This window comes from Myotis nattereri (genome assembly GCF_964212035.1).
Source record: "Myotis nattereri genome assembly, chromosome: Y".
In the NCBI taxonomy this organism is placed as follows: domain Eukaryota; kingdom Metazoa; phylum Chordata; class Mammalia; order Chiroptera; family Vespertilionidae; genus Myotis; species Myotis nattereri.
The window spans coordinates 10,270,261-10,521,767 of record NC_138094.1 but is presented as its reverse complement, the minus strand read 5'-3'; the positions used below and the strand labels follow the sequence as shown (position 1 = coordinate 10,521,767).

Below are 251,507 nucleotides of genomic sequence, written 5' to 3'. Positions count from 1 at the left end.
TCCGAGCCTTGAAGTTCCTGATGATTTGCACCTTCTCTGCCCCCCTCACTCACCCAGAATTTGTGGGGGATGATGTAGCTGGAATAGACACGGCACTGGGGACAGGCCTTGATGACATTCAGCGGGAAGTGCTGGCGGCTCATCCGCCAGGTGCTCAGGCAGCCCAGGCAGTGGGCTTGTGTGCAGTTGGGCAGGATGCCGAAGATCCGCTTGCCCTCCGGCTTGTCCCACACCTTGTCCATGCAGATGCCACACACGACATCGCGGCTGTCTTGCTCCCTCGCAAGGTCCGTGCTCTGAAGTGGGGCCCAGAGCCCCTGGGCAGGGTCTGACTTAGGCCGAGACTTCTGGGAGTAGCCGTGATCTCCATCAGGTGATGTCAGCCACCAAGCTCCTCATTCCGGCTGGCCAGCCCCTCGAGGCCAGGCTCCGTGTCCCAGATGGCCTCAGCCTCGGCCTCAGCCCCTCCCTAACCCACAGCCACTGTGGGCAAGTAGGTGGGCTCGGAGCCCCTGCGGGTCAGCCCCAGCGGGAGTCCTGGCTGGGTGACAAGCGGCTAGGAATGGCGGCGGCCCCCACTGCACGTGGCCCGGGGGCTGCGGGTGCTGATAGCTGCACCAGTCTCCATGGAAGCAGAATCCTCGCTGAAGTACCTGCAGTCCTGGGACGCCTTCCTGTCTTGAGCAAAATGGCAGCTGGATCCCGAGTGATGGGCCCGTCAGGTAAAGGTCCTGAATGGCCACTGGGAGTGGGGTCTGTCCTCCTCACCATGGCTGCCGCCACCGCCACCGCCATCCAGCCCTGCAGGGTCCATGCCAGCTGTAGCTCCTAGTGCCTGGATTAATTGTTTTTAATGTGTTTTGCTGTTGAGTTGTATGAAAGGGACAGAATATATACTTTGGATATTAACCTCTTATCATATAATAGTAGATGAATTGTGAATACTTCCTCCCATCCTATCTAGTTTGCCTTTTTATTTTGTTGATGATTTTCTTTGCTGTGCAGAAGCTTACTTTGATGTAGTCCCACTTATCTGTTTTGGCTTTGTTAGCTTTGCTTTTGGTCTTAACCCCCCCCCCCCCCCCGCCCCCCCAAAAAAAATAATAATTGCCAAATCTGTTAAGGAGCTTGCTTATGTTTTGTTCTAGGAATTTTACTGTTTCAGGTCTTACATTCAAGTCTGTATTCCATTTGGAGTTGATTTCTGTATAGGGTGTAAGATAGCGGTCCAATTTTTATTCTTTTGCATGTGCCTACCCAACTTTCCCGATAAAATTTGTTGAAGAGACTTCTTTCCTTATTGTACATTGTTGGCTGCTTTGTCATAACTTAATTGACCATATAAGCGTGGATTTATTTCTAGGATCTCCATTTTGTTTCATTGATCTATGTATATTTTTATGCCAATACCATACTATTGATTACTATATCTTTGTAACATATTTTGAAATCAGAAGTGTGATGCTTCCAATTATGTTCTTAACATCATTTTAGCTATTCAGATTTTTGTTGTTTTGTGATTTTATACAAATTTTAGGATTTTTTTTCTATTGCTATGAAAAAAAATGACTTTGTAATTTTGATAAGTGTTACATTGACTTTTTAGATCTCTTTGGGTAATATGAACATCTTACCAGCATTCTTCCAGTTGAGCATGGAATATTTTCCATGTATTTGTGTCTATAGTTTCTTTTATCAGTGTCTTACAGTTTTCAATGTATAGATGTTTTATCTTTGTTAAATATACTCCTAAGTATTTTCTTATTTTTACTAGAGGCCCAGTGCACGAAATTCTTGCACTGAGGGTCGGGGGTCCCACAGCCCAGCCTGCCCCTTCTTATAGTCCGGGAGCCCTAGTGGATGTCCTACTGACAGGGAGTGGGCCTAAGCCACAGTCTGGCAGCAGAGGCTCGGAGCAGGCCCTCTGTGTGTGTGTGTGTGTGTGTGTGTGTGTGTGTGTGTGTGTGTACTCTGGGGGCCTGCCCCCAGCCGCGTCGGAGGCTTGGCGAGCAGGCACCCCGTGTGTGTGTGTGTGTGTGTGTGTGTGTGTGTGTGTCCGTGTACACTGGGGGCCTGCCCCCAGCCACACTGCTGAGGATTGGAGCAGGCACCCCTCTGTGTTGATCTCTCAGGCTCCTGGCCGCGGCTGCGTGTTGTTTCCTCCCTTGAGCGTGGCCAGGGTAGGGGGGAAGCTTGGCTTCCTCCATCACCGGGGGCAACTCAAGCCTCCTGCTCCATGGCTGCTGGCATCTTTGTTGGGTTAATTTGCATACTCTCCTTGATTGGCTGGTAGGTGTAGCTTAGTGACACCAATTTGCATGTTTCTCTTTTATTGGTGTAGATACTGTTGTAAATGATAGTTTTCTTAATTTTTCTTTCTGAGTTTTCATTGTTAGTGCATTGAATTTTATATATTGGTTTTTCATTGTTTACAGATTTTTCTTATTGGTTCCAACAGTAGTAGGGTACTTAGGGATTTCTATATATGATACCATGTCATTTGCAAATAGAGACACTTTTACTTCTTTCTGATTTGGATAGGTGGGTTATTTATTTCCTAATTGTTTTGGCTGGGTCTTTCATCCTGTGTTGCATAAAAGTTACAAGAGTACACATCCTTCTGATTTTAGAGGAAAAGCTTCCGGCTTTTCACTGTTGAGTATGATGTTAGTTGTGGATTTGTCATATATAGCCATTGTTGTGTCTCAACAAACTGGTATTGGCACAAAAACAGGCATAGATCAGTGGAATAGAATAGAGAGCCCAGAATTCAATCCACGCCTTTATAGCCAATAAATATTTGACAAAGGGGGCAAGAGCATAGAAGGGAGTAAAGACAGTCTCTTCAGTAAATATTGGGAAAACTGGACAGATACATGCAAAAAAAAAAAAAAAATGAAACTAGACCACCATCTTAAGCCAATCACAAGAATAAACTCAAAATGGATTAAAGACAAATATAAGTTGTAAAATAATAAAAATCTTAAAAGATTACAAGTAGTAAAATTTCAGACATCTCTTGAAGCAATATATTTTCTTATTTGTCTCCAAGGAAAGAGAAACAAAGGAAAAAGAGACAAATGAGACTACCTAAGAGCAAAAAGCTTCTGTACAGCAAAAATGTGGCAGAAATCATGGGAGAACAATCAGTTAACACTCTGAGGGAGGAAAGTTTAACCTTTATTTCACAGATCTTCTAGTCCAAGGAATTCCAGATTCAAAGCCGGAACTGAACTAGTGGGGAGGCTCTGACCTATATATCTCCTCCTGTGATGGGCCCCAGAGTCCCCGCAGCTCTGTCAGTCTTGGCTCCGCCCAAGTGGGCTGTGGCGGGGACCTGGGATTAGGCTCTGCTGCTCCACCCAAGTTCAATACTCATTCTGCAATCAGAGGCATCAGATACTGAAAGCATGTTCTAGTAGAGTCAATATTAAAAGGCAGAAGAAAAGTTATACAGATATAATGCACTTGGAAAAATGGCCAAAGTTATTAAAAGGCAAATATAAAACAAGAGGGTGCTTTTACCATAGAGTAATTTCATAAACTAATGCAGAAATTAAGAAACATTGTGGTTATTTTCAAGTAACTGTAGAGCAAATATCTTTCCTATGAAAGGTCTTTTACACAATAAAAATCAATTACACGAAAGACCTAAAAAATGTAAACAATGTTTATTTTGGGTAAATAATAACTACATAATTAACATAAAATAATTAAGTGAATTTCAAAATCAACCTTAAAAATTACAAGCAAAGCATGCAGTCTGTGTTAACTAATTTCTAGTAGTAAAAATACATTTTTCATTTTATAACTATTTCATTCCAAAAAAGTAAAAATTCTGATTGGGAATTTTTACAGTTGATGTGGCAACACTTTTTCACATTTATTTCCCTCATCTTTCCTACAAAATCTACATTTCAAGTTCCTTATATTTCAACATATTTAACACTTTCAGATGCAGGAACAGTTTTTCTTCCCATAAAAATCTTACATGTAATTTGAGAACTGGCTTTGATAAATCAGCTACTACTCAAAAAGAATTTACAGTTACCAATTTTGTGGGCTCTGCAAGGAAAGACTGTGTTGGGGGAAAAACAGGCCCGCCCATAAAAGTCCTTTATCACAGAAAATAAATGGGTGGTCTTTATTTTACTTCAAATCTTTATCTGATTTATTCAAGGGGCATTTATTTGGTAGTGATCCATGTAATCAAAGAGCTAAGTAATATTGAGGCAAACAACTTATCTGACAGTTCAGGAAAAGGTTATAAGGATGCTCAAAGAACTTAGAACCACAAGGTACTTAATGAAAACTACAACCACATGAAAGAGAATATAGAAACCATAAGAAATAACCAGTCAGAAATAAAGGATACAATATCTGAACCTGGCCAGTGGCTAAATTAGTTGGAATATTGTCTCATAAACTAAAAGTGGGTTCAATCTCCAGTCGGTACATTTGAAGGAAATCAATTATTTTTCTTTCACACTGACATTTCTCTCTCCTGAAAATACATTTAAAAATACCTCACTTTTAACTGCTCATTAAAAAAAAAGAATACTAGTATGATATTTGAAATGAGGAATACACTGAAAGGAATAAATGGTAGGTTAAATGAAGCATAGGTTTGATTCACCAATTTGGAAGATGGGGTATAAAAAAACACAATCAGATGAACAGAAAAAATGATAATTAGCCCTGGCTGGTTATCTCATTGGTTAGAGCATCAACCTGCACACCATGTTCCTGGTTGAGGACATGGGCCTTGCTTGAGGGTTTGTCCCTGCCCCTGTTTAGAATGCATGCAGGAGCAATCAGTTGATATGTCTGACATTGATCTCTCTCTTTTCCATGCTCTGAAAAGCAATGGGAAGAATACTATTAGGTGAGGATTAACACAGAGAGGAAGGGAGGGAGGGAGGGAGGGAGGGAGGGAGGGAGGGAGGGAGGGAGAGAGAGAGAGAGAGAGAGAGAGAGAGAGAGAGAGAGAGAGAGAAGGAGGAAGAGGATAATTCAAGGGAACTTAGGGACAATATAGAATGTACCAACATCTGCATCACAGGGGAACCAGAAAGAGAAGGGATTGAGTAAGGGAATGAGAACCTATTTTCAGAAATAATGAACAAAAACTATACTAGCCTGGTGAAGAAAAACAGCACAGTCATGAAGCACAGTCCCAAACAAGAGGAACTAAAGAAGCCCACACCAAGACATATAGTAATTAAAACTGCAAAGGTTAAGGACAAATAGAATATCTTAAAAGCTCCAAGATAAAGATAGTTACCTAAAAGGAGGGTCCTGTAGGACTATCAGCTGAAACACCAGGTCAGATGGGATTGGCATGAAATAGTCAAAGAGATGAAGATAAAGGACCTACAAACAAGGCTACATTATCAAGAAATGCAATTATTTAAAACTAGTGGCCTGGTGCACGAAATTCGTGCAATGAGTAGGGGGTGTTCCTCATCCCAGGCTGCACCCTCTCCAATCTGGGACCGCTCGAAGGGATTGGGCCTAAAATGGCAGTCGGACATCCTTCTCACAATCCAGGACTGCTGACCCCTAACTGCTCACCTGCCTGCCTGCCTGATTGCCCCCAACTGCCCCCTCTGCCAGCCTAGTCACCCCCAACTACCCTCTGTGCCAGTGTGCTTGCCCCCAACTTCCTGCCTTGCCAGCCTGCTCACTCTCAACTTCCCCCTCTGCGGGCCTGCTTGTCCCCAACTTCCCTCCCCACTAGCATGCTTGCCCCCAACTGTGCCCCTGCTGGTCTGCTCACTCCAAACTGCATTCCCCCTCCCCCCGCACTGTCCTGATCACCTCCAACTGACCCCCACTGATGGCCTGCTTGCCACAACTGGTCCCCCTGCTGGTCTGTTACTCCCAATAGCCCTGCCCCCCACCAGCCTGATCACCCACAAATGCCCTCCCCTCTTGGCCTCTAACCACCTCTACCTCAGCCTTGCCACCATGGCTTTGTCCGGGAGGATGTCCAGAGGTCTCCTGGAAGGTCTCCCAGTCTAATTAGCATAGTACCCTTTTATTAGTATAGACTAGAGGCCCGGTGACAAAAATTTGTGACCTTGTAGGGGGAGGTCCCTCAGCCTGGCCTGTGCCCTCTTGTAGTCTGGAACCCCTTGGGGGATGTCCACCTGCTGGCTTAGGCCCAATCCCCAGAGGATCAGGCCTAAGCTGGCAGTCAGACATCCCGCTGGCAAGCCAGGAGCCCTAAGCGGATGTCCATTTGCCAGTGGGGAGCAGGCCTAAACTGCAGTTGGACATCCTTAGCGCTGTTGAAGAGGTGGGAGAGGCTCCCACCACCACCGCTGTACTGGCAGCCATCAGCCTGGCTTGTGGCTGAACAGAGCTCCCCCTGTGGGAGTGCACTGACCACCAGGGGACAGCTCCTGCATTGAGCATCTGCCTCCTGGTGGTCAGTGTGTGTCATAGTGACCAGTCATTCCCAGTCATTCTGCTGTTAGGGTCAATTTGCATATTACCCCTTTATTATATAGGATAGAGGCCTGGTGCATGGGTAGGGGTTGTCTGGTTTGCTCTAAAGGGTGTCCTAGGTCAGGGTGGGGGTCCCTATGGGATGCCTGCCAGCCTGGGTCAGGGGCTGAGAGCCGTTTTTAGGCTAGCCACACCCCCTTCAGGGTGGGGGTCCCCACTGGGATGCCTGGGCAGCCTGGGTGAGGGGCTGATGGCTGTTTGCAGGCTAGTCAAGCCCCCCAGTGGGGACCTTCACCCCATGGGGGTTTGGCCAGCCTGGGTGAGGGACTGATGGCTGTTTCCAGGCTGGCCACGGCCATGGCTGGAAGCAGGTATCTGGGATTTATTTATCTTCTAGAATGGAAACTTTGTAGGCTTGAGCAGAGCTCAGGGCCGGCAGGGCAGGCTGGAAGCTTGGCTTCCTCCATTGCCGGGGCCAACCCAAGTCACCTGCTTGCCCCAGCTCCGTGGCCGCTGCCATCTGAGTCGGGTTAATTTGCATATTTGCTCCTGATTGGCTGATGGGCGTGGCTTGTGGGTGTAGCAGAGGTACAGTCAATTTGCATGTTTCTCTTTTATTAGATTAGCTAGAGCCCTGGTGCATGGGTGGGGGCCTTCTGGTTTGCCCTGAAGGGTGCCCTGGATCAGGGTAGGGGTTTTCTTCGTGCATGGGGCAGCCTAGGTAAGTGGCCTGTGGTGGTTTGCAGGCCGGTCATGCCCTCATGGAGTGAGGATCCCTGCTGGGGGAGTGTGGACAGCCTGGGTGAGGGGCTGAAGGCTTTTTTAAAGCTGGCCACATCCCCTTCAGGGTGGGCGTCCTCACTGGGGTGCCTGGCCAGCCTGGGTGAGGGCCTGATGGCTGTTTGCAGGATGGCCATGGCCCCAGTGACCCAAGCTCCTAGCCCCTTCTTGCCGGCTGGAAGCAGGTATCTGGGATTTATTTATCTTCTATAATTGAAACTTTGTAGCCTTGAGGGAGGCCAGGGACTGTCAGGGCAGGCCAGAAGTTTGGCTTCCTCCATCACCAGGGGTAACCCAAGCCTCCTGCTCATTCCAGCTCCATGGCTGCCACCATCTTGGTTGGGTTAATTTGCATACTTGCTCTTGATTGGCTGCTAGGCGTGGCTTGTGGGTGGAATGGAGTGATGGTTAATTTGCATGTTTCTCTTTTATTAAATAGGATTAAAGGAAAAAGAGCTTCCCAGGCAAGGAAAATCAAAAGGAGTTTGTTACCACTAAGTATTACAAGAAATGTTAAAGGGGCTGCATTAAGAAGGAGGGGAGAAAGGGAAGAGGAAGAGGTAAAGAAGAAAAACAAAGGAACATAGTTAAAAGACTAAAATGGCAATATATATGAAACATAGTATTTACTTTAAATGTAAATAGCTTAAAAGTTTCAAACATAAGACATAAGACAGCTGAATAGATAAGAACAGAAAAAGTATACATATGTTGTCTACAAAAGATACATACACTAAAAGCAAAAAAAAAAAAAAAATTAAGATATTTCACACAAATAGAAAAAATTGCTGGGTGGCAAAACTTATATCTGATAAAATATATTTTAAAGCAAAAGTTATAGTTAATACAACTAAAACACTATAAAATGATAACAATAACAATCCAACAAGAGGATATAATCCTTGTAAATATTTATGTACCAAACATAGGAGCACTAAAATATGTAAAGCAAATCTTGATGGACATAAGGCAGGAGGTTACCAGCAATACAGTCACAGTAGGGGATTTAAACACCTCATAGATATCAATGGATAGATATTCAAATCAGAAAATCAGTAAGGATATGGTGGCTTTAAATGACACACCAGATCAGATGGATTTAATTGATATCTTCAGAAAATTTCACCCAAAGCAGTACAATATACATTATTTTCAAGTGCACTTGAAATATTTTATAGGTCAGACACATGTTAGGACACAAAATAAGCCTCAATAAATTTAAGAAGATTGAAGCATATCAAGCATCTTCTCTGACCGTAATGCTATGAAACTTGACATTAATCACAACATGAAAACTAAAAAACACAAAAAGATAGATGCTATAGGCCTACCTCAAGAAACAAGAAAAAACACTAATAAACTCTTTAACCCGCAATACATAATTAGAAAGAGAACAGCAAGAAAACCCAGTGCCCTGACCGGTTTGGCTCAGTGGATAGAGTGTCGGCCTGCAGACTGAAGGGTTCCAGGTTTGAATCCTGTCAAGGGCATGTACTTTGGTTGCAGGCACATCCCCAGTTTGAGGTGTGCAGGAGGCAGCTGACTGATGTTTCTCTCTCAACAATGTTTCTAACTCTCTATCCCTCTCTCTTCCTCTCTGTAAAATATCAATAAAATATATTTGAAAAAGAAAAGCCCAGTGGAAGTAGAAGGAAGGAAATAATAAAGACCAGAATGGAACTAAATTATGTAGAGAATAAAAAAAAACCAGTACAAAAGATTAATGAATATAAGAGCTGGGTGGTTGGTGTTTTTTTTTTTTTTACAAGATAAACAAAGTTGATGAAAATCCTTAGTCAAAATCATCAAGAATCAAAGAGAGAGGATCCAAATAAATAAAATCAGAAATGAAAGTGGTGGTATAATAACAGACACCACAGATATACAATGAATGGTAAACAAATACTACGAACAATTATATGCCAACAAAATGGACAAATCCCTAGAAACATACAGTCTTATAAAATTCAATCAAGAAGAGCCAGAAAAGCTGAGTAGGCCAATAACTATTGATGAAATAGAAGCAGTAATAATAATAAAAACACTTCCAGCAAACAAAAGTCCTAGGCCAGATGGATTTACAGAAGAATTTTCCCAAATGTGCAAAGAACAAACACATATCCTCCTCAAACTATTCAAAAAAATTCAAGAAGAAGGAACACTTCTAAGCTCTTTTTACAAAGCCAGCATTATATCAATTCCAAAACCAGAAACTACAAAAAAAGAGAATTATAGGACAATATCCCTAATGAACACGGATGCTAATATCCTCAGCAAGAGGAGAATCAAGATGGCAGGTTAGGTAAATGCCTGTACTTGCTGCCTCCCACAACCAAATCAAAATTACAGCTAAAATACAGAACAACCATCCTCCAGACCATGAGAAAACTGGCTGAGTGGAAATACTACAACTAGAGAGGTAAAGAAGAAAGTGCATTGAGACTGATAGGAGGTTCAGAGGCATGGAACGGGCTGGTCTGGCACCTAGGTGTGCCACTTTGTTAATCAGGAGGGAGATTGCCTCTGCAGAGGCCACCTGAAGGAGCAAGAGGTCCCAGCACCATATCAGACACCCAGCTCAGGGTTCCAGAGCTGGGGAAAGAGGTCCCTACAGGAAGTAAGAAATATGGGCTGTAAAAACCAGTGTGGATTGGGGCTGAGTAACATACAGGTTGCTGGAGACCTAGCTGCTCCTCTTAAAAGGCTGACACCACAAACTGAATTTATAAGCTCTGAGCTCCTCTGCTGGATGAGGCTGTCGTGGTCCCAGACATATACGGAGAGAAATGGGACTGTTTAGCAGCAGGGCAGGAACTCAGAGGTGGCTTTCTTCCAGATGGAGGAGCTCTCAGTGGTCATTGTTCCCAAGCTGAGACCTCCCTGGTGCAGAGCTGACTGGCAGCCATTTCTCTTTGCTCCACCAAGGTGAATACCTAAGACCCCACCCCACCCAATTTATAACACCACCCAAGCTCTGTGCAGCAGCTTTTGCATATGAATGGCCTGTTCTTTCTCAGGCTAAAACCTGTCAAACAAGCTGCAGCTGGGTCAGGGAGTCCCAAACTTATAAATAAAAGGCATCAAAACTGGCATCAGAACCAGCCTGCCTTGCTTCACAGCTGGGCCTCCTCTGGACACTTCCAAACCTGACTCAAAGAGGAGGAATCTGCATATGTCTCTGTAGCTCCTGCTGGATGGCTCCAGGCAGAGGCTGTCTTTCCACCGCCCTGGAGACCCAAGAACCAGTGTACCCAGTAGTCAGTATGAGACCATACCAGATTACAATGTTTCACATCCATAAGAGATACACTCAAGGGGCAGACTCAGTGAGCACCAAAGTCCCACTAAAGCAAGTCCTGCTCCATAAGGGTGTCTCCTGCACACCAGCTCTCCCACTCTAGTCACAGCTGGTCCCTACAGCCAATTGGCCTGGAGGTCAATTCCTCTAAATAACACCAACAGCAATTAAGGCTTAACTGCAACAAAACTGTGCGCACAGCATACAAAGGATGTCCATATCAGGTGATTGGGTAGGCTGAGCCACTGGGCCCTATAGGACACCTACTACACAAGGCCACTCTACTAACTCAAGGAGACTTAGCAGCAACCTAATACATAGAAACAAACACAGGAAAGCAGCCAAAATGTGGAGACAAGGAAACATGTCACACATGAAAGAAATGGAAGAAAACAAACTACTAGATATAGAGTTCAAAACCACAGTTATAAGATGACTCAAGAATCTTCTAGAAACCTCTGAGGAACTTTGCCAGAAGCCGGTCCATCCTGGCTGCTTGACACAGTCGCTACAGGATAGAAACATCTGCACAGCATATGTTTCAAGGGACCTGGCGTACATAGCATACTGTTCTTAATATGTTTGCTCCCCTTAGCGCTGTGTGTTTTAACCAAGGTCACCTCTCCAAGACAGGTTGTTTCCCCAGGTAGGGATTTTTCCCTGAAGTTAGGGAGGGGATGAAACTCCTTAACTAAGTGCCAGGCGGGTAGTTAATCACTTTAACTACAAACAATCATGCTTAAGCTACATAATCTTTACTCCCTGGAATGGAGATAAGAAACACCCTAACCTTTGTAATAGAAATTGACAGGATTAAAATCAACTGGTATAAATACGGATGTAACAAGACAATAAACAGCAGAACCTCTCTGGAGATCCAGACCAGAAGTTGGCTGTAGATCCTGGCTGGAGATCCTGGGTAGGCTGCTGATCAACTGAACACTGTCTCTGTGTCCTTCCTTCTTCGCCGACTTCGTCTACGCCTTTGAGAACCCCTGGACCTGCTGGGGTTGGATCCCAGCAGAACTTGGTGATACTTACAGGGATCTTAGGGAGAATGCCAAGAAAATTGAAAAGGACCATACACTGAAATAAAAAATAATATACAGGTATTCAACAGTAGACTAGTGAATCCGAAGAATCAAATCAATGATTTGAAACATGAGGAAACAAAAAACACCCAACCAGAAGAGAAAAAAAAAAATATTTATTTATATTTTAATTAAATCTTTATTGTTCAGATTATTACATTTGTTCCTCTTTTTTCCCCCATAACTCCCCTCCTCCCAGTTCCCGCCCCACCCTCCTCCCTCACTCCCCACCCACTGTCCTCATCCATAGGTGCACGATTTCTGTCCAGTCTCTTCCCGCATCTCCCACACCCCTTTCCCTCCCAAGAATGGTCAGTCCATTCCCTTTCTATGTCCCTGATTCTATTATAATCACCAGTTCATTCTGTTCATCAGAATATTTATTCACTTGATTCTTAGATTCACTTGTTGATAGATGCATATTTGTTGTTCATAATTTGTATCTTTACCTTTTTCTTCCTCTTCCTCTTCTTAAAGGATACCTTTCAGCATTTCATATAATCCTGGTTTGGTGGTGATGAACTCCTTTAGCTTTTCCTTATCTGTGAAGCTCTTTATCTGACCTTCAGTTCTGAATGATAGCTTTGCTGGATAAAGTAATCTTGGTTGTAGGTTCTTGGTATTCATCACTTTGAATATTTCTTGCCACTCCCTTCTGGCCTGCAAAGTTTCTGTTGAGAAATGAGCTGACAGTCGTATGGGTATTCCCTTGTAGGTAACTGAGTTTCTTTCTCTTGCTGCTTTTAAGATTCTCTCTTTGTCTTTTGCTCTTGGCATTTTAATTATGATGTGTCTTGGTCCTCTTTGGATTCCTTTTGTTTGGGGTTCTCCACGCATCTTGGACCTGTAAGTCCATTTCTTTCACCAGGTGGGGGTAGTTTTCTGTCATTATTTCTTCAAATAGGTTTTCAATATCTTGGTCTCTCTCATCTTCTGGCATCCCTATAATTCTGATGTTGGTACGCTTGAAGCTGTCCCAGAGGCTCCTTACACTATCCTCGCATTTTTGGATTCTTTTTTCATTCCGCCCCTCCGGTTGGGTGTATTTTGCTTCCTCGCATTTCAAATCATTGACTTGATTCTTGCGCTCCTCTGGTCTGCTGTCGGGAGTCTGTATAATATTCGTTATTTCAGTCCATGTATGCTTAATTTCTAGTTGGTTCCCCATCATAACAACGAGGGTCTCATTAGTTTTCTTGTAGATCTCATTAAGTTTATCGGCGGCTTCTAAACAGTTCTTGAGAGACCTTAAAAGTGTGGTTCTGAACTCTATAGCTTCCATTGACAATTTTGTCCTGTTTCTTTGTCTCCGCATTTTGTTATGCTTTCTTGGTGCACCCCCTAGTGGTCTTTGTGCGCAGTCTTGTAGTTAAGCCTTGATTGTTGTAGCTAATACCAGGGAGGGTTTGACCTCCAGGCCAAGTGGCTGTAGAAAAAAGAATTAAAAAATATGAAGATAGAGTAAGGAGCCTCTGGGACAACTTTAAGTGCACCAATATCCAAATTATGGGGGTGCCAGAAGATGAAAGGGAGAGCAAGATATTGAAAACTTATTTGAAGAAATAATGGCAGAAAACTTCCCCTACCTGGTGAAAGAAGCAGACTTTCAAGTCCAGGAAGCTCAGAGAACCCAAAAGAAGAGGAATCCAAAGAAGACCACATCAAGATACATGATAATTAAAATGCCAAGGCTATAGATAAAGAGATAATCTTAAAAGCAGCAAGTTAATTACCTACAAGGGGTGCCCATATGACTCAGCTGATTTCTCAACAGAAACTATGCAGGCCAGAGGGAGAAGCAAGAAATATTTAAAGTGATGAATAGCAAGAACCTATGACCAAGTTTACCCAGCAAAGTTATCATTTCGAATTGAAGGTCAGATAAAGAGCTTCAGTCAAGAATAAGCTAAAAGAGTTTATCACCACCAAACTAGTATTATATGAAATGCTGAAGGGTATTCTTTAAGAAGAGGAAGAAGCCAAAACCGGTTTGGCTCAGTGGATAGCGTCGGCCTGCGGACTGGAGGGTCCCAGGTTCGATTCCGGTCAAGGGCATGTGCCTGGGTTGTGGGCAGGAGGCAGCTGATCGATGTTTCTCTCTCATCGATGTTTCTAACTCTCTATCTCTCTCCCTTCCTCTCTGTAAAAAATCAATAAAATGTATTAAAAAAAAAGAAGAGGAAGAAGAAGGAAAGGGTAAAGATAAAAAATATGAGCATCAAAGTGACAACAAAGATATATCTATCAACAATTGAATCTAAAAATCAAATGAATAAAAAATCTGCTGAACAAATTAAACTGGTGAATGGCATAGAATTAGAGGCATGGAAATGGGACAGACTGACAATTCTTATAGGCAAGGGGATTTGGAGGGATGGTGGGAAGAGATTAGACAAAGATCTTATATGCATTACCTATGGACACAGACAATAGGATGGCGAGGGCCTGGAGTAGGGTGGGAACTGGGTGGAGGTAAACTATGGGGGGAAAAAAGATGGGCATCTGTAATAATCTCAACAATAAGTATTAATAAATGAAATAAATAAAAAATAAATCCTCAGCAAAATATTAGCATATCAGATCCAACAATATTTTGAAAAGGCTAGAGACCCAAGCACAAAATTTGTGCAAGGGGCTTGGCCCTTGCAGCTGCCTTGGCTTGCCTAGGCCTCACAGTCCTGGCTTCGTCCAGAAGGCCATCTAGAAGGATGCGAGGAAGGTTGTTCAGCTGTCCAGTCCAATTACCACATTATGCTTTTATTATTAGAGATCATATACCATGATAAAGTGGGATTTATTCCAAGGTTATAAGGCTGGCACAATATTTGCAAATCAATAAGTGTGATACATCACATAAATAAAATGAAAAATAAATACCACATGATCATATCAATAGATGCAGAAAAAGGATTTGATAAAATCAAGCACTCTTTTTTGATAAAAACTCTCAAAAGAGTGGAAATAGAGAGATCATATCTCAACATAATATAGGCCATATATAACAAAACTACACACAACATAATACTGAATGGACAAAAACTAAAAGTGTTTCCCTTAACAAGAGGAATAAGAAAAGGATGTCCACTTTCACCACGCTTACTCAACACTGCATGAATCCATGCATGGTTGGGGTCCCTCTGCCTGTCCAATGATTGGGGCTGATCAGGGCTCTCTCACCCACTTCTGATTGGGGCCAGTAGCTGGAGAGAGACCAAGGGAGGGCTCCAGGGCCTGTCTGGCCTAATCTCACCCAGTCCTAATTGGCGGGACTCAAGCTGCAAATTAACCTAATGGTCCAAGCATCTGCCCCCTGGTGGTCAGCACATGTCATAGTGACTAGTCGGCCAACTGCACAGTCCGACACTTAGCATATTAGGCTTTATATATATACTAGAGGCCCTGTGCACAAAAATTTGTGCACTTGGGGGGGAGGGGGGTCCCTCAGCCCGGCCTGTGCCCTCTCGCAATCTGGGACCCCTCGGGAGATAACAACCTGCTGGCTTAGGCCTGCTCCCAGGTGGCAGAGGGCAGGCCCAATCCCTAGGTGCAGCCCCTGGTCAGGCTCAGAGCAGGGCTGATTAGGGAGTTGGGTTGCTGTCCCCTGTCATGCACAGAGCAGGGCGAATCAGGAGGTTGCAATGCCACCCTCAGTCACGCTCAGGGTAGGTATGATTGGGGGGTTGGGGCACCGCCCCCTGTCACACTCAAGGCAGGGTCAATGGGGAGGTTGCGGCGCCACCCCCTGTCATGCACAGAGCAGGGCCAGTCAGGGGGTTGGGGAGCTCCCCCCTGTCACGCACAGAGCAGGCCCATCAGGGGGTTGGGGCTCCGTAACCTGTCACGCACAGAGCAGGGTCGATCAGGGGTTTGGAGAGCTCTCTTCTGTCACACACAGAGTAGGGCTGATAGGGGAGTTGGGGCGCCACACTCTGTTACACTCAGGGCAGGACCGATCAGGAGGTTGGGGCGCCACACCCTGTCACACACAGAGCAGGGCCGATCAGAGGGTTGGGGTGCCGCACCCTGTCACACACAGAGCTGCAGGGCGATCAGGGGTTTGGGGAGCTCCCCCAATCAGGCACAGAGCAGGGTTGATCAGGAGGTTGGGGCGCCTTCCCCTGTCACAAACAGAGCAGGGCGGATAGGGAGGTTGTGGTCCCGCCTCCTGTCACACACAGAGCCACACAGCAATCAGGGGGTTTGGGCGCTGCCCCCTGTCACGCTGATCCCGGTGCCAGGAGGCCTCGCGGCTCCGCTGATCCTGGTGCTGGGAGGCATATTACCCTTTAACTATATAGGATAGAGGCCTGGTACATGGGTGGGGGCCAGCTGGTTTGTCCTGAAGGGTGTCCTGGATCAGGGTGAGGGTCCTGCTTGGGTGCCTGGTCAGCCTGGATGAGCAGATGATGGCTGTTTTCAGCTGGTCACACCCCGTTCAGGGTGGGGGTCCCCAATGGGGTGCCTGGCCAGTCTGGGTGAGGGGCTGAGGGCCATTTTCAGACTGGCAGGTGACTGAAGCTCCAAACCTCTCCTTTTTTTCTTTTTTTTTTTTAATTCTGGGATTTATTTACCTGCTATGGCTGTCACTGGAGCTGAGAGCCGGCTTTAGCTCGGAGGCTTGGCTCCAGCTCTGAGACCTTGGCTGCTGAAAGCATTTATCTGGGTTTGTTTGGGTTCTATAATTGTAACACTTTTGTGGTCCTGCTCGCTCCAGCTCTGACACCTGAAATCAGGTTTCTGGGGATTTTTTAGCTTCTATAATTGCAACATTGTTTCTTAGAGTGCAAGCTCAGAGGCTGGCAGCAGCAGGCGGGGAACGTTGGCTTCCTCCTTCACTGAAGCAAGCCTCCTGTTTGCTTCAGCTGTCAGGCTGCCGGCTGCCATATTGGTTGGCAGTTAATTTGCATATCTTGCTGATTAGCCAATGGGAAGGGTAGCGAAGTTACTGTTAATTACCATGTTTCTCTATTATTAGATAAGACTAGAATCCCAGTGCACAAAATTCATGCAAGGGAGGGGGGGTCCCCTCAGCCCAGCCTGCACCCTCTCCAATCTGGGATCCCTTTCACAATCTTGGACCTCTGGCTCCTAATCGCTCATATGCCTGCCTGCCTGGTTGCCCCTAAATGCCTCCTACTGCCGGCCTGGCCACCCCCAACTGCCCCCATGCTGGCCTGGTTGCCCCCAACTGTGCCCCCTGCCAGCCTGGTCACCACTGATGCCTCCTCCCCCACTGGCCTTGTCGCCCAACGCAGCCTGCTGTTTATTTATTTGGTCATCCCTCACTAACCCCCCTGCCGACCTGGTCACACCATGCGACTGCTTGTTCAGTTGTTTGGTTGTCCCTCACTATCCCCCCTGCTGGCCTGGTCTTGTGAGGGTGTGAGGGTTAATTTGCATATTACATCTTTATTATATAGCAATAGATAGTAACTCAAGGTGCGGAATGCCCCGCATGCACTTTCTCCTGCCCCTGGTCTTGGAGACCGCATGTCTTTCCAAGGCTCTGCTCACCATCATCAGCTGCCACATGAAGTAAATTGAATTGTGTGTGTGTAAACCCTTTGCAGGCTCCATGAATGTGTCTTAACTTAGCTGCAGTTTCAATTACTCCAACATAAGGAGAGACACCCTCATTATCAGGTAACACCATCATGGTAAGACTCCTCCTCAGCCTACTTCAGTGGTTTTAAATAGGCCATGAGTTTCCCTAAATGGTTTGTCTCAGTGAATAGAACCACATCCTGTGGACTGAAGGGTCCTGGGTTTGATTCCAGTCAAGAGCACATTCCTGGGTTTCAGGCTTAATCCCCAGGAGGTGGTGTGTGGGAGGCAGATCGATTCTCTCTCATCATTGAACATCTTCTCCCTGGTTGTCAGCGTGTGTAATAGTGATCAGTCATTTCCAGTTGTTCTGCTGATAGAGTTAATTTGCCTATTACCCTTTTGTTATATAGGACAGAGGCCAGGTTTTTCCCACCAATGGTAATTTAAGAAATTAAGGAAGATATAGAGGGAGGACAAGATGTCAAAAGATAATACATTCCAGAATAACATTCTACAGTGCATTTAACCATGAGCTTATTGGAGTCTTAGAGGAAATGTAAACATTTTCATTGAAAGAGGAAATAAAGTGGTGCTTTGAATAGTTGCTTTTTCCTTAAAACATTGATCTCCATTGTGATACCCTCAGGTAAGTATTTGTCATTTACAGCACCGCTGTCATGTGTGAGAGAGAATTATGCAGGCGTTCCTTGCAAAGAGAAAACCCCTTCCAGGAGAAATTACCATTTGTCTCCAAGAAATGATGATGGCACTACTAGTTATAGGTAACCGGCAACAAAACATAAGGACACCTAATATATGCTAGGTACTGTTGTTGGTGAGGTGAAATTCATCTATCATAACACTAAATATTTACCATTGACCAAATAAGTAGCATGTAGTATATTCAGAGTCCTAATTTCCATTATTTCCAACAGCAGCCAGACCTTGTCACCTTCCTGTTCCTTGTGCACAGGATTCCAGTTGTTCTAAATCCCCAACATTTCCTGATGTTTTCCTCTTCAAACATTGGAACCTACTTAGGAATAAAGTATCTCATTTTAGTTGATTGGCACTTCCCTAATGACCCATCCTTTCATGAGCTTATTAGCTGTTTGTGTATCTTCTTTGGAGAAATGTCTCTTGAAGCCTTCTGCCCATTGGCATTTTCCTATCTGTGTAGTCAGAGTGTGTCCCTGTTCTGTATCTTAGAAGGTGATTTCAAAATACTTCTGCTTTATTTCCTTCAGTTATTCCGGCAGAGCTGATCCAGGTTCCCGAGTCAGGAAGCATTATGGCCCACCATCTAGGGAGGGTGCACACTGTGACCATGGCCTTTCAGGTTCTGGAGATGAGCACTCCTGTAGGAGACACGGGTGTTTAAAAGCCTTCTCTCTTTTTATCTAGTAGCACACTGCAGTTGTTAACTTGGACAAAATTAATACCGTGTTTTTTTTATCGTAGTGATTGTGATGCCTGTGGCAGCAGTCCTGGTAGATATTATTCTGAATATCGAACTGGAGGCTCTTACAGAGGTTCCTATGAGAGCTATGGTAAGTGTCCAGACAGACTGTGTGTAAGTGACAGGATTGGATTTAACAGGCCGCCTTGTGATTTACTCTAATTTTACTTCCATTTGCCACAGGGAGGACTATATGCAGTATGGGTTTTGTATTATCTGGGAGGTCTTGTTTTCTTTTGTTAGCAGCTCAATTGGAACAGTGCAATTCTTTCAGGGGTGAAGGATCACACTCATTTATTGTCTTTATTAATGAAACAAAGTACAACATTTTCTTTTTCTTTTTTTTTTCTCACCTGAGGATATATATCATTGACCTCGGGAGAGTGGTACAGAGGGAGTGGGGCTGAGAGAACTCTACATCAATGTGAGAGAGATACTTTATTTCGTTTCTTCATGTACAATTCCCATCCAGCGACAGGAATGGACCCTGAAAATCAGGGTCATGCCCTTGACCTGGAGTCAAACCCGGTATCCTGCAGTGCAAAGGCTGGTGCTCGACACATTAGGCACAACATCCAGGGGGTTCTTTTCACTTTTTTCTTTTTCAGAAGGAGAATTTGACAGTGTGAAGCATAGAAATAATACGAAGGTCAGGATTTCAGCCTGTTTCCAGAAAATGTGCCTTCACATATATTCATAATCAATTATTTCAGTTAAAACATTATTCTTCAGCTGTATTTTAGATAAATGTAAGCTCCCTTGCTTGCCTCAGCAATACTGACATATTTTTAGCACAGGTGTATGTATAAAAGCATAGGTTTTCCAACTATTTAAGGCTTTACTAGGGTCATGTCATACTGACTTAAACTTATTCCTTAAGATGTTAAAGTATTGTTATCTGGTCACTGACTTTCCAGGAAGCTCAGGTGGAGCACCACCAACATGAGGGACCCTCTGACTTATGGTGGAAGGAGTCGCTGGGATGATTATTACAGCCGCAGACGAGATGGATATGATGGAGGGGGATTAACAATTACTGCAACAGCCGATGGGACACCCCTGTAAGAGGTCCTGAGCGTGGTGCTGGCGGGGATCATAGGATTCACCATCTACGCAGGAGAGAGTGAATCATACAGTGCAGTAGCTAAACTATTGGGCTCCTCTGGAGGAGTCATAGGGGAAGCCCCTGTGACAAAGGAAGTAGACACTGAAATAAAAAATAATGCTAAGGTTTGGTTGACATTTAATTTGTAAAGACATTGCCTTCTTTTATTTAAGAATGACTAAAAGCAAACGGTGGGATGGGGAAGAAGCAAGAATTATCGACCCTTTATGAAATTTCTTTATAGAATGCAAAATTTGAATTATTCAAGGTTTTTTCATAGGTGTTCATTTAATTACAATATACTTAAATGTTTAATTTGAATACTTGTTGTGTTAAAATTTTCAGAATAAAGTTTCCCACAAAATTGAATTTGTCTGACTTTACTACAAACATACAAAGCAATGTGTTTGGATGGTGAGTTATATTCATGGCCCAGATTTCCCAGGGTGTCTATGACCATACGTACATAAAGTCTTTGAAGTGAACTGTATACAAAATGAAGCACTGTGTTTCTGCTTCAGGGCATGCTGCCCTGTTTTCCAGTTAGGGAGGGTACACAAATGAGGTATTCTCCTTGGAAAACCTAAATGGATAAACGGATTGAAGAACCTCTGACAAGGCTGCAAAACAAGGATTCCTCCAGCTCTGTGGCCCACACTTTGCACCCTAAGATACTGATAAGGAGCAGGCCGATCCCAGTGGCCCCAGGAGGAAGAGGAGACCTTGAGGAAATAGGAGATGGTGGTGAGCAGCAATAGGGCAATGTGGCGTGGCAGCACAGCAGCCTAGGCCTCAGCATGAGGAGGATTTGCAGACACCTGTGGAAAGGAGTATAGGAAGAACATGTCATGGCAGCCCCTGTTGAGGGCCAGGTGGCAAGGCCTGAAGGTGCTGTGGGCGGCCTAGAGGGAGAGCTCAGAGGAGTGGCTCAAGGAATCTGCTTTTACTCTGAGTGACAGTGGACATGCACACTCCCTCCTCCTGCCTAAGCCCCCTGGCTGAGCTGGAATTGCACTGCCCTTGTTGTACTGGTAGTTCCTGTCTCAGGCACACACCCTGAGGCCCTGGTGTCACAGGCTGTATCCCTCCCAGCATCCAGGTGTCCCTTTGAGAGAAAAGCAATCGCCCAGGAACCTGGCAGCACACCGGGGGAGACCCAGGCGGCCCCTCCTCACCCGTCCTGTCCGCTCACTGGGGGCCATCGCCCACTCATAGTTCTTCAGGGCATTGAGCCACAGGTCCTTGTTGATGATCTGGTAGGGCAAACAGACCTGGGTTAGGAGAGCACAGGGACCCGAATAGAATCCCCAGCAGCAGGCGGACACAGGAAGCTGCATGCTGGCATGGCCAGCGACATCCTACCTCAGCAATCCTGCCAGATGCTGCCACACTGTGGTCAGAGAACCAGTAGAAGAAGCTGGGGCTCCTGTACTGGTGCCTGTGCATGGAGGCTTCTCATTCACAATGCTGGTACCACTGAATGGGAGAGGCATGGCACACCCTGTGTCCTGCAAGAGAGGGGTCTGTGAAGCTGGGCACAGCACCTTCCAACCGTGCCCACCACCAGCTGCTATTTTCATTGGGCTTGGAAATGCCCTGGAGAGATCCAGCATGAAGTAATGCAGATTTCTGCTAGTGCTGGATCTTGGGTTGTTTTTAACATTTTTTTCTGATGCCAGCTGCTGCTTGTTTGAGAGGTGTTAGAGAGTATGAAGCCTGAGCCAGGCCAGGCCATGCATATGGAAAAGCTGCTACAAACAGCTTGGCTGGAGCTGCTAATTAGATGGGGTGCGGACTCAGGAAACCACTAAGGTGGAGGAAAAAGTGTGGGCCATATATATTGATTATTAAAAGTTATGCAAATGCCCCCTAGAAATAAGCAAAGTTTTACATGTCTCCCATATGATGAGAGATTACATGCATTGCCCTCTCTTCATTTTTGCATTGTCAGCTTTTATTCATTTTAAAGTGTGCCCAGGTGGTCAACAAGTGTGTACTAGCTTGGAAATAAAGTATTGAATCATTCGTTCAGAGTGATTTGTTTATTTTACTTATAGTCTGTATTATTTTTATTACTTCTCCGGTTAAAATGCCAGAAGTAAAAATTCTCCATTTGAATTGCATTCTTTGCTTACAGTTTAAAATGATTTCATCTCTTCTATTATGAAATAGAATCATTACATAATCTATCGTATGTTTACATCACTCAGCTATTTTTACTTAAATGGGTCTATGAATATAACATTTTAAAATGTAGCATTTTCATTATCATAAATGCTTAAATTCGCTGATGTCCCAAAGTCAAATTGGCTGTGTAAACATAACTGATGGGATAGTAACTGATGCACATAAACAACTTCAGAAGGAAAATTTGGTATTACTTTTGTAAACAAATCCCAATAAAATTTCACACAGGGGCCCTGATACAGAGTGACAGCCAGAAGAGCCATTCACATATTCTGGGTCTAAAATATTCCCTCGAGATCTACGCACCTCTGCCACATCCCCAACATTCAAGATTTAGCTAATACCCTTGGTTCCCTTGATTTTTTATGAATAAAAGCGTTTTCAAGTGCCCCCACTGATTCCGCCTAAATTACCACCCTTATTTTCCTTCTCAACATTCTTGTGCATAATAGTACTTACTTTCTTTTCCTTGAATATCTGTTGTCTTTACCACAAAACTCATTGCTGAATAAAATATGGTGTTTCTCGTACTTAGCACTCAGAAGGCACACGTGTAAATATCTGTTGAAAGAAGAAATTGAGGAATAACGTCTACACAAACTACATTTTGTTGTGCTTAGAAAGTAGCAAAAAGGGAATGACCATCAATTATTCTTCATAAGTCAAATAAATGGATCTTTGAACTCAACAAAAATTATGAGGCAAATCTAATTATTAGCTACTACAAAACCCTAAATATGAACGTAGAGTATAAAGGTCAATATGTAAAGAGCACCTTCAACATACCAGAAACCCAAAGGACATTGAGCAAATTAAAAGGACAATGAGGAATCACCTCACTCCTGTCAGAATGGGTAGCATCGACAAATGACAAGTGCTGGCAAGGTTGTGGAGGAAAGGGAACCCTAGCACACTGATGATGGGAAAGCCATATGACTGGTGCAGCCATAATGACAAACAAAATGGCATGTCCATAAAAAAATTGAAAACGGAACTCCCATATGACCCTGCCATCTCACTTCTAGGAATATATTTTAGGAAACCCAAAACACACATCAGAAAGGATATATGTTCCCCTATATTCATAGCAGCACAATTTACAATTGCTAAGATTTGGAAAGCACCTAAGTGCCTATCAACAGGTGAGTGGATAAGACAAACAAACTGCTGTACATTGACACAATGGAATACTACTCAGCAGAAAAAAAGGAAGAACTCTTTCATTTGCTAAGCATGGGTGGACCTATAGAGCATTATGCTCAGGGAATAAGCAAGCCAGAACTACACAAGTATCGTGTGATCTCACTCTTATTTGGAATCTCACGAACAAAATACATTGATTTAAAAATCATGGAGGCGGAGACATGGAAGCATGGACAGGCTGTGGAAACTCACAGGGAAGGCAGGGGAGGGTGAGTGGGTGATGGCTGAGACATAACCAACCAAGGACCTTGTGTGAATGTATGCACAACCCACAGAAGCAGGCAATGGGGGCGGTCAGGGCCTGGGGAAGGGAGCTGGAGTGGCCTGGAAGGGTCGCTGGGGGGAAGGAAACAGACATATGTAATACTTTCAACAATAAAGATTTTTAAAAAATAACTGCCATGAAAAAAAAAAATGGAAAGAAAAAGGACATGTTATACGTTTTCAGGGGACAGGGGCTGTGTACACTTCAGGAGGACAGCGGCCTGATGTTAGCTCCCGGTCCATAGCTTCTCAATACCTTTGACTTGGGTAGTAACTGACATTGCAATTTTCTCAGACACCTACCCTTGTCAGCACAGAAGACAGGTGACGTTTTCAAGTTGCCATGACTGCTAAACCAGAAGCCGTGGAACTAGACCCAGAAGGTAGCAACCCTGATCGTCATGGTTCACTGGCTTGTGGATAGCTGACATGAGCTAACCTCTAGGCCAAGCTCCATGGGATTCTCATTACCCAGAGACCTGTGGGGAGTCGATAGTTCCATGCTCTGTCAGAGGTCTTCTCTGGGCATCAGAGGTGGCTTCCATCCCCTCTAAGTTCCAAGGTGTTCCTACCAAGGTGGGGAAACCATTAAGGAGAGGGTGCTGTTGACACATCTCAAAATGGACTGGGGTCTGTGCGAAGGTATATCCTTGCTTTCAAAGAAGAAAGGCTTTACCATGGGCGACACATCTTTGCCCAACGTAAGCCTTTCTGGCGGACTTTAAAGGATCATGAATTGGATCAGAGGGGCCCGGGCCCTGGTCATGAGCTGGGGAGGGAGGACAGGAGTTGGAGCAGAGCATGGTGCTCGGTATCCACTATCTAAGGCCACAAGGGATCAGCAAGGGCCTGTAGTTGGGAAAGGTACTTTCGTTTTTATCCTTTGCTATGTAGAGTCTCATTAGCTGCATGCTGAGCCATTCCTAAGTGGGACACAAAGAATGTTTACTGTTTGTATCAATGTTGATTGTGTCAGGATAATTCCTTTTCTGGAAGTGCCAGTAAGCATCTCCCAACAGAGCGGGATCAAGAAGGGGTTGAGGGAGAATTTCCAATCTCCAGCTCTGCCCGTGGTCCCCGAGAAGGGCAGGATTTGGATCGCCCTAAGCCCAGCCATCCTGTGATGTTCTTGTTACCTTTGTCCCACACAGCAATGGCGGATATCCTATGATTCCTCTGCCTTCAGCACTGTAACTCCTGCAGTAGGAAAGTAAGGACACCCTAAGGCGGGCTTGATTCCCTAGGCTCTGTCATTGGGCTCCGTCTGTCCTGACTCAGAAACACACGGATGGGGCACAGGCAGGTTTACAGCTGTGAGTATGGGAAACACAGAGTTTATGCCTGTATTATTATTTATTAATCATGGTATTCTTTTCCACATGAACAACTGTTAAGCTACTTTTGCTCCACCCTGGATATATAAAATAGGTTCTCACATGGTTATTGATTACTGAGGCAGGAAAGTCCCAGGAGCTGCCCACTAAGCTACAGAGACAGGAAAGCTGGTGTTGCCACTCAATTTCACTACAAAGGCCTGAGAACCAGGGAAGAAGATTATGTAAATTTCAGTCTGAGGGCAGGAGAAGGTGAGATGAGATGTCCCCATTCAATCCATGAGACACAGGGGGGCTCAGATCCTTCTTACCTGGCCTTTTGTTCTTCTCAGATCCTCAGCGGGTTGTTTGAGCTCAATCTCACGGGAGGGCAATGTGTCTGCTAAACTGAGTCAGCCAGTGACATGTCGGTCACAGCCAGGAACACCCTCACAGATACACCCAGAAATAATGTGTAATCCCAGAACCCCATAGCCCACTCGAGATCACCATTAAATTTATCTTCACCATGAACACCTATCCTAATTGCCCTGAGAATGAGGACCTTGCTAAGATATACACTTTCAGTGCTAAAACCGGGGAAATCCTGGAAAAATGGCAAGAATCAGTCACAGTGCAGTTTTTCCAGTGCTTCTGCCAGGCTGATTGAGACATCCAAACAGTTCTTGGCATTGTATATACACAGCAGAAATACATATGTGCCAGGTAGAAACTCATCGACGTATCGCAGACCCCTTGAGGGTCCTTGCAAAGAGGGCACACACACACCTGGTATCTCTTCCCTTGTGGGGAAAAAGGAGCCATTTTGGAAAGAGGCCAGGTGATAAGGAGACCGGCATTGTGAGAACTGCCTCCAGATTTGGAGTCCATTGCTCTAAGGGAGAGGACATGCTCCGTAAAACAGAGTTGCAACTCCAGACCTTTACTGCTCAGTCTCCTTGGATATGGTGTCACAATGAGATATCCCAAAAGACTGAGAGCACCTGACTCTCCTCAGTCCCTCAGCAACACAGTCCCCTTTTCTCAGTTGCTCTTCTTTCAGCAACAGGCCCAGAGAGGGACCACCCACTGAGGAGGGCCATCCTGCCAAGAGAGCCTGGGCACTCAGAATTGAAGTGGGCAACAGTAGAAGAAAATCCATCTCAGGCGCTCTGCTCTGCGGTAGAGATGAAAGCACTTAAAGTGGAGATTCTCCTGAGAGCGGTAAAATGGCCCCATGCATGCTCGCCCTCTTCTCCCCATGACTGCAGTTGAAGAGGTGGAAAGAGTTGCATGTTCTGGGACTCTGAAACACAGGTAAAGAGGAAACCGTCACTGTCCCAAAAGAATAAGCTAGAGAGAAGGTTTGCATGCCATGGTGAGAGAGGCTCCTGCAATGTTTCTCCAGCCCATTGTGAATGAAGGCTGTGGAAGCATCTTCAGGGCACGAAGGGAGCCTATGAGCACAGGGCCAGTTGAGTTCCCAGTGTCCCATGAGCTGGCTCCACTGTGTAAAGAGTGTCACTCCTTGTGTGTGAGCAACAGTAATGATCAGCCTTGTCCTCCAACTGAAGCCCAGGCATGGTCAGCATGGCTGTGTTGCCAGACTTGGGGCCAGAGAAGTGCTCAGGGATTCCTGAGGGCCAGTGTGACCCCATAAATCAGGAGGTTAGGGGCCATGTCAGAGACATAAACGGTACCAGGTCACATAACCCAGTGCCATCACTTCTTCCAGCAAGCAGATGGTGACCTACTTTCCAGGTGTGCCGGACAAGGCACAAGACCCTGAGGGCAGACAAGGACACAGGACCCTGAAAAGACCACGAACACAATCTGGCGAGCCAACCTGAGAGAATGGGAATAGTTTGAGTGTTTCTTCTTACTCAGGACACACTGAGACCTGGTGACTGGATCCAACCTCAGATGCCCTTGTCTTTCCTCCTGTGGGCATCAACATGGTACTTGACTGAGGAATTGAGGACTTCCCTCATGTGACATTGGGAGGAAAGTGCGGACAGTGACTGAGGTTTTCTAGGAAAACATCCAATCGCTTGGTTACTCCAGAACCATGGACAAATCTGGACTCTTTTATTCTTTCTCAGCCATTTCCTTGACACTCTCAGTTGCAATGAGTCCTCATGCCCCCCTTGTCCCAATCTGCATAGTGTCTGATGCTCGGGGCCCGTTATTGCCACTTCCAGAAGTAGAAATATTGGGAAGTTGAAATGTTGGGACACAGCAGACACAGGGCATACACCTCTGTGGCAGACACAGACTCAAGAGAATCTCCTGTTAAACACCAGTGAGGACTTCATACAGGTCAGGGGTAAACCACAGCAAACTTCCTCCCCATATGAGGACAGCGGTGCCCCCTGACGGCCTAAGATGATTCAACCTGAGAGTCAGAGAAGGCAGCTGAGAGGGAGGTGGCAGACTCTGCTCTGTCTGCTTCTCTTACTCTTTCAAGTCCAATCCAGCTCAGTACCTGGCCCCTCGATAACTCCTACATGCATCTGAGCCCAGTTACCTTTGTATCCCACTTCCTTTTGCATGGGCTGTCACCGGCCACAGGAGGTGGACCAGACCCTCCCCTTAGGACCATTTTGCTTGTTTCTAGGTAGTTTTGGCAGAGGGTTAGTGCTCCTGAGGTAGCTCTTTGCCTTGCCTGAGGAGACATTAGACGTTGAGTAAAATCAATTGCAGGAGGGCAAGTGGGTGAAAAGAAAATGGGATCAAGGGAAGACAGAATGACTTCCCACAACGTTGAAGGTCACAATACCCATGATGGAGAGAGCTCAGTAGGACTGATTGCACTGAGAGGAAAACACGAAGTGGGATCCTGAGTTTGAGATTCAGGGAGGTGACTTGGCAAGAAACCTAACCCCAGGTCTTCTCCCAAGAGTGTGGCAGGATCTCAAATAGGGCACACCATGTTCTTCACTGTACCCCCTACATGATCCACTGGGAATCCTCACCTCTGAGCCATGTGACTTCTGGTGGCAAAATCTGCCTCATGCACAGAGAGATGGTTGGCGGGGTGTATTCTTCTGGAAAGAGTTGGATTTGGAGAACAGACAAGTCAGAACCGAGTGGTCCTTGCCAGATTGACATGGCACTGTACTCAGGTAATGACTGGAAGTCCTATGGATCAAGATGCTCCCACAAAGCTAGGACACAAAGTTTGTATTATTGTTCATACCACAGCACAGACATTCTGAAGAGCAAAGGGTGGTGACACCTTGGCTAAGGGAGGTCAGGCATCTGTGATGGAGCAGAGCCGTGTAAATTGGATATGTTAGGCGGTGACAATATTCTATGTGATACCATGGCTTCAGTGTCAGTGCCTAAACCTGTATGTGCTCCATTAAGTCAGTTTCCACAGTAATGTCTTTGGTGTGAGATAACAGTGAAATGGTACTAATCCCTGACCTGTTCTTAAATCCATCAGCTGGACCTGTGGACCAAGTAGACTGAATCCTCATCTCCTGGGAAAAGTGTGGGAAGCCCTGGGCGCATTCCAGTTATCCTCATCCTTCCTGCAGGAAGCAGACCTCTGACCTTCATGGAGTTGCACCTTGTCCTCGTTCATTGCGCCTTGTTCTGTCAGGACCACAGGGACCCAGGGCCAGTGCTTCAGGAGTAACCACTCTCATTTAACACCATCCTCTACCTGTGTGCCCACATGATAACACGTGACGTAGACATGCTAAGCATGATGGCTGCCAGAGCAGGCAAAAGGACCACTTGCAAAAATAGTTAATAACCAATAGAGCTAAACAAATACATTTAAACACACTAATATTTATTCCCAAACCCATACTTTCAGGTCAAAGAAATATAATAATTTCCTTTCAGAATGCCAACTAGGGAGAAAGATGAAACATCCGGAAATAGTACATGATAAAGAGAGAGGCACCTGACACGGAGGTTCTGTGACACATGAAAGGTCATGCTCTGTGGTGCTGAGTCTCTGACTGAATCTTATGGAAGAAGAGTGATGGGTACATTGGCCATAGTGACTTCTAAAGCACTTCTAATCCCTTCCATCAAATTGACCCTTCTTCCACATCCAATAAAAATTAAACAGGTGTCCAATGGTGTTACTTGAGAAATGCAGGGACCATGTCTCCCATCTGAGACCCCAAATACCCAGGGAACAGTGTGCTTCTTATTCCAGCAAGGTCTCATCAGAGAGACCCTGAGCACCCAACAGCTTGTCCTGGTTCTCCTGGTAATAGTCCCTCTTATGAAATAGTGACTACCTTCTTAAAAGGAAATGGTGGTCCACCTTTGAGGAGAAACACTAGAAGGGCCAGTGGGGGCTCCCACAGTCCTATGAACATCGAAATAACATGCAACCTATGGGCCCTGCTGTTACAGTCAGGAGCCACAACCAATCTCAGATGCCACGGTGGAGGGTCAGCAGAGCCATTACTCTCTGGTTCGTACTGGTGTCCAGCATAGCGACATTGCTCGCCCCCCGCCCCCTCACACACACACACACACACACACACACACACACACACACACACACACAAACACACACACCCTACATGCAGGCTCACCCCTCTGACCAGCTTTACACAGATGTGGGGCTGGGACTCAGGATCTTCTCCGCGTCTTCATTAACAGGGACTCTTTCCCACTGCGCTGTGACACAACTGGAGAGGGTTTACATGGGTCACTGTTGCAGCTTGGACGATTAAAGCATGATGGTAAACAAAGCAGTACTTGGGAAAATGTCACCAAGTGACTTAAATGGAGAAAATTATAGCAAAGACTTAACTTCCAGGTAGGGTGATCATCCATGTCATTTCTAAGAGCTGACATCTGCAGGGCTGGTAGTCAGAGATGGCTTACAGCCTTTGGATCATGAGGTCACACACCAGGGCTTGTGGCACCTTGGCCCAGCTTCCTTCAACAGTCCTGAACTTCTTGGCCTGATAGTTATGTGTACTTGTACTGTTTGATGCACTTTAACTGGGATTATCACTGGAAATGTGTTGCAGCATCACGGAAATCTTTGGGGACCCCTGAGGAATGGGGCCACCTCCCACAGATTCTGCAAGATCCAAGCAGCCATGGGCTGCTTTTAGAAGCATCCTTTAGATACCTGAGTGCAGAGGTGATTCTGAGAGGACACAGAACCTTTCACTCAAAACCCAGCCTCAAACCTTCCTAGGTTCTGGGAAGTATTGGGAGCATAAAAAGACAGAAAATCAAATTGGAAGGAGGGGAGAAAGGAAGAGAAGGAAATAATTTTTTTTTCCTTTATTCTCATTCCCACTTCATTTGTGGAGAACTGAATCCAGGTGGTCTGCACAGGTATGAGAGTGTTATGCCCAGAGCTCGGGGTCCCCAATAATCCACCACCAGGAAGCCTCCTCCGATGCAAAAGCAACGAGTCTTTATTGATCAATTCTAGAATTGGCTCCCAGCCTCTATCCGGCACAGCGGTGAGGCGAGAGAGAGTGTCCCAGGAGAACAAAGGTTATATAGGGCTAGCTATTTGGGGTGGGCTTTAGGGGTGGTGTGAGTTACAGAGATTGGTCAGGGTTTTACAGCATAAGGGTCAGGAAGTGACCATCATATTCTGAAGGTTGGAGCCGTCCTCCACTGTAGCCTTATTAGGACCGTCGCTACATTTCTGGAGCTTCATTGGTCCACTCAGGTGGGTGGTTGGGAGAGTTAGGACAATACCAGCATTCTTGTGGTCACTCTCGCGGGGGAGCGGCTTGGGCTGAGGGCCCAGCCTTGCAAGACAAGATAGAGGAGAGGGAGAAGAGTATGTCCCTGCTTCGTCCTTGAAGAGGGAGGAGGGTGCATTTCTGCTTAGTTCTGCTTAGTTCTTTCAAGTTCCGTTCTGTCCCTTCAAGAGGCTAAGGGATTTAAAGTGGGGATTTCCCAGACGATTGTGGGAAACCTACCCAATAAGCACACGAGGGGCCTCCTTGTGGCTGTTACAATGAAAGGTTGAATGAGTGGTCATCTGGATGCACAAAACACAAGTAAAGACAACCAGCCAGTAACGGAGAGTTTGCTTTGGGATTGTGTGTGAGAGAGGACACTATCTGAAGAAAACAACTGTGCTCTCAATGCTTTGTGAGAGGAGGAAGGACAGAGAGAGGATGAATTTTCCTCAGAGCCATGTTGCATGAGCACCTGCTCGGGGTGGTGAAGCATCTTCAGAGCAAGGAGGGAGCCTGTGAGCCCAGGGCAGGTGTTGGTCTCACGTTCCCACAAACAAGCACCACTGTGGATTGTCGAGTGAGACTCCCTCCATGTTCTGCGTGGAGTAGGGTTCGGTATCTGAAAGAGGAGCCACACAGCAAATGAGAGAAAAAGATGCGAGATAATTTTGCAATATTGGGGGACCAGGCGGCAAGTCCCGAAGGACTTCCTCCTTGGTCAGGCCGCTCCAATCTTTTATTGATCTGGAGTAGCCCTTAGGGTAAGGAGGTTTCAATGACACACAGATCAGCAGAAAATTTCCAGGAATAGACAAAGTATCTGATTAGCCCATCAATAGATTTCTGGGAGTATCTGATTAACAATAATCAAGAAGGATCTACATAAGTATCTAAGGAATTAAGGGAACTAAGGTGGGGATGCTTCAACTATTATTACCTAAATTAACTGAGTGGTTCCTAGATTAACTGGGTGGTGCACAGCCCTGACCTTTGCTAGGACTTTCAAGCCCTGACCTTTACTAGGACTTTCAAGGGCTACTAGCTTTTGGGGGGTCTCTGTCTAAACTCAGCTAGTGAAGACAATGAATGGACTCCGGCAGCGGAATGTGCCATGGCTCATGTGAAGAACAACAGTACTAATCAGCCCCATCCTGTAATGGCAGCCCAGGCCTGGGCAGTGTAGCTCTTTTTCCACATTTTTATCAAGAGAATAAATAAGGGATCAGTGATGGCCATTTTTGGATTTTATAAACCAGCAGTTTAGGGCCATGCCTGGTCATTCTTTTTACTAGGAAACATGATCATAACAACTAAAATCATCGCTGTGTCTGGCACAGGTGGAGGAGACTGCCTGTCCCAGAGCCCTGGACACTGAGTGAGGCTGAGTCAGGGCAGACTGGGCCAAGGGCCCTGAAAACAGCAAAAGCACTCACTGGTGGGTGCAGTGCTGGGGACCTGGTGAGCCTGAAGAGGAGGCAAAGAATCAGGCCAAGGTGAACCCACGGTCCCTTCCACAGAGGCCTCACCTGGGCCCTGAGTGAGGAGGGTGAGCAGGAGCAGAGGCCAGGTCATGGTGGAGCTACAGCAACAATGCTGCCTTCTGACACCACAAGCCTGAGCCTGGCTCCACACACTTCTCTTATCCACTCCCCTGCCTCAGAGGAGGGAGGGGCCTCCATGCAAATCTGCTTCCTTCTCCTGCCTCAACACATTCCACTCCATACTGACCTGGAGTCTACATACACCTGCAACCCTGGAAAGAAGAGCTTTCCCAAGAATGAAGCTCTTGCCCTGGCTGGGTGGCTTAGTGGGTCACAGCATCATCCTGGTATGGCAAGGTTGGGTGTTTGATGCCTGGCCAGTGCACATACAGGAATTCATAATGAGTGCTTAGGAAATCAGAACAAAACCTCCACGTCCTTCTCTCTCCTCCCCTCTCTCCCTAAATTCAATCAGTAAATGCTTTCAAAACAGTCAAACTCTTTCATATACTCTAAGTAAGGTCAGACAGAGCCCAGGACAGCATGCAGTAATGTAGCCAGTCAAGGGATACCTACCTTTTCTCTTCGGGGAGTCCTGGTGTATCCTGGATGAGCTATCCCAGGACTTCCCTTTGTGTGGTGTGGGCAAAGGTAAAGACAGCTTGACTGAGGCAGGTTCGGGCACTCCATTTCCTGGGTGTCAATGGCAGAGCTGGGGTCTGCATATTGCCCTCCACTCCTTCTTATTCCCCTTAGTGAGGATGGCTCCTCTGCATGGCTCCATCCTCTGTCTTTGCAGTGGTTTTATTCTGAAGCAGAGCCCTTGAATGTATTAGCTCTTTTAAGAGATGATGTATCGGGCACAACAGTTTGGGGACCTCATGGGCTTGCAGGGAAGCAGCACTTCAAACTTCATCCCAGGACAGCATAAAGCCCAGCAAGTACCTTCCCCACATCCAGGCTCTTGTGCCTCTAGGGTCCTAAGACTATACATCCCCCTGGGGTCCCAAGACTGCATTCCTCAGGGAAGGCAGCTGAGTGGGAAGGGACAATTCCCAGATTACTTCCTTCCCATCTTCTATCCCTTCCAGCTCAGTACCAGGTTCCTTGACCCCTTCTATTTCCCGGTGAGCCCATTGCCCATTGTCCATCAACTTCTTCTAGACTGGAAGGTGTTGCCTGCCACACCAGATGCTATTATCAGGGCTTATTAGTATGCCCCACCATAGACTAGGCACCATGGTGCTGCTTGTGAGGCAGCTCTTGGCTCAAGGCTGAGGACACATTACCTAAAAACACCGAATAGCAAGGTTGGATGAGAAACATGGTGCCAGGTGAAGACACACTGACTTCTCAAATTGTGAGGAGAAAAATATTGTACAAAGAAGCAAAGGCTCTGTGGGATTGAGAAGACCCAGGGGCTTAGAATAGCAGAAGTCAAGGTGAGAGATGCGCTGGTTCCTTGTGGAGATTCCAGGGAGAGTCTGTTTCCTGGCTCCTCCAGTTGCTAGGTCGCCAGCATTCCATGGCTGTAGCACCATGACTCCAATCTCTGCTCTGTGGTCCCATCTCCTGCTCATCTTCTGTCCCCAACTCTGCTTGCACACATTGGTAATCCACTGTATTAGTCAGGGTTCTTCAGAGCAGCAGGAGGATATGAGGACTTGGCTGGTGTGATTACAAAGACTGAGAAACCCCAAGATCTGCAAGCTGGGGGGCCCAGGAAAGCTGTTGGTCTAATTTGGCCTGAGACTAAGGACCTGAGAACCGGAGGAGCTGATGGTTTAAGATCCAGTGTGAGGACAGAGGCCTGTGAGATGGGATGTGATGTCCCAACCCTACAGTTATTCATGAATATAGGGGTGAGTTCCTCCTTATGTTCTAGTCAGGTTCTCAGTGCATTGATGCTGTGCACATAGGGAGGGTGATATCCTTTTAGGGTCCACCACTTCAAATGCTAAACTTCTCTTGAAACTAGCTCAGAGACACACCCAGAATTCATGTTTAGGTTGGGCTGCTGTCCTGTCCTGTGGGCTGTGAAAACAAGGCATACAATTAACAATCCCAGTCCCCATCTCAAAGCCTTCATCCCATCTGCAAACTCCCTTTTGCCTTATTAGGTAACATTCCCAGATCCCAGGGATTAACACCAGGATATCTTTGTGGCCTCATTACCTAGGCTCTGGAACCAGCCTTCCTGTCCTGCACAGTGACACACACACACACACACACACACACACACACACACACACACACACGGCTCTGAGAGGCTGTTCTCAGGATGTTTTGCACAGTAGCACATGGAGGTGTTCCAGACACAGGAGCTACCCCAAACCAACTTTTAAACAGCGTTTAAATTGACCTGGCTGTCCTTTTCTTGAAATACTTTTAATATTAATGGAAACCTGAGAGTCTGTTCCCACTGCTTAGGACTGCACACAAAGTAAGGGAAGGACCTAGAAATATCCATCAGTATAACCTTGCTCACAGTCTAGCTTCTGTAGCCTTCACTAGTGCTTCCCATTGAATTATGCCTTACCATAAACCAAAGAGGACATTTTCCTCCTACAATCAAAGACATTTTAGGACGTCGCTTATGAATTCCCACACTGGTTCCCACGTGGTTCTTTGTTTAAGGAATTCCTTCACTCCCATCACGGGCAGGAAGATGCTTTCCATGTGGAGCCTGGGTGACATCCATTGGCACCTCTCAACTTTCTGCCCTTTCCTTCCTTGATGTCTAAGGAGGCACTGGGCCCAGCACCTACCTGGCATTACAGAATTGAAGGACAGGTGATCAGGGTGTGACTCCACCTGAGAGAGGAGAGGCTCCCCCTGGTCCCTGTGAGGCTCTGTTCCAGGAGGGGCAAGGAGATTCCTCAAGCTGGGACTGATGGCTATACTCTGAGTTTGGGAAAATACGGAAGAGAGAAGAACCGGGTACACAAGGCTCCAGAAGCACAAGCCCAAGTTTGTTCAGAAGTTCTTCATAGACTCCACATTCATGACACCTGTGGGTGGATGAATTTCTTCATGCTTTCATCTAGGCAAATTAGGTGAATGCAGTTAGGAGGAAGTTGCTCAACAGACAAAGCCCCATGCTATCTTTTGATAGATGGGGCAAAGGAGCCAATTGGGAAATATTTCATCAAGATGGAAAGGACACTGTGTCAAGCTTGGTATGAGGGCAGCGGGTAGGGCCTTGGGGGGGTCAGTTCTGTACAGTGCACAGGATTTGTCCCTCCAACTCTCCCCCAGCTCAGTCCTCATGAAATATTGACTGATTGTTTTGTCAAAGGAGACAGAGAGCCTAAAGGAAGTTCTCATCTGTGGTGTCTCTTGTGGTACGCTTCTTTTTCAAGGGGCCACCAAACTGGAGTAGGTTCCTCGTGTCCATGAGGAGAGGTGAGAGGACTTCAGAGAGAACTCCAGCCATGGAGACATAAATGTCCCTGGACACAGGGAAACAGGAATTCAGTGAGCAGGGATCCTGGGAGCTCAGGCAGGTTTGCTCTCATTTCCCCCAGTTGCTTGAGGCACTGTGGTAAGTGCCACAGATGGGATATGAAACAATGACATCAGCCCCCTTCCACGCTGGTGCCTAGAGATGATCACAGAGGCTGGAGTGCCGAACCGGTAGCCAGAGGAATGGTCTGAGATCCCTGAAGGCTACAAACTGACAGGATCCATCAGAAGTTGAGAGGCAGTGGCCCTGCCTTATTGGGGCTAGGCCACCTCATTATAACCCGCACTCCTCCCCACCCAGTGTCACTGGCTCTTCTGGAGCTTCTGCTTCAGAGACCTGAATGCTGAGGGAGGTTGAGTCATGAAGAGAGAGTTCATGAACTTGAAAATGAAGACAAAGGCACAGGCAGATTGCAAGTCCAGGACCATGGCTCCAGTTGAGCCTCAATGAAATAACTGGTCACCCAAGAAACAAACTATGCCTGTGCAGTGATCAAGGGTGGTGAGGAGCACAGGAACCCAGACATGCTAGAGGCTCTCAGAGTGCCTCCTGAGCCCAGAGCTGGACAGGGCAGCCTACCCCTGGGGTTATTGGTCTCAGCAGGCTGTCCTGTGTTGGCGGTGGAGGTGGGAAGGTGTTCATGCCTATTCATTCAGAGGCCTTCTCTGAGCCTGGACTGTCTTCACTGTCCCCCCTCACTTCAGACCCCTAAAGGTGGGACCTCAAAGAGTGTCCTGCCTCCTTGGGACCTGGCCAAGAGGGTGTGTCTGGTATATATGTTTAAAAATAAATCTGGGAGGGGCTCCCCATGGAGACAAGGCCCCTGAGCAGAGTTATTCCGGGCGAAGAGCTGAGAACACAGGACCCAATAAGTGTGAGCCAAGGTTTGTTCCATAGTTCCACAACTGTCTAAACCAGTGTTCTCAACATTCCTAATGCTGCGACCCTTTAATAAATTTCCTCATGTTGTGGTGACCCCCCACCATAAGATTATTTTCGTTGCTACTTCATAACTGTAAGTTTGCTACTGTTATGAATAGTAATGTACATATCTGATATGCAGGATGTAGTTCCATTGTTCCTGACCCAGAGGTTGACAACAGCTGGTAAACAAACATTCATGATACCTGCGCATGATTCACTTTCTCATCTATGGGTGCAAATCAAATATAAGGAGCAGTTTAGGGAGCCCGGAGCCTCACCCCACACCCCCACACACACCCCACTTGGAGGTTTGCAGAGCCCAGAGACCTCTGCTCAGCACAAAACTTAGTGAGCCCTGGACTGAGGTTGGGGACACTGGGGCCCAAACAAAGGTTCCCTGCTGTGTCCCTAATTGTGGCTGCAGCTGCCACACAGCCAAACAGAGCTGCAGCATCTACCCTTGCAGTGTCTCCCCTTGACCAGTGCTTGCAACATCTCCCCTGGGACCAGTTTCACCAACAGCAGTCCCTCCCCACCCCTGGAAACAAGGTACTCAGCCTTGTAGTACCTGCTGTGCTGCACATAGCAGATGGTCAGGGCCTCCCTGTCCAGTACGGTAGCCACCAACCCCATGTGATGATTAAGCCCTTGAAATATATGCAGTGCACTTGAGGAGCTGAGTTTTTATTTTAATCTATCAAGGTAACATATACTTTGGTTATTGTTTAGAACACCTTGAGTGTGTCAATGAATCTATTTTATCAAATGCTAGGGAATGCAAATACAGACTCAGCATTCCTGATTTAAAAAGATACAATTTAGCACTCAATCCTTAGTGAGATGGCCTGTGAGAGACATCAAACTAAGAAGACTTTGTGCAAAACTTGAAGGTAAAATACCTCATTAACATTTTTTGTTGTTGTTGTTGCTTAAAGTATTACAAAGAGTATTACATATGTCTAATTTTTCCCCCCACCCTTGACAATCCCCTGGCCTCCCCTACCCCCCAGTGTCTTATGTCCATTGGTTTTGCTTATATGCAGGCATACAAGTCCTTTATTTGTGGCTGCTTGGTTCTTCTAGGCCAGGCGAATAGACAAATTAACACACAGAGATTAACAGGAAAACATCAGGGGTTAGTGCATGTGCAAGTAGGTTTCACATAGAATTGACGTAGCCATAAAATTACAAACACATTGAAGCAACATTGGGTATATGACATTTTTAAAGTTTTTAAAGCAAGTTTTTTATTGATATCAGAGAGGAAGGAGTGGGAAAGAGAGCTAGGAACATTAACGATGAGAGAGAATCATTGATCCTCAGCCTTCCGTGGGCACCACCCTGGGGATCCAGCCTGAAAACTGTCATGTGCCCTGATAGGAAAATGAATGCTGATGCCTGGCTCATAGGTCCATGCTCAACTACTGAGCCAGGCCGATTGGACTATGTAGTATATATTTTGAACAAAGGAGAAAGGGGGGACGTTATTTTTCAGAAGTGAGAATGGGAAATTTGCAGGTAGTTGAGGAAGAACAGAACACACGTGTCAGGAAAATTAAGAAACCATGAGACACGGGTTATCTAGCCAACTGACAGCAGTCTGAACCCTCTTAGCCAACGGTTAAGAAATAAAGGAAACCAAGTTTCTGCCACCCTGAAGCTTCTTTTGGGGATATTGATTTTCAGCTGTTTATTAAGTAGCCAAAGTGTCAGAGAGCACCTTTGGGCACCCCAGCACCCTCCTGGCCAAAAGAGAGAGAGGGAGAGACCTTCTTCAGAAGATTGTTGCCTTTGCCTGATTGGAGTGAAACATGGTAAACAACAGGGCTTCAGCAGATGTCTATTAGCTAGATACCACTCCTCCCCTGTCACCATCAATCAGGAGTGTGGGAGCGGTTCCCAGACATTGTTGGTCCCAGGAGGCAGGGTTATAAATTCCCGTGGCTGCTGTGTCCAGTACTGGAATTGGTGGCATTTCAGCTCACCCAGCACACCTCGTAGGCCCACAGCTAGACAGGGCAGAGGCTGGGTCCAGGATGGCTGGGCCCAGGGCCTGGAGAAAAGGGGGAAATGCAGAGGAGAAGAGGGGGATGACTCAGGTGAACCTGGAGGGGAGGGAGAGGCGTCAGTCCAGGCACACACATGAACTTGCCTTGGGAACGGTCACGTGTGTCCTGGGGAGAAAGAAGGGAGTAGAGCCCAGGCCATGGGGGAAACCCCGCCAGGACAAATAATTGCCAAATGCATCTAGGAAAGAGGTGGGAGAGCTAGGCTGAATATCTAGTTCCAATCTACACTAATAAAAGAGAAACATGGTAATTGGCTTACTACCGCTACCCTTTCCATTTGCTAATCAGCGAGATATGCAAATTAACTGGCAGCCAACATGGCCGCCGGCAGCCAGGCAGTTGATGGGAACAGGGAGGCTTGCTTGCCCCAGCATGAGGATGCGAAGGTTCCCCATCTGCAGCTGGGGGGCTCTGAGCTCCTGAAGCAACAACTCCAAAAGATACAATGTTTTAATTATAGAGGCTAAAGGATGGCGGTTAATTTGCATACTCAGGCTGCAAGCTGAGCGAAGCCATACAGCCCTGAAGCAGCAGGGCAGAGAGGCCACAGGGCCCTGGGAACAGTGGAGCAGACAGGCCTCCTGGCCGGGGATAAGTGGAGCCAAGAGGCGTCAGGACCCCGGGATCAGCGGAGCCCCGAGGCCTCAGGACCCCGGGATCAGCGGAGCCGAGAGGCCTCAGGACCCGGGGATCAGCGGAGCCAAGGGCCTCAGGACCCGGGGATCAGCGGAGCCGAGAGGCCCCCCGGCACCAGGATCAGCGGAGCCGAGAGGCCTCCTGGAACCAGGATCAGCGGAGCCGAGACGTCTCAGGACCCCGGGATCAGCAGAGCAAGAGGCTTCAGGACCCAGGGATCAGTGGAGCCGAGAGGCCTCCCTGTACAGGTTATCAGTGGAGGTGAGAGGCCTCCCTGCCCCTGGGATTAGCAGAGCCAATAGGCCTCCCTGTCCAGGTTATCAGCTGAGCTGATAGACCTACCGGCCCCTGGGATTAGCTGAGCTGAGAGGCCTCCCTGTCCAGGTTATCAGCGGAGCCAAGAGGCCTCCCTGTCCAGGTTGTCAGCAGAGCTGAGAGGCCTCCCAGCCCCTGGGATCAGCGGAGCCGCGAGGCCTCAGGACCCCGGGATCAGCGGAGCGAGAGGGGTCCTGGCCCCGGGGTCAGCGGAGCAAGGAGACCTCCCGGCACCAGGATCAGCGTGACAGGGGGAGCGACCAAACCCCTGATCGCCCTGCAGCTCTGTGCATGACAGGGGGCGGCGCCCCAACTCCCCAATAGGCCCTGCTCTGTGCATGACAGGAGGCGGCACCCCAACTCCCCAGTCGGCCCTGCTCTGAGCCTGACCAGGGGCTGCACCTAGGGATTGGGCCTGCCCTCTGCCATCCAGGAGCAGGCCTAGCCAGCAGGTCATTATCTCCCAAGGGGTCCCAGACTGCAAGAGGGCACAGGCCGGACTGAGGGATCCCCCTCACCCCTAAGTGCACAAATTTTTGTGCACCGGGCCTCTAGTATAAAATAATAGAGTTGGTTCTTGTTTGTTTGTTTGTTTGTTTCTGCTTTTATCGGTTCTGCTCTAGATGACAATCCCAGATCCACTGGGGCTGAGAGCAGTCGCCTCATTTGTCCACATTCCTCCATCTATGTAGCTGGAAACCTTAAACTCTGCTAGTTCATAGGCATGGGGAACGTCTGGAGGAATGGCAGGGTAGGGGCACACAAGAAGCCAGCCTCACCACCCTGCTGTTACGCTCTGCCCCCACGACCTCCCCACAGCCTATGGTGAAGAGATGCAGGATCACCTGCATGACAGGGACACAGTGTCCTCTGCCCACTCTCCCTCTCAGATAAGGTCTCACAGTTTGCAGAGTCTGAATATTCCCCAAGTCTGAGTGTGGAAGAGAAAGGCAGCACAATGTGTCTGAGGCTGCCTGTCACTCCTTGAGCCAAGTTAAGCAGAGAGAGGTTTGAACCACACAATGAGCGTTTATCCAAGGATGCGGTCAGTATGGGGAGAGCAGTCCCTCACCCTGGAAATTCAGCTCTCAGCCTCTTGGGGAGAAGATAGCTACCTGTAGCTGCCAGCTGCAAGTGTGACATGCAAAGGGGAGGGGAGGGCCTACTATCTGCCCTTCAGGAGCTCAAAGGCTGACCACAAGGTGGCTAATCTTCCAAGACTTTAGGAACAGCTCAGCCTCTTCCTGGGATGAGATTGGAATGGTCAGCCTTCCTGAGGAAGACCCCAGGAGGGGGACAGGGTGCGGGCACAGCTGCCAAATCAAAGCCTGTCCTGTGCCTGGTCTCTTTGCAAAATGCAGTTCTTTTCTGAGTAGTGGGCCATGGAGGCAGCCTGTTTTCAGTAGAGCCTGTTTCATCCTCCAGTGTCCCAGGGCCTCGTATTTATAGTTTGTAAGTAATGATTAAACAACTGCGGCTCTATTCTTATTACAAGCCCTTCCTCACTAAGAGAAGCTGATTTCCAAGGACGCCCAGGAGATGCCTCAGGCCAGCTTGGATGACAGGGCTGGGCCTCAGCTTTGCTCTTCCCCTCTCCCTCTCTCCTCACAAGCCTGGCTTTTGTCTCCTAAAGAGACTATGGAAAAGCAGGCAGCAAACCCTGTCAGACTGAGCATGCCAGACCCCCTGTGCGCCCTGGAGGCGCCACCTGAGAGGAGAGCCCTGGGTTAAGGTTCAGCTAAGGGGCAGCTCTGCCAGAGCCTGAGCACCAGGCTGTGGCTGGTGCCTCCCCACCTCTCCTCAGCTTTGTTGGCCTGCTCCTCCTCAGGAGCCCCCTGCCCACTCTTCTGCTTTCAGGCCCAGGTGTGACTTTGCCAAAGGGATTTGTTGGTGAGAGGAGAATCCCTTCCTGAGGGGGGAGGAAGGCAGGGAAGGTGCCATCACCTGAAGGCTTAGGGGAGGTGAGCAGAGCAAAGGCTGGATTCCAGGCTTGTCAAAGAGCTCTGGTGACCCATACCCCAGGGGTAGACTGAGGAGGGCACGTGTGGAGAGAGACAATGTAATTGCATCTGGCCAGCTCTCCTCTGCCCCGGGGGTTACTAAAATGTCCCCATCCAGACAGTAGGGACAGTGGGCTAGCCCAGGGCAGGGCGCTCTTTTCTAGACAGAGGGCTGCGGTGGGGTGGGAGTGGGGCGCCAAGCCTGGCCCAGGGAACAAGGTAGGTAAGTGGCAGCCACAACCACAGAGGGAAAGGGGTCCCCAGAAACACAGACCAGGGGTGGCGAGTGGGAGGTAAGCTGGGGGTCGCGGCCTCCTGTTTCTCCCTCCACATCCGTGACCGCCCCCACCCTCATACCTGGAAGCACAGGGTCCCCCTGGCAGTCCCCCAACCTCTGCCACCCCTTGCAGCCTGGTGGGTGTGGCACAGGCGCCCCTGTCCCCACCTTCTCTGGGCCTGTTAAAACACGCCCCCCCTCCTGCCCCCTGATCTTGGTTTGTTCCTGATCTCGTGATCCCGCGAGATTTCGCCCTGGCAGGAACCAGGGCGCAGTCCCGTGAAGCTTGCCAGGCGCAGCCCCCCACCTCTTCCTTCCCGCCAGCCTCCCTGCTGTGCAGGAGTCCATGTTGTGAGGAGCACGGCCTGTGGAACAGGTAAGCGCACACTCTGGGTTCTTGCTGTCTCCGGGGGTGAACTTGCTGTCTCCGGGGGTGAACTTGCTGTCTCCAGGAGTGAACTTGCTCTAGTCACTGGCAACCCCCAGCCCCTCCTGAGTCGGCTTTTTCCATCTGGAAATGAGTTCCCACCTGATTGGAGTGAAGGCCTGAGGTCCAAACCTGGCTCGCTGGCGTGAGGCCTTCCGCTTGCTGCGCAGGAGTGGGAGCTCGCTGAGGGGACTTACACACAACAATTCATGGAACTCTGGCGTCGGCCTTTATTGTGTGACCTCAGCTGGCCGAGTTTGCAGTTGACCAAGGGGGCCCCCACAGGCCCCGGCGCCAACTCCCCCGGGATCTGGGTCCTCAAGTCTGTGGGCTCTCAGGCCAGCCCAGCCCTGCTCAGGGCGTGGGGACAGAGAGGGGGCCGAAAAGAGGCTGCTGGACGGTGGGAAGTGTCCTGGAGGGAGAGGTCGCTTTCCGCAGAGCACCAGGGCCGTCACTCATCATTGTCCTCTGGTTCAGCTGGTGAGAAAGCGGTGGTCAGGCTGGGAGATAAGAGGTGACTTCCACTGAGAGCGGCAGAGCCCTCTCCTGGTGTGAGTGTGCGGGTGCCTGAGTGTACGTGAGTGTGAGTGTGTGAATTCTCACCTGATGATATGTTCCTGGGTTCCTTTTCATTCCTATTACTGATTAAGGTATTACATGTGTGTTCTTATCCCTCACTACCCCCACACCCCCACCCCCACCCCGCAAGCATGCCCTCACGCTCACCCCCTGGTGTCTGCGTCCATTGGCTAGGCTTATAGGCATGCATACAAGTCCTTTGGTTGATCTCTCCCCCTTAGCCCCACCCTCCCCTACCTTCCCTCTGAGGGTGATGGTCTGATCCATGCTTCTCTGTCTCTGGATCTGTTTTTGTTCATTGGTTATGTTGTTCATTATAATCCACAGATGAGTGAGGTCATGTGATATTTCTCTTTCTCGGACTGACTGACTGACTAGCTTTGCTTAGCATAATGCTGTCCAGCTCCATCCATGCTGTTGCAGATGGTCAGTGCCCCTTCCTTTTTTGTGGCAGCATACTATGCCAGTGTGTAGATGTACCACGGCTTTTTAACCCACTCATCTGCTGACCAGCACTTAGGCTGTTTCCAAATCTTAGCTATTGGAAATTGTGCTGCAGTGAACATAGAGGAGCATGCATCCTTTCAGATTGGTAATTCTAGGTTCCTGGGATATATTCCTAGAAGTGGGATCACTGGGTCAAATGGGAGTTCCGTTTTTAGTTTTTTGAGGAAACTCCATACTGTTCTCCATAGTGGCTGCACCAGTCTGCATTCACACCAGCAGTGAAGGAGGGTTCCTTTTTCTCCCCATCCTCACCAGCACTCGCCCTTTGTTGATTTGTTGGTGATAGCCATTCTGACAGCTGTGAAGTAGTACCTCCTTGTCCTTTTGATTTGCATCTCTTGGGTGATCAGTGACTCTGAGCATGTTTTAATGTGTCCCTTGGCCTTCCTTTTGTCCTCTCTGGAAACGTATCTATTTAGGTCCGTTGCCCATTTTTGTGATTGGGTTGTTTATCTTCCTTTTGTTAAGTTGTATGAGTTCCCTGTAAATGTTGGAGATGAAACCCTTATCAGAGAGAACATTGGCAAATATGTTCTCCCATGCAGTGGGCTTTGTTGTTGTCTTGTTGATGGTTTCTTTTGCTATGAAGAAGCCTTTTATTTTGATGTCGTCCCATTTGTTTACTTTAACTTTATTTTCCATTGCCCCAGGAGCTGCGTTGGTGAAGAGATTGCTTCAGCATATATCTGAGACTCTGCTGCCTATGGATTCCTCTATATATTTTTCTGGTTTCCAGCTTTCTGTTTAAGTCATTATCCATTTTGACCTTATTATTGTGCATGGTGTAAGTTGGTGGCCTAGTTTCATTTTCTGCATGTGTCTGACCAAATTTCCCAGCACCATTTATTGAAGAGACTGTCTTAACTCCATTGTATGTTTTGGCCTCCTTTGTCAAATATTAATTCAGCTTATTGGTTTGGATTGGTTTCTGGGTTCTCTGTTTTATTGCAGTGGCCTATATGTCTATTCTTGTGCCAGTGTCAGGCAGTTTTGAGAACAGTGGCTTTGTAAAACAGCTTGATATCTGGTACTGAGATACCTCCTGCTTTGTTCTTTCTCAGGATCGCTGCAGCTCTTTGGGGTTTGTTTGTTTTTTAAATATATTTTATTGATTTTTTACAGAGAGTAAAGGAGAGGGATAGAGAGTTAGAAACATCAATGAGAGAGAAACATAGATCAGCCTCCTCCTGCACACCCCCTACTTGATATGTGCCCCCAACCAAGGTACATGCCCTTGATCGGAATCGAACCAGGCACCTTTCAGTCCGGAGGCCGACGCTCTATCCACTGAGCCAAACCTGTTTGGGCTCAGGGTCTTTTTTTTCATTACAGATGGATTTTTGGAGAGTTCATTCTAGGTCTGTGAAATATGCTGTTGGTGTTTTAATGCGGAGTGCATTGAACGTATAGATTGCTTTGGGTAGTATAGCCATTTTAATGAGGTTGTTTCTACCAATCCATGAACAAGGTATGTCCTTCCATCTGTTTATGTCTTCCTCTGTCTCTTTTTTCAACATCTTCTAGTTTTCTGAGTGTAGGTCTTTTACCTCCTTAGCTAAATTTATTCCTAGGTGTCTTAATTTTTTTGGTGGGATGATACATAGGATTCTTTTTTCAATCTCCTTTTCTGTAAGTTCACTATTGGTGTGTAAAAATGCCATATATTTCTTGGCGTTAATTTTGTAGTCTGCTACATTGCCAAATTCATTTTCAAAGTTTATTAAATTTTTGAAGGAGTGTTTGTGGTTTTCTATGTACAGTATCATGTCATCTGCAAATAATGACAATTTACTTCTTCTTTTCCAATTTGGGAACCATTTATTTCTTTTTCTTGTGTGATCGCACTGACTAGGACTTCCAGTACTGTGTTGAACAGGTGTGATGAAAGTGGGCGTCCCTGTCTTGTTCCTGTCCTAGAGGGAAATGGTTTTTGTTTTGCACTTTGAGTATGTTGTTGGCTGTATGTTTGTCATATAAGGCTTTTATTATGTGGAAGGATGATTCTGCTATTCCTACTTTGCTGAGTGTTTTTATCAGAAAAGGCTGTTGCACTTGGTCACATGCCTTTTCTGCACCAGATGATATGATTGTGTGGTTTTTCTCCCTCAAATAGTTTATGTGATGTTTCACGTTCATTGATTTGCTGATTTTGTACCATCCTTGCATCCCTGGAATAAATCCCACTTGGTCATGTTGTATGATCTTTCTAATGCAATGCTGAATCCAGTTTGCTGAATTTAGTTGAGGATTGCAGCATTAATGTTCATCTGGAATATTGGCCTGTAAGTCACTTTCTTTGTAGTGTCTTTTTCTGGCTTTGCGATTATGGTAATGCTGGCTTCTTAAAAAGAGCTTGGAAGTATGCCATCCTCTTGAAATATTTGAAATAGTGTGAGAAAGTTTGGTTTTCCTTCTTCTTTGAATGTTTGGTAAAATTCCCCTGTGAAGCCATCTGGTCCAGAGCTTTTGTTTTTGGAAGCTTTTTGATTACTGTGTCAATTTTATCAGTATTTATCGGTCTATTCAGGATTTTTGCTTCTTCCTGATTGAGTTTTGAAAGCTTGTCTTTTTGTAGGAATGTGTCCATTTTATTGAGCTTGTCCAGTTTGTTGTAGTAGAGTTGTTCATTGTAATTTTTTACAATCCTTTGTATATCTGTGGGGTCGTTTGTTACTTCACCTCTCTCATTTCTGTTTTTGTTTATTTGGGTGCTCTCTCTTCGTTTCTTGCTGAGCATGACTAGAGGTTCATCAATGTTGTTTATTCTTTCCAAGAACCAGCTCTTGGTTTCATTGATCTTTTGTATTATTTTTTTTTCATCCCTACGTCATTTATTTCTCTTCTGACCTTACTTTTATTATCTCTTTTTTTTGTGTACTGTGGGCTTTTTTCTCTAATGGAGAGGCACTCTGAAGCCCAGGACAAAACAGCTTTTACTTACTTGAATACACATTTGTCCTTTAGCAAATCAAACAGGCATATCAATGGTAAAGTTTGGTAAACAATAGAAGAATTTTCATGTTAGGAGGTTGCCTTCAGCCATTTTTCCCACAACAGGATAACAAAATGCTGATTTTCTGCCATGCTGAACATCAAAGTCCATTCGCCTTCTGTGGCACTTCTCCCATTGATATGTTAACTACTTTTGGTCTTTACCCCATCATTTCCCCCTTTTTGTTTTCTTAAGTAATTTAGAAAGGTGTATGCCATCTTCTGGGCTCAGATTCTTTTAAGACTTGTGATTCTGCTTCTTTAGACTGGAAGAAAACATAGAACAAGAAAGAGAGACAACATTGGTTATACTAAAAAGCAAATGTAAGGAGATTCAATGAAAAGGATTGAGTTCTTTCATGTCCTTTTAAATATCGTTTTCAGGTATTTAAGGAATTTGTCCATAGTAGGCTTCTTTTTGGGCTATCAGTTCTTTATGGGTCCCTTTCCAGTCACTGTTCCCTTGTGACATGACAGCAATGATGTTCGAGTTCTGGATGGTGGGCAAACGGTGAGAAATGACAATGCAGGTCGGACCTCTTTTGGCTTTGTCAAGAGCCACCGGCACCTAGGCACAGCTGATGACTGCTAGCGTGGCAAGGTGTGGTCACCATCCCCTATCTCTAGATGTTTCTCCTCTGTCTCCTCAGCATGTTGCTTGGGGCACTGCTATCTGTGGTTGGAGTAGTCTGGTCAGTTCCTCTGTCAGATTCATGTTGCAGGAATCCACAAAGGCTTGGAGGAGTTTTCTGGAAATACACAAGCATATCCTTGACCAAAGATTAATAAAGGGACCCTTCCTTAAACCAGACTCGGTACCTTTCCATTTAACCAGACCATTTTGCTTTGGCTTATTCTGACACCAGTGTAATTCTGTGGGTGTCTTGCCATCAGCATTACAAGGGTAAAATTTAAAGTAATTAAGGCTTGGTGTGGTCTACTTACAAGAGATGTCTTCACTATTCCGCCACTTTTGTTTTCCAAGTTGGGATTTTAGAGCCCTTGTAGTAGATGTAACATGCAAGGAGGGCATTTCTTCATAATCTGTTTTGCCGGATGTACAATATTTTGGCAGGCTGATGTAAAAGCTTGTGAAATTCTGTGACTTGTTTAATAAAATATCTCACTGACAGGCATATTCATTTCCTTTTGTTAAAGGACCAGGACTTGTTCAAATAGTATAGAAAGGCTTCGGTCACTGAGCCATTTAAATTGAGTAGTTGCAGTTCTGTTTACCAAGCCAGCAGCATAAGCAGATAAAGAGAGAATATCAAGAGGCTTTTGGAAATCCTGCAAGTCAGCCTTAGTCGTTTCTAATTCGATTCTTTGCACAGAAGTATGACTGGTCTGCATGACTTGGTCTGAATTCATTGCAGTATAAGCAGCTTTACCATGAGATGAACTATCAGTAAAAACAGTGACTTCTCCAGGAATAGGTTTCTGCCTATTCCAACTATGTTCCCCTGAATATTCTTTTATTTTCATTTGCTAATTTAAATCAGTCTAAAACAAGGCTTATTTCCTATCTTCCTTTCTCATTGGGTGGGGACAGTGAATGACACTAATTGGATTTCTGCTATCAGTCTTTGAGTATATTGACATAATATTTTTTTTAGGAAAGCATAATGCAAGTTGTTTTCTTTTTGAGGCCTGATACATTTATTTTTATATGCAGTTTTCTAGATATTTGAAGGGAATCTCCTTCCGTTTCTTCTTCCAGAGAAATTTCTAGGCCACAGTTATGGAGTTTCTTTTAAAAGCCTTTTTCTTTCTTTTAAATAGTGCTACAAACTTGGTTTCTTTTTGGAAATACCAATTGGAGAGAGATATGCTGGCCAATGCTGTAATGCATACAGATTAAGTAAAACTATCTTTTTACTTATCGTGTTTTATTAATGGTGAGATTTAATGCTTGAATGAGTTTTTTTGTTTTGTTTTTTTTAAGATATTTTTATTGATTTTTAACAGAGAGGAAGGGAGAGGGATAGAGAGTTAGAAACATCAATGACAGAGAAACATCAATCAGCTGCCTCCTGTACAGTCCCCACTGGGTATATCTCCGCAACCAAGGTACATGCCCTTGACAGTCTTCTTTTTTTGCTCTGGTGAGACTTCTTCTCCAGATGTCCCACATTGGGCGCCAGAATGTTGCAACCTTTTGCTGCAATGATTCAGGATCTGGGAAAGGAGCTGCACACAAATGAATACACTAGACAACAAATATAAATTTAAAAGGCATTGGGGAGCCAGGCGGAGACCTTTTTCTCTAGCTGAGAGGCTCTCTGAAACCCAGCACCCATCAGCTTTCATTTCCTTGGCTGTAGGTTTCTCATATATGCCCTTTATCAAAGCAAACAGGCATATCAGTAGTAAAGTTTAATTATCAGGTTAGCAAGATTGCCTTCAGCCATTTTGCCAACAGCCGTGTAATATAATGCTGATTTTCAGCCCTGCTGAATATCAAAGTTCATATCAAAGTTCATTAGCCCTCTATACACACACACACACACACACACACACACACACATACACACACACACACATAGTACTGTTGGTCTTTGCCTCCAGCACTTTACTCTGAGGTTTAACAGTGTGATCAATGCTTCTTTGTGTCTGGATGTCTTGTTGTTCATCAGTTAATGTTGTTCATTAATTTCCACAAATGAGTTAGATAATGTGATATTTATTGTTCTCTGACTGGCTTAATTTGCTTAGTGTAATGCTCTCCAAGTCCATCCATGCTGTTTCAAATTATAAGAGTTCATTCTTTGTTACAGCAGTAGAGTATTCCATTGTGTAGATGTTCCACAGTTTATTAATCCGTGCATCTGCTAATGGGCATTTAGACAGTTTCCAAATCTTAGCTATTGTAAATTGGGCTGGTATGAACATACAGTTGCGTATATCTTTTCTGATTGGCCTTTCTCATTTCTTGGGATATATACCTAGAAGAGAGAACACTGGGTCAAAGGGGAGCTCCATTTTTAATTTTTTAAGAAAACTCTATATGGTTTTCCACAGTGGTTGCAGCAGTCTGCATTCCCACCAGCAGTGCACAAGGGTTGCTTTTTCTCTGCATCCTCACCAGCACTTGTTGTTTGTTGATTTTTTTCTGACAGCTATTCTGACAGGTGTGGATTGGAACCTCATTGTCGTTTTGATTTGCATCTCTTGGACTGTTAGTGCCTTTGAGCATTTTTTCGTATGTCTCTTGGCGTTTTATAGGTCTCCTTTTAAAAAGTGTTAATTTAGGTCCTTTGCCCATTTTTGTGATTGGATTGTTTATCTTCCTATTGTTAATTTGTGTGAGTTCCCTGAAAACTTTGGAGATTCAACACTTATCTGAGATACCATTGGCAAATATGTTCTCCCTATGCATTGGGCTTTCTGGTTGTTTTCTTCAGGATGTTTGCTGTGCAGAAGATTTTTATTTTGATGTAGTCCATTTGTTTATTTTCTCTGCTGTGTGCACTGCCTTTGGAGCTGTATCAATAAAGATACTGCGAAGACATATCTGATATATTGCTACATAGGCATTCTTATAAGTTTTTTTTTATAGGTTCTCATCTGATGTTTAAGTCCTTCATCCATTTTGAGTTTATTTTTGTGAATGGTGTAAGTTGGTGGTCTAGTTTCATTATTTTGCATGTATCTTTCTAATTTTCCTAACATTTATTGAAGAGACTGTCTTGATTCCATTGTATGCTCTTGCCTCCTTTGTAAATTAATAATAGAGCATAATGACTTGGGTCCTCTTCTGGGTTCTCTGTTCTGTTTCAGTGGAGTATATTCTTTTCTAATGCCAGTAGCAGGCAGTTTTGAGAATGGTGGCTTTATAATATAGCTTAATATCCGGTATTGTGAGCCCACCAACTTTTTTCTTCTTGCTCAGGATTGCTCAGGCTTTTTTAATCTATTTGAATTTTTTCGAGGATTTTTTTCTGTGTCTGTGAAATATTCTGTTGGTATATTAATGGAGCTTACAATGAATCTATAGATTGCTTTTGGTAGTATGGACATATTAATGATGTTAAGTCTACCAACCCATCAACATGGTATATTAATCCATTGGTTGATATCTTTATCTCTTTTTCAATGGTCTATAGTTTTCCAAGTGCAGTTCTTTTACTTTCTTTATGAATCAATAAAAATTTACAATTTTTAATTATAAACCTGTGTTTTCTATCAAAATTACTTCTTGTGTGAATTTTGGGACACCCTTTACTTAGGCGACTCCTGTGAATGGGCCACTTGACCCACAAAGTGGTCACAACCCACAGGTTGAGAACCGCTATTCTAAAATGTCAATTAAATCAAATGGATTCAGTGTGTCCTTTAGAGGCTCTGCATCCTTGTTATTTTTTCATATGGAAGATCTATCTAGTCAGAGGTGCTCCTATGTTGGCTGAATATATGTTTACTAGGGTTATATCGTCTTGTTGGTTGGTCCCTTTAGTATCATGCAGTGACCTTTATGTCTCTTGTGATGGCCTTTATTTTAAAGTCTATTTTGTCTGATGTGTGTATTGTTACTTTGGCCTTTTTTTCATTTCCATTTGCATGGAAATTTTTCCCATTCCTTCACTCTCATCCTGTGTGTGTCTTTTGTTTTGAGGTGGTGTTCCTGTAGAAAGCATATACTTGCATCATGTTTTTGTATCCATTTTGCTCCACTACACCTTTAGATTGGAGCATTGACCCATTTACATTTAGGGTTATTATTGATAGATATTTATTTCTTTCCATTTCGTTTCTGTGTGGCTAACTTTCTGTCTCTGTTTCTCCTTCTCATTACAGCAATCTCTGTAGCATTTCTTGTAAAGCTGACTTGGAGATGATGTACTCCTTCAGCCTTTTTCTGTCTAGGAAGCTCTGTATTTGACCGTCTATTTTGAATGAAAGAATTGCCAGATATAGTAATCTTGGTCTCAGATCCTTGCTTTCCATTAACTTGAGTACTTCATGCCATCTTCTTCTGGCCTGTAGAGTTTCTGATGAGAGATCAGGAGTCAGCCTTATGGGAACTCCTTCGTAGCTAACAGTTTTCTTTTGTCTTGCTGCCTTGAAGATTCTGTCTTTGTCTTTAATTTTTGGCATTTTAATTATGATGTGTCTGGGCACGGGTTTGTTTGGGTACTTCTTCTTTGGGGTTCTCTTTGGCTCTTGATCTTGTGTGGGATTTTTCCTTTACCAGGTTAGGTAAGTGTTCTGCCATTATTTCTTCAAAGACCTTCTGTATGCCTTTCTCCCCTCCTGCCTCTGTGGCACACTCGCTATTCTAATACTGTGAAATAAGTGGTCCTCCTGTTTGTTTGTTTGTTTGTTAAATCTTAATTTTTCTGTCTTTTTTTTTATTGGGTGATATTTTTAACTCTGTTCTAATTCAGTGACTCAATTCTCAGCTTTCCCTAGTATCTGCCTATTCCTTCTAATGTGTTCTTTATTTGTATTATGTCATTTTATATCTAGGACTGTTCTTCTTTTCCTAGTCTCTATATCTTTTTTCATGCTGTTGAGCTCTTTTACCTTCATAACTCTGAAGTCAGATTCAGATAAATGTCTTCTCTGTGCTTCATCTCCCTCTATATCTGGAGAATTCTCTAGTTCTCTCATTTGGAGGTTGTTTCTTTATTTCCTCTTTCTGGCTTTCTGTGTGGGTTTGTGGTGACGAGTTAGGTAGATCCTCTGTACCTCTCAGTCTCTAGTGCAGAATATTGTTAAAGGATGTTTCTGACTAAGTAGGTCAGGCAAAGAATCAAAGCCTCTAGAGACCTCCTCTGTCTATAGACTGATAGGATTCCAACTTAACTTGCCTCCAAGGCAATGGTCCTCAGGTTATAGCAAGAGTTTGTTCCAACAGGGTGGGTCAGTTGCCTCTGCCTGGAGGTTAATTGTTATTTATAATCTCTTAAGTGTCCTCAGGGCAAGGTGTTTCCCAGTAGTGTGTGTTAATTGTGTCCCCTGCAGGAAAGGCAAATGTCTGAGTGGGAAAGAATTTCTCTCTGCTGCATGAGGAAATGACTCCTCCCAGGAAACCTGAAGTGTCTGTCTTCTGTGCTGGAACCCTTGACTCCCCAGTTCTGGCTTTTTCCCTCACAGCTCCAGTCCACTTCACCCTCCCTTTGCCAGGGCACAAGGTGTGTGGCTCCACAGGGAAATTTGTGCGCTGGCCCTTTAAGAGGATACCTGAATTTCTAGCTGTCTCTCCCTGACAGACAGTGTCCTGCTGCTATTCACATCCACAGGTTATATGGGTACCCTCCTCAGTTCTGGTGCTCTCTGCCAGGCGGCCCAGCTTGGGGATTAGACCCAGAGTTCTCAGTGGCAGTCCTCCACAGCTGAGATATCTCTCTGGGACTTCAGTTGTTGTCTGTGGGTACCAGGCCTTCAAGCCTCCTCTCCTCCTACCAGTGTCTAAGTGGTCTCCAGGTTCGGTCCTTGGGTGTCAGGGTTCTCTCCTGTGAGTTTCCCATTGATTATTCTGGAAGTTTTTGTGTATTTTAGTTGGAATATCAGTTTGTTGCTGTGAGCATGTCCCTGCAGCATCCACTTATTCTGCCACCATTCTTTTAAATATATTTTTATTTATCTCAGAGAGGAAAGGAGAGCTAGTGAGAGTTAGAAACATCAGTGATGAGAGCGATTCATTGAGCAGCTCCCTCCTGTATGCCCCAACTGGAGATTGAGCCCACACCCAGGCAAGTGCCCTTGACCTGAATCAAATCTGGGCCCTTCATTCTTAAGGCCAGTGATCTGTCCACTGTTCCAAACTGGCTAGGGTTCTGCCACCTTTTTCAATCTTCTTCAGAATCCCTCTGCATTGTAAAGTCCCTGCTAACATTCTTGTCCAATAGGCTTCTCTTTCATGTGGTTTCAGGATGGAGTTGTGCATGAAGGCCCTAATGTCCTGTGAGTGCACATTCTGATCAACAGCACCATCAGGAAATGTGCATTGAGGCATGCTCAGTAGGCATATAGTAACAGAAACCTGCCATGTCTCTTACTGTTTCTGTTTCTGTTTGTATCATGATGGAGCCCAACTAAGGCTCTTGTTTCCCATAGAGTGTTAAAGGATACACCCTGGATTTCAAGCCATGTTCTTCTGAGAATACTTTGGAAATGGTGCCCTACTCTAAAATGTATTAGGCCATTCAATTATAAGGCCAGATCTTTTTATAAGGACGAGGCATTTATTTTTATTGAATGAAAATTCTAAGAAACACATAAATATATAAAGATATAATTTGTACTTCCAACAATCATATATGTATTGAAGAAATATGGAGACTAAATAACTACATCTTAATCAATAGGATAGAAGTACAGTAGTTCCTCGCGTTACATTGTTGACACGTTCCTGCAGTGGGATGTAATGCAATATTCCCGTAAGTCAGAACCCACCTACATAAGCACGTATGTCATTCACATGGAGCACACATACACAGCAGTAATGGCGTGAAACAGTAAAAAAAAAAAAGGAAAATTAAAAGTAAGATAACAATTCCTGACCTTTACTTGTGGTAAATGAATAATAAGAAAACATAAAGCACATATGTACATACGTAGAAATGATCAAACTTTTTTTAAATAAATAAATGGGGAATGGCTATGTAACCACAAAACTTATGTACTTCGAGTCCAACGTAACCCAAGGAATGTCTGCATTATCACAACAGGCAGAAAAGTGATCAGTGTGGATTCAGATGGTCTGTTTTTAATGAAAAGAAGGGTGGAAAGTTACACTTGAAAGAGTCAGTTATTGAAAGTTGCTAAATCAGAGTGTGCACATAGTTGTGAAGAAATAAGGTAAAAGTGACTTATTCATATTAGTAAAGAGATGTTTTCAAGTCTAACATAGAGACCCTCACTATAAATTATGTTGGAAAATTGAAAGTATTGATAGCATCAGTGTAGTTAAGAAGAATATGCCTCTGCACTTGAATATAGACAAGCAGCCTTCCCATTTCAATTTTGGATGAGCTAGTGAGCAAAGAAAATTAGTGAAAGGCTCATTTAGGAGCATTAGTGGAAAGAATTAGCACTGAAACATAGTACTTTTTGTGGGAGATGTAATAGTTCTTATATTTTGAAGGAGATTAGTGCCCTTCCTATAAGCCATTAAATAATACCGCTAAAGAGCAGTAAAATCTCAATGGCCATTATTACCAAAATTCAGGTTATACCTTTAAATTATTCAGCATTAGAAGAGAACCGTGCTAAATCGGTGATAAATAATAAAATGACTAGAGGCCCAGTGAATGAAATTTAAGCACTGGTGGTGTCCCACAGCCTGGCCTGCGCCCTTGCGCAATCTGGGACACCTTGGGAGATGTGGGACTGCCAGTTTAGGTCTGACACCTCCTGAGGGATGTAGCAGTGCACGAAACGGCAGGCAGCCTGGCAGGAGCCCAAGCTGGAGCCAGGTGCTCTGTTCCCGCTCATCCAAGCCCCACTCCACCTGCCAACACTGCTTCGTAGCCTTGTCACATAGGCAGCAGAGGCTCTTGCTGTCACAGCTGCACTTTCCAGCCATTAGCCTGCCTTCTGGCTGAGTGATGCTCTCGCTGTGGGAGAGCCTTGACCACCTGGGGGAAGCTCCTGTGTTGAGCGTCTGCGTCCTGGTGGTCGGTGTGCATTGTACCAACCACTCATAATGTCGCTTACGCTTTTATATATATAGATATGTGTGACCAATTTGGCATGTCCTGGCCCAATAGTATATTAGTATTCACGGATGATATCTTGCCACTATTAGAATACCAGTGGCCAAGTGCGTGGATTTGTGCACATTGAAAGGAAATTAATTAGAAGAAATATTTTAATACTGCTATTTTCCCTTTCTGTATAATAGCAGTGTCAACCAAATTCAGATTGACAAGGATGATTTGAAACACATGCATGCAATTGGCGCCAGCAAGAGCTTCATATGTATGGCACATGCACGAGTCACCTTAGCCATATAAATATGTGTGTGTGTGTGTGTGTGTGTGTGTGTGTATTTAGATAGATAGATAGAGAATAAACTTGCTTAACTAGACCTGCTTTCTGATTTAGCTCAACTTTTTCCAACCCATTGAATCACCTTAACTTCTCTTCCAGGTAATTGACAGCAACACAGCAGTAAATATCAACAGAAAGCACATTATTATTGTAGTTCATGTGGGGAGAACAACAGGTAAAATATTTAACTGCAGCAGTGTTTGACTTTATTCTGCACAGTGAGATAACCTGAAGTCATTTTCAAGTTCCACCATTTCTTCCTTCTTTTCAGTCAGGTCAAGATTCTAAGCTTTCAAAATCTCCGTTTTCTGGCTAATGAAGAGAAAATAGGATACCTCCGAGTTACCATCTACCTACACCAGAGCTTTGAGTGAGGGGCGGGGTTGCGCAGGGTGACACCCACTGCCCCGTCCGTGATTGGAGGAGGCTTTTGAGGAGCCCACCCAGAAACAGCAGGCTGGGCCTGGCCAGGTGCCTTCTGTACCACATGCTCACATGACCAGCGCCTGTGCATGAGCCCACTGTGCCCCCACTCAGCACACCAGGGCCTGGTTGCATGCACCAGTGAGCAAGCACCTTGCCTGGACTCAGCAGGCTCTAAACCACCTGCTCCTTCACAGCACCAGTCTCAGAGCCAGGGGGCATCCAGAGTCAGGCTGTGTTGGGAGACTGAGGGGCTCCTGCGGGCAGCGCGCTTCCTCTCAGTTCCACTAGGGGGCCTTCAGCTGCAGGGCGCCTGAGGATTCACAGGGCTCCCCAGGGCCATTGCACTAGGAAGGACAGGGCAAGCAGGATGATCCAGGAGGCTTTTAGCTTCACCTCGGTGCAGGGAAGTGGTGATACCCAGGACACAAGGGCACAGGAAGTTCAGAGGGCAGCTTTGGGGCTGGAGTGGGAGGACTTCATGCAGGTGGGGGAGGCTGAGACCCTGGAGCTGAGGTTGGACACAGGCCAGGATGTTGGGCTTGATCTTGAGTGCGGGAGAGGGGAGGACTGGGTGGCTGCAGAGCAGTGTGTGCAGGGAGAGGAGAGTGAGGTGCAGCAGGGAACCTTTGCTACTCAAGGGGAAGACAAGGAGGGCCTGTGGGAGGAGTTGCAGGCACAGGCTCAGTTTATCCTGTGGACAGAGGGCCTTCTGCAGGTGGTGCCATGGCAGGCCAAGTGGGCAGGTGAGGAGGTTTTCCCAGATCTGCAGGTGGGGAGGCAGGAGGAGGTGGTGAGTGAAGAGCTGAGGCTGGAGGCACAGGATCAAGGTAACCCACAAGGGAGTGACCACCAGGAGGAGGGGTGGATGAAGGAGCAATTAATTGCAGGGCAGCAGTTTGTCCTGCAGGGGGAGGGGAAGTGCACCATGGAGGCAGTGGAACAGGTGGGAGAGGTGGAGCCTCAGTCCAAGGCCAAAGCAAAGCCAGAAGAAGAGGAGCCAGTGCATCAGGAGCAGGCCCAGTCAGGGCCCGGGGCCAAGTTAACCTGGTCCCCTCTGGAGGTGCTCCTGGCCCTTCAATTGGAGATGGAGCCCATGAATGAGCAAGCCAGCAGGGCCTTCTCTCGGCTCAGGTGCAGGACTCGGTAGAGGCTCAAGCCCTATTTCAAACGGAGAAGCCTCAATATCCGGCGCATCCCTGGGTTCTGGCTCACAGCTGTATCCTTGAGGGTAGAGGAGCAGGATCACAAGGAGCATGGGACAGTGCAGGAGAACCGTGTAAGCGGGGATGGTTCCCCTAGAAAAGAACATTGAGGACAAGCTAGGGGCAGTGTGCCCCGGTCTGGCCCAGGACCCTGGAGACACCCTCTGTCTTGTACAGGCACCATAGAAGCATTACCAGGGGGTCCAGGGGCAGAGCTCCAAGGTAGAGGCACGCATACACCAGGGGCTGATGCCCACAGACAGGGTTGTGTTGCACGGGCTGTTCTGGGACTAACTAATGCTGCCTTACAGGCCGTCTCTATGTCCAGTTCCTCAGTCAGAAGCAGGAATGTGTGATGTGTAACCTGTCAAGCCCCCAGCACAAAGCAGTCCGGTGGGCATCAGGGTCTGTCAGGAAACAGAGTGGTGCTGTGCCCCTTTCTGCCGTTTATGTGGAAGGAGTGGCCTTAAGGGAAGGAGAGGCCAGGCCAGGCTGCTCTTTCTAGCTGGTCCATGCCCAGCTACCAGTGTGCAGGCTCCTTGACCCAAAGCAGTTTGTCAACCACCCAGAGTTGTTGGCCATGATCAGCGTCCAAGATGAAAATATGCTCGGCCATATGATCGATTTGAAGGTAAGTACACCGGCTCCACGGAATGGTGGAGAGCAGGTGGGGAAATAGCCTGTCCCTGAAAACAGCTACATGCGGGAGCACAGGGCTGCGATTTCACTCCCTGGATCCACTTTCCTTCTGCAGGTGAGGGAAGTCAGGCATCCCTGGGGTTGCTGCACCATTAGCCTGTACTTCCGCAGCAACCCCTACTTCCGCAACCATGTGATTGTGAAGGAGTATCTCATCACCCTCACAGGTAAGAGGAGGCTTCCTGCATGGGCTGCAGCTGGTGGTGGGCAGGGATGGAAGGCGATGTGCCCAGCTTCACATACCCATCTCCTGCAGGATACAGGTTGTCCCGTGCCACTCCCATTCAGTGGTACCAGCATTGTGAACGAGAAGTCTACAGCCACAGGCTCCAGGACTGCAGCGCCAGCTTCTTCTACTGGTTCTCTGACCACAGTGTAGCAGCGTCTGGCAGGATTGCTGAGGTGGGATGTCACTGGCCATGCCAGCATACAGGTTCCGGTGTCTGCCTGCTGCTTGTGTTTCTGTTTGGTTCCCTGTGCTCTCCTGACGAAGCTCTGTTTGCTCTACCAGATCATCAGCAAGGACCTGTGGCTCAATCCCCTGAAGTATTATGAGAGGACGATGGCCCCCAGTGAGCGGACAGGACGGGTGAGGAGGGGCTGCCTGGGCTCTCCCCTGGTGTGCTGCCAGGTTCCTGGGCCATTACTTCTCGCTCACCGGGACACCTGAATGCTGGGAGGGAAACAGCCTGTAACACCAGGCCCCTAGGGTATGTGCCTGAGACAGGAACTACCAGTACAACAAGGCCAGTGCAATTCCAGCTCAGGCAGGGGGGCTTAGGCAGGAGGAGGGAGTGTGCATGTCCACTGTCACTCAGAGTCAAAGCAGATTCCTTGAGCCACTCCTCTGAACTCTCCCTCTAGGCTGCTCACAGCACCTTCAGGCCTTGCCACCTACCTCTCAACAGGGGCTGGCATGACATGTTCTTCCTATACTCCTTTCCACAGGTGTCTGTGAATCTTCCTCATTCTGAGGCCTAGGCTGCTGTGCTGCCACGCCACATTGCCCTGTTGCTGCTCACCACCATCTCCTATTTCCCAAGGTCTCCTCTTCCTCCTGGGGCCAGTGGGATCGGCCTGCTCCTTATCAGTATCTTAGGGTGCAAAGTGTGGGCCACAGAGCTGGAGGAATCCTTGTTTTGCAGCCTTGTCAGAGGTTCTTCAATCCGTTTATCCATTTAGGTTTTCCAAGGAGAATACCTCATTTGTTTACCCTCCCTAACTGGAAAACAGGGCAGCATGCCATGACGAAATAACACACTGCTTCATTTTGTATGCAGTTCACTTCAAAGACTTCATGCACATATGGTCATAGACACCCTGGGAAATTTAGGGCCATGAATATAACTCACCATCCAAACAGATTGCTTTTATGTGTTTGTAGTAAAATCAGACAAGAAGTCCCATGTTGTAGAACACTTTCTTCTGAAAATTTTTGGTAATGTTAGTGTTTAAGGTTTTACAAAGGTAATATATGTGTCTCTTTCTTTTTTTCTACTGACCTCCCCCGGGCTTCCTCTATCCCTAGTCTCTTGTTCTTGTCGCCCACTCCCAGTGTCTTCCCTCTGTTGGTCTTTTGCTTGTGCTTATATTCTGAATATTTTAACAATACAATATGTAAAAGTTAAATATTTAAGTATATTGTAATTTAAATCAGCACTTACGAAACAACCTTGAATAATTCAAACCTTGCCTCTAATCCTGAAATTTCATAAGGGTACCTACAATTCTTGATGCCTCCCTCAAACCTACCATTTGCTTTTTGTCATTCTTAAATAACAGAAGCCAAATTCTTTACAATAAAATGTTGTCTGTACCTGATCATTTTTAATTTCAGTGTCTAATTCTTCTGTCATAGGGGCTTCCCCCCTGACTCCCTGAGTGCCCAATCAGGTGAGCTACTATACTGCATGATTCACTCTCTGTTGCGTACATGGTGTATCCTGTGATCACCGCCAGCACCACACTCAGGACCTCTCACAGGGGTGTCCCATCAGCTGTTGCAGTAATTGCCGTGCCCCCATCATACCCATCTCCTGTGTGGCTGTAATAATCATCAAAGGGACTGGACCACCATAAGTCAGAGGGGGCCCTCGTGCTGGTGGTGCTCCAACTGAGCCTTCTGTAAAGTCAGGGACCAAATAACAATACTTGAACCTCTTTATGTATAATTTTATGTCAGTATGACATGACACTAGTAAAGTCTTAACTATTTTGAACACCTATGCTTTTATCTGCCTGAGCTAAAAAGGTATCAATGAGGCTGAGGTAGACAAGGGAGCTTACATTTATTTAAAATACAGCTGAAGAATAATGTTTTAACTTAAATAATAGATTATGACTGAATATGAAGGCACATTCTCTGGAAATGGGCTGAAATTCTATCCTTCATATTATTTCTATAGTTCACGCAGTCCAATGCTCCTTCTGATTAAAAGTGTTAAATTATCTCTTGGCTGCTGTGCCTAAGTCGGTTGAGCACCAGCCTTGGCACTGTGGGATCCCAGATTTCATTCCAGGTCAAGGGAATGTTCCTGGCTTGTAGTTAACCAATGGATGGTTCCTTCCCTCTCCCTCTCATTTCCTCCCCCATTCCTCTCCTTCTCCTTCTCCCTTGCCCTCTCCCTCTCCCTTGCCCTCTCCCTCTCCCCCTCCTCCCTCCTCCTCCCATTTTCCCTCTCCCTCTCCCCCTCCCCTTCCCCTCCCACTGCCCCTCCCCTTCCCCCCTCATGTTGAAATAGGCCAACAGTGGAAAAATTCCTGTAATGTGGATTAGCAAAAACAAAACACACAGATACATCATGCCGCTTAAATATAATAAAACCACCATTGAAAAATTCTCCAGGCGCCTAAAAGTGACAGAAAATCCCAATGCACCAATGTCTCAGGGGAAAAGAAATTGAGAGGCTGCAGGGCCACAACACAGGTGTAGAGCTAAGAAGTGGCTTGAAAGGGGCTGGAGACCCAGCTTCCTGCCTGAGGAGGTCCTTATGGTACAGAGCCCCAGTTTTAGTTTTCAGAGTGGTGGTGTTGACTTTAATAAAGGGAGATCTGCTCACTGCTTCTGCAATAACAAGGAGGCCCCCAGCTTTCTACTGTTCCTCTGCTCCTTGCTCATCCCTCCCGCAGGCATGATGGTCATCTTTCATATTCACCATGCCAGGCCCTTCCCTGCCCCAGACTGAGGGTCAAAGTATGTAGCAACAGGAACTGACATTGCAGCACCACCCTGCCAGGAGCTTCAGAGCAACAGCCCCCCTGAGACTGGGAAAACACCATGCCCTGGGATGTCTTGGAGGCTTGGGCCCAGTGGCCTCCTCTCACCACCACATGCAGGTGGCTGTGATATTCCTCCTGTGGGCCCTCTGCTTGTGCTTAAGCTCCGAAGGTACTGGGAAGCAGATGTCCTCTGTTCCAGACAGGGATTCTGCCAGGATATGGCTGTTGGTAGGGGATCCTCTGCTGAAAGGCACACCCTCATCTTGTCCATGAGTGCTGTTCCTGTGTGAGGTAGAACGTCTGGGGGTACAAGATGTATCAAAAGAGATTTTATTCTGGACACCTGGGTGCTGGTGGGTTGAGACAGAGAAAGTCATCAGTCATGAGAGCAGAGAGAGAGAGTTTTTATTTATTTTGCTGGCTGCAAGCCGCTCTGCTGACATGAGGGTCTGGTCTGTCCTTGGGTCCTCCCATGCCAGGTGTCTTCTGGTTATCTGGGCTATGCTGTGCTCAAGGCTGCAAGCTTCTGCAAGATATCTGCTAAGCAAAATAAGGTTTTCTCTCCCCTGTTTTATTCTCTTTAACCCTTTCTACAGCCCCTGGGAGGGGAAAAGTAGACGGTCTAAAATGGAGGACTGTGATGCCCGGGTGAAAAGGGAAACTCACAGCACCCACAAAGTGGCTCAGGATTACTAATCTTAACAACTGACGCGGGAGAGGTAGACGAGGCATGATAGAGGATGGCAGGTGGGTGATGCATGGTGGTTGGCACCCAGGACAGATAATGGGTGAAGAGATGATGTATGCAAGACAGTGAATGGATGGGTGCTAAGAGATGATATACACACAGACATATGTTTAGTCTTTTAATAAAATTCTAGCACTGTGGTTCAAGTAATAGTATTTCCAGGTTTCCATCTTCTTGTTTTTAAAGTTTGATAATGACATATGAGCCATGATTATTTAGCCATCACTATCCTTTTCTTTTCTTTTTTTTTTTTCACAAAAGTGCTGGACTGTGGGGTTGGAAGGATGTTGAAATGTCCGTTTTGTGTAGCAAAATAGTACATTAAGCTTTGTTACTTAGGATATGAATACAAATGGAATCGGGCTTTAAGCCTTCAAAGCACTTTGTAATTTAGAACAGCCTGTGCACCCCAGACATATAATATCAGCAGAAATCAGGTCACTGTTGGTAAGAAGCTATTACAATTGATGCTAACATTTCCATAGCATTAAAAAGGGTCTTGAAAATATGGTATGTGTAGTCCCTTTACCCTCAAGTTGGTATACCTTTTTAAAAAAGTATTTGTATTGATTTCATAGAGCAAGGGAGAGGGAGAGAGAAAAAAAACATGAATGATGAGAGAGAATCACTGAACGGCTGCCATCTCCTTGTCCCCCACTGGGGATTGAGCAAGGGGCTTGGGCTTGTTCTTTGACCAGGAATAGGACAGTGACCTCCAGGCTCACAATTGGATGGTCAACCATCACAGAGTCACAGCAGGCGGGCTAGGTATTTAGTTCTTCAAGACAGGAACTGATGTGAGTTAGGACATTGGGTGTGCCATAACTAATTGACCTTCCCGCCCCTAACTAACTTTTCTCTGGTTAATTATTTTTGAATCATGCAACAAGACTGATTTTTGTAAAATATATATATCCTGATTTATTTTAAAGTAGTGGATAAGAGTTCCTTTCAATGAGTCTTTAATGTACTAGTGAGGGAAATAGTCTTATTTCTTTTTAATCTTAAAGTCTAGCCAATGTAAGTGTGTCCCATATCCTTCAAAGTTGTCGGTGCTCGTTGCACAAGTATTCCTTAATATTACCCTGAAAGTCACACCATTTGGGCATCGTTTGGTGTGGGAAACTGATATAGGGTTAAGCCTTGGACTGACCTGCTGGCAAAGTCACAAGCAAGTCCTAGCTTAGAGGGCACAGTCCTCTTAGCATAATTAGGCTTGACCTTATAACACTCCCTAGATCTTATCTGGGAATCTAATGGGCTGAGGAAGTGAAAGAAGTATAACCACGGTGTGAACAAGTGAAACTCACATGAAAAGTGTAATTTTGGTAACCACTACCTTGTTTACCTCTCACTATAAAAAGTTTGGTGAGGCCTGAGCACAGTGGAAGTCCTTCCTCTTGAGTTGGACTCGCTCGCCTGGTCCCCCAATATTCCCAAATTATCTCGTGTCTTTTCTTTTTCATTTGTTGTGCGGCTCCTCTTCCAGACCCGAACCCTGAACCATGCAGGACGTGGAGGGTAACACTTACGATAGTTTGGGGTACATATTTTCTTTGGTTCTGTTATATTTTGAGATATTTCCAACATATTATACCATTACTTTAAGCTACGTTCTTTTGGATTTATTAAGAATCACTTTTCCCTGGGACAAGGTAACATATGCAGATTTCTATGTCAATAACCAAGTTTGTGCTTTGGCTACACTTTTGATCTTATATTTAAGTTAATTTGTGTGTATACTCGTTATACCATATATTAAGTTGTTGATCTTCAATGACTTTTAGTACATAACTCACTTATGTCCCTGTCCTTTATTTGGAGAGCCTGTTTTATGATACATTGAAGGGGGTCGGTACATATTGACCCTTTTACTTTACCTTTATCTTTTAGGGTTTGTCAACAGCCAAGAGTGGGATTTGCCTCATGATTTGTCTTGAGTTCAGAAGTCCATTTATTTGATTTATGAACAATGGTTGATGTTGTTTCCCTAGTTTCTAAGCAGAAGAAATGTAGTTTGTGTAGATATTATTTCTAAGTGTCTTCTTTCAAGTGATGTTTTGTAGCCTACACAATGATTCTGAATAAGACAAAATCCCTACTTATTGGACACTCATTTTCTATGGTAAAAATAACAAACATGCAAGGAAATGTAAATAAGTACAATCATGCACAAAAAAGATAAGAGGAAAAATATAGGGGGTAATTATTTTTAGAAGTGGTATTGGTAGGAGATAGTGTTTCTATTCATAAAATTAAGGGGATCAAGGGATGTTTGTTGAATCTCAAATGTCAGGAAGTAGGCCATGGTGTATAAATATGTGGAAAACTTTTTGGAACCAGAAAACTCAAGTGATTCCTTAAGGTGGGAACTGTGTCCAGTGGCTGTTTAGTTTGTGTCGCTGCCCATCAGTGCCAGGCATCTTGGTGGAATATGTGACTTCAGATTTGTTTCCAAAAAATAGGTCCAGACATCCAAACAGTTTATGTGGAGCAATTACAATGACCTGAGCTATGTTTACTCAAGTTACATTGATTTGGCTAAAAGATCAACCATCATGAAGTTATTGGGAGATTGAGGAATTTTAGTATGTTAGCCAAGTACTATAGTTAAAGGTATATTTCTAGGAACTCATCTTTTTATATTCTTTATTGTTTCAAGTATTACATATAGCATTATATATGTCTCCTTCTCCCCACATTGTGCTCTCCCTGGCCACTCCCACCCTCATCACATGCCCTCGCCTCCCTAGTGTCTGTGTCCCTTGGTTATGGTTATTTGCCTGCATACAAGTCCTTTGGTTGATTTCTTACCTCCCCTAGCCTCCTGCCTTCCCTCTGAATTTTGACAGTCAGTCCCATACTTCTGTGTCTCTGGATCTATTTCTGTTGATCAGTTTCTGTTGTTCATTATATTCCACAAATGAGTGAGGTAATGCAATATTTTTTCTTTCTCTGCCTAGATTATTCCACTTACCATAATGCTGTCCATGTCCTTCCATGCTTTTTGGAAAGGGAAGAGTTCTTTCCTTTTTACAGCAGTGTAGTATTCTGTTGTGTAGATGTACCCCACCATTTTTAATCCATTTATCAGCTGATGGGCACATAGTCTGTTTCCGAATCTTAGCTATTCTAAATTGTGCTACTATGAACATATGGGTGCATATATGCTTTCTGATTGGTGTTTCTAATTTTTTGGGAAAGACTCCTAGTAGTGGGAGTACTGGATCAAATGGCAGTCGCTTTTTAATTTTTTGAGGAAACTCCGTACTGTTCTCCACAGTGGCTTTGCCAGACTGCATTCCCACGAGCAGTGCACGTGGGTTCCTTTTACTCCACATCTTCCTCAGCCCTTGTCGTTTGTTGATTTGTTGATGATAGCCATTCTTACCAGTGTGAGATGGTATCTCATTGTTATTTTGATTTGCATCTCTAGGAAGAATAAGGATTTTTAGCATGTTTTCTTATGTCTCTTGGCCTTCTGTATGTGCACTTTTCAAAAGTATCTATTTAAGTCCATTTTTTGATTGCATTGTTTATCTTGCTTTTTTTTTTAGATGGCTGAGTTCCCTATAAATTTTGGAGATTAGGCCCTTATTGGATATAACATAGGAAAATATGTTCTCCCAAGCCATGGGCTTTCTTGTTTTGGTTTGTTTGGGTTTTTTATTTTTGGTTTTTGTGTGTGTGTGTTTTTTGTGTTTGTGTGTTGCTGATGGTTTCTTTTTCTCTGCAGAAGATTTTTATTTTGATGTCGTCCCATTTGTTTCTTTTCTCCATATTTTCTATTACCCTAGGAGTTATATTGGTAAAGAGCTTCTTGAAATATGTCTCATATTTTTCTGCCTATGGATTCTTCCAAGATTTTTATGTTTTCCCTCTTACAATTAAGTCCTTTGTCCATTTTGTGTTTATTTTCCTCTATGGTGTGAGGCGGTGGTCTCGTTTCATTATTTTGCATGTATCTATCCAATTTCTCCAACCTCCTGTATTGAAAAGACAGTCTTGACTCCATTGTATGCTCTTGCCTCCTTTGTCAAATATTAATTGGGCATAAAGGCTCAGGTCTATTTCTATGATCTCAGGTGTGTTCCATTGGTCTACTAGTACACGTCTATTCTTGTGCCAGTTCCAGCGAGCTTGAGAACAGTGGCTTTGAAATATAACTTGACATCTCAATTGTGAACGGCCAACATTGTTCTTCTTTCTTAAGATTACTGGGACTATTGCGGGTCTTTTTATTTTTTATTGAATACGAATTTCTGGAGACTTTCTTCTAGGTCTGAGAAATATGTCATTGGTATTTTAATTGGGATTACAGTAAATCTGTAGAATGCTTTGGGTAGCGTGGCCATTTTAATGAGATTTAATCTACTATTACATGAACTTGGTATATTCTTCATTTGTTTATGTCTTCCTCTACCTCTTTTTTCAATGTCCTATAGTTTTCAGTGTACAGATCTTTTACTTATTTAGTTAAGTTTATTCCTAGGTATCTTCATTTTTTTGTTGCAATTGTAAATGGGATTGTTGTTTTTGTTTGTTTGTTTCTTTTTCTGTTAATTCTTTATTGGTGTATCAAAAAGCCATAGATTTCTGGGTGTTAATTTTGTATTCTGCTACATTACCTAATTCATTTATTAAATGAAGAACTTGTTTTATGGAACACTGAAGGAGTTCAATACATATTGATCCTTTTACTTTGCATTTATCTTTTAGGATTTGTCGACAGCCAAGATTTGGATTTGTATCATGATTTTTCTGTCTTTTTTTTTTGATAGAGCAAATTACTTGATCTTTCTTTCTTTTTCCCAATGATTCTTTTTTTAATTTTTTTATTGCTTAAAGTATTACAAAGAGTATTACATATGTGTCCTTCCCCCCCGCACCGACCTGCCTTTGACAATCCCCTGACCTCCCCTAATCTCCAGTGTCTTATGTCTATTCGTTATGCTTATATGCATGCATACAAGTCCTTCGGTTGATCTCTTACCTCCCTCCCTCCTGCCCCCAACCCTCCCCGGCTTTCAAGCTGCAGTTTGACAATCTGTTTGAGGCAGCTCTGCCTCTGTCTCTATTATTGTTCAAAAGTTTATAATGGTCTCTATTATCCATGAATGAGTGAGATCATGTGGTATTTTTCCTTCATTGACGGGCTTATTTCACTTAGCATAATGCTCTCCAGTTTCATCTCATGATTTTTCTTGAGTTCAGAAGTCCATTTATTTGATTTATGAAGAATGGTTGATGTTGTTTCTCAAGTGCTAAGCAGTAGAAATTGTAGTTTGTGTACACAGTATTCCTAAGTGTCTTCTTTCAAGTGATATTTAGTAGCCTACACACTATGCTGCATAATGACTATGAATAAGACAAAATCCCCATTTATTGGGCAGTTATCCTCTACCAGAGGCCTAGTGCTCAAATTTGTGCATGGGTGCAGTCTGGCCGGCCCGTCCCCGAACCAGTCCTTTGGTCATCCCTCAATTTGGTCATGCCACAAGCAGCCTGATTGATATGGTAGCACTTCCAGTACTCACTCAAACAGGAGTGGTGACAGTGGGTATCCCTGTCTTGTTCCTGTTCTTGGGTGACTTGGTTTTTTTTTGGCCTGTTGAGTATGGTGTTGGCTGTATGTTTGTCATATAAGGCTTGTATTATGTTGAGATATGATCCCTCCAGTCCCAGTTTGCTGAGACTTTTTACCAAAAAGTGTGTTGGGTTTTGTCAAATTCTTTTTCTTCTTCAATTTATATGATTATCTTATTTTTATCTCTCAATTATTTTTAATTTTTCTCTCTCAATTTGATGTATAATGTGTATTGATTTGAGGATGTTGCACCATCATTTCATGCCCAGAATAAATCCATGTGCTCATGGTGTATGATCTTTCTGATGTAATGCTGGTTCTGATTTGCTAGGATTTTGTTGAGGATTTTAGAATCTATGTTCATCAGAGATACATTGGCTTGTAATTCTCTTTCTTTGCAGTATCTACATGTGCTTTGGGATTAGGGTAATGCTGGCTTCTAGAAATTGCTTGGAATTGTTCCTTCCTCTTGAAGTTTTTTGAAAAGTGTGAGGAGGATATGTTTTAGTTTGAATGCTTTGTAAAACCTCCTGTGAAGCTGTCTGGCCCAAGGCTTTGGTTGCTGGAAGTTTTTCAATGACTGCTTCAATTACCTTCTGTTTATCCATCTATTCAGACTTTTTTATTCTTCTTGATTGAGTTTCAGAAGGTTGTACTTTTCTAGGAATACATCCACTTGTTCTAGGTGACCAGTTTGTTGGAATAGTATTTTTACAACCCTTTTTATTTCTTTGGGGTCAGTTGTTATTTTGCCTCTTTCATTTCTGATTGTTGATTTGGGTCCTCTGTGCTTCCTGGTAAGCCTGGAAGAAGTTCATCAATCTTATTTATCCTTTCAAAGAACCAGCTGTTGATTTTATTGATATTTTGTAGTGATTTTTTTGTTTGTTTGTTTTTTTTGTTTTTGGTTTCTATGTTATTTAATTCTGCTGTGATTTTTACCATTTCCTTCCTTCTGCTCAGTCTGGGCTTTTCTTGTTGCTCTCTTTCTAATTCTTTAAGTTGTAGAGTTAGATAATTTATTACCAGTTATTTTTTGTATTTGTTTTTTTGTGTCTGTAATGCTATGAACTTCTCTCTCAGAACTGCTTTCAGTATATACCATTGAATTTGAATTGTTGTGTTTTCATTGTCATTTCTTTCCAGGATGTTTTTCATTTCTTTTTTGATGTTTTTGATAACACAAACATTGTTTAATAACGTATTATTTAGCCTGCAAGTATTTGAATTTTTGTTAATTTTTATTGTAGGTTATATCTAATATTAGAATCCCGGTGCACAAAATTCTTCCATGAGGGGTGGTGTTGTTCCTTCAGACCAGCTTATACCCTCTACAATCCGGGACTGCTGGCTCCTAACTGCTGAAGTGCCTGTCTGCCTGCCTGGTCACCTCTAACTGCCCCCCCACCCCCGCACCTACAGCCTGATTGACCCTCACTGCCTCTACTTGCTATTCTAATCACCCCTAACTGCCCTACCAGCTGGCCTGGTCTCCCCTAACTGCCCTGTGGTCGACCAGGTCACCTCCAACTGCCCCCTACCTACTAGCCTGGTCGCTGACAACTGTCCCTTAACCAGCCTAGTCACCTTTCACTGCCCCCCCCCACACACACACACACTACTGGCATAATTGCCCCCAACTAAGTGCCTGCCAGACTGGACACCCCTAACTAAGCCCCTGCCAGTATGGTCAACCCTAACTCTCTCCCTGCCAGTTTGGTCACCTTTTACTGCCCCATCACCCGCTGGCCTTGGCACATTCAACTGCTCCCCTACTGGGCTGGTTTCATTCTACCGTCCCACTTGTCTGCCTGGTTGCCCCTCATATACCCGCAGGCCTGGTTGCCCGACACAACTTGCTGTTCAGTTGTTTGGTTTTCCCTCACCAAGACGCAACTGGCCTGGTCGCCCCATGTAGCCTGCTGTCCAGTCGTTTGGTAATGGCTCATTAACCCCCCCACCAGTCTGGTCTCCCCATGTAGCCTGCTTGTTCAGTCATTTGGTTGTCCCTCACTAAACCCCCTGACAGCCAGGTCATAGGCAGCCATCTTGTCAGGGCGTGAGGAATAATTTGCATATTACCTCTTTATTATATAGTAGTATGCCTTTGTAATCAGAGAAGATGATTGATATGACTTCCATCTTGTTTAATTTGAAGAGACTTTGCTTGTGTCTCAAGTGGTCTATCTTTGAAAATCTCCCATGAACACTTAAGTAGAATGTATATTCTGTATCTTTGGGGTGAACTGTTCTGAAGATGTCGATTAAGTCTGTCTGATCTAGTGAGTTGTTTAGGATTGTTGTCCCCTGTGATGGCCTTCATGTTAAAGTCTGTTTTGTCAATATGTTTATTTCTAGTCTATCTTTTCTTTTTCTTTTCCATTTGCATGCAAAATTCACTCTCATTCTGTGTGAGTCTTTTGTTTTGAGGTGGGTCTCTTGATGACAACATATCGTTCAGTCATATTTTTGAATCCATTCTGCAACCCAACGCCTTTTGTTTGGAGCATTTAGTTCATTTACTTTAAGGGTTATTATTGATAGATACTGATTTATTGCCATTTTAATTCTGTATGCCTAGGTTTCCCTCTCATTTCTTCTTATCATTACAGCAGTCCCTTTAGGATTTCTTGTAATTCTGGCTTTGTGGTGTTGTATTCTTGAGCCATTCTTTGTCTGGGAAGCTCTTTATTTAAACATCTATTTTGAATGACGGCCTTATTGGATATAGTAATCTTGGTCTCAGATCCTTGATTCCATTACCTTAAGTACTTCATGTCATTCCCTTCTGGCCTGTAGAGTTTCTGATGAGAAACCAGGTGTCAGCCCTCATTGGAACTTTATTGTAGGAAACACATTTCTTTTCTCTTGCTGCCTTGACAATTATCTCTTTTTCTTTAATTTTTGGCACTTTAATTATTATGCATCTGGAATGGGCCTGTTTGAGTTCTTCTTGTTTGTGGTTCTCTGTGGTTCCTGCACTTGTGTGACATTTTCCTTTAAGAAGTTAGGGAAGTGTTCTGCCATTGTTTCTTCAAACACCTTCTCTATGCCTTTCTCCCTTTCTGCCTCTTTGGACACACCCACCACTCTAATATTGTTACATTTCCAGTAGTCTCACGGTTCCTTTAACCTGTCCTCTTGTTTATTAATTGTTTTTTTTTTCTGGTTTTCCTAATTGAGTGATATTTTCTCTCTGACTAACAATTCACTGATTTGATCCTCAGCTTCCCAAATATGATGTGTATTTCTTCCAGTGTGTTCTTTACTAGTGTTATGTCATATTTTTTATCTAGAACTTTTCTTTTTTCATAGCTACTATATATTTTTTCATGCTATTGAGCATTTTTACCATGATTGCTCTGAACTCTGATTCAGATAAATTTCTTATCTCTACTTCATTTTTCTCTTCTGAGAATTCTCTAGTTCTTTCATTTTGGTGTTTTATGTTTGTTTGCTACTTTTGGCTTTCTGTTTGAGTTTGTGATGATGAGTTATGTAGATCCTCTATCAGTGGTTCTTAATCTTCTGGCCCTTTAAATACACTTCCTCATGTTGTGACCCAATCATTAAATTATTTTCGTTGCTACTTCGTAACTGTAATGTTGCTACTGGTATGAATCGTAATGTAAATATCTGATATGCAGATTGGTCTTAGGCAACCCCTGTGAAAGTGTCGTCCGACCGCCAAAGGGGTCTAGACCCACAGGTTGAGAACCGCTGCTCTACACCTCTCAGCCTGTCATGCAGGACAGTGTTACAGGCTGTTTCTGACTAATTAGGTCAGGCAAAGACTCAAAGCCTCAGGAGACCACCTCTGGCTACACACTTATAGGCTTCTGACTTGAATTGCCCCTGTAGGCAGTCATCCTCAGGCAACAGATTTTTTTCAACATGGTGGGGCAGTGGCTTCTACTGGAGACCAATTGTCATTCTTAATCTCTTAAGTTGCCTCAGAGCAAAGTTTTTTACAATCGGGTGTGTCGACTGTCCTATTCCTAGACAGGCAAATGTCTGTGTGGGAAAGATGTCCTCCTCTGCATGAGGGAATGACTCCTCCCAGGAGTCATGGGTGTCTATCTTCTGAGCTGTATCCGCTGAGTCCCTAGTCCTGGCTTCTTCCCTCACAGCTCCAGTGCACTTCAACCTCCCTTTGCCAGAGCACAGGGAAATTTGTGTGTTGGCCCTTTAGGAGGATGCCTTGGTATCCATCAGTCTCTCCATGTTCGATAGCTGGGGGCAAGAAGGGCAGCGTGGTTGGGAGGTGGGAGGACAGTTGAGGGTGAGCAGGCCAGTAGGCAGAGTGGTTAGTGGAGATCAGGCAGGCAGGCAGGCAGGCAGGCAGGCAGGCGAGCTGTTAGGAGGCAGTGGTGCTGGATTTCAAGAGGGATATGTGACTTCTGGATTGGCTCAATTCATAAACTGGCAGTCAGACATCCCCCAAGGGGTCCCAGATTAGAGACAGTGCAGGCCAGGTTGAGGGACACACCCTCCTGTGAACGAATTTCATGCACCGGGCCACTGGTATATCCATAAAGATATATTTTGTGATTCCAAGAATCATCTGCTTGTTGAGGAAATATGACAACCAAATTAACGCATCTTAATAAATACAATATAAGTATTTTGTCAACAGGCTGAAAAGTGATATGTGTGGGTTCATAAGGTCTGTTTTTAATAAAAAATGAGGGTGGAAAGGCACACTTGAAAGAGTCAGGCATTGCCAGTTGCTAAATCACAGAGTGCACATAGTTGTGAAAAAATAAGGCAAACGTGACTCATTCATATCAGTACAAAGATGTCTTAAAGTGTAACATAGAGTCTCTCACTATTAATTATGTTGGAAAGTTGAAACCATTGAGGGAATCAGTGTAGTTAAGAACAATATGCCTCTGCAGTTGAATATACACAAACAGCCTATCCATTTAAATTGTGGATGTGCTAGTGAGCGCATAAATTAAAGGGTCATTTGTGGACATTTTGGATAAGAATTAGTACTGAAACATGGTAATATTTATGGGAAATGTAATATTTCTCATATTTTGAAGGAGATCTGGGGCTCTTCACATGAGCTGTTAAATGCTCGTAGTACAGCTAAAGGCAGTAAAATTTATATTGCCATCATTACCAAAACTAAGTTTATACATTTAAAGTAGTCAGCAGTAGGAGAGAGCCATGCTAAATTGGTGATAAATTAGAAAATTGTATGTGTAATGAATTTGGCATGTACTGGCCCAATAAAATATTACTATGCACAGGTGATATCTTGCCAGTATTAGAATAGATGCAAGTGCACAACTAGCACATGTGGCTTTTCCTGAGTCCAAAATGTAGTTGAAAGCGTAGCATAAAAGTTCTAAGGTAAGTGAGACAGTAAATTTTGAAAGTAAATGGACATAACTTGCCTCTATATTGTGTGCATCCAGGAGCAATGAAAGTGTTTTAACCTAAATGCTAATAATTCAATACTTGCATACCAAAATAACTATTAGTTCTTAGGGGAACGTGCATGAAGAAGTGAGTGTAACGGGAAAATTAGGAAGTTTTTAGTAATGTCGAAAAGAGATTGTGAGCAACAGAGCAAAGTAGAGAAGGAGAAAAGTCGATAGAGGCTTGTCAAGCTATAGGTAGGCACTGATAAATATGTATGTGGACATCATGGAATTCCTTGCACTTTGTTCAGAATTGGAAAGGTTTTTCCCACCAATGGTCATTTAAGAAATTAAGGAAGATGTACAGGGAGGACAAGATGTCAGAAGATAATACATTCCAGAGTAACATATCACAGCACATACAAGCATGAGCCTAAATAGAGTCTAAGAGTAAATTTAAACATTGTTGTGGAAAGAGGAAATAAAGTGTTGTTTTGAATTATTGTTTTCCCATAAAACATTGCTCTCCAATGTGATATCCTCACATAAGTATTTGTCATTTACAGGAACGCTGTCACGTGGGAGAGGAAGTTATGCAGGCGTTCCTTGCAAAGAGACAATCCCTTCCAGGAGAAATTACCATATATCTCCAAGAGATGATGATTGCACTACTAGTTATAGGTAATGGGCAATAAAGCGTAAGACACCTAAACTATACTATACACTGTCTGTTGTTGAGGTGAATTTCATCTATCATAACACTAAATATTTACCATTGACCAACTAAGTAGCATATAGTATATTCAGAGTCTTATGTCACAACTGTATCTGAGTATGTCCAAAACATCTTTATCACTCATACATAAAAGCTCTCCAGGTAAAGCAGTCGCTACCATTCTCTTCCTCAGTCCAGCTTCTATGAAAAACCAACCAGGGTTCTGTCTGTATTGATTCACCTGTTTTCCACAGATCATAGTATCAGAATGATACAGGATAGGACATTTTGTGCCTGGCTTGTGTCCATTACCATAAATGTGTCCAAGGGTCATCCATATGGCAGTAACCAGTTCACCGCCACTTTAATGGCTGGTTAAATATTCCCTTGCAGCTCTAGTGAGTGCACACAGCTCGTTTACCACTTCAACCGTTGGGGTCCTTTCCACCAGAGGACTGATGTGAGCATTTTGGACTAGTATTTCATAGAAGTCTCCAGTTATTGTGGGTGCAAAATTTAGAGTGGAATTTCGGAGTCATATTGCAATTCAGTGTTAAATGTTTGTTGTAGGAGTTTCCATTATTTTCCACAGCAGCCACGCCTTGTCCCCTTTCTGTTCCTTGTGTACAGGATTCCAGTGGCTCTAAATTCCCAACAAGCCCTGGTATTTTCCTCTTCAAACATTGGGACCTACTTAGGAATAAAGTGGTATCTCACGTAGGTTTTGGTTGGCATTTCCCTAACTATCCATTATTTTGATGCTCTTTCCATGAGCTTGTTAGCTGTTTGTGTATCGTGTTTGGAGAAATGACTCTTGAAGCCTTCTGTCCATTTGCCTTTTCCTATTTTTACAGAGGTTCATATGACAACTGTGGTATGTGTCCAGATATACTGCGTGTAAGTGACAGGATTGGAATTAACAGGCCATCTTGTGTTTAACTGGAATTTTACTTTTATTTGCCCCAGGGAGTACTATATGCAGTATGTGTTTTGTATTATCTTGGAAGTCTTGTATTCTTTTCTTAGTAGCTCATTTGGAACAGTCCAAATCTTTCAGGAGTGAAGGATCATACTCATTTATTTTCCTTATTAAAGAAATGAAGTGCAACATTTTCTTTTTTGTTGTTTCTCACCTGAGGATATATCTCTGCTGATCTTGGGAGAGTGGACGGAGGGAGTGGGGCTGAGAGCTACATCAATGTGAGAGAGATACTTTGATTGGTTTCCCCATGCATAATCCCCAACCAGGGCCAGGGATGGACCCTGCAAACCAGGCTCATGCCCTTAACCTGGAATCAAACCAGGGATCCTGCAATGCCAAGACTGGTGCGCGATCCACTTAGGCACACCAGCCAGGGGTGTATTGTATAATTTTTTAATCAGAAAGAGCTTTTGACAGCATGAAGCATAATAGGAAGGTCAGAATTCCAGCCCGTTTTCAGAAAATGTGCCTTCATATATATTCATAGTCAATTATTTCAGTCAAAACATTATTCTTCAGCTGTATTTTAAATAATTGTAAGCTCCCTTGTCTACCTCAGCTTTACTGACATATTTTTAGCGCAGATGTATAAAAGCATAGGTTTGCCAACTATTTAAGACTTTACTAGGTTCATGTCATACTGACATAAAATTATTCGTTAAGATGTTAAAGTATTGTTATTTGGTCACTGACATTACAGGATGCACAGGTGTTGCACCACCAACCCAAGGGCCTCCTCTGACTTATGGTGGAAGGAGTCACTGGGATGATTATTACAGCCTCACAGGAGATGGGTATGATGGGGGGGGGGGTGTGCATAACACTTACTGCAACAGCCGATGGGACACCTCTTTAAGAGGCCGTGAGTGTGATGCTGGTGGGGATCATAGGATTCACCATCTATGCAAGAGAGTGTGAATCATGCAGTGCAGTAGCTCAGCTTATTGAGATTCTCAAGGGCTGCCAAGAGGGAAGTCCCTGTGACAGATGAAATAGAAATTGAACTTAAAAATAATGCTATGTTATGGAAGGCATTTATTTGAAAAGAAATTGCCTTATGTTATTTAAGAATGAATAGAAGCAAATGGTGGGTTTGGGGAAGAAACAAGAATTTTAGATCCTTTTGTGAAACTTCTGCATAGAATGCAAAGTTTGAATTCTTCAAGGTTGTTTTATAAGTGTTGATTTTAATAACTATATACTTTAATGTTTAAATTGAATATCTGTATTGTTAAAATATTCAGAATAAAGTTTTCCACTAAATGGGATTTCTTGTCTCATTTTACTACAAACACATAAAAGCAATGTGTTTGGATGGTGAGGTGAATTCTAGGCCCTAAATTTCCCAAGGTGTCTTTGGCCACAAGTGCATGAAGTCTTTGAAGTGAACTGCATACAAAATGAAGCGTTGTGTTACTTCTTCATGGCATGCTGCCCTGTTTCCAGTTGTCCGGGGGAGGTAATCAAATGACGTATTCTTGGAAAACCTAACTGGAAAAAAGAATTGAGGCACCTCCAACAAGGCTGTAAAGCAATTGTTCACCTCCTTCCTGTGGCATTTTGTATGTCCTCAATCTTTAAAGGAATAGTATATGTAGGAAGAAAAATTACATATGGAATAATATAAATGTTTGAACAAATCTAAATGTAAGCATCCTTTGGCTTATTGAAATGCCATCAGCACCTTTCTGAAGTGGGAATAACAAGACTGAAACAGAATTTGCCACTTAACAAGCTTTCCTGAATATACCTCTGAATTAAATAAACAAAAGTGCCCGTCAATTGAGATATGTATTTTTCTATAGAACTGCTCATGCACTTCCTCTTCAACTTTTTGACATTTAATATATGCTCTCCACACATCGAGTTATCTTGAAGCCTCAGTATTTTTATGAGTGAATGTCAACAAATGTCCCAACTGGGAAAATTTTTAAAAACTCACCTGTTGGACTGTTGAGTGTATAGTTATCAACAAGCTTTCCAACTTCAATTTTAAAAATCTCCCCCAAAATGTTTTGTTTCTTAGTTATTTTTACTGGAATACTGAATGGGAAATTAATTGTGGAAGCTGGAACCTCAACTGTTGAAGGACTTTAATGTCTATCCTGTTAGACTTGGGGATGGTAGTGGGACAAACCCTGGTCGGTATGGCTCAGTGAGCCCCTTTTTCATTGCCAGCTGGAATGCTGCTGGATTGGTGAAATACCTAATAAAGCCATTTGGATGCCAAATTTACTCAGCTTAATTTTACCACTGTAGGTTTGTACTGATAACGTACTATGGTGTAGAGAAATACTAGACAAACAATACAAAACTTCACATCATGAAATAGATCACTTTATATACAATCCCATGGGGAAGTGGACTAGAAAGGAAGATTAAAGGGGAAGAAGGAACAGCATAAAAATCCTGACCATGACAAAAGGCTACTTCTTGTATTTCTAAACAGATATTCTGGGTATCAAAACCTTAAGCTATGTACATACTTTTACACATATTTATTGTCATTGATTTCACAGAGGAAGGGAAAGGGAGAAAGAGTTAGAACCATCAATGGTGAGAGAGAGTCCTTGATCGGCTGCTTCCTATAAGACACCTACTGGGCTAAGAGCCCAAAACGGGGACATGTCCCAGTCTGGGAATTGAATACTGACCTCCTGGTTCACGTGTCAAAACTCATCCACTGAGCCAAGCAGGCCAGGTTTTGGCTCTTCTTTATTCAGAGTCTTCCCTTTGACATTCGTGTGCTCAAGCTGCCCTGTATCCAGCCTACCTGACTGCTGTGCAGATTGGTGGACTCTGGGGTACATTCTAGTAGTAAGGAACCTACTATGTGTGCCTTACTCTCCGTGCTTGTTTTCTAATGCCCTAGAGACTCTGCCCATAGGGCCTTCATGTACATGATCTCTGTGCACCAGCAGTCACCTCCTATCCAGGTCTCTTCTCTGCCCATCTTCATAGATGCAGTCTTTATCTAAGGTTTCTAAGCATCATTGCATTGATACTATGCTTTTCTGAATATTTTGATGGAAAAGTTCAGATTCCAATATAGAATTTTTCTGGATTTCTCAGTTGTGGTCTCGAGAACAAATAAAGCATCAAGTGCAGGACACTTGGTTTTAGAGGCAACATGCAGCAATGAGTTCTGTTTTGTCTTAATATGGTGGGTTTTTAAAATTGATTCTTTAGAGAGAGGTGAATGGAGAGAGACAGGCACAGAAGCATGCATTCATGTGAGAGGGAAACAATGTTGGATGCCTGGGGACTTAACCTGCAACCTGGACATGTGCCCTGGCCAGAAATCAAATGGCTAAACTTTCTGGTGCACAGGACAATGCCCAGACACACTGGCCAGGGTGCACTGACTTTTATTTTCTTCCTTATCTTGCATCTGGTGGTTAATAAATACCATCAATGCTAATAACAGTGGGCAATTCCAGAGGAGGACATGCTGACAAGAGCTTTACATAAGTTGGCCCCACAGGTGAATCTCCCCACAAGGCAATGGGCATGATCTCTATGTGTGGAGGAATTAACACCCTGACCACAGGATGTTTTGCCTTTGCCCTTCCTCCCTCAGAACCTGCCAATTTTTATGATTTTCCTCAAATGCCAGAGGTTCTGATTCCCATCATGGACACTACTCCCTGTCAAGGTGGGGATGGGAAGAAAAGATGCATGTCAGACAGAGGGACAGGGAGAGGGAGAGGGAGAGAGAATAATAGAGAGGAAGAGAAAGAGAGCGTTTGCTGTAAGAGATATACATTTTCTGACCCATGTTCTCTTATCCCCTTTTATGGGGGGTGGGGAGCTCACCGACGGTTACAGAGACTTTGGCATTTTCTCTTCCTACTAAAAGAAGCAGATTGTGCCTGGCCAGTGTGGCTCAGTAGGCCTATGAACCAAGAGGACTTAGTTCAATTCTCAGTTGGAGCAGGGGCTGGAGTTTACGCCTGGATCTCCAGGTGGATGTGCAGGAGAAAGCCAACCAATGATTTTGTCTCATTATTGATGTTTTATCCATCTCTCCCTCTCCCTTCCTCTCTGAAAACAATAAGAATTGTACTAACAAACAGAAAAATGTGCTTATATGCTGATGGGCCCAAGCTAGAAGAGTGGAAGGTAGAAGAAAAAGAAAGGAATGGCAATAAAAAGAGAACGAAGGGCCAGGTGCTGTATGTGACAAGCTAGGAAGCTGCTGACACCCAGCAGAGAGCAGCAAGCACATGAGTGGCTGGCACTGAATGAGAGGCAGTAGAAGGAGAAAAACCAGGACTGACTTCCTCACATTTAGGGAGACATACAGGCAAATGGAGCCGTGCCCCGGGCCTGGATGTGTGGCCTTCTCCCTAGGTGGTCCTCTGGCAGGCGACTCAGTGAGCAAACTGAGACAGCCTAGGGCCAGAATGAGGTGGCAGGTGGGCAGGGAGCCTGTTCCATGCTGAGCAGCTAACTGTCCATTGACTGTGGGATCCAACAGCACACTAGGACATCTCCCTTTCACTTGGTTGTATTGCCCCTCAGGGTGGCCCTCCATACCCCCATCTCCCCGGTGTGACCTTCACCTGTGTCCACTTAAGAGCTCTCCGGGAACTGGCTTGAGGTTGTCCACTCTTTAGAACCGGGGTCTGTCACTGGCTCAGAGATGCTTTACCACCTCCTTGATTGATGGGAAGGAGGATCATGAGGGGAAAGTCTTCGAACATTAGACCATCCTCTACAAAAGGATGTCGTATTCTTAGGACAGGACACAGAACAAAGCAGGGGTTTATGCCAGCTTAGTATTTTGCTGAAAAGAATGTAAATGTGTTTACAGGCCACAGGAACTTGAATTCAAGAAGGGGATGTATCCAGGGGAATGACAGGCCTGGACTTGTGAGGCCAGTGGTCTGGGTCCCTGGCAGGCTGATATCCCTTTCAGTACTAGGGGCCTGACTGGTGCACAGGGAAGCCCTACCATGGAGCGGCCACAGGCCAGCGATGGAGGCTCCCAGTGGGGAGGAGTTTTAGTCCAGGGACTGGACTAGTTACCTGTGATGGCCCCAGAGTAGTTGTACCACAGTGGTGCTCACTGGAAGCCACTTTTTCCAATCCCTGTGGACGCACCTTGTGTGCGCTGACCCACTGAACAGTCACAGAGGTGAGTGAGTAGGTACCGGTGCACCAGAAAGAACCACCAAACCAGAAAGTATAAATGGTGATGTGATCTCCTGGGACCAACCTCAACCAGCCTAGTGTCTGCGCATCACGATGCTCATGCCTTCTTACTTGGCCAGTAACTGCAGGTGGGAGAGTTGGGTTAACATGTCATGGAGGACACCAGATGGTTAACATCCAGTTCTCTTTATTACTGACATTTATTCACAACCATTCAAGCAAAGGTAATCCCCGCATCTACCACCCAAACCTCAGTCTCTCCCCGAGAGATTCAGGTGGATATTTCTAACTCCTTAGGACAAATCTCCCCAAAGAAACCATTGAGTCCCCTGTCAGCATTTCCCCCCACCCTGAGTATTTGTCTGAAACTGGCTGCTGTGTTCCTGTACGGTATACTTATGTCCAGGTTTCAGTGCCCAAGGGCCCAGAGTAAAGCCTATGAGATGTACACCCAGCTGGACACTCAAGCAACAGGATCACAGAATGGGAGTTGGGTCAAGGAAAGTACTACAGCCACAGTGAGGACAGGGGTAAGCGCAGAGCCAGACCATGCTGGGCCGCCCCAACTCCTGCAGCATATGCTTCAGCACGGCATGCATCTGGGCAAGTCGGCCCAGGTTGATGGTGCCGCTCCTTTCCTCGTAACTCTCCAGGGGGGCCGCATAAATCACGCAATTCAGCTTGCTCAGCCCAACAATGTGGCGAAGCAGGTCCTCCAGGACGATCATGGAGATGGGGTTTTCACAGAAACTTAGGGTTGTGAGCTGGGAGCAGTGGCTCAGGGCTGGCAGGATGTCCAGGAACTGGGCATCCATGATCCCACACTTATCCAAGTCCAGGTCCTGGAGAGTGGGGGAGGCTCTCTCTAAAAGAAATCGGAGTGACCCAGAACTGATATTGGTCAGGTTGAGCCCACTGAAACTCAGGCCTTTCAGCTGGCTGACGTTCAGTTGCTGGGATAGATGTCTCAAGTCTCTTTCGAAAAGCAGGCAGTTAGTGATGGACAGGGTCGCCAAGGGGGTCCTCAGGCACCTGGGGAGACATAGAACAGTTACATGTGGGGGATGGACCTGGTGGGCAGAGGCAGGTGAGGATGATGCAGGCCTTCAGGGTAAAGAGGCCCATGTCACCAAAGCCTAGAGTGTTCCGGATGATGATCAAACCCAGGATGTTGCACAGTGAAAAGTGACATTCAAGTCAGAGCAAATTTGAGTGGAATCTTTCCCCATCTGTTATCTGCTCCGTGATGGATTCAACTGGATGAAACCTCACACACTCCATTTACTCATCCGTCAAGTGGAGCACATCATACAGCCCAGCCCAAACACACAGGTGTTGTGAACATAAAGGTGGGAGGTAAAGATGGGAGGAGCTCAGAAAGGAGCCTGACCCAGGGTCTGAAGCAGGAGGCAACCAGTGCATTTTAGTATTGGAGACATGTCCTGAAATGCCTGCAACTCGGGCTTCCTTCCAGCCACAGCCTAGACCCCTGTCACCATCATCTCTTAGCCCAATAAGGCCTCTGGCAGTTGTGCAGAAAGGGCTAACCTGGGCACAGTCAGGCAACATCAAACGAGAGCTGACACCCTCCAGGAACTTAGAACACTGCACTGTTTACAAACCACCTATCCAATTTCGTAATGACTCCCTCAGGAACCCTGCATTTACCACGCATTCTGTTTGCAAGAGCCTATGGCAACCCTTGGCAGACAGGTGAATGAGGCAGGTTTGGAGTGAAAGGCTGCCATGGCCAAATCTCTAAGTACGGAACTTAACCCCTGAAACCTCACCTCTGATTGGCTTTCCCCTTGTCATTGCAATCCTCACTTGGTTCTATTGCATCATCTTCCCTTCCACACCACTTACAAGGATGCCCAAAGCTACCATCTCCTGGCCTGAAGCCTCCATTACGCCAATTCCTAGCAAGGAGTCCCTTTAGTAGCCTCTGTCCTAGTGCATATGTCCTACCTTTGTCTGGGGGGTTATGTCACAACATGCAAGGTGACAGAGCGGTGAACAAGACACTGACTGTGTGGACCGTCTAGTGGCTCAGGCACTCTAGCACTGCTGAGGGACTGCACACAGGAGAGCCCATCACTGTGCACTGAAATGGAAAGGGACTCGATCTGGTCGTCAGGGAAAGCTCGCCACCCCTCACCTGAGGATCTCGTCCAGGCGGCCTCTGAGGATGGAGACATCATTCAAATTGAGCTCCTGGAGGTGGGGCAGGCTGAGGAACTGAGAGGTGACCAGGCTAACACACTGCTCCTCCTCCTCCAAGGTGGTGTGAGAAGACGTGAAGACATGGGAGAGACGGAACCGGCGCAGATTGCCCATCTGGCCCAGGTAAGGAGCGAACTTCCTCAGGGTGGACAGCTTCCAGGTACAGTTTACCTCCAAATCCTGGACAGAGTCCAGCTGCACCATATCCAGGATGTTAGTGTTTTGCTTCGACATCGCAAAAACCTTCAGCTTCTTACAGCAAAGGTGCAGCAAACCTCTCCTCTCGCTGATTTTCTTAATCAGGTAGCTGAGGGACTCATCAAGGACACCTTTCTTGAGGCAAAGGTCTACTAACAGCTCCACAGGGGCCAAGGGTGGACTTGGCCTGGCCGTTAAGCTGCGCACTTTCCCCCTCTTCCTCATGGGCTGCGGGGCCTCAGGCTCCAGCAGTGAGCACAGATGGGCTCTGGTTCCGGCCCACACAATCCAGAACTCCTGATGAACTCTCTTCTGTAAATTAAGCACCTGCAGTTTCCATCTCCTGTGGAGAAAATAGGAGTTATGCTGGGGTGCATTATGATAACAAGGAATAAGACCATGAGTCTAGGAATCTGGGCAGCTGGGCCAGACACCTGACTGGACTTTTGACTCAATGTCCCAGAATCACCTGCTCCTGGTGCTACTGGGATCCTTCATGGTCCCCATTCCTGGTACATTTAGGTGCCACCAGGAAGGAGTGGGCTCGTGTCCCTTCGGTCACCCTCGGCATTTTCACCAGCCATATATATCCGAAGCCTGTTCCCACAATGACCCCAGCAGTGGCTCCAAGGCCTGCCTCAGTTCTCCCTTTGGCCCTGCACACTCTCGGATCCCAGCTGTAACTGCTCAGATCCCCAGGGTGCTACCAGGCAACTGAATCCCCCATACCTGTGTCGAGTGTCCTGGGCAAGCAGGACATCGAGTCCCTCAAGCACAGCCTGCAAGATATCCTGGTAAGGCTGCCGATGGTTCATCAGGGCCCCCAGAGGGAGGCAGGGGAAGGGCCAAGCCTGCACCATGGCCTTCAGGACTCTGCTGTGCTTCCCAGCGAAGGCTGCCATGAACAGAGGTGGGAAGAGCTCCATAGGAAGCCACTCCAGAGCAGCGATGGCTGAGGCTTCATCCCGCAGCAGGCTCTGACATGCCAGTTCCAGGAGTCTGCGTGGAGCTGGGAGGCTCATCCCCATGAAGCTGCTATGAAAGAGATCATGGGAGACAGTCAGGAGCAAGGCATCTTGTCAGGCTGAGCATGAGCAAACCCGGCCCTTCTCCCTTCAGAGGGACCAGCTGAGGGCCAAAGGCACTCCTCCAGCAACAACTGGAGCGCCCCCCAAATTACCCCAACCCCGTTTTCTGCTTAGAATCTCAAAGCCACTCAGCCCTGCCTCTCCTCTGCCACTGGCAGGACAAGAACCAGGCACCAAGGAGGGGTGAGATGACAACTGGACACCTCCCGCATCTACCCACTGGCTAGCTGGAATTCTGCTGTGCAGTGAGTACTGGGACACCATAGAGAGGATTCCACCCTTTCCAGAAAAAAAGTTTCTGAGGATCACTGAAGGACTGAAAACGCCTGGAGTAGGGAGCAGCCCGTGGCCCAGGACTGCCTCTTGCTAATTTCCAGGAAATAAAATAGATGTGGAAGATTAAGGAACACCCACACAATGGGTACCATTGAGGCTTTTGACGCATTTTAAATGAGGAATATAAAAGCAGCACAAACGTTTCCTGAAGCAAGGGGGAGCTGGAGGTGAGAAAAATAACGATTAATTCCAACATGTACATTTTACTGTGTGTCCCTTCTCTGAATATTAGAATGACCACTTTATCCATGACAACAGATGGCTCACATGTCACCACTAAGGCTCCTCTCAATGAGAGGCTGCAAGCCATGGTCAGTGTTGCTCAGTGCCTTGAGCCTCCTCCTGTGCCCGCCAAAGGTCTCTTGAGGGCTCCATTCCTAACCCCCGTAGGGGGTGGGCAGGAGCCAGCTGATGGATGTTTCTCACATCAATGTTTCTCTCTCTCCGCCCACTCCCTTCCTCTCTTTCTAAACATCAATTGGCTGTTATGAAAGACTTTCATTAAGACCTGTTTTCACACAGACAGCCCAGCCGCTAAAAACTACAAAAAGGATTTTGCCACTTTGGCCTACAATAGGTTCCTTAGCAATACTTGACTTTCAGACACAGCAAAAACTTACCCTTTGAACCTCTATGAATGGCAAATGCCAAAACAGAAATCAAAACATTTTAGAATAAGGCAAACCTGCATCCAGAGGCAAAGGCAAAGTCTGCTCATTTGTATGGAAGAAAGGACAAATCTCTGGGTTCTTGGCCTACAGGTCGTTGGGGACCGCCTTAGGCTCCTGACTCACCAGAGCAGCATGGTGCAGGGAGCCCTGTGCTCAGAGCTGGACATTGACTCTCACGCTCTAGATTCTGTTTCCTCCTCTGCCTCCTCAGAAGCCATTATGCCCCGTCTGACCACACGTTCCTTTTGAAGTCTAGCTGAAATGGCTACTTCCACCTGAGAGCAAAACCTTAGCCCTGGATCTCCAGGCATTTAATCCTGATGGGGTTTTGCACTCTCCACACCTCCAACTGAACCCTAGGTCCATTCATGAAAGGAAAAGAAAAGGAAACCAGCCTGGAAGTAGACTTGATGTGGGTGTTGGTGCCACATCAAAATTCCCTAATGTTCCCGTTAACACACCTTTAGGGAGACAGTGTATCATCTGAAGAGCGAAAGAATTTCAATGCAACTGTATTGAGTACCAAACAGCCCCTGAGACTTGATGTTACCTACAATTGCAAATCCCGTACCCATTCAAAGGGGAACAGAGGGACAGCTGGTCTTCCAGATTTTGAGGAGCAAGCCTTCCCCAGAGGAGGTCAGGCCAAAATCACATCTAGGGATTGATCAGGAGAAGGGAGGGGCTGCACGTTTGGAATGGGACAAAGGGAATTACCCAGGACAAGGTGAACATTGGGGAAACTCAAAGACACTGACTGCATCAACTTGAGAACTTAAAAGGCTAGTGGTGAAGTAGGAAACTGGGTGGATCCCTTAAACCCAAGCTGACGGGGCGTATAGGCAGGAGATTCTGTCACCCTTCCTCTGTGGAGGTAAAGGGCATTTCCTCTCAGAAGAACCAGATCAGCTCAGCAACCTGGCTTGAGAAAATTAAATGTGAAAATGTGGGTTGTGGTGAGGCCAGAGGAGGGGTGTGGCAGCTGAACCTGGGATGTGACTTACACAATTCTGAAAGCCACTGAGGGCTGAGAGTCGTGGGCTCTTTGGAATCTTGGAGGCACAGTAAAAAATAAATGTGGGCCAAAATACCTGTGTATCCTTACCAAGGAGCTACTACAAAGGGCATTCATTTTAGCTCAGGAATCCTATTCTACATCCCAACCTTTCACAGGCAACAGGTTATTCCCAGCCAAGTTCCAGGGGCCGGGGCCCTAAACATGACTGCCAAAGTCTGTATAAATAACTAATGTTTTCTCAACCCCAGGGAACAATCCATGCAAATTTGGCTTCAGAAAGCTCCTTCTGGGCCCAGGCCTACAACTCTCACTCAGATTGTGAGGGAAAATGTCCTCTCTCAGGATTAAGCACAGTGCACTGATACACCTTCCCCTTCAGAAGATTTGAAGCTGTACTTGGCATGTAAGGATCTGCCATAGTTTGGGATATCCCCATGCTGTACTGAGTCACACATTGGATCTTTTGAAATCCAGGGAGACACAGACAGAGAGAGAGCCAGAGGGCGGGGAGGGGGGGGGAGGCAAGAGAGAGAGAGACAGAGGCAGAGAGGAGCAACTTTTCTGTAGGCTCTTCTGTACCCCCTGCATTGTGATGCCCAAACAACTTTCATATTCCAGGCAGAGGGACCACGTGACAGATTACCACAGTGGTGTTGACTTGAAAATTCCAGACTGGCTGATGAGGTTTCTGGAAGTGGTTCAAACTGTAATGAGGTCAGCAGTTGAGTCTAGACTTGGTATCATGGGCTTAAAGCCGGAGTGGTGCCACCTGGGGTGAGATTTTCTCTTTAACACAAACATTACATGCACCAGGCAGAAACTGGAAAATTGGAGGAGCCCAAGCTCAGGCAGCTTCTATGAGATTCCAGTGTCCAGGAGATACAAGGAGGCAGGAGGGACCACTTAGAATGACCTAGAAACAAAGTGTGAGCGAACATGCCTTCTTCATGAGCAAGAAATACTCCTCTATCCACCACCACCCCCATACGGAGCCTACTTTCCCAGGGCATGTGCTGTGGCACTGGGGGCAGGAGAACTTCATGCCCAGTATTGGACAGGCTCCGCCGACTCCCAGCACCCACACATGAATTTGGGGGATGTTTTCACCACATCCTGGTCGCCTGCCACCTGCTCTCATCATGGCACTCACTTATGTACAGGACACAGTAGCCTCTGAGCCCATGAGAAGGGCCATCCTGTGCAACCGCCTTCTCCAGTCAAAAAATTGCTACTGTGATCCCAGGTCATCTGCCCTTGTGACCTCTTTTTAAGAAAGGGGGTCCTTAGAATGTGCTCCAAGTCTGGGACCCTCTTTATGCATCCCTGGAATGTCAGTCAGCCCATCAGGAACCTGATGCTGGGGACACCCACTGACAACAGAAATCAGGAGTTCTCCCCAATTCTTCTGAGCTGTTTTGGAGAACGTGACAAGCTACAGTGTACAGAAGGAAAATCAACATCCCAGCTGCCTTTCTGGATCCAAAGAGGCACCAAAGAGGCAGGACGATGCCCTTCCTGGGTTCCACAGCAAGCCCTGCCTCTGTGGGTCTTCAGAGGCCCTGGGGACCAGTCCTCATGCATGGGCCTTCCCATCGTCCAATCTCTTCACCCAGCCTTTGAGCAGATACCCTTCCAGCTGGCTTCTTTCCCTCTGCAGTCAGACCTCTTCCTACACTGACCTATTTTGTCCTCTGTGCCTTTTTCAAACTCACAAGTCTCTGCTGGCACTACCTGACCTGCCTGTGCCCAACAATACCTGGTTTCACTTCAGACCCAATGACATCTAGACCTAAACAAAGGATTGCCTCTCTTTCTTGCTCCCCAAGGAGAGCATGCCTCACGTCCAGGACATGCCTGGGTCTAGCCATTGAATGCCAAGGACGCTGTAGGAGGGCTGGCAGGAGGCACTGGCACAGAGTGGACATGTTCTCAGGGATGTCCACGGGTCGGCCGATCCTCGCCCGCCAAAGACAGACTCCTCTCCTCTCTCTCTTCAATACATGATTTACTCAAGAACAGTCACTGAGTGCCTAAGGTGCATTCACTGCTATTCCGGGTGACCTGCAGGGACACTTCATGAGAATGTCACGGTCTTCCTCAGAGAATCTCTGAGGCACGAACCCTCACTTGTCTGAGTAGAGAAATGAAAAAACAAAACAACTGGGCGGGAAAATGTGTAAATCACAGGCTGGTCTTGCTTTGCCCTGTAGAGCATGCCTCACAGAATGGTACCTCCAGGTATAACCTGCCCAGCAATCCTAATAACCATAGGAAAAGTTGTCATTTTTCAATGGCCATTACAAATTTTTATCACAACATTAAAAACTCTGTTAGAAACATACCATACATGCAAATAAATAAAGTTTTAAAATCACTACTTAGCACCCTGTGATTTTAAATATTTGAGAATTAAAAACTGACATGCGCTTTGCAAACTATTTCCTGAGTAGTTTGAACATGGCTTGCGGGTCTTCTGCTCATACAACTTTCCACACAGAGTGAGAGTCTTTTCCATGCCCTGGTCAACTGTCACATTCTTTCTAGGTTTGGATAAGCTTCCAAGGTCCCATTCCTTCCTGCTGCCTACGTGGGCACATGTCTCTGGGAGAGTTCCTTTAGTGTGAAGCTCTTTGGCCTCATGGCTTACCCTGGGACCTCTCCATCCTTTTTTTTGGTCACAACCATGTTGCTCATTTACACTTCTCTGGGAGCTGGCCGTTGTGAACCAGAAGCTGGGTTCTGAGTCACGATGATGAGTAAAAGTAATTCCTCATGTTTGGCAGAATTTAAGAAATTATGGAAGCATTTCACTTTCCAAGTCTCATTACTTCTCTCTCCAGACAAGGGACCTTGGCCGGGGCCATCAACTGACTACCTTCTCCATGTGCAGTAACTGAGGCCTGAATCAGTCGCCTGCACTCGTATCTCTGAGTGAGTCATGGGACGGTGACAAAAGAACAAGGCCCTGGTTCCTGATGTACGGCTCCCATGGCCATCACCTGGGCCAGCCTGATGGGAGTATGCCTAGAGAAGTCACCAGTGAATGGGAACATGCCACTCTCTGTGTGGCAGCGGTGGACACAATCAGGGTCATGGGCAGAGAGCAGGAGTACCCATTTAGGTGACAATCACCTGCCACAATCCAGGTGCTCAGCAGGTCTGTGCTCAGCCATGGTGTAGGGACCCAGTCAGGTCTTCAGGAGGATAAGGTAGGTGATGGTTTGATATTCTCAGGGAGAACTAGGAATGACCTGAGAGTATGTAAATTTACTGATGAGGTGCCACCCACAAGATCTGGGTAGCAGTTGTGCATGGAGGCCCCTCCAACAGCTGAGGTAGAGGGAAAGAAAGGGGTGGGGGACCCAGCTCAGCGCTGGGGCCACAGGAGGCATAGCTCCAGGGTGTCTCCCTCTTGGCCTGAGCTCCGCTATGCCCCGCCGCCTCATCCTCTGCACAGGTGGATCATACTAAGGAGGGCACCTTCCGGCAGCCCAGGGCTGACAATTCTCCGAGCCCAAACTACTCTGGAGTCATGGCCTTGATCTCTCCTCTCAGGGTCCTGCGACCAGTATGTCCTTAAATAGCCACTCTCAATGTGGCTGAGACACTAGTAACACGAGGGGTTACCACCAGGTGACCTTAGTACCAGCAGCATCTGTGTGAGGCCTGATAGTCCCAATGCATGAGGGCGAGGTCTCTCCATCCCCATTCTGTAGCTCCCAGGCCTCCCTGACCTCCTTGGGCTGTAGCCAGGGGACAGGTGGTGCACTACTGTTACTTTGTTTCAAGCACCATCCCTTACCCTCAGTGGTGCAAGCTCAGGGGAAGAGACCAAAACTTACCTGTCACCAAACACCAGTTAAGTCAGTCTGTGGGCTCTCATGCCAGCCCTGCTCCGAGCAGAGTTGCTGAACAAGGGGTCCCTAACACACTACAACTTCTTGTCTCACGCTCGCTCTCTTTTACCCCATGAAAACACAGGAGAACAAATGAGTTTTGGGGGACATGACCTGATAATACAACGGCTGCTCCTGTTTCTGCTCCCCCAGGAGGAGCCTGAGGATGCAGATCCCACCTCTTTCCCTAATGATGAGAATGGAAGAGGTGCAGGGCTTCTCTAGACACTCAAGGAGGCTCCCGTAACCAGCACACCTGAAGATGTCTTCCTTCCATGCTGGCTCAGCTCAGAATGGCCTCACGCCCTCCAGTACTTGGTTGCCCTGGTGGTCCATGGTCTCAGCCACCTGTGTCAACCCAGGTCAGAGTAAGAACCAAATGGTCCCCAAATAAGGAAACACCATGTTAACGCATGTACGTAGGAAGCCATGGGCTCCTGGGGAAATCTTCTAGAACACCGTGGAGGAATCTGAAAACTGGAGATGTGCCCTGGCTGGTTGGGCATCGTCCTACTAGTAGAAGGGCACAGGGTCGGGGCACGTACAGGAGTCAACAGTATTTCTCTCCTGTCTCTCCCCCACTCCTCTCTCTCTGTCAAATGGATGAAAAGAAAAGAAACCCAGATTACTTGAGAAGGTGGCGGCTGGCAGGACAGAGGGGAAAAGGTGATGTGAGTGAAAGGGGAAAGGAGAGTGTGTGGATGTGTGTGTGTGTGTGTGTGTGTGTGTGTGTGTGCGTGTGTCTGTGTGTGAGTCAGGGACAGTTAAATATGGCAGGAGTATCAGAGCCTGGCAGAACCAGTTCTCCTGGACAGGGAGCACCTACCACCTCCGTGGACATTCCACACCATCTGGAAGTGAGGAGCAGCCTCTTGTAGGAACTCATAAACACCACTGCCAACACAGGCCTTAAACACTGCCCGCAACCCGGCAGCCATGCCAGCCCAAATCCTGCTGCCCCACCCAAAGACCAGTAGACCCTAGGACCTCCACCTCCAAAGGTACTGGCCTCCCAGAACAGTATGTGAGACATCGCCCCACCCCAGCAGCAGATATCTGGACACCACAGTTGCACTTTGCCTGAGCGCAGGCCTTCTGAGCCCACCCTCCACAGGCCTCTTCTGGGTGCTGCTGAGAGCACCTGCTGGGCACACTCTTAGCCAAACAAGGGCGCACTGCTCCAGCAGTAGAAATTCTAAATTCCCTCTCCCTGGATACCTGCCCACAGACACCTCAGTCGTGCGGCTTCAGAGCCAGGGCCTTTCAGTTTGCGTCAGTGCGCCGCACTGACAAATGTACCTCAGTTGCCCCTGTTAGCCGCCACTGGACGTGCATATCCAACCACGGACACCGCAGCAAAAACTGAGTCTTCCCACCCAACAGCTGCAGAACTCTGGACACCACAGTTGCACCTTTCCAGTGTCCAGGCCTCCTGAGCCCAACCACCCCAACAGACATTTCCGGGGTGACTCTGTGAGCCCCTGCTGGGCACGCACAATTTCAACCAAGACCACAAGGCAGCAAAAACTGGGATATACCCCTTCCTATAGCTGACTTCTGGACACCGCAGTTGCGTCTTTTCAGCACACAGGGCTACTGAGACTGCTGCCCCTAACGGCAGCTCCTGATGCCACTTCGAGCCCCAGCTGGGCGTGCTCATATCCAAACAAGGCTGCACAGCCCCAGCAGTAGAAATGTGGACTTCCCCCATCCCGACTGCCAAACAACATACACCATGGTCGCATGGTTTTAGCACGCAGGCCCCCTGAGGCCACTGCACCAGCAGGTAACTCTCAGGGCCTCTGTGACCTGCCACTGAGCACACTAGTATCCAACCAAGTGCTGAATGGCCCAGCAGAAGATAGTCGGACTTCCTCCTTTCCATCTGCAGACCTCTGGTCACTGCATTGCACTGATCCAGCACGCAAGTCCCCTGAGCCTGCTGCAAGGCACAACATGCTGGCATCCAGTCCCCACAGTAGCGCTGCTCCAGCACAAGGGCCCCCTGAGCCCACTGCCCCAGTAGACGATACTTGGGTACCTTTGTAAGCAGGCACTGGGCATCCAATTCCAATTATGGATGCTCATCCCCCAAAGCAGAAAATGGGACTTCTCCCTACACGTGCCAGAGGCACAGCACAATCACTCTGATCCAGTGTGTAGGCCCCACAAGCACACACCACTTGCAGACAGCTCCTGGTGCTATCACTGGGCATATGCCTTTCCAACTGAGGGTGCATGGCTCCCTCAGTAGGATGCAGGGCACCACCGCTCCCCCCCACACACCCCGGGTTACCTACCTCTGGACAGTCTGCTGCTGGATCCTAAACCCCTTTGTGATTCAGAGGGAAATCACACTGGCCAGAATCCCACTGCCTCAACCACAAACTACGAGATACCCGCCTCCGCACACTCATAGGCCTGGGACCTCATAGTGAGTTTCAGAGTAATGCTAATCCAGCGACGGTCACACCACACCAGCTAAAGTCACAGTTCCTGAGCCGCAGGCCCCAAGACTCCTTAATCCCAGGCAATGGTCTTTGGGAACAAACAGTGAGCACATACCAGTGAGACCTCAGAAAACCTTTTCCACCAGAGCCGGAACAATAATCACATCCAAAACACCTTGCAAAACAATGCTGGGGGTCAGTCACATTGCTAACCCGTGATAACACTTCATCCACAAATAAGACACTAACAGTCAAGACCCAACTACCTCAAGAGAACCCAAATAGCTCAAGTAGGGAGCTCCACTAGATGACCTATCCCAGAAGACCTGAGAGATCACACCATTAGAAACACCCCCAAAAGAACCTGCGTAGCAAAGCAGTTGAATCTAGCTCACAGATACAATACCAATATTACAACAAAACATAGGGAGACAGAAAAGCAATCCCCAAAGGAATGAATAAAGTGAAAACTACGGAAAAGGAGTTAAATGAAATGGAGGCAACTAACGTGTCAGATGAAGAAAGTTTAAAATGCAAGAGGAGTGCCTATGGGAGCTTTGTGACAACACCCAACAAAACAACATCTGCATCATAGGCATATCAGAAGGAGAAGAAGTGAAGCAAGGAATAGAAAACATGTTGGAAGAGATAATGACAAAAACTTCACGGATATTGGCCAGAAAATAACTATGCAAGTGCAAGAACCACACAGGGTCCCAAACAAGATGAACCCAAAAAGACCAACACTAAGACCCATCATAATTAAACATCAATGCCAAACTAAGAATCATAAAGGCCATTAGAGAGAGACAGAGAAAGTTACCTACAAGGGATCTCCCATTAGAATATCAACTGATTTCTCAACAGAAACACACCAGGCCAGAAGGGGATGGAATAAAATATACAAAGTGATGTGAAACAAGGGACTGAATACATACCCAGCAAGTCTACCATTCAAAATTGAAGATGGAATCTGGACATTCACAGACAAAAAAGGGCTAAGAGAGTTTATTAACACCAAGCCAGCAATGCAAGAAATGCTAAAAGGACTGCTGTAAAAAGAAGAAACAGAAAGGCAAGATGAAACAAATATATAAGAATAAAAATGATGACAAACAAGTACATATCAATAACAACATTAAATGCAAAGGGATTAAATGCTTCAATCAAAAGACATAAGGTAGGTGAATGGATAAGAAAACATGATCCATATATTTGGAGTCTGTAAGAGACCCACCTCGGAGCTAAGGATTCACACAGACTGATAGTGAAGGGATGGAAAATAAAAGTGTTTCAGGTAAATGGAAATGAGAAAGAAGCTGGGATGGCAATACTTATATCTGACAAAATAGAACTCAAAGTGAAGGCCATAACAAGAGACAAGGAAGGCCACTACATAATACTAAAGGGGGAAATTCAACAAGAAGATATAACTCTGGTAAACATATATGCACCCAATACAGAAGCACCCAAATACATAAAATACACACTTCTGGAAGGTATTAAGGGACAGATAGCAATATAGTCATAGTTGGGGATTTTAATACCCCATTGACACCACTGGATAAATCCTCTAAACAAAAAAAACTCCAAAGAAACAGCAATCCTAAATGACTCTCCAGTTCAGATGGACTTGACATCTTCAGAACATTTCATCCCAAAGCTACTGGATATACATTCTTCTCCAGTGCACATGGGATCTTTTCAAACACAGACTACAGATTAGGACACGCAACATCTCTTCAAATTCAAGAGCATAGAAATCATAATAAGCATCTTCTCAGGTCACAATGGCATAAAACTAGAAATCCACTGCAATAAAAACAATGAAAAAATCAAACACTTGGAGGCTAAATAGCATGCTATTAAACAATGGTTGGGTTATCAAAGAGATCAAAGAAGAAATGAAAAGCATCCTGGAAACAAGTGACAATTAAAACACACAATCCTAAAATCTATGGGATACAATGAAAGCAGCCCTGAGAGGCAAGTTCATAGCTCTACAGGCCTACCTCCAAAAACAAAAAAAAAAATGGTAATGAAGTATCTAACCTTGCAACTTAATCAATTAGAAAGAAAGCAACAAGAAATGCCCAAAGTACTCAGAAGGTAGTAGATAATAAAGATCAGAGCAGAAAGGAACAACAAAGAGACCAAAAAAATATAAAAGATCAATGAAACCAGGAGCTGGTTCTTTGAAAGGATACCAACAATCATGAACTGCTAGCCAGGCTCAACAAAAACAAAAAGAGATGACCCAAATAAACAAAATTATAAATGAAAGAGGTGAAGTAACAAATGACCCCACAGATATACAAAGGATTGTAAAAAATTACAACAAACAACTCTACTCCAACAAACTGGACAACCTGTGTAGCTGGACATTTGTAAACAAGGATCTGATGTCCTGCCAAGAAGAAGCGAATGTTCTATCAGGAGCACAGCGAGAATTGCAAGCGAGTCACGCTGGGTCAACATTGCACACAATCTTGAGTTCCAAGAACATTTACGTCCCTGAGAAAGGCTCAGATTAAATAGTTGTAGGTGTAAAACAGAAAGGGAGGGCACAGCTGCAAGTTGTCTTCAATATGCTATAGTAATCCTATATAATAAAAGGCTAATATGCAAATAGACAAGAAGCAGAACGACCGATTGCTATGCTATTCACTGACCACCAGGGGGCAGAAACCCAATGCAGGAGCTTCCCCTGGTGGTCAGTGCGCTTCCACAGGGGGAATGCCACTCAGCCAGAAGCCTTGAGCCCGGCTCATTGCTGCCAAGTGCAGCGGTGGTGGCAGGAGCCTCTCACATGGGGAGTGGGCCTAACCCATCAGTTGGACATCCACTGAGGGCTCCTGGACTGCGAGAGGGCACAGGCCAGGCTGAGGACTTCCCCCGCTAAGTGCACGAATTTTGTGCACCATGCCTCTAGTAATATAGAACAAAACAAGATTTATTTATGTATTTTATTTTTTATTGATTTTTTACAGAGAGGAAGGGAGAGAGATACATCGATGAGAGAGAAACATCGATTAGCTGCCTCCTGCACATTCCCTATTGGGGATGTGCCCGCAACCAGGGCACATGCCCTTGACCGGAATCTAACCTGGGACTCTTGGGTCCGCAGGCTGAAGCTCTATCCACTGAGTCAAACCAGTCAGGGCACAAAACAAGATTTAATTGATTCACTGCTGACACATGACTTTGTACCAAACCCCAATAAAAACGATGGTGAGAGTGCAAGGTTTGCTGCATGCCTGAGCGAGCTGTAGCCCTCTGTCTGGCATCAATCATCCTGAGTGCTCATCTTACCTCTGCGTCTTTGGTTCAGTAAACATCCCTCAACTCTTGGCGCCCAAATAGGGACCTTAAGGTAAGTACTGGGAACGCACAGGACTGAAAGGCAAAAAGTCTGCAATGGTATATGCAAAACTTTCGGCAAGCCAGGCAGCGCATTGGGGAACTCCCCAACGGCAGAGAGTCAATATATGACTCTGCTGCGTTCAGTGCTTAAAAGCACTGGGGTTAGTGTGTCTCAAGACACTTTTAGGAAATTAGCTAGAGAAATAAAAAGGCATTGTTATTGGTTTGAGCTGACAGGCAGAAATCAGTTAAATCTAAAGGTTCATGCGCTACGTCACGCTCATCAGAATGGAGATCCTATAGGACAGGAAGTTTGGTCCTTGTGTACTTTGATTACTATGGCTCTTAAATCTTTGCAGTCAAAAGCAAAGGCTTTTGATTATAAGGCTACTCCAATTAAAGTTACTAGCTCTCGTTCATACTCTGCTTGTGAAACTGATAAAGACATGCCTTCTTTGCCTCATGGAAATAATACGGACCAAAAAAGGAAAGATTTTGAACGGAAGTTGAAGGGATATGAAGATATAGAAGAGACTGATAAAGAGGACATCCAGGATTTGTCAGAAAGTGAAACTAGTAGCACTGATTCAAGTGGTAGCGAACAAACGAGATTAAAAAAGAAAATCAAAACAAGGGATGACAAACAAGAGTTCTTAAAAGATTTGCTGACTCATACGAAGGCTTTAATATGTGGTATCCCACCGCCTCATGTTAAACCCACTAATAAGTTACAGGAATTAATCAATTAATGCTTTTCCAGTTCAACAGCCACTGTCAGAGGAGCCCGGAGTAACTCCCTCGGCTCCTCTTCCAGACCCACCACATTATTCCACAGGGGCACATAGGCAATTCCAGCTGCCCTTGCCTACTGAAATAAACAAAATATTATTCGATTCAGAACCTGGAGATGAGATTGTTCCTCCCACATGGAGAAGAGATAATGATTTCCTTGCATTTCTGATACAGCGGCAGCCAATGCCACAGGATCTGCAATAATATCCCCAATATCCAAATGGTTATGCTAATGTGGCTCATAGTCCTCAGTCCTCATGAGTTTAAACCTCTCAAAAGTTTAAAAGAGGCAATTAATTCTTATGGCATGCATTCCCCGTTTGTGACGGGATTACTTACTAGTTATGCCTCGGAATTTTTGCTAATTCCCCTCGATTTGGAAGCTTTGACCTAAACTGTACTGGATCCAGGAATATATTTACAATTTAAAACATGGTGGAGAGAGGAAGCTGATGTTATGGCTAGAGAAAATGCAGCAAAACAGCCTCCAGGACAAACATTTCAGGAATTAACTGGGTCTGGACAGGATGGGCGATTGCAAGCACAGGCACCTTTTTCAGATTTGCATATCACTCAGATAAATTATGTTGTTTAAGAGCTTGGCAGAGAGTGGATACACCTGGAAAGGCATCTTCTGCTTTTACTAAAATTACTCAACAAGCAGGGGAGCCTTACACTGACTTTCTGTCAAAATTAACAATAGCAGCTAAACCGGTTTGGCTCAGTGGATAGAGCGTCTGCCTGCGGACTGAAAGGTCCCAAGTTCGATTCTGGTCAAGGGCATGTACCAGGGTTGCGGGCACATCCCCAGTAGATATGCAGGGGGCAGCTGATCGATGTTTCTCTCTCATCAAGTTTCTAGCACTCTATCCCTCTCCCTCCCTCTCTGTAAAAAATCAATAAAATATATTTTTTAAAAAAAGATTAACAATTGCAATTAGAAAGGCTCTCTCAGGAAGAGTCATGAAGATTATTTCTTCACTATTTCTTTACAACCTCAAGACTATGAGAAATTTGCATTTACCGTCCCGGCTTTAAATCAAGCAAAACCCACTCAACGGTATCAATAGAAAGTCTTACCACAAGAAATGTTCAACAGTCCCACTATATGTAAGGCATATGTGCATCAACCTTTAGAAATAGTCAAAAAAAGATTTCCCAGTACTCTAATTTATCATTATATACATGATATTTTAATAGCTTCTGAAATTCAATCACAATTGCAGGAGATTTACCAATACCTCCCTGAAAAATTCTAAGACTATAGATTAGAAGTAGCCCCAGAAAAGAAACAATGGCAGGAGCCATGGAAATATCTTGGGCAAAAATTAACAGATGTCTCCATTATTCCACAGAAGGTTCAAATTAGAAGAGACAGTTTAGAGACTCTAAACGATTTTCAAAAGTTATTAGGAGACATTAATTAGTTGAGACCCAGTCTTGATATACCTACTTATCAATTGACTAATTTATTTCAAATCCTAAAGGGGCCACCTGAATTAAATAGCCCACATGTTTTAATCCCTGCTGCAGAAAAATAATTAACTTGGATAGAACAGCATATACAACAAACACAATTAAATAGACTTCTCTCCATAGACAATTTTAAATTATTAGTTTCCACACTGAGCATTCTCATACAGGGTTACTTCTTCAAGATAGTAATGTTATTGAATAGATTTTCTTGCCTCATAAATCACAGCAAAATAAAACAGACTTATATTCAAACAATTTGCCAAATTATTTACAAGGGGAGATTAAGATTAAGACCATTATGTGGTTTAGATCCAGAAGAAATTATAGTACCTTTTACTGTCAAAAAAATTCAAAAATTGTTTCAAATATGTGATAACTAGCAAACTGCTTGTGCTCATTTTTTAGAGAAAATACATAATCATTATCCTATAAATAAAAGGTGACAATTTCTTAAGAAAACTGAATGAATATGGCCTCATCATATTATAGCTAATGAACCAATTCAAGGCCCCACTGTTTATACCAATGCAAACAAGCTAGGAATAGCTGGTTTTCATTTTCAACAGCTAACAAAGGTAATTCAGTCTGCATACACTTCAGTACAATGCGCAGAACTATTTGCCATTGTTTTATTACTACAACATTTTCCTCAAGCTGTAAATATTGTCACTGATTCTCAATATGCAGTAATTACTCACTTACTAAAAGCTTTTGCAGTAATGGAAATACTTCAAAATATTAACACTGATAATGGTTCTGCATATCTATCTACAAAATGTCAAACATTTTTTTTCAATTTCATCATATCACTCACATCACTGGCATCCCTTGTAACAATACAGGACCAGCTATTATTGAAAGACAAAATCACACCTTAAAGGAAATGATCAAAAAACAAAAACAGGGAGAATCCCCTACATGAAGACTATTAACAGCTCTATTTACTTTAATTTTTTTAAATCAAGATGAGACTGACAGTACTGCTGCTCAGCGACACTGGGTAAAGGATGTTTCACAAGAATTCAATCAACCTGTGTTTTATCATAATGAGTCCTCTCAGTCATGGGATCCTGCATGGGTCCTACGATGGGGGCGAGGATATGCTTATATTTCCACAGGTAAAGAAAAGTTCTGGGTTCCTGAGAGGCGTCTTCAGCGGAGACATGGGAACCAAAAGGAAGTTCTACTTAAGTGCCCTGACTAAGGATTTCTCAGAGATGACCTTGATGGGGTCTCCTACCCGCAAAGCTCTAAGTTCAACGCAACATTCATCTGTACCAACCTGGGGTCAGGTGAAGAATCTTACGAAAGAGGGAGAACAACTGGTTTGGCATCATGGTAAAGAAGTGACGCCATCGACTTTGTTCCTTGCTATACTTGCACTAATAACCACTCAGGTAAATGCTAAGAATCATATATACTGGGCTTACAGTCCTAATCCCCCACCGAATAGAGGTGTTTCTTGGTTGGATTCAAAGGTTCGAATTTATGTTAATGACTCAAATTGGTTACCCGGACCTTATGATGATCGAGGTCCATTAAAACCAGAAGAGGAAGGTAGAGTCATAGAAAATCATACCACTGGAACTCAGCGAGTGCCAATATGCTTAGGTCAAGGAGACCATTGTTCAACAATACAGGCACAAGCCCTGCTGAACATTTTGAAAACACTATTACCGCAACAAAAAACAGGCATTTGATTCTTCTGAGTGCCCATGGGTTTAAAAATGTTAGTTGGGATAACAAAAGTACACCTCCATTACTTCCACCATGTCATGTTCCTATGTTTACACACTTGTCTGATTGAGTCCATTGGGAATCCTGTAGAGGAGAGACAGTTTGGGTTTTATCTAATACTTCCTATGGAAGCATCACTGATTGGAGCCCTTCAGGTTCTGCCCCTTCCAAAGCCTATGGAGCTGATCTATGATGGCATAGAGGAGAGAACAAGTCCATATCCACGCAAGCGAATGTAAGCATCGTATGGCATGATGGAGGATTTGCTCCCCCAACACCTCATCAAGAAGGACATCCTGCTGAATCTGACTTATGGAAACTGGGGTCTGCCTTACACTCTTTGAAAGCATATATTTGCATAAAATAAGCAAATCTATAAAAATAACTCTGGGATATACACCTTACAATTTTATGCTAACAAAACTGCATTTGCACAAGCCTGTGTTCGATTACCATTTTTATTAATGATAGATGATCAAATTGTAAGTCTGCAGAGACAAATGCATATGAAATATAACTAGAATTATTCATCAATTTGCATTACTCCTGTACCTTAGAATGAAAGTCTGTTTCCATGGGAAAAGGTTAAAAAACATATGTTCAATCATAAAAATCTAACAAAAGAAATTCTAAATTTACAATCTCATATACAAAAAATATTTCAAAAGAAATTGCATAAATTAACTGGGAAAAAAGTGTTAAAAATATGGTTAAGGAATTGCAACAATTAAATCCTATACCCCATTTACAAGCTACTTTAGGAGCTCCTGCTGGAATACTATTATTGATACTCTATCTCTGTATCATTTTATATTTAGTCTTCCAAGGACTCGGGAAAAACCAAGCAACTAATTAGGAGAAAAACAGCTGTGTTTTCACTGATGCTCCATCAAATGAAGCAAGAAAAAAAAAGGGGGGTTTGTAGCAGGACATTTGTAAACAAGGATCTAAAGTCCTGCCAAGAAGAAGTGAATGTTCTATCAGGAGCACAGCGTGACTTTCAAGCGAGTCATGCTGGGTCAACACTGCACACAATCTTGAGTTCCAGGAACATTTTCCTCCATGAGAAAGGCTAGGATTAAATAGTCATGGGTGTAGAACAGAAAGGGAGGGCACAGCTGCAAGTTGTCCTCAATAAGCTATTGTAATAATATAGAACAAAACAAGATTTAATTGATTAACTGCTGATTCACTAACCTTGTACCAAACCTCAATAAAAGCAATGGTGAGAGTGCAAAGTTTGCTACATGCCTAAGCGAGCTGTAGCCCTCTGTCTGGCATCAATCATCCTCTATGGCCGTCTTACCTCTGAGTCTTTGGTTCATTAAACATCCCTCATCAATCTGGACAAAATAGACATATTCCTAGAAAAATACAAGCTTCCAATACAAAATCAGGAAAAAGCAAACAACGTGAACAAGACGAAAACTAGTGAGAAAATTGAAACAGTAATCAAAAAGCTTTCAGAAAACAAAAGCCCTGGACCAGATGGCTTCACAGGGGAGTTTTACCAAACATTCAAAGAAGAAATAAAACCAATTCTTCTCACACTCTTTCGAAAAATTCAGGAGGAAGGCACGCTTCCAAGCTCTTTTTATGAAGCCAGCATTACCCTAATTCGAAAACCAGAAAAAGACAACACAAAGAAAGAGACTTACAAGCCAATATTCCAGTTGAACAGTGATGATGCAATCCTCAACTAAATTCTAGCAAACTGGATCCAGCATTACATTAGAAAGATCATACACCAAGAACAAGTGGGATTTATCCCAGGGATGCAAGGCTGGTACAATATCCTCAAATCAATAAGCATGATACATCACATAAAAAAAATTGAGAGACAAAAAAACACACAGTCATATCATTTGGTGCAGAAAAGGCATTTGACCAAGTGCAACAGCCTTTTCTGATAAAAACACTCAGCAAAGTAGGAATAGAAGGATCATCCCTCCCCATATAAAAGCCTTATATTAAAAGCCTACAGCCAACATCATACTCAATGGGCAAAAACTAAATCCATTTCCCTCAAGAACAGGAACAAGACAGGGATGCTCGCTTACACCACTTCTGTACAAAATGGTACTGGAAATGCTAGCCACAGTGATCACACAAGAAAAGGAAATAAATGGCTCCCAAATTGGAAAATAACAAATAAATTGTCATGATTTGCAGATGACATGATACTGCACATAGAAAACCCCAAAAACTCCTTCAAAAAATTAGTAAACTTAATAAATGAATTCGGCAACGTAACAGAGTAAAAAGTTAACACCAAGAAATGTATGGTATTTTATACACCAATAGTGAACTTACACAAAGAGAGTTTGAAAAACAATCACATTTATCATCCCACCAAAATAATTAAGATACCTATGAATAAACTTCGTTACAAAGGTAAAAGACCTCTACTCAGAAACTGCAAGACGTTGAAAAAGAGATAGAGGAAGACAAAACTGATTAAAGAACATGCCATGTTAATGCTTGGTAGAATCAACATCATGAAAATTGCTGTACTACCCAAAACGAACTATCGATTCAATACACTCCACGTTAAAATACCAACAGCATATTTCACAGACCTAGAATGAACTCTCCAAAAATCCATCTGTAATAAAAATAAAATGACCCTGAACCCGAACAGGTTTGGCTCAGTGGATAGAGCGTCGGCCTCCAGACTGAAAGGTGCCAGGTTCAATTCTGATCAAGGGCATATACCTTGGTTGGGGGAACATCCCCAGTAGAGGGTGTGCAGGAGGCAGCTGATCCATGTTTCTGTCTCATCAATGTTTCTAACTCTCTATCCCTCTCCTTTACTCTCTATAAAAAACCAATAAAATATATTTAAGAAACAAACAAACCTCAAATAGCTGCAGCGATCCTGAGAAAGAAGAACAAAGTAGGAGGGATCTCAGAACCAGATATCAAGCTGTTTTACAAAGCCACTGTTCTCAAAACTGCCTGACACTGGCACAAGAATAGACGTATAGACCAATGGAATAGAATAGAGAACCCAGAAATCAATCGAAACCACTAGCTCAATTAATATTGATAAAGGAAACAAAAACATACAATGGAGACAAAGCAGTCTCTTCAATAAATGGTGCTGGGAAATTTGGTCAGATACGTGCAGAAAATGAAACTAGGCCACCAACTGGCACCATACACAAAAAACAAACTCAAAATGGATAAAGGACTTAAAGATAAGACAGGAAACTAAAAATATTAGAAGAAACCACAGGCAGCAGAGTCTCAGACATATGCTGAAGCAATATCTTCACCGAACCAGCTCCTGGGACAATGGAAAATAAAGTTAAAATAAACAAATGGGATGGCATCAAAATAAAAAGCTTCTTCATAGCAAAATAAACCATCAACAAGACAACAAAGCCCACTGCATGGGAGAACATATTTGCCAATGTTCTCTCTGATAAGGGTTTCATCTCCAACATTTACAGGGAACGCATACAATTTAACAAAAGGAAGATAAACAACGCAATAACAGAAATGGGCAACGGAACTAAAAAGATACTTTTCCAGAGAGGACTAAAGGAAGGCCAAGAGACACATGCTCAGAGTCACTAATCATCTGAGAGATGCAAATGAAAAGGACAATGAGATACCACCCCACAGCTGTCAGAATGGCTATCATCAACAAATCAACAAAGGGCTAGTGCTGGTGAGGATGGGGAGAAAAAGGAACCCTCCTTCACTGCTGGTGGTAATGCAGACTGGTGCAGCCACTATGGAAAACAGTATGGAGTTTCCTCAAAAAACTAAAAACGGACTCCCATTTGACCCAGTGATCCCACTTCTAGGAATATATCCCAGGAACCTAGAATTACCAATCAGAAAGGATACATGCACCTCTATTTCACTGCAGCACAATTTACAATAGCTAAGATTTGGAAACAGCCTAAGTGCTGGTCAGCAGATGAGTGGGTTAAAAAGCCGTGGTACATCTACACACTGGCATAGTATGCTGCCGCAAAAAGGAAGAAACACTGACAATGTGCAACAGCATAGATGGAGCTGGAGAGCATTATGCTAAGCAAAGCCAGTCAGTCAGTCTGAGAAAGATAAATATCACATGACCTCACTCATCTGTGAATTATAATGAACAACATAAACTGATGAACAAAAACAGATCCAGGATTCTGAAGATGGCGGCGATATAGGCAGACGCGTCCCAGGTCCTGTCCCGGAGCAAATGGAGTGAGCAGCTGAAACTAATAACACCCACCCTAATTGGCGAAATTGCTCAGCTGGTGAGACCGTTTGCAGCCGGGAAGGGCAGAACTCCCCTGGAAAGGTAAAAAAAACAGGGATTTGGGCAGGAAAGTTTGCCAGTCCTCTGAGCCCAGAGGGTCGGATCGAGATTGCGTGGCAGACAGCCGTGTCCCTTGGGACAGGCATAGCCCCTGACTGGGGAAAGGAGATCCGCGGGATTCCTGGCGCCATCGGGGGATTTGAGAGGTGGGTTCTGTGATCACAGAGGACTGAGCCTAAAAGGGGCAGCCTGAAGAGCTGACCAGACCATGCAGTGCCGGTAAGAGAAGAGCTTACAGAAACCAAGCATTTCCCGTTTCCGTGGCCGGCGTTTGTTTGTTTTCACTGAATCCTGTTCATAAGATATTTTGGATACAGACACACACCTGTGCTGAAGAGAGGGAGAGGGTGCGGAGGAGTGGAATCTGCGGAGAGACGGAGGAGAGAAGGGGGGCCGGGAGAGGTGGCAGCGAATTGAGCGCTGAGACACCCCTGAGCACAGGACTGGGGCATCCATACGAATAACAGGGGTGCCAGAACAACAGGAAGAAGAACAAGGATCAGAAAACCTATTTGAAGAAATAATATCAGAAAACTTCCCTGAGGTGGGGAAGAAAAAAGTCACACAAGCCCAGAGAGTCCCAAGCAAGGTGAACCCGAAAAGACCCACACCAAGACACATCATAATTACCATGGCAAATGTTCAGGACAAAGAGAGAATCTTATAGACTGCAAGAGAGAGACGGAAAGTTACATACAAGGGATCTCCCATTAGATTATCAAATGATTTCTCAACAGAAACACACCAGGCCAGAAAAGAATGGACGGAAATTTACAAAGTGATGCAAAGCAAAGGTCTGAATCCAAGAATACTCTATCCAGCAAGGCTATCATTCAAACTTGAAGGGGAAATAAGAAGCTTCACAGACAAATAAAGGCTAAGGGAGTTTATCACCACCAAGCCAGCATTGCAAGGAATGCTAAAGGGACTGATATAAAAAGAAGAAATAAAAAGCTCAGAAAGAAAACAGCCACACAAAAAAAGGAATGGCTACAAACAAGTACCTTTTAATAATAACTTTAAACGTAAACGGACTAAATGCTCCAACCAAAAGACATCAAGTGGCTGAATGGGTAAAAAGAAACATGACCCATACATCTGCTGTCTACAAGAAACCCACCTCATTTGAAGGGACTCACACAGACTGAAAGTGAAAGGATGGAAAAATATCTTTCAGGCAAATGCAAAGGAAAAGCAAGCTGGGGTACCAATACTTATATTGGACAAAATAGACCTCAAACTGAAGGCCATAACGAGATAAGGAAGGCCACTTCATAATACTAAAGGGATCAATACAACAAGAGGATATAACCTGGTAAACATATAGGCACCCAATGCAGGAACACCCAAATTCATAAAAAAAAACTCCTGGACGATATCAAAGGAGAGATCACAAACAATACAATCATAGTAGGGGACTTTAATACACCACTGACAGCACTGGGTAAGTCCTCTAGACAAACAATCAGCAAAGATACAGCAATCCTAAATGACTTACTATATCAGATGGACTTAATTGACATCTTCAGAACACTTCACCCCAAGGCCAGGGAATATACATTCTACTCATGTGCTCATAAGTCATATTCAAAAATAGACCATATATTGGGTCACAAGCAAAGTATCCCCAAATTCAAGATGACTGAAATCATAAAAAAGCATCTTCGCAGACCACGATGGCATAATATTAGAAATAAACTACTATAAAAACAACCCAAAATACTCAAACACCTGGAAGCTGAATAGCATGCTAATTAATATTGATTGGGTTACCAATGATATCAAAGAAGAAATGAAAAACATCCTGGAAACTAATGACAATGAAAACACAACAATGCAAAACCTATGGGACACAATGAAAGCAGTCCTGAGAGGGAAGTCTATAGCTCTACAGGCCTATCTCAAAAAACAAGAAAAAATGGTAGTAAATCATCTAACTCTACAACTCAAAGAATTAGAAAGAGAGCAACAAGAAAAGCCCAGAGTGAGCAAAAGGAAGGAGATAATAAAGATTAGAGCAGAAATAAATGACATAGAGACCAAAAAAACAATACAGAAAATCAATGAAACCAAGAGCTGGTTCTTTGAAAGGGTGAACAAGATTGACAAACCTCTAGTCACACTCACCAAGAAGCAAAGGGAGAGTACCCAAATAAACAAAATCAGAAACGATAGAGGCGAAAAAACAACAGACCCCACAGATATACAAATGATTGTTAAAAAATACTAAGGACAGCTCTACTCCAACAAACTAGACTACCTGGAGGAAATGGACAAATTCCTAGAAAAATACAACATTCCAAAACTCAATCAGGAAGAATCTAAAAATCTCAACAGGCCAATAACTATGGAAGAAATTGAAGCAGTCATCAAAAAGCTTCCATCAAACAAAAGCCCAGGACCAGAAGGCTTCACAGGGGAGTTTTACCAAACATTCAAGGAAGAACTAAAACCTATCCTTCTCAGACTACTACAAAAAATTCAAGAGGAAGGAACACTTACAAGCTCATTCTATGAAGCCAGCATAACCCTAATACCAAAACCAGATAAAGACAACACAATGAAAGAGAATTACAAGCCAATATCCCTCATGAACATAGATGCTAAAATCCTCAACAAAATCTTAGCAAATCAGATCCAGCAGTACATCAGAAAGATCATACACCATGACCAAGTAGGATTTATCCCAGGGATGCAAGGATGGTACAATATCCGCAAATCAATAAACGTGATACATCACATAAACAAATTGAAGAAAAAAACCACATGGTCATATCAAGTGATGCAGAAAAAGCATTTGACAAAATTCAACACACATGTTTGATAAAAACTCTCAGTAAGGCGGAGTAGAAGGATCATACCTCAACCTAATAAAAGCCATTTATGAAAAACCCACAGCCAACATCATACGCAATGGATAAAAACTAACACCATTGCCCACTCTCACCACTGCTGTTCAACATAGTACTGGAATTGTTAGCCATTGCAATTAGGCAAGAAGAAGAAATAAAAGGCATCCAAATTGGAAAAGAGGAAGTAAAACTCTCCTTATTTGCAGGCGACATGACATTATACACACAAAACCCTAGAGACTCCATCAAAAAACTGCTAGACTTAATACATGAATTTGGCAATGTAGCAGGATACAAAATTAACCCCAAGAAATCTAACGCATTTCTATACACCAATAGTGAACTTTCAGAAAGAGAGATCAAAAAAATTAAGCTACCTAGGAATAAACTTAACTAAAGAGGTAAAAGACCTCTTCTCAGAAAACTACAGGACGTTGAAAAAAGATATAGAGGAAGACATAAACAGATGGAAGAACCTACCGTGTTCATGGATTGGTAGAATCAACATCATTAAAATGTCCATACTACCCTAAGCAATCTATAAATTCAACGCACTTCCCATTAAAATACCAACGGCATACTTCACAGATCTAGAACGAACTCTCCAAAAATTCACCTGGAATAAAAAAAGGACCCCAAATAGCTACAGCAATCCTGAAAAAGAACAAAGTAGGTGGGATCTCAATACCAGATATCGAGATGTATTACAAAGCCACTGTTCCCAAAACTGCCTGGTACTGGCACAAGAACAGGCATATAGATCAATGGAATAGAATAGAGAGCCCAGAAATCGGCCTGAACCAATATGTTCAATTAATATTTGACAAAGGAGGCAAGAACATACAATGGAGCCAAGATAGTCTCTTCAATAAATGGTGTTGGGAAAATTGGACAGATATATGCAAGAAAATGAAACTAGACCACCAACTTACACCATACCAAAAATAAACTCAAAATGGATAAAGGACTTAAATGTACGACAGGAAACCATAAAAATTCTAGAGGAATCCAAAGGCAACAAAATCTCAGACATATGTCGAAGCAATTTCTTCACTGATACAGCTCCTAGGGCACTTGAAACTAAAGAGAAAATGAACAAATGGGACTAGATCAAAATAAAAAGCTTCTGCACAGCAAAAGAGACCATCAACAAAACAACAAGAAAGCACACTGCATGGAAAAACATATTTGCCAATGTCATATCTGATAAGGGACTAATCTCAAAAATTTATAGGGAACTCATACAACTTAACAAAAGGAAGATAAACAACCCAATCAAAAAATGGGCAAAGGATCTAAATAGACACCTTTCACAGAGGATATTCAGAAAGCCAAGAGACATATGAAAACATGCTCAAAGTCACTAATCATCTGAGAGATGGAAATCAAAATAACAATGAGGTACCATCTCACACCTGTCAGACTGGCTGTCATCAACAAATCAACAAACAACAGGTGCTGGAGAGGATGTGGAGAGAAAGGAACACTTGTGCACTGCTGGTGGGAATGCAGACTGGTGCAGCCACTATGGAAGACAGTATGGAGTTTCCTCAAAAATCTGAAAATGGAACTCCCATTTGACCCTGTGATCCCTCTTTTAGGAATATATCCCAAGAAACCAGAAACACCAATCAGAAAGGATATATGCACCACTATGTTCATAGCAGCACAATTCACCATAGCTAAGATCTGGAAACAGCCTAGGTGCCCATCAGCAGATGAATGGATTAGAAAACTGTGGTACATCTACACGATGGAAAACTATGCTGCTCTAAAAAGGAAGGAACTCCTACCATTTGCAAAGGCATGGATGGAACTGGAGAGCATTATGCTAAGTGAAATAAGCCAGTCAATGAAGGAAAAATACCACATGATCTCACTCATTCATGGATAATAGAGACCATTATAAACTTTTGAACAATAATGGATACAGAGGCAGTGCTGCCTCAGACAGATTGTCAAACTGCAGCGGGAAGGCCGGGGAGGGGTGGGGGACAGGAGGTAGGGGGGTGAGAGGTCAACCAAAGGACTTGTATGCATGCGTATAAGCATAACCAATGGACAGAAGACACTGGGGGATAGGGGAGGCTAGGGGACTGTCTAGGGCGGGGCGGGGAAAAATGGACACATATGTAATAACTTATGTATTACTTTAAGCAATAAAAAAAAGAAATATAGCTAACAAAACAATTTAAAAAGCCTCAGCCCTCAATTTAGATATTCTAATAAAAATTTAATTAAAAAAAAAAAACAGATCCAGAGAGAGAGAAGCATAGATCAGACCATCACCCTCAGAGGGAAGGTAGGGGAGGGTGGGCTTAAGGGGGAGAGATCAACCAAAGGACTTGTATGCATGCCTATAAGCCTAGCCAATGGACGCAGACACCAGGGGGTGAGCGTGAGGGCATGCTTCCGGGGTGGGGGTTGGGGTGTGGGGGCAGTGGGGGATAAGAACACATATGTAATACCTTAGTCAGTAATATGAAAGAAAGAAAAGGAACCCAGGAACATATCATCAGGTGAGAATTCACACACTCACACTCACGCACACTCAGGCACATGCAAACTCACACCAGGAGAGGGCTCTGCTGCTCTCAGTGGGAATCACCTCTTATCTCCCAGCCTGACCACTGCTTTCTCACCAGCTGAACCAGAGGACAATGACGAGTGACAGGCCTGGTGCTCTGTGGAAAGCAACCTCTCCCTCCTGGACACTGCCCACTGTCCAGCAGCCACTTTTCTGCCCCCTCTCTGTCCCCCACGCCCTGAGCAGGGCTGGGCTGGCCTGAGAGCCCACAGACTTGAGGAGCCAGATCCCGGGGGAGTTGGCGCCGAGGGCTGTGGGGACGCCCTTGGTCAACTGCAAACTCGGCCAGCTGAGGTCACACAATAAAGGCCGACGCCAGAGTTCCATGAATTGTTGCGTGTTAAGTCCCCTCAGCGAGCTCCCACTCTGGCGCAGCGGGCGGGGTTTGGACCTCAGGCCTTCACTCCAACCAGGTGGGAACTCATTTTCAGATAGAAAGAGCCTGCGGGGGAGGGGTTGCGGGTTGCCAGTGACTAGAGCAAGTTCACCCCAAGAGACAGCAAGTTCACCCCCGCAGACAGCAAGAACCCAGAGTGTGCTCTTACCTTTACCACAGGCCAAGCTCCTCACCACTTGGACTCCTGCTCAGCAGGGAGGCTGGCGGGAAGGAAGAGGTGGGGGCCAGCACCTGGCTAGCTTCCTGGGGCTGCGCCCTGTTTCCATTGGGGACTAATCTCGCGAGATCATGAGATCCAGAGCGAACCAAGATCTGGAGCAGGAGGGGTGCGGGGGGGGCGTGTTTTAACAGGCCCGGAGAAGGTGGGGACAGGGGCGCCTGTGCCACTCCCACCAGGCTGCAAGGGGTGGCAGAGGGTGGGGGACTGTCAGGGGGAACCCTGTGCTTCCAGGCATGATGGTGGGGGCGGCTGTGGATGTGGAGGGAGAAACAGGAGGCCGCGACCCCCAGCTTACCTCCCACTCGCCACCCCTGGTCTGTGTTTCTGGGGACCCCTTTCCCTCTGTGGTTGTGGCTGCCACTTACCTACCTTGTTCCCTGGGCCAGGCTTGGCGCCCCACTCCCACCCCACCGCAGCCCTCTGTCTAGAACAGAGCGCCCTGCCCTGGGCTAGCCCACTGTCCCTACTGTCTGGATGGGGACATTTTAGTAACCCCCGGGGCAGAGGAGAGCTGGCCAGATGCAATTACATTGTCTCTCTCCACAGGTGCCCTCCTCAGTCTACCCCTGGGGTATGGGTCACCAGAGCTCTTTGACAAGCCTGGAATCCAGCCTTTGCTCTGCTCACCTCCCCTAAGCCTTCAGGTGATGGCACTCTCCCTGCCTTCCTGCCCCCTCAGGAAGGGGTTCTCCTCTCACCAACAAATCCCTTTGGCAAAGTCACACTTGGGCCTGAAAGCAGAAGGAGTGGGCAGGAGGCTCCTGAGGAGGAGCAGGCCAACAAAGCTGAGGGGAGGTGGGGAGGCACCAGCCACAGCCTGGTGCTCAGGCGCTGGCACAGCTGCCCCTTAGCTGAACCTTAACCCAGGGCTCTCCTCTCAGGTGGCGCCTCCAGGGCACACAGGGGGCCTGGCATGCTCAGTCTGGCAGGTTTTGCTGCCTGCTTTTCCATAGTCTCTTTAGGAGACAAAAGCCAGGCTTGTGAGGAGAGAGGGAGAGGGGAAGACCAAAGCTGAGGCCCAGCCCTGTCATCCAAGCTGGCCTGAGGCATCTCCTGGGCGTCCTTGGAAATCAGCTTCTCTTAGTGAGGAAGGGCTTGTAATAAGAATAGAGCCGCAGTTGTTTAATCATTACTTACAAACTATAAATACGAGGCCCCAGGACACTGGAGGATGAAACAGGCTCTACTGAAAACATAGGCTGCCTCCATGGCCCATTACTCAGAAAAGAATTGCATTTTGCAAAGAGACCAGGCACAGGACAGGCTTTGATTTGGCAGCTGTGCCCACATCCTGACCCCCTCCTGGGGTCTTTCTCAGGAAGGCTGACCATTCCAATCTCATCCCAGGAAGGGGCTGAGCTGTTCCTAAAGTCCTAGAAGATTAGCCATCTTGTGGTCAGCCTTTGAGCTCCTGAAGGGCAGACAGCAGGCCCTCCCCTCCCCTTTGCATGTGACACTTGCAGCTGGCAGCCACAGATAGCTATCTTCTCTACCAAGAGGCTGAGAGCTGAATTTCCAGGGTGAGCAACTGCTCTCCCCATACTGACCGCATCCTTGGATAAACACTCCGTGTATGGTTCAACCCTGTGTCTGCTTAACTTGGCTCTAGTAGTGACAGGCAGCCTCAGACACATTGTGCTGCCTTGCTTTTCCTCACTCAGACTTGGGGAATATTCAGACTCTGCAAACTCTGAGACCTTTTCTGAGAGAGAGCATGGGCAGAGGACACTGTGTCCCTGTCATGCAGGTGACCCTGCATCTCTTCACCATAGGCTGTGGGGAGGTTGTGGGGGCGGAGCGTAACAGCAGGGTCTTGAGGCTTGCTTCTTGTGTATCCCTACCCTGCCATTCCTCCAGACATTCCCCATGCCTATGAACTAGCAGAGGTTAAGGTTTCCAGCTACATAGATGGAGGAATGAGGACAAATGAGGCGACTGCTCGCAGCCCCAGTGGATCTGGGATTGTCACCTAGAGCAGAGCAGATCAAAAACAGAAACAGAAACAACTCCACTATTTCACCTGGGAACTAGAGATTCAGCCTAGCACTCGCACCTCTCTCCTAGATGCATTTGGCAACTATTAGTCCTGGGGTGGCTGCTAATATCATGCTCTGAGCTACACACAGTCTCTCCTCACAGAGTTTAGGATGAAAATAAAACACACACACACACAGACACACACACACACACACACACACACACACAGCAAAACCCAACAAGACCATTGTCTACAAATGGCTGTTTGTAACTAATTCTGCCATGAAAACAAAGGGGCTGGTATGGAAAGTTACAGAGGCAGGAGACTCCTGCCTGAGGGTTGTACAAGGAGGGGCCATCAGGGGCTTGGAAGGATCCTGTTCAGGGCTTGAGGACAGACTGCACAATTTCTGAGAGAGTAAAGTGCTTGGCCAATTTGAGAATGCAAGAGACACTGGGGCACAGGGGAGGTTGATAGAGTGACACAGAGGGCCATGGATGCATCGTGGAAGGCGAAATTCAAAGGGAATCTATTTGAAGTTTGTCCACCCTTATGTTCATGATGATCCGGTTGCTTGTCAGCATTGCAGAGCTTGATGCACTAAAAAGAAGAGGTCTGTTATATGAAAAGCAAAATGCAGGCCACCTGACTGATTACATAATGCAACCCTATTCTTGTAAAATTAAATGTGAATGTAACATTCATTTATTTCATTGCCTCACCCATTGCCTCACAATGTTCACCATGTTCCTAGGTGACAGTAAGCCTGCATAAGGAAGAGAGACTGAAAGTTCCCGGGCCCCACTCTCCTGGGAAATCAGCAATTCCTATTTATGAACCTCGTAAAGCAGTCCACATGGCCACTAAAAGTGATAATGCTAGTTATCGTAAAATATCTTCCTGTAGTTTTTACAAGTTTCTCTATCACAATTGCCTCTCCTGGACTAGTGGTGAAGAGCTATTTTCATTTTAGAAAGATTAAAAGTGTCAGTCAACCAGCACTGCATTATAATGATCACCATTGTGACTTAAAAACCCTTCAGTGATGGAAGAGAGGGAAGCCGGATGCTTTTGAAGGAGCTGCTGTCTGTGTGTGTGTGTGTGTGTGTGTGTGTGTGTGTGTGTGCGCGCGCACACACACTCCTGCACAGCTGAGAAAGGCTGAGTCTAGCCTGTCCTGTGAGGGGATGAAATAGAGATGAGGTGAAAGGGGTACATACTTTTGTCTACAATCACCTACAGTAAGCCTAAGGGGGAAAGAAGCTGCATTCTCAAACTAAGCATGCTTGATGTGGATGTGGATAAAACATACAGCCCTTTTTGACTAAGGAATATTTAGCCTTTTGATTTTGTAGCCAGACTCCTGCCAGGACATTTTGAACTTTAATGCTGTCAGTTGTTTTCAGGTGAAGATACTAAGATGAGGAAGATTAAACATGGGTCCAAAGCAGGGAGGGAAAATCAAGAAGGAATTTGTGGCTGATTTGTGCTTCCATGACACCCACTGTACAACAGGCTCCTGATGTCCTTAGAGGCACCTGCAATGGCCTCTGGACGTCCAGTTCTCTGCAGGAATAGATGTTGTGAAAGTTCTTGGAGAGAATTCAGGGTGACCAGAGTGCATTCGCCACAGTGTGTGGCCCGATTTGTGTGAACCACACCTTTTGAAAATTCTTTTGGCGTAGCTCTCGAGGAGCCCAGTGGGAAAGGTAGGAACCTTCATCCCTGGGCGGCATCCCTTCTCCCAGATTCGGGCCTCCCAGAGACTGGACTTGAAGAGGATAGAACCCTCCCCATGTGAGTAACTGTTGGGGGAGAGGTTGGGTGTGTGGAGAGGAACACTCAGCTGAAGGCCAGCTGCTCACTGAGATACAGGGCTCTCACAGCTCCAGGGCCTTGGCCCAGCCTCAAAGCAACTTCTTGGGATGGCGATGTAGGCTGCCCTACCGGTCCTGGTCCAATCCTACTTGTACAGGTTGTCCACTGTTTGCTCCCCTGGTTGCTAAACCTCAAGCTTGGAACAAAATACTTAGAATCCTCAGACTGCAGGAACAATTTGCATGGATATCCCTCCTCACCTGCGAACCTGGTTGGGGAGGGGATGAAAGAGTCAGTGGTCAGTGTCCTTTCAAGTGTCAGAGTGTCAGAGGGCAGAGGCCTGAGGGGCTTCCCCATGGCTGGGCTCTACTCCCCTCTCTCTACTCAGGACACACGTGAACTTTCCCAAGGACAGTTCTTGGGTACCAGCACTGATGCCTCTCCCTCCCCTCCAGGTTCACCTGAATCATCCCCCTCTGCATTTCCCCCTCTTCTCCAGGCCCTGGGCCCAGCCAGGCTGGACCCAGCCTCTGCCCTGTCCAGCTGTGGGCTCATGAGGTGTGCTGGGCAAGCTGAACTGCCACCAATTCCAGCACTGGACACAACAGCCACTGGGATTTATAACCCTGCCTCCTGGGACCAACAATGTCTGTGAACCGCTCCCACACTCCTGATTGATGGTATCACAGGGGAGGAGGGGTACCTTGCTAATAGACATCTGCTGAAGCCCTCTTGTTTACCATGTTTCACTCCAATCAGGCAAAGGCAACAACCTTCTGAAGAGGGTCTCTCTCTCTGAATCTTTTGGGCAGGAGCAGGTAGGGGTTGCCCAAAGGTTCTCTCTGATTCTTGGCTTCTAAATAAACAGCTGAAAATCAATATCCCAAAAGGCAGCTTAGGGTGGAAGAATCTTGGTTGCCTTTATTTCTTAACTATTGGCTAAGAGGGTTCAGACTGGTGTCAGTCAGGTATATATATATATATATATATATATATATATATATACACAATCAAATGAGCAAACAAAAAATAAACAATAAAACTTCTAGAGATCTTTTATGGAGAGCCTGAAAACAGGACAGTCATAGTAGTAGACTTTTATCACTCCTCTGACTTCACTGGAGAGGTCTTCCATCTGACAAAATAATGATACAGAGACTCTAAAGAACACACTGCATCAGATGGATTTAATAGACATTTTGGAACATTTCACCCCAACAGAGCAGAATATACATTCTTCTCAAGTGCACATGGATAATTCCCAAAGATAGACCTCATGATAGGACACATAACAAGTCCCTACACGTTCAAGGAGATTTAAATCCTATCAAGCATCTTCTTGGATCACAGTGGAATGAAATGAGAAATCAACTAGAGTAAAAACACCCAAAAACATTAAAGCATTTAGAGGCTAAATAGCATGTTATTAAACAATGAATTTGTTACAATGAGATCAAGAAAATATCAAAGACTTTTTGGAAAAAAAGGAAAATGAACAAATAACAACACAGAATCTCTGGGAAATAGCAAAAGCAGTCCTGAGAGGAAAGTTCATAGCACTATAGACATATCTCAGAAAATAACAAAAATCAGCAATAAACTATTTATCCCTATAACTTAAGAATTAGAAAGAGACCAACAACCAGAGCCCAGAGTAAGTAGAAGGATGGAAAAAATAAAGATTACAGCAGAAAAAATAACATAGACAAAAAATTCAATGAAACCAAAAGCTCGTTCCATGAACGGATAAACAAAATTGATAAACCATTTGCCAGACTCATTAAGAAACAAACAGACATGATTCCAATAAGTAAAATCAGAAACCATAGTGGAGGAGTAAGCACTGGCACCACAGAAATTCAAAGGATTGTAAGAAAATACTATAAACAGCTACTTGCCAAAATGCTGGACAATGTGGATGAAATAGATGAAGTCAGTAAAAAATGACATCTACCAAAAGTGATTCAGAAAGAATTAAGAAACCTGAATAGGCTCATAACAACTGCTGAAATAGAAGCAGTAATCAAAGAACTTCCAATCAACAAAAGCTCAGGTCCAGACAGCTTCACAGGGGAGTTCTACCAACCATTCAGAAAACTACAATCTATACTCCTAAAATTATTTCAGAAAATCAAAGAGGAAAGAATACTTCCAAATTCTTTATATGAGGGCAGCATTATTCTAATTCCAAAACAAGGTAAAGACACTACAAAGAAAGAGAATTACATGCCGATATAGCTGATGATGACAGATACTAAAATCCTCAACCAAGTATTAGCAAATCGCATCCAGAATTATATTAAAAGGACCAAATGCCATGATCAAGTGGGATATATTCCAGGGATGCAAGGCTGGTATGATATTCGCAAATCAATAAACATGATACAACTCATAAACAAACTGAGAGATAAAGATCACATGATCATATCGATAGACGCAGAAAAAGAATTGGAAAAAACCCAACACCCAATTGTGATAAAAACTCTCAGCAACGTGGTAATAGAGGTAGCATACCTCAACATGATAAAGGCCACATATGAGAAACCCACAGCCATCATCATACTGAATGGGCAAAAACTAAAACCATTTCCTGTAAAAGAACAGGAACAAGACAGTGATGCCAATTTTGACCATTCCTGTTTGACATAGGACAGGAAGTGCTACCATAGTGTTCATGAAGAAATAAAAATCATCCCAACCGGAAAAGCACAGGATAAATGAATTTGGTCATGTATCAGGATACAAAATTAACACCCAAAAATATATGTCTTTTTATACACCAAGAATGAACTCACAAAAAGGGAAACTAAGAAAAGAATCCCACTTACCATTGCAGTAAAAGAATTAAGGAAAAATCTCAATGAAGGAAGTAAAAGAACAGCACTTGGAAAACAAAGGAACATTGAAAAGGAGATAAAGATATCAACCAATGGACTAATAAACTGTGTTGATCCGTTGGGAGAACTAACATCATTAACATGTCCATACTACCCAAAGCTATTTAGAGATTCAATGTAATCTCCATTAATATACCAACAGAATAATTCACAAAGAATAAACTCTCCAAGAATTCCTATGGAGTATAAATAGCCTCAGCAATCCAGGGAACAAAAAAAAATATGGAAGGCTCACAATACCAGATATTAAGCTACATTATAAAGCCACCATTCTCAAAACTGCCTGCTACAGGCACTAGTAAAGACATATACACCACTGAAACAGAACAGAGAACCAAGAAGTGGACCGAAGTCATTATGCTCTATTATTAATTTACAAAGGAGGCAAGAGCATACAATGGATTCAAGACAGAGTCTTCAATAAATGATGAAAATCAGACAGAAACATGCAAGAAAATGAAACTAGACCACCAACTTACACCATACACAAAAATAAACTCAAAGTGGATAAAGGACTTGAACGTTAGTTGGGAATCAATAAAAAAAAAAAAAAAACTTAGCAGACTGCATAGGCAGCAAAATATCAGACATATGTCTTAGCATATCTTTACTGACACAGTTCCGATGGCAATGCACACAAAGGGGAAAATAATCAAATGGACTACATCAAAATAAAAATCTTCTGCATAGCAATCTAAATCCTGAACAAAACAACAAGAAAGCCCACTGCATAGGAGAACATATTTGCCAATGGTACCTCAGATAAGTGTGGAATTTCAAAGTTTACAGGGAACTCACACAAATTAACAATAGGAAGATAAACAATCCAATGAAAACATGGGCAAAGGACTTAAACTGACACTTTTTGAAAGGGGACCTACATAAGGCCAAGAGACATAGGAAAAAATGCTCAAAGGCACTAACAGTCCAAGAGATGCAAATCAAAACGAGAGAAGTACCAATCTACACCTGTCAGAATAGCTGTCAGAAAAAAATAAAAAATAAAAAACTACAAGTGCTGAAGAGGATGCAGAGAAAAAGCAAACTTTGTGCACTGCTGGTGGGAATGCCGACTGCTGCAACCATTGTGGAAAACAGTATAGATTTTTCTCAAAAAATTGAAAATGGAGCTCCCATTTGATTAAGTACCCTCTCTTCTAGGTATATATATATCCCAAGAAATGAGTAACATTAATCAGGACAGATATATGCAACTGTATGTTCATACCAGCCCAATTTACAATAGCTAAGATTTGGAAACAGCCTCAGTGCCCATTAGCAGATGAACGGATTAAAAAACTGTGGAACACCTATGCAATGGAAAACTCTACTGCTGTAACAAAGATTGTACTCTTATAATTTGCAACAGCACAGATGGACTTGGAGAACATTATGCTAAGCAAAATAAGCCAGTCACAGAAAGATAAATATCACATTTTCTCACTCACTTGTGGAATATAATGAACATTAACTGATGAGCAACAAGACATCCAGACACAAAGAATCATCGATCAGACTGTCAAACCTCAGAGTAAGGCAAAGACCAACAGTAGTTAATATATATATATATATATATATATATATATATATATATATATATATCCTTTCCAATAACAGACAAACATGGTAATTAACGGTACCTCTGGCATGCTTCCCATTGGCTCATCAGGGCAATATTCAAATTAACTGTCAACCAAGATGGTGGCCGGTAGCCAGGCAGCTGAAGGGAACAGGAGGCTAGCTTGCTCCAGTGAAGGAAGAAGCCAAGTTTCCCCACCTGTCACTGCTGGGCTGTGAGCTTGCACTCTAAGCAGCTATGTTGCAATTATAGACACTAAACAAACCCCATGCTTTCAGCCAGCCGGCAGAGCTGGAGTTGCAACAGAGTTTCTATAATAGAACCCAAACAAATCCAGATAACTGCTTTCAGCAGCCGAGGCCTCAGCGCTGTAGCCAAGCCTCAGAACTGAAGTTGGCTCTCAGTTCCAGTGACAGCCATAGAAGGTAAACAAATCCCAAAAGAAAAAAAGAAAAAAAGGAGAGGTTGGGAGCTTCAGTCACCCGCCAGCCTGAAAACGGCCCTCAGCCCCTCATCCAGACTGGGCAGGAACCCCAGTGGGGAACCTGACCCTGAAGGGGGTGTGACCAGCTGCAAACAGCTATCATCCCCTCATCCAGGCCCGCCAGGCACCCAAGCAGGAACCCCACCCTGATCCAGGACACCATTCAGGGCAATCCAGCCGGCCCCCACCTGTGCCCCAGGCCTCTATCCTGCATAGTAAGAGGGTAATATGCCTCCCAACACCAGGAAGAGCAGAGCCGTGGGGCCTCCTGAAGCCGGGATCAGTGGAGCCAGGAGGCCTCCTGGCACCGGAATCAGTGGAGCCTGCCAGCACCGGGATCAGTGGAGCAGTGAGGCCTAACTGCCCTTTGTCAAGGGGAGCCGTGAGGCCTCCCAGCAATGGGATCAGAGGAGCAGCGAGGTCTCACTGCTCCTGTGTCAAGCGGAGCTGCGATGCCTCCCAGCACTCTGATCAGCGGAGCCGCGAGGCCTCCTGGCCCCTGGAGCAGCATGACAGGGGGCAGTGCCCAAACCCCCTGATCACCCTGTGGCTCTGTGTGTGACAGGGTGAGGCACCCCAACCCCGCCATGGGCCCTGCTCTGTGTGTGACAGGGTGGAGCCACAACCACCTCCTCGGCCCTGCCCTAAGTGTGACAGGGGTAGGCACCCCAACCCCCTGATCTGCCCTGCTCTGTGTGTGACAGGGGGCAGTGCCCCAACTCCTCTATAGGCCCTACTCTGTGCGTGACAGGGGGGAGCTCCCAAACACCCTGATTGGCCCTGCTCTGTGTGTGACAGGGTACAGAACCCCAACCCCCTTGATGGGCCCTGCCCTGTTCATGACAGCAGGTGGTGCTGCAACCTCCCCATCGTCCCTTCCTTGAGTGTAACAGGGGGTGGCACCCCAACCCCCCAATCGGCCTTACCCTGAGCATGACTGGGGGTGGCATCGCAACCTCCCGATCCGCCCTGCTCTGTGCATGACAGTGGGCGGCGCCCCAACTCCCAATCGGCCCTGCTCTAAGCCCGACCAGGGGTTGCACCTAGAGATTGGGCCTGCCCTCTGCCACACCGGAGCAGGCCTAAGCCAGAAGGTCATTATCTCCCGAGGGGTCCCAGATTGTGAGAGGGCACAAGTGGGGCTGAGGAACACCCCCACACCAGTGAACAAATTTTTGTGCACTGAGCCTCTAGTATATATATATATATATATATATATATACACACACACACACATATACCTACATACATATATCTCTGTGTATATACATATGCATATGCATACGTATACGTATACGTATATGTATATATATCTCCCATAGAGGGCTAATGAACTTTGATATTCAGCAGGGCTGAACATCAGCATTATATTACCCTGCTGTTGGCAAAATGGCTGAAGGTAATCTCCTAACCTGATAACCCTTTTAATGTTTAGCAAACTTGACTGCTGATATAACTGTTTGCATTGCTTAAGGGCATATATGAGAAACCTAAAGCCAAGTCAATAAAAGCTGATGGGTGCTGGGTTTCAGAGAGCTTCTCAACTAGAAAGAAAGGTCTCTGCCTGGCTCCCCCATTTCTTCTAAATTTATATTTGTTGTATAGTGTATTCATTTGTGTGCAGCTCCTTTACCTGATCCTGAATCCTTGCTGCAAAAGGTTACAACATTCTGGCACCCAATGTGGGGCATCTGGAGAAGAAATTGCACCAGAGTGAAAAATGAAGACATTTCACCAGAAAGCTGGGAAGTGCACTGAAAAGGTGGGGAAAATTCTCTGTGCACAAAGCCCATGCCAGCTTTGGAAATTGTGACATAAAGTGGGTGGAAAATCTTTCATTTCTGCCAGGCTACAATGAGGAAAGTTTGAGTATATGGCAAAAAAAAAATTGTAAACATATAGCTTGTACGCTCAAGGTTAAGGAAATTAAAATATCAAAAGGTACTCTCTGAAATCAGGCTCAAGGGAAAAAAAGTAACATTGTCATCTTGAACTATGTGGGCTCTTGTCTGCACTGCATTATGCCTAATTGGTATTGGGGATCAAAAGTCTGTAATACCTAAGCCCTGGGTCCTCCACCTCTAGTGTGGAAAGGCTCAGCAGCTAGAGAAAACGGGGCTAACAGTCATTTTACAAAAGGACCCTTTAATGCTTTGTCTGAAAATTACCATATGACACCTTGGGACAGGCAGATTTTAGCTAAAATAACTTTAGAGGACAGCCAGTGCCATGAAGAGCAGAATAGGATAAGATTTATGAAAACTACTCTGATTTATTAAGCCTTGTCTCTATGTTACGGGCACTTGTCTGTTGATTATTATCAATCTGTCTTGGTTGTTTATTGTTAGTCTATTAAGCATGCCTTCAATTTAATTTAATAAGAAAAGAAAGAGTAGATGGACAGGCCATTATTAATATCTAAAACACCTCCCAACCCATTAATTACTAGTCTTTTGGTGATCCTGTAAAATGTATGCCCACTCTCAAGAGTGTTATTAAAAGTCTCATTTTATTTCCCAGATCGTTATTTGAAATTTGGATAGATGAGACATTCCTCACAATTTAAGGGATATCTCTAGGATTTCTGTACCAGTGAAGAGAAAAACGCTAGCTTAAGAGAAGTCGCACCCCACCCGATTTTGTGTGGCCTCTTGGACTGACCCCCATCTCTTCACAGATGCTATAGTACAAACCCAAGACTGTTTTTCTTATTAAGATGGTGAAATGACACAAGGAAAATAGACAGGCTGCTTTTAGGCAATAAGATTAGTGTTTCCATAATAAGGGGCAGTTCTGAAATAATAATGGACCATATTCCAAGGTTAACATTAAAGCCAATGAAAGCCAGTAAGTTTTCTCTGCTGCAAAATTTGCCAAAGTAAAGCACCTTAGATGGTGATAACTGGCTTTGGAATCTCAAAATTGTTAAAAGTTAAATAGATAGATATACTTAAAATGAAGGCTTTGTGGCAAAGCTTTTCAGTAATAATTATAAATAAATATATTGATGGTGACGGTGCAGTCACTGAGGAGAGGGCGGACTGCACTCTCTGTTGGAGGAAAGGGCCAGTGGATATTCCCCCTGTAAAAGCAGAGAACCTGGCAGAGCAACCTTATATCTTATCTCTGAAGGAAAAATGTGGTGGTTTTAAAATTCAAATGCCTACAGGCCTTCTTCCTTTCTCCCCCTACTTCTTTAGCAACCTCATATGTCTAAACATACATTTGTAAAGTTTTGGTAACTTAAAAATCTGTGTTATTTACATTAAGGAATAAAACTTATTAAATCTCTGTTTTGAAAGAACAAAATACTGAAATATTAATTTGAGTTTGACTCGAATGAAAAAATAAAGGACAGATTTGAATCTATTAATTAAATAAGTCTTTGTTAATTTTATTGGAAACATATCCTTAAAAATGTGAAGGTATTACTAATCTAAGAAATGCTAAGTATTTAACTTACCACCTAAAATTTAAGGCTTCCAAGAGATAAAAGTTCAAATTAAATTGGGAGAAATTAAATGCTTGTAATGATACAATGCATAAACTTTAGAAATTCATTATCAAGAAAAATAATTCTTGTGATTTATCTGGAAAAATTTAGTAGCACAACATATATTGTAGTAATTATGTGTACTATGTGTGGTAAAATTTCATCCTAGGGTATAAAATGTAATTGGATTGATTAAAAAAGAGGAATAATTCTCTGGTCTGAACCAAATTTTTAATATAAAAACGAGTTTAAATTTAATTGATCTATTTTAGAATAATTACAACAAATGTATAATGTAATATTTGGGTTACACATATTTGTGATAGTCTTTCCATGTTAAATTTCAAGACTTTAACCAAGAGATAGCTTTGAAACTTTTCAAGTGCCCTGGAATAATTCAAGGGTTTACTCTTCTTAAAAGAAATATTTTAGGAAAAGAAATATTTTCAAACCAAATTATGCCGATCTAATATACTTGAAATCACTTGAAGCTTCATCAAATAAAAATTAATAATTGTGTTCTCTTAAAATACACGTATTTTAAATGTTATAAATGTGTCACCCTCTAAGGGAGGGCAGGACAAAGTTGCTGAATACTTCTTTAGCAACATCGGATTATTCAGCAGCAGAATTTTAAGATGGGTGCCCTGACAGCCTGATCTTTAGATAGGCCAGTGGGTAGTGCAACATCTGGACTTCATAGGTCAAACGTATAAGTTTACTTACTTTGCTTCCTCAATAAAGATGCATGCTTTAGTCACTTAATAAATTAGCTTTTTACAATATAATCAAGGTCTTATATAAACTCAGTTATATGAGAAGCAGATATTTTATTAGCAATTGGTTCTAACACAGTCCAGAGTAAAATTTCTGTACCTATGCAAATGAGCAATAGCCAAAAGAATGCTGTTCAAAAGTAAATTTTAAGCTTAATAAAAAGGAGAAATTTAAAAATCTCTTCTGCGACTATTTACAAGGGAAACCAAAAGTTAGTATTCAAACATTAAATCGCACCATTAATAAGAAACCATAAAAAAAAGAGATTTACTTTTACTTAGTCTGTATGCATTGCGCTATTGGCCAGCATACCTCTCTCTGATAGGTATTTCTGAAAAGGAACCAAGTTTGTAGCTCTATTTAACAGAAAGAAAAAAAGCTTTTAAAAGAAACTCCCTAATTGTGGCCTAGAAATTACTCTGGAAGAAAAAACAGAAGGAGATTCCCTTCAAATATCTAGAAAACTGTAATTAAAAATAAATGTATTAGGCCTCAAAAAGAAAAGTAAACAATTTGCATTTTGCCTCCTTAAAGAAAGCTTATTTCAATATACTCAAAGACTGCTAGCAGAAACCCTATTAGTGTCATTTACTGTCCCCACCCAATGACACAGGAAGTTAGGAAATAAGCCTTATTTTAGACTGATTTAAATTAGCAAATGAAAATAAAAGAATATTCAGGGGAACTTAGTTGTAATAGGCCAAAATATATTCCTGGAGCAGTCACTGTTTTTACTGATAGTCCATCTCATGGTAAAGCTGCTTATAATGCAGTGAATCAGACCAAGTCATTCAGACCAGTCATACTTCTGTGCAAAGAATCAAATTAGAAACGATCAAGGCTGACTTGCAGGATTTCCAAAAGCCTCTTCATATTATCTCTGATCTGCCTATGCTGCCAGCCTGGTAAACAGAACTGCAACTACTCAATTTAAATGGCTGTGACCGAGGCCTCTCTATACTATTTGAACAAGTCCTGGTCCTTTAACAAAAGGAAATGAATACGCATATCAATTAGTTATTTTAAGGAAACAGGTCAGGGGAATCTCATCAACTTTTACATTAGTCTGCCAAAATATTGTGCAGCAGACAAAACAGATTATCAAGAAATGTCCCCCTTGCATGTTATATCTGCTACAAGGGCCTCTAAATCCCAACTTGAAAAACGAAATTGGGGGAATAGTGAAATCTCCTATAAGTAGACTACACAAAGCCTTAATTACTTTAAATTTTTCCCTTGTAATGCTGATGGCAAGACATCCATGGAAAGACACTAGTGAAAGAGTAAGCTAAAGGAAAATGTTCTGCTTAAATGGAAAGATACCGAGTCTGGTTTATAGAAGGGTCCCTTTATTAACCGTTGGTTGAGGATATACTTGAGTATTTCCAGAAAAATCCTCCAATTCCTGCAACATGAATCTGAGAGAGGAACTGACCAGACTACTGCAACGACAGATAGCAGTCACCCCAAGCAAAATGCTGAGGAGTCAGAGGAGAAACATCCAGAGATGGGGGATGGTGAAGACGGCTTGCCATGCTAGCACTCATCAGCTGTGCATTGGTACAGGTTGCCCATGACAAAGCCAAGAAAGGTCAGACCTGCATTGTCATTTCTCACCATTTGTCCACCATCCAGAACTCGAACATCATTGCTGTCATGTCACAAGCTAACTGTGATTGGGAAAGGGATCCATAAAAATCTAATGGCCCCAAACGAAACCTACTATGAACGAATCCTTAAATACCTGACAATAATATTTAGAAGGACATGAAAGAACTCAATCCTTGTCGTCGAACCTCCCTATATTTCCTTTTTAGAATAACCACTAGTGTTTTTCTTTCTTGTTCTTCTATGTTTGCTTCCAGTATGAAGATGCAGAATGAAGTCCTAAAAGATCTGAGCCCAGCTAATGGCATACACCTTTCTAAATTAATTAAGAAAGCAAAAAAGGGGGAAATGTTGGAGCAAAGACCAACAGTAGTGAACATATCAATGCGAGAAGTCCCACAGAAGGAGAATGGACTTTGATATTCAGCATGGCTGAAAATCAGCATTTTGTTACCCTGCTGTTCGCAGAATGGCTGAAAGCAACCTCCTACCATGATAATACTTTTATTGTTTACCAAACTTTACCATCGATATGCCTGTGTGTTTTGCTAAAGGGCAAATGTGTATTCAAGTAAATAAAAGCTGATGGGTCCTGGGTTTCAGAGTGCCTCTTTACTAGAGAGAAATATCTTCACCTGGCTCCCCATGCCTTCTAAATTTGTAATTGTTGTCTAGTGTATTCATTTGAGTTCATCCACTTTTCCTGATTCTGAATCTTTTCTGCAAAAGGTTGCTGCAGGGAAGATAGGGGAAGATGGGGTTAGGGGGAGAGATCAACCAAAGGACTTATAGGCATGCATATAAGCCTAATGGACACAGACACCAGTGGGGGTGATGAGATGAGTAGGAGGTAGGGGGGACAAATGGGGGATAATGACACATATGTAATACCTTAATCAATAAAGAAAAAAATAGCCCTAGCTGGTTAGGCACTGTGGATAGATTATTGGTCTCCAGACTGAAGGGTCCCAAGTTTGATTCCGGCCAAAGACACATGCCTGGGTTGTGGGCTTGGTCCCCAGTGTGAGGCTTGCAGATGGCAGAGGATCAATGGTTCTCACTCATCATTGATGTTGCTATCTCTCTCTCCCTCTCCCTTTCTCACTGAAATCAATAACAAATATTTCAAAAAATAAAAAAAGAAACAGATGAATGAAATAGAGACAGAGTAAAAAAAAAAAATACGTTTTAGAATACCATAGAAGGAATCCTATTATTTTCAGATATTTAATAATTCCTACAACTTTTGTGATAAAATAGGTTTGCACTGTTTTGGTAATATAATATTTAAATTATTTTTCTTAACATATTAATTTTATTGCATGTAACACTGTATTATAAAAGGCTAATATACAAATTGTCCCTTCAAACAGGAGTTTGACCAGGAGATCAACCATGGGGTGGGACTGTGTAGCTGTTGTCCCCAGCTGCACCCTCCAACCAGCCCCACACTGTTCTGTCTGCCCCCCCCCACCCCCTGCAATGATCGAGGACCCACCAGCTAGTAAGCTTCCCACAGCCCTTTCCACTTGCCTTCATCTTCCCCCATCTGATCCCGCACTCAATTGGGGTGGGGCCAGCCAGCCAAACACTTGCATCCCCTCCCCCTGACCAACCCGGCAATTGGGGTGTGCAGGCCAGACACCACGCATGCACGAATTTGTAAACTGGGTCTCCAGTATTATTATATTTAAAATAGTTTTTCTTGGGATATTAATGCTTATTGCATGTAAAATTATTACATTTAAAATAGTTTTTCTGGAAATATTAACATTTATTGAATGTAACATGACACTAAAACCATTTGTCTTAAAATATTAAAAAAGTAAATATAAAAAAGAGGGACACTGTATCAACATGGATTAAAAGGAATGCATTCCTCACTCTGGTGTTATCTACTTCTTACCTCACTAATCAGAAGATGAAGAATTATTTCCTAACAATGAAACAATAAGATAGTGTTCAGTACAGATGCCCATCCACTACTCACTTTCCACATGGCTTCCTGAAATTAAAGTACAGCATTCCTTTTAAAACAGCTCATTACTCTAATCCATGAAAGGCTGTACCATTTACCTTGACTTCCCATCCCAGTAGTGCTTTGCTTTGGAACAGAATGGGCAGGTCTTGTAGGTGGAGGATCCCAACTTCTTGAAGATGGAGTTCTTTGCAGTGGAAGGGAATCCACCCCGGAGCCACTGCTGTGAAGATTAATTGTATGTCTGCCATCCTCTGTGTTATAAATAACATCATTCTACTTGAGTAGGGTCAACATTTGTTAAATGGTCAAGTCTGGTTATTGTGTATAAATCTTTACTAAACAGGATGATGGTCATAAGCATGCTGGTTAGCCCAAAATGATAAAATTCTATCTTTACATGTCTTCAGCACAGTGCTCAGAGTTATTGAAAATCAGTTTGGATAACTGAGAAAGAACTGAAGCAGCATTATATATATGTGCCAATAAAAGAAAACAAAACACACATACACACACACACCGGAATTTGAATGCAGAGAATCCAGATACACTAAGTGAAAGAAGTTATTTAAAAGATACAAGAAAACAGTCTCAACTAGTCTTCAAATTAATTTCATCTCAATAAAAGCTTTTAAAACGTGTAACGTCATAGTTAAAAATTAAAATATAAAAAGTCAAAACATGATGCATTACAAAAAAGTGTTATTTCACGAATGTTATCATATAATTCCTACAGTTCATTTATAAAATAATTCTTTGATCAGAATACTACACTCTATTTTAATAGTATTTAAAGAAAACATGTTGAATAATACATAATTAACAATCACTATTTTCATTTTCAAATTGAAAAGAAGCTTATCTTCCAATTCTGTAATTTGTCATGGGAAAGAAGAACTATGAGCATCCTCATATGTGGCCAAATATGAACTGGCAAACTCTTCTCACCCACATGGGAAAAATGGGAACATTCACCTTCATCTTGCACAAACTCTGCAATAACACTTTAGAAAATTTCCCGTGAAATGTCACACACCTAATTATCACAAATGGACACTAAGTCTTTGAAATTGGGAAAACTGGTTAATATGAAACCAACTTTTCCTGCTACAGATATATTGAAATGAATATATTTTCCTTTCATAGTCAGTCAAATAAGTAAATAGTTAAATTAAAAGACAACTCCCTGAAAATAGCTCATCAACATTTTTATTCATGTTTCACATACCTCATATAAAAGAAAGAAAGAAAGAAACACCAATAAACTTGCTGAATCATTGGTTTGTAGCCTTTTTCTGGGTCAGAGACCCCTTGGTGAATCTATTTAATACCATAGACATTTCTCTTATGTAATTTCCAAATGGAAATTTTTCTACATCAAACGTAGGTACAAGATCGTCTTATCAAATTAATAATAGAGATTATTATTTTACACAGTACAGGGTTGCACATTCCTATACTCAAAACTAGTATTTCAAATCCAATTCTAAATAATGAAGTGTGTGTCCTTGAAGTTTATGTAGTTAGACTAACTTTTATTTCAGTGGGAATTTTCCAAGGTGAACTGATGTCCTTTATTCAGACGAAAGAAGGGTACTTTCAGAACAAATTCTTAGTAGTTCAATAAGTATGAATCTTCACTTTAAACCTACACGCTTCCTGTTCCCAAAGTGTAACATTCTAACATGAGATCAATAGAACTGAGTTCTTCAGAGAACAGTTGAAGTGACTAGAGGCAAACAGTAATGCTAAAATAGACTGAATTTAGCTTGAGGTTTAAATCCTATCCGTGTAAGGTCATTAGGAGTGTTTCACACATTATATATTGCATTCATTATTATAAGTGCTATACCTCTTTAGCAATTACAAATCATATTGATCATCAGTATACATTCTCAATCTAATGAATGGTATCATTTCTTTTGCTTTGAATGATATGAATGAAATTGAGGTGTATCTCTTCATTCAATGTTACTGTTTTCACATAAATAATGGTTTCATGCTCATACCTATTTTTAATTTTTTAAAAACATTTGAGTTACCGACAGTTTATGCACTCTTTATTGAATTTATAGGAGTTAATATATCACATAGGCTTCAGGTACACAAGTCTATGATACCTCATTTGCATATTGCATTATGTTTTTACCTAAGTCAGATCTCCTACCATCCCTAGATTTTGAAACATTACCTGTTTTCCACCTGAGGGTCCTTTTGCTTCTCTTACTTCCTCCTCTTCCACTTCCAGACTTCTCACATCACCTCTATTTCTTGATGGAACTGGTGCCCTCTGCCCACCCCCACTTTGAAAAGATCGTTTCTTGGTGTAGTCTACTTTAATTGTTTTTCCACCCACAGAATAAAATGAGTACACATAATATCAACACTACATAACATTTAACCTGAACAAATGAGCAACTGTTTGAAACTAATTATTATTGCAACCAAAATCAAGACTTACCTCAAATTCTTCTCCCAGACCAAGAATTTCTTTCAAAAATGATAGAGTCTTTCTCATGGTAAGTTTATGAAACACTTCATTATTAACAATATTCCATTGTAGTATTCAACACAGAACCATATATGTTGGTTATTAAAAGTCCTCCAAAGACCTCTAGTAATAAGAACTAAAATGTCTCACATTCCAGGGGAAAACACATACATTTCATTCTTGTTTTTTAATAGGCTTATTCTTGGTTATCTGGAGAGAGGGATAGAGAGATGGAAACATAGATGAAAGAGAAATATTTCGATCAGCGGCTTCCTTAAATGTCTCATACTGGCAAACCAGCCTGCAACCTGGGCATGGGTCCTGACCATGTATAGATGATGAGACATGTTGGTTCACGATTCTATCCTCTACCATTGAGTAATACTGACTGTGCACTGTGGATTACTTTTTAGGATGTATCTGTTACTTCATTTATGTTTTGACACATCTATTTCATTTTTTCCAGTGCACCCGGCTTAAATAACCTATATTTTAAAACAAACAATCATTCATTAAAAATGATTAGGTACTTTATTGCTCCTCTACCACTTCTCAGATTTCTTACTTTTACTATTTCTTCAGTTAAAATGACAGAAAACAATGTCGAGTATGAATGCAACTCTGTATACATAGTTCTGATTTGTTTCTCCATTCTATTTTTAATCGGCTCCTTGCACAATCTTTAGTATTTTTTGGTTAGTACACTGTTTGATGTTAAATATGGTTCTAAGAAAACAAGCCATCTTGAAGGGGAGAGTTGCTATGACTAGGAACTCAGCCTCACCTCCACCCAGATGGGCCTCACATATCACCTGAGAGCCACACTGGCCAAAGACCTTTTTAAGGCAGCAGCAGATCCACGGGCACCGGGACTCCAACCCCCCACCACTGCCACTGCCTCCTGTGAGTCTTAGAGTGTACAATTGAATTGCCGATGCACTCTGTGGCCATTGGCCCATCGCACTCAAGCACCTGGATTCTGCAATGATAGCTAAAATGGGGAGACAAACAAACAACCCCCAAAGGACAGAAAAGGAGGAATTGCCAGAAGAGGAACTCAATTAAATGGAGACATACAATATGTTCGAAAAGGAATTCAGAATAAGGGTCATAAAGTTCATACACCAGATGCATGGGAAATCCACAACTTACATAAGAATCAAGGAAAAATGAAAAAAAATTGATAATAGCTGCAAAAAAAAAATATGATGGAAGGTTTCAATAGTACACTAGAAGTAGCAAAGGATTGAACCAGTGATTTAGGAGACACGGCAGAGTAACACACCTGGAACAACACAATCTGAACAGCAATTGGAGAGAAAAAATAGAAAGCAGGTGGATATCCTAACGGAGATTGGGGACAACATGAAACAAAGTAACATGTGTATAATAAGGGTGTCAGAAGGACAAGATGAGGAACAAGGATTAGGGAACCTATTAGAAGAAATAATCACAAAAACTTTCTGATCTTGGGAAGAAAAAGTCACACAAGCACAGACAGTCCCAAACAAGATGAACCCAATAAGACCTATACCAAGACACATTGTAATTATAATGGCAAACAGTAACAACACAAACAGAATCTTAAAGGCTGTAAGAGAGAGACAGAGAGTCACCTACAAAGGCTCTCCTGTTAGGTTATCAAATGATTTTTAACAGAAACACATCAGACCAGAGGGAATGAAAGGAAATACACAAAGTGATGCAAAACAAGGGACCAAATCCAAGAATACTTATCCAGCAAGGCAATCATTCAAAACTATAGGGGAATTCAGTGTCCTCACAGAAAAAAAAAAAAATCTAAGGGAGTGTTTCACTACTAAATTATCAATGCAAGAAATGCTAAAGGGACTGTTGTAAAAAGAAGGAATAGAAGAGACAGAAGAAACACAGGCATAAAGAAAAAAGTTGCAAAATATCAGTACCTATCAAAATAACCTTAAACCTAAACAGACTAAACACTCCATTCAAAAGATATATAATGGCCAAAATTATAATAAAAAAAGACCCATATGTATGCTGTCTATGAGAGACCCACCTCAGAATAAGGGCCTCACATGGACTGAAAGTGGAAGGAGAGAAAATAATTTTCAGGAAAGGAGGGGGAAAATCTAGGGGAGCCATAATTATATTTGAAAAAATAAATCTCAAGAAGCCAAGATGGCGATGGCATAGGCAGACGCGTCCCAGGGCTTGTCCGGGAGCAAATGGAGTGAGCAGCTGAAACTAATAACACCCACCCGGAAGTGGCAATGTACACTCAGGTGGTCAGACAGTTTGCAGCCAGGAAGGGCAGAGTTCCTCTGGTAAGGTAAAAACCATGGATCGGGGCAGGAAACTTTTCCACACCTCTGAGCCCAGAAAGGATATAAGCACCCCTATGTTCATAGCATCACAATTCACCATAGCTAAGATCTGGAAACAGTCTAAGTCCCCATCAGCAGATGAATGGATTAGAAAACGGTGGTACATCTACACGATGGAATGCTATGCTGTTGTAAAAAAGATGGAATTCTTGCCATTTGCAGCAGCATGGATGGAACTGGAGGGCATTATGCTAAGTGAACTAAGCCAGTCAATGAAGGAAAAATATCACATGGTCTCACTCATTTATGGATAATAAAGACCATTATAAACTTATGAATAAAAATAGATAGAGGCATAGCAGCTTTGAACAGACTGTCAAACTACAGCAGGAAGGCCGGGGAGGGTTTGGGGGCAGTCGGGGAGGGTAAGAGATCACCCGAAAGACTTGTATGCATGCATATAAGCATAACCAATTGACATAAGACACTGGGGGGTAGGGGAGGCCAGGGGATTGTCAGGGCGGGGAAGAAAAAGGAGACATATGTAATACCCTTTGTAATACTTTAAGGAATAAAGCAATTTAGAAAAGAAAGAAAAAAGAAATCTCAAAGTAAAGGTCATAAAAAAGAGATAAGACCAATTGCTATGATGTGCTCTGACAACCAGGGGGTAAACTCTCAATGCAAGAGCTGCCCTTGATGGTCAGTGAACTCCCACAAGGGCAGCACCACTCAGCTGGATCCTCTGCTGACAACTGGCAAGTGGAGCAGCAGTGGCAGGAATCTTTCCCACCTCCACAGAGGTGCTAAGAATGTTTGGCAACTGGGATTAAGCCTAAGCCATCATTCTGACATCCCCTGAGGTCTCCCAGACTTCCAGAGGGTGAGGGACTCTGCCAAGTGTACAAAGATCGTTCACTGGGCCTCTAATATTACTAATAAGCTACAATAAGATATAACAGAATTCAAATACTTGGAGGCTAAATAGTCTTTTATTAAATAAATGGAGGCCCCGGATATGAATTCCTGCAAGGAAGCAGTCTGGTCGGCATCCCGAGATGGGGGCACATGGGGCCAGGCCTGCAGCGGTTAGTGGCCATTGGTGGTTAACCAGAAGGCCATGCCTCCAATCTGGGCGTAGGCGCATATAGGGGGTGTGGCTGACCAGGGGAAAGGCTGTGAGTGGTTTGCTTATCAGTCATGCCCTGAATGGGTCATTGGGGGCAGATGGGAGGCAAGGCTGGTCAGGGATATGGCCGATTAGGGCCCAGATAAGGTTGGTTGGCTGCTGCAATGCAAGTCTTAGCCACCCCCCATTCTGGTCATTCTGCCATTCGGGTCACAGGGCTTTTATGTACAAAGATAGATTATTGGACTACCGAAGAGATTAAAGAAGAAATTAAAATCATCCTGAAAATAAATGACAATTAAAAATAAAAATCCAAAACCTATTGGACACACTGAAAATAGTCCTTAGAGGGAACTTCATAGCATTACAGGCCTAACTCAAAGAACAAGAAAAACAGTTAACAAATTATCTAACCCGCACAACTTAAAAAGTTAGAGAGAGCAACAAGCAAAGCCCAAACTGAGCAGCAGGAAGAAAATAATGAAGATAACAGCAGAAATAAATGGCATAGAGTCCAAAAACCGCACAAAAGATTAATAAAGACATGAGCTATTTCTTTGAAAGAATAAGCCACATTGATTAACCTCTAGCTAGGCTCACCAACAGGACCCCAGTAAACAAAATAATACATTCTGAATATTTTAACAATACAATATGTAAAAGTTAAACATTTAAGTATATTGTAATTTAAATCAGCACTTATGAAACAACTTTGAATAATTCAAACCTTGCCTCCAATCCTGAAACTTCATAATGGTACCTACAATTCTTGATGCTTCCCCCAAACCTACCATTTGCTTTTAGTCATTCTTAAATAACAGAAGCCAAATCCTTTACAATAAAATGTTGTCTGTACCTTATCATTTTTAATTTCAGTGTCTAATTCTTCTGTCATAGGGGCTTCCTCCCTGATCATTGCCAATAAGTCTGGGTGGTGGACAAACAGCTTTGGGTCAAGCAACCTGCACCCTGGGAGCTGGGCATGGACCAGATAGAAAGAGCAGACTGGCCTGGCCTCTCCTTCCCTTAAGGCCACTCCTTCCACTTTAACGGCAGAAAGGGGCACAGCACCACTCTGTTTCCTGACAGACCCTGATGCCCACCAGACTGTGTTGTGCTGAGGGCTTGACAGGCTACACATCACACATTCCTGCTTCTGACTGAGGAACTGGACATAGAGATGGCCTGTAAGGCAGTATTAGTTAGTCCCAGAACAGCCCGTGCAACATAGCCCTGTTTGTGGGCATCAGCCCCTGGTGTATGCGTGCCTCTGCCTTGGAGCTCTGCCCCTGGACACCCTGGTAATGCTTCTATGGTTCCTGTACAAGACAGAGGGTGTCTCCAGGATCCTGGGCCAGACCGGGGCGCACTGCCCCTAGCTTGTCCTCAATGTTCTTTTCTATGGGAACCATCCCCGCTTACACCGTTCTCCTGCACTGTCCCATGCTCCTTGTGATCCTGCTCCTCTACCCTCAAGGATACAGCTGTGAGCCAGAACCCAGGGATGCGCCGGATATTGAGGCTTCTCTGTTTGAAATAGGGCTTGAGCCTCTGCCGAGTCCTGCACCTGAGCCAAGAGAAGGCCCTGCTGGCTTGCTCATTCACGGGCTCCATCTCCAATTGGACGGCCAGGAGCACCTCCAGAGGGGACCAGGTGACTTGGCCCCGGGCCCTGACTGGGCCTGCTCCTGATGCACTGGCTCCTCTTCTTCTGGCTTTGCTTTGGCCTTGGACTGAGGCTCCACCTCTCCCACCTGTTCCACTGCCTTCATGGTGCACTTCCCCTCCCCCTGCAGGACAAACTGCTGCCCTGCAATAAATTGCTCCTCCATCCGCCCCTCCTCCTGGTGGTCACTCCCTTGCAGGTCACCTGGAGCCTGTGCCTCCAGCCTCAGCTCTTTACTCACCACCTCCTCCTGCCTCCCCACCTGCAGATGTGGGAAAACCTCCTCCCCTGCCCACATTGCCTGCCATGGCACCACCTGCAGCAGGCCCTCTGACCACGGGACAAACTGAGCCTGTGCCTGCAACTCCTCCCCCAGGCCCTTCTTGTCTTCCCTTTGCTCCTCACTCTGGGTTCCCTGCTGCACCTCACTCTCCTCTCTCTGCACACAGTGCTCTGCAGCCACCCTGTCCTCCCCTGCCCCCCACTCAAGATCTAGCCAAACTTCTTGCCTGCATCCAACCTCAGCTCCAGGATCACAGCCTCCCTCACCTGCATGAAATCCTCCCTCTCCAGCCCTATAGCTTTCCTCCAAACCTCCTGTGCCCTTGTGTCCTGGGTATCACCACTTCCCTGCACCGAGGTGAAGCTAAAAGCCTTCTGGGCCATCCTGCTTGCCCTGTCCTTCCTGGTGCAAAGGCCCTGGGGTGCACTGTGAGTCCTCAGGTGCCCTGCAGCTGTAGGCCCCCAAGTGGAACTGAGAGGAAGCGCGCTGCCCCCAGGAGCCCCTCAGTCTCCCAACACAGCCTGACTCTGGATGCCCCCTGGCTCTGAGACTGGTGCTATGAAGGAGCAGGTGGTGCAGAGCCTGCTGATTCCAGGTAAAGCGCTCGCTCACTGGTGCATGCATCCAGGCCCTGGTGTGCTGAGTGGGTGCACACTGGGCCCATGCACAGGCGCTGGTAATGTGAGCATGTGGTACAGAAGGCACCTGGCCAGGCCCAGCCTGCAGTCTCTGGATGGGCTCCTGAAAAGTCCCCTCCAATCAAGGGCAGGGCAGTGGGCGTCACCCTGCGCAACTCCACCCCCCAGTCTCAGCACTGGTGTATGAACCTGGCCCCTGCAGCCCAAGGTTCCTGAGGAAGCCCACCCACTTTCACACATGAAAATCCTCCCCCAAAAAAGCTGAGTGTGAAAGCTGGAATGGAGAAAGGCATGCCAGTCCCCCACTTTAACAAAAGGCAAGTTTTGTTCATGTGATTGCCTCCTTTGGGAATGGGTTTCCCGTTTCATTCTTGCTTGACAGGAAAATAAACTTTGTTGTGTTGAGGTTCCCCCCTCTAGAATGTTCTGATTGGCTTATGCGGTTGTCTGTGTACAAGGAAGGCTTTGGTCTACTGGCAGAGTTTTGACCTTTTCCCTTTCCCAAGTGCAACCCATGCAGGGTGCTGCAGTGCGCACCTGCCTCCATACACCCCAGGCCTTAGCACCCTCCCTGGCGTGTAACTCCTCTCCTCTGCCCCACACCCCTGCTCACTTCATTGCAATCCTGCCCCACACAGGGAGGGTGGCTCTACCTGTAAACTTTCACGTTCACAGGACAGGCCAATGGCTTCTGTTGAGCAGTGCCTCCATCTTGAAAAGGCCAGCTGTCTTCTGTCTGACCATGGCATGTCTATGTGAGTGACCACCCAAGCCAAGGGAGTTGAGAACCTAAGGGTCAGGATCTAAAGTCTGCCCCCTGCACTCCTGTAGTGTACAAGGTCCCTGTCCCCTGGCCAAATTATAATACTTGTCATCAGAAGTCAGCCATTCTTCCTTCCTCCTCCCAGACAACACCCTGAAAGAAGAGGCCGGCTGTCTCCTCTTCTGTAGCCCTGCCTCTTTCCAGGCAGGCTGAAATGCTGGAGATGCTGCTCCCACAGCCCCTTGTGAGGTCTTTGCCCAATACTTTTACATTTCCCTGCTACCAACAACGCAGAGTCAGCAACACCTTGCAAGCTTCTTTATGGTTCTTTCAGTGACACTCATGTTAGGTGGCATATGCTCTCTGACTCTTCCGCAGGCGATCCTTTTCTCCTCTTTTCCTCCTGTGTAAAGGGAATGGACAGAATCCCTCAGCCAACCTTGGTGTGTGCCCACACACTGCATCGTTTCTGTCCTTCGGGGCCATATTTGATGTTCTGCTCCATCTCCTCTGAATCTGGAGTGTCCCCTTCTAAACACACACCCACACTCACAGACACTGGCATGCGCCTGAAGGTGTGTGGGGCCCCTCTGAAGCACATGTCCACAGTCAGTACACCGTGCCTTTTCCTGGCCTGTTTAACTTTCCTACCCCAGGACTTCAAAAGTCTCGTCCAGATCCTCCTGCCATTGCCAGCATTGTGGGCTCAGCTCAGCGGAACTGAGCGGTGGGTATAAAAACTGAAAGAAATGTGAATTAGAGGCACTGAAAACTGGTAAGGCATGGGAGGGTAGGACTCCGCTGGAGTGGCAAGAGGCCTAAGTGAGTGACGAAAGCACCGACAACAGGATTGCAGAAACATGATGAAGAACCATGTTTGTTGCCCAGGGCCCGAGGCCAGTCATCCTGAAAGCCATGGTGCTTACAGCACCCCCATCTGCTTACATTCTGTGGGCACCAGGACTCCCAGTTTCCCTTTGCTGCTCTCACACACATTCCTGGCGCACTAGGGTACCTCCAATTTACCCAGGCCTGGTTTTCCATATTCACTTTTCTAAGGAGATTCACAGGGGCAACTACTCACCTTTTAATGCCCAGCAGGAGGGCTCCTCCTCTCCAACAGGTCCCCTCGGCAGCTCCCTCCTCTGGGTCCTGCGTCTGCGGGGTAGTACTGCAGAGGATTGGGCCAGAGGTCCTCGCTGATGATCTGGGAAGGAACACAGGGCAGAGGGGGACCAGACCAGTCTGCTAGTCTGCTTTTCATGCACGTGGGGCTTCCACCATCACATTTTCTGACAGTGGCCAGAGCAGTATCAATCACCTCAGCAATCTTGCCTGACCCGGGCAGGGTATGTTCAGACAACCAGTTGAAGAAGCTGACGCTCCTTGTATCTTGCCAGCGGCTGGGGGCTCCACGTTCATAATCCCAGAACCAGAGGATTGGAGTGGAACTAGAGGCCCTGTACCCTGCCAGAAGGCTGGATTCCCATCGGTCCAATGTCCACACCCACCCACCATTTTCCTGCTCTTCCAAAGGCCCATCCTGGGAACTGTCACTCACCTGCAAGGCTGACATCATATTGCTTAATGATCAGGTCATTCAGGAAGTAGGGGTTGCTCCAGAAGAAAAACATCAACCTGCAGCGGTATTTGGGAAGGCTCACTTCCTTCACCTGCCAAGAGATGCAAATAGTAAAGTGTCTTGTCTGCCAGCTTCTGGAGTGAGCCTGCCTGCAGGAATCACCCACCTCCCCTCCCTTTCTTTCTGCTCGGACACGTCCCACTGGGTGCCAAAGCCCTCATCCCACGCTCCACTCTGCCTCCCAGTCTGACCTCCACATTGATCAAGTAGTTCAGCAGGTCTTCATCTTCCTCAGTGATGATGGCTGATATCTGCGGGTGGTTCCGGATCTGCTTTTGGTCAAGGAGCTCTCAGAGGCTGTGAAACGAAATGGGCAGCTAAAAGCCACGGAGCCATCCTGGGGGCATACGAGAGTTGGCCGTGGATGGCAGACATTGCCCCTGTTCCAACCTCCTCACCGCCTACCTTTCTTCACACATGCTCACAACAATGGTACCTGTGGGTTCATGTTCACCTGAGCATGAACCTGCCCTAACAATCGGAGGGTTCATTTCCAGACATGTTCTGAGACCTCCCTGTCCTCTGTGTGCCTGTGCAGATGACGCAGTGCTTAGGGCAGCGGTTCTCAACCTGTGGGTCGCGAACAATGAAAATACATCCTGTCTATCAGATATTTACATTATGATTCATAACAGTAGCAACATTACAGTGATGAAGTAGCAACGAAAATAAATTTATGGTTGGGGGCCACCACAACATGAGGAACTGCATTAAAGGGTCGTGGCATTAGGAAGGTTGAGAACCACTGGCTTAGGGTGTCTGCATGGACTCTGGCCTTGTCCCTTGGGATCGCCTACACGAAATGTATGGTCTCCAGAAACAGTGGCAGCACACAACTTCTAGAGGTCCATGTGGGTCACAAAGGCTTCATTCCAGGTTGGAAATAAGCCTTTTATTGCACACGAGTTGCAATAAACGGGTGTGTGTGTTTGTGTGTGTGTATACCTCTGGTCCTTTGTGTATACCTGTGTGTGTGTCTGTGGAAGAGGGAGGAAGCCTGCCTGGAATTCCTATGGGCATCTGATGTGTTGAGAGTGGACACTGGAAGCATTCGCCTTAAACCTGGCTAAAACGAGCTGAGTGTTTACACTGAGCTTTTTGGTCAAAAAGGAAGAAACACAAAACACTACCTCCAAAGATCTTTCCACTGCCCAGAAAAGGTGCCCTTCCACTATCTGATTGTGGTGTGGTACGTTGTGCCCATACTTCCTGACCTGACACCTAGAAGCCGGCCATCGCTTTGCCCAGTGCTGTGCCACTGGGGAGGGGAGGCCCTTTCCTCTGTCCTCCTCCCTTTCACCTTCTCCTGGCTCCTCCTCCACTTACTTCCTGTGGTCTTTGTCAGCAGTGAAGCTGGAAGGGCTCAGGCAAGGATACAGCTTGGGCCCAGAAGTTGGGGATGCACTGGATGATGGCCCTTCTGCACTCAAGAATGGGCTTTCTACGCCAAGAGGTCTTGCGCTTCACCTGAACGTAGGCCCTGCTGGCTCGGGCGCTCTCAGTGCTCAGCTGGACCTGAAGGGCCGCCAGCACCTCCAGTGTGGGCCAGGTGCTTGTCCCACTGGGCCCTGGCTCTGCTCACTGCTCCTCAGGCTTCGCCTCTGCTTCTACCTGGGACACCGCCTCCCCTGCTGCACTCATTTTGTCCCCAGCCTCAGCTTCCACCACCTGGGAGAGAAGGTCCACGTCCAGTAGCTGCCCCGCCCCAGCAGCACCTGGGCCCTCGCCTCCTAGGGCCTTGGTTTCTGCACAGCCTCACGCTTAACATGGAGGTTACATCGCCACCCATCCTGCCCTGGCCTGCGTGGTCCCTCCCACGCCCCACCCTGCACCTGTACACACAAGCTCCTGTGTTCACCCGAAGGGCCCTTGCGGGTACACTTCTGACACAAAGTGCTGGCGAGATCCGCTGTGTACTGACCCAGCAGGACCCGCCCCCCTCCCCCGAACCCCCCACCTCCAGATGGCACTGGTCCTGAACTGTGCAGCTGCCAACAAGCAGGTGGCAGTGTTTGGAGCTCACTGCATGTCCCCAGGTCCCTTATCTGGATCCTTCAGGCATAGTCTTGGTTTCACAGGGTAATTCTCCTACACAGGGGGTTTGGGGCCATCTCATGGAAAGGAGGATGCACTAGCTATGCTGGGTGCGCTGGCCATGCACAAGATGCTCTTTGCACATGAACTTCAATCAGTGAGGGAGACTGCACTTGACCCCATTCTGCTCCGCCCCTCCCTTCGCCAGCACCACGGCAGGCCACCAACCTCCATGCAAACTCCTCCTTGCCCCCCCTTCTGAAGTATATATAATCCTCTGGCCTTTTCCTGGCTGTCACCACCTGCTTTTCGCATTGATGCAAGCGCCAGAGTTTGCACATGGAGAATTTGCTTTCTGTGTCACTTACAGACTGGTACACATTTGCCCCTGGTAGAATGGACAGTCACAGTCCTGGCTGGTGTCTCCATGAGCTGGAGCCTGATCCCAAACACCAGAGGTTGCTAGTCTGGCAGGTAAGGGAATTCACCTCGGTTTTGTGTTGGATTCCTGGTCAGGGTGATTAAGGGAAGAAAGGGATCTCTTTTCTTCTTCTTCTTCTTCTTCTTCTTCTTCTTCTTCTTCTTCTTCTTCTTCTTCTTCTTCTTCTTCTTCTTCTTTTTCTTTCTTTCTCTCTCTCTCTCTCTCTCTCTCTCTCTCTCTCTCTCTCTCTCTCTCTCTCTCCTCTCTCTCTCTCTCTCTCTCAGCAGTAAACATATCCTGGGGTGAGAAATAAAAATGTAATAATAAACAGGTTCATAGGACCTGGGCAAGAGAGTGTGGGAAACTGTTTATTGCCTTCACTATCTGATAAGCATAGACCGAGAACTCCCGGTAACCCCCGAAGGCTGGGTGCCTTTGAAGCCCTCCCAAAGGTGGGAGCTAGGCGCCACCTCTGTTTGTCCAGACAGTGGTAGCTGAAACTACTCCCCCATTTATTATTATGTAAATCCTTGCTGATGGGCTAGTCTGCCTGTTACTAGGGGGTCACCTGCCTAAGGGCTATGCTATGGGTGCATCCCAGATCAATAAAAGCTTGGTGAGGCCTGAGCAAAGAAGAAGTCCTTTGGGACTTGCCGCCTGGTCCCCCAATTTTGCAAAATTATCTCGTGTCTTTTTCTCTCATTTGCGGTGCGGCTCCTCTTTCAGATACCGAACCCTACTCCACGCAGGGCGTGGAAGGAAACACTCAACAAGAGAGGGCACCCCAACCTGGAAGGTCTCTGAGGTCCAAGCTGGAGCCAAGGGCAAGGCCTATGGCTATAGGGGACTGTAGCCTCTATTCTTGCAGATCCAAGGCTTAGGAGAACAAAGCCAAGAAAAGGGCTCATTCTCTGGGCCTGCAGGTGATTGCTTTGCTATCTGCATCTCATTTCTTTCATTCTCACTGTCTTTTCTTCTGAATATGTGGGTGCATATGCCCTTTCTGAGTGGTGTTTGTCATTTCTTGAGATATGTTCCTAGTAGTGGGATTCCTGATCAAATGGGAGCTCCGTTTTTTCAATTTTTTGAGGAAACTCCATAGTATTCTGCATAGTTGCTACACCAGTCTGCATTCCCACCAGTAATGCAAGAGGATTCCTTTTACACCCCATCCTCGCCAGCACTTGTTGTTTGTTGAATTGTTGATGATAGCCATTCTAAACAGTGTGAGATGGTATCTCATTGTCCTTTTGATTTGCATCTCTTGAATGATTAGTGATTTGGAGCATGTTTTCATATGTCTCTTGGCTTTCTGTATGTCCACTTTCGAAAAGTGTCTAAGTCCTATGCCCATTTTTTGATTGGAATATTAATCTTCCCTTTTGTTTAAATGAATGAGTTCAGTATGAATTTTGGAGAATAGGTCCTTATCGGATATAACATTGGCAAATATCTTCTCCCAGGCAGTGGACTTCCTTGTTTTGTTGTTGTTGTTGTTGTTGTTGTTGTATTTTTTGACTGCTTCTTCTCTGCAGAAGCATTTTAATTTAACGTCGTCCCATTTATTTCTTTGCTCCTCAGTTTCCATTGCCCTAGGAGCTGTATCAGTAAAGATATTGCTGAGACAGATGCCTGCTATTTTGCTGCCTATGGATTCTTCTAAGATTTTCATGATTACCCACTTACCTTTAAGTCCTTTATCCACTTTCAGTTTATTTTTGTGTATGGTGTAAGTTGGTGGTCTAGATTCATTTTTTGTTTGCATGTATCTATGCTATTTGTCCAACATTAATTACTGAAGAGACAGTATGACTCCATTGTATGATTTTGCCTCCTTTGTCAAATATTAATTGAGCATAACTGCTTGGATTGAGTTCTGGGTTCTCTGTTCTGTTCCATTGGTCTATGTCTGTTTTAGTGCCAGTAACAGGCAGTTTTCAGAATGGTGGCTTTGTAATATAGCTTGATATCTGGTATTGTGATCCATCCAACTTTGTTCTTCTTTGTCAAGATTGCTGTGACTATTTGGGGTCATTTTTAATTTCATAGGAATTTTTGGAGACTGTGTTCTAGGTCTGTGAGATATGCCATTGGTATTTTAATGGGGAATACATTAAAACTATAGATTGCTCTGGGTAGTATGAACGTTTAATGATGTTGATTCTACCAATCCATGAATGTGGTGTGTTCTTCTATATGCTTTTGTCTTCATCTATCTCTTTTAAATTTCCTGTAGTTTTCTAAGAACAGGTCTTTTACCTCCTTAGTTAAGTTTATTCCTAGGTATGTTAACTTTTTGTTGCAAATGCAAATGGGATTTTTTGTTGTTGTTGTTTTAGTTTTTCTTTCTGTAAGTTCATTATTGGTATATCAAAAAGCCATAGAATTCTGGGTGCTAATTTTGTATCCTGCTGCATTGCCAAATTCATTTATTAAATCTCCTAATTTTTTGATGGATCCTTTAGGTATTTCTATGGACAGTACCATGCCATCTGTGAATAATGACAGTTTTACTTCTTCTTTTCCAGTGGGCATGCCTTGTTTGACTTCTTCTTGTCTGATTGCATTGGCTAGCACTACTAGTACTCTGTCAAACAGAAATGGTGAGAGTGGGCATCCCCGTCTTGTTCCTCTTCTTAATATTTTTTGCCCATTGAGTATGATGTTGTCTGTAGGTTTGTCATATAGTGGGTATGATCCCTCTATTCCCACTTTGCTGAGAGTTTTTATCAAAAGTACAGTCCCAGTGTAGAAAAATTTGTGCACTCGGTGGGGCGGGGGGGGGGGGGTAGTCACTCAGCCTGGCCTGTGCCTTCTTGCAGTCTGGGACCCTTGGCCGATGTCCACCTGCTGGCTTAGGCCTAATGCCTGAGGGATCAGGCCTAAGCTGGCAGTCAGATCTCCCTCTGGCAGCCCGGGAGCCCTTGGGGATATCCACTTGCCAGAGGGTGCAGGCAAAAGCTGCAGTGGGATATCCTTAGCGGTGCTGAGGAGGCGGGAGAGGCTCCCACCACCACTGCTGTGCTGGCAGTCATCAGCCTGGCTTGTGGCTGAGCAGAGCTCCACCTGTGGGAGGGTACTGACCACCAGGGGGCAGCTCCTGCATTAAGTTTCTATCCACTGGTGGTTAGTGTGCGTCATATTGACCAGAAATTCCCAGTCGTTTTGCTGTTAGGGTCAATTTTCATATTACCCTTTTATTATATAGGAGGACAGAGGCCTGGTGCACGGGTGGGGGCCGGTCGTTTTGCCCTGAAGTGTGTCCGGATCAGGGTGGGGGTCCCGCTGGGGTGCCTGGCCAGCCTGGGTAAAGGGCTGATGGCATTTTGCAGTCTGTCGAAGCCCTCCAGTGGGGATCCTCAACCCGTGGGGGTGCCTGGCCCACCTGGGTGAGGGGCTGAGGGCTTTTTTCATGCTGGCCACATCCTCTCCAGGGTTGGGGGGGTCCCTACTGAGGTGCCTGGCCACCATGGGTGAGGTGCTGATGGCTATTTGCAGGCTGACCAAGCCCCGCAGTAGGGACCCTCACCACATGGTTGTGTGGCCAGCCTGGGTGAGGGGCTCAGGGCCGTTTTCAGGCTGCTCACAGCCCCTTCAGGGTGGGGGAGTCCTGCTGGGGTGCCTGGCCAGCCTGGGTGAGGGGCTGATGGCCATTTTCAGGCCTGCCAGGTCCCTGGGCAACCTACGCTCCCAGCCTTTCTCTTTTCGCTTTTTCTGTTTTTCTGGCATTTATTTATCTTCTATAATTAAAACTTCGTAGCCTTGAGCACAGCCCAGGTCTGGCTGGAAACCTGCGTTGCCTCTGGCAACCCAGGCTCCCAGCCCTGCCTTGAGCAGAGGCTGGCTGGAAGCAGGTATCAGAATTTATTTATCTTCTATAATTGAAACTTTCTAGTCTTGAGTAGAGCCAAGCGCTTGCCAGAGCAGGCGGGAAGCTTGGCTTCCTCCATTGCCGGGAGCAACCCAAGCCTCCTGCTTACTCTAGCTCCGTGGCCACCATCATCTTAGTTGGGTTAATTTGTAAACTCACTCCTGATTGGCTTGTGGGCGTGGCGTGTAGGTGTGGCTTGAGCATAGCAGAGGGATGGTTAATTTGCATGTTTCTGTCTTATTATATAGGATTGGGTGTTGAATTCTATCAAATGCTTTTTCTGCATCAATTCCTATGAATATTTCTCAATTTATTTATGTGATACATCATGTTTATTGATTTCTGGATGTTGTATCATCCCTACTTCCCCAGAATATATCCACTTTGTCATGGTGTATGCTCATTCTGAAGTAATATTGTATCCAATTTGCTAGAGTTTTGTTGAGAATTTTAACACCTATGTTCATCAGAGATATATTGGCCTGCATTTTTCTTTCTTTGTATTGTCTTTATCTGGTTTTGAGAATTAGAGTAATGCTGGCTTCATAGAAAGTATTTGGAAATGCTCATTCCTTTGAATTTTATAGAATAGTCTGAGGAAGAAGGTCTTAGTTTTATTTTATTGTTGAAACACTTGGTAAAAATCCCCTGTGAAGCCATCTGGCCCAGGCTTCTGTTTGCTGCAAGGTTGTTATTGGTTTTGTTGTTGTTGTTGTTTTTTGACTACTTCAATATCCTTAGTAGTTATTGGCATAGTCAGATGTTTTATTCTTCCTGATTGAGTTTAGGAAAGTTGTATTTTTCTAGAAATATGTCTACTTTTTCAAGGTTGATCAGTTTATTGGAGTAGAATTGTTCATAGTATTTATTTACAATCCTTTTTATATCTGTGGGGTCTTTTTCTATTTTTCCTCTTTCATTTCTGATTTTTTAAATTTCGGTCCTCTCTCTTTGCTTCTTGGTGCACCGACCTAGAGGTACATCAATCTGGTTTATCCTTTCAAAGAACCAGTTCATGGTCTTATTGATCTTTTGTAGCTTTTTTGGTCTCTATGACACTTATTTCTGCTATGATCTTCATTTTCTTTCCTGCTGCTCACTTTGGGATTTTCTTGTTGCTCTCTCTCTCCAACTCTTTAAGTTGTAGAGTTAGATAATTTATTAACTGTTTTTCTTGTTCTTTGAGTTAGGCCTGTAATGCTATGAAGTTCCCTCTAAGTCTGTTTTCAGTATGTCCCATACATTTTGGATTTTTATGTTTTCATTGTCATTTGTTTCCAGGATGATTTTGATTTCTTCTTTGATCTCTTTGGTAACCCAGTCATCTATCTTTATACACAAAATCCCTGTGACTGGAGTGGAAGAATGACCAGAATGAACAGTGGCTAAGACTTGCATTGCAGCAGCCAACCAGGCTTATCTAGGCCCTGATTGGCCATAGCCTTGGCCAGCCTGACCTCCCATCTGTCCCCAATAACCATTTCAGGGCGGGACTGAAAAGAAAACCACCCATGGCTCCTCCACCTGGTTAACACCACCCCTATATTCCCCTAACACACAGATTGGAGGCATGGCCTTCTGGCTAAATGCCAGTGGCCACTAATCCCTGCCAGCCTGGCCCTGATGGGCCCCCATCTGGGGAGGCCGACCGGACTGCTTCCATGCAGCAATTCATACACTGGGCCTCTAGTTATTTAATAACAGACTATTTAGCCTCCAAGTATTTGATGTTGTTACATTTTATTGTAGTTTATTTCTAATACTAGAGGCCAAGTGCATGAACTTTGTACACTAGGAGTCCCTCACCCAGTCCTGTACCCTCTTGCAGTCCAGGAGCCTTCAGGGGATGTCCGACTGACGGCTTCGGCCTAATCCTGCTTGCCAAACATTACTAGCACTGCGGCGGAGGTGGGAGTGATTCCTGCCACTGCTGCTCCACTTCCCAATACCTGCCGAGCTTAAGCACAAGCAGAGGGCCCAGAGAACAAACATCACAGCCACTTGCCTGTGGTGGTGAGAGAAGGCCACTGGGCCCAAGCCTCCAAGACATCCCAGGGCATGGTGTTTTCTCAGTCCCAGTGGGGCTGTAGCTCTGAAGCTCTCGGCAGGGTGTGCTTCTAGTTGGTCAATGTCAGTTCCTGTTGCTACATACTTTGATCCTCAGTCTGGGGCAGGGAAGGGCCTGGCACAGTGAATATGAAAGATGACCATCATGCCTGCGGGAGGGATGAGCAAGGAGCATAGGAACAGGAGAAGAGTAGGGGAAGCTGGGGGCCTCCATGTTATTGCAGAAGCAGATCTCCCTTTTATAAGAGAAACAACACCACTCTGAAAACTAAAACTGGGGCTTGGTACCATAAGGACCCACTCAGGCTAGAAGCTGGGTAAGCAGCCTCTTTCAAGCCTTCTACCATCTCTAAACCTGTGCTATGGCCCTGAAGCCTCTCAATCCCTTTTTCCCTTAGACATTGGTGCACTGGGATTTTCAGTCACTTTTAGGTGGATGGAGAATTTTTTCAATGTGGGTTTTATTATATGTAGGCAGCATAATGTATCTGTGTGTTTTGTTGTTGCTAATCCAAGTAGAGGACCTTTTTCTAGTGTTGTCCTTTTTCAACAGAAAGCATGGAAGGGGAGGTGGGAGTGAGAAAGATGAGAGAGAGAGAGAGAGAGAGAGAGAGAGAGAGAGAGAGAGAAACATCATGGTTAACTAGAACCCAGGGACATGTCCTTGACCTGGAATCAAATCCGGGATCCTGCCATGCCAAGCCAGATTCTCAACCCACTTAGACACAGCAGCCAGGGGGCATATTTTAACATTTTTTCATCAGAAGGAGCATCTGACAGCGAGAAGCATAGAAATAATACGAAGGTCTGAATTTCAGCCCATTTCCAGAGAATGTGCCTTCATATTCATTCATAATTAATTATTTAAGTTAAAACATTATTCTTCAGCTGTATTTTAAATAAATAAATATCTCAGCATCACTGACACCTTTTCAGCACAGGCAGATAAAGGATAGCTTTTCTAAATATTTAAGACTTTACTAGGGTCATGTCATACTGACATAAAATTATTCATAAAGAGGCTCAAGTATCATTGTTTGGTCACTGACTTTTTAGGAGGCTCATGTGGAGCACCACCAACACAAATGCCCCCTCTGACTTACAGTGAACCAGTTGCTGTGATGATTATTATAGCCGCACACTAGGTGGTTATGATGAGGGGCAAGGCAATTATTACAACAGCAGATGGGACACCTCTGTAAGAGGTCCCGAGCATACTGTTGTCAGAGATAACAGAATTCGTGAATTATTCAGTACAATTTCTCAACTTATTGGGCTCTTTCTGGGGGAGTCAGGGGGAAAAACAGTTAAATTAAAAATAATGCTAAGGTACGGGTGATATTTAATTTTTAAAAAATAGGTCTTCTGTTAGTTAAGAATGGGTAAAAGCAAATGGTGGGTTTGGGGAAGAAGCAAGAATAGTAGGTCCCTTTATGAAATTTGTGGATAGGATGCAAAGTTTGAATTACTCAAGGTTGTTTCATAAGTGCTGATTTAAATTACAGTATACTTAAATGTTTAAACTGAACATATTGTATTGTTAAAATTTTCAGAATATAAGCACAACCAACAGAGGCAATACACTAGGGCGAGGGTTGGGGAGACCTAGGGGAGGTCATTGGGGACAAAGAATAAAAAGAGTGACATATGTACTACTATCTGTAATACCTTAAACAATAAAATTAAAAAACAACAACTTCAGAATAAAGTTTTCCACAAAAAGGGAATCCTTGTCTTATTTTACTACAAACACATAAAACCAATGTATTTGGATTGTGAGTTGAAGTCTTGCCCCTAAATTTCCCAATGTGCCTTTGACCATAAGTGCATAATTCTTTGAAGTGAACTGCATACAAAATGAAGCAGTGTGGGATTAAAAGTAACAATTCGAAGAAGTAGCAGCTGCTTGTGTAGCCCGCCCCCATCCAAGGAACAGCAGCAATCCTGATCTCCACACCCTCTGTCTGAGGAACAGCAGCTGTGTGTGAAGTCTCCCCGAACAAGCCCAGAGGAGCCAGCGCAACTGTGAACAGCACCCACCAGAGGAGCTGCTACCAACTGAGGAGCAACTGCTACCACAACTGCCCAAGCAGCAACCGCAGCCCAAGGAGCCACTGCCACCCAAGGAGCAGCCACTGAAAGACTCAACATCTAGATATGGTGGTATGATAAACATTGGTAGACAAAGAAAACCCCAAAGAAAAGAAAAGGAGGACTCACCAGAAAAGCAGCTAAGTGATACAAAGGCATGAAACATGACAGAAAAAGAAGTCAGAATAATTGTCCTAGAGTGCATAAATCAGATGGAGGAAAAAATCAACAACTTATGCAAGAAGCAAGAAGAAACAGATGACAAAAATCAGTAAATTATGTAATAAACATGAAGAAATGAAGAGTGATATAGCTGCAAGAAAAAACAGCATTGAAAGTTTCAACAGTAGACTAGGAGAAGTGGAGGACCGAATTAGCAAATTAGAAGACAGGGAAACAAAACACACCCAAACTGAACAGCAATTGGAGAAAAAAATAAAAGAGAGGAGGAGAGCCTAAGGGAACTATTGGACAACATGAAATGAAAGAACATATGAATAATAGGGGTGCCAGAACTACAGCAGAGGAACAAGGGTTAGGAAACCTATTGAAAGAAATAATATCAGAAAACTTCCGAGAGGTGGGGAAGAAAAAAATCACTCAAACACAGAGTGTCCCAAACAAGGTGAACCCGAAAAGAACCACATCAAGACAAATCATAATTACCATGGCAAATGTTCAGGACAAAGAGAAAATCTTAAAGGCTGCAAGAGAGAGAGACGGAAAGTTACATTCAAGGGATCTCCCATTAGATCATCAAATGATTTCTCAAGAGAAACACATCAGGCAAGAAAAGAATGGACAGATATTTGCAAGGTCATGCAAAGTAAAGGACTGAATCCAAGAATACTCTATCCAGCAAGGCTATCATTCAAATTTGAGGGGAAATAAGAAGCTTCACAGACAAAAAAAAATGCTAAGGGAGTTTATCACCACCAAGCCAGCAATGCAAGAAATGCTAAAGGAACTGGTGTAAAAAGAAGAAATAAAAAGCTCAGAAAGAAAATAGCCACACACAAAAAAGAAATGGCTACAACAAGTATCTTTCAATAATAACTTTAAACGTAAATGGACTAAATTCTCCAACCAAAAGACATCGAGTGGCTGGATGGATAAACAAAACATGACACATACATTTGCTGTCTACAAGAGACCCACCTCAGAAGAAGGGACTCACAGTCTGAAAGTGAAGGGATGAAAATATATCTTTCAGGCAAATGGAAATGAAAAAAAAAGCTGAGGTAGCAATACTTATATCAGACAAAATAGACCTCAAACTGAGGCCATAACAAGAGATAAGGAAGGCCACTTCATAATACTAAAGGGATCAATACAACAAAAATATATAACCCTGATAAACATATATGTACCCAATGCAGGAGCACACAAATACATAAAAAAAAAAAAATCCTGGAAGCTATCAAAGGAGAGATCGACAACAATACAATCATAGTAGGGGACTTTAATACACCACTGGCATCACTGGATAAATTCTCTATACAAACAATCAGCAAAGACACAGCAATATTACATGACTCACTGAACCCGATGGACTGAATTGACATCTTCAGAACACTTCACCACAAAGCCAAGGAAAATATATTCATCTCAAGGGCTCATGGGACATATTCAAAAATAGACCACATATCGAGTCACAAACAAAGTCTCCCCAAATTTGAAAAGATTGAGATCATACCAAGCATCTTCTCAGATCACGATGGCATAATATTAGAAATAAACTACAATAAAAACAACCCAAAATACTCAAACACTTGTAAGCTGAATAGCATGCTATTAACTATTGATTGGTTTACCAATGAGATCAAAGAGGAAATGAAAATCATCCTGGAAACTAATGACAATGAAAACACAACAGTCCAAAACCTATGGGACACAATGAAAGCAATCTTGAGAGGGAAGTTTATAGCTCTACAGGCCTATGTCAAGAAACAAGAAAAAATGGTAGTAAACCATCTAACCCTACAACTCAAAGAACTAGAAAGACAGCACAAGAAAAGCCCAGAACAAGCAGAAGGAAGGAGATAATAAAGATTAGAGCAGAAATTAATGATATAGAGATCAAAAAACAATATATAAAATCAATGAAACCAAGAGCTGGTTTTTTGAAAGGATAAACAAGATTGATGAACCTCTAGCCAGGCTCACCAAGAAGCAAAGACAGAGGACCCAAATAAACAAAATCAGAAATGATAGAGGCAAAATAACAACACTCCCCACAGAAATATAAATGATTGTTAAAAAATACTATGGACAGCTCTACTCCAACAAAGTAGACAACCCGGATGAAATGGACATATTCCTAGAAAAATACAACATTCCAAAACTCAATCAGGAAGAATCAAAACATCTCAAGAGGCCAATAACTATGGAAGAAATTGAAGCAGTCATCAAAAAGCTTCCAGCAAACAAAAGCCCAGGACCAGACGGCTTCACAGGGGAGTTTTACCAAACATTCAAGGAAGACCTAAAACCTATCCTGCTCAGACTACTACAAAAAATCCAAGAGGAAGGAACACTTACAAGATCATTCTATGAAGCCAGCATCACCCTAATACCAAAACCAGGTAAAGACAACACAATGAAAGAGAATTTCAGGCCAATATTCCTCATGAACATAGATGCCAAAATCCTCAACAAAATCTTAGCAAACCAGATCCAGCAGTATATGAGAAAGATCATACACCATGACCAAGTTGGATTATTCCCAGGGATGCAAGGATGGTACAATATCTGAAAATTAGTAAATGTGATATATCATATAAACAAATTGAAAGAAAAAAACCACATAGTCTTATCAATTGATGCAGAAAAAAAACATTAGACATAATCCAATACCCATTTTTGATAAAAACTCTCAGCGAGGTGGATTAGAAGGATCATACCTTAACATAATAAAAGCCATATATGAAAAACCCACAGCCAGCATCATACTCAATGGAGAAAAACTAACACCATTCGCCCTAAGAACAGGAACAAGACAGGGATGCCCACTCTCACCACTTCTGTTTGATATAGTACTGGAAGTATTAACCATTGAAATTAGACAAGAACAAGAAATATAAGGCACCCAAATTGGAAAAGAAGAAGTAAAATTCTCCTTATTTGCAGATGACATGGTATTAGACATACAAAACCCTAAAGACTCCATCAAAAAACTATTAGACTTAATAAATGAATTCGGCAATGTAGCAGGATACAAAATTAACATCAAGAAATCAATGGGATTTCTATACACCAATAGTGAACTTACAGAAAGAGAGACTAAAAAAACACTCCCATTTACCAGCACACCAAAAAAATTAAGCTACCTTGGAATAAACTTAACTAAGGACGTAAAAGATGTCTACTCAGGAAACTACAGGACGTTGAAAAAAGAGATAGAGGAAGCCATAAACAGATGGAAGAACATACCATGTTCTTGGATTGATAGAATCAAGATCATTAAAATGTCCATACTACCCAAAGCAATCTATAAATTCAATGCACTTCCCATTAAAATACCAACGGCATATTTCACAGACCTCTCCAAAAATTCATCTTGAATAAAAAAGGACCCTGAATAGCTGTAGCGACCCTGAGAAAGAACAAAGTAGGTGGAATCTCAATACCAGATATCAAGATGTATTACAAAGCCACTGTTCTCAAACCTGCCTGGTATTCCCACAAGAACAGACATATAGATCAATGGAATGGAATAGAGAGCCGAGAAATTGGCCCAAACCAATATGCTCAATTAATATTTGACAAAGGAGGCAAGAACATACAATGGAGTCAAGATAAATGGTTTTTGGAAAATTGGACAGATACATGCAAGAAAATTAAACTAGACCACCAATTTACACCATACACAAAAATAAACTCAAAATGGATAAAGGACTTAAATGTAAGACAGGAAACCCTAAAAATACTAGAAAAATCCAAAGGCAACAAAATCTCAGACATATGCGGAAGCAATTTCTTCACTGATACAGCTCCTAGGGCATTGGAAACTAAAGGGAAAATAAACAATTGGGACTAGATCAAAATAAAAAGCTTCTGTACAGCAAAAGAAACCATCAACAAAACAACAAGAAAGCACACTGCATGGGAAAACATATTTGCCAATGTTATATCTGACAAGGGACTAATCTCCAAAATTTATAGAGAACTCATACAACTTAACAAAAGGAAGATAAACGATCCGATCAAAAAATGGGCCAAGGTCCTACACACCTTTCAAAAGAGGACATTCAGAAAACCAAGAGACATATGAAAACATGCTCAAAGTCACTAATCATCCAAGAGATGCAAATCAAAACAACAATGAGGTACCATCTCACACCTGTCAAAATGGCTATCATGAACAAATCCACAAACAACAAGTGCTGGAGAGGAGGTGGAGAAAAAGGAACACTCATGCACTGCTGGTGGGAATGCAGACTGGTGCAGCCACTATGGAAGACAGTATGGAGCTTCCTCAAAAAATTAAAAATGGAACTCCCATTTGACGCTATGGTCTCACTCTAGGAATATATCCCAAGAAACCAGAAACACCAATCAGAAAGGATATATGCACCCATATGTTCATAGCAGCACAATTCAACATAGCTAAGATCTGGATACAGCCTAGGTGTCCATCACTAGATGAATGGATTAGAGAACTGTGGTACATCTCCATGATGGAATACTATGCTGCTGTAAAAAAGAAGGAACTCTTACCATTTGCAATGGCATGGATGGAACTGGAGAGCATTATGCTAAGTGAAATAAGCCAGTCAATGAAGGAAAAACACCACATGATCTCACTCACTCATGGATAATAAAGACTATTATAAACTTAAAAAAAAAGAAGAAGAAGAAGACTATAGGATTATGAAAGAGTGCATTCATTCATTCTTTTAAATACATACTGAGATCTTACTGTTTCCAAATAATACATATAGTTACCAAAAAAGAAAGAGAACTGTGCTTGCTTCGGCAGCACATGTACTAAAACTGGAATGATACTGAGCAGATTAGCCTGGCCCCGCGCAAGGATGACATGCAAATTCATGAAGCGTTAAATATTTTTTATATGAAATGCTGAAAGGTATTCTTTAAGAAGGGGAAGAAGGAAAGGTAAAGATAAAAATTATGAACAACAAATACATATCTATCAACAAGTGAATCTAAAAATCAAGTGAGTAAAAAATCTGATCAGAGTAAACTGGTGAATATAATAGAATTGGGCATAGAGAGGGGGTGGACTGACAATTCTTGAGGGGGAAAGGGATGTGGGGGGTGTGGGGAGTGTGGGAGGAGACTGGACAAAAATCGTACACCTATGGATGAGGACAGTGTGGGGGTAAGGGCAGAAGGTGAGGTGGGAACTGGGTGGAAGGGAGCTATGTGGGAAAAAGAGGAACTGTAATAATCTGAAAAATAATGATAAAAAAAATAAATGAAGCAGTGTGCTACTTCTTCATGGCATGCTGCCCTGTTTCCAGTTAGGGAGGGTAAACAATTTGCATATTCTCCTTGGAAAACCTAAATGGAAAAAAGGATTGGGGAACTCCACCAAGGCTGCAAAACAATTCTTGACCTCCTTCCTGTGACATTTTGTATGTCCTCAACCTTGAAAGGAATAATATAAATAGGGAAAAATTGCATACGGAATGATATAAAAGTTTGATGAAGTCTAAATGTAGGCATCCTTTTGCTTACTTAAATGACATCAGCACTTTCTGAAGTGGTTATACTAAGATTGAAACAGAGATTACCACTTAAACGGAACCAGTTAGCTTTCCTGACTATACTTCTAAACGGAGTGAACAAAAGTGCCCCTAGATTGTGATATGTATTTTATTGGAGAACTATTAATGCACTTTCTCTGCAACTATTTGATATTTAATGTACCACAAAGGGTATGATCAGTCAAACTATGAGTTATCTCGAATCCTCAGTATTTTTATTAGTGAATATAAACAAACATCATGAATGGGAAAGGTTTTTAGAAACTCACCTCTTGGACTGTTGAGTGTATAGTTATCAACAAGCCTTCCAACTTCAATTTTAAAAATTACCCCAATAATGTGTGGTTTTTAACATTCTTTTTGTTAAAATAGTGTATGTGAAATTAATTGAAAATTTAGGAAGCTGGGACCTCAACTTTTTAAGGATTTTAAAATCTAGCCTGTCAGATTGCGCGTTGTGGGGTGGCACAAACCATGGATGGTATGGCTCAGTGAGCCCATTTTCCAATGCCAGCTGGTATGCTCCTGGATTGGTGAAATACTTAATAAAGCCATTTGGATGCCAAATTTACTCAGCCTAATTTTTCCAATGTAGGTTTGTACTGATAACGTATTATGGTACAGAGAAATACAACAAGACAAACAATACAAAACGTCCCAGCATGAAATAGATCACTTTATATACAATCCCATGGGGAAGTGGAATACAAAGGAAGATTAAAGGGGAAGAAGGAACAGCATAAAAATCCTGACCATGACAAAAGACTCCTTCTTGTATTTCTAAATGGATATTCAGGGTATCAAAACCCTAAGCTATGTACATACTTTTAGATATATATTTTTATTGATTTCACAGGGGAAGGGAGAGGGAGAAAGAGTTAGAACCATCAATGGTGAGAGAGAATCATTGATTGCCTGCCTTCTACAAGACATCTACTGGGCTAAGAGCCCACAACATGGGCATGTCCCGGCCTGGGAATTGAACCCTGACCTCCTGGTTCACAGGTCGAAACTCATCCACTGAGACAAGCAGGCCAGGCTTTGGCTCTTCTTTATTCAGAATCTTCCTTTTGACATTCGTGTGCTCCAGCTGCCCTGTATCCAGCCTGCCTGACAGCTGTGCAGATTGGTGGACTCTAGGGTACATTCTAGTAGTAAGGAACCTACTATGTGTGCCTTACTCTCCCCGCTTGCTTTCTGATGGCCTAGAGACCCTGCCCATAGTGCCTTCATGTACAAGATGCCTGTGCACCAGCAGTCACCTCCTATCCAGGCCCCTTCTGTGCACATCTTCACAGATGTGGTCTCTATCTAAGCTTTCTAAGCCTCATTGCCTTAATATTATGCTTTTATGAATATTTTGATGGAAAAATCCAGATTCCAATAAAGAATTTTTCTAGATTTATCATTGTGGTCTCCAGAACAAATAAAGCGTCAAGTGCAGGACACTTGGTTTTAGAGGCAACATGCAGCAATGAGTTTTCTTTTGTTGTGTCTTAATATGGTGGGTTTTTAAAATTAATTCTTTAGAGAGAGGTGAATGGAGAGAGACAGACACAGAAGCATGCATTCATGTTAGAGAGAAACAATGTTGGATGCCTGGGGACTGAACCTGCAATCTGGACATGTGCCCTGGCCAGAAATCAAATCGGTGAACTTTCTGGTGCACAGGACAATGCCCAGACACACTGGCCAGGGTGCACTGACTTTTATTTTCTTCCTTATCTTGCATCTGGTGGTTAATAAATACCATCAATGCTAATAACAGTGGGCAATTCCAGAGGAGGACATGATGACAAGAGCTTTACATAAGTTGGCCCCACAGGTGAATCTCCCCACAAGGTAATGGGCACGATCTCTATGTGTGGAGGAATTAACACCCAGACCATGGGATGTTTTGCCTATGCCCTTCCTCCCTCAGAACCTGCCCATTTGTGTACTTTTCCTCAAATTCCAGAGGTTCTGATTCCCATTATGGACACTATTTCCTGTGAAGGTGGGGATGGCAAGACAAGGTGCATGTCAGAGGGACAGGGAGAGGGAGACAGAATAGGAGAGAGAGAGGAAGAGAAAGAGAGTGTTTGCTGTAAGAGATACACATTTTCTGACCAATGTTCTCTAATCCTCTTTTTGGGGGGAGTGGGGAGCTCACCGACTGTTACAGAGACTTCAGCATTTTCTCTTCCCACTAGAAGAAGCAGAGTGTGCCTGGCCAGTGTGGCTCAGTAGGCCTATGAACCAAGAGGACATAGTTCAATTCTCAGTTGGCGCAGGGGCCAGAGTTTACATCTGGATCCCCAGGTGGATGTGCAGGAGAAAGCCAACCAATGATTTTGTCTCATTATTGATGTTTTATCCATCTCTCCCTCTCCCTTCCTCTCTGAAAACAATAAGAAATGTACTTAAGAAATGGGAAAATGAGCTCCTACACTGATGAGCCCAAGGTAAAAGAGTGAAAGGTAGAAGAAAAAGAAAGGAACGGCAATAAAAAGAGAACGAAGGGCCAGGTGCTGTATGTGACAAGCTAGGAAGCTGCTGACACCCAGCAGAGAGCAGCAAGCACATGAGTGGCTGGCACTGAATGAGAGGCAGTAGAAGGAGAAAAACCAGGACTGACTTCCTCACATTTAGGGAGACATACAGGCAAATGGAGCCGTGCCCCGGGCCTGGATGTGTGGCCTTCTCCCTAGGTGGTCCTCTGGCAGGCGACTCAGTGAGCAAACTGAGACAGTCTAGGGCCAGAATGAGGTGGCAGGTGGGCAGGGAGCCTGTTCCATGCTGAGCAGCTAACTGTCCATTGACTGTGGGATCCAACAGCACACTAGGACATCTCCCTTTCACTTGGTTGTATTGCCCCTCAGGGTGGCCCTCCATACCCCCATCTCCCCGGTGTGACCTTCACCTGTGTCCACTTAAATGCTCTCTGGGAGCTGGCTTGGGGTTGTCCACTCTTCAGACCAGGGGCCTGTCACTGGCTGAGAGTTGCTTTACCACCTCCTTGATTGATGGGAAGGAGGATCATGAGGGGAAAGTCTTCTAACATTAGACCATCCTCCACAAAAGGATGTTCTATTCTTAGGACGGGACACAGAACAAAGCAGAGGTTTATGCCAGCTTAGTATTTTGCTGAAAAGAATGTAAATGTGTTTAGGCCACAGGAACTTGAATTCGAGAAGGGGCTTGATCCAGTGGAATGACAGGCATAGACTTGTGAGGCCAGGGCTCTGGCTCCCTGGCAGGCTGATGTCCCTTTGAATACTGGGGGCCTGACTTGTGCACAGGGAAGCCCTACCATGGAGCGGCCACAGGCCAGTGGGGAGGAGTGTTTGAGTCCAGGGCCTGGACTAGTTACCCGTGACGGCCCCAGACAAGTTGTACCTCCGTGGTGCTCACTGGAAACCACTTGTTCCAGTCCCTGCGGATGCACCTTGTGTGCGTTGACCCACTAACAGAGAGACAGAGAGGCACAGCATTTCTGTAGGCCCTTCTGTCCCCCCTGCACTGTGATGCCCAAACAACTCTCATATTCCAGGCAGAGGGTCCACGTGACAGACTACAACAGTGGTGTTGACCAGAAAATTCCAGACTGGCTGATGAGGTTTGTGGAAGAGGTTCAAACTGTAATGAGGTCAGCAGTTGAGTCTAGACTTGGTATCATGGTTTGAAAGCCTGAGTGGTGCCACCTGGGGGCTGAGATTTTCTCTTTAACACAAACATTACACGCACCAGGCAGAAATTGGAAAATTGTAGGAGCCCAAACTCAGGCAGCCACTATGAGATCCTAGTGTCCAGGAGATACAAGGAGGCAGGAGGGACCACTTAGAATGACCTAGAAACGAAGCCTGAGCGAACATGCCTTCTTCATGAGCAACAAACACTCCTCTATCCACCCCCCAAATGCAGATCCTGCATTCCCTGGACATGTGCTGTGGCACTGGGGGCAGGAGAACTTCATGCCCAGTATTGGACTGGCCCCGCCGACTCCCAGCACCCACACATGAATTTGGGGGATGTTTTCACCACATCCTGGTCACCTGCCACCTGCTCTCATCATGGCCCTCACTTATGTACAGGACACAGTAGCCTCTCAGCCCATGAGTAGGGCCGTCCTGTGCAACCTCTTTCTCCAGTCACAAAATTCCTAGTGCGATCCCAGGTCATCTGCCCTTGTGACCTTTTTTTTGAAGGAAGGGAGTCCTTAGAATGTGCTCCAAGTCTGGGACCCTCTTTATGCATCCCTGGAATGTCAGTCAGCCAATCAGGAACCTGATTCTGGGGACACCTACTGACAACAGAAATCAGGAGTTCTCCCCAATTCTTCTGAGCTGTTTTGGAGAACATGACAAGCTACAGTGTACAGAAGGAAAATCAACATCCCAGCTGCCTTTCTGGATCCAAAGAGGCACCAGAGAGGAAGGCGGATGCCCTTCCTGGGTTCCACAGCAAGCCCTGCCTCTGTGGGCCTTCAGAGGCCCTGGGAACCATTCCCCATGCATGGGCTTTCCCATCGTCCGCTCTCTTAACCCAGCCTTTGAGCAGACAGCCTTCCACCTGGCTTCTTTCCCTCTGCAGTCAGACGTCTTCCTACCCTCACATATTTTGTCATCTGTGCCTTTTTCAAACCCACAAGTCTCTGCTGGCACTACCTGCCCTGCCTGTGCCCAACAATACCTGGTTTCACTTCAGAGCCAATGACATCTACACCTAAACAAGGGATTGCCCCTCTTTCTTGCTCCCCAAGAAGAACATGCCTCACGTCCAAGACATGCCTGGGTCTAGCCGTTTAATGCCAACAGCAGCGCTTCTAGAGGCACAGGGGAGGTGCATGACGAAGAGCACTCACTCTGGGCTAGAGCGACAGGGCAGAAAATGGCCCAGAGAATCCCATGAGGAACCCAGAATGGGGGACAAAAGGGAAATGGCAGCAGAGCATTGGCCAGTCTTGCTGAATCTGAGATCTGCATCCCTTAAATATCAGAGACATAATCTACCAGATTATGCAGACCGCGGTGGTGGCGGGAGGGGTTGGGGTGCAGGGGTGGCCTGGTGTAGATGAGGTGCCAGTGACATTCCCAGATCCCAACCCCAAAGGCACTGGGTCATTCCAATAGAGAGTGCATGGCAAGGTGGGGAGAATGGCACACACCGATCCTGGACACAAAGAAGAGGAGAGGGCTAGAGGGAAAGGGAGGGCCCAACCATGGCATTCAGGCCTGCAGAGGGATGCTTCTGGTGAAGATTGCACTTCTGCCTCATCAGATGGTAAGAATTATGCTTCTGACCAGAGAAGGAGAGAATGGTTCCTGCTACTGCATCCCTGTCATCCACTGACCCTAAATCTCCAACTCGAAGCCAGAGGAAGACTATTGTGGCTGAGAGGAAAACCAGATGCTATAGGCTGTACAGCCCGTTCCACTGCTGATTGTTCCCCTGGGGACGGTTCCATAAGCCTCAGGGTCACAGAAGGTCTGTCTCCATACTTGACAGAAAATCCCTCTATGCCCTATGTGAAGGCTGGCAGGACACACTGGCACAGAGTGGACATCTTCTCAGGGATGTCCATCGGTCAGCTGATCCTCATCTGCCAAAGCCAGACACCTCTCCTCACTCTTCAATCCTTGATTTACTCCAAAAAATTTACTGAGTGCCTAAGGGTACATCCACTACTATTCTGGGTGATCAGCTGGGACACCTCATGAGAATTTCATGGTCTTCCTCGGAGTATCTCTGAGGCATGAAACCTCACTCGATTGAGGAGACAAACAAACAAAACAACTGAACTGGAAAATGAGTAAATCACAGACTAGTCTTGCTTTGCACTGTAGAGCAACCCACACAGAATGGTACCTCCAGCTAATACCCTGCCCAGCAATCCTAATAACCATAGGAAAAGTTGTTATTTTTCAATGGCTATTACAGAGTTATGTCACAACATTAAAAAAACTCTGTTATAAACATAACATACATGTAAATAAATAAAGTAGTAAAATCACTACTTAGCACCCTGTGATTTTAACTGTTTGAGAATTAAAAACTGACATGCGCCTTTGCAAACTATTTCCTGAGTAGTTTAAACATGGCTTGCGGGTCTTCTGCTCATACAACTTTCCACACAGATTGAGAGTCTTTTCCATGCCCTGGCCAACTGTCACATTGCTTTCTACATTTGGATAAGCTTCCAAGGTCCCATCCTTCCTGCTGCCTATGTGGGCACATGTCTCTGGGAGAGTTCCTTTAGTGTGAAGCTCTTTGGCCTCATGGCTTGCCCTGGGACCTCTCCATCCTTTTTTTGGTGACAACCATGTTGCTCATTTACACTTCTCTGGGAGCTGGCCATTGAACCTGAAGCTGGGTTCTGAGTCATGATGATGAGTAAAAGTAATTCCTCATGTTTGGCAGAATTTAGGAAATTACAGAAGCATTCCACTTTCCAAGTCTCATTACTTCTCTCTCCAGACAAGAGACCTTGGAAGGGGCCATCAATTGACTTCCTTCTCCATGTTCAGTATCTGAGGCCTGAATCAGTCGCCTGCACTCCTATCTCTGAGTGGGTCATGGGACGGTGACACAAGAACAAGGCCCTGGTTCCTGGTGTAAGGCTCCCATGTCCATCACCTGGGCCAGCCTGATGGGAGTGTGCCTAGAGAAGTCACCGGAGAATGGGAACATGCCACTCTATGTGTGGCAGCGGTGGACACGATCAGGGTCATGGGCAAAAAGCAGGAGTGTCCATTTAGGTGACAATCACTAACCGCAATCCAAGTTCTCAGCAGGTCTGTGCTCAGTCTTGGTCTATAGACCCAGCCAGTTCTTCCAGTCAGATGGGGGAGGGGAATACATGTTGGAAGAAATAACGACAGAAAACTTCCCTTTTACAGGCCAGAAAATAACTATGCAAGTTCAAGAACCACACAGAGTCACAAATAAGATGAACCCAAAAAGACCAACACCAAGCCACATCATAATTAAACATCAATGCAAAAGTAAGAATCATAAAGGTTGACAGACAGAGACAGAAAGTTACCTACAAGGCATCTCCCATTAGAATATCAACAGATTTCTCAACAGAAACACACCAGGCCTGAAGGGAATGGAATGAAATATACAAAGTGATGTAAAACAAGGGGCTGAATCCACACCCAGCAAGGCTATAATTCAAAATTGAAGAACTAATAAGGAAATTTACAGACAAAAAAGGGCTATGAGTGTTTATTACCACCAAGTCAGCAATGCAAGAAATGCTAGAGGGATGGAAGTAAAAAGAAGAAACAGAAAGGCAAGAAGAAGCACACACATTAAGAATAAATATGACAAACAAGTACTTACAATAATAACATTAAAGGTAAATGGATTCAGTGCTCCAATCAAGACATAAGGCAGCTGAATGGATAAGGAAACAAAACCCATATTTTGCAGTCTGCAAGAGACTCACCTCTGAGCAAAGGATTCACACAGATAGTGAAAGAGGGAAAAATAAATTTTCAACAAATGGAAATGAGAAAAAAGCTGGGGTGGCAATGCTTATATCTGAACAAAATAGAACTCTAATGAAGGTCATAGCAAGGGATAAGGAAGGCCACTACACAATACTAAAAGGAGCAAATCAACAAGAGGATATAACTCTGGTAAACATATATGCACCCAGTACAGGAGTGCCCAAATACAAAAAACAACTTCTGGAAGGTATCAAGGGATAGATAGATAGCAATAGTATCAAAGTAGGGTACTTCAATACCTCACTGACACCACTGGACAAATCCTCTACACAAAAAACCTCCAAACAAACAGCAATCCTAAATGACTCTCCAGTTCAGATGGACTTGACATCTCCAGAACATTTCATCCCAAAGCTACCAAATATACATTCTTCTCCAGTGCACACGGGACATTTTCAAAGATAGGCCACATATTAGGACACAGGTAAAGTCTCTTCAAATTCAGGAGGATAGAAAACGTAATAAGCATCTTCTCAGGTCACAATGGCATAAAACTAGAAATCAAGTGCAATAAAAACAATGAAAAAAATCAAACACTTGGAGGCTAAATAGCATGCTATTAAACTATGGTTGGGTTACCAAAGAGATCAAAGAAGAAATGAAAAGCATCCTGGAAACAAATGACAATGAAAACACACAATCCTAAAATCTATGGGACACAATGAAAGCAGTCCTGCGAGGGAAGGTCACAACTCTACAGGCCTAGCTTAGAAAACAGGAAAAAAAATGGTAATAAATTAAGTAATCTTCAACTTAAATAATTAGAAAGAGTGCAACAATAAAAGCCCATATTACCAAAAAAGAGATAATAAAGATCAGAGCAGAAATAAAAGCCATAGAGACCAAAAAAATAATACAAAAGATCATGAAAGCAAGAGCTGGTTCTTTGAAAAAAAGAAAAAAAAATTGATGAACCTCTAGGGAGGCTCACCAAGAAACTAAGAAAGGGGACCCAAATAAACAAAATCAGAAATGGAAGAGTTGAAGTAACAAATAACCCGGCAGATATACAAAGGATTGTAAAAACTATAAGAACTCTACTCCAACAATTGGAAAACCTGGACAAAATGGACACATTTCTAGACAAATACAAGCTTCCAATACTCAATCAGAAAGAAGCAAAAAAACTGAACAGGCCGATAACTACTGATAAAATTGAAACAGTAATCAAAAAGCTTCCAAAAAACAATTCCCTGGACCAGATGGCTTCACAAGGGAGTTTTTCCAAACATTCAAAGAAGAACTAAAACCAATCTTTCTCACACTATTTCAAATAATTCAAGAGGACGGCATACTTCCAAGCTCTTTTCATGAAGCCAGCATTACCATAATCCCCAAACCAGAAAAAGACACCACAAAGAAAGGGACTTACAGGCCAATATTCCAGATGAACATTGATGCTGCAATCCTCAACTAAATTCTACAAACCGGATACAACATTACATTAGAAAGATCATACACCATGACCAAGTGGATTTATTCCAGGGATTCAAGGATGGTACAATATCCACAAATCAATGCACATGAAACATCACATAAACAAATTGAGAGAGAAAAACCACACAATCATATCATCTGGTGCAGAAAAAGCATTTGACCAAGTGCAACAGCCTTTTCTGATAAAAACACTCAGCAAAGTAGGAATAGAAGGATCATCCACATAATGAAAGCCTTATATGACAAACCTACAGCCAACATCATACTCAATGGGCAAAAACTAAAACCATTTCCCTCTAGAACAGGAACAAGAGAGGGAAACCCACTTTCACCACTCCTGTTCAAAACAGTACTGGAAGTCCTGGTCACAGTGATCACACAAGAAAAGGAAAGAAAAGGTTCCCAAATTGGAAAAGGAGAAGTAAATTGTCATTATTTGAAGATGACATGATACTGTACATAGAAAACCACAAACAGTCCTTCAAAAATTTAGTAAACTTAATAAATGAATTCGGCAATGTAGCAGACTACAAAATTAACGCCAAGAAATATATGGCATTTTTATACACCAATAATGAACTTACAGAAAAGGAGATTAAAAAAAGAATCCCATTCATCATCCCACCAAAAAAATTAAGATAACTGGGAATACTCTTACCTAAGGACGTAAAAGACCTCCACTGAGAAAACTAGAAGATGTTGAAAAAAAGAGATAGAGGAAGACATAAACAGATGGAAGAACATACCTTGTTCATGGATTGGTAGAAACAACATCATTAAAATGGCTATACTACCCAAAGCAATCTATACATTCAATGCACTCCGCATTCAAATACCAACAGCATATTTCACAGACCTAGAATGAACTCTCCAAAAATCCATCTGGAATAACAAAAAAGATCACGAATAGTGGCAGCAATCTTGAGTAAGAAGAACAAAGTAGGAGGGATCTCAATACCAGATATCAAGCTGTATTACAAAGCTACTGTGTTCAAAACTGCCTGACACTGGCACAAGAATAGACATATAGGCCAATGGAATTGAATAGAGAACCCAGAAACCAATTCAAACAACCAAGCTCAATTAATATTTGACAAAGGAAGCAAAAACATACAATGGGGATAAGACAGTCTCTTCAATAAATGGTGCCGGGAAATTTGGTCAGACAAATGCAAAAATGAAACTAGGCCACCAGCTGACACCATGCATAAAAATAAGCTCAAAATGGATAAATAACTTGAACATAGAGCTGGAAACCATAAAAATAGTAGAGGAATCCATAGGCAGCAGAGTCTCAGATACATGCGGAAGCAATATCTTCACAGACACAGCTCCTGGGGCAATGGAAAATAAAGTTAAAATGAACAAATGGGAAGACATCAAAATAAAAAGCTTCTTCATAGCAAAAGAAACCATCAACAAGGCAACAACAAAGCCCACTGCATGGGAGAACATATTTGCCAATGTTCTCTCTGATAAGGGTTTCATCTACAACATTTATAGGGAACACATACTACTTAACAAAAGGAAGATAAACAACCCAATCACAAAAATGGGCAACGGACCTAAATAGATACTTTTCCAGAGAGGACAAAAGGAAGGCCAAGGGACACATGAAAACATGCTCAGAGTCACTAATCATCTGACAGATACAAATCAAAAGGACAATGAGATACCACCTAACAGCTGTCAGAATGGCTATCATCAACAAAGGGCAAGTGCTGGTGAGGATGGCGAGAAAAGGAACCCTCCTTCACTGGTGGTGGGAATGCAGACTGGTGCAGCCACTATGGAGAAGAGTATGGAGTTTCCTCAAAAAACTAAAAACGGAACTCCCATTTGACGCACTGATCCCACTTCTAGGAATATATCCTAGGAACCTAGAATTACCAATCTGAAAGGATGCATGCACCTCTATGTTCACTGCAGCACAATTTACAATAGCTAAGATTTGGAAACAGCCTAAGTGCTGGTCAGCAGATGAGTGGGTTAAAAAGCTCTGGTATATCTACATAGTGGAATAGTATGCTACATCAGAGCAAAAGCTGGCCCAGTATAAAAAAAAAAGGAGCTGTTGGGAGCTTCAGTCACCCGCCAGCCTGAACACAACCCTCAGCCCCTCACCCAGACTGGCCAGGAACCCCAGTGGGGACCCCCACCCTGAAGGGTGTGTGACCAGCTGCAAACAGCCATCATCCCTTCACCCAGGCTGGCCTGGCACCCCAGTGGGGATCCCCATCCTGATCCAGGACAGCCTTCAGGGCAAACCAGCCGGCCCCCACCCGGGCACCAGGCCTCTATCCTATATAGCAAAAGGGTAATATGCCTCCCAGCACTGGGATCAGTGTGACAGGGCAGAGCGCCCAAACCCCCTGATCGCCCCGCAGCTCTTTGTGTGACAGGAGGCGTGGCCACAACCTCCCTATCTGCCCTGCTCTGTTCATGACAGTGGAAGGCGCCCCAACCCCCTGATCAACCCTGCTCTGTGCCTGATAGGGGGGAGCTCCCCAACCCCCTGATTGGCCCTGCTCTGTGTGTGACAGGGGGGAGCTCCCCAACCCCCTGATGGGCCCTGCTCTGTGCATGACAGGGTATGGAGCCCCATATGGAGCCCCTCTGTGTGGGATGCAGCACTCCAACCCCCCTTCTCTGTGTGTGATGGGGTAGAGCCATAACTTCCCCATTGACTCTGCCATGAGTGTGACAGGATGTGGTGCCCCAACCCCCTAATCCGCCCTGCTCTGTGTGTGACAGAGGGCGGTGCCCCAACTCCCCTATCTGCCCTACTCTGTGAGTGACAGGGGGGAGCTCCTCAAACCCCTCATGGGCCTTTTCTGTGCATTACAGGGGGAAGCTTTCCAAACCCCTGATGGGCCCTGCTCTGTGCGTGACAGAGGGGAGCTCCCCAACCCCCTGATGGGCCCTGCTCTGTGCATGACAGGGTATGGAGCCCCAACCCCCCTGATGGGCCCTGCTCTGTGTGTGACATGGGGTGGCTCCACAACCTCCCCATCGACGCTGCCTTGAGTGTGACAGGGGGCGGTGCCCCAATCCCCCAATCGGACATACCCTGAGCATGACTGAGGGTGGTATCGCAACCTCACAATCCACCCTGCTCTGTGCATGACAGGGTGCGGTGCCCCAACTCCCCAATCAGCCTTGCTCTGAGCCCGACCAGGGGCTGCACCTAGGGATTGGGCCAGCCCTCTGCCACCCGGGGGCAGGCCTAAGCCTGCAGGTCATTATCTCCAAAGGGGTCCCAGACTGTGAGAGGGCACAAGCCAGGCTGAGGGACCACCCCCCACCCCCCAGTGCACAAATTTTTGTGCGCTGGGCCTCTAGTTCAAGTATAAGGGGCTTTAAAAGTTGCGGAGGGAGGTATGAGAGGAAATCAGGGGGAGATGTGACTTCAGTAGAGTCACAAGATGCAATATTCCTGGCTTTTAATGATGAAGGAAGCGGTCACCAGTCACAGAATATGGGTGGTCTCCAGAAGCTGGAAAGAAAGTCTCCCCAAGAGCCTCCAGAAGAGAATGCAGCCTCCTGATACCTGGATTGCAGCCTGGTGAGCCCCACATCAGACTTCTGTGCTAATAACTGTAACACATTTGCATTGTTTCAGGCCACTAAATTTGTGATAATTTTTTACAGCAGCAGTAGATAACTAACACACATGTCAAAGCTTAAAAAAAGCCTTGCAGGCATGAGGAAAAAATATTTAAAGAAGTGTCAGCAAAAAGGTAAAAGAAAGTGAGGATAGAGGGAGTTCATTTACTATGGCACATGGATTGTAAAACTTTGTCAGAAAGGTTGGTCTGAGCACAATGCTGCATCAAGGTGGAGCTACTTACAGCAATATGGAGAAAGAGTATGGAAAAAACAGGGTTGTGTTTTTTTCCAGCCTGATTCCCTAACACTGAGACCAGGATATAATAAGTGTTCAATGTTTGCAGAATGCAGCTGCAAGGAGGGGACTGCAATTTAGACAGTATAAGATGACCCTGAGATTAGGGCAGAGGTAATGCTGGCATGAAAGGCAGGGTGGGATTGACTAGCTCAGTTGAGGACCTTTGAGGGCATGGAGGAAAGGGGTGGTCTCAGGCCTGAGAGCTGAAGTCTGTGTTTGAACAATTATCACCACCTTTTTGAGAACCGGCTGAAGTTGTTAAGGTCCTTACATAAAGCAATCCTCATTACAAGGGACAGGGCCTGTTGCCTAAAGGTAGGGGAGCCCTGACTGGCTCCTGTGGGGAAGATAGCATCTGTCTCGAGTAGCTAGGGTGACTTTGTTAGGGGCAGAAATAGAACATTCAAGACTAGCTATCCTATATAATGATAGGTTAATATGCAAATCAACGAAAAGGTGGAACAACAAGTTGCTATGACATGCACTGACCCCAGGGAGCAAATGCTCAATGCAGGAGCTGCTCTCTGGGGGTCAGTGCACTCCCACAGAGGGAGCACTGCTTGGCCAGAAGCCGGGCTCATGGCTGGCAAGTGCAGTGGCAGTGGCGGGAGCCTCTCCTGACTCCATGGCAGTGCTAAGGATGTCTGACTGATGGTTTAGGTCCACTCCCCAAGGGCTCCCGGACTGTGAGCGGGTGCAGGCCAGGCTGAGGGACCCCTCACCCCTGAGTGCCCAAATTTCGTGCACCAGACCTCTAGTTAATTATAAAAAACATTAATCATGTTCTGCTCACTGTGATTGTTTTGTCCTGATTAAAGAAGGCACATTCTAACCTGGCTGGGAGTTGCAAGCAGGACCTAGGACCTCACTTGGAAATACGGCCCATCCTCCACATCCAGTGATGCCTTCCCCAGGATATAAGTGACACATTTTCCCATGGAACTCTGAATTAGTACCTTTCCCTCTAACTTTCTTCAAATTAAGAGAATCTATGGAGTTCCCTATACTGCACAGTTTTAATGAAAGAAAATAAGACTTTCTAAGAGCATCAAATACATTTTTTTTATTTATAAACATATATACTCCTCTCTCTCTCTCTCTCTCTCTCTCTCTCTCTCTCTCTTTCTCTTTAAAATATATTCTTACTGATTGAGAGAGGAAGGGAGAGGGAGGGAGATAAAAACATCAATGATGAGAGAGAATCGTTGGTCGGCTGCCTCCTACACACCCCGTATAAGGGATCAGGCCAAAACCTAGACATGTGGCCTGACCTGGAAACAAACTGTGACTTCCTGGTTCATAGGTTGATGTTAACCCACTGAGTCACACTGGCCGGGCTCAATTCTTATTTATAAATTCATTCCAAGGACATATACAGCTTGAAAAGCTTTGAAAGCAGTTTAAAAAAACAACAACAACTAGCTTTTAAGTAGCAAGAAAACAGTTATAGAAGAAAGTTTAAATTAAAAGAAAAAATAATTGTTTTACTTTATTCAAGAGTGGGAACATCCTCCATGAAAATGTGTACCTTGACTGAGGATGGCTGGGTGGCCTTATCACACCTTAGGAAATCAAATGCTTTTTACAATGACAAGAAAGAGAGTTTCATCTAATTTTCTCCCAGGGTAGATGTCTGTCAACAGAAGGTGGACATGAATAAAAGGAGGGGCTTGCACAATCAATCAGGAAATCAGCAATCTATGAGTAATCCAGAACCCAGTATTTATCTCCTCTGCCACACACCCTCCCTCCCAGCCAGTGAGCAAGACAATTACTCTCAAGTCAAGCTAAGTGAACCCCCACTCACAGTGGCCCAATGCTGACATACAAAGCATACAAATAATTCTCACTCTGGCATAAAAGTGACAACTTTCTTGGAAGAAAAGCAGATACTGTAAATTCTCAAAGTCTTCCTGAAACATTTTCTAAAGTAATTTTTACTTCTTTAGAAAAAATGCATACCTGGCAAACCATCTGTAATAAAAGGCCCATTCTATAAAACCTTACCTGATCCTACTCATATCTGCAATCATAATCATATTTACAGACAAATATATCTATACTAAGAAAAGAGCAATATGCTAATTAGACTGGGAGACCTTCCAGGAGACCTTCCAGATGTTCTTCTGGACAAAGCCATGGTGGTGGGGCCAAGGTAGAGGCGGTTAGAGGCCAAGAGGGGAGGGCAGTTGTGGGTGATCAGGCTGGTGGGGGGCGGGGCTGTTGGGGGTAAGCAGATCAGCAGGGGGGCCATGTGGGGGCAAGCAGGCCGTCAGTGGGGGTCAGTTGGAGGTGATCAGGATAGCGGGGGTGGGGGGCAGTTTGGAGTGAGCAGGCCAGCAGGGGACAGTTGGGGATGAGCAGGCCAGTGGGAAGGGAAGGAGGGACAAGCAGGCCAGCAGGGGGGGAAGTTTGTGGTGATCAGGCTCATGGGGGTCATGTGGGTGCAAGCAGGCCAGCAGCGGGGGGCGAGGGGAGGTCAGTTGGGGTCGAGCAGGCCGGCAGGCAGAGTGATTAGAGGCAACGAGACAGGCAGGCAGGCAGGTGAGCGGTTAGGAGCCAGCAGTCCCAGATTGCGAGAGGGATGTGTGACTGCTGTAAACTGGCAGTGGGACATCCTTCGAGGGGTCCAAATTGGAGAGGGTGCAGGCCAGGCTGAGGAACACACTGTCCCCCGTGCATGAATTTCATGCACCGGGCCACTAGTAAAAATATAAACAAACAGATAAAAACAAAGATAACATGCTAAAGACCACAAATTTATTATATGGCAAAAGTCAAGATTCAAAAATATCTCCCCTACTAGCAGAATTAGGTGGGAAATTAACAAAGTAGAATTTAATAGGATGCAAAATAAAGTCTCGTACTAGGGCTTTAAAAAAAAAAAACCTGCACAACAGGATAACCTAGTTTAAGACCAGTGCATCTACAAAAACACATTTTCGTTTATTGCAAGCTCAACAAGAGGCAGCAGTCTGAAACAGTGGTCCCAAAAAGCTAATGCAATTCTAAGTTGCATTAAGAGAAGACAATGTCCTCTTCACAAATAATATCATCCTGGGGACCATACTCAGTTCTGGGAATCACATTTTAAAAGAATCAATAACTGAACTGTGTGTTGGGAGAAGGGTGGGATCTAGCCTAGGGAATATTCTGCACAAAAGCTAGTGAAGGAACTGGGGATGTTTAAACTGTTTTATTTTGTTTTTCATCTCATCTGTAAAGAGGATATGCTGCATAATGGAAAAGGGAGTGGACTAGGAATGACAAATGGGTTTCCTTTCCTGAGCCAGTTCTAATCAACTGGTAGTGACTCCCAGGACCTGGTGCTGAGAAAGATTCTGAGAGTAGAAAGGAGGGAGTGAGGGCAGAGAGAGAGACACCAACTGGTTGCCTCCCACATTATCCCAATCTGGGGATTAGGGGAGTAGAGGAGCAAACTGCAACCAAAGTAGGTACCTCTGACTGGGAATTGAACCCAGGACCCTTGGGTATGCTGCAATTCTCTAACCACTGAACAACACCCGCAAGGCTTCAGTGCATCTTAGTTCTTATACCATTCTCTGGCTATGGTTTTATTACCGTGTTAACATAAGAAACATTCAAACCTGTAAAGAATTTTGTGTTTATTTGAGCAAACTGTCGACAAGTGCCTGGAAGCAGTACCTCAATGGATTGGGAAAGTGCTCTGGAGAGTGGCGGGTTTTCTTCTATTTTTATACATTACAACCAAAGGAGGAGACATAGGTAGGTTACAAGAAATTCATTGGTGATAGATTAGAGAGGCGGGAGAAACCAAAGGGGTCTTGGGGGTGAGGGAGAGAACCTGTGGGACTGGATAAAAAATAAAATGATAGACACATACTTAGAAGGGTGTAGGATAGCCAACAGTCAACAATTAACATGAGAACAATGAAGGAATTAGTGGTAACTGTCCGGGAGCCCAAGCACATTAGGTTGTGCCACAAGGGGCCCAGAAAAAGGGAAGTTACAAGTTACCCAGATATTTCAAGGGTATCCTAGCTAATAAAAGACAAAAGGGTAATTAACCGTACCTCCGCTATGCTTCCCATTGGCTAATCAGGGCGATATGCAAATTAACTGCCAACAAAGATGGCGGTTAATTTGCATACATAGGCACAATGATGGGAGGCGAAAGCGGAAGGACAGAGGAAGCTGCCTGACGCTGACAGTGATCGGAAACCCAGGCAGCAGGCAAGAGCCGGGTGGCAGGGCAAAGGTGGAGAACCTGGGCCGCCTTTGCCCTGCATGAACTATGCAGCTGGGAGAGGGGTGTGCGGCCGCTGGGAGCAGGGCGGGAACTTCCCGGGGTTTGCATCAGGCAGCCAGGAGAGGGGCGAGAACTATGCAGCCAGGAGAGGGGCACCAGGTGGCTGGGAGCAGGGCGGGAACTTCCCTGGGTTTGCAGCAGGCAGCTGGGAGCGGGGCGGGAACTTCTGCCGCATTGTCATGGCAATGCGGCAGAAGTTCCCGCCTCGTAGCTGCTTGCTCATTCACTTACTCGCTCATTCATTCACTCATTCACTCACCCATTATTCACTCACTCACTCACTCACTCAGCAAACCCTCTCAGGTCCCTGGCACCAGGCCAGGCACTGAAGTTGAAGCAGGATAAGACAGAGCAATGTCCTCAAGATGTTAGTAATTCAGTAGGGCGAAGCAGGCACATGAACAAGGCAGTTGTACGCACAGATGCAGTGTACTGGGTTCAGTGAGAGCAGTAACTAATGCCGACTTTGTTCTCTTGATACAATGGGGCCTCGGGAGCCAGGCCGCCCCAAGCCTGTAGGCCTGTGCCTAGGCCAGGAGTGGCTGGGGTCCAGGAACATGACAGAAGGCGCAGGTCGGGCTGAGGGGTCTGACCCCACCCCTCACCCTCACCCCCGAGTGCACAAATTTTTGTGCACCGGGCTACTAGTCTATCTATATAAAAGACTAATATGATAAGTGTCCTGCCGTCAGGGTAATACGTTATATCGCAATGCCCAGCTTCCTCTCCCTAGCAACTAGCCTCCTAGAAGTTTCTTCAGCCCAGGAACACAAGTTGCTTTATAGCCAGGTAGAAACATTCACAGTTAACCAAATGTCTGTGAAGTATTTTCCTGTGCCTCATCTCATTTGATCCTCACACAAGTCGTGGAGTAGGTAGATTGGAGACTTGGTAGAATCCTATTTTCTTTTCATTAAACAGAAAATGAAGATTTAGAAAGTTTAGAAACTCGACCCAACTGAAAAGAATTGAGAAATGGTGCCCCCTCCCCTCCACCCCCCCCCTTCCCCCGCTCAAAAAGAAATAAAGAAAAGAAATGGTGGACCTTAAAAATGACTTCAGGTTTTTTCACTGCACAAAATATAGTCAAACACTGCTGCAAATTAAATATTTTACCCTTTGTTCTCCCTGCGTGATCTACAATAATAATGTGCTTCTTCGTGTTGATATTTACTGCTGTGTTGCTGACAATTACCTGAAAAGAAGTTGGAGTGCTTCACTGGGCTGGAAAAAGTTTAGCTAAATCAGAAAGCAGCTCTAATTAACAAGTTTGTTTTATATCTATAAAAGGCTAAGTTGACTCACACATGGGTGATACATATAAAGCTCTCATTGGCAGCAATCACATGCATTTCAATCTGTCACTGTCGATCATGAATTTGGTTGACACTTCTATTATTGAGAAAGGGTGAACAGGGATATTAAAATATTTCTTCTAATTAATTTCCTTTCAATGTGCACAAATTCATGCACCAGGCCTCTAGTGTTATTATAGATGCAAAAAGACAGATAGGCTCAGTGAAGATACTGTCCTAGAATGTAACTACCCACTATTACTGCTTTTGGTTAAAGTTTAATTTCTGATCGTCCTTTGTGGTTACTTCAGGTCTTTGAGTTTGCAAGACCATCATACAGGCCTTCCCTGAGCTTGTCAGGTTACCATGTGGCCCCTTTCACCCACAGCATCTTGGTAAGCCAGCTTACCTTTATCTTCCTTGGTATGCACAAGAGTGGGTACTTGCCATGGCCTGTGTTGCTCGGTGGTTAGAGCATCAACCTGAGCAGCAGAGTCACCTATTGGATTCCTGGCCAAGGGCACATACCTGGGTTGCAAGCCCAAGCCCACAGTGGAGTGGAATGGGGGTGCTGCAGGAGGCAACCTATAGATGTCTCTTTCACATTGGTGTTTTTCTGACTCCCCCCCCCACCCCCGCCACCCCCCCTTCCTTCCAGTCTCTAAAATCAATGGAAAATATGTCCTTACTCCTTGGGAGAGGTACAAAGAAAACCAAAAACCAAAAAACGATAAAAAGGTAGATACTTAAAGTTTAGCTCACTGATTTTCAACCAGTGACTTTTGCCTCTCCAAGAACATCAGGCAATGTCTGAGACATTCAGTAAGGTCAGAACTGGTAAGAGGCGCTGCATTTAGTGGGCAGAGAGGCCAGGGATGCTGCTAAATCACCCGGCGGTGCACAAGACGGAGCCCCCTACAAAGGTTTTTCGGGTCCCAAAAGGCAACAGTGCCCCGGTTACTGCGTGACTTAATGAAAGGCAAAATAAGCAAAGCCCGAGCTGGGGGAGCTCGCTGGGTGCAATGCCTGGGCTGTGATGGGACCAGCTGGCCAGGGGATAGCCAGGTTGGGTCCAGCGCCCTAGGCCGCAACAGGAGGAAGACACAGGGTTAACACCCAGATCCCGCAGGCCCCGGATGTGGTGCAGAGCACATGGCTTCTCCTCCAATCCCCGCTCTAGCCCAGCGGTCCTTGTGGGACTGGGAGGCCAAGCTCTCGCGAGAAGTGGGCGGAGCTTCCGGCGGTTGTTGGCATTGACTTGGCTGTAAAGCTCTGGGTTCCCGGATTCCCGGATTCCCGGATTCCCGTGCTGGGCTGGCTGGGTCTCGGGGAGAGGGCGGGATCGGCTGTGAGGCCCCCACCCGCCGCGAGGTGCCTCCACTTCCAGGGCCGCGGGTTTCACAGCCTCGCTCCGTATCTCTACTCTCCAGCCGCTGGTGAGAGTCGCGCCCAGTACACAACCCCACTCACCCGTGGCAAGCCGAGGGGAGGAAATGTGTTTATCCGCCATTTCCTAGTTCGAGTGGGCGGGAGAGCCTTGAGGTATACCCGTTCCTCTTGATTCCCGGCCCGCGGTTGGGCTCTGAGGACAGGTGAGGAAAAAGTACCGGGAGCACACGTGAGGAGATGTAGCATCTTGTTTGTTTCCGTTAAAGCACCAACCCGGTGCGCGGGTGAGGAGGCGAACCTTCTTGCTTGTTGTCCTGCAAGCGCCGTCCCCGCTGGGCTTTCGTGCTTTCCCGCTTTCCCGCAGGTCAGCCACTGTTCCGTCTTCAGAAATTCCCGTGCCCGCTGCCTGCCTGGTAACCGTTGGCATCTTCTCTTCCAGCTCACCGTGCCCCCCAAATATGACGTGTTGAGTCAAGACGAACTACGCACAAAGCTGTCCCAGACCTTCAAGCGCCGAGGTATCCTGGACTCCCTCAAGGTGTCGGCTTGAGGCATATCTGTTCTGTAACTTTTACAAGTGGAAGCGGTAACAGGGAGTCCGCATTTAAACCCACTGGGTCTTGGTTTTAAAAATAATATGATATGCAGGTGGTATTGGGGAGTGACGCTTTTATGTTTTGTAGAACTCGTTATCCTGGAGAGCATTCTCAAACGGTTGAGAGTTTGCCCGGTCTTCATATTCAAATAGATTTATTGACTGACATTCAGGTAGGAGCGAGTAGCTGTATAAAATGAAAACATTTTAGCAACAAGGCAAGTTTTGTGAAACTGGTTTGTAGGTTCTTGAATTAATACGTGGTTTTGTAATAGTCATGTTTGGATGAAGGATATTGAGACAATATAATAAGCATTGTGTGCTGCTTACAGTACAATAGTCTGGAGAATGACAGCTTTTTTCTTTAAAATATAATGAAAGCTCTGAAGGTTTCACTTGGGCAGCACATACATATAGTATGAATTAACAGCAAGGAGTAGGGTTACCTCAAATGTGTTTTCATTACTATATACAGTTAGACGTGTATTTTACACTTATCAGGGGAAATACTGAGTTTTTCCTTCTCCCCCATTGTTTTTGTAACTTAAAAAACAAAACAGAACACTTTATACCTATCTGAAAAACCCATAAAAACATAGAGGAAGAGAGTCTTTTCTGATTCAGCTATTATTGGCACAGTGGTGTGTGTGTGTATTCTTAGTTCACTGTTGTATAGTGAGCATTTTCCTGTGACCCGAAAAGTTCCTTGAAACCCTCCATTTAAGTGTCCCATGATTGGATGTATGGGTAATTTATGTAGCAGTCCCTGGTGAATGTTTAATCTTGGCAGAGAATAATTTACTAATACACTTTACATGTAAAGTAACATCAGGAATAGAATTGGTTTAAATGTGTTTTCATTACTACATATATTTCAGAAGTATATCTGAAATATAAATGCTGAATAGGTTATAACCAGGTCTGTGCATCCTTCAGTTGCATTTCTCATTTTTGCCTAGGTTACGTGGCATTCTTACATTCTTGTATGACTTTATCTATATAGAAAAGGCTAATATGCAAAGTGTTTCCTTGGAGGTTAGCCCAGGAGACCGGGAATTCGATTGCTCACTATGATGTGGGCTGACCATCGGTGGGTCGCACAGAAAATTGCAGGCAGCGAGCTGGTGTTGGCGGGGTACTGAGGGAGCAAGGAAAGGGGGAAGCAGGAACAGGGGAGGGGGGAACCGCGTGGTGGTGGTGCATGAGGGAGCAGGAAAGCAGGGAACCTGATCAGCCGTGATTGCCAGCCAGGCCTAGGGACCCTACCTATGCACTAATTTCTTGCATCAGGCCTTTAGTCCTGGAAAATAAAAGGCCATAAGCATTTTTTAAAAAATACATTTTATTGATTTTTTAAAGAGAGGAAGGAAGAAGGGTAGAGAGTCAGAAACATCGATAAGAGAGAAACATCGACCAGCTGCCTTCTGCACACCCCCTACCCAGGTACATGCCCTTGACCAGAATCGAACCTGGGACCTTTCAGTTCTCAGGCTGATGCTCTATCCACTGAGCCAAACCGGTTAGGGCCGTGGTCGCCAAACTCTGGCTCGCGAGCCACATGCGGCTCTTTGGCCCCTTGAGTGTGGCTCTTCCTAAGCCTTAGGAGTATCCTAATCTACACTAATAAAAGAGAACAATGGTAATTGGCATACGGCGATACCATTTTTATTGGCTAATCAGGGCCATATGCAAATTAACTGTCAACAAGATGGCGGCTAACTTGCATATGTAGGCACAATGCAGGGAGGCGAAAGGGAAAGCAGGAAGAAGCCCCCTGCCACTGACAGTGATCGGAAACCCAGGGGGGAGCTAAGAGCTCCCAGCCATGATCGGAGAATCAGGCGCCTTTGCTGCCCTGGCCAGTGATAGCAGGAAGTAGGGGTGGAGCCAGCGATGGGAGCTGGGCATGGTAAAAGCTGGTAGTCCCGGGAGCTAGGGGTCCCTTGCCTGGGCCTAAAGCGAAGCCCACGATCGTGGCGCCCCCCGCTGCCACTGCAGGTCCCCGCTGCCCGGGACGGACACCTAGGCCAGAGGCATTAGGCCTGGGCAGGGGCGGAGCCTGCAACCGTGGGGAGCTGGGGTTCCCCTTCCCAGGCCTGACACCTCTGCCGGAGGCCTCAGGCCTGGTCAAGGGGCCGATCCGGTGATTTGTGGATCGGAGGGTGATGAGGGTCAACTCCTCTGGCTGAGGCGTCAGGCCTGGGCGGGGGGTGGAGCAAGCGATCAGAGGGAGATGGGGGTCCCCTGTCTAGGCATGATTCCTGGGCCAGAGGCCTCAGGCCTGGGCGGGGGCCAGAGCCAGTTATCGGGGGGCAATAGGGGTCCCCTGTCCAAGCCTGACACCTCTGGCAGAGGCGTCAGGCCTGGGCAAGGGGCCGATCAGGCGATCGGAGGGTGATGGGGGTCAACGCCTGAGGGCTCCCAGTATGTGAGAGGGAGCTGGCTGGGCTGAGGGACACTCTCCCCCCACACACACACCCAGAGCACGAATTTCGTGCACCGGGCCCCTAGTTACGTTACTAACAATGTACCTACCTATATAGTTTAAGTTTAAAAAGTTTGGCTCTCAAAAGAAACTTCAATCGTTGTACTGTTGATATTTGGCTCTGTTGACTAATGAGTTTGCTGACCACTGGGTTAGGGCAAAGCATTTTTTTTAAGGCTCTTTGGCAGAGCATGTGTATTCTTCTCAGTATAAATGTCTTTTGTACTATAGGATTTTTGATGTATAAGTACTGTTCTGAACTTGTAGTTATATACTCTTGTTCTTTTCAGGTGTAGGATAGAAGATAGAGGTATAGCAACTCTGTTTGTTTCCTGCTTGTATAGTATTGATATGAATACGTTGCGTGGATATAGGCAACATAGTCTTGAGCTCTGCTCAATTAATATGTTTCCAGATTATATGCAAAGTAGATTAGGACAATATTCAGTAGTTCAGTTAATTTAGAGGTTTTCTTAAAACTCAAAGGAAAACTAACACATTATAACCTTGAAGAAAATTACCCACTTTGAACCTAAGTTTTCATATTTGTAAAATGTGGGAAAATTACTGTATTTCACAGTGTCTTGAGATGTAAATAATATATATGGAAGTGCATTTTTAAAAATATATTTTTATTGATTTCAGAGAGGAAGGGAGAGGGAGAGAGAGATAGAAAAATGAATGATGAGAGAGAATCATTGATCAGCTGCCTCCTGCACACCCTCAACTGGAGGTGGAGTCCTGCAACCTGGACATGTGCCCTTGACCAGAATCGAAACCAGCACCCAATATTTCTTCCAATATTATTTTCATATTCTTCATCAATCCACAGAGAGTTGAGGAAGCAACAGAATTTTCTCTTATACATGCTATCTGAATCAAAGACTGCTGAAATGGACTCATAGGGAAGATAGTTAGAGTCTTCATGTGTTCTGACTAACCAGCAATTCACTTGGAAGTAGGTGAAAACAGCTTCTCTGGCCAGAATCCATGGGCTGCTTATCTCATAGAGTAAGACAAAGTGTGCAGCAGAGTAGTACTAACTTTTGGCCATGGATCTAAAACAACTCCCCCATCAGACCTGCCTTGAGTGTGACGGGGGACGGTGCCCCAACCCCCCAATCGGCCCTACCCTGAGCGTGACTGAGGGTGGCATCACAACCTCCCAATCCACCCTGCTTTGTGCATGACAGGGGGCGGCGCCCCAACTCCCAAATCAGCCCTGCTCTGAGCCGGACCAGGGACTGCACCTAGGGATTGGGCCTGCCCTCTGCCACTGGGGAGCAGGCCTAAATAAAACGATTCTAATAAAACGATTCTAATTTGTGTGGCAAATCTGTGTATTCCTAGTGCAGCAAACCTGAAAGTTTGTTCCCATTTGTTGTTTTTTTTTTTCTTTTTTGTCATTGAGCTAGACACAACTGAGAAAGCAGGTCATTCACGAATTGATGCACCCTGTATTGAGTGGAAGTCCTCCACCATTTCAGTGGAAGGGAGTGCCCTCTTCTTTTTAAAACATATTTTTATTGATTTCAGAGAGGAAGGGAGAGGGAGAGAGAGAGAAATATCAATGATGAGAGAGAATCATTGATTGGCTGCTTCCCGCATGCCCCCCCCACTGTGGATTGAGCCCACAACTTGGGCTTGTGCCCTTGACTGGAATCGAACCCGGACCCGTCAGTCCCCAGGCCAACGCTCTATTCACTGAGCCAAGCCAGCCAAGGCAGGAGCGCCCTCTTAATTGGCAGGTATACCTGTGTCCCACATGAGAAACCAGAGTCTGCAGAAGTGGGTAATTTGCTTAAGGTCACAGGATTTCAAGATGGCAACACAGGGCAGTAAATCTAGATCTCTAAAATGTGCTCTTTAGATAAGAGAAATAAAGAATACATTAATTTTTTTTGAAACCTGTTTTAATCCTCAAGTATTAAAACATATGTTTACCACTTCTTAATTATTTTAACTGTATTCCTACACCATTGCCTTTGAACATATTAGTTACATTTTATCTTAAAGGCAGGTATAGCAAACTTTCCATATATTTTTTAAATTGACTTAATATTTTAGAGCAGCTTCATAGCAAAATTGAACAGAACGGAGAGTTTCTGTATGTCTCCTCCTCCTTCATGCACAGCCTTCCCCATGATCAACATTTTTACAGTCAATGAGCCTACATGGTGGCATCATTGTCACCTAAAATCCATAATTAACATTAGGGTGCACTCTTTATGTTGTCCCTATGTTTTAATTCTCTTTCTATTAGCTGTAGTTGTCCAAAAGTTTCTTATTCAGAAGTTTTAAGAAATCTTGAACAGTGTTAGTATTTGAAAAACTTGAAACTTAAATATGCTGTATTTAAGTTTGCCTGAGCAATAGTCAATTACATAGTTACTAGAGGCCGGATGCACAAAAATTTGTGCACTGGCGGGGGTGGGGGTGCCCCTCAGCCCCACTTGTGTCCTCTCACAGTCTGGGACCCCTCGGGAGATTACGACCTGCTGGCTTAGGCCCACTCCCGGGTGGCAGAGGGCAGGCCCAATCCCTAGATGCCTGCACCGCAGCTCCTGGTCGGGCTCAGAGCAGGGCAGACAGGGGAGTTGGGGCGCCGCCCCCTGTCATGCACAGAGCAGGGCAGATCAGAAGGTTGTGATGCCACCTCCAGTCACGCTCAGGGTAGGGCCGATTGGGGGGTTGGGGCGCTGCCCCCTGTCACGCTCAGAGCAGGGCCCATCAGGGGGGTTGGGGCTCCGTACCCTGTCAACACACAGAGCAGGGCCCATCAGGGGGTTAGGGAGCTCCCCCCTGTCATGCACAGAGCAGGGCCGATCGGGGGGTTGTGGAGCTCCCCCCATCATACACAGAGCAGGGCCGATCAGGGGGTTGTGATGCCACCCTCAGTAACGCTCAGGGTAGGGCCGATTGGGGGGTTGGGGTGCTGCCCCCTGTCACACTCAGGGCAGGGCTGATGGAGAGGTTGCGGCTCCACCCCATCACACGCAGAGCAGGGCCCATGTGGGGGTTGGGGCGCTGCCACTGTCACACTCAGGGCAGGGCCAATGGGGAGGTTATGGCTCTACCCTGTCACACACAGATTAGGGCCCTGCTCTGTGCGTGACAGGGGGCAGCGCCCAAACCCCCTGATTGTCCCGGCTCTGTGCGTGACAGGGGGTGGCGCCGCAACTTCCCCATCAGACCTGCCTTGAGTGTGACGTGAGGTGGTGCCCCAACCCCCCAATCGGCCATGCTCTGAGCAGGACCAGGGACTGCACCTAGGGATTGGGCCTGCCCTCTGCCACCCGGGAGCAGGCCTAATCCAGCAGGTTGTTATTTCCCGAGGGGTCCCAGACTGCGAGAGGGCACAGGCCGGGCTGAGGCATCCCCTCTTCCCCCCCAACCCCCCCGAGTGCACAAATTTTTGTGCACCGGGCCTCTAGTACTAATATAAGGGTAATACGCTAATCAGACTGGATGTCTTCCAGACATCCTTCTGGACAAAGCCATGTTGGTGAGGGCCGAGGCAGAGGCAATTAGGGGCAATCAGGCCAGCAGGGGAGAGCAGTTGGGGCAATCAGGCAGGCAGGTGAGCGGATAGGAGCCAGCGGTTCCAGATTGGGAGATGGATATTGGACTGCCGGTTTAGACCCATTCCTGGCAGTTGGACATTCCCCGAGGGGTCCTGATTTGGAGAGGGTGCAGGCCAGGCTGAGGGATCCTCCCTCACCACTCCCTTACCCCACTCTTTCCCCCTACCCCGTGCATGAATTTTGTGCACCGGGCCTCTAGTATTATATATTTAAATGAATTAATCTTGAAGAGCATAGTTAATTAAGCACCTGTTGATTGAGATTTTGTTGTTTTATTGTTTGGGTTTTGCCATTAGAAGCGGTGTGCAGTGTACACTCTTTGTTTCCCTGTGGAAGTGTAGCTGTGTGAATTCCTAGAGGTGAAAAGACTAGGTTAAAGAACACATGTCTTTTTGAATACACAAACACTAACAAATTTCCCTCCTGAGTGATTGAACCTGCCGACTTCCCCGCTTTCTTGCCAGCACTTCACGTATGATCAGAGTTTTAATCTTAGCAGTCTTATTGGGAAAATAGGACCCCTTTGTTTTAGTATTAACTTGCATTTTCTTAGGATTTTGTTTATCGACATTAAATTGTCTTACTGATTTATTAGATCTCTTTAATATTATGAAAGTTAGTGTGCTTTCTCCTCATTATAGCAAATATTTTCTTCCAGTGTGTCATTTGTCTTTTGACTTTATTTCATGCCATATATAAGTTCTTAATTTTTATGTTATTAAATATTTCTCTTTATCACTTCTAGATTTTTGTATCATGCTTGGGAAGGACTTCCTTCAGAAATTATTCTTAAGAGATATATAACGTACAACAGGATAATGTCATAAGTCCAAAATTTATAAAGTGACTGAGTAATGGTTGAATGAAAGTTGTGAGACAAAACTATGTACATTGTGTTTTTTAGGTTTTCTCGTGGAGTTTTTAAAAGAAATGGCAGAATATCATCAGGCTAAAGAGACTTGTGACATGGACCCTCAGACAAGTGCAATTTTGCCTAGCAAAGACTCTCTTGGTAATTTCAGGATTTTTTCCTGATTCCAGGTTTCTATTTTCTTTTTGAATGAAGAAAAAGATCTGCTTTCCTATGTTGTGTGTGTTCCTAAACTGTGTGCAGGTGGAGTGCTCATTTCCCATTGTGTCAGCACAGTCCTACCTTCAGTGCTGCCCCTCCCTCTGTGATCACCAGGTGGATGCAAAGGCCCATGTTCTTGTTTGTTGGGTCAACCCCTCAACTGGCAGGCTCTTCCCTGTGACTCATCTAACTTTATCGTATAGCCATTAACGTGAGAAGATCCTAGACTATTTGCATTGCGGAAAACTAGAGAAGTCAGTGGCCCGTCACTTCATGTTATAGTTGAGGAAACCAAGGTCACCAGATGAAGGAAAAGTGATACTGGAGTCCAAGTTTTCTGGTCCATGATCCAGATCCTTTTCCATGGGACAGCCTTTCTACATACAGTACCATCCTGCCTTTAGGCGTATGCTCAGAAGGGAAACAGGTGGCTAAAATGCTGTGATTAATCCTGGCTCCTCCTTACTCATTAAAAGCAATAACTTGTTAGACAATAAATTCAAATATCTTAATCTGATTCTGCCAGTCTTTTTTTCCTGTGCATACTTTTTAGTGGGCACTGGTGTTTACATGATTGAGATTGCACTCTCGTGTGGGTTTTGCACTCTGTTAATGTTTGATTCTAATCCACATTTGGTTTGAGGGCTTCGGGTCTGCTGCAGAGAGCACTGGAATGAGAGGAATAGCAGACCTGGCTTTTGTCCCAGTTATGCCGTTGTGTAGTTGCTAAGCCCTCTGGGAGTCACCTACACTGTGTGGGCACCTGTGTCCTCTGTAAAATGGAAGACTTAAAACTAAGAATCTCTGATTCATTTTAAGATCAGTGTTTTGAACATGTGACTCAGCTTTCACCAAAGACCATAAAAGAACTCTTTGGCACTTGGAGACTGGAAAAAGATGCCATTGTTTTCTGACCTACCTTTTGCTTTCTTTTCCCCTGACTTTTATGATGGAAATTTTCCAGCATTCAAAAAAGTTGAAAGTTTTACAGTTCACCAGTAAGTTTGTATTATGTTTGCTTGATCACTTTCTGTTCATCCAGTAATCTATCTCAATTTTTTGAATTGGTTCAGAGTAAATTGCAGATGCCCCCTGTCCGTATCCCTGTACTCTTTGCTTTTGAACAGACTTCTTGCTCACCTACCCTGAGTCCTCTGCCCTGTTTGTGTTTTTTTAATAGCTGAGAAGCTTCAACATATTGATGATCAGTTTTCAGGTGCTTACCCTCAGCATCCAACATTAGGAACTTTAGAAATAAAGTTAAATGAATATAAGAGAGAACTAGAACAGCAGCTTCAGGCAGAAATGCATGAAAGGGTAAGTTTATCTTGTTGCTGTTAACAAAAGTGGTATTTTTGCTTATCTTTTCATTCTTAATCTTAGGTATATAGGAAAATATCTAGAATCTTTAATAAACTAGAGGCCCAGTGCATGTGTAGGTTCCCTAGTAGCTACCTGCTGGTGGGGCCTCCCTTTCCCTGGCCACCTGCTGCCAGGTGGGGCTGGTCTCAGGGGACAGGCTGCAGGTGGTTGGCCAGCCCCGCCCCTGCTTGAACTCCCGGTGAAGGGGACAATTTGAATATATGGCTTTTATTATATAGTTAATATGATATGTACTCTTGTGCATGTTATTATTTTTCTTTCCACTTGCTGTTGTTTCTTTTTGCCTTTTGAATGAGTTTTACAGGAACAGTTAATGAGACCAAAGATGAATTAAACTATAAATATAGGGTGTCCCAAAAATATATAAACACACCTTGAATAATTATAAAGGCAGTGTATATTAAACATCATTTTCACAATTGAGCTATCGGCTGTTAGAGTGTGTATACATTTTGGGGGGGATACCCTGTATAATTAATGAATATTGAACTTAAACATGGAGAATTTGTTACTAATTGTTTAGTATTATTATTTACAATGATTTGTAGTTAATTTGCAGTTGAAGCATTTTAAAAATACTGAAGTAGTACAAATTAAAATGGAAGAGAAAGGAAAGTCTGAGGAGTTAGTGGTTTGGGAATGATGTTGGAGAGCTTGTCAAGCAAGATCGGAAGCCTTCTTGGGAAAAGATGTTCCTTGAGAGAAATCAAAAGCACCAGAAGGCAATATTTTAAAATCATTTACTGGATGGCTCCTTCCTGCAGCTGCTTGTAGATTTGCTAAAAGTCCAGGGGTGAGATGAGACATTTGCTGGAACACTTGAGGACCTAGAGCAGTGATGGTGAACGTTTTGAGCTTGGCGTGTCAAAAATTTTGAAAAACCCTAACTTAACTCTGGTGCCATGTCACATATAGAAATATTCATATATTTTTTTGATATTTGCAACCATAATAAAAAAAGATTTATACTTTTGATATTTATTTTATATATTTAAATGCCATTTAACAAAGAAAAATCAACCAAAAATATGTATAAAATGAACAAAAACAGAAAAACAATGTACATTTAAGAAAAAATAATAATAAAAACAATGATAATCATTACCATTTGCAACGTCATGGATGGAACTGGAGAGCATTATGCTAAGTGAAATAAGCCAGTCAATGAAGGAAAAATACCACATGATCTCACTCATTCATGGATAATAGAGACCATTATAAACTTTTGAACAATAATAGATACAGAGGCAGGCCTGCCTCAAACAGATTGTCAAACTGCAGCGGGAAGGCCGGGGAGGGTTGGGGGGCAGGAGGTAGGGGGGTAAGAGATCAACTAAAGGACTTGTATGCATGCATATAAGCATAACCAGTGGACATAAGACATTGGGGGATAGGGGAGGCTAGGGGACTGTCTAGGGCGGGGGAATAAAATGGAGACATATGTAATACCCTTTGGAATACATTAAGCAATAAATTAAAATAAATAAATAAATAAATAAATAAAAAATAAAAAATTAAAAAACAAACAAACAATGATAATCAAATGGTACGAAAACTAGAAATTAGTGACTTTTTTGGTGCTGAAGTTTGTCTGCTAATTCTTCGATTGCAGGTTCATACTTGGTGCACTTCAAAGCCAAGCAAGCGCCACTAACATCATGTTAGCCGGTTCCTTTTGTTCATTTTAATATTATTTAATACTGAGAACAAAGTCTCACAAAAATATGTTGATGAAAAAATTGTTAGCAAAGTCATCACTAGATTTTTTATATTGCTAAAAGTGTCAGGAACTCTGTTCCAAGCACTCAAAATTTCTTCTTCATAGTTGCACTCTTCATGTTTCAAACGATTTCGTTCCAGATTTTCAAGTTTCAACCTTAAGTCGACAAACACGAGTCCAAATGCTACCTTGAAAATCTGCAAGTTGCATCTCTAAATCATCAATTTGCATCCATTGGAAATTATTCAATTACAAAGTACTGTAAACTACATCCAAATACTTAATTATTTTAATGGTCTGTTCTAGGCTTCTAAATTGGTTGAATCTTTCGCTGAACTGTTCAAAGAACGTGTTTACTATATTCTGGTACATAAGTATAGACTCCATTACACTTGTAGTAGCCTTCTCGAAATACTTTTTCATCTGAGGAAAATACGAGTTTTAGTTTCAATATCTCGCTTGAAAATTTTAAGTTTACTTTCAAAAGATTTGATGTATCCAAACATAACGTCAATATTTTTGCCAAAACCTTGTAATTTTAAGTTCAGTTCATTCATATGAACAGAGAGATCTGTAAAAAACATCAAATTGCTGACCCACTTATGATCATTGATCTGAGGAAAGTTTGCCAGATCCTTATTCTCAATAAATACCATAATTTCTTGAAAGCACTCCACAAATCGCTCAAGTAGTTTTCCTCGACTTAGCCATCTCACACGATTGAACATCAGTAGTCCACTGTAGGTTGAATCAACTTCCTGTAAAAGTACAGAAAATTCTCGCTTGTGAAGGGGTCGAGAAGCTATAAAATTCACAATTTTTGTTACAACTGACATTAAATCATTCAATTCAGAGAATCCCGATTTGGCACACAACACCTCCTGATGGATAATGCAATGAAAAGGTGCAAGTGGATGTCTAATAGCTTCCATAAACAATTTCAGGAATCCCACTTTTTTCCCACCATCTTTGGTGCCCCGTCTGTCGTGACTGACACAATTTTAGAGATATCAATGTTTAGGACACTGAATGTTTTTATAACAACTTTACATATTTGGTTTCCTGATGTACTCATTGGCACTTATTCTAACTTCATCAACTCTTCTCTCATAGTGAGACCATCAGAATATCTAGCAATAATGGCCAACCGAGCATATGATGTGACATCAGTAGTTTCATCAAGAGAAATCAAAAAATATTTACATCTATTTAAGTCTTTTTTTTATTGACTTTGTACGTTTTTGCCAAGATCTGTTATTCTACCTTTTTTTAAAATTAAATCTTTATTGTTCAGATTATTACAGTTGTTCCTCTGTTTTCCCCCCATAGCTCCCTGCCACCCAGTTCCCACCCCACCCTCTGCCCTTACCCCAACCCCCTACTGTCCTCACCCATAGGTGTATGATTTTTTTTTCTATGTCCCTGATTCTATTATGATCACCAGATTATTTATTCACTTGATTCTTAGATTCACTTGTTGATAGATGCATGTTTGTTGTTCATAATTTGTATCTTTACCTTTTTCTTCTTCTTCCTCTTCTTAAAGGATACCTTTCAGCATTTCATATAATCCTGGTTTGGTGGTGATGAACTCCTTTAGCTTTTCCTTATCTGTGAAGCTCTTTATCTGACCTTCAGTTCTGAATGATAGCTTTGCTGGATAAAGTAATCTTGGTTGTAGGTTCTTGGTATTCATCACTTTGAGTATTTCTTGCCACTCCCTTCTGGCCTGCAAAGTTTCTGTTGAGAAATGAGCTGACAGTCGTATGGGTATTCCCTTGTAGGTAACTGAGTTTCTTTCTCTTGCTGCTTTTAAGATTCTCTCTTTGTCTTTTGCTCTTGGCATTTTAATTATGATGTGTCTTGGTGTGGTCCCCTTTGGATTCCTTTTGTTTGGGGTTCTCTGCGCTTCCTGGACCTGTAAGTCTATTTCTTTCACCAGGTGGGGGAAGTTTTCTGTCATTATTTCTTCAAATAGGTTTTCAATATCTTGCTCTCTCTCATCTTCTGGCACCCCTATAATTCTGATGTTGGTACGCTTGAAGCTGTCCCAGAGGCTCCTTACACTATCTTCGTATTTTCGGATTCTTTTTTCTTTTTGCTTTTCCAGTTGGGTGTTCTTTGCTTCTTTGCATTTCGAATCTTTGACTTGATTCTTGCGCTCCTCTGGTCTGCTGTTGGGTGTCTGTATAGTATTCTTTATTTCAGTCAGTGTATGCTTAATTTCTAGTTGGTTCTTTATCACAACATCGAGGGTCTCATTAGATTTCTTGAGGATCTCACTACATTTATCGGCGGTCTCACCAGTCTTTTCGAGGGCCTTACTAAGTTTATCAGCAGCTTCTAGACAGTTCTTGAGAGACCTTAAAAGTGTGGTTTTGAGCTCTATATCTTCCATTTCTGACATTTGCGTCCTATTTCTTTGTCTCCGCATTTTTTTATCTTTTCTTGGTGCACCCCCTAGTGGTCTTTGTGCGCAGTCTTGTTGTAGTTAAGCCTTGATTGTTGTCGGCAATACCGGGGGTGATTTGGCCTCCAGGCTAACTGGCTATGAGAGCTATTCTGCCTTTGATAGTATTTCTACTGAGTGGTAACTTAGAAATTCTTTTAATAACATCATCTTTTTTTTTCATATCGTGAAATAGAGCTGGTGCACCTCTTAGAAATGTTTCCTTACTAAATTCTCTGTCACTGAGGGTTTTTTCCATGCTGAGCTATGGAGAGAGCAATATAGTAACTTGCTGATATTAAATTTGTAGAGCATCTTACAAATTTAATGATGGAATTTGATTGACTTTTATAGAGGTGTAGCTGCCTAGAAATGCATTCCTTCCTCTCATCAATACTTTTTTTCAAGAACTGACAATGATTAGTTTCAAAATGTCTCTTTACATTCCACGTTCTGCTTACTACTGTTTCATTAAACACTATGCACAATGAATTGTTGTTTCTGTTGACAATCCCGTACATCCCGGTGCATATGTCTTTTTAAGGGTCGGCTACTGCTACTTCCACTTCCCTTATCATTCAATCTTGCTTTTTTATTTTTTTGATTCTCCATCACAAGGCTGCAAAAATAAACATAAATGACGGCATTTTTTATAAAAGGTTGATAGTTTTCTTACCTATTAACTTTTTGCAGTGTTGTTGCACTGACTCCTGTTGCAAAACAATTCAAAAACAGTACGTATAACCAACAAATATATGGTGCTGTAATCAATTATCTGACACGCAGAATGTCTCGTTGAGCACTGTTGCACTGTATATCTTTTTTTTTTATTAGGTAAGGTATTACAAATGTGTCCTCTTCCCCCCCATTATCCCCAGCCTCCCCAACCTCCCCGCACACTCATGCTCCCATCCCCCTGTTGTCCATGTCCATTGGTTTGGCTTATATACATGTATACAAGTCCTTCGGTTGATCTCTTCACCTTACCCCCGCCCTCCCCTACTTTCCTTCTGGGGATTGATAGCCTGATTGCTGTTTCTCAGTCTTTGGATCTGTCCCTTTTCATCAGTCTATGTTGTTCTGTATAATCCACAAGTGAGTGAGATCATGTGGTATTTATCTTTCTCTGACTGACTTATTTCACTTAGCATAATGCTCTCCAGTTCCACCCATGCTGTTGCAAAAGGCAAGAGTTCCTTCTTTTTTACCACAGCATAGTATTCCATTGTGTATATGTACCACAGTTTTCTAATCCACTCATCTGCTGATGGGCTCTTAGGCTGTTTCCAAATCTTAGCTATGGTGAATTGTGCTGCTATGAACATAGGGGTGCATATATCCTTTCTGATTGGTGTTTCTGGTTTCTTGGGATATATTCCTACTAGTGTGATCACTGGGTCAAATGGGAGTTCCATTTTTAGTTTTTTGAGGTGGCTACATACTGTTCTCCACAGTGGCTGCACCAGTCTGTATTCCCACCAGCAGTGCAGAAGGGTTCCTTTTTCTCCACATCCTCTCCAACACTTGTTGTTTGTTGATTTTTTGATGATAGCCATTCTGACAGTTGTGAGATGATGACGCGTTGTCGTTTTGATTTGTATCTCTCCTATAATTAGTGACTTTGAGCATGTTTTCATATGTCTTTCGGCCTTCTGTATGTCCTCTTTCGAAAAGTGTTCATCTAGGTCCGTTGCCCATTTTTTTATTGGATTGTTTATCTTCCTTTTGTTAAGTTACATGAGACCCCTGTAAATGTTGGAAATTAAACCCCTGTCGGTGGTATCATTGGCAAATATGTTCTCCCATACAGTGGGTCTTCTTGTTGTTTTGTTGATGGTTTCCGTTGCTGTGCAAAAGCTTTTTATTTTGATGTAGTCCCATTTGTTTATTTCCTCTTTAGTCTCCATTGCCCTAGGAGCATTGTCAGAGAGGAAATTCCTTGGGCATATGTTTGCAATTTCGCTGCCTGTGGATTCCTCTAGTATTTTTATGGTTTCCCATCTTACATTGAAGTTTTTATCCATTTTGAGTTTAATTTTGTGTATGGTGTGAGTTGGTGGTCTAGTTTCATCTTTTTGCATGTATCTGTCTAATTTTCCCAACAGCATTTATTGAAGAGACTGTCTTGACTCCATTGTATGCTCTTGCCTCCTTTGTCGAATATTAATTGGGCATAGTGGTTTGTGTCGATTTCTGGGGTCTCTATTCTATTCCATTGACCTATATGTCTGTTCTTGTGCCAGTACCAAGCTGTTTTAAGAACAGTGGCTTTGTAATACAGTTTGATATCTGGTATTGAGATCCCACCTACTTTGTTCTTCTTTATCGGGATTGCTGCAGCTATTCGGGATCTTTTTTTTATTCCAGATGAATTTTTGGAACGTTCGTTCTAGATTTGTGAAATATGCCATTGGTAATTTAATGGGGATTGCATTGAATCTATAGATTCCTTTGGGTAGTATGGACATTTTGATGATGTTGATTCTACCAATCCATGGACACGGTGTGTTCTTCCATCTGTTTCTGTCTTCCTCTACCTCTGTTTTCAGTGTCCTGTAGTTTTTTGCATATAAGTCTTTTACCTCCTTAGTTAAGTTTATTCCTAGGTATTTTAATTTTTTTGGTTCCATGGTAAATGGGATTGCTTTTGTAGTTTCACTCTCGGTAAGTTCACTTTTGGTGTAAAGAAATGCCATGGATTTCTTAGCATTAATTTTGTATCCTGCTACATTGCTGAATTCATTTATTAAGTCTAATAATTTTTTGATGGAGTCTTTTGGGTTCTGTATGTACAGTATCATGTCATCTGCAAATAAGGACAGTTTTACTTCTTTTTTTCCAATCTGGATGCCTCTTATTTCTTCTTGTCTGATCGCAATGGCTAGTACTTCCAGTACTGTATTGAACTGGAGTGGTGAGAGGGGGCATCCCTGTCTTGTTCCTGATTTTAAGGGGAATGATTTTAGTTTTTGCCCATTGATTATGATGTTGGCTATTGGTTTGTCATATATGGCTTTTATTATGTTGAGGTATGATCCCTCAATTCCTATCTTGCTGAGAGTTTTTATCAAGAAAGAGTGTTGGATTTAGTCAAATGCTTTTTCCGCATCAATTGATATGATTATACGGTTTTTTTCTCTCAATTTGTTTACGTGATGTATCACATTTATTGATTTGCGGATATTGTACCATCCTTTCATCCCTGGGATAAATCCTACTTAGTCATGGTGTATGATCTTTTTGATGTACTGCTGGATCCGATTTGCTAGGATTTTGTTGAGGATTTTGGCATCTATGTTCTTGAGGGATATTGGCCTATAATTCTCTTTCATTGTGTTGTCTTTATCTGGTTTTGGTGTTAGGGTGATGCTGGCTTCATAGAATGAGCTGGGAAGTGTTCCTTCCTCTTGGATCTTTTGACATAGTCTGAGGAGGATAGGTTTAGTTCTTCCTTCAATGTTTGGTAAAACTCCCCTGTGAAGCCGTCTGGCCCCGGGCTTTTGTTTGCTGGAAGCTTTTTGATTACTGCTTCGATTTCCTCCATAGTTATTGGCCTATTGAAATTTTTAGATTCTTCCTGATTAAGTTTTGGAATGTTGTATTTTTCTAGGAATATGTCCATTTCCTCCAGGTTGTCTAGTGTGTTGGAGTAGAGATCATAGTATTTTCTAACAATCCTTTGTATTTCTATGGGGTCTGTTGTTATTTCTCCTATTTCATTCCTGATTTTGTTTACTTGGGTCCTCTCTCTTTGTTTCTTGGTGAGCCTGGCTAGAGGTGTATCAATCTTGTTTATCCTTTCAAAGAACCAGATCTTGTTTTTGTTGATCTTTTGTATTGTTTTTTTTGGTCTCTGTGTTGTTTATCTCCGCTCTGATCTTTGTTATTTCCTTCCTTCTGCTTAGAGTGGGCTTTTTTTGTTGCTCTCTTTCTAACTCTTTGCGTTGTAGAGTTAGGTCATTTATTCTCATTGTTTCTTGTTTCTTGCAGTAGGCTTGTAGAGCTGTGAACTTCCCTCTCAAGAGTTCTTTCACTGTGTCCCATAGGTTTTGGATTGTTGTGTTTTCATTTTTGTTTGTTGCCATGATGTTTTTTATTTCTTCTTTGATCTCTCTGGTAACCCAGTCGTTGCTTAATAGCATGCTATTTAGTCTCCATGTGTTTGATTTTCTTGGATTGTTTTTGTTGTAGTTGATTTCCAGTTTTATGCGTTTGTGGTCTGAGAAGATGCTGGATATGATTTCAATTTTCTTGAATTTGAAGAGACTTTATCTGTGACCCAGTACATGCTCTATCTTTGAAGATGACAAATGTGCAGTTGAGGAGAATGTGTATTCTGTGGCTTTGGGGTGAAATGTTCTGAAGATGTCTATTAATTCCATCTGATCTAGTGAGTCATTTAGGATTGATGTTTCTTTGCTGAGTTTTTGTTTAGAGGATTTGTCCAATGGTGATAATGGGGTGTTAAGGTCCCCTACTATGATTGTATTGCTGTCAATCTCTCCCTTGATCTCCTCCAGAAGTTTTCTTACATATTTGGGTGTTCCTATATTGGGTGCATATATATTTACCAGAGTTATTTCTTCTTGTTGGACTCCTCCGTTTAGTATTATGAAGTGGCCTTCTTTATCTCTTTTTATGTCCTTCACTTTGAGATCTAATTTGTTAGATATAAGTATTGCTACCCTGGTTTTTTTTTCACTTCCATTGGCCTAAAAAACCTTTTTCCATTACTTCACCATCAGTCTGTGTGCGTCTTTTTTTCTGAGTTGGGTTTCCTGTAGACAGCGGATATATGGGTCATGTTTTCTTATCCACTCATTTACCCTATGCGTTTTTACTGGGGCATTTAATCCATTTACATTTAAAGTTATTATTGATAGAAACTTGTTAGTCACCATTTTTGATCTTCACTGTTGCATTCCTTCTTTGTTTCCTATTTTTTCTTTTTACAGCAGACCCTTTAGCATTTCTTGCATTGCTGGTTCGGTTGTAATAAACTCCCGTAGACCGTTTTTGTCTGTGAAGCTCCTGATTTGACCCTCAATTTTGATTGATAGCCTCGCTGGGTACAGTATTCTTGGATTCAGACCCTTCCTTTGCATGACTTTGTATATTTCATTCCATTCCTTTCTTGCCTGATGTGTTTCTGTTGAGAAATCGGTCTCTAGTCTGATGGAGGATCCTTTGTAGGTAACTTTCTGTCTCTCTCTGGCTGCTTTTAATATTCTTGCTTTGTCGTTGGTGTTTGCCAATTTAATTATTATGTGCCTTGGTGTCGGTCTTTTTGGGTTCATTATGTTTGGGACTCTGTGAGCTTCTTGGATTTGTGTGAGTTTTTTCTTCCCTATCTCAGGGAAATTTTCCGTTATTATTTTTTCAAACAGGTTTTCTATTCCTTGCTCAGTTTCCTCTCCTTCTGGGACCCCTGTTATTTGGATGTTGTTTCGTTTAGTGTTGTCCCAGAGTTCTCTTAGGCTGTCCTCATGCTTTTTAATTTTTTTTTCTAGAAGCTGCTCTGTTTGGGTATTTTTTCCTACCTTGTCTTCTAGCTCGCTTATGTGGTCCTCTGCTTCTCCTAGTCTACTGTTGATGCTTTCTATTGAGTTCTTTATAGCAGTGATGTCATTTTTCATTTCTTCTTGGTTTTTCTTCATTTCCTCTTGGTTCCTACACATATTGTTGAATTTGTCTTCCATTCTTTTCATCCACCTGATGGCCATTTCTCTGATTTCTTTCTTTGACAGGGTGCTTGCCTCCATTGCCCCCATTTCGTTTACTTCCTTTTCTGATGATGCCTGTTTTTCTTTCATATGTGGGTTGGTTCTTTTTTCACCATGATCTCTCTTCTCCAGGTGTTTGGTTATGTAGTTCTCTTTCTGATGCGTTGATTTAAAGGCACAAAATACAACACAACAAGGCACAACATACAAGGCACCGAAAACAAATGTATTTACGATATTAATAACCCCAAATAAAGGTGACCACTGAGCGAAGAGAATTAGGGGATAAAGAAGAAAAAAGAGAAAAAGATTAAAGAGAAAAAGAAAAAAACAAAAAGGAATGCCGAAATGAGATTGGGAAAAGGGAGAGAAGAAAGAAGAAAAAAAAAAGTGAGAGAATGAATTAGAGGTGGGGAAGAGGCTATTTGGGGAGAAAACTCTAATAGAACCACAAATAATCCCAATGAATTCCAGCAGCAGATCCCTGGAGATTAATGCAAACTACAATCAACCACTAATATCAGGCGAGGCAAGGGAAAACAGAAGCACAAAAATAACCAGAGAAAGAAAAAGCAAAACAGGAAAATAAAAATGAAAAACAAAACAATCTCCCAAACAAGCATAAAAAAAAATATACTCAAAATCAAGCAAACACTAGCAAAACGACAGACAGAGAAAAAAAATTGGGTAGTGAAGAACGAGAAGAGAGAGGTGTATATGGATTTAGAGCAAGGGATTGGAAATTAGGTATATAAGTAGGGTGAAATTTAGACAGTGGGTAAAAAGAATGAATAGGGAAAATCTAAAGCAGGAATAGGGTAAGAGAAACAGGACAACAGAAGGGGAAAAGTGAGGAAGAGTTATGGCTTAAGGGTAAAGGTGAGATAGAGAGAACTGATGCTAAAGGAACGATGAAAATAGAGTGTAGAACACTAATTCCAAAATAAAATAACGAAAAAAAAAAATAAAATGACACTTGAAAAAGTGGTAAAATGATAGCAATAATACTGGCTAAAAAAATGTAGTAATTACAAAGGTAAAATCAGGTGATGAAAAAAAAATAATAATAGGTTCTTTATGAAATGGTGAAAAAAGAATTAAAAAGAAAAAAAGATAAAAATGTGCAGTAGTGAAGGTGCTTCAGATCTTCTACTCTTCTTTTTGGCACGCCTTAGTCCTGCCAGGCATTTAGGAGAGTGTTGAATTTCCCTGCGATACACTGTCCCTCCGTGCTATAAACCACAGTCCTGATTTTAAGGCAGGTTGTATTTGTTTACCAGACTGCCTTTATTTGCATTTACAGAAGAGACAGTTCGTGGCTCTGCCTCTGGGTGGCAGTGTGTCTGGATTGACCTCCGAGGCTATAAGTCCTCTCTATCCAGTAGTTAGGGTTTATTTTCTCTATGTTACTTGGAACTGGTTTGGGAAAGTCCACTGCCCAGAGCTGGTTCTTTAATCATTACTCCCCGCTCTGTTTCCCAGGCTCCCCAAAAAGATCTTTCCCCTACAGGCTATGTGAATGACCCCACCTGGGGAATCCCATTCACTGGGTTTAATAATCAAACACACGGATCTAAGGGGAACTGTAACAACAAGAGCCTGAGAAGTTGTGCGAATTTGCAAGCCTCCACCTTCCAGGTCTGCGCACAGTCTCCACGCACCCACTCGCCCCTGGCACCAAGCACCCGGCAGACTGGCAGAATCCGAGGCTGCTTTTTTGCATCCAGTCCAGCTATGTGCTTATTTTTATCGTTCCCTTCTGCCAGCAGCCCTGTGGGGCCCCTTCCCCACTTGAGGGTCACGCTGGTCCCAAGGGCCACGGACTCTGTGGGGCGCAGATTTCACCCCGCGCGGTTCTCTCTCCAACCTGAATTGCAAACCGCACCTTTAGGGGAAGTCTAACCTTTCTGTGAGAAGAAGCAGTGCTCGTCTGAGTTCACGCAGTCTCGCTGCTTGAGATCCCTTGTTTCCATGTTAGTAGCTGATCTCTGGTTGTCTGTAACAGCCACTCAAGATGGCACAGTCTCCGCTGCTGAGCCAGCACACAGGGAGACGTTTCAGCCGCAGTCTCCAACCGTACTTTTTTTTCTGGGAGTTCTCTGTCTTTCCCAGCTGCAGACTGTCTCTCAGCTGAATATCCTCTGCCTATTCGGGCTGTATGTTACCCGTTTCAGCTGCTCACCCTTATCTGCTCCAGGACAAGGCACAGGACACGTCCGTTTATACCTCCGCCATTTTTCTCCCCTTATATCTTTTTCTTCTAACCTTCCCACTCCTGTCTCCTAATGAACATGGCGATCAAGTGCGTCCGTTTGCCGAATGCACCCGAACGCACAGGAAGCTTACCCGAGGCACATGTTGACAATAATGAGGCCGTTTCCAGAATTGGGCATTTTGTCACTCGAGTAAAAATAAAGTGTCTTGAGTAAAGATTAATCTCTTTATAGTGCAATTCTTAACCTTTTCATATTAATGCCAATATTGGAACAGTGTATCTTGGATGTTTTCACAATGTATCTTTGCTACGCAACACTGATGTACATGCTTACATCTGGTTTTAGAATTGTGTAATTGATCATGAGTAACATGAGTAATAATATTACTCGAGTGATGCCCAGCTCTGGCCATTGCGAGAGACAAATATATGAATACGCAATTTTTTGTCTCTTTCGATGCGTGTCACCCAAAATGGTACGCGTGTCATAGGTTCGCCATCACTGGCCTAGAGGACTAGTAGGGACTGCGGTCAAGAATACACCTGGAAGAATCAGCTTTGAAAAGGATACTAAGACTTCTTTTTTCGAGATTACTGGAAGGAAGAGTGGAAGTGAATGTCCGAGTCAGGGGCGTGAGACAACCTCACTAAAATTGCAGCAGATGTGAGAATTAAGTGATAAGGAGAGGACCAGAGGTATGGAATGGCCACTGGGTGGCGGGGGGTTGCAGAAGGAGCAGAGCAGCTCTCTGAAGCTGACAGGATTCTCGAGCTGTTTTGAGGGTACTGCTGAAGTGGGCAACCTGGAATTGAAGTAGACCAGACCAAGTGCATGTAGGTCAAGAATTTCAAACACTAACACGAACCAAGTTTATGTGGGCTGCAAAACAAAAGCTTCAATTTTCATAGAAAGGTTTATTTCGATAAAGACATGCTGGATACAAAGGGCTAAAATAAATGAGTAATCGTTAACAAAAAATAATAGAACGTTTTAATAAAAATTAGTATTTTGCATTGAACATTAACTTCCCAGACACTGAATAACTGGACAGATTAATAAGCACAATGCAAATAAACCTACTTTTCTCATTCTCCAAAAGCAAAGTATTTCCTGTTGCACATACCAAACAAGTCAGTACAAGACTAATGATGTGGCCATCGGGTGCTAAAATATTGTCTGCTAGTATTAATGGAGAGAAATGGCACGCCTGCGCGTAAGGCGCACAAGGGAAATGAATGCAACACAATTATAATCAGTCATTAGCAAATGTAGTTAGTAATTAATAATTATGTAAATCAGGTTATTGTAAAAATCAGGTTACGAAATTTTTATTAATACGCTACATACTGTTATATTCGCTGAGCCACAAACATATTCATTGTGGGCCACGTGCGGCCTGTGGGCCATGAGTTTGACATGCTTGTTGTAGGTGATTGTTCTGTTGCAGCTCTTGGGAGGATTTGGAAGGTCATTGAGGGCAGAAAAATGGTCGTAGTTGAGGAGTGTAGCTTTATAGAGCTGAATTTATTTCATTTGAGAAAGGCAGCCTGTTTAGTTGAAGACATTGGGGTTCAGCATGATGGTGAGCGGAACCAGAGCAGAGTGTGGATGACTAATAATCCAGGAGAGAAGGGAGAGCTACGTGGCAGTCTCAGACATCAAGGAGTAAGTCTGGGGATACAGACAGATGGAAGAATAAGGGTGGACCAACAGGACAGAGTTGCAGGTTGGGGTTCTAGGTGAAGTTGGAAACCAAATGCAATGTGCTTCCATCTGAGCAAAGGCAAAGGTCCCTGCAGTAGAAGGGTCTGGGGCTTATAAGTGTCATCCAGTGGCCATTTGATCTTGTCACCCAGAAAATGACTGGACAGGACATGAAGAGGTTGAGGAATGGTGGGGAGTGCATGCCAGCAAAAGAGATTGGATTGTTTCTTTTGGAAAAACAGTTCCTTTCCCAAGGGTTGTCAGACCTAACTAGGTTGGGGTCATGGTTTCCTCAGCCAGGACTACTGGTACCAGGAGATGGTTGAAGTTAAAAGGCTTCCTCCCAGTGTCAACCTTTCTTGGAGCTTCTCAGTAAAACCCAGTTATTAATGGTGACCACACCCCCTCTCCAATTTTTTCTGGCATTTCTGGGAATTGGGTTAATTTTAGCTATAAAAATAAATGGAAGCACTGGTCTTTGAGATGATGGGTTGTGTTCAGACTAACACTTTGAACCTTAAAATGAGTGAGTGACTAGATCAGATCAACCAGTTGACAGCCTGTCTCCATTCAGTCAGATTCTCTGAAGGCACTGGAGAAGCTTGGCATCCTCATAAAAGGCACCATACTTTTACTCTGCCACCCGACTGTTCACCCCCTTCTCTCCCTGATAAAACTGTCCTGTCCTTCAAACTTTAGCTTCAATGATGCTTCCTGGTGACGCCTTCCCTGAATCCCATTGATAGACTCATTTAGGCATCATTCCTGCCGTGGAGACTGGACTCTGGTTGTGAAATTATCACATTGTAGTATTATTTCTCTCTCCCTCAGTAAATTGTGAATTTTTTAAAAGATGGGGACTGTAGCTGTTCATCTTTTCATATCCAGCTCACTGTGCTTTTTGACATGATATTCAGTAAATCCTTGCTCAGTGAACACGCAAATGTAAGTGTGATCTATTTTTCACAGTTTCATTCCAGCTTGTTCATTCTGAGTCAGAACCGCCCATGAATTGAAACTTTCAGACGACTATTGAACCATGGGGATTCTACTTTGTTAAGTTCCCCCATTTTGTTTTTTGTTTTTTTTTTCTGGAGAACTTACAAAAATGTTAAGGAAGTGTCAGGATATTCTGCACAAGGGATATTAGGGTAATATAGCGTAACAGTCATTGGGCTAGGGAAGCCATAGGCAAACTACGGCCCGCGGGCCGGATCCGGCCCGTTTGAAATGAATAAAACTAAAAGAAAAAAAGACCGTACCCTTTTATGTAATGATGTTTACTTTGAATTTATATTAGTTCACACACACACTCCATCCATGCTTTTGTTCCGGCCCTCCGGACCAGTTTAAGAACCCATTGTGGCCCTCGCGTCCAAAAGTTTGCCCACCCCTGGACTAGGAGGTAAATTCTTGTGTAACTAGAATAGGCAAAATGCATACCTTGAGATGGAATGTTTTAAAAGTGAAATTGTTCCTCTAATTGTCTGTACTTTGTTCTCTGGAATGTAGGAAGCAGTCCATTAGTTCAAATCTGTCTTATTTTCCTCAGCTTGCTTGCTACAATTAATGCTTTCCTCTACAGATGGAAACAAAAGAAAGTTATGCTCAAATACAGCTTCTACTGAAAGATATCGATTTCCTAAAAGGCAGAGAAGCAGAACTGAAGCAAAGAATTGAAGCTTTTGATTTGTAAGTAATGTTTTCATTTTGACTATTCAGAGTCTGTGAGTTTAAAACAAATACTACTAATTATTCTAATGCTAATTGCCAAGTAGAGTTCTTGGTTGTAAAGGTGCATTCGGCTAGTTTTAAAAGGCATAAGTTGAGAGAAACAAAGACTAGGATTTTGCTTTTGAAATATTAGTTATTGGGATGAAAAGCAGTGAGACACCATCATCAGGCTACAGTAAAACCAGACCAGTACTTTGAAGAAGCTAACAACTGTTAACAAATTATGTTCAGTCACACACTTATGTTTAGTCATTGAGATCTAACGGTTCCATGTGCATGTAGTAACTCAATGCAGTGGCTCTGACTTGATTTGTACTGGGTGATGGATGTGTGTGTACTAAGTGCTCACCACTATTTCATTCTTCACATTGTACCTGCCATTAATGGCAAGCTCACCAGTCTAGTTTATGAAACAGGTTTCATTTCCATTAGGTTCTACTGTTAGTTGACTCTTACTTCCTTAGTGGATTTGCCCTGGTCTTCATTTATGTGGTTAGATCATTTATATAGGCTTTAATTCATTTTATTTTTCATCTCTGCTACATTACTCTGTTCTAAGCAGTACTGAAGTGGTAAATTGATCATGACAGAAAAAGAAAGTGACAAATAAGCCATCGATTTTCAACTGGTGTGCTGCAAGAATATATAAAACGTGACATACCTGACTGTAGTCAAGGGCGTTAACCTCTTTTTCCTTAGATTTTCAAATAAAAAAAAAAGACAACAGTCAACACAAAATAGCGGTTCATTGTGAACGATTCAAAAATATACCTGTTGTGTTTTTTTTAAATGGGCAAATATATTTTTGGCATGCTGCAGAATTTTAGTAGTTTATGTGTGTCAGAGATAAATAAGGTTGAAAATCGCTGATATCTTACGTAATAAAAGCCTAATATGCAAATTATTCCCTCTACTGGAGTTCCACTGTGAGTTTGACCACTGGATCAGTCGATCAGTCACTATGACGTGCACTGACCACCAGGGGGCAGACGCTCGGACCAGTAGGTTAGCTTGCTGTGGGCACTGGTGGGCTGGACTGGAAAGTGAGATGTGAGGTGAGAGCTGTCAGGAAGTTCCTGGGGTTTGTCTTGAGCCCTGGGCAGAGGCAGGTGGGGGCGGGAGCCAGCAGGGACCGGGTGGCTGGGGAGGCTTCTATGCTGAGAGCCTGGACTATGCAGCCCTCCGCAGCCTGTGGCCTTCTCAGTGCTCAATTTATAATCTTCAGAGCTGCTTATATTTATTTAAGTTTCACTAACTACTCCAGGAGAGTGGGTAACACCATTATAGGGGGCAGGCCAGGCATAGCTGCCCAAAGCCAAGGTGCAGCCTCAGGCTCCTGGAACGCAGCTGAGAGGGGGGTGGGGCTGAGTCAAAGAAACTGAGTCCAAAACTTGAGGCGGAGGCAGCAAGAGGTGGAGGATGATAGCTGTGCAGGGGCCTAGAAAAGCTGTTGTGTGGGGACAGCCAAGGAACCCAGTGCCTCTCCCACGGGACAAGGTCTACATCCCTCCCTCCTCCTCCCGGTGACCTGTCACCCCAGCTCTTCTCCAAAGGTTGGACTTGGCCCACAGAGCTCTCCACCACTGCACACCCTGTACTGCCTTGTCTGCCCCACCCCACTCTGCACAGCCCGCTCCATTCCCACACAGCCTTTGGAGAGCTCTGCCCCCAGAGGAGAAAGTGGGAGGCTGCAGACAGGAGGTCACATGAGGAGGGGGCAGAGCAGGGCCCACCAAGTTAGATGGAGGGGAAGGAGGGAGAAACCCCACAGGACTGGGGGCAAAGACAGTCGGGGAAGGAGGGCCATGTGGAAGCTTTGCCCTTGGTTGAAGTAGAAATCCTGACCCCATTTTACAGACCGCAGCAGAGTGTGTGTGTGGGGAGGGTCAAAGCAAAAGAGGGTTTGAGGGGACTGGATGGAGAGCAGCAACGTTTGATTAATGGCCTACTTACTATTTTTATTGATTTCAGAGAGGAAGGCAGAGTGAGAGAGAGAGAGAGAGAAACATCAATGATGAGAGAGAATCCATCGCCTCCTGCATGTGCTCCATACTGGGGATTAAGCCCGCAATCCAGGAATGTGTCTTTGACCGGAATCAAACCTAGGACCCTTTAGTTCGCAGGCTGCGGCTGTACCTACTCTACCAAACCATCTAGGGCGACCCATGGCCTATTTAAAAACCACTGCAGTAGGCTGAGCAGGGGTCTTACCATGATGGTGTTACCTGATAATGAGGGTGTCTGTCTTTATGTTGGAGTAATTGGAACTGCAACGAAGTAAAGACACAGCAATGGAGCCTACAAAGGGTTTCCACGCACACAATGCCATTTACTTCATGTGGCAGCTGAATTTGGTGAGCAGAGCCTTAGAAGAACATGCGGTCTCCAAGACCAGGGGCAGGGGAAAGTTCATGCTGAACATTCTGTGCTGTGAGTTACAACCTATATATATAAAGGCATGATATGCTAAGTGTCTGACCGAGTGGTCAACTGAGTGGTCGCTACGACTTGCACTGACCACCCGGGGGCAGATGTTCCAACCAGTAAGTTGCTTGCTGCTGGGGTGGGGCCCATCAGGACCAGGCAAGACAGGACCAGACTTGCCCTGGAGCCCTCCTGTGATCCCACCCCAGCCCCAATTGGGACTGGGTGAGAAGATCAGGACTGTGTGAGACCACCGTGATCAGCCAGGTGGAGGGACCCCTGCCATTCATGAATTTGTGCACCAGGCATCTAGTAAGCTAATAAGTATAGTTTACTGCTCCTTTGCTTTACATGTTAGTCAGCAGAGGGTGCTAACACATAGAGCTTTTATCCTTTGCTTGGAATGGTCAGCATTCCCTAGCACTTACCTGGCTCGATCCAAGGGAAGACCATTCCATTCTTCAGTATTTGGAAGTTCTGATTGACCTATCTATCTTTTTCTATTGTTCAGCACTCTTCAGTATTCAATCACTAGATTATTAAATATCAGAAACAAATCTTTTGTCTTTCATACCTATGGGCTGATCAGTTAAACCTCACAGAAATAATCTTACTGAAGAAATAAGTACTAAAGCAAAAGTACACTAACTTAAGTTTGGTATGTAGCTTTTCTCTGAATTTATTATGGCCATTTATTACCTGCAATCATTTTTTAAGTGTTCATCATCTTCTATGAAAAGCACTTTGGTCTTGAAACTTGCACACTCCCTGCAGCCTGGTGCACCATGCTGCTCCATCTGCTACTTCAGATCCCACATAACTTGGTCAGTTCATAAAATAGATGGAGAACTCCAGCTCTTTCCAGTTACTTCCCAGCAGTGACAGTCACATAACAGTTTTAGCTTGTGGAGCTAAAATTATGTTATTTTTTTCTCCTAAAGTCTTTACTTCAGCAATTACAGTTTTATTTTTTTGCTTTTTATATTTTTGCTAATATCAGACGCTACAGAAGAAAATCATAAAAGTGTGGCTGATGCACTTAGGAGACAGGATCCTGAATATAAAGAGCATGGAGGAGACCTGTGACCAAAAGCTCAAGAATGAAATTCTAAAGAAATTGTTTGGTGTTCTTAAACAAGTAATAGATTTGGAATAAGTTGATGGAAACACAGCAATACTAGTGAAGTAGATAAGTCTTAACATTTTATGGTGATAGTGTTTAAAAAAATACGTTTTTTATTGACAGTCAAGCCTTTCCCATGAATATTTAAGATAATTTTACAGAGTTACAGTATAGGGAATAGCATCCTCTGCTCTTTCTTACTCATAGCTTTTCTAACATGTATTGAGGGTCTGTGATTTGCTTTCATTTTATGGCACATTGTGAGTTGCTCAGCTCACATTGTAGATAAACTATAAAAGTGGTTGATCTAAGGCAGTTGTTCTCAACCTTCTGACCTTTTAAATACGGTTTCTCATGTTGTGACCCAACCATAAAATTATGTTCGTTGCTACTGCATAACTGTAATGTTGCTACTGTTATGAATCGTAATGTAAATAGCTGTTATGCAGGATGGTCTTAGGCGACCCCTGTGAAAGGGTCGTTCAACCACCAAAGGGGTCGCGACCCACAGGTTGATCAACTTTTTAAAAATTCACTTTTTTAAAAAAAAAATAATAATTTTAGGGAGGAAAGGAGAGAGACAGGTAAAAATCAGCATGAGAGAGAAATATTGATCTGTTGCCTCCTGTATGTGCCCTGATCAGGAATTGATCCCATGACCTTCCAATGCACTGGACAGTGCTTCAGCCATCTGAATCAGGCTGACCAGGGCTGGAATTATAATCCCTTTTAGTTCTCTTTTCCTCTCCCGCCTCATACTTGCCACTACGATGGAGGTATCTATCAATTTATAAATTATTCTGCCTAGTGGTTTTAGTGCTTATCAGGTAACATGTGCCCTGTATTCCTTCAAGATTCTGCAAAGCCAGAATCAAAAGAAATAAATGGAAATTAACAATGGAGCAAAAAAATTATACAGGAAAAGGAAAATATGATAACTATGGTTACTATGACTTCCCTATAATCTGAGTTTTAATGTGTTGCAGTGATTAACTACTCAGTGCAGACATCAAGCCCATATGGTAACTTTTCTCTACAGTGCTCAGTGTAGTGTCTAGCACACAGGTGTTCATATAATATTCATTGAGTAAATGAATTTGTGGTGAAGAGATGACTCAACTAACTTTTGGTATGTCTTAATAAGTGGTCTCTTTTTACTGCCTTGCCCGTAATTTGTCATGAGATTACATTACATAGTACTTACATTACATAGTACTGAGCTTATTCTTTAAAAGAATTCTAATTAAAATATAGTACCTTTCCATGTATAGATTTTGAAATGATGACATACATATAGTATGTCAGCTTCTCGAGTATAATAGCAAATGCTGACATGTCTGTAGTTGTTAAACCCTTAGGACTAAATGAATGAGTAAATGTGTATGTTAATTTTCCCACTGCTTCGCAGATCATGTACTGTTTGATGTTGTCTGGTTTGGGTATCCTCTATGACTTGAGCAAGGGTGGGAATTCACAGGATACTCACCATCTCTCTCAACTGAAACGTCTGCTAGTGGCAGTTGGTGGAGATAAGTAAAACTTGAAAGTGTGCTTTTGGTATTGCTAACCCAGATATGAGGGTGGTCGAAGTTGGCCCCGAACCCTATGCCCAGCCCTTGAGGGCAAAAGTTCTTTGGGGTGGGGATGGGGTGCAAGGCAAGGCAGGTGGATGTGACTGACTTCTTGTTCTTGGGATTTAGAGTCAGTTGTACCAGTGTAAATTGAACTTAATTTACTTTTGTGTGCCAATCCAGACCACCATGGAATAATTGTTCTCAATAACCTCACAATAACGAGTTTTGGGGACCAAATTAAAGGATTGTAGCAGGTTTTATATTCAGAATTTGGATCTCTGGGCTTTGGTACTGATAGTCCTTGAAGTTATGCATGGCCATGTTCATGCCCTTAGGTGCCCGGGTGCCACAGAAACCCATACATTGATAGGAATCTGTTCAGGAAAGTGACAAGAAAATCATTTTGGTCATTCTAATTCTCAGGTATCAACTTGAGCTAAAGGATGACTACATCGATAGATCTAACAGACTGGGTGAAGAGGACAGGAAGAATAAAGGTGATTCTTGTGGAGAAGAAAGCTGCATTTGTAAATTTCTGGTATAGGTTATTAGCTTCCTAAATTGGGCCTGTTCTAAATTTATATGTGTGTGTGTAGCTTACATTTTACTTTTACTACAAAATTAATCATTATTTTGTTCTTTTAATTTTACGTATCAAAAATGACCTTAACCTGAGAGAGGTAGGGTATTCAGGAGGTTTTTCTTCCCCCATCTACTTTCCTCCCTCCCCTTTGACCACCACTTGCTTGTTATCAATATTTATGGGCCTGTCTGTTTTGTTTTGTTTATTTTTATTTCTTAAGATTCCACATGTAAGTTAAATCATAAGGTATTTGTTTTTCTCTGTAACTTATTTCATCATAATATCCTTTAGATTCATCCATGTTGTCACAGGTGGCAAGATTTTATTCATTTCAGTGGCTGAGTAATATATCACATCTTCTGTATCCACACATTCATTTATTGATGGTAGTCTAGGTTGCTTCCAAATCTTGTCTGTTACTAGTAATGCTGCAGTGAACATGTGGGTGCACATGTATGTCTTTTCAAATTGGCATGTTGTTGTTTTTTACATATACTGAGAAGTAGAATTATTAGAACATATGGCCGCTCTTATTATTATTTTTTTTGGGGGGGTGGGGGTGGGGAGAGTGACTTCACACTGTTTTTCCATAGTGGCTGCACCAATCTGCATTCCCACCAACAGTGTATGAGGGTTCTCTTTTTTCCACATCTTGGCCAGCACTTGTTATTTATCCATTTATTGATGATAGCTGTTCTAACAGGTGGGAGGTGATATCTCATTGTGGTTTTAAGCATGAGAGACTTCATTTTTTACTTATGGAAAATTTTAACTTCTCCATTCCCTGTGACCTCTTTCCTTATTTCTTTTACTTGTAACATATGTTTATGCCTCATGATATTTTTACCTGACATATAACTTCCTAAACTGTTTTATAACTAACCCAGGAGTAGGAAAGTTGAATAATTTTTCAATCTCTTGATATTTTATGTCTCAGTATATTTGTAGAAACTTGTGTATGAAAAGAAGTGAACTTAAGTAGAAATTTCAAAGGAACCAGAGCTGGGTACTTGATAAGGACCCATAAGGTCACCCAGTGTGTGGCTGCTCCTCTGTGACTATCTTGTGAAAACTAGACTAATACTTCTTAGGAATTAGTACCATCATGTAGTCAGCTAATTTTTTTTTAATGATATATCTGCAAAGACTCATATTGAATGAAGTGAAAATGATGAAATAGACACTAAAATCATAAGACAAATCTTTGTATTTAAGGAAATTCAGATCTTTGGGTATGAGGGCTCTGAGCAGCTGGTGCAACTGGTTGGTATGTGTAGTGGAAGAAAGTTCACAATATATGTGACCATTAAGACTTCCCATCACCTGTTGGGTAATAGGACTTATTTCTTACTTTCCCTACTGATTTTTGACTATGACACCTGCTATTTTAGATGATGAAATAATCGTCATTAGGTCTGACATTGTACATAAATTCTTAAATGAGTTTTTATTCACTAGAAAAACATCTTTAATTGGTTGGCTTTCTCTTTCAGTAAAACCTATTCTTGTGCAAGAGCAGTCCATGGCTACCAATTCAAAACAGGAAGAAGAATGCAATCATTCTGCAACTCGTGTGAAAGAACTTGAGGTAATTGCTAAGCCTATTGTTTTTTGAAGTCGATAAAACTTCAAGGCAGTAGATGAAATTTTAGTTTCAGCCATACATTATTTAGCTTGATGTGTTTAGACTGTTTATTTTATGACTAAGAAGGCCCAACTTAAGTTAATTTAGTAGTTCTTCCTTTTAGTCCTTCCTGCTTGTTGCCTGGAACAAGTTCCTTAATCATTGGGGTGGTTGAGGTTCCGTGGTGAGCTGACCTATGTGCCTAGCCCATAGCAGGTGGCCAGTGCTTTTAGTTTCTGCCTTAGCCTCTCCTTCCTTCCCATCAGCAGAAGGTGAACATTCCTGTCATTACATTGGGATCTTACAGGATAAAACAGAATGAGATGTGTTTTTCACATGCCATTTATTTTCTTGCTGTTCATCACGTGTGCTCTCTGAAGGACAGAGCTGGAACTTGATGTACCTGGATATATCCTGCACATAAAATGTATTTTTGCAGCTGTAATGATCTATTTATTTGAGAACATTGTAGACTTTTGTATGTAAACATGAAATGTATAAAAAAAGGAAAGCACCACAGCATGTTTGTGATAGCTCAGCTTTTCATTTTTATAAACATTGCTGCAGTCTGTGATTGCTATTGGGACCTTAGTTGTATCTGGAAAATGGGCAACAAACTTAATCTGAAGCACTTGCTTTGTAGGCCAGGGTTCTTCTGCATAAGTATAAGGTTGGATGAACTTCCCCCGCCCCTTCTAGGGCAAAGATGAGCTTCCATGTTGGAATCAGGTTCTTCTTACTGCAGAGAATGAGTCCTCTGTCCAGTGACCTTACTTACTATGACACCCAGTTTATAGCAGCCTGCCAGTTTTTGCATAAGAAGTACTGCAGTAACTGTTCAAATGCAAGTTTTTTTTTTCAATTCCAGCTTGAACTCGAATCTCTCAAGGCCCAGTTCTTGGCAATAACCAAGCAAAACCACCTGCTGAATGAAGAGATGAAAGAGATGAGTGGCTATTTGCTTCTAAAAGAAGAGAAATTAGAGCTTCAGGCTCAAAATAAATTACTTAAACAACAACTGGAAGAGAGCAGAAATGAAAACTTGCATCTTTTTAACCGTATGTCTTTTTCCTGATTTGCATGTCTTTGTAATTCATATTAGCTTAATATTATGACACTATGCTTTGTATCTGTAAGGAAGGCTTCAATCAGGAAAATTTTTATAAAATTAAGATTCTCAATTTGAAGTTACTTCCTTTTTTGCTTGCTATTACTATAGTATATTATTAGTGTCACTAAGAAGTATCTTTAAACTACAAATCTGCCTTCTGGGTTGTACAAATCTCCCCTCACTTTCTGCTGCTCAGATTTGGCCATTGAGAAGGAGGAATGAGAGTGAGGTTGAGGTTATTATTCCCTCTCCACCATTGCATCCTCACCCCCACTGTATATATTGGCTGTGGGCTGGCCCTGTGCCTCTCAGCAAGGCAAGATCCAGTGCTTACAGGATGACCTCTCACCATTGCTCTGTGCCTGTGCCAGATCTTTCTCTCCCAATTCTGGGAATTCTTCCCTCCCTGATGGTTTAGGCCAAGTGTGGAGACTGTCCTGCCCACAGGCTATAGAAGACCCATAAAATCTTTTGATCTGGCCCTGCCAAGGCATTAGGGGTGAGTTAATTAAATGTTTGACCAAATATAGGAGGCTAATTAAGTTGATAATTTTGTATGACCTGCAAATGATGTTATAAATATCCATGTCAAAACCGGTTTGGCTCAGTGGATGGAGCGTCGGCCTGCAGACTGAAGGGTCCCAGGTTCGATTCCGGTCAAGGGCATGTGCCTGGGTTGCGGGCACATCCCCAATGGGGGATGTGCAGGAGGCAGCTGATCGATGTTTCTCTCTCATCGATGTTTCTGGCTCTCTATCTCTCTCCCTTCCCCTCTGTAAAAAATCAATAAAATATATTTAAAAATAAATAACTAACTACAAATAAATATCCCAATGGCCCTTGGCAGAAGAAAGTTTCCCCACTCCTACTTTGGGCCCACGGAGTTAACAGCATGGCCCCATTACTAGCCCAGAGAACTATACCACCCTTAGTGGCTAACCTACATGAATCACCCTTTAGTGGTTCTTCAGTGACTGAAATGGTGGAACTCCATCTGATGTCTGCTTGAACCCTGAGTGTTGCTGACTGGTGCACAGATCAGATTAGACCTAGGGGTACTTAACAGGTTTTGATGGAGAACTCCTTTTATGCCTCCTGTGTGTGATAGAGGAAAGAGGTGGGCTTTCAGGTTAGTTAAAGGATTTGAAAGAATTTCTTTCATTTGCATTAGAAAAGAGTAGTGAACTTTGCCTCTGCATGCATTAAACTCTTCTGAAATTTGTGCTCTTAGTCCATTCCATAGAATTAATATGGTATTAACTACATGTGTACAAAGAAAAGAAAGAACAATTTAAAATATCTTTAGCTGCTTTTGCTAAGTGAGATGGGAAAACTTACTGTTGATAATCACCAGGCTTTTTTACCTTCTTAGTTATAGCTCAACCACCTCCTGAACTGGTAAATTTGCAGAAACAGTTGAAGGAAGCAGGAGCTGCTTTCGTGTTAGGGCATAAGAAGTTTGAAACTCACAAGGAGGCTCTGCAGAGACAGCTGCAAAGTGAAGTGAGTACTGATCTTTATTTGGTCGGGTGTTAGTCTGATCCACTGTGTACACATGTAAGCTTGGTGTGTGTCACACCAGTGTAAATCAGATTGGTTTTAACATCAAAAATTATCCCCCCACTATTCTAAGGTAACCTTCTCACCTGAGAAATTCTTGGGTGATGATATAACTATATTTATAACAGTAATAAAATCCCAAGGAAAGCGCACTCATAAACAGAAATTGTCCCAGTCTCGGTTGTGCCCTCTAGTAATGTCTCTTGATTCTTGCCCTGTGACTTAGAATTGTTGACACTCTGGTGTCTGCCTCATACCTTATAGAACTGTTCTTAGAGATGAGTGCAAATGGAGGTGGCAAACTTGTTTGTGTGCTCTATTGTTTTCTAGGGACCTGTGGACCACAGGCATGAAGCTGCTCAGAATGGGCAAAGTGGAAAAGAGAATAAGCCCTATAAAAGACTTGTTCCTTTTGAAGTGAACTGGGATTTCTTTTACATTGATTTCTTCCCTTCTTTAAATCTTTTCAGGTTGAGCATTCTGCAAAGCTGAAGGCCCAGATATTAAATTATGATGCTTCTGTAAGGAGGTTAACTATGCAGGTGGCTGATTTAAAATTGCAACTGAAGCAGATTGAGACAGGTTAGAGAGATTTTTAACTTACAAATGTGTATGTGTAAAACTTCCAGTATATATGGAAATGTAATGATCACTACTGAAGTTTCAGTAATTCTCATAGTAGGGGAAAAGCCATAGAAATATGTCATCTTAGAAGTAAAAACTCTGTCCATTTCAGGAATACCAACCAGTCAGTCATCAGCTAACGTGACTTGCTTTTATAGGTTCCTTTGGCTTGGAAGAGCCTTGTACCCCAAATAAGAAAGGTGTAATGGCACAGAGGTTCCCAAATTCATGGACCTTGGTTTTTCTTTTATATTTGTTACCTTGATAATAAGATCAATCTGACCCTTCAGGGTTTTTACGTGTTCCTTGAGAGATGAGTAAAATATGTGAGAAGCAGGGTGACTTATGTCACACTAGAGGCCTGGTGCATGAATTTGTACATGGGTGGGGTCCCTCAGTGTGGCCTGTGGGGATTGTGCTGAAACTGGCAGTCCAGCGCCACCTGCTGCTACTGCCTACCACTCTCGCTCATCCTGATCCTGCTGCACCTGCCACAGGCTCACGCCCAGTCAGTCCTGATCAGGAGAAGCTCGTCTGCTGCAGTGGCACTTGCCTGCATCTGGCGCCTGTCCCAAAGGGTATGGGATGGAGGGGTCGGTGGGGGGAGAACGCAATCTGCCCTTTGGGCAGGTGGTGGGATGCCCTTGCCTGCCCAGGATCCAGATCTGTCCCTGACGTTCGCAGGGATTGTCAAGATTTCTTCCTTGCAGAGTGTCTAGGGAGGGGAAGCAGCTGCGGTGCCTGAGGCCAACTTTCAGGAGGCTAGTGGCCCTGTGCTAGTGGTACTGGTCTGTTGGTGCCTGGCCTGTTCTCTAGAGATTGGACCTGCAGGACTACTGAGGGAGTGAGTGGCTACTGCTGCTGGCTGGTGGGCCTCCAGGAACAGGTCAGTCAGCAGAGCAGCACTCCCCCTGTGGGAGCGCACTCACCACCAGGGGGCAGCTCCTGCGTTGAGTGTCTGCCCCCTGGTATCAGTACATGTCAGAGTGACTGGTGGACCTGTCATTCAGTTGCTTTAGATAGAGGTTAGTATATATCACATTGATTATATACAGTGTTTATGTTTTTGCACCTCAATTTTGAAGTTACTGATTAACCTTGGTTGGACACATTTAACTTCTTTGCGATAACCATTATAATAACCTGGTTATTAACAGGGAAGGAGTAAAAGGAAGATTAGGTAATAGAGACATGCCATTTATACAGCTTTGCCAGGGAATTGCAGTTAATAGTCTCCAAGTTTATTACCTAAAGATCACTGTGGGAAGGCACTAGACAATGGACCCATGCCCAGTGAGGTCTGCATGACGTGGGATGTTGCTTATCTGTTAGTCAGTCACACCAGGGAATAAGTCAGTAGCCAGAAATAGGCATGCCACCGCAAGTACAGGAATATTTAATTTTTAAGCTCCTGAACAAAGAAGCCCCTCTCTCTCGCTGCTCACCTCAGATTCCCAGCTTATGGTGTTCTTACCTCCCTCTACTCACCCTGTGACCCACAGCCATGTAGACTTCACACAGTGTACTGATGTACTAAATGTAGCCTGACACTAAATCATGCCCTGCTCCACCATGGAATGGACACTCTGGATACTGGCCCTACTCTTTGATTCTGCTGGAGCCCCGTCTGCACTCTTTTCAGGACTAGGCTAAGGGACATTGAACCCTGCAGACCAGAAAATATAATTACACACCAATAAAATACATTCATTCTCCCATGGGAGTCTTAGAAAAGTCTTTTTCTAAAGATACTGCAAGAGCCACCCACTACCACTAAAGTCGTAAAAATTTGACCCAGTGATTTCTCCAGCTACAGTTGGACCTCAGTTTCCTCATTTGCAATGGGGATATGAATATCTACTTTGCCATGGTGAAGAAGGCAAAATGAGATGGCTCTCAGTTGAGTGCCTGCAACACATCAGATACTCAGAAGGATTACTGCTATCATGTTACTGCATGTTTGCCCTGAGGATGCATACTGCCTGCCTCTTCTTCATAACAGGTGTACTGAAGCTGAGATACAAAGCTCAAAAAGAAAGTTTCTGTGTGTTAGCAGTTGAACTGGTTTCCACATTTCCTGGCCTGGAGCCTTCCTCAGTTCCTATTTGTACTCACTCCTCCTCAGTTCCTTTTCCCATCTTCCACACTAGTTTCATTTTTATCTCTTGACTCCTTCCCTGTTCCTTATTTTCTCTCAAGCCTATTTGCTAAACTGCCCACAGCTGAAATCACAGTGATCTCGAAAGATGAATAGTTTGAGGATGGAACCTTTTCAAACACATGCATTGCCCTGGAGGCATTGCTGGAGAGTAGCGGCCACAAGACTGGCTATGCATGTTCAGGTTTTGCTTAGGGAGTCCCAGCATCTGTACACCTCCCTACCTGTATGACCTAGCCTTAGCTCCCCAGGTGTAATGTGGGAGGAGCAGAGTTGTTAGTCTTGTTGTGGCTGCAGGTCCTCATACCCTTATCTGAAAACTAGAGGCCTGATGCATGAAATTTGTGCTCTCACCTTCGGTGGCTCGCCTCAGACCTCGCAGCTGTGGCTTTGTCTGGAAGGTTGTCCAGAAGGATGTCTGGAAGGTCATTCGGCTGTCCGGTCTAATTAGCACATTATGTTTGTATTATCGACTAGAGGCCTGGTGCACAAAATTCCTGCAGTCAGGCGGAAGGGGCCCCCCAGCCTGGCCTGTGCCCTCTCAGTTCTGGAGCCCCACGATAGATCGCCCCAAAGATGTAGGCTCCTGGATGAATTGCCCCAAAGAGGTAGGCTGGAGTAGGGTCCCTGCCTGCAGGCATGTAAAGCCTCGGGACCCCCAGTGCTAGAAGCTAAGACCAGCAGGTCATAATAAATGCGAGAAGTTCACCAGAAGGCTGATGGGCTTCGATATTCAGCAGGGCTGAAAATCTGCAAATTATTACCTGCTGCTAGAGGAAAGGCCAAAAGCAGTTCCTCTAACCTGATAATTTTTTCCTGTTTATCAAACCTGACCTTTGATATGTGTGTTTATTTTGCTAAAGGGCAAAATGTGTAAATAAAAAGCCATGGGTCCAGAAATTCGGCAAGCCACTCCACTAGAGAGCTGGTTTCCGCCTGGCTTTCCCCCATGCCTTCCAAATTTATACTTCTTGTCCAGTGTATCCATTTATGTGTCAGCCCCTTCTCCAAATTCCTGAACCCTTGATGCAAAAAGACTGCGGCACCCCAGGCCACGCCATGTGGAGCTAGCTGCCAGGCCCCACCTCCGTGCACACAGCATCAAGTCTGCGCCCACCTGTGCACGCAGCCTCCTGATGATGGATGTGATGGGCATGAGGGCATTGCGGCGTGAGGGCTTAACAACCACATAAACTTATATTAGCATAGATAGATTGGGCCCTATAGTGGTTTTGCCACAGCCCTGGGAGTTCTGGGGCAGCATCCTTTAGTGAACCATGTTTGCAGTCAAATATGTGACTATCCATGCTGGGTAGAATAAATAAAGGTAATGAATGGATTTGCATCAGTTCAGGTAAAGTTTATCAACAGTGAATTCAGGTCTGCTTAGGCTTTGTTACCAAATTTATGAATATGATTGTGGATCCTGGGTTGTGAAATAATATCATGCATTAAGAAGGAAGGCCTAGCTCTGGCTAATTTTGTTCAGTGGTTAGAGCGATGGCTTGCAGACCAAAAGATGGTGGGTTCCATTCCTGTCAACCACATATACCTCAGTTGTGGGTTTTCTCACCATCTTTGGTTGGGGGTGCATGTGGGAGGCCAAGTTGAGGTGTCTCTCACATCAGTGTTTCTCTTCTCTCTCCCTATTCCTCTACTCTTCCCTTTCACTCTTCAATGGAAAATACATCTTTAAATGAGGACTAAAAAAAAGGCCTAAAAACAAGGTCTGTGAAGTTATAACTGGTACATAAAGCTCTCAAAAAAATGCTAATAAATAAGAATTGGCTTCAGAAATTGTTTAGTGTGCATATTTGTTCTTATTAATACCTCTCTCTTCATTTAAAAAAAATATCAAGCATATTTGAATTTTTTTTCCTGCTCATTGGTCACATTATTTTCATTTAGCCCCCAGCCAAAGCCATCTCTGTTTCATCATTCTGCCAGCAGATTTATGGTGTCTCCTACTGGTGAAACAAGCAGGGATTTCTTGAAAAAAAAATCATCTCAAACAGGAAAAGCTGATGGGAGAGACAGTTACACCAAGGATCATAAATCATCCAAATACAAGCACAGTTGTTTGCTCCCACATTTCTGATCTTTAGTTTGTAATCACACCAAGGCAAGAATGAAAGAGCTAGAGCAAGAGATTGATTGCTTAGAAAAAGCTTTCTTCGGTATTCTGTTGCTAGAAGCCCACTAGCATCTAAGAGTCTGCCTCCACTCATTTAGGTAAGCTTCTGCAGAAGGGGTTTCAGGACTTTCATGGTCCTTTTATCTGAGTACGAGTGAGTGAGCTGTAGAGAGCAAGAAGGAGGAGAAGTCTATGCTTGCTGTACCTGGGAAATCTTTAGCCTGAGTAGCTTCATCCTCACTGCACCTATGGTTGCCTGCTTACCAGAGACTTCTCCCCTGTGACATAACATTGTGGGAGGCAACGGCTTAGAGCAAGTTCAGCACTTTGCTTGACATGCAGACGTGTTCAGAGAATGGTAATCAATGGCTTTTCCCTTACTGCTGATTAGTTTTATTATTAATGCTGAATCCTTAATAATGTGGGTCAGTTATACATCATACTCAACTATTTGCAAGGATAATAGAATTTCTTTTCAAATTAAACTCCTTGGGAACCATGTTGCTGTTTTCACTGTGTAATTTGTAATACTCTTGTCCTGATACCTTTTGCCCTTTAGGTCTGGACCAATCCCAGTCCTTTGCTTTTCCCAGTCCTTGTCCTGAAAGAATGCTCCCGCCTTCAGCAACTGAATCTAGGCACAGCCTTTCCATCCATTCACTCTCAAGCCTTCTGGAGCAGAAAGCCAAGTAAGTTCCACATTCTGATTGGCCCAGCCAAGTCTGGTTAGCTGAATGGCCCTGACTTTGCGTTGTTTTAAAGTGACGCTCAAGACCATGTGGAGTGTAGAATCAGATTGTAAGATGATGTGTAATCTTCAAGAATCATCTGAATTATTTGGGGAAAATTCCTTTTAGCAAATAATTAATTTTTCCTTGTTTGCTAAACCTGATGTGTACACAGTGCACTATGGTAGCAGTAAGCATTTTCATAGTTCTATGAATAGACTTGGTTTATAGAAATAAAAAAGCAACATACAAAATCTACAAAAGCAAATTCAGTTTATTTTTAAACTTGAAGTAGTTTCACACATTTTAATTTTAAAGTCCTTCAAAAAAAATAAGTCAGTTAAAAAATATTTGGGCATTTAGTCCAAACAAAAGTCTAATTTGTCTATTGAGATAAATACTGAATTGGTAGTGGGTTGTAGGGTCTGATTGCTGAAGTAGAATGGCGTATGTAGAAGTTGGGTGGCGGGTCACCCAGGCTGGGATTGAGGCGCATAGGAGACTCCTGTCTGTGCTTGATCCATATGGACGGCACCCTGACTCCTTAGTTCTGGGCTCCAGGCTGGACATCTGTCTGCATATTTTGATTCACTCCCAGTGTACAGAGTTGAAAACTGCCACATGTGTCCATCATGGTCCTAATGCGTGTAATGTGCATTTATTTATATTGCTTTCTCATGATAAAGCCAAGAGGAGAAACAGCACACCCATGTGGGAGTTAGGGCACTTGGATGCACATGGGGCTTGTAGTTTTGCATCTTCAGCTGACTCATACTGATGCTGTGCAGAATTTGTTCTTTTCAAAAACGTTTTGTGGTTCTTGAAAATATAAAAGCATTGAGAGTGCCACATTATTTCTTGTCAGTAATATAATTAATACCTGCCTCACAGTGTAAGGTGGTTCTGCAGAGTGCCCAAGCTAATGTCTTGATTACTTGGAATGATGCCAGTTGCATGGAGCGTGCCCAGTGCAGGACAGCTTTCATTTTCACAGAGCACAGTTCATTCTCTAGAGCAGCGGTTCTCAACCTGTGGGTCGAGACCCCTTGGGGGTCAAATGACCCTTTCACAGGGGTCGCCTAAGACCATCGGAAAACATATATATAATTACATATTGTTTTTGTGATTAATCACTATGCTTTAATTATGTTCAATTTGTAACAATGAAAATACATCCTGCATATCAGATATTTACATGACGATTCTCAACAGTAGCAAAATTACAGTTATGAAGTAGCAACGAAAATAATTTTATGGTTGGGGGTCACCACAACATGAGGAACTGGATTAAAGGGTCGCGGCATTAGGAAGGTTGAGAACCACTGCTCTAGAGCCTTTTCCAGAGTCACAAAGGCTTTTCATAGCCCTGTGCTCTTGGTTTTACCTTGTTACAACTTCACACTCATGAATTTTATTCTTTCAACCCAGTCTTTATCAAAGACAAACTGAAGTTCAAGACAGACATAAATTTTCAAATGTGGATGAACTATCTTTTGAGGATAATGAGGAATTTGGATCATCTTTTGAACGTAAGTTTAAATGTAAGTACCAGTTTTTAACAGTTGAAAATGTAGAAAGCGAAGTCTTGGTGAAATATATCCATTGTTAAATCAAAGGCCTTAAAAATTACAACATTTGTATTTTGTGATAAAAACATGGATACAGATGTATTACCTTTTTTATATCACAGATTTTGATGGGTCTATTTGAGTGTTACTTTTTTTTAATTTTCAAGATAACCAATAATTTCAAAGTTGGAGCTAAGCTCACAAGTGAACCCTTAACTTAATTTACCAAGTTTGGGATTGCCTCAGATTAAAATACCTGATTCTTAATTTTTTTTTTCTTTTTATGGAATATGAAGATGCTAAGTTATTTAAGTTATACAGATTCTGATGACTGCATCAGATGTAGAAACCTCATTCTTAGTGAATGAATGGAGGTGGAAGTATATTAGCTTCCTTATCTGAAAACTGGAGGCCTGGCTCTGGCTCTGCCTTAGATTGTTCTCTGGGAGCATACTGCTTAAGTATAAAATTAGGATATAGAAGTCAGTCAGCTCTAAGGTTCTCTCTAGCCTAGGAAATCTTTATATTTGTATATAATCTGTAGTTTTGCATTGTGAGCTTCATTGTCAAATCTGAAAGTACTCTACTTTGAACAGTTAAATGAAAGAGCTTAGTAAAATTGGTAAATTCTTTGCAACTAACTTTTTAACAATTTTGTTAAGGCTTTACTATCTAAATGGAGTTCATATAATTATCAGCAAGTCAGGTGAATTCTGTCACTTTCCTGTTGGGTTATAAATCTAGTTTTGGAAACAAATCTAATTCTTTTAAGTGTAATAACACTTTGAGAAGCAAATAGATTGTCAAGTGGTATGCTGAAAGTCTTAGGATTAATTCTGTAGGAAAAGATCTGGCTTGGTTGCTTTGGCTGAGACTTGAGCGCAGCCAAAGTTACCCCCATACTGCCCTGCCTTCTTTTGCTGTTGTTAAGGACTCCTGGGACACTCATTTGTACCTATTATAGATGCAGCAGACATGCCGATACAGTTTGAAGTGAATGGCCTCCATCCTGCTGGTGACATGCCTCTCTTGGGAACTGCCTTGGGTGCTCCTCCTGCCAGACCTATCTCCTCTCATTACCCAAGTAAGTTTTCCTTGGTTGTAACTACAGATAGTATGATAGCTACTAAATGCCAGCCTGTTCCTAGTGAGTTATTTCATTTATTGAGGGAGGACCTTTATAAGCATAAATTATTCAAAGTCTTAGAGTTGAGTATTGCCATTGTTAATACATTTCTGAAATAAATTTGAACATGTAAAGAGGAGAAAATTAAAGGAGTTGCTTCTCATTAATCTTCCCCAACAGTGGCTTTTTAAAAAAAAATCTTTATTGTTGAAACTATTACAGAAGTCCCCTTCTTTCCCCCATTGACCTCTTCCAGCCTGCTCCTGGCACACGCCTGCCCCCCCCCCCCCACACACACACACAGGCCCTCACCATCCCATTATTTGTGTTCACTCATTATGCATATATGCATACAAGTTCAATGATTGAGCTCTTCCTACCCACCTCCCCTCCCCTGACTTCCCTCTGAGGTTTCACAGTCTGTTCCATGCTTTTATGTCTCTGGGTCTATTTTTGTTCATCAGTTTATTTTGTTCATTAGATTCTACACATGAGGGAGATCATGTGATACTTATCTTTCTTTGACTGGCTTACTTCACTTAGCATAATGTTCTCCAGGTCCATCCATGCTGTTGCAAATGGTAAGGGTTCTTTCTTTTTTACTGCCACACAGTATTCCATTGTGTAAGTGTACTATAGTTTTTTTTTATCTACTCATCTGCTGATGAGCACTTAAGGCTCATTCCAAATCTCAGCTACTGTAAATTGTGCTGCTATGAACATAGGGGTGCATTTATTCTTTCTAATGAGTGCATTGGGTTTCTTAGAATATATTTCTAGAAGTGGGATCACTGGGTCAAATGGGAGTTCCATTTTGAATTTTTTGAGGAAACTATACTGTTTTCCACAGTAGCTACACCAGTCTGCATTCCCACCAGCAGTGTACTTTTCTCCACATCCTCGCCAACAGCTGTCATTTGATTTCTTGATGATAGCCACTCTGACAGGTGTGAGCTGGTACCTTATTGTTGTTTTGATTTGCATTTCCCAGATGATTAGTTACTTTGAGAATTTTTTCATATGTCTCTTGGCTTTCTGTATGTCCTCTTTGGAGAAGTGTCTATTTATGTCCTTTGCCCATTTTTTAATTGGACTGTTTACCTTGTTTTTGTTAAATTGTATGAGTTCTCTATATATTTTGGAAACTGACTCCTTATTGGATGTATCATTGGCAAATATGTTCTCCCATGCAGTAGACTCTCTTGTTATTTTCTTTTTAAAAAAATACTTTTATTGATTTTTTACAGAGAGGAAGGGAGAGGGATAGAGAGTTAGAAACATCGATGAGAGAGAAACACCAATCAGCTGCCTCCTGCACACCCCCCACTGGGGATGTGCCTGTAACCAAGGTACATGCCCTTGACCAGAATCGAACCTAGGACCCTTCAGTCCACATGTCAACGCTCTATCCACTGAGCCAAACCAGTCAGGGCTCTTGTTATTTTCTTGATGGTTTCTTTTGCTGTGCAGCTGCTTTTTATTTTGATGTAGCCCCATTTGTCTATTTCCTTCTTAGTTTCCTTTGCCCTAGGCATTGTATCCATAAACATGTTGCTGTGTAAGATGGCTGAGATTTTGGTGCCCGTGATTTCTTCTAGGATTTTTATGGTTTCCCAACTTAAATTTAAGTCTTTTATCCATTTTGAGTTTATTTTGTGTATGGTGTAAGTTGGTCTTATTTCATGTTTTTGCATATATCTGTCTAATTATCCCAACACCATTTCTTGAAGAGACTGCCTCTGCTCCATTGTATGCTCTTGCCTCCTTTGTCAAATACTAGTTTAGTATAGTGGTGTGGGTCAATTTCTGGGTTCTTAGTTCTGTTCCATTGCTCTGTATGCGATACTTGTACCAGTACCAGGCTATTTTGATTACAGTGGCTTTCTAGTATAACTTGATATCTAGTATTGTTATTCCTCCAACTTCTCTCTTTCTCAAGCTTGCTGCAGCTTTTGAGGTCTTTATTGGTATAATTTTTAGAGTATTTTTCTAAGTCTGTGAAATATGCCATTGGTATTTTAATAGGTATGCATTGAACCTAAAGATTGCTTTGGGTAGTATGGACATTTTGATGGTATTTATTTCTGCCAATCTATGAACATGGTATATTCTTCCTCTAGTTTATATCTTCTTCTACCTCTTTTTTCAATGTGCTATGGTTTTCTGAGTATAGGTATTTTACCACTTTGGTTAAGTTGATTCATAAGTCTCAATTTTTTGTTGTTGTTGCAGTGCTAATTGGGATTGTTCTTTTATTTCTCTTTCTGAGCGTTCAATATTGGTATATAAAAATGCCATAGTTTACTGGGTGTTAATTTTATATCCTGTTATGTTGCATCCCTGTCTTCCTATTCTTAGGGAAAATGGTTTTAGTTTTTAGCCATTGAGTATGATATTGGCTGTAGGTTTGTAATATATGGCTTTTTAATATGTTGAGATATGATCTATTTCTACTTTACTGAAAGTTTTTATCAAAAAAGGGTGTTGGATTTTGTCATGCTTTTTCTGCATTGATTGAAATGATCATGTGATTTTTGAGTGTTGCAGTCTGTTAATGTGATATATCACATTTATTGATTTGTGGATATTGTACCAGCCTTGCATTCCTAGAATAAATGCCATTTGGTCATGATGTATGGTCTTTTTAATGTATTGCTGGATCTCATTTGCTAAAATTATGTTGAAGATTTTAGGGTCTGTATTCATCGGGGATAATTCTCTTTCTTTGTAGTGGCTTTATCTGGATTTGGGATTAGGGTAATGCTGTCCTCATAGAAAGTGTTCCTTTCCCTTGGATATTTGGAATAGTTGAGGAGATTAGGTATTAGTTTTTCTTTGAATGTTTGATAAAACTTCCCTATGAAGCCATCTGGACCAGGACTTCTGTTTGCTGGAAGTTATCTAATTACTGCTTCAATTCCATCAGTACTTACTGGCTTATTCAGGTTTTCTGATTTTTCCTGATTGAGTTTTGGAAGATTGTATTTTTCTTATTTGTCCATAGTCTGACAAAGCAGTTACCTTTTTGCTTAAGACAGTTCTTCAGAAACCATTCCATTTTGGGAAATCATAGTATAAAATTGAAATGGCGGTTAATACCCATATACATCTTCAATGTGATTGTAGTATGTTAATAATTCTTTGTTTCCTTCATGTCTTTAAAAAAAAAAATAAGGACAGAAGAACCTTTATATTTCAGTTTTCAGAAGAGCTGATGACATTGGAGGAAAACTCGTCATCAAACTTGTCTGGCCCACTTTCTCTTTCTTCTTACTGTCTCTAATTTACACACTTCCCTCCCCTGTGTGGAATCAGGGAGGAAAGCTCTAGGGGGAGATTAGAGCTTTGTCTCATACTCCAGCCAGATCTTTTTCTCCTTGAACTAAAGAGTTTAAGCCTCAAGCTTGAAAGGAGATTTCTTAAGTAAAACCACCTCTTGTTTTTCCAGTGTTTGGATGGGACTATCATGTTCAACGCCTCTTGTAAGTAGTTTCTTGGTTCAAGTCAGCATACTCAGGGAGATGAGGAATTGCCAAAGGAAACAAGACTTTGAAAGGATTGTTCTCACTGATTCCAGGGTACACCATCCTGTAAAGCACTCATTCAGCGAGACTTCATTGAGAACCTTCACTTCATATATGAAAACTCTATCACCCAATATCACCTCATTGATTTAATTGTGAAAAAAGAAAAACAAACACCTCCTGTGTGCTGGGTGCTGGGCATACTGCAGTGGGACAACCCAAGCCCTTTCTTCATGGAGCTTCTAGTGGGAAAGTCAGCAGTCAGCTAGCCATCACCAAGACCTCTGATGGGATAGATACTGAGTAGGGGCAGTGGCCACCCAAGAGTGGCTGTGATAGGTTGTTTCGCAGAGACCTGGGTGAGTAGGAAATAAAAATAATACAATAAAGGAAACCAACTGAGTTCATAGGTGTTCTATCTCAGAGATAGAATGAAAATTATAACAATGGCTTTTAAAATTATTCTTAAGTAATGTTTACATTGATCATTGAAAAATTCTCTTATAATCATCATTTCCCCTCTTCGTTTGGATACAAAGGGAAGTGAAAAAATCCAAAACTTGATATCTTTGAGATGTCCAGTGGAAATACTAATTAGGTAGCTACCAAGTACAGTCATGCACCATTTAATAGCAGGTATATATTCTAAGAAATGTGTCCTTCGGGAATTCATTGTTGTGTGAACATCAGAGTGCACTTTTGTAAATCTAGGTGGTACAGCCTCCTGTACATCCAGGTAGCCTATTGCCCCTCCGGTGCAAGCACATACAGCATGTTACTGTACAAAACAAGATTAAATCAAGCACAGGAGAAAATGACGCCATCGAGAGATGTAATAAACATGAGGTATATGAAGTTGCTGCCCATATAACATGGGATGCTGTTTCACAGCACACTTTTCTTTATCATTAGAAAAAAAAAAAAACCACTATAAAACAGTGATTAAAAGGGTAGTGTAGTAAATACATAAACCAGTGACATGGTCCTTTATTATATTTATTAAGTATTAGGTACTAGACGTAGTTGTATGTGCTGTACTTTTATATGACTGGCAGCACAGTGGGTTGGTTTACATTAGCATCTCCATAGACACGGGAGTAATGCATTGTATTACATTACCATGTGGTGATAGCCACACCACTTAGACAGTAGTGATTTTTCAGCTCCATTATAATCTTACCAGAGGCCTGGTGCATGATTTTGGGGGGTCCCTTGGCCTGGCTGGTGAACAGGGCCATCTTGTCCACTCCTGATCGGGGCCTACTGGCAGGGGTGGGGTCGCGGGAGCAACCATGGGAAGTTGTCTGGTCATGGGAGCTTGGCTGTGGGAGCACACTGACCACCAGGGAGCAGATTCTGCCTTGAGCATCTGCCCTCTGGTGGTCAGTGCACATCATAGCTACCGGCCAGTCTTAACCGTTGCTTGGACTTTTATATAGAGAGAAGATGGGACCACTGTCATATATGTGGTCTGTTGAACGAAATGTTGTTATGCAATGCACAGCAAAGATATAGTCCTTTTTTCTTCTTTATTGTTTAAAGTCAGCAACCAAACAGCATTTCTATTTTGAGATTGCTATTCCATGTGATAAAGTGATGGCATTTAGGTCTGCAAGCAAGAAGAAGATTGCATTTCTGCCTGTGAAAATGATCAACTGCCTCCTCTGGTATTTGAATTTCATGACCAGGAGTATGAGTCCGAAATGACTGTGTTGTTTCTGTCCTGTTAGCAAAAACCTTCAAAATCCTTTGGTGAACCTATGAATTTGTCTCTTAGCATTGCTGGGGGGAAAGTGTAGCCTACAAAAGTTTAGGCTCTTCCAGAGCCAGAGGAGAAAGGCAAGCATAGCCATCTGTGGGATTGACATTGAGTTAAACCTGTGACAGGTGAGGACTTTTGCTTTGAGCTACAGGGAATAGACAAATAAAGCCTGGAACAATAGATGTAGAACAAACAGATTCATGTGGTTGTGAGAAGGCAGGTACAAAATACTGTTTAAATGTGGTGGTGGAGAGGTGTCACTTTAGGAATACTGTTTTTCTTAGTGGCTGTATCTTGTATTCCTTAGCCAGAAGTGTGCTAAGGTTCCTTCTTATCCACAACCTCACCAGCACTTATTGTATGACTTATTAATGGTTGCTATTCTGGCTGGTTTGCAGTGGCACCTCATTGTCATTTTAATTTGCATCTCTCTAATAATTAGTGACATTGAGCCTATCTTCATGTCTCTTGCCATTTGTATGTTGTCTTTGGAGAAGTATCTATTTAGATTTTCTGTCCACATTTAATGGGGTTGTTTTTCTTTTGGTGGGTTATCGGAGTACTTCATGTGTTTTGGAAATTAACCCCTTACCATATGTATTATTGGCAAATATGTGCTCCAATACAGTGGATTCCCTTTTCATTTTGATGCTGATTTTTTTTTGCTTTGCAGAAGTTTTTTTAGTTCAATGTAGTCTCATTTGTTCCTGTTTCTCAAGAATGTTGAGGCTAGGGGACCCTACCCCCCTCCCTATGTGGGAGTCTGTTCTGTGGTACTCTTTCCCCCTCCCTACTTTGGAGTCTGTACTTGTTCTTTAACAAATCTCCGCCTTTGCTATACCGAAGAAAAAAAAACACAAAAACAAAAACGAATGTTGTGGCTATTTTGGGGTCTTTTTCAGTGTTCTGTATCTCATTTGAATGTTCAGAACATTCAAATTTATATGCAAATATAAATTTTTTGCATATTTCTACATCTGTGAAATATGCACTTGGCATTTTAATAGTGATTGCATTGAATCTAAGGATTGCTTTGGATAGTAGGCACATTTTAATGATATTAATTCTACCAGTCCATGAACATGGTATATTCTTCTGTTCGTTTATCTCTTTTTTCAGGGTCCTGGGCGCTTGCTCAGTGGTGGGGTTGTGTGGGAGAGGTGGGAGGAAGTGAGTATTAGGTTAGGGAGAGATTGAAAGCAAAGCACAGAGCAAGGGAGGCACAAATATACCCAGGTAGCATGAGTCTGCTGCTGGAGGTGCAGTGTTCCCAGTGCAGAAGTAGTGTACTATTTCAGGTCAGTCCGGAAAGAAGGTGTGGACACCACCAGAGCAGAGACAGCAACAGAAATCCAGGTCTTCTTTTCAGGAAATGAAGGGTGCTGCTGATGGTGGTTGCTTGAAGGCAGAGAGACTGATGTCAGGGTGAGCACATTGATTAGGTTATTTCAGCTCAGCTGTCCAGGTAAAAGGTGAGAGGTAGTCTTATTGCAGTATCTGGGGGAGTTAGAGCCTGTAAGCCCTGGTGGATGAGTGAATGTAGTGTAGAAAGGCATGATAAAAAGGGACAGGAATGATAACTTCAGGTCTGAAGCTGATGCTGTGGGATTTCCAAGTGTTGATGGTAGGGAACTGGCCAGAAATGCGGATGAGACTGGGGGAGAGATCTGTGCTAGAGAAAAAGATGTGAGAATGATCAGGGCAGAGGTAATAGCTAAAACTCCAGGAAGGGATCGGCCCAGGGCAAGTGGGAAATGTTGGTAAGATGACTAGGGGGGTTCAGGGGCGGGGTGCTGGTTTTGTAATAATTTTGTACTGTTCTGGGCGGTAGAGGCTCGATTGCTTTTGTGGGAATTAGGGGAAGAGTTATACAACTGCTGTATAAATACAGACTAATGTTTAAGTTAGAATCCTAAATAGAGAGTTACAACTGAGGATAGAGGCAGAAATGCAAGGCTTGCGAAGGGCAGAGTACAGAAGAAGGGGTGAGGAAGATAAGGAAATGTGTTGTGGCAGGAGGACAGTTGAAGTTGTTCATGGCAAGGGTGACTTGTTTTCATCGAAGTAAAGTAAAAGGCAGATGCTGTGCCAGGTGTGGGGCTGGAGGCTGCGAGACCATGAAGATGGATCAGCAGGCCAACACAATCAACTGAGAGTTGAGCTGTCTCCCTGGGCCTCTGCTCTTTATTTTCTGTCTCTATAGGTGCAGATGAGAAAGAAGTTAGAGAAGAGAGTGAAGAAGCAAGAATATGGAACCTGCTGAAAGAACAGAAGCTGAGAGAAGAAAGAAGGCAGAATGAACAGAAAGCTTTGGAAAGAGAACGGAGAAAACTAGAAAAACTGGATCGAGAAAAGGTATAATAAGCATAGCTCAGTTCTCCATGCTAGTAGGTAACTTTTAAAAAGCTTGCTGCAGGCATCCCAATCCTCTCCTGTGCTTAAGCCCACTGAAAAGGGCTGTACATGGGCATAATAGGAGTCTCATAGGAAAAGGGAGCTTTGCAAGTCTGTGAGCATGCATTCTCATGTTCCTGAAAACACACTCGGAAAGGAGATGGACTCTGCTTTGCTGTAGAACTTCCCTGTGTAAGGGGTTTCAAGGTCAGCTGGCTAGGACCAGAAGAAACTGGGGGAGGTGGCTGCCAATCTGGTGGCTTCCTCAGGCTGCCCTGCCCTCCTCCCTCCTCATTGTCTTTGACTTTCTATGTCCTGATTCTGGTCCCAGGCAGATGGATTACCCTGCTACTTCTCATGCCTGCTGGACCTTACGTAGATTAATCTTCTGTATCATGTTCCTTGAATTCCTGGCTCATTTGATCTGGAACACAGACACTTTAGGCACAGTAATTCCTATTCTTCATTACATGATATATTTGTGCCACTTTGATAGTAGCAACGAATGAAACAGTTTTCTGTCATGCACATGTCACATAAAGAAACAGAGTTATAGTACTATGTGTTTTTAAAATGTATATGTGTATCTCCTATTTTGCTGGTCATCTATTTACAGCAGATTATTGAAGAGTCTTTCAAGACGGAAATGGAGAAAGAATTAGAAGTGAGTGCTCAGGAAATGAAAGACAAATCTGTTTGTGGTGAATATGCTTTAAAGAAATACATGCATATCACCCAAAAGGACCAAGACCTGAAGAAGGTGGATAAGGTACTGATGCTATGGACCAGTGGTCTGTATGTGAGGATGTGAGGGCTTCTGTGGTTTGTTAGAAAACCTTGGGACAGGAGTTGGAGACAAAAGGTAACAGCAGAGGAAATCCAAAATTCAAATGGAGCCTCAAGTCGTATGTATATTACACTTCTGACAAAATGTTATCTCCTTTGCTTGGGCCAAAGAGTGAACAGATCTTGATTGGTAAGGTTTGTAAAATTGGAGCTATCTCATTATTTTCAGAACAAGAATGAAAGTGCTATCAATGAAAAACAAATGGATTGGTACTATCTGAGACATGAATTCTATATAATAAAATCCTAATATGCAAATGGTTGAACCGCAGAATGACCAGTCATTATGATGGGCACTGACCACCAGGGACAGATGCTCAATACAGAAGCTGCATCCTGGTGATCAGTGCGCTCCCATAAGGCTCATGGCTGGCGAGCGCAGCGGTGGTGGTGGGAGCCTCTCCCACCTCTGTAGCATCGCGAAGCGATCAGTGGGACATCCCCCGAGGGCTCCCAGAATGTGAGAGGGTTCTGGCCGGGCTGAGGGACCCCCTGAGTGCACGAATTTCATGCACTGGGCCTCTAATATATTACATAAGTCTAGAATACTATGGCTATTGAGAATGCGCACAGGACAGTTAGAGTGCTTGCTAAATTTCACATCTAAAAGTCAACGTTTTGGACTCAAATTATATTTAGGCAGTCCTCGGGTTACGTTGAACTCGATGTATGTTGTTTTGCGGTTACATCACTATCTCCCATTTACAGTGTTAATAAAAAAAAGTTCCGTCATTTCGACATATGTACATATGTGCTTTGTTTTTTATTATCTGCCACAAGTAAAGGTCAGGAATTGTTATCTTGCTTTAATTTTTTTTTTTTTTTTTACTCTTTCACTTCATTACTGCTGTGTATGTGCTCCATGTGAGTGATGTAGGTGATTCTATAGGTGGGTTCCGACTTAACGGGGAAAATCGCGTTATGTCGCGATATAACCCGAGGACCTACTGTATATTTCAAAAAGTTTTCAGCCCAACCAGCATGGCTCAGTGATTGAGTGTTGACCTATGAGTCAGAAGGTCACAGTTTGATTCCTGGTCTGGACACATAACCCAGGTTGCTGGCTCGATCCCCAGTGAGGGATGTACAGGAGGCAGCCAATCAATGATTCTCATTGTTGATGTTTCTATCTCTCCCTCTCCATTCCTCTCTGATATTTTATTTTATTTTATTTTATTTTTTATTTTAGTATTTTTTATTGTTTTATTGCTTAAAGTATTATAAAGAGTATTACATATGTCTCCTTTTTTTCCCGCCCTTGACAATCCCCTGGCCTCGCTTACCCCCAGTGTCTTATGTCCATTGGTTATGCTTATATGCATGCATACAAATCCTTCAGTTGATCTCTTGTCACCCCTCTCCAGCCACCCAGCCCTCCCCGGCTTTCCCGCTGTAGTTTGGCAGTTTGTTTGAGGCAGCTCTGCCTCTGTATCTATTTTTGATCATACGTTTATAATGGTCTTTATTATCCATAAATGAGTGAGATCATGTGGTATTTTTCCTTCATTGACCGGCTTATTTCACTTAGCATAATGCTCTCCAGTTCCATCCATTCTGTTGCAAATGGTAAGAGTTCCTTCTTTTTTACAGCAGCATAGTATTCCATCGTGTAGATGTACCACAGTTTTTTAACCCATTCATCTACTGATGGGCACTTAGGCTGTTTCCAGATCTTACCTATGGTGAATTGTGCTGCTATGAACATAGGAGTGCATATATCCTTTCTGATTGGTGTTTCTGGTTTCTTGGGATATATTCCTAGAAGTGGGATCACAGGGTCAAATGGGAGTTCCATTTGTAGTTTTTTGAGAAACTCCATACTGTCTTCCATAGTGGCTGCCCCAGTCTGCATTCTCACCAGCAGTGCACGAGTGTTCCTTTTTCTCCACATCCACTCCAGCACTTGTGTTTTGTGGATTTGTTGATGATAGCCATTCTGACAGGTGTGAGGTGGTACCTCATTGTTATTTTGATTGGCATCACTCGGATGATTTCAGTGACTTTGAGCATGTTTTCATATGTCTCTTGGCTTTCTGAATGTCCTCTTTTGAAAGGTGTCTATTTAGGTCCTTTGCCAATTTTTTGATTGGATTATCTCCCTTTTATTAAGTTGTATGAGTTCCCTAGTTGGAGATTAAAAACTTATCGGTGATAACATTGGCAAATATGTTCTCCCATGCAGTGGGTTTTCTTGTTGTTTTGTTGATAGTTTCTTTGCTGTGCAGAAGCTTTTTATTTTGATGTAGTCCCATTTGTTTATTTTCTGTTTAGTTTCCAATGCCATAGGAACTGTATCGGTGAAGAAATTGCTTTGGCATATGTCTGAGATTTTGTTGGCTTTGGATTCTTCTAATATTCTAATGGTTTCTGGTCGTATATTTAAGTCCTTTATCCATGTTGAGTTTATTTTTGTGTGTGGTGTAAGTTGGCGGTCTAGTTTCATTTTCTTGCATGTATCTGCCCAATTGTCCCAACACCATTTATTGAAGGGACTATCTGGACTCCATTGTATGTTCTTGCCTCCTTTGTCAAATATTAATTGAGAATATTGGTTCGGGCCCGTTTCTGGGCTGTCTGTCCTATTCCATTGATCTATATGTCTGTTCTTGTGCCAGTACCAGGCAGTTTTGAGAACAGTGGCTTTGTAATACAACTTGATACCTGGTATTGAGATCCCACCTACATTGTTCTTTCTCAGGATCGCTGCAGCTATTTGGGGTCTTTTTTTATTCCAGATGAATTTTTTGAGAGTTCGTTCTAGGTCTGTGAAATATGCCATTGGTATTTTAATGGAAAGTGCCTTGAATTTATACATTTCTTTGGGTATTATGGACATTTTAATGATGTTGATTCTACCAACCCAAGAACATGAATATTTTCTGAATAGAGGTCTTTTACCTCTTTAGTTAAGTTTATTTCTAGGTAGCTTAGTATTTTTTGGTGCGATGGTAAATGGGATTGCTTTTTAAGTCTCTCTTTCGATAAGTTCACTATTGGTGCATAGAAATGCCATAGACTTCTTGGCAGTAATTTTGTATCCTGCTACATTGCCAGATTCATTTATTAAGTCTAATAGTTTTTTGATGGAGTATTTAGGTTTTTTTATGTATAATATCATATCATCTGCAAATAAAGACAGTTTTACTTCTTCTTTTCCAATTTGGATGCCTTTTATTTCTTCTTCTTCTTGTCTAATTGCAGTGGCTAATACTTCCAGTACACTGTCAAACAGGAGTGGTGAGAGTGGGCATCCCGGTCTTGTTCCTGTTCTTAGGGGAAATGGTTTTAGTTTTTGCCCATTGAGTATGCTGTTGGCTGTGGGTTTGTCATATATGGCTTCTATTATGTTGAGGTATGATCCTTCTATTCCTACCTTGCTGAGAGGTTTTATCAAAAATGGGTGTTGAATTTTGTCAAATGCTTTTTCTGTATCAGTTGATATGACTGTGTGTTTTTTTTCTTTCAATTTGTTTATGTGGTATATCATGTTTATTGATTTGCGGATATTGTACCATCCTTGCATCCCTGGGATAAATCCTACTTGTTCATGGTGTATGATCTCTCTTGTGTACTGCTGGATCTGATTTGCCAAGATTTTGTTGAGGATTTTGGCATCTATGTTCATGAGGGATATTGGCCTGTAATTCTCTTTCATTGTGTTGTCTTTACCTGGTTTTGGAATTAGGGTGATGCTGGCTTCATAAAATGAGCTTGGAAGTGTTCCTTCCTCTTTAATTTTTTGTAGTAGTCTGAGGAGGATAGGTTTTAGTTCTTCCTTGAATGTTTGGTAAAACTCCCCTGTGAAGCCGTGTGGTCCTGGGCTTTTGTTTGCTGGAAGCTTTTTGATGACTCTTCAATTGCTTCCATAGTTATTGGCCTGTTGAGATTTTTAGATTCTTCCTGATTGAGTTTTGGAATGTTGTATGTTTCTAGGAATATGTCCTTTTCCTCCAGGTTGTCTAGTTTGTTGGAGTGGAGTTGTCCATAGTATTTTTTAACAATCATTTGTATTTCTCTGGGGTCTGTTGTTATTTCGCCATTATCATTTCTGATTTTGTTTATTTGGGTCCTCTCTCTTTATTTCTTGGTGAGCCTGACTAGAGGTTCAACAATCTTGTTTATCCTTTCAAAGAACAAGCTCTTGGTTTCATTGATTTTCTGTATTGTTTTTTTTTTTTGTCTCTATGTCATGTATTTCTGCTCTAATCTTTATTATCTCCTTCCTTTTGCTCCTTCTGGGCTTTCCTTGTTGCTCTCTTTCTTATTCTTTGAGAGGTAGTTTTAGATGATTTACTACCATTTTTTCTTGTTTGTTGAGATAGACCTGTAGAGCTATAAAGTTCCCTCTCAGGACTGCTTTCATTGTGTGCCATAGGTTTTGGATTGTTGTGTTTTCATTGTCAGTAGTTTCCAGGATGTTTTTAATTTCTTCTTTGATCTCATTGGTAACCCAATCAATATTTAATAACATGCTATTCAGCTCCTAAGTGTTTTTATTTCTAAGTGTTTGAAAATGTTGAGTTGTTTTTATTCTAGTTTATTTCTAGTATTATGCCCTTGTGGTCTGAGGAAATGCTTGGTATGATTTCAATCTTCTTGAATTTGGGGAGACTTTGTTTGTGACCCAGTATGTGGTCTGTTTTTGAATATGTCCGATGAGCACTTGAGAAGAACGTATATTCCGTGGCTTTGGGGTGAAATGTTCTGAAGATGTCATTTAAGTCCATCTGATCTAGTGAGTCATTTAGGATTGCTGTTTCTTTACCATTTTATTTATTTATTTATTTATTTATTTATTTATTTATTTATTTATTGTCTAGAGGATTTATCCAGTGATGTCAGTGGTGTATTAAAGTCCCCTACTATGATTGTATTGTTGTCAGTCTCTCCCTTGATATCTTCCAGGAGTTTTTTTTTTTTTATGTATTTGGGTGCTTCTGTATTGAGTGCATATATGTTTATCAGGGTTAAATCCTCTGTATATTCAATCCTTTAGTATTATGAAGTGGCCTCCCTTATCTCTTATTATGGCCTTCACTTTGAGGTCTATTTTGTCAGATATAAGTATTGCTACCCCAGCTATATTTTCATTTCCAGTTGCCTGAAAGATATTTTTCCATCCCTTCACTTTCAGTCTGTGTGAGTCCCTGATTCTGAGGTCAGTCTCTTGTGGACAGCAAATGTATGGGTCATGGTTTTTTTTGTTGTTGTTGTTTTGTTTTTGTTTTTGTTTTGTTTTTTTTTTATCCATTCAGCCACTCGATGTCTTTTGGTTGGAGCATTTAGTCCATTTACCTTTGAAGTTATTATTGAAAGGTACTTGTTTGTAGCCATTTCTATTTTTTCTGTGTGTTTTCTTTCTGAGCTTTTTATTTCTTCTTTTTACACTGATCCCTTTAGCATTTCTTGCATTGCTGGCTTGGTATTGATAAACTCCCTTAGCCTTATTTTGTCTGTGAAGCTTCTTATTTCCCCTTCAATTTTGAATGATAGTCTTGCTGGATAGTGTATTCTTGGATTCATTGCTTTGCTTTGCATCACTGTGTAAATTTCCGTCCATTCTTTTCTGGCCTGATGTGTTTAGTTGAGAAATCATATGATAATCTAATGGGAGATCCCTTGTATGTAATTTTCCGTCTCTCTCTTGCAGCCTTTAAGATTCTCTCTTTGTCCTGAACATTTGCCATGGTAATTATGATGTGTGTTGATGTGGGTCTTTTAAGGTCACCTTGTTTGGGACTCTCTGTGCTTGTGTGACTCTTTTTTCTTCCCCACCTCAGGGAAGTTTTCTGATATTAGTTCTTCAAATAGGTTTTCTAAGTCTTGTTCCTCTTTCTGTTGTTCTGGCACCCCTATTATTCGCATGTTGTTTCGTTTCATGTTGTTCCATAGCTCCCTTAGGCTCTCCTCCTGCCTTTTAATTTTTTTTCACCAATTGCAATTCAGTTTGGGAGTTTTGCTTCCCTGTCTTCTAATTCGCTAATTTGGTCCTCCGCTTCTTCTAGTCTACTGTTGAAACTTTCAATGGTGTTTTTTATTGCAGCTATATCACTCTTCATTTCTTCTTGGTTCTTACATAATTTATTGATTTTTTTTTCTGTTTCTTCTTGCTTCTTGCATAAGTTGTTGAGTTTTTCCTTCATCCGGTTTATGCACTCTAAGACCCTTAATCTGAATTCTTTTTCTGTCATGCATGCCTCGGTTTCACTTAGCTGCTTTTCTGGCGAGTCCTCCTTCTCTTTCTTTCGGGGGTTTCTTTGTGTACCCATGTTTGATCTCACCGACATATCTAGATGTTGAGTCATTCAGCGACTGCTCCTTGGGTGGCAGTGGCTCCTCGGGCTGTGGTTGCTCCTCTGGCGGTTATTGTAGCAGCTGCTCCTCAGTTGGCAGCAGCTCCTCTGGTGGGTGCTGTTCACAGTTGTGGTGGCTCCTCTGGCTGGTGGGGGGAGGCTTCACACACAGAATCTCTTCCTGAGACAGAGGATGTGCTGATCACGAAGCTGCTGTTCCTTGGTTGGGGCTGGCTACGCACGCAGCTGCTACTCCTTGACCTGGGGCGGACTGCTCACGTGGCTGCTGAACCTTGATTGGGGGCTGGCTGCATGCTGCTGTTGTTCCTCTGTGGTGGGCTGCTTGTGGGGCTACTGCTCCTAGTATCGGCTGCTGCTCATCAGACAGGTGCAGGCTGTTGTGGCTCTGCTCCTCCGGTGCATGCTGTGTAGAGCTGCCACTCACCAGATGTGGCCGGTCTGCTCATGTGGTTGCTGTTTCTTGGACCGGGTTCGGCTGCCGCTGCTCCTCGAATGGGGCCAGGCCACTTGCAGAACTGCTGCTCCTTGGATGGGCACACAGCTGCTGTTCCTTGGATTGGGCAGGCTGCTTGTGCGGCTGCTGCTGCTTGGACAAGGGCAAGATGCTTGTTCAGCTGCTGCTCCTCGGACAGGTCAGACTGCTCATGTGGTTGCTGCTCTTCGGATGGGGAAGCGGGCTGCTCACACAGCTGCTGCTCCTTGGATAGGGGCAGGCCACATGAGGCTGCCTCTCTTTGGCTCGACGCAGGCTGCTCACGGGGCTAATGCTCCCTGGACAAGAGTGCACCGCTCACATGTCTTTTGCTCACGTGGTTGAAAAAATAATGTGTACAGAAGTAGGAAATAAAGGAACAAACAACAAAAAAAGGAGAACAAAGAAAGAAGAAAGAATAAAAGCAACAAACAAAAAAAAGGGGGGGGGGACAAAAAAGAAAAACAAAAGCTAACAAAATAATAAATAAAATTGAAAAATTGAAATGTCATTCCTTTGGCTGGGTTAAGATCCCAGTTTTCTGGAATGTCTGTGATCTTCTGATATTTTCAAAATCATTTTTTTAAGAGTTTCAGAGAAATCAAAATCTACACTAATAAAAGAGAAAAATGGTAATTGGCGTACGGCACTACCCTTTTCATTGGGTAATCAGGGCTATATGCAAATTAACTGCCAACTGAGATGGCAGTTAACTGCCAACAAGATGGCGGCTAATTTGCATATGTAGGCACATGCAGGGAGGCGAAAGGGAAAGCAGGAAGAAGCTCCCTGCCACTGACAGTGATGGGAAACCCAGGGGGGAGCTAAGAGGTGGGGGGCAGTTCAAAGGCGGCCCTGGGGCCACCTTTGCCCTTCCCCCCAGCCATGATCTGAAAATCAGGCGCCTTTGCCACCCTGGCCAGTGATAGCAGGAAGTAGGGGTGGAGCCAGCGATGGGAGCTGGGCACGGTCGAAACTGGCAGTCCCGAGAGCTAGGGGTCCCTTGCCTGTGCCTAAAGCGGAGCCCATGATCGCGGGGCCGCTGCAGCTGCGGGTCCCTGCTACCCGAGCCGGATGCCTCAGCCAGAGGCGTCCTGCAGGGGCAGGGGCGGAGCCCGCGCGATGGCGGCGCCCCCCGCTGCCACTGCGGGTCCCCGCTGCCCGGGCCGGACGGCTAGGCCAGGGGCGTTAGGCCTGGGCAGGGGCGGAGCCTGCAACCACTGGGAGCTGGGGGTCCCCTGCCCAGGCCTAATGCTTCGGCCAGAGGTGTTAGGCCTGGGCAGGGGCAGAGCGGGGGATCACGGCGCTGCTGCCACTGCGGGTCCCCGCTGCCCAGGCTGGATGCCTCGGCCAGAGGCATCAGGCCTGGGTGGGGGGCGGAGCCGGGGATTGGGGGGATATGATGGTCCCCTTGCCCAGGCCTGAAGCCTGGGTCAGAGGCGTCAGGCTTGGGCGGGGGGTGGAGCAAGCGATCAGAGTGAGATGGGGGTCCCCTGCCCAGCCATGATTCCTGGGTCAGAGGCCTCAGGCCTGGGCGGGCGTCAGAGCCAGTGATCGGGGGGAGATGGGGGTCCCTTGTCCAAGTCTGACATCTCTGGCGGAGGCTTCAGGCCTGGGCAAGGGGCTGATCAGACGATCGGAGGGTGATGGGAGTCTACATCTCTGGCCGAGGCATCAGGCCTGGGCAAGGGGCAGAGCCAGCAATCGGAGGGGTCTGGGGGTCCCCTGCCCAGGCCTGACGCCTGGGCCAGAGGCATCAGGCCTGGGCTGGGGGCAGAACCAGTGATGGGGGGAAATGTGGGTCCCCTGCCCAGGCCTGACGCCTCTGTCAGAGGCGTCAGGCCTGGGCAAGGGGCCGATCCTGCGATTGGAGGGTGATGGGGGTCAACGCCTGAGGGCTCCCAGTATGTGAGAGGGGGCAGGCTGGGCTGAGGGACACTACCCCCACACACACACCCGGTGCACGAATTTCGTGCACCGGGCCCCTAGTTGTTTAATAAAATTAATACATTAATACACCTCTAATTTCAAAATTATTCTTTCTCCTCTTTTCAGAGCTCAATAAAGAGTGTCAGAGAAGACTCACAAGTGGACAAGCTGCTCCCTAGTGATAAAGATTAAAGGTATGCTTTCCCCGACATTGTGTTCTTATGCAAATCATTCATCACATTGCTGACTTTGTTAGCCCAAGAGCATTGTTCATATGTTGAGGTCTGCCTCTAAGAAACTATTGAATTAATCAAAATTACTGACTGCCAAAAGAATCTTTTACATTTTGAAGTTATGATATGGCTACTGATTAGGAAAGGAATGAGAACATTAGAAAGGTCCCCTAATGAACTGACAAGAATTTAACAAATTTTTAAAATTTTTGTCTTTCTCTAATTTAGTTTCACAGGGCTGTCTCATGAAGAACCAGATGACTTCTGGTAACCACCTGTGTTGCCCAGCTTTTTTCTCATGTAACACAATGTAATAAATACAATTCTCAATAAAAAATGTTTGTTTAATACAGGGTGGTTTCTTTTTCATCATTTAATTTGGTACTCTAGTGTATAAAATTAAAAATAATCAGAATTTCTCATACTTAGACCTTTCATTACACTAGAATGAGCTGTTACGTGTTTTTTTCCTCATTTTTGTGTTAGATATTTCTTTGAAAATCATGTTATTGGTCAAATTTCCGGACTGCATTTTGGTCGTTTCTTCTGTGTTCCTTGCTCTCCAGAGTTGGGCTATTGCCTGTCAAACCAGAGGCCATCTTCCCCAGCACCATCCTTCTGATTTGTCCCTCAAAATAAAGACAAAGGTTTTTCATTCTAGGTGCCAGAAACAGCATAGTACACTGGGCTTTATTTCTGACATCTTTGTCTTGAGAATGAACCCAAACCCTGAGAAGAAAAGGTAACAGTTACTGAGCACTTACTGACTGTGTGTCAGGTATTCTTTAAACTTGTACCTGTATTAACTCACTTAATGCTCATATCAGCCATATGAAGTGTGACTGCCTGCATTTTATAGATTAGGGAACGTGGGACACAGAGGTTAGAGACTTGACCAAGGTCTTGTGACCATCCAGTTGTGCAGCCAGGACCCAGGTGTCTAGACCAGCATCGCTGCCTCTAGCCTGGGCTGTGCTGGAGCTGCTTCTATGGAATACATCCCAGGACTGGGAATGGCTCAGCCCCTAGAAGCTCTTCCAGAATGGCCTTTAGAAAAAGCACTTCACCCAAATCCAGCCTAACACAGGAAGGATTTATCTGGTCAGTCCTTCCATGAAAATCCTGGAGTGGATCATCTTCCTTTACAAATACAAGCTAAGCTGAATTGTTTTTGCCATTAATACTTGTCTAGCCCTTGAGTTCTACAACAAAATGATAAGGCTTTTTAGTGTTATTCTTTAGGCTTTAAGAAATGTATCTTTGAAGTATTTTTAATCCTTGACAATATGTTTTTCATTTCTTAGTTTTTTTAATTTTAGAGACGGGGACAGAGAGAGACATCAGTTTGGTTGCCTCCCCTACGTGCCTGACCAGGGATCAAATCTGCAACCTGGGTATGTGCCCTGACAAGAAATCAAACCTGTGACCTTTTGGTGCACTCCAACCAAGTGAGCCACACCAGCCAGGGCTATTGAAGAATATTTTGGAAAGTAATTGAAAGAATTTAAGCACTATTTTTTTTTGTCACAATTAGCATAAGCAAAACATTTACTCATGTTGCCACCAAGAATTTGACATCTCTTGCAACAGCTCTTAGATAACATTATTTTTCTTCCAGCTTTATTGAGATAAAATTGACAGAAGATTGTGAGTTTAAGGTAAGGTATATAATGTGTTCATTTGGCACACTACTGCAGAATGTTTGCCACCATGGCATTCAGTGACACCTGCATCATGTCATATAATTATCAAATATTTGTGGTGAGAACATTTAAGACCTACTCTCATCAATATTCAATTATACAACATAGCATTATAACTATAGTTACTATAACACATAATAGATTTCCCAATCTTACTCATTCCCTAACAGGGAGTATATGCTTTTTGGCCAACATCTCTTTTTGCCCACTACTCAGCCTCTGGTAAACCCTTACTTTAGTCTCTGTTTATATGAGTTCTTTTTAAGATTCCACATATAGAGATTTAGCATTTGTCTCTGTAATTTATTCACTTAGCATACGAATCATCCATGTTGTTGCATATGCGAGGATTTCCATGTCTTCTCATGGCTGTGTTTCTAGGAATTTATCCAGGATGTTCAATTGTTGGCCTATAATTGTTCATAGTAGTCTCTTACACACACCCACACATATTTTTCTCCATTCATCCCTTATAGACACTAAGCACTTAGGTTGTTTCTATATCTTGGCTATTGTGATTAATGCTGCATTATATCTGCTAACATTGGAGTGCAGTCTTCAGTATTCTGTTCTCATTTTCTTTTGATAATACCCAGAGGTGGAATTGCTGATCATATGGTAGTTCTATTTTAAATATTTTGAGGGACCTCCATATTGTTTTTCATAGTGGTTGGACCAATTTACATTCTTACCAAGAGTGCACAAGGGTTCCCCTTTTCTCCATATTATCACCAACATTTGTCTTCTTTATGATAGCCAACCTAAATGTGTGAGGTTATAGCTCATTGTGGTTTTGATTTTGCATTTCCCTGATTAGTGATTTTGAACACATTTTCATGTACCTGTTAGCGATTTGTATGTTTTCATTGGAAAAACGTCTTCAATTCTGCCTATTTTTTGGATTAATTGTTTTTTGTTTGTTTTGGCTTAGGTGCATTTTATTGGTTTTCTGTCAGAATCCTTCTACAAAAGGGCAAAGTTAAAATCCAAGTCCCTAATAAGGCAGTGAGAACCCTCCCCTTTACCCAGAGCCCTCCACCCTTCTCATGTTCATGGAGGTGGAGAGGGGGCTAATTCCATCCCACTTAGTGGGCTCCGTTAACGTCATAGGTAACATACAAGTTTTACATTTGTCACAGACGTGTTAGAAACCCCAAAAGGGGAAAGACCTTCCCCCTAACTCACCCTGCCCCTCAACCCCACCCCTCACACGTTGGTCCTGGCTGCAGGAGCCTGTCGTTAAGAACTGGTGCCATCCAGCAGGAGTTCTAACCCCAAGAAGGCCGCGGCCAGGTTATAATCCAGGAACATCCGTCCTCCAGCAGCACTGCGGAGCCCAGCACCATCTCACTCCCGGAGGCCGGCTATGTTCAATCTGGGCCAGGGAGAAGCCGAGGATGGGCAGGGAGAAGCCGAGGATGGGGCCGTGTCCGGGAGCTGGTGCAGGTAAATGCAGTCAGACTTGAAGGGGCAGCGGTCATTCCCCCGCGCAAAGTACCAGCATCGGATCTGGCTGGTCCGAGCCTTGAAGTTCCTGATGATTTGCACCTTCTCTGCCCCCCTCACTCACCCAGAATTTGTGGGGGATGATGTAGCTGGAATAGACACGGCACTGGGGACAGGCCTTGATGACATTCAGCGGGAAGTGCTGGCGGCTCATCCGCCAGGTGCTCAGGCAGCCCAGGCAGTGGGCTTGTGTGCAGTTGGGCAGGATGCCGAAGATCCGCTTGCCCTCCGGCTTGTCCCACACCTTGTCCATGCAGATGCCACACACGACATCGCGGCTGTCTTGCTCCCTCGCAAGGTCCGTGCTCTGAAGTGGGGCCCAGAGCCCCTGGGCAGGGTCTGACTTAGGCCGAGACTTCTGGGAGTAGCCGTGATCTCCATCAGGTGATGTCAGCCACCAAGCTCCTCATTCCGGCTGGCCAGCCCCTCGAGGCCAGGCTCCGTGTCCCAGATGGCCTCAGCCTCGGCCTCAGCCCCTCCCTAACCCACAGCCACTGTGGGCAAGTAGGTGGGCTCGGAGCCCCTGCGGGTCAGCCCCAGCGGGAGTCCTGGCTGGGTGACAAGCGGCTAGGAATGGCGGCGGCCCCCACTGCACGTGGCCCGGGGGCTGCGGGTGCTGATAGCTGCACCAGTCTCCATGGAAGCAGAATCCTCGCTGAAGTACCTGCAGTCCTGGGACGCCTTCCTGTCTTGAGCAAAATGGCAGCTGGATCCCGAGTGATGGGCCCGTCAGGTAAAGGTCCTGAATGGCCACTGGGAGTGGGGTCTGTCCTCCTCACCATGGCTGCCGCCACCGCCACCGCCATCCAGCCCTGCAGGGTCCATGCCAGCTGTAGCTCCTAGTGCCTGGATTAATTGTTTTTAATGTGTTTTGCTGTTGAGTTGTATGAAAGGGACAGAATATATACTTTGGATATTAACCTCTTATCATATAATAGTAGATGAATTGTGAATACTTCCTCCCATCCTATCTAGTTTGCCTTTTTATTTTGTTGATGATTTTCTTTGCTGTGCAGAAGCTTACTTTGATGTAGTCCCACTTATCTGTTTTGGCTTTGTTAGCTTTGCTTTTGGTCTTAACCCCCCCCCCCCCAAAAAAAAAATAATAATTGCCAAATCTGTTAAGGAGCTTGCTTATGTTTTGTTCTAGGAATTTTACTGTTTCAGGTCTTACATTCAAGTCTGTATTCCATTTGGAGTTGATTTCTGTATAGGGTGTAAGATAGCGGTCCAATTTTTATTCTTTTGCATGTGCCTACCCAACTTTCCCGATAAAATTTGTTGAAGAGACTTCTTTCCTTATTGTACATTGTTGGCTGCTTTGTCATAACTTAATTGACCATATAAGCGTGGATTTATTTCTAGGATCTCCATTTTGTTTCATTGATCTATGTATATTTTTATGCCAATACCATACTATTGATTACTATATCTTTGTAACATATTTTGAAATCAGAAGTGTGATGCTTCCAATTATGTTCTTAACATCATTTTAGCTATTCAGATTTTTGTTGTTTTGTGATTTTATACAAATTTTAGGATTTTTTTTCTATTGCTATGAAAAAAAATGACTTTGTAATTTTGATAAGTGTTACATTGACTTTTTAGATCTCTTTGGGTAATATGAACATCTTACCAGCATTCTTCCAGTTGAGCATGGAATATTTTCCATGTATTTGTGTCTATAGTTTCTTTTATCAGTGTCTTACAGTTTTCAATGTATAGATGTTTTATCTTTGTTAAATATACTCCTAAGTATTTTCTTATTTTTACTAGAGGCCCAGTGCACGAAATTCTTGCACTGAGGGTCGGGGGTCCCACAGCCCAGCCTGCCCCTTCTTATAGTCCGGGAGCCCTAGTGGATGTCCTACTGACAGGGAGTGGGCCTAAGCCACAGTCTGGCAGCAGAGGCTCGGAGCAGGCCCTCTGTGTGTGTGTGTGTGTGTGTGTGTGTGTGTGTGTGTGTGTCCGTGTACACTGGGGGCCTGCCCCCAGCCACACTGCTGAGGATTGGAGCAGGCACCCCTCTGTGTTGATCTCTCAGGCTCCTGGCCGCGGCTGCGTGTTGTTTCCTCCCTTGAGCGTGGCCAGGGTAGGGGGGAAGCTTGGCTTCCTCCATCACCGGGGGCAACTCAAGCCTCCTGCTCCATGGCTGCTGGCATCTTTGTTGGGTTAATTTGCATACTCTCCTTGATTGTCTGGTAGGTGTAGCTTAGTGACACCAATTTGCATGTTTCTCTTTTATTGGTGTAGATACTGTTGTAAATGATAGTTTTCTTAATTTTTCTTTCTGAGTTTTCATTGTTAGTGCATTGAATTTTATATATTGGTTTTTCATTGTTTACAGATTTTTCTTATTGGTTCCAACAGTAGTAGGGTACTTAGGGATTTCTATATATGATACCATGTCATTTGCAAATAGAGACACTTTTACTTCTTTCTGATTTGGATAGGTGGGTTATTTATTTCCTAATTGTTTTGGCTGGGTCTTTCATCCTGTGTTGCATAAAAGTTACAAGAGTACACATCCTTCTGATTTTAGAGGAAAAGCTTCCGGCTTTTCACTGTTGAGTATGATGTTAGTTGTGGATTTGTCATATATAGCCATTGTTGTGTCTCAACAAACTGGTATTGGCACAAAAACAGGCATAGATCAGTGGAATAGAATAGAGAGCCCAGAATTCAATCCACGCCTTTATAGCCAATAAATATTTGACAAAGGGGGCAAGAGCATAGAAGGGAGTAAAGACAGTCTCTTCAGTAAATATTGGGAAAACTGGACAGATACATGCAAAAAAAAAAAATGAAACTAGACCACCATCTTAAGCCAATCACAAGAATAAACTCAAAATGGATTAAAGACAAATATAAGTTGTAAAATAATAAAAATCTTAAAAGATTACAAGTAGTAAAATTTCAGACATCTCTTGAAGCAATATATTTTCTTATTTGTCTCCAAGGAAAGAGAAACAAAGGAAAAAGAGACAAATGAGACTACCTAAGAGCAAAAAGCTTCTGTACAGCAAAAATGTGGCAGAAATCATGGGAGAACAATCAGTTAACACTCTGAGGGAGGAAAGTTTAACCTTTATTTCACAGATCTGCTAGTCCAAGGAATTCCAGATTCAAAGCCGGAACTGAACTAGTGGGGAGGCTCTGACCTATATATCTCCTCCTGTGATGGGCCCCAGAGTCCCCGCAGCTCTGACTGTCAGTCTTGGCTCCGCCCAAGTGGGCTGTGGCGGGGACCTGGGATTAGGCTCTGCTGCTCCACCCAAGTTCAATACTCATTCTGCAATCAGAGGCATCAGATACTGAAAGCATGTTCTAGTAGAGTCAATATTAAAAGGCAGAAGAAAAGTTATACAGATATAATGCACTTGGAAAAATGGCCAAAGTTATTAAAAGGCAAATATAAAACAAGAGGGTGCTTTTACCATAGAGTAATTTCATAAACTAATGCAGAAATTAAGAAACATTGTGGTTATTTTCAAGTAACTGTAGAGCAAATATCTTTCCTATGAAAGGTCTTTTACACAATAAAAATCAATTACACGAAAGACCTAAAAAATGTAAACAATGTTTATTTTGGGTAAATAATAACTACATAATTAACATGAAATAATTAAGTGAATTTCAAAATCAAACTTAAAAATTACAAGCAAAGCATGCAGTCTGTGTTAACTAATTTCTAGTAGTAAAAATACATTTTTCATTTTATAACTATTTCATTCCAAAAAAGTAAAAATTCTGATTGGGAATTTTTACAGTTGATGTGGCAACACTTTTTCACATTTATTTCCCTCATCTTTCCTACAAAATCTACATTTCAAGTTCCTTATATTTCAACATATTTAACACTTTCAGATCCAGGAACAGTTTTTCTTCCCATAAAAATCTTACATGTAATTTGAGAACTGGCTTTGATAAATCAGCTACTACTCAAAAAGAATTTACAGTTACCAATTTTGTGGGCTCTGCAAGGAAAGACTGTGTTGGGGGAAAAACAGGCCCGCCCATAAAAGTCCTTTATCACAGAAAATAAATGGGTGGTTTTAATTTTACTTCAAATCTTTATCTGATTTATTCAAGGGGCATTTATTTGGTAGTGATCCATGTAATCAAAGAGCTAAGTAATATTGAGGCAAACAACTTATCTGACAGTTCAGGAAAAGGTTATAAGGATGCTCAAAGAACTTAGAACTACAAGGTACTTAATGAAAACTACAATCACATGAAAGAGAATATAGAAACCATAAGAAATAACCAGTCAGAAATAAAGGATACAATATCTGAACCTGGCCAGTGGCTAAATTAGTTGGAATATTGTCTCATAAACTAAAAGTGGGTTCAATCTCCAGTCGGTACATTTGAAGGAAATCAATTATTTTTCTTTCACACTGACATTTCTCTCTCCTGAAAATACATTTAAAAATACCTCACTTTTAACTGCTCATTAAAAAAAAAGAATACTAGTATGATATTTGAAATGAGGAATACACTGAAAGGAATAAATGGTAGGTTAAATGAAGCATAGGTGTGATTCACCAATTTGGAAGATGGGGTATAAAAAAACACAATCAGATGAACAGAAAAAATGATAATTAGCCCTGGCTGGTTATCTCATTGGTTAGAGCATCAACCTGCACACCATGTTCCTGGTTGAGGACATGGGCCTCGGTTGAGGGTTTGTCCCTGCCCCTGTTTAGAATGCATGCAGGAGCAATCAGTTGATATGTCTGACATTGATCTCTCTCTTTTCCATGCTCTGAAAAGCAATGGGAAGAATACTATTAGGTGAGGATTAACACAGAGAGGAAGGGAGGGAGGGAGGGAGGGAGGGAGGGAGGGAGGGAGGGAGGGAGGGAGGGAGAGAGAGAGAGAGAGAGAGAGAGAGAGAGAGAGAGAGAGAGAAGGAGGAAGAGGATAATTCAAGGGAACTTAGGGACAATATAGAATGTACCAACATCTGCATCACAGGGGAACCAGAAAGAGAAGGGATTGAGTAAGGGAATGAGAACCTATTTTCAGAAATAATGAACAAAAACTATACTAGCCTGGTGAAGAAAAACAGCACAGTCATGAAGCACAGTCCCAAACAAGAGGAACTAAAGAAGCCCACACCAAGACATATAGTAATTAAAACTGCAAAGGTTAAGGACAAATAGAATATCTTAAAAGCTCCAAGATAAAGATAGTTACCTAAAAGGAGGGTCCCGTAGGACTATCAGCTGAAACACCAGGTCAGATGGGATTGGCATGAAATAGTCAAAGAGATGAAGATAAAGGACCTACAAACAAGGCTACATTATCAAGAAATGCAATTATTTAAAACTAGTGGCCTGGTGCACGAAATTCGTGCAATGAGTAGGGGGTGTTCCTCATCCCAGGCTGCACCCTCTCCAATCTGGGACCGCTCGAAGGGATTGGGCCTAAAATGGCAGTCGGACATCCTTCTCACAATCCAGGACTGCTGACCCCTAACTGCTCACCTGCCTGCCTGCCTGATTGCCCCCAACTGCCCCCTCTGCCAGCCTAGTCACCCCCAACTACCCTCTGTGCCAGTGTGCTTGCCCCCAACTTCCTGCCCTGCCAGCCTGCTCACTCTCAAATTCCCCCTCTGCGGGCCTGCTTGTCCCCAACTTCCCTCCCCACTAGCATGCTTGCCCCCAACTGTGCCCCTGCTGGTCTGCTCACTCTAAACTGCATTCCCCCTCCCCCCGCACTGTCCTGATCACCTCCAACTGACCCCCACTGATGGCCTGCTTGCCACAACTGGTCCCCCTGCTGGTCTGTTACTCCCAATAGCCCTGCCCCCCACCAGCCTGATCACCCACAAATGCCCTCCCCTCTTGGCCTCTAACCACCTCTACCTCAGCCTTGCCACCATGGCTTTGTCCGGGAGAATGTCCAGAGGTCTCCTGGAAGGTCTCCCAGTCTAATTAGCATAGTACCCTTTTATTAGTATAGACTAGAGGCCCGGTGACAAAAATTTGTGACCTTGTGGGAGGAGGTCCCTCAGCCTGGCCTGTGCCCTCTTGTAGTCTGGAACCCCTTGGGGGATGTCCACCTGCTGGCTTAGGCCCAATCCCCAGAGGATCAGGCCTAAGCTGGCAGTCAGACATCCCGCTGGCAACCCAGGAGCCCTAAGCGGATGTCCATTTGCCAGTGGGGAGCAGGCCTAAACTGCAGTTGGACATCCTTAGCGCTGTTGAAGAGGTGGGAGAGGCTCCCACCACCACCGCTGTACTGGCAGCCATCAGCCTGGCTTGTGGCTGAACAGAGCTCCCCCTGTGGGAGTGCACTGACCACCAGGGGACAGCTCCTGCATTGAGCATCTGCCTCCTGGTGGTCAGTGTGTGTCATAGTGACCAGTCATTCCCAGTCATTCTGCTGTTAGGGTCAATTTGCATATTACCCCTTTATTATATAGGATAGAGGCCTGGTGCATGGGTAGGGGTTGTCTGGTTTGCTCTAAAGGGTGTCCTAGGTCAGGGTGGGGGTCCCTATGGGATGCCTGCCAGCCTGGGTCAGGGGCTGAGAGCCGTTTTTAGGCTAGCCACACCCCCTTCAGGGTGGGGGTCCCCACTGGGATGCCTGGGCAGCCTGGGTGAGGGGCTGATGGCTGTTTGCAGGCTAGTCAAGCCCCCCAGTGGGGACCTTCACCCCATGGGGGTTTGGCCAGCCTGGGTGAGGGACTGATGGCTGTTTCCAGGCTGGCCACGGCCATGGCTGGAAGCAGGTATCTGGGATTTATTTATCTTCTAGAATGGAAACTTTGTAGGCTTGAGCAGAGCTCAGGGCCGGCAGGGCAGGCTGGAAGCTTGGCTTCCTCCATTGCCGGGGCCAACCCAAGTCACCTGCTTGCCCCAGCTCCATGGCCGCTGCCATCTGAGTCGGGTTAATTTGCATATTTGCTCCTGATTGGCTGATGGGCGTGGCTTGTGGGTGTAGCAGAGGTACAGTCAATTTGCATGTTTCTCTTTTATTAGATTAGCTAGAGCCCTGGTGCATGGGTGGGGGCCTTCTGGTTTGCCCTGAAGGGTGCCCTGGATCAGGGTAGGGGTTTTCTTCGTGCACGGGGCAGCCTAGGTAAGTGGCCTGTGGTGGTTTGCAGGCCGGTCATGCCCTCATGGAGTGAGGATCCCTGCTGGGGGAGTGTGGCCAGCCTGGGTGAGGGGCTGAAGGCTTTTTTAAAGCTGGCCACATCCCCTTCAGGGTGGGCGTCCTCACTGGGGTGCCTGGCCAGCCTGGGTGAGGGCCTGATGGCTGTTTGCAGGATGGCCATGGCCCCAGTGACCCAAGCTCCTAGCCCCTTCTTGCAGGCTGGAAGCAGGTATCTGGGATTTATTTATCTTCTATAATTGAAACTTTGTAGCCTTGAGGGAGGCCAGGGACTGTCAGGGCAGGCCAGAAGTTTGGCTTCCTCCATCACCAGGGGTAACCTAAGCCTCCTGCTCATTCCAGCTCCATGGCTGCCACCATCTTGGTTGGGTTAATTTGCATACTTGCTCTTGATTGGCTGCTAGGCGTGGCTTGTGGGTGGAATGGAGTGATGGTTAATTTGCATGTTTCTCTTTTATTAGATAGGATTAAAGGAAAAAGAGCTTCCCAGGCAAGGAAAATCAAAAGGAGTTTGTTACCACTAAGTATTACAAGAAATGTTAAAGGGGCTGCATTAAGAAGGAGGGGAGAAAGGGAAGAGGAAGAGGTAAAGAAGAAAAACAAAGGAACATAGTTAAAAGACTAAAATGGCAATATATATGAAACATAGTATTTACTTTAAATGTAAATAGCTTAAAAGTTTCAAACATAAGACATAAGACAGCTGAATAGATAAGAACAGAAAAAGTATACATATGTTGTCTACAAAAGATACATACACTAAAAGCAAAAAAAAAAAAAAAATTAAGATATTTCACACAAATAGAAAAAATTGCTGGGTGGCAAAACTTATATCTGATAAAATATATTTTAAAGCAAAAGTTATAGTTAATACAACTAAAACACTATAAAATGATAACAATAACAATCCAACAAGAGGATATAATCCTTGTAAATATTTATGTACCAAACATAGGAGCACTAAAATATGTAAAGCAAATCTTGATGGACATAAGGCAGGAGGTTACCAGCAATACAGTCATAGTAGGGGATTTAAACACCTCATAGATATCAATGGATAGATATTCAAATCAGAAAATCAGTAAGGATATGGTGGCTTTAAATGACACACCAGATCAGATGGATTTAATTGATATCTTCAGAAAATTTCACCCAAAGCAGTACAATATACATTATTTTCAAGTGCACTTGAAATATTTTATAGGTCAGACACATGTTAGGACACAAAATAAGCCTCAATAAATTTAAGAAGATTGAAGCATATCAAGCATCTTCTCTGACCGTAATGCTATGAAACTTGACATTAATCACAACATGAAAACTAAAAAACACAAAAAGATAGATGCTATAGGCCTACCTCAAGAAACAAGAAAAAACACTAATAAACTCTTTAACCCGCAATACATAATTAGAAAGAGAACAGCAAGAAAACCCAGTGCCCTGACCGGTTTGGCTCAGTGGATAGAGTGTCGGCCTGCAGACTGAAGGGTTCCAGGTTTGAATCCTGTCAAGGGCATGTACTTTGGTTGCAGGCACATCCCCAGTTTGAGGTGTGCAGGAGGCAGCTGACTGATGTTTCTCTCTCAACAATGTTTCTAACTCTCTATCCCTCTCTCTTCCTCTCTGTAAAATATCAATAAAATATATTTGAAAAAGAAAAGCCCAGTGGAAGTAGAAGGAAGGAAATAATAAAGACCAGAATGGAACTAAATTATGTAGAGAATAAAAAAAAAACAGTACAAAAGATTAATGAATATAAGAGCTGGGTGGTTGGTGTTTTTTTTTTTTTTTACAAGATAAACAAAGTTGATGAAAATCCTTAGTCAAACTCATCAAGAATCAAAGAGAGAGGATCCAAATAAATAAAATCAGAAATGAAAGTGGTGGTATAATAACAGACACCACAGATATACAATGAATGGTAAACAAATACTACGAACAATTATATGCCAACAAAATGGACAAATCCCTAGAAACATACAGTCTTATAAAATTCAATCAAGAAGAGCCAGAAAAGCTGAGTAGGCCAATAACTATTGATGAAATAGAAGCAGTAATAATAATAAAAACACTTCCAGCAAACAAAAGTCCTAGGCCAGATGGATTTACAGAAGAATTTTCCCAAATGTGCAAAGAACAAACACATATCCTCCTCAAACTATTCAAAAAAATTCAAGAAGAAGGAACACTTCTAAGCTCTTTTTACAAAGCCAGCATTATATCAATTCCAAAACCAGAAACTACAAAAAAAGAGAATTATAGGACAATAACCCTAATGAACACGGATGCTAATATCCTCAGCAAGAGGAGAATCAAGATGGCAGGTTAGGTAAATGCCTGTACTTGCTGCCTCCCACAACCAAATCAAAATTACAGCTAAAATACAGAACAACCATCCTCCAGACCATGAGAAAACTGGCTGAGTGGAAATACTACAACTAGAGAGGTAAAGAAGAAAGTGCATTGAGACTGATAGGAGGTTCAGAGGCATGGAACGGGCTGGTCTGGCACCTAGGTGTGCCACTTTGTTAATCAGGAGGGAGATTGCCTCTGCAGAGGCCACCTGAAGGAGCAAGAGGTCCCAGCCCCATATCAGACACCCAGCTCAGGGTTCCAGAGCTGGGGAAAGAGGTCCCTACAGGAAGTAAGAAATATGGGCTGTAAAAACCAGTGTGGATTGGGGCTGAGTAACATACAGGTTGCTGGAGACCTAGCTGCTCCTCTTAAAAGGCTGACACCACAAACTGAATTTATAAGCTCTGAGCTCCTCTGCTGGATGAGGCTGTCGTGGTCCCAGACATATACGGAGAGAAATGGGACTGTTTAGCAGCAGGGCAGGAACTCAGAGGTGGCTTTCTTCCAGATGGAGGAGCTCTCAGTGGTCATTGTTCCCAAGCTGAGACCTCCCTGGTGCAGAGCTGACTGGCAGCCATTTCTCTTTGCTCCACCAAGGTGAATACCTAAGACCCCACCCCACCCAATTTATAACACCACCCAAGCTCTGTGCAGCAGCTTTTGCATATGAATGGCCTGTTCTTTCTCAGGCTAAAACCTGTCAAACAAGCTGCAGCTGGGTCAGGGAGTCCCAAACTTATAAATAAAAGGCATCAAAACTGGCATCAGAACCAGCCTGCCTTGCTTCACAGCTGGGCCTCCTCTGGACACTTCCAAACCTGATTCAAAGAGGAGGAATCTGCATATGTCTCTGTAGCTCCTGCTGGATGGCTCCAGGCAGAGGCTGTCTTTGCACCGCCCTGGAGACCCAAGAACCAGTGTACCCAGTAGTCACTGTGAGACCATACCAGATTACAACGTTTCACATCCATAAGAGATACACTCAAGGGGCAGACTCAGTGAGCACCAAAGTCCCACTAAAGCAAGTCCTGCTCCATAAGGGTGTCTCCTGCACACCAGCTCTCCCACTCTAGTCACAGCTGGTCCCTACAGCCAATTGGCCTGGAGGTCAATTCCTCTAAATAACACCAACAGCAATTAAGGCTTAACTGCAACAAAACTGTGCGCACAGCCTACAAAGGATGTCCATATCAGGTGATTGGGTAGGCTGAGCCACTGGGCCCTATAGGACACCTACTACACAAGGCCACTCTACTAACTCAAGGAGACTTAGCAGCAACCTAATACATAGAAACAAACACAGGAAAGCAGCCAAAATGTGGAGACAAGGAAACATGTCACACATGAAAGAAATGGAAGAAAACAAACTACTAGATATAGAGTTCAAAACCACAGTTATAAGATGACTCAAGAATCTTCTAGAAACCTCTGAGGAACTTTGCCAGAAGCTGGTCCATCCTGGCTGCTTGACACAGTCGCTACAGGATAGAAACATCTGCACAGCATATGTTTCAAGGGACCTGGCGTACATAGCATACTGTTCTTAATATGTTTGCTCCCCTTAGCGCTGTGTGTTTTAACCAAGGTCACCTCTCCAAGACAGGTTGTTTCCCCAGGTAGGGATTTTTCCCTGAAGTTAGGGAGGGGATGAAACTCCTTAACTAAGTGCCAGGCGGGTAGTTAATCACTTTAACTACAAACAATCATGCTTAAGCTACATAATCTTTACTCCCTGGAATGGAGATAAGAAACACCCTAACCTTTGTAATAGAAATTGACAGGATTAAAATCAACTGGTATAAATACGGATGTAACAAGACAATAAACAGCAGAACCTCTCTGGAGATCCAGACCAGAAGTTGGCTGGAGATCCTGGCTGGAGATCCTGGCTGGAGATCATGGCTAGGCTGCTGATCAACTGAACACCGTCGCTGTGTCCTTCCGTCTTCGCCGACTCCGTCTTCGCCGACTCCGTCTATGCCTTTGGGAACCCCTGGACCTGCTGGGGTTGGACCCCGGCATCTGGCGCCCGAACAGGAACCCTTAGGTAATTCCCCCTATACTTGGGACGGATAGGACTGCACCTTAGGGTGCTGCAGACCCCCCACCCCCCAGAGGATAAGTAGGGTAAGTGGGTAGTTAGTACAGAACTTAGATTGACAGGATGGGTCATACTGAGTCTAAAGAAAAAAGACTCTGTATTAATCTTTTAACGCATATGCTTGCTAGCAGAGGAGTTAAGGTTACTCCCAGTCAGACAGAAAGTTTTATAGAAGACGTATGTCAATGGCTTCCTGAGGATGGAACTGTTAATTTAGAAACTTGGACTAAAGCAGGAAAGCAATGAAAGAACTATTACAGCTACCATGGATCTGAGAAAGTCCTGCCAAATGTCTTTTCCCTCTGGAATTCAATCTGTGACACCTTGGCACCAGAGGCAAAAACGGTTGAACTTTCTCAAATTTTAAATAGTCCCTCGGCTCCACCCAGAGAGGACACATCATCATTGTCTTCAGCTCAATCTAAAAGCAATTTAGCTATGCCTACTGATCGGGAGGAGAATAAATATCATAAACATGACCATTGGTCCTTTCCAGTCAGTAGAGAGGAGAGAGGCCCTCCCATTCAAAACAGGCTCCCCAAATTAGAAAGGAAGCCTGTGGCTCCTAGGAGCTCCATGTCTAAATTTCAAAGGGCGATAAGAGAAGCTGAAGCTAATGGGGATCTTGAATTCTCACTCTGCTTCCCAGTTGCATATGAGAATGAGTCTGGTGGGGACGGAAACCCCACCTGGGAGCCTATACCTTACATAGTACTTAAAGAATTAAAATTGGCCTGCTCTGAATATGGACCTCTAGCTCCTTACACACAAACCTTGGTAGAAACCCTAGCCAGTAAATGCATGACTCCTTATGATTGGTCACAGGTTTGTAAAGCCTGTCTCTCAGGAGGCGATTACTTATTATGGAAAACTGAATATGATGATCTTTCTAAGAAAGCTGTAGCCACTAGCAAAAAGAAAAAGAATAACCCTAGACATGATATTAGGAGAAGGTGATTTTAACATGGCTCAGGAGCGAATGAATATGCCCACAGGGGCACTTACCAAAGTAACCAGTTGTGCAGGAAATGCCTGGAAATCCCTACCTTATACAGCAGGAAAAACAACCACCCTTACAGAGGTTAAACAGAAGGTCGAGGAACCATATCAGGATTTCCTTTCTCACCTCATACAGGCAGTCAAGAGAGTAATCAATAACAAAGAGGCAGCCGATATCCTAATCAAACAACTGGCTTTTGAAAATGCTAATAATACCTGTCAGGCTTTATTAAGGCCGATTCGCAGAACAGGAACTATAAATGATTTTATAAAACAGTGTGCTGATGTAAGTCCAGCATTTATACAGGGTGTAGCTATAGCTGCAGCTCTCAAAGGGGAGACATACCCTCAATATGTACAGGGTATAGGACAAGCCAGCAATACTACAGGTAATAAAAGAAATATGAACTGCTACTCTTGTGGCTTATCTGGGCACTTTAGCAGAGAATGCCCAAATAAAAATAATAATACTCAGGCCAGATGGCAAGCTCCTCGACAGCCTGGAAATACATTAGGGAATAATATTAATCCTCCAAAAACCGTTTGTCCCCGATGTCAGAAAGGATTCCATTGGGCAAAGGAATGTAGATCAAAATACCATAAAAATGGTTGGCCAGCCAAAACCGGTTTGGCTCAGTGGATAGAGCGTCGGCCTGCGGACTGAAAGGTCCCAAGTTCGATTCCGGTCAAGGGCATATACCTGGGTTGCGAGCACATCCCCAGTGGGAGATGTGCAGGAGGCAGCTGATCGATGTTTCTCTCTCATCGATGTTTCTAACTCTCTATCTCTCTCCCTTCCTCTCTGTAAAAAAATCAATAAAATATATTTTAAAAAAAAAAAAATGGTCGGCCTTTAAACTCTACAAATAGCTCCCAAGGAGGTTATATCCCATCACCTCAATTGGGAAACTTGAGAAGGGGCCAGCCCCAGGCCCCTGCAATAAAAGGGGCATCAACCTTCAACCCCTCTGCAAATTTCGATCAGTCAGTGACCTCTTCAGGGCAACCCCAGGCAGTGCAGGATTGGACCTGCACTCAACCACCCATGCAATACTAACCCCAGACTCACCAGTAGCAGCCATTCCTACAGGAGTGTCTGGGCCGCTGCCTGAGGGAACTGTAGGTTTATTATTAGGACGGAACTCCACCTCGTTTCAGGGGATCTTAGTCATCCCAGGAGTTGTTGATGCAGACTACACAGGAGAAATACAGATTTTACTTTCCCCACCCACCACAGCTATACAGATTCAGCCCAACCAGAGAATTGCCCAATTACTCCTGTTACCAATACATAAAATAGGGACAGCTGTTACCCAGAAAGCTAGAGGGGCCAGAGGCTTTGGATCTAGTGATGCAGCATTTTGGATACAAGAAATCCATGCTACTAGATCTACAAAAATTTTACAAATTCAGGGAAAACCAATTGAAGGTCTATTGGATACAGGAGCAGATGTTTCCTGTATAGCAGGGAAGGATTGGCCCTCTTCATGGCCCACGCACACCACCTCCACTTCCCTAGTAGGCCTAGGCAAGGCATCTAATGTAAAAAAGAGTTCTCAGATTTTAACTTGGGCTGATGAAGATCAACATTCAGGAACATTCTGTCCCTATGTAATTACGACTATCCCGTTTACATTATGGGGAAGAGATATCTTATCTCAAATGGGAGTTCTATTATATAGCCCCAGCGGTGTTTGATTTACTCCTGTTACAAAATATTACAAGAAAACGAGTTTAAATATTCCTCTCCTCATCATGTTCTACAACATACTCTATTTGTAATTAATATACTAAATGTAGATTCTGAGGGAAATTCCCCGATGTACAGGCATTGGAACCCTGATTTAACTAAACCTAAAGCCCTAGTCAAATGGAGAGACTTGCTTACAGGAACCTGGAAGGGACCTGATGTACTTTTAACCTGGGGGAGAGGATATGCTTATATATTTCCACAGGACGCAGACTCACCTGTGTGGATTCCAGACCGTCTAGTCCAACCTTATGTCTCACCGCCCTCCATCTCTGCCTCACCATAGCACACCTGACCAGTGCCCGTCTGCAGCAGATGTGCAGCCCTGAGCTGGAACAATCTGTCCGTTGGGAGGATCACATGTGCCTCCTTTTTGTCTTTCCACATGTCCCAGCTTTGCCCCACATCTCCTTTCCTTTTTTCCTTCTTTTAAAATCTAACTACTTGTTTGATGGTTCTTTGGCCTTTCTCCTTCTTTCCTGAACACAGCCTTTTCTAGAATCGCCCTACCCTACTGTTCCAGGAAGGGCACCTCTCTTTTACGCCGTGACTAGGGGTGTTTGGTATATGTCCCATACATGGAGTTGCCTTGTGCCAAGAGCCTGACATCCTGGGCTGAGAAAGCCCTGTTCCTGGACTCTCCTTTGTCCTGTATTGGCCTCTCTTACCCTTGTGCCAAGAGGGACCCTCTTCTTATAATCCAATTGCCCATAGCTATTGCCTGAGCTCTCTGTTCATGCTGAGGTTGAAGCCTCATGGTGGCTGGTACCGTGGATCTGTCTCTCACCCAATAGCGTGAGCTGGGCCCTCCCTGGAGAAGAAACCCGGGTTCCCCAAGATATGTGATCAATGTCGGGGCCCCGCCAGCAGGCAAGGGGATCCCAAGGCAGTTGCTGGGCATGGAGGCCAGAGGGACATAGGCTACCAAGGAGACAGAACTGAACCTCACATCACCTTACTTGGCCCAGAGATGGCTGGTAGTCAAAGACGGGTAAGACCCCAAGGGGTGGGGCAACCTAAGACAGGCACAGTTCGGAGGGCCAGTAGGAGAGAACTTGGGGTTCAACAGAGGTGGGGCACAGATCCTCACCCCCCCAATGGTTCAGGGGCTTGAACACTCGCCCCTTCTGA

At 43.9% G+C, this 251,507-nt stretch overlaps 1 protein-coding gene and 1 pseudogene across 2 annotated transcripts; one reads left to right on the top strand and one right to left on the bottom strand.

Moving 5' to 3' along the window:
• Window positions 1-79,645: 79,645 nt before the first annotated feature.
• LOC308512328 (melanoma antigen preferentially expressed in tumors-like) lies at window positions 79,646-82,612 on the bottom strand (the record flags this gene model as incomplete). The annotated part of the gene is made up of 4 exons (XM_081082107.1): window positions 79,646-80,201; window positions 80,838-80,845; window positions 81,384-81,933; window positions 82,320-82,612. 4 exons carry the CDS (start codon window positions 82,610-82,612, stop codon window positions 79,646-79,648), a joined length of 1,407 nt encoding a protein of 468 aa, XP_080938233.1.
• A 7,730-nt stretch (window positions 82,613-90,342) lies between these two features.
• On the top strand, window positions 90,343-207,612 carry LOC308512327 (centriole and centriolar satellite protein OFD1-like; annotated as a pseudogene). Its single transcript has 7 exons — window positions 90,343-90,385; window positions 200,451-200,569; window positions 202,571-202,644; window positions 204,224-204,318; window positions 205,223-205,412; window positions 206,838-206,968; window positions 207,496-207,612. The product of its transcript is annotated as a centriole and centriolar satellite protein OFD1-like (transcript).
• Window positions 207,613-251,507: the final 43,895 nt, after the last annotated feature.